Source organism: Solea senegalensis, linkage group LG19, assembly GCF_019176455.1.
Source record: "Solea senegalensis isolate Sse05_10M linkage group LG19, IFAPA_SoseM_1, whole genome shotgun sequence".
Classification (NCBI taxonomy): domain Eukaryota; kingdom Metazoa; phylum Chordata; class Actinopteri; order Pleuronectiformes; family Soleidae; genus Solea; species Solea senegalensis.
In genome coordinates, this window is record NC_058038.1 from 1 (window position 1) to 267,371 (window position 267,371).

Here is a 267,371-nt window from a genome sequence, read left to right on the forward strand (position 1 = left end):
CCATAATTATCTCTGGTTTGTGTTGTCTCTGGCCTCTGACGTCAGCTGGGGTTTGATGAAGCGTTAATTTAGGCAGCATATTCCACAGTAGTGACGGCATGTACACACACAGTCAGACACAGGTGCAGTGATGATTTGCTTCTTCATAACGTCACCTTTCATTTCATTCATATATATATATATATATATATATATATATATGCATATATGTTTACACAGTGCTTAACAAATGTATTAGACCACCATCAAAGGCCACAGCTGCCCTAAATTAACAGCATTGATAATTATCAAAATAATAATTTATGTTTCTGTAGTGGTTAATATACCAGTATGTAGAAGCTCTTTAACCGAAATGATATTTTTAATGCTGAATTATAATTATTGTATAGAATAATGATAATTAATAATTAATTTCTGACTTCTTGGAAAAGCCCAGTGAGACAAATTAGGGTACAGAAGGGTGAATTCAGTTTATTTGCCAAATAAACAACAATAACATCTTAGTTTAATACGTTTTTGAAAGATTTCTAAAATATTTATATTTAGTTGTTTTTATGGTAAGTGGTCTAATAAATTAGTTAATCACTGTATATGTATAGAGCATGTGTGTAATTTTAAGTCTTAAAGCTTGTTGTGATGTGCCACAAACCAGATTGAGTAAGAGCTGTAAGCTGTTGTAAACCCCTTTTGACCTCCGAACCATGTGTGTGTGCATAACTTTTGTGTTTATAGGCTTTTTTCCATCATATTATCAGTTCCTTGTTCCTAAGGAGGTGACATTGCAGTTCAGCACAGTGGCATGTATTGTGTGCAAGTGAGTGAGTGTGAGAGTACCAAGACTAAATTGACAGAGCAAGAGTCTTCTATGATGTACAGTACATGGATGTGTAGGTGGGCATGTTTTCAATTAGTATGTGTTTTTGTGCTTCATACAGGTTAAGTCCTTCAGACAAATTTGTGATAGTGACTTGAGAGCAGGATGTTACTCTTTGCTTTAGCCGTCGGGTGTTAACCAGTCTGTGCAAACACACGTGAGCACAGCCACACCTCAACAAAGGACAATATTTTCTTGTTTTTATAGTAAGATGAAAAGTCGGCAAACTCTTCTTCAGAGCCACCATCATTTGGTTTCTTGACCAATAGCCCAAGAGCTATTAGCTTTTCCCTGCAGACATGTTACATTACATACAAACATTAGTAATTAATCTACAGTTGCTGCGTCGTGGGCTAATCTCTATTAGGGTATGATACATTTGGATTTTATACATTTGTATGAGTTGAAATCTCTACAATAGTTTCTCAACTTTCAATACTTGTGATTGCATTTGGCTATTTGGGGGATGTTGTATACTCATTAGCAAAACTTTTGTATAGCATTATAACTATATTGTTTATATTGGTAACAATGGGACTCTGTGCTTATGTGGTTGTATTTAGGATTTGGGTAAGTGCACCATTTACTGTGAAGCCAAGTCAATTTTATTTGTATAGGCCAACATCACACAGTTTGCCTTGATGGGCTTTACAGTCCGTACTGCAGGTGACACCCTTCATCCACATTGAGTGAGGAAAAACTCTTGTACAGGGGAAGTAGGGAGAATGTGGTTAATAAGTTATTGTCATGATAAAGTGTGAGGGCTGATAAGCCGGGGAGGGGGCGAGAGGGACAGAGTTTTGGTTGAGACAAACCGCACTCACTGTTTTAGTACAACTGTGTTGGCATCAGTGGCATAAAAGCAACACTGATCTGGGGGGGGTTCTGTTGGTTTTCTTGGCAGGTGATTATACTGTTAGTGGAGAGCAGTCGCTCCAACATCCCATCCCATTTTCCCCCTTAGCTTCACACATTTCTGGCCTGAAATGACTTGGCCACCCTCCAGACTTCAAATTGATTTCTCATCTCTCCCAAAGTCCTAAATCCCTCTTCAAATGCTGCAAGCCTGCTGCTGGAATGAATCATTTTGGCAGAGTCTGGGGAGCCTCTTTTGCAGATTATGCTGTTTATGCTGTTACGTCTGTCTGTGTGTGTTTGAGTGTCGATTGTCAGCTTTAAAGTAACACAATGTAGGATTTGCTCTCGGGTTTCCTCCTACAGTTCGTAAACAGGATTGTTTGTTACAACTGTCATTAAATATATGTCACAGTAGCATGTGCATTTGTTGACAAGCCAATGATATCGGTGAACTCTGAAGCAGTAATTCTAATGTACAAACAACCATGTCTTTATGCCAGATACAGTAGCCTTTGTTATAGCATTTTATACAAATATGATTAAATTGTTAATTTTTTCAAGATATTAGGAATGAAAACTACTCACCCTCACAAAAAAGCTTTAGTTCGTGTAGCTTTTGTTTTCAACTTAGCTTATATAATCGATTGCTTATTGTCTACACATCGTTTTAATCACTTGATTTGTTACCAAAGGGGACAAGAGGAAGAAATGACTTCACTAACATGGCCTGAACACACAGCAAGCTCAAATATACTAGACATGCATAATAAGCAAACTATTTACATACACTAGTCTAACAGTAATAGGACCAGTTAGCCCTTGGTTGGGTAGCAAACAGCAGCAAGTGAAAGCTGGACCAATATTAGTTGTTTTTTTTCCAGCCTCTTATTCTGTCACTCTACATTACACTCTTTGGTTTTTGTGCTGCCTCTGCCGTGACATCCACTCAATGAATAGTTCCACCTGTGTAACTTTCTCACTTAGTTTACTTCCTTGTTTGAGTGAGGGGGTGGGGGGGGGTACTGTATTTCATGAAGTAGAGTGTTGTATTTCTTTTTGTTAAACAGACCTGAAACCAGATGTTACAGCATGCCAATTCAGGCAATGCAGACTTGTTTAGGCTTTGACAGAGGTGCCCTTCACCCTGTTAGTTCATGTACTATCAAAAAATCTTTGAAGTCATTATTTGAAGGTTTGAATGCTACATTGTTGCTTTAATTCCTCAAAATATCTCCCCCTGTTACTGTTATTACACTCACTGCATTTAATCCATAATCTGTTTCACATGTAGCACTGACAACTTGGAAACAATTACTCGATTTATCGATTAATAATTAATTTCTAAATGATTTTGTCAACGATCAATCTATTTGAGTGTTTTTTGAAGAATTAAAACATTTTTCAGCTTCTTTAATGTGAATATTTTTTCTAGTTTGAGAAACACAGATCAACATTTTTCAAAATGTTCTGACATTTTATGCACCAAACAATTTACATATTTGTGGTGCTAAGGACACTTTTGGATAGCAACATAGTTTGTTTTGGGAATTTTGGATTTGCTCTTTCAGCTGTGGCTTCAATATTTAATGTACATTAAATGTATAAAGGCAATTCATAGCTGATCAATTCTGTAATTGGAACATTTAATAATTTAATTTTACAGTTGGTGTTGGCTGTTTTTTTTGCCACAGTGAGAAGAGATGATGTTGGTTCCCTCAACATTTCCTTTTTTATGTTAGCAAAATGTTTGATTACCGTTCTGATGAATTACTTGGTATTTCCTTAATTGTTTAGACTTGTAAAGGAAAATTTTGCCATTCGGTTTGACCTACATTTTAAACACATTTTTCAAGACAATAGAGTAGATTTTATCTATAACATAGACACACAATTTCAAGTTGGTGTGTCTATTCCTGATGCTATGAAGACCAATAACCCACTGTGATTATCTAATTATAAACCAGCTGGTACAACATAATGCATCTACTGACTGATGGCCAAGTCAATTATACAGCCTTCATAGATTTTGTGTGTGTAGCCCTTGTATGTTAGTCACATTCAAGAGATTACTGTGTGTGTTAAAATTCTATTAATGATTTTAGTAATGATGCTTTTAATCAAAGTAGACAAAGATTCCCAGTCCTCAAGGCAAAAGTCAATCACCAGATGAAACATGTGAATAGTGAATATAGTCTTTATTGTAAATCGCTAAGATTTCTGACATTTTATCTCACAAAATAGGGAGGTCGGATGTACCAACTAAGAAGAGCGCATTGTTCTCAGCCCATGGTTGATAGACTGTTCTTTTGTTTCTTCATTGTTAAGGTACTTGCATTGTGTGTTTTTAAGAGCTGCAGTAGTGTTTACACTGACATGTGGGACATCTGGGATTTTGTGTCAACCACTAACCTTTTCTCCTCTTCTGTTTGTCCTTTTCACAGAGCCCATACCATCTGCTGACCATGTCTCTAGAGTGACTGTTCGCTGCATATTTTAGCCACTCACTCACCACCACCATATATTCTCTACCAACAAAATGTCAGGTAAAGATCTGTTGGATATTTTAACAATATAGTAATATAGTAGCTCAGCTAGAAGAAGAGGACCTTTTTTTTTTTTTAATTCATTTTGAAAAGCTGCTTTCCAAATGCACATCAGATGTATCTAATGTTTCATCTAACCAGCTTTGTTATTGTCATATTATCATATTTAACTTGACATTTTGAATTTCTCTCTGTTGTAGGGACCTACACCCCTGCCCCTGGTGGGCCGTTCTCTGCTCTCACTCCAAGCATGTGGCCTCAGGACATTTTGGCCAAGTACCTTCAAGTGAGCATGTCTACTTATGTTGTTTATTTGTCAAAAACAGTTTGTCATGTTTATAACTGGAAATTGGTTATGTTGTAATGGGTGATGTAACCCTCTGCCCACATACCTTAAGACTATTAATGAGATTTCATGGACTGTTACAGGCGCACAAATGCACCATTCATTTACACACCCATGATTTTATACGTCTGAAAGCAATACAAACAATATGAGATGATAAATAATGATCATATGAAACATTTCAAATTATAATAACTATGTGGTAAAATACAGACAAACAGAAACCTCAGCAGCTTTCCCCTCATGTGACTCTTTGACATCGGGTGTCTTTTACTAACTGGCATTTTACAGTGCTTATAAACGTTGCTGCTATCTGTGGCAGCTGTATTTCACAGTCACCTCTACTTTGAAAGGTGGGACCGAATCAAATGCATGTTATTTGTATGTCTCCACAGAAAGGTTCATCGGAGCAGCTCGAAGTGCAATACGATGAGTTTGGGTTCAGAGTGGACACTGATGGTAATTTATGTTGACTACCTGTCTTCATTCTGTTTTTTCACAGTTATGAAATTCCTGAATACTGTCAAGAAATAAATGGAAATCATATGTGGCTATGTTTTGTATGCTAATTGAGTGCAAATAACCTTAAAGTTAAGGCTGCCACTAACTGAGATGCTCTTTGATTTAGTTCCTGCTGATCCAATAACAGTACACACCATATCTAAATGTTTCTCTTCTCAATCAGACGATGGGGAGCCCAAGTCTTGGCTGAGGACCGAAGGTTCACCCCAGCGTGAAGATCCTCAGCAGCGATTACGCTGGCAAGCCCATTTGGAGTTCACCCACAACCACACGGTGGGTGACCTGACCTGGGATCTCATTGACCCTGTCCTTCCATGCTCTGAGCGCCTGCGGACCTTGGTGCTAGGGGGCATACCTCACAGCATGAGGCCACAGGTAAGTGTTTCTACATTTACATTTTTTGGTTATTTCCAAGGAGTTCAGAGTGTTTAAAGATGTTCCGTTTGCTAGCTTTGGATGCGACTGTCTGGAGCACTGCAGAAGAAAAGGACCTCTGAGATCTCTTACAGAGAAATCATTAAGAACAGCTCCAATGAGGACTCCACCACAGCGAAACAGGTAAAACCCACTGTGGCACAATACCTATTAAAGATAAGACCACTACATTTTTATTGAAAATAAAGTATGATGCAATTGTTCCTTGTTAACTCCTCAGATAGAGAAGGATCTGTTACGGACTATGCCAACCAATGCATGTTTCAGTACTATGACCAGTGTTGGAGTTCCAAGGCTGAGACGAGTGCTGAGAGGACTAGCCTGGCTCTATCCAGACATTGGGTACTGTCAGGGCACTGGGATGGTGAGAATATCTTCTGTACATTCAGAACCATGTCTTCATATTTAGAAAAAAATAAGTCAGCCAGCTCATTTAAGAGACAAAAATACATTGTAGCTTTATTTTTTTTTTCACTTTGTTATTTTTCCATCTTTACTCCTTTTCCCTTATTGACTCTTATACATACTTCTTGATTGCCCCAGGTGGTATCCTGCCTGCTGCTCTTTCTTGAGGAGGAGGATGCACTGTGGATGATGTGTGCCTTGATTGAAGACCTCCTTCCTCCATCCTACTTCTCCTCAACTCTGCTGGGCGTCCAAACTGACCAGCGGGTTCTCCGCCAGCTCATTGTTCAGTATCTGCCAGCCCTGGACCGCCTTCTGCAGGACCATGACATAGGTAAGGACTGTAATTAGGAACGATGGTAAAAGTTAGGTGCATGGGGCCATTTGATGAAGCTGGTAAATACATTTAAAAGTCCAGTGTGTAACATTTAGGAGGGCTTATTGCCATTAATAAAACATTTGACCCATAATAAGTGTCAACTCACTTTAAAATAAAAACTTTCCGGCTCTTCTAGCCATGGAATAGGTATTTCATATATACTTAACAGGCTTAGTTTGTGAAGGCGGCCATCTTATGCTAACATGTTTTTACAGCAACCTCATCAGATGTGCATTTTGAATTTTGAAGTGGGAGCTTCTATTAACCTGTTACAAAAACCAACAAAGAACACAGGGTTTTTGGGTGTTTTCAGGGTGCTAAAGCAGGGTTTTTGGGTGCTAAAGCAAGCCCACCAGCTTGCTAAAGCAAGAATGCTTGTTGCAAGGAAACATTAATTGTCATACATCGTGTAACCGTCCCTCCTCCGTACACATCCAGAGCTGTCGCTGATCACACTCCATTGGTTCCTGACATCATTTGCCAGTGTGGTGGACATCCGTCTGCTTCTCAGGATCTGGGATCTTCTCTTCTACCAGGGCTCGTTGGTGCTCTTCCAGGTCACACTGGGCATGCTCAAGATCAAGGTATTTGCACAACACTACTCCCTGATGAAAATCACATTTAATTAATGGTGTGATGCTTGTACGTTATTTTATTGTTTCAGTCACCCATTTATTCTCTTGGATGGAAGATAATAACTGTTTCCATTGTTAAATGTAAAAGTATGTTTTACAAAAAAGTATGTTATAGCTAGAAATCACACCACCCCTACTAATGTAGTCCTAGTATTGACAAAAAACTGTGATGAGATTTAATTCCTGTGACATTTACTCCCAAACTCCAGGAGGAGGTGCTTGTATCATCAGAGAACTCGGCTTCCATTTTTAATACTCTGTCGGACTTGCCAAGCCAGCTGAGAGATGGCCCCGCAGTTCTCGGGGAAGCAATGAGGCTAGCTGGTACCCTGTCTCAGGAAACTCTGGAAGCCCACAGACACAAGCACCAAGCCTATATCCTAAATGAACAGGCTCAGCTAAACAATGGAAACAACACAACACTCAACACAAATCTCAATAAGGTCAGTTTAAGTCTTTGCAAAAGTTACGGGGAACATGGACATTTTGTCAAACTCTAAACAGTTGTGTCAAGCTTATGGTTTAAACCTCTTATGACTAGACAGATTAGGAGCTGTGTGTGTCGGTTTCTTTCCATAAAAGGTAGTTAAAACAAGCCATGTATTTTTTTTTTTTTTTTTTTGTAAATCAGGTGGTGAGAAGACAGTCCCTGCGCAGGAAGTCCACACTGAGCTCCCTGCTGTTTGGGGAGGATGAGGCAGAGGCTCTTAAATCGAAGAACATTAAGCAGACAGAGCTGGTGGCTGCACTGCGAGAGGCCATTACCCGCACTGCAGAGCACTTTCACTGTTTTGACCCACGTCATTCCAGTGCTGTGAGTTGACTTTTTTTTTTATGCAGATGTTTTTATTTTCTAATTCTCATCTATTCTGACAGAATTTTGACAGGACTTCTCCCACCTGTTTTCTTCAGGAGCTGACTCCTGACTACTCCATGGAAAGCCACCAGCGGGACCATGAAAACTTCCTCGTTGTGTCGCGCAACAGGCGGAGAAGGGCGAAGGCTTTGTTGGACTTTGAGCGACACGATGATGATGAACTGGGCTTCAGAAAGAATGACATCATCACTGTGAGCTACGACTTGCACAGAGATGCACACAAGCAAGTGTCATTTTTTTATTTCACTGTATTTTAATCTCTCTCCATCAGATCATCTCACAGAGGGATGAACATTGTTGGGTTGGAGAGCTCAATGGCCTCCGAGGTTTGTTTGTTTCTCTAATATTTCAAAACCCATTGTAAATGTCTGAATGGTTAATTTCATCATTTCATATAAATTTGCCCATAACAGGCTGGTTTCCTGCAAAGTTTGTTGAGATCTTAGACGAAAGAAGCAAAGAGGTGAGGAGGCACTTGATTTTCAGCTTTGACTGTATTTTGCTTCAGGCCATGTGATATTTTTCATCTTTATGATAGTTTTTTATCTTTGTGTCCTCATGCTCCCTGAAAATTAATGTAAGGGCTCTAATCAGTAACTTGTGCTCTTATCTGTCCCCAGTATTCATCCGCAGGTGATGACTCTGTGACGGAAGCAGTGACAGACTTGGCCAGGGGCACTCTGTGTCCGGCCCTAAAAGCCATCTTTCAGCATGGACTGAAGAAGCCGTCTATACTGGGAGGGCCCTGTCACCCTTGGTTATTCTTAGAGGAGGTAGGAGAGCTTCTTTTGTAAATTCAAACTATACTTTTTATGTTCTATAAAGTTCAGTGTTTTATTTGTTTGTATTCTCGTTTATTTTTTTTTTTATAAATAAAGACATTGTTTTCAGAGAGACAACGGGGATATAATATAAGAGGGAAAATAAATAAAAAAATGAAGTGTGCCAGGACTACCTTTTTAAAAGTATGTGTGTTTCAATCTCGGGGGTTAAATTATGAAACAGTCGAGCTTGAATCAGTGTAAAACAGCAGTTTAATCCAGGACGGTAATGGAAATGGTCATGTTCAAAGTCAGATGTATTCTTGTGTTGTATGGAGAATATTAAGAACATTTATAAAATACTGTAAATGTGTAAGTATTTGGTGATGAGATAAATAGTTGTAAATGTTTGAATGGATCCACCCCAGTAGTAATGGGGTAGGTAGGTACATACAATTATACTTCTGCCTATTCTTTTTCAAACGTGTGACAAGATATAAATGTGTTTGTTTGAAATAAAAACTATCTATCTTTCTTCTCAGGCGGCCAGTCGAGAGGTAGAGAGGGACTTCAACTCCGTCTACTCAAGACTGGTGCTATGCAAAACTTACAGGTAGAGCACTGACACTCACTGCTCTGTCAAAATGTGCACACGCCTATTTAATAGAGGTGTGGATTCTGTAATCTATTACAAATCATATGAACATGAACTGAGTCTGCAGGCACAGTGTAATGATGTGATTTGACTCTGGTAAATTAGCTTTTAAAGGTCCAGTGTGTAACATTTGAGATTGTCTCTTGAGCTTGTATAATTGTTTGGCTTTTCCCCAGCTGTAGAAAAAGCTTTTATGTGCACTTTTTAATGAGGCTGCCATCTTGTGCCGCCATGTGCAACAGTCAGAATGAGCAAACCAGCCATGATTGTGCATTTTTAAAGCAAGAGCTCACTACACAAAGAAGAAGCCTCCGTACTGCTCTGATACCCTTGGCACAGTGGAAGAATCCTCCATTTCATTAGAAGATGTCTCTAATTCTCATGCACTGGGCCTTTAAGAAATTTGCTTTCAGCAGTGGATTAGGGGAAATTTGCATTCTTCAGTCCAATATTGATAAGTACCAACACAAATGTCTTTGGCTTTAACCAGATTAGATGAAGATGGGAAAGTACTAACACCAGAGGAGCTGCTGTACAGAGTGAGTCATCAGTGTGTCAAAAACCATCATGGTTTCCTATATCTTAATGTAAAGATGGTGAATGTCTACATTAAAAAATATGGAATATGTGTCTACTGAGATTTAGTGTATGAGCGCCCTCTGTCTGCTCTTCCAGGCAGTGCAGTCGGTCAACATGAGCCACGACTCGGCACACGCTCAGATGGATGTCAAGTTTAGGTCTCTCGTCTGTGTCGGTCTCAAGTGAGTTTTACAAACACACAATGCAGACTCACAGTGTACAAATCATCAAGTAGTGATACACACGTGGTGTGTTTGGTTCTCAACACGCGTGTTCCTTCAGTGAGCAGGTGCTGCACTTATGGCTGGAGGTGTTATGTTCCAGCATGGCTGCTGTAGAGAAATGGTATCACCCCTGGTCTTTCCTTCGCAGTCCTGGATGGGTACAGATCAAGTGTGAGCTCAGGTAAATCTGCAGTCTCTCTCTCTCTCTCTCTCTCTCTCTCTCTCTCTCTCTCTCTCTCTCTCTCTCTCTCTCTCTCTCTCTCTCTCTCTCTCTCTCTCTCTCTCTCTCTCTCTCTCTCTCTCTCTCTCTCTCTCTCTCTCTCTCTCTCTCTCTCTCTCTCTCTCTCTCTCACCCTCACCCTCACCCTTGGCTGTTTTGGATTTGAAGCATTCTCAGTTGTTGAATGTAAAGAACATAAATGGGAAGCTCTTTGAAAACTGTTGCTGTTTCCTCAGGGTGCTGTCAAGGTTTGCCTTCAGTCTCTCTCAAGATTGTGAGCTACCCAATAAGAAAGAGGTGAGTAAAACAGTATTAACAGAGAGAACATAAGCAATCTGGTTAAATTATTGATATTCAGCACACAAAAACGTCAGGACTTCATACTGTTTATGAAATCTGCCATTCTGAACACATACGTTCTGGATGTGCTGGTTAAGCATCACCTTAAGATTTCCTCTCAAACAAACCATCTCTCTAGTTTTTGTAATTCTTACTATTTTGCTTACTTCAGTGATTGTGATTGTGCTATCTTAGTGTAGGTATACAGGAAAATAAACATCAGTGCACTACTATATATGTTGAATATTTAAATCACCTCTGGCAAAACTCCAGGCACACGACTGAGGTCCAATATAAGCAGACCTGTGTTGTGTTATTTAGATTTTATCTTTAGCTAAAAGATTTCCTCATTCCTCTTCCAGGAGAAGGAGCAGAGACCATTGAAGGAGGGAGTGCAGGACATGTTGGTCAAACATCACCTCTTCAGCTGGGACATTGATGGCTAGACATGCAGCAAAACTGTCTGAATCCAATCCATGTCCTGTGTGTCTGTGTCTGTTTGATTTCTCTTCCTGTTTGTTACAGACTGTCAATCTTTAATTATGGTCTACGTGACTACTTCACAGACTCTGTCTCTGTCACGTCACCCTTCAGTGTTGGTCAGTGACGTCCGCCCTGTACTGAAGACTGACAACTCTTGCTTCAGCGCTGAGGTTGCCTGATTCGTATGAGCTGAAGCTCACGTATGCATCAAGGTGCATAATTAGGTTTTATTGGGACCCAGAATAGGATGTTTCATTTATAGTCTTGAATTATCTAAAGCTGTGTAAGTGAAACACTTTTCTAATACAGAATAGTCTGTACTCACTGAGGTGTTTCTGTGCTTGCACTGTATTAACCAAGTGTGTTTTCCACACGAGTGACATATATATACAGTCTATTCTCTTTCATTGCTCGATCAGGTGATCACACTGTGCCAGTGGTCCCCAAATTCCACATCACCTTTAAATTTCCCAAAGTGGAGACCACAACAGAACATTCCTGAACATGGACCTGTATAGTTACGTATTTGTTGGTGGAATGCTACTTACCTCAGTGTCATATATGTCCCAATATATATTTCCTGAAATACTAATGTTGCACACACCAAGTAAAGCCTTTTCAAATTGTGATACGAAGACTAAGGGTATGTGTGCTACCAAAACAGTGACAGCACACAGTCTTAACACTTGTATGACATATTGTAAATGAAGCAGAGACTTTTTTGTGTTACAAAATCTACAGTAAATAAATGTTACATATATTGTATGTTTGTGTGTGTGTGTACGTGGATATATATTTTTGTTTGTTTTTGTGTATGAACACATCTGCTTGTGACTTAGGACTTAAAATCAAAACTGATGAAAAATGAGTTGTAATGCAAGCGGGGACTTAAAAGTTGATGAGACGACTGAAGTGTGACTACTATACGTTCTTGGCAAACAGATTGATCTTAAGCAGCGCTATGTAACTTTTGCTGGACTCGCTGTAGCAGTTACACCGCAATGAAAACATGTTTGTCTTCCACGATTTGTCTTACTGACCTCAGTCCAGCATTAAACTCGCTGGGCCTGATTTCTGGCAGTCATATCATTTAGGCCCAGGTCAGACCTGGTATGACATCCATCCTTAAGGATCTTTTCACATGTGAACAGTGACTGTTCACACTGGGCATTAACATGCATCCTGGATGTGTCTCCAATGACCAAACGTACGTAGTGCAAGGACAGAGGGTCAGATGTGGACTGGGAATAGAAGAGGCTTCTTTCTCCATGTTACAATTCAGTGATTTTGATTGTTATAAGTCAATTTGTTTGTGTTGCGCTAAAGCTAGATACTTCATGTTTTCCCTTAATTTACGGTTTTGTTTTGTTTGTTGGAATTTTTCCATGTCCACTACCAGCTTAGTCTCTGGTTTAACATGGTTGCAGCTATTGTAGCTTGTGTGAAACACAAAATCCTAGTAAATTATTGGTGTAGTATTTGTAAAAGGAAAGCATAAAATGGTGAATATTGAGAAAACTTTCCCCCCCACTTTTTCCTTTTAACATAACACGTGAAGATGTTTTAAAATGGAAATATTAAAGAAAGCAACACTGTTGAAATGTTTGGTAAAGCTGTTTATTAATGGTGAGGTTTTTAGCCGCAAAGTTGTTTTAAGTGTCACAACTTGGAACAGCAACCAGCATGGAGTATGAGAGTTACAAATATCATTGTGAGCACTGCACGACTTGAGTCATGAACAGCTTTTGGAGTGAGAAGTTTATGTGCTGTATTTGTCTGTATCAACACTATGAGTGTAAGGTATTTACATGGATGACTGACAAAGATACGACTGAATCTAACGGTGCGGATTAGACAATGAGGAAATTGCAGACCATCTAAAAAGTCAACATTCTGCATCAATGCCAAATAAATAAAAGGACAATTATAAAATGTTACAGCTTATATTTTCCACATATCTAAAATTTCAATTCACTATGTGCCCTCTGCTACATTCATTTGTGATTTGCATACATTTTTACAGCGGAGCATCTCCAATCAGAGCACAACAACTATTTTACATATGCAGTATAAATAGTACATGAACTGTTTTTCATTGCAAATACACAGGGAATGCATGGGGGACTTTCATTTATAGCTGCTCATCTTCATACTAGATCCTTGTTTTTCGGGTGAGGCCACCCTCCCCATCACTGATAGTGAGCCCAAAGGACTGAATTGTGGATTTCCTAGAGGCATTAAATATTAATATAAATGAATGAATCACCCTTCCGAGTGAGGCTAACCTCAGGAACCACACCGTTATCATTCAAAAATAGCAAAAAGCAGCTGACATTAAAATGCATAAAAGGTTGTATGCCTTTCAGTTTCGGACAATACCCCCTTGTGTTCCCTTTTTAAAAATAAAAACAGTAGGTCTGTTGTTTAAAAAGGCAAGTCGTAATTGGACTGAGGAGAGTGTCTTTCTTCAAACATCAGCATCCATGGTTTGTGAGATGAAGACACTTGGCGGAGTGATTGCAGAGAGGGAGGTTTGCGTGGGACTGGAGGGACAGTTCAGCAGCCGCCCGTCCCTGATGAGGAGGGAGCTGCTGTCGAGTTGCTGCCACTGTTCAGGCCTTTTCCCTTGTGCCTCTGGCCGCCCCTCCTCCTCCCACCTCCTCCAGACTTTGGCTGCAAAAGAGAGACCAAAGAGTTTTGGACAAGAATAGACTAGCGTACATTTGTTTGACTGGCACTTTGAGTAAGGATTACGCCAATGGCTGGTGATAATCTGGCTAATAAGTCTAATTCTGCAGTACTGTGCAAAAGTCATAGGACACCATTAGATGTATTGTTTTGGTAATGCGATAATGATCATATAAAATGATATATTGATCATTTTACAAGCTTCTACCAACTAAATTGTCTCATATTTGTCTCTTTTGATCCTAAATGGAGTGGAACCCTTTTTAATGTTATACCCAACACCTGTTTTTGTCTAATATCTCATGTTTAAAATGGCCACTGTAAATGAGGTCTATTAAAGGTGGATTAAATACACATGTGCAAGTTTAACTTACTGGAAGCTTACGAGTAATCACATATCATTCCAACTTGGCAGACAAATTCACAATTCACTCGCACACTTCTCCAAAGTCTATGACTGTGAGTTCAATTTGCACAATGCCATCTTTGACTTTGTGGTTGTACAGTGATGTTTTTTCCTGACAGTGATGTATCAAAGCTGAGAACTCGTCCATCTCGATTGTAAAAACACACGCTCCACTTTTTAGCCTCTCTCCGCTGTTCTGGTTTATTTGGAATCAACCCATTTTACCTTGTTCTCTTTGTTGCCCTCCTTTATCTGAGGGTCTTCCTCTCCCTCTCCCTGAGGAGGCCGGCCACGCAAGCAAAAGGAGAGGGAGGAGAGGGTGCAAAGAAGCAATGTGGCATGACAGCAAAAGTAATTTGTCATGACGTGAGGCAAAAAAAATCAAGCGGGGTAAAATGGAAGGTGGATACGATGTTGCACAAAATAACCAAAAGGGAGGCGTGTACAGAGGGGTTATGTTAGGACAGGTCAAACAACACTCAATGAAGTAAATCGATAGTATAATGTCTGCTATGCCTTGGACTTATGACTCACTGGTTGTGTCGCGCTTGGTCCTGGTGACTGAGCTATCGTCGCGGCGTCATCGCTGGCTGCCGGGGGGCCGTCCTCTTTTCGCAGTGGTGCCTTTTTTGTAGACTGCATCTTGATTTGAGGTGGTTTGGAGTTTGACGGCAGATTATTGGTTGACTGCAACAGCTAAAAAAAGAAAGAAGTCCAGTCAACATGTTGTAAAGGAATTGGATAAGAAAAGCTTCTCACAAACAAGATCTACATCTGAGTGCAACGTGTTTCACAAGGCAAGGCTTTGCTACCTTCGTGATGGTCCCCACAGCCTTGGTGCGTCCCTCTCTGAAGACCAGCCTCTGGTCACAGTGTAGATACTCGGGGGTCTTGATGAAGCGGAAGTGGACTGAAGCTTTGTCCCCTGTTCTTAAGCAGTCTCTATTCATGGACAAGATGGTGGCTGTCTGCCTTATGCTGCCACAGTGGACTGTGTGATGACCACAAAGAGGAAAGAAGAGTTCAGGAGAAGAATAAGTCACTAAAATATGCATGAGAAAACCATTTCTGAGTGATGAGAGAATCCTTTTACAAATATGAAAACTTTTTTTATCTATCATTGCTGCAGTGAAGTCATCCACTGCACATGCCTTCCTCTTTCATTTTTACCCACCCATGGCCTGGTATCTTGGGGATATCGTAGTGGGATGATGCAGCACCAGGATCTCGGCCTCAAACTCCCAGGTAGCCTGTGGGTTCAACCTTGGCGACACCATCACCATGCCCTTCCGTATTGTTGAGCGCTTGATCTGTACAAAGAGCCACAGAACTGATGTACATTCACCTTATGCACTCCCAAACTTCCCCTCCACCACTGCTGTGGCAGATATTTCCCCCCGCCTACCTTTTTGAGAGCGAATGACGCAGTCTGGCCGCCTCTAACCTCCTTCACAGGCATCCTCTTACGGTGGATTGATTTGACGGCAATGGGGATAAAGCTGCCCAGGGGGTCTGGCCCCAGCAGCATGGTATCATTCAGGCGTATGAGTCCACGTAAAGTAGTTCCCGACACAACTGTGCCTACTCCCTGATATAAAAACAGAACACAACCAGTGGTTCAGAAAACGATGTGGCAGATTAAAACCCTTAGCATAATAAATGAATGCTGGCTTTCTGGGAAGCTTTTTCAAAACAGTTAAGAAAAAGATTGATTAGGGCCTTATTTTTAAAATGATTTTGATAGAGAGAATGTCTTTGTAGAATATAAGCCTGATTAACAGGTGGGGACACTGTGAAGTGTGTAATGTTATGTGATGCAGAGATATGGGGGAGAGAATTTGTAAGTAGAGTACCGGAACAGAGTAGGTGTCATCTATCTGAAACTCTGCAGGCTGATCGTCTCTGTATGAAGTCCTGGAGGAGAGCAGGTTAAGAAACATCTTGAGCAGGTCCATGTTCTCTCCAGTTACATTGGATATCTGAAAGATGGGACACATCCTGGACACACGCACACAAACACAAGTTAAAAAGGCGCATTCTCACTATTATACTTAATTCTGCTGGGGGAGAGTTAATACCTCTCAGAACTAAAGTTTGAAGCTGTGACTATGACGTCATCCTTGTTCTGCACCAGGACAGGGATTTTCCTACAGCCAGGGGATTTCAGTAACCTCTGGAGGAGCTTCAGTGTCTCTGTTATTGGGGGAAAAAACACACGAATTGCAGCACTAAGACATATTGCCACAGAGAACAGAACTATCATTGTTGATATCCGGAGGCTGACCTTGTAGGATGTTGGCTGGACACATGTCTATCTTGGTTACCACAACAAATACAGGCACATTCAGAGCTAAAGCCAGGCCCAGGTGCTCTTTGGTCATCCCTACGATACCTGCATTGCTGCCCACCTGGGGAGGGAGGGAGGGAGTGGGTAATTTTACTTTTAAACTTTAATGAAAGAAACAAAAAAATAACTGTTTATAGCATATGTAAGAAATAAAGCACGTAGGCTTATAGACTTAAAAGTAAACGTGTACATAAAATGTCATCTGCACACAGAAACATAAATAGGCAGCCTATTTTTGACATATGAAACCACTTAAGACACAAACACATACAAAATGTATCTCCTCTTTCTTGATGCCCCCCCCCTTTTTCTAACCATGAGCATGCAGAAGTCAGGCAGGTGTCCAGTCATCCCAAAAACGGTAGTCTTGAGGTATTTCTCATGGCCTGCCAGGTCTATGAAGGTTATGACCTTGGAAGACTTCTCACAAATTTTGGTCCAGTCCAGGCTTCCTCCATGGCTATCTGGTTTGTTCACCACCTAAGCACGGACAGAGAGGGAGCTATTATACCCACAATTTAACATATTTGAACACCTAAATACACAGCACTAACTCACATAAAGTTTTGTTTTTTAGGAACAAACTAATAAGACGTCTCTGCTCTTTACCCCTCACCTGTCCCTCCTGGTCAAAGCCCAGGATATCGTTGCCCACACTGCTGGTCCTGCCACTCTCCATCTCGTGCTTGTGCCGGAAGAGCTTCTGGCGAGCAAAGCCCCTGCCATTGTCCAGCTCTCCATGTGTCAACACTCCCAGGAGAGTACTCTTACCCGCATCCACGTTACCCACCACCGCAACTCTGAGAGGTAAAGACGTAACAAAATATCACGTAAACTGAACAGTGGAGCATAACTTCCTGCCATCTTTCATTAAAAGTATTATTGGTGGAAAAAAAAGTTCTGAAACAATCTGATCAAAGTCATACACTGTGACAAAATGGTCAGTGTAAAACCAAAACTAACATAAACTGTGTCTTTCTAACCTATATTCTCATCTCTGCCCACTCACCTGACCTCCAGGAAGTCCAGCTCACCCACACGCCTGCGGATCAAATAGTCACGCACCAAGCCGGCAGTCTCATTACGCTCTCGGAGTAAAATAAGGTCAGTGTCCAGTTGCTCGCACATGGAGAGCACTGTAGCCACTGAGGCCTCCATATCTGTCTCATCCAGACCCCAGTCATCACCATCTTCATCAGAGTGATGGAGGAAGAATGAGAATAAGAGGAAGAGGTTAATACATTATTTCATACAAATGTGAAGAGAAAAATAAGAGAATTATTTATTAGCACGGTTTCTCACCTGAGCCCTTTCCAACTACATATATGGTCTCGCCGCATCCCTCCTCCATCCTGTCCCGTAGCTGGCGTACTAACGAGTCATACTGCTCTCCGTTTGGGCTAACAAGAGCCTGCTGTTGGGTCCAAGAAGAGATGGAATAACAGAAAAACAGAGAACATTGATAACTGGTACAACTCCGGATGAAACTTTTATCCAAAGATTTCAAAAATGAGTGGCAATTATATCAGGTGTGGTGATTTTTCAAGAGGAACAGTGACCAGACTTAAAGTATCATTTTTCCTTTAGCAGAAAGCAAATGAACGTTACATTGAAAAGCTGTTGTAATCTTGTAAACACAGCTGTCTCTCTTCCCATGAAACAACTCAAGGTTGCATGCAAATAATGCCCATTTGTGAAGACCAAAAGCAAGTAAAGGCAGAAAAGCAACTAGTTTACTAAACTTATATTATATTACATGTGGTTGGAAAGGGTAACCAGAACAAGTACGGCGGGTACAACTCGACTGTCTTTCTGAAGGTTTATTCCACATACACAGTTAAACAACAGTTAGACAGCAGTCCGTTAGTTAGACAGTTAGTAATTAGTTAATTAGCTAACTAACTAGAGTTAGGTTGTAAAACTGACAAGTCGTACTGACTGAGGACAGATAGATTTTCAAAGGCACATACGAAGGTTAATATGTAACAAATGGCTTTGACAATGCACCTTAAAGGCACTTTAAAGGCAACGGTGCTTTGATACCAATTACAACAATAAACAGATAAATAGAATGAAAGATAAATAGCTTTGCCTGCTAGAAAGTTCTGCAGTTGCAACAAATAATCGATTATTATTAAATTACTAACGTAATAGCAAACGATTTAGATAAATGATTAGAAGATTACAGTGGGTTTTGTTTTTATAATATAAAACATGTTCTCTAATTTCAGTTTTCAAAATGTGTATATTATCATGTGACAGTAAACTCAATAACTTGTGGATGAAAAAAAACCCACTTGAGGGCAATGTCATTTTGAGGTTTGAGAAACAACAAACATATTGCATAATTTTTTGTATTTCAATAATGAAACAACATATCAGCTGAGAAGATACCCAACAGATGAATTGATTATAAAATAATCATTAATTGCAGCCCTAATGCATAAGCAAAATGTGAACAAAACACCTCCATTAGTGACTACTTGAATCAGCAGCACAATGTTTCATTGCATTAGTAAGTCGCTTTGGATAAAATGACATGTAATGTAATTAGATTAAGGCAGCTATTATGACCAAAATATATCACATGATTGGTGTGTACTAAAAAGCTGGTAAATAAAGTGGTTAACAGATGTTAACACGTAAGTAACATAAGCTAGTATGACACCAAACGTCACTGACATGCATTGTTCAATGCAATGGTCATGTGTTATCAACACAAGCATGTTATAGATTCATAGGTTTATTGATGAATTTGATACATATCAGGCTGACCCACACGGACAGATGCCAAAGGTGATCAAATACCTGGCCCTGACTGATGCAACTTTGATGCAAGTTGTTTGTGTGACCTGTAATAGCGTTGTAATGTATCCACTAACACACTAACCAGATGTTCTGCTGGTCTAACACACATATGTTTACCTTAAACTAACACTAAAAACACCACCTCATCATTTCGAGGACCCTGCATTTGTGAGTTCGTGTCATTTGTTTGACAACAAAATTGTGACAAAACAATAACACGGCAATAACAACATCACAACTCGTGCAGCATAAGGTGCGAGATGCTCTGACTCATAAAGACAAATGATGTAGCCATTAGGTTATGCTAACTTTACGCATCTTATGTTTTGCTACGACAAAAACAACCTCCTGGCTCCTCACAGCCAGTCGTGTCTAATATCAGTAATTGTGGAACTGTGAAGGGAGTTCGGTCATTGTACACATATATGTAAAGAAAAATAATGCACCATTTGTTTCATTCATTCATTAATTCATTCATTCACCAGAAGAAACTAGCTAGCATTAGCTTCGCTGTTGTATTCACCCAGGGGAAGCGGGTTAGCATTAGCTTCACTGCTGCATTCTGGGCCTAGCTTTACCTTGTTGGTAAAGTCAACCCCACGGTCCTCGGGCTCGCCGTTGACCATATCCGCGTCCTCGAAGCACTCGTCCTCGGTGTCGTCCACGCATCCTGTCCGGTCCGGAGCAAATATACTAGCCGGGACTAAGGCGTCAGCCAGCGGTATGGAGCCTGGCTCGTGTGGCCCCGGTGTTGTTGCCATTTCTTTGCCAACCTCGCAGTATCCGATTAGAAGCTGTTCCAGTTGTTGTGCTGACGACTGCTATGATATCCGAATACAGTGCACACACGTACACACACCGATAACTGTACAAGTGCACCGCAAGCTGCAAACACCAACTGTAATTTGAACGCTTCACATTAACGCAGCGACACAATCTCCACCATTATAATGACAGGGTGTTTGTCAAAGTGTCGTCAGTAAAGAGTTCAAAGCCATTTTAAAAATAAAACAGAAAATGCTCCGTTCATAATAATAAGGTAGGTGTGTAGGTGTGTGTTTGTGTGTGTAGTCACGCCTTGTTACTGTAGTTTCACCAGTAGTGTTTGAGTCTCTGCGAATATTAAAGCGTTAGACCAATGTGAGTGAGGGGGTCGTTCATATGATTACATGTGGCCCCTCCCTCACAGGGAGACGTAATCACAGTGTAACAACTGTGATGCAACTGTAATGAAACTGATGTAATGACATATTGTTAATTATTCAAATGATAAAAGTTTGATGTTTTTGTATATATTAAAGAGCAGTTTTCCCTCTACTCAAGCATAGTTTTTTTTTTTTTAATAGAACCTCTATAAAGAAATACCCACAGTTCTGTCTGGACTTTTCAAAGTTATTTGAACTCTGACTGACAATACATTTCCTATCTTTTTGTTTTTCACATACGTACACAATAGTGACAAATCTATATGAAGGTAGTGCATATGGGCTTTAAGTCAAGAAAACGAGAAAAAAACACAAGATAACAAATGATGACACTCATTGAATGTCTGATGCAATATCAGCATTACACAGTAACACAGATTTATCCTCCCTGATGCACATTCCTCTTCGAGTACGTCAATACAGGTTAAATCGTGGCTAGTACACAAGGAGTAGATTCCTTGCTTCACTGGTACATGTCAAAAAAGACAAAAAGAAAGACACACGTGTGTGCATAATGTATAAGCAGATGTAACACTATCAGTCGACATAGAGAAGTCGTTCATGCTTTTGTTCAGCACTTCCTTCCCCTCTGCGTCCTCCCCCACCCTGTTCATACCAACTACTGCAACTATCATCTGTCATCTACAGGACAAAATGACTGTTTATAACCAAAGTCCTTAGGACGTTGTTATATTGTCAGGGTGTTTAATAGGTCCAGATGGTCTGGACGTGGTTCAGGTTAGGTTTTACGTTTTGGTTTGGTTAAATGCTGGTGTCTGGTGTTTATTTAGGTTAACTTAAGTGTTAGGTTCAAACTACAGCTGTGATGCACTGTTTAATTGTTGTGGTGGAAGAAGCTTTATTTGATTTAATTCCCCTGTGGAAAGTTGTACTTAAAAGATGTCTCCAGATAAGAGATATGTGAGTTTTCTAAGATGTTTACTTTGTGTTAATAACTTTGTGTGTTAACTCTACTTTGGTGACTCAGCGTGCTCTCTGATAGGAGTCCTGTAGCAGTCAGTAATTCTTTATCCAGCACCTTTAGGGTTAAACACAGCCTTTGAAGAAAACACAAAAAAGTGAATTTGTCTTAATATGTTAGTAAGACTCTCATACATGTTATATACAGTCAGCACTGAGCCACACAACACTGCTTCCTGTAACATACTGTATTAGTACTAAAATAAAAAGTATGTACATGACCTAATAAGTGTACGCGACACTCCACTTGATTTTCATCTACATTGCATTGTATTTCGTGCTTAAGTCACATTTGTGGATTCTTTTCCTTCTTTAGTGACAGCAGCTGTGTCAGCAGTTATCTGCCAGCAGAAGAAATCACACTTGTTTGACGACTGTGAGTCACAGATTTTTTTGACACACAATTTTGATGATTGGCTAATTTCCGCATTATTCTTGTTTTTTTTTTATTACTCTAAAGAGAACTTACATGGCTGTCCGGATGTTGCCATTCGATCTTACTGTAAGTTACAAGTAAGTGGGTATTTAAACTCCAGGCTGGGCTAAATATTTAGCCATCTCCCAGGCAACAAATACATTTCTATTTATATCTGCCACTCTGGCCTCTGCTCCCGCTCACAGTCAGACTCAATAACCCCCAAGAAACAATGTAACGGTTTCATGTCACCTAGTTATCTATCACTATTTATCCTCACTTCACTAAAGTCAGCAATCACTTGTTAAGCACTAAACGAGTTATTTGTGGTCTCTAACTTCACTTTGAGTCCATTTGTTCACGTTCACCAATGGCTCGCTCACATTTGCTCTTCTAAATGTCAGTCACGTTGAAGGCACCTCCCATGCCGTATATATTCTCCACTCAGGATGCAGTGGGCCCTGCCTGCCCTGTGTAGCACTCTCACTTCTCATCTGCTGAGCTCCTCGACTACATCTGCAAAAATGATGAAAGTAAGTATGTTTTTTGATGACAAAACTGTGCTCCTGCATGTCCCGTATCATTTCTGTGTTAGGCCTCCGATGGACCAGCAGTGTTAGGGCACATTTTAAAAGTGTTACTGTCAGCTCTCTGACATTTGCCAGCTCACTGCTGATGTAACTGAGCCATCTGCACTTTGCTTGAACAAGTTTCTCATTGTGTTTACTTTTATTTAGATTTGCAGAGATCTGACCTTGTGTTTTTGGTTTTCTTGGTTGGTTTTTGCCTTTTATGGTCAAACTGTTCACTACTGAGCCCGATGCATTTCTCATTAGTCATCTCAACTGCTGCAAAAGCCTAAGTCAGCTGTTTATGCTATGTATATATATATATATATATGTATATATATGTGTGTATGTTGTAATCTTCCTGTAATAACAAAAGAAATGTGTGTCTACATTTGTCATTTTATTCCAAACTGTCTTGGTATCGAGAACAGAGAGCAGTGGGTTTTTCTCCTCATAAACTGAGTGGATTGCAATAAAGGCCCTTTATCATTCTAGCTTTTCCCTTAGCCACAGGCTACAGTTATCATGTGTTTGGGGAACGGCACAGTGAGGGAGGGAGGGACGGAGCAGCTAAGGTTTCATTAACATTATTGCCATTTTTGCATTTCAGTCTGACACAATTTTCGGCATGCAGTGTAGGACAAATGCAGATTGGCAGACAGCTCCAACTTAAGCCCAACCCACACGTACACACACAGACACACACGCACGTACACGCACACACACACACTCCAGCCCCACTGCCATGTGTTACACGCACTTTACTGTTGGACTCTAGCATGGAAAGAATGTCATACTGCTGTCGTCCTATCCTTTTACACTCCCTCATTTCACTTTCTTTGGTTTTTACTCTAAACTTAGCCTCAGTTCACGAGCAGCTTTCTCTCTCTTAATAATCAGTCTGACACTGATCTTAAATACATTGCAGTTGAAGTCACTGTGGGCTGGAAAGTAAAGTCTGACATCGTTAACAGTGGCATTGATTTTCTCCAGCAGCTGCATAAACTCCCACTGAACTTCCTGCTCATGCTCCCTGAAATTGAGACAAGGATCAACCTTGGAAGTTCACTCCAGTGGAAAAAAAAAAATTATTATTTCCACTTAAATGTATTATATTTACAAAGAAAGATACACGCAAGTAATGAAATCCCACTTGATCTGCTGCACAATCGGGACTTTGTTCATGAGCAGAGGAGAAGCAACAGCAGCGCCCATGTGTCTGCAGAGAATCACATTTTTCTCATGTGTCATGTCAACCTATCACTTAAGCACACAGCAGTTAACATTGTTGTGAAAACTGAGAATCCCCGGACGGCTACTATATCTGTCCTTGTTACCTCGGTGACAGTTGTGTAATTGGACAAAGTGGCAAACCTGTTACGCAGTGGCGATCTGTATTTTCACAACCAAACGACACATTGCACCGTAATTGATTAATCATAGCACAGCCAGAGAATTCCCCTGCCACATGTACAGTAGCAACTTAAGCAGAGAGTTTCTTCTCTGCTCAGGTACGATGTATGTGTTTGCCACTTTCCTTTGTACACCTATAAATATTACTCTGTTCAACAGTCACTTTTAAACATTTCAGTATGCCAAAATAGTGGAAATAGTGCATAGTGGAAAAGAGCCGTGGCAACAGCAAGGCAGAAAGGAGCTGGAAGCTATGAGCAACCATCAGTGGGTGTGTAATTGAAAACACATGTTTAGTCATTTCTGAGGATGGAGGGAGGATTGGAGAGTTGGCTGAGGCTATTGCTGCTGGTGTTTTTTTTTTATTGCCTATAGCTGCAATAATAATTGAATCTTATAAAATCTAGCAGTAGTACCGCACAGTAATGTACTGTATCACGGACCCTTTTCCTCTTTTTCTGCACAGGATATGATGGTAAAGAACATGTCCTTCAAGGTCGGGCAGACCCTGACCATTGTTGGAGTTGCGAAACCTGATGCTTCAAAGTAAGTGAAAGAAACAATGTTGATTTCCATCTCTTCCCTGTACTTTTTACACCATTTGATACTCATTTTAAACACATTGAGTTGTGTTAACATGTTATAAACATCTTTTTCTTTTTCTTATTTTTGTGACACAGTTTTGCTGTTAACATTGGCCCCAGTGAGCAGGAGATTACAATGCATTTGAACCCTCGTTTTAATGCCCATGGGGATGAGAATGCAGTTGTCTGCAACTCCTATGAGGGAGGAAACTGGTGTGAGGAGCAACGCCACGAAGGCTTTCCTTTCCAACTCGGAGAGGAATTCAAGGTAAATGGTCCTGGGTGATCTCTTCACTGCCTTTTGTTAATAATTTGTTGGGAAAAAAAGTGTGTCATACATCTGATGTGGTGACGTGAATTATAAAAGACACAAAGATCTGTGAGAGCTGAATCCGTATCATTTTCATATTGGAGCAGACGTTTGATATTTGACATCCTTGTCTACATATTCCTTTCCCTTTCTAGATTACCATTGAATTCACAGCCGAGGACTTCCTGGTGACTTTCTCAGACGGCTCTCAAATCCACTTCCCCAACCGCCTGGGTGCGGAGAAGTACTCGTGCATGAGCTTTGAGGGGGATGCTCGCATCCAGAGCATTGAGATCAAGTAATCTTGCACTCTGCCAAAAATCGCTGCATTGAAATTGTGTTGTTGTTTTTTTGTTTTTTTTTACAATTTTTCAGTTTGTCTGGCATCAGGTCACATGTTATTACAGCTTCTAGTTTCTTCAATACATGTGACACCAGCCTTATGTGCTCATGATATTGTATTATGCAAGAATGAAGCTGTGTGCTTACGTGTGGAAACCAAAACACACAGAAATACATACAACAAGTAATGAATGCTCACTCTGCACTGGTATAACTACTCAACGTAATCTCGTTGGATTGTGCATTAACACCATTTTACCTTCACAGCATAAGTGTCATTTTGGATTTGGAAACTGGTTTGAAGTAAAACCAAACAAAGACAAAAGTACAGTGATAACTTGCCAAATGACTTCAGTAAATTGACATGATAAACATTCACCAATATAGCAATACTTGGCTTCTTTTTTTGCTGCGTCGCACTGTTTAGCTGAAAAGCACCAGTTGCTCTTTAAGGTGCCTTGAAATGCTCCATGTTTTTATTTGTCTTCCCTCCCAAAACATTCCAGATTTGTAATTTCAATGTGATCCTTGTCTGTAACAACATGGATTAAAGCATGGCCTTTTATGGAACAAAAACTTTGGAGTGACTTTATTGTGCAGGAAATGTTCGACCAAGGCCCCCAAAGCTGATGCAATTAGCCACGTTCGCCACTAGATGTCAGCCTTGCCGTACAATTTAGCACAAGGTCTTGGTGCCTCACACACACAAGCTGTTACAGTAGCTTTGGTTCTGGCAGCCATATCAGTAACCGATCATCTCTGTGAATTAGTTTCCCGAGGAAGTGTCTGTGTGCACTTAATTCAATCCAAACACTGAATGTGTGCAGGAGCTGGTTCAGACTTGAGAGTAGGATGAAACTACTAAGGTGATTTCTTAAAGAAAACCTTAAAACATCTCTCACTGACCACCACAGTAGTTATGAAAATGACAACCAGAACAAAGACATAGTGAGTTTATCTGTAATCTAATCTGGTGTGACGGATAGTCATTTGTTTTAAGGTCTTAAGAGAGAGAAGGTGAAGAAGTGAAAAGTGTCCGGTTCTCCTGCACTTAAACTGAAAACAAAGGTCAGAGTTCAGTGCACGTGCACAATGCATGTGAGCGGTCCGTGTGTGTGTGTGTGGTAATGAGTGCCATCTCGCAGTGTCAGGGTTGATCTCTCTGGAGGAGCAGTTGAAGCAGATTTTGCTGTCAAAGTGCACCCCCATCATATTCCCTTTCATCCACTCTTTACCTTTTCTATCTTCATCATTTTGCTCTTTTTTTTATCTTTCCCTTCTCTCTCTCTCTCCCTCTTAGCTCTGCTAAGTTCTCTCTCTCTCTCACCTATCCCTCTTCCTCCGCTCTTAATTGGAAAAAACTCATTGTCGCACTTCCACTCTTCATTATTTTGTGGCAGACGAGATCAATATCCAAGGCTACGTTGTCAATAATGCTCGTGTGTTTGTGATTGTTTCACACCCACGTAGATCATTTTAGCATGAATTGTGTCTGACCTTTACACCAAAATGGACTCTTTGTGTTCATCCTTTACATGTGCTGATGAAAAAAGTCATATGATGCGTCGCATGGAGTACAGCTCTGTGGCCAGGTCTCACCTGAAAAAGTGATTTTAATTGTCTTTTTTTTGTGGTTAAATAATGGTTTAAGCTGTTTTGGGTTTTTTCTCTAAAACACTGTGATGCTTGTGTGAAGGACAACCCTCTGGCCATTCCACACACAGCTAATCAATCACACTGGGGGTTTGATTAACACATTCAAATCACCTCTCACATCATATGCCCTGGAGGAACACACACACACACACACACACACGTTAAGTACCCTAACCTAAACCCAATTTAAAGCCCAACCCTAAAACCAGGTATTAACCCCCCCACAAATGCCCTTTAAAGAAATGTCCAACATTTGCCAAAATGTCCTCACTCCATATGGTTTATATGATCTTTTTTTTTTGTCCTCACAAAGCCACAAATTCTCACAAGAACACACATTCTTCAAATCTATTTCATGTTATGAGTATCGAGGATGTTTAACACATCTCTCACCTGTGCCGTGTCACCTATGCAGTGTGCATGTGTGAGTGAGTGTGTGTGTGAGAGTAAATGTGCCGGAATGAGTGTGGAAGAGGATGATTCACCTCAGCTTACATAAAACCCTTAGTCTATATTTAGCATCAGCATGACTCCAGATTTCTGCACCGTAGCTATCAGCCACACATTGAGATGTGCGTGGGCTCGCCCTGAGCTGACTGCGGCGCTGGATTCATACTCTGCAAGGATGCCTCACCTTAGCCGTGGTCTGATCATAGTAACGTGATAATACATAAAGTGTTGGGTTATAGCATCGTGACAGCGTACCCAATTATACACCACAGTTCTTTGTTTATTTTTAAATCTATGAAAACAGATTATAACAGCCACGCAGAAAAAACAATGCTTAACCCTTAGAACACAGAGCATTTTGGCTGCTTTTTTACATGTTGAAACATACAGCATATACACAGAGGCTATAAAAATGTGCAATATAGAGTGTCTTATATGCTTTTTTTTTAGCACAACCTAGGAAATCTGATAAACACACCTGAGCAAAAGCTACTCAAAATCTTTAAAATCGGATTGAATTTGCGAAATTTAGGCATGTGTCGCAGTACAAAGTTCACTTTTCAAAGCTCGTTTTTTTATGAACAAAAAGAAAAAAAAAATGCTGTATTTTGTGACTCCTGCACAATTATTGCTACTTTATATCACTGCTACAAATGTGATATAAAATGAATCATAACTCTGACACAACAACACATAGGACGACGAAAAAAAACACATATTTTAAAGCCTGAATATGTGACCTATAAACACACACCCCCAGAATGTCTGTATGCACCATCTATAGAAATTAAATATAATTTTGACTCGGGAACAAGTTTAAACACACACACACACACACACTAGTGCAACATATGATCCTGGCAACTGGGTCACGATAGTTTCCTCTAAGTGTGTCACATACGAGTGCTTCACAAATCATTCTGTCATTGTGTAGAACTCTTTGTTTGTACGACGTTACTGTCGCACGCAGTCAAAGGTGTAAGCCCACGGGGACGTTCAGTTTTGTCCAGGTCAAACCACAGAACAACGCTGACAGGTCGCCGAGTGCACCATCATTGATCTGCACCTACAGTGGCATGTGTGTGTGTGTCTGTGTGTGTGTCTATGTGTGTGTTCCAGGTATCGCTCATGTTGTGGGGACCCGCATTTGTTCACATGATGGGGACTTGTCTTCCTCATAAGGACAAAAAGGAAGTCCTCATAATGTAAAATATTGGGTTATTGTATGGTGGAGGACATGTTGTATAGTTAGGTTAAGGTGAGGCCAGCGGTAGTAAAGGTTATGATTAGAGTAAGTAAATCAAGTCAATGTAATGTCCTCTGAAGTGATGGAAACCAGTCTGTGTGTGTGTGTGTGTGTGTGTGTGTGTGTGTGTGTGTGTGTGTGTGTGTTCCATACAATAAGCCCTCGAAACATCAAGCATCAGTCCTTAGCTGCTTCACACACATTGTAGGTCATACGTGAAACCTATCGCATCATGAAACCTGGGGTTACAGAGTGAATCAATAAAGCAATACATTTGCAGTTTCTTCACTTATAAGTTTTGGGCAGCCCATGGAAAGGGAACTTTGCCTTGTAACTGGAGGGTTGCCAGTCGAGTCCCCACTAGGTCAAAAAAAAGGGATGGGGTACCCCTGAGCAAGGTAGTCAACCCTCATAGGGGTGCTGCTCAGTGGTTGCCTGCTGCTCCTAATTTTAGGAAGCTTTCTGGTGAGAGAGGGAATTTCACTTGCGTGACTGATAAAGGACAAATTTATTTATTATTTATTTTAAGTTTTACAGCACACTGGATGTTTGTGTGGCTGTGAATTTTTCCAAACTTGTGTGACCAGGAAGTGAAACTGTGCCAGTCGCTGACTCATGGAACAATACACAGCAGACTCTCAAATGAAATACACCTCCTCCCTAAAGTGACTTTTGAGATTACATTTTCAGCTTTTAGTGTCATAGTTAGCATTCTGGTCGTTCAGTTCAATTGCCGCGATTGTTTCCTCTTTTTTTTTCTTTCTTTTTTTATTACATTATCATTCTAAATGATCAATGTCAACAAAATCAATGATTTTATCGAGTGTAAATAAAGGTTGCATACATAGATTCATCTATACAGACTCTCACCGTGCTTTTTTTAAATGCACCTCACACACGCCGTCGTGTCAAAGTCACTCACCCTGTTCGCTGGAGCTGTCTCCTGTGGAGACATGAAGCTCATCACAGAAGAATACTAACACACAGGGACTGACAACCTGCTAGGATCGTTGTCAGAGGCTGCAGCCTAAATTGAGACGGTGGCATCTGAAAGTTGCAGCCAAGCAAACAGCCAAACCACTACAGAGTCACAGACTTGTGTATTTACATAGTTCGGCACACATTTGCTCCTCATTACTCGTGATTTACCTTTCTCAAACACAGTAATTGTAGTTTAGTGCCTTGAATTAACTGCCACTATACCACGTTTATTCCTTAGGCCTATTTGCTCACTCAACATCGGTGTGGATAAATTGTTTTGCCAAAAGTTTTTTTGTTCAATTTGAGCTCCCCGGAGCACAAGTAAGGGGGCGTAATTTTAACTTTAGCAAGTGTTTAACGAGTCACAATCACAATTTAAATGCTAAGTCCACTTTAAAATTCACATTTAATGCCCCCATAAATTTAGATTGCGCCATCATAATCTTACAGTATTTTAAATCTGAGCGCCGCTAGATATCAGTGAATGAAGCATCTGATCTATTAAGGCGTCCATCAGGCAGCTGTAAATGTTGGACAGGCACATCAATTTACTGGGTGCTTGTTTCATGCTAAGTCGCACGGCTCCAAAATATCTCACTGTAACGTCAAGTCAATTGTGAGCTTAGTTGTGGGAGTTTTGTGATTCATGTTTTTTTTTTTTTAAAAAAAAGAAAAAAAGAAAAATGATTGAAAGAACAATATAGCACTCAGGTTGCTGTCATTCCAGCAATTCAGGAATAAATGAAGATGCCTCGCAAACTTTACATCTTCTGACTTTGTGAGAGCAGAGCTGTCAAACCAAACATTGTTCTGAGCTCTGATGGAGCTGACACACATCACACTGTGGTTATGTGGTGGTGGTGGTGGTGGGTGTCTGTCAGGGATAAAACAAGCTGAAGGTGCCATGAGATCCGCCGTGGTCTTAATACAGGCAGCACCCTTGTTGGTTTGTTTACTGTAAAGTAATTCTCCACAACATGCTCTTCCTCATCTTTCTTTGTGTCCGTCTGGCTGCATGTTTCATGGTTGCTTATTTTTTTCCCCCCCGTCTCTTCCAGTATAGTAGATAGAACGAGTGGGGGAGTCACAGTGCTCTGTGAGCGTGACCGGCCTCCTGTGTTCCCCGAGAAACACACTGTGACACGTCTTTTGTAACATGTCAGTGAGGAGAAATGAGGTTTTACATTTACTATGGAGCCAGACATGTAATCTAGATTAAGACTATTTGCTTCACATTCAAGCCTGTGGTCACTGAGCGTGTATGTGTATCTGGTCAGGAAGTGTCTTTGTGTTTTATTTCTGACTGAATGGACATAAAGTCCAGGTGGCAGAAACTTGGAGTCTATTTATTTTGAATACATGTGCTATGCTTTAAGTCAGGGATCAGCAAGTAAATGTGTTTCTGAGGGCCAATGTTTTTGTAAGCGATTGAATATTTGGGCCAAAACATCAGTCAAAAACCCACGTTTGCTGCCTTAAGCTAACAATAATGTGGACGTTGTCTTTAATCAGCAGATTGTTACGAAGACAAATGTGTGTGAGACACGTACTGTTCATATTTATTGTGCATTTTAAGAATTATGCATAATATGCTAATAAGTAGGTATATTATGTACATTTACTCCCCAAACCTGGCTGTCGGTGACAACAGCAGTGTTTTTATTTTTATTTTTCGAATCAAACATACTACTTGATATGAAATTTTCATTTTTGTGTGAAGACAAGCAAATAATTAAAGATCAGATTTGTTAAACTTGACCACTGCTTTATGTTGTTGTGTGTTAATAATGTGCCTGCTGGTGTGTGGCATTGTTAGAAAAAAAAAGAAAGGATTATGCCATGAGTTCCTACTGTTAAAAATGAACAGTATGAAACTGTGTCTTCATCATAGTCCTCACTGCATCTCCCCAGGTTGTCAGACAGATGATAAACAAATAGATAAAACTCATCCCTCCTCTCCTCTCTCGCTTTATCCATTCTGTTGCCTCTCGTACTGTTCTCTCCCCTCCTCCTCCTCCTCCTCCCCTCTCTCTCATCCTCCATATATCTGAGGAAATCTCTGAAGAAATGTCCTTCATAATCTCTTTTTTTGCTTCAGGTTTGCTTACACTTACACCTTCAGGCCGGGTGAGTCAGGTGTGACTACAACCTTGGCTCCAACAACTTCCAAAGATTTTACACACACACACACACACACGCACACACACACACGCACACTCTCCTTGTCTTCTTCTCTTGCATGTACGTGTGTGTGTGTGTGTGTGTGTGTGTGCAGGTAGGTATGCCGGACATTTTCAGGTCTCATGATTGTTGGAATGACATCGATGCTGTCAGTTTGAATCAGCGTGCTGTGAACACCCATTCCCCCGCCACAGTCGGTTTGTATGTGCACACGCACGCGCACGCTCCTATGTGCAGTGTTACATGGAAACATGGAGGAATATTGAAGTAATATTGAGAACAATAGTATTGTGTTTTGAGCGTATTGTGATGCATAAGCATACGGTGTTCAACAGGAGAACCTTTCTGCCCTTCTTAGATCCCCCTGTCCTTGTCCTTTATTCTCATTTATTCATGCCTCCTATCTCCACGCATACCGACACACACACACACACGCACACATTTTCCCACCTCCACCCTCACACCACAGTGGCCTCTGCTTGGCTCTGCTTGCTACTTTTCTTGCATGTCTGCCTGGATGTTTGGATCGATAAGAGCCGGCTGCGTAATAGAATTAGGCTCTAATGGAAAGTACAAACTAGCTTTCTATTTACTAAATCCCTCCAGGGGGTTCTGGGTAGGTAAAGAGCAGACTGTGAAATGAGACTGTCGTGGCGATGCATGTGTGTGGCTTTTGTACGTATGGTTATTTGTTTGTGTGTGTGCGCGTGAGGAGACGAGAGAAGCTGTAAACAGACTTCACATCAAGTCACATTGGTTTAGCTTCTCAGTGGCGAGGTCAAAGGACCATTCTGTGGGTGATGGTGGCGACTGGTGGACAGAGGGAATTCATATGCGTGGTTTTTATTTTGGTTTCAATTTATTGGGAAGTTTTGAAGACTGTTAAAACAGCAGTTTGTAACTTTTGCTGTCGTTTGGTTTTTCGTGAATTGAAACCATGTATGTTATGTCAGGCTTTGTCAGGCAATACTATCATATTGCAGTAGCACAAGGCCTGAGGGCAAAAAGCAATTATCCCATCAAATGGCTGCAACAACAGTGTGGTTTTTTTTCTTTTCCGCCAGTATTTCCTCTCTGTGTTTTCACTTCAGCGATGTGGCTGTTTTGACCTAAAATCTATCACTTCCTGTGCGCAGTACACAGGAAAGTTGCTGGGCGACACTCGATCCAAACACAGAGAGAGTCATGATCAGGAGCCTCATTTGACAATAGTTTGTATATAAGAGACATTTGTTAACATTTAAAAGTTGTGCACTAGCGTACTGATGTAGCGTTTTGCACCTTATTGAACAGCAGGTTCAATAAAGTGCAAATACAACTGCAATCACTATGTGTAATAAACACAACACTGACAGCAGGTTCAGTATTACAATGTTAAGTATTACAATGTGCATAAAACATATTCTCAACCTTTTTTTTTGTTACAGAGTCTTGTTTGTTTTCGCTGTCAGTGCATTAACAGCCCAAGAGATTATGAGGTTACATTCACAGCAGCTGAAACCTGACAGGAAGCAATTAAAAGCAATCAAATTTGAAATATTGTATATTACAATTATAACAACCCACTGTGCTGCCAAAACACAGAACTATAATAGCAACAACACAATATGAATAAATACAATCACATTTGGGGTTTAGTGGAAGCAGAGAACTGCCAGATTTGAGGACACAGCCCTGTTCAATGTGAGCATTTAAAATAAATAAATAAATAATGGAACGTGTCTTCTCTGCTCTTCTTTCACCTGAGACATGACTGATGTGAAACATGCCCACAGACACAGAGACATTCACAGATGTCAAAGGTGAACTTATGTCCAGTCCACTGGGATTTTTAATGTTTAATAAGAACAGAAGGGACAGCAGGTTTCAGTTGGATAGGCATGTATATATGTGTGTGTGTGTGTGTGTGCATGAGGGAGAGAGATAGTAAGGGTGTGTGTGTGTGTAGTGAGGAATCATTAAAGCTGAACCAAATATGTCATGTCACATTAAGTCATCTTAAGTCAAAATTACCGCAAATATATTTGCCTGCCTGAGTGAGTGTGAGTGAGTGTGAATGTGTTCTCATGTGGTCATGCATGTTTCCGACAGTTTAGACTGAACGATGCTCGACGTTTTCCCTTTATCTATACACTGAGAGGGTGAGAGCAGACTAGACATAATTAACTAACACTCACAATTGGTTAGTACCCTATATCTCATTCCAGCCGGCTCAAACGCTGTGTTACATGTGGCATCTCTATGGCAACCAGCCTCCATCAAAGTGGTCACCCAGGCTGACACACCTGATTTAAGTATGACATGACTTTTCAGACATTTGCACACACTTCAGCACTGGCCGCTGAAGTCTTTGAATTTGTATTTAGCCTATATGACACTTTAAATTTAAGCCATTGTACATGATGATAGCTTATTATATAATATAATATAATATAATGTAATGTAATGTAATGTAATAAAATATAATATAATATAAAATAATATAATATAATATAACATAACATAATATAATATAATATAATATAATATAATGTAATGTAATGTAATGTAATGTAATGTAATGTAATATAATATAATACAATATAACATAATATAATATAATATAATATAATATAATGTAATGTAATGTAGTGTAATGTAATGTAATGTAATATAATATAATATAATATAATATAATATAATATAATATAATATAATATAATGTAATGTAATATAGATCAAATCAAAGCCAGAGAAACTACATGTCATAATAAATTTATTTTTGCCTCAGTTGAGTAAACTGGGAGGTGGCCATGTTTGTTCATACAAAAATCTACTGCAGCTATAAAAAAAGGCAGACAAAAAAAAGAAAGGGAAAAAAAAAGACCATGAGTCATGATTGTTGTGTTACTTCCCCGTCTGTGTCTCTGTGTCACTACATTGCGGAGCTGTGATGCCACGCGGTGTGACATGAAGGGACTTGATATGATGGATGGGATGTGACACTGGTGACTTGATGCGCCATGATGTGATGCGGCACAACATGATGCTACAATTCACATTTGCATATCGTCTCCCACACGGTTTTGTGATTTAATGAGTGTCGTTACACTGTCATGACAAGTGGCGCTTACCAAAAAAGCTGCCTAAATTCCAGGGGGACTAACTCAGAGCCAGTGTCATATCTGTTGTTAATCATATTCAAGATAAAAAAAAAGAAGAAGTTTGTAGCTTCTTTATTTATCATTAAAACACACAGGGTATACCTCGCTTTTGTGTCTTTGTTCTCCCTGCTAATTGCCTGACCCAAGCAATGTATTCCCTCATAAGCGCCAACCGTACAGACTCAGCAAATATTCCCTTCTGTTCCAAGTGTGCGCTCCCTAAACCTCAATTATTCACAACTTATGAATAACGCACTTCACCTCAAGCTGGCACGAGGGGGTATTTTTGCACATGGAGCCTTGAATTAGTCATAACCTCACAATGGCAAAACATACAATTTTCATGCCTCCAGTATTTTCTTTTGTGAAGTAAAAGAAAAAAAAAAAAGTGCCGTAATACGTATTTTGCTGTGAATACACGCTGAGAGTGTTGAAAAGTTAACCCGTGTGCTTACTCATCAAACCGAGGTGGCATCCTGCTCTCACTGTGACTCACCTGGCACGTGAGGGAATGCAGTCATGTTTAATTGATCAGAAATGTCTGCAACCTCTTGTATCTTGTGTGGCTCAGCATTATTTTCTAATGATAAACAAAGTAAAAGACATTTCAGCTTGTGGAGCACTTGTGTTGTTATTGAAACAATTGTAGGAAAATGGGCAATGAACAGCAAGACATAAAGTGCAAAAGAAGAAGAAGGAAGTTAAAATATTCCATCAAATCACTGAAAAGCCATCAATAAATGATAGAATTAAATTTTAGAATGTCCAACATCAATCTGACTTTAAGGCACAGTCACTGGAGTTGAACAAATAACCATCAAAAAAGCTGCTATGGGCCTTTTTATTCATATTATTATATTATACATAGGGTTTGACGTAAGATCAATGTGAGAATTTTCCAACCCCTGAGGTCAAGAAGAGGGGGTTATAGTCTCATAACCACAAATGACAATCATTTAGACTATAGAAAAACTGAAAAAAGTTGAGAGATAATAATAAAAGTGGAGTTGGTGAGAAGGTTGACCCAGTGCACTGACCCTCATAGGAACCGTTTAAGGCAGATAAATGGACAGAACAAGAGATTTGAGTTTTTTCAGCACGCTGGACAGTTCCGCATGCTTGTGGAGCTGTCCGTGGTGCTGAAAGAATAAAATACTTTCAATACTCTCTCACGTTGGCATTTTCTATGTTACTCATTACACATATGGGATGGATTTTGAGCCAGTGGCCCCTGGGCACAAATGGTCATGTTGTCATGTAAGCAATTCTCCCAGTTAAGGCTGACCATGTCCTTTTTTTTTCTAATAATAACATTACTTTGTTTATTACTTTATTTGACTGAGGGCCCCGCCGTCAAGACATCAGCGGTGGATAACATAGCCTAAGGAGCCCTATAAAGGCATCACATAATAATCAGTGTTATTTGGCTGAGGGGCCCCTCCAGATATACAAGGGGTGAATAATATAAAGTGTGATATATGATTGAGGGGACCTGTTAAGATATAGCAACGTAACTAGTGTTAAGTGGCTTCAGGGCCCCCATTAAAATATTGGGATGAATAATGTAGTCGCGGAAATACCGGGAAAGTAGCTCAGAGGCTTGGCCTTCAGGGCCCCCTGAGCCCTTGGGCCCGGTAGCAGCGTTCAATCATCCGTCCTTACACACACACACACACAGACACACAGGCACACAGGTTTGCACAGATATTCTTCCAGGGCACTGCATTGACTTCCATTTATTTGTACAGCAATTATCCCTATAACATTCACCATAACTTGATGCTTATGAAGTCCTGCTTCAGGTGTTGGTCACGATGAGGACTACTGGTGCTGACAAGGTCAGTGTTCATGACAGAGCAGGTGTACAGGAGTGTGTTAACAGCAGGATCCGCTGGGTCCTGTCCCGTCCCCCCCCCAAAAAAATCCCACAATTGGATGTAGCTCTTGCGTCTTTTGTGTGTGTGTGTGTGTGTGTGGCCACTTACAGTATGTCATGTTACTCTTCTCTCCTTACAGAGCATCACAATGTTATAAGGGTATAAGGCATGACATGCCTCATCAACTATTTAACGTGCCATACACCATTTTCCCACACACACATGCTCGACATTCATGACTCGAGGGGACATTGCATTGACTTACATTCATTTCCTGGAGACTTACTCTAACCTTTACCACAATTACTACTGGCCTAATCCTAATCCTAACCCTAACCCTAACTTCAACCTAACCTTAAAACATATCATCACCTTAAAATGTAGTCATTTACGTTATGGGGACTTGCTTTTTGTCCCCACAAGGAAGACAAGTCCCCATAATGTGACCGTGTAAACAGGTGTAGGTCCCCACAACATTAGTAATACCTAATGTCACACACACACACACACACACACACACACACAGAGAGAGAGAGAGAGAGAGAGAGAGAGAGAGATTTGCTGCCATCACAAAAACACGTTCAAATGGAAACTAAATAAATGAAGGTGTTGCCACATAATCAGTAGCGTGCCCTCCAATCAATCAGCATTCTGTTACTTTTCCCCGGGAGCCTGTTTTTCTGTTGCTGCCCGTTTGCCCCCTCCCACACACACACACACATCTCTCCCTCTCTCTCTCAACCCGTCTCTCTCGCTGGGGGAACTCTTCTCAGCCAAAAGACGAGGTTTAAGACGCGCTTCGCGAGGACAAACTAAGAAGCACCTGGACTGTGCGAATAATCAGAGAGGATGTCCACTTTTCTGAAGTGAAGGACATTTTAAGGCTTTCCATTTCCCGGGTGAAACCTTCGTGGGATATTTGGGCTGAGTGGAGAGTCTGGATTGACAAATGCGCGTCCCCTTCGTCGCATATTCCACTGGGATCAGGATGAAGTGAAACCGAGAATCTCATCGATTGTTTTGTTGTTGTTTTTTTGTTGGTATTTTCACACCGCAGGTGATTAACTGTTGGGACTGTTTCGTCTTTTTTCCAAATCTGTCTCGCCTGCTCTGGTTTGGCACAGCGCGTGGGAATAACAAGTTGATATTTGGAAACCGTGTCCGGGAAATGACAGAGATGTTCCTCGTGCCGTTTTTTGTGGGGACTAAAAACATGGGCACCATGTTAAAAAACGATAGTTCGGACACACATCTCCTTCCTGCTCCGTAGGACTTTTCTTCGCAGCGTGCTCTGTCAACGTGACCGTGATGGGGAAAGAGAGGATCCAAATCCCTTAGCGCAGGAAGTGGAGCCCAGATGATTGATTCTTTTTGTCATTTACTCTCCCGAAATTGTCGCGTAGAATAAAACTTATCTGGTACAAGGAGCGCAGGGAGAATTGCTCTTTGATTTTCTACCTGGCTGTCCGTGGAAATGTGAACCCAGTGGAGACCAGTGCGCGCCACGCAGAGTCGCCAAGGCTGCAACGCACAACCCAATTTTCCATCGGGGGGAACCAGGCTTTGCACCGCGGCACCGCGTTCTCTCGCCTCCTCGTGCTTCTTTTCCATCAATGGCCAGTGGATACTGATTCTCCGTGGTGTTCACCGGCCAGATGCGTCACCGAGGGCGAGACAGTGGCTGTCCTGTTCAGTAAATCCTGGACACACCTTTTTTAATGTCAATCAAGGTAAGTTTGGCCTATTTCCATCTCTAGTTCACAGCACGTTACTGTTGGTCCTGATGTTGCGTGGTTTAAAAAAGCAGACATACATATATCCAGTAGACCTGTAGCCTCAGTGATTCGAAAAGTATTTTTCCCCTTCAGGTTCAGTAATGTGGAATATTCTGAGGTATATCTACATTTTCTTGAACTGTTTGATTCTGATATTTAAGAATGTAGATTCTTCTCTGTGTTTGTATATCAGGATAAGTTTATATTACCTTGGACAAAATCAACATCATATTGACAGTACATTGTTTTCCTCCGCAGACATCCTCACATTTTCATCACTATATTAATGACGCTGGACAGTTTTTCTTCCACATGCACTCAAGCACACAAAGTTTTCAGGGCCTGCTGTGTTTTATCTGAGGCACAAGATAAGATAAGGAGTGATGACATCTGTGAGATTTTAATGTGTGAGCTGGATTTTTTTTTGATACTTGCAAAGAGAATAAATCCATGGTGCAAACATCTGACCAAAGAGAGTATCATCTTGCTGGAGTGACCGCTCCCCTCTCTCCTTTTCCTCTCCTCTCATGCACTCACATTATTTGGTTATTTAAAGGCAGAGGGGCATTTGTTGTAATGTACATTTCCATGTGGCAAAGACCTGTTCTTTGAGTCATCCTCCCTCTCAACCAGTCGTGTGCCTGCATTTTGTTCCTGGGAAAATGCACTGCACCCATTTTAATTGAGTCCGCATTAAAACTGCCATCTTAAAGTCTATAACACGGTATAATTGGATCACACACGGACAAACACATTGTCCCCGTCTTCCTCTCGGCTGAGGAGGAATATGCCGTATCCACCATCCGTAAATAAATCTTTTTGTGCAGCGGTTTGACACGTCGCTGCACAGCGAGAAGCACCTGGCAGTTATGTGTTCTGTGAACTCTGAACCTTGGAACAGAGTGTCAATAAGTCGCCCCCCCGTGCCTTTCCTTCTATTGACGTTAATGGTGTCTAACCTCAGGCTGCTGATCAGTGGAGTCTCATGTTGATTGATGCAGTTACGAAAGGTGCAGTGTGCAATAATTAGTGACATCTGTCGGTGTGACCCAAGAAAGGTTGTTGCCCTTGGTTTGTGTTGTAATGTTTTGCTTTAAGACGCGAACCGCACTGTGGTTGGTTTGTCCGTTTACGATGCTACTGAAAGACGATGAAACAAGATGGTGGCCTCTGTAAAGCAAGGCCCTGCCTGGTGCACCACATCTTTCATACACTCAGGCTTATTTTAAGGCTACAAATACCAAACGAATATTAATTGACACTTATGGTTAGTGTGTTTACGTTAAACCCTCTTAAATGTTTCACACTGGACCATAACCCTTAGTGCTCAAGCGGCACAGATCTGTACCGCTGGTGCGCCCATGGTTAATTGCCGTGGGAATAATGGGCACATCCTGGGGGTGTGTCACATAACATATGCTTTAACAAAAATGTGTTTTTTTTCATCTTTTTACGTGTTGTTGCGTCAAAGTTCTGATTCATTTTATATCACATTTTCAGTAGTGATGTAAAGTAGCAGTAATTGTGCAGAAGTCACAAAATTAGACCGTTTTTCTTTTCTTTTTGTTCATAAAAATGAGCCAAGCAGACTTTGAACTGTGAACGTAGTTCCAAATGTCACAGTTTCAATCCGATTTTAAAGATTTTGAGTACTTTTTGCTCTGGTGTGTTTATATAGTTGGTGAAAATTTAATCAGATTGCCTAGGTTGTGCTGAAAATAAGGAAATATGACACTCTATATACTGCATATTCTTATAGCCTCTGTTTATACTGTATGTTTAAACATAGCAATGGAAAAAGCAGCGGAAATGCTCTGTGTTCTAAGGGTTAAAGTGCTCAAGTCTTTTAATTTCATATTACAGTAACATTACAATAGAGCGATACAGTATCCACGTCACAGTGGACGTCACAGTTGTTTCCATCAGCTCAGTAAATGACTTTGTATGTAGATTTAATCTCATACGTTGAGTTAAAGCTGCCTTTCAGAGACAGCAGTGACAGTGAAATGCATAATTCTGGAAAAAGATGTGTCACTTTATGCACACAAAGCAACACTCGCTCGTGTCCTTCAGTCTCTCTCGCCCGCTTTTGTACAGTCAGGGTCTTTGAAAGTAAGAGACCGTAGAGAAACTCATTTTGTGCTGCTGTTAAAGAAAGAAAGAACGAAACACAGGATGAGTCAATGCAAAAATCGTTAATGAACACAGGGAGGAGCAATGCACGGGGATGAATGACACACCTTTTATAGACCAGGGTTAAGGTTTGTTCGCGTGATAGAAAATCCTTTTGTGTATACACCAGTATTATGGCTCACTGCAGGGGGCAGAATGGGGACATTTATAGTTGTTTTGGAGCAGTGGCTCACAATGACCTGAGACTACCAGGGGGTGTCACACAAATAGAGGAGGAAAAAGTGTGAATAAAAATGAGAGTCAGGGATGTAGGTGGAAATAGACACAGACGAAAGAGAAGATGAATTGACCAAACAGAAAAGACTGAGAAGAGAAAGTCCAGAATCGAGACAGAGGGGGGACATGCAGTCATGGCGGGGGGCAAAGGTGAAACAGGAGGATGTAGTTGAGAAGGCATCGAGGTGAAGATGGTGAGGGTGACAGGGAACAAGGAGAAGACATGGATGTGAAAATGACAAAAGCCTTGTGGGAGCACAGAGAGGGGAGCGGGCCCGCAGTGAATGCATGTCATTTCTTTTTTCACTTTAGCCAAACGATCGGTTTATGCTCGACAACTGTGCGGCGAGGGCAGCCACATACTGTGCCATGAGAGCCTCCCGTGAAGGCCAGACGGAGTGCGAGACAGAGAGAGAGACAGAGCATCAGAGGGAGGAGAGGTTGGGAAGCTGTGACTGTCGATACTCTGTGATCGAAAAACAAAGATGGAGGAGATGTGATGGGCGGAGGGACAAACACCAACAGTGAGCTTAAACTGAGGCAACGAAAGAGACGCAGAAACTGAAATGAGGAGGAAATACAGACCTTAATCGTTCGTCAGCATGTCATATTTAGAGAAAGTGTTTTAAAACAGGGAGACCTGACCTTAGCCATCATCGATTCTAACCCTAAAACCAGGTCTTAATCTTCAAAAAACCTGCTAAAGTTGTGTGGACCAGTCACAACTAGAGGTCCACACTGCGTATTCAAGACACGTATACACACACACACACACACACACACACACACACACACCAAGTGATAGTTTCCTTTTCACCGCGAGCAAGAAATCACAATTACACATGCAGCTACTCAGGTGAGTCACATTAACTCAGCAATTTTCTCACATTAGAGCCATAAAGGCAGTTAAAACAATGGATGTCAGAGGTTTAAAGCACAATTCAAAGGCCAGATGTATAAAACATACAAACCCTGTCGTTAGTAAGAGTATTTACTGAGGCAGGGGGCACAAAGTTAGCAAGTATACGGCAACATGTGCCAAAAGATGTGTTCAAAGAGGAAGAACAGCTGTTGGTTGGCGTTGATCCAGAGAGAGACACAGACTCCAACTCTTACACAGAACGTGTATACAGAGGTATATGCTGTACTTTGTATGTACAAGCTAAGCAAAGTATTTCATGAGACTTGGAATTCAAGTTGGAAAAGGGAAGTTGGTACCACTTGCTCCGCTACAGTCTGCCTGCTGATGTGTCCTTGGGCAACACACTGAATCCCAAATTGTACCTGGTAGATTTACCAGCAACATTTGAATGGGTTTGTCAGAGTCATAGTGAAATTCTGCTGCATAAAGATGTGCTGCATGGCGACACTGCAGTGTAAAGTGTCATCAAGACCATGGAAAAGTGCAATTTACACTAAATATTGACCATTTATGTACAACCTAAATAACATATTGACTTAAACTTGTCACTCATTATCATAATTCATAATCGATTAATCGTTTGGTCCATAAAATGTCAGGAAACCTTAAAAAATGTTAATCGGTGTTCGTCAAACCTGGAAATGTCTTGTTTTGTCCACAAACCAAAATGATTCACTTTTAATGATTTCTTTGTTATCCAGAGCAAAGAAATGGAGAAAACACTCACATTTAAGAAGCTTAAACTATCGAAAATCTTGTTTTAATCATGAAAAAAGCTTTGAACTATCAAAATAGTTGTCGATTGATTTAGTAATCGATTAATAATCGATTCATCGATTAATTGTTTCAGCTCTAGTTCAAAGTGGTTGCTCAGTGTAATAGTGATAGAAAAAAAGGACTCATCTGCATTGATATTGATCCGTGATAAGCCTTTTTTATTGTGTTTTCTTGGGAAAGAAGATTCATATACTTCACGTTCACCTATTTTCTGTGTAATTAATTTATTCTTGACATGTAGATGTTACGGAGATTTTGATTATCAGGTCAGACGAGCAATGATGGAACCTCTGAAGTCAGCGATGAGTTAAGTTGAGAGATTTTATTGAAGACAGCTCAGATCTGAGGAGAAGTGAGGCAATGCCTGACATCTGAAGACTTGAGATAGTGTATCAGGTCCAGATGACAGATGCCTTAGTATCTGGAACCTTGAAAAGCACCTCGTTTGTGTCTTATCCTAAGTTATGGCTGTTGATGTAGAACACCACATCTGGTGATAAGAATATGTGATTCATTCAACTTAAAGATGGCTGAAGATTAGACTTTTAAAATGAGCGTGCCAGGGAAGATGTCAGTGTACTGTTTCACACCAGCGTTCACTTTCTCCAGCAACTTCAACAAACTTCTAAAAATATTTCTGTGGCTGGTTTCTGTCTGCACTATTTTTATTGGAAGGATCTCCAGAAAGAATTGCTTTGTTTCATGAGACCCAATATGACATTCAAATCAAATTTGCCTTAAGTGGCGTGACTGGCGTCTCCACGGAGCTGTGCTTATTTTTTCAAGAATAACAAATAGCATCTGAGGGAAGTGAACAAATCAGATTATATTTAAAAAAAATATATTGTAATTATTGGAAAACAGGGTGACGAACTTCCAAAAGAACAAAAGCTGCGCCTTCCCTTGCCTTCTTTTCACTGACAGCAGTGGACGACCACCTAAAAGGACAGGTCCTTGAAATGTTCCTGGACCAGCTCTGCTACTTTGCTTAGACCTTCACTGATCACTGAGTTTTATTATCAGCTCGCCAGGTTTTGTGCAATAAGCCTAAAACAACCAATAAATATTCACCATATACTGTTGTCTGGGTAAGAATTGCCTCTGCCTCTCTGGAGTAGGTGGGGAGAGATCATGACTGATAACGGTGCAGTTATGCCCGTTGGAGACAAACCGAATCACTCCTCGTGTGCAAAACTCAAATTATCGCTTACTATTATAGTCTGAAGAGCTGGAATAATATCCTAAAATGAAATTCTGGTGATTTATGCTAATGAAAATATTGTTTTTCCCTTTAAATCCAATCATGACTGGAGTTGAAATCTCTTCATATGACTTCAGGCTGTTTAAACTCATACAATGCATTCGAGCACGACTGTAGACTCGTTTGTGTTGTATTTTTGCCGTCGATGCTCTGACTTTCATGCACACAGCGTGTCCTTACGGTATCAAATTTAATCCAGGTGCTCGGGTGCAACAATGGATACCGACCTGCAGACACACTCACGTGTCTGCAGCTAATCTCTGTTGACAGGCAGCAGTTGCCCCGTCACACAACGTCCCAATTATAGACGACTGTATGCTGCACAGCATGTGAGAGCGTGGATTATGTGTGTGTGTTCGTATTTAAAATGATGTGTTTGTCGTGTCAGGGATTATTGCGCATCCTTTTGAATTCTCCTGACAGGTAATCATTGCTGGTGAAGCTGCAGGTCATGCAATTTGCTGTCAGATTAGGAATTTAAGGTAAAAGTTGTGCAGATTAATTTGAACCTCAGACTTTACCTTTATACAATATTTCAATCCATTAAGTTACTGCGTAGTAGAAAGAGTTTGATTAGCCATATCTTTGTTTCTAATTTAACTGTGCGTATACAGTTGAACACATTTGAACAGATTTAATACAAAGATACGTTTAGCACAACTAAAATCAGCAATGTGGCATTTTTACATTTAAAGTTACACATAAAGTTTTGTTGAGTTAGTGAGTTTCTGAAAGGGCCGAGCCAGGATAGCGGTGTCATCTACTTCCGATTCACATTGGGCCACGTCATTTTGTCGCGTGAAATTGCGACTTTTTTGGAACTTGGCGGATTTTCCTGAGCTTCGAATTCAAAGCTGTTGTTGATGACGTACAGTCCAAACATGGGGGGTTGCAATGGAGCTTCAGTGGGATGGTGTGTGGAACTGAAGCTGCATAATAGTTTTCACCGACATTTGCTCTGAGACGGACAGACCGTGATGCGATTTTTTTCCCCCTCTTCCTCCTAATTTATTTGTTTTTTCGCAACCTTAAGACCTTAACACTGCAATTGAAAATGTATTTTTTAAACATTATCAGTGCAGAGCCAGTATTTCAATGATCATGATTCCTCACTCTTTGATGACACATAATGGTTATTTTATGTCTTAATATAACACATTTCATACACACTGTACATCAATATTAAGGGCAGTCATTGATCTTATGGGATGATTGATGATTGAAGCTAACATGCTGCTGGGCGTCAGGCAGCAAAAAATGCTCAGTTGTGCATTAGTGCTTTTTTTCTTGTAAAGGCTCCACTAGAAATAAGCAGTGGTAATTAGCAGCTGCTGCAAATGCTGTGATGCATCACACTGGATTATTGCTGTGTCGTTCTTTATGCATTGTAGCTGTCCATATTAGTGTATTAGTATGTGTATGTGTATGTTACCCCTCACAGGTGTTGGCTTTGATTTGAACCACAACACCCCCAGAAGGCACCTCAGAAACATCCAACCTCACACATTAATGCTTATAAAGGCACCAAATCTGACACACATTTCCCTCTAAGCGCCCTTTTTCTTTTGAATTGTTTTTTTTTAACTTAAATTAGGACTTCAGTGACATTGGATTGATTCATTTAATTTAAATTAGAAAATGTATTTTGATGATTTCAAACCAATTGATCGATTATCAAAATAGCTGACAATTCATTGAGTGATTGTTTCAGCTCTAATATATTGTGCATGTTGATATATACATATCACAAAGTCATGCTAAATGTAGATTTTCTTGTTATAGTGTATATATTATATTATATTGGTATATAATTATTTATTTATTACTTTATCGTCAGACAGTTAAGTCTGAATTTTGACTTGCATAACAGCCATTCCATTGAAAAATGACAAAAACAGTGACGGAACAATTATGATAAATAACAGACAAATGAACATCACAATCAGATCAGAACAAAAATACAGTTTAGCTCCATGTAAAACAGGGCTTCAGTCTAATCCTATTCAATTATGAAGCCACGTACTGTATTCCCTCTTCAAAGATGATATTATCACCCATAGCCTTAACGTCTTACTTTATTTAGATAGATATGGTAGTATTTGATATTGGTACCAGACACAGAAAAGTGGTATCAGCCCATCCCGACCTTCAATATGGTCTTTCCAAGATAAAGGTTAGTATTTGTGTGAGCATACCTGGTTAATTTATATTTTAAAATGCACTGATTTATCTGTACTATGCAGCCCTAACTTAAATCTTTCCTCTCATACCAACATGCACTTCTCACTGCACTGGCATTTTGGTGTTCATCAGTGCCATATTTGTTGTGACTGAAAAAATACTGCATTATGTTTATTGTCTCCCTCCCCTACAAAACCTACCCCATTGGTAAACTCTGTCTCCCTTGGGTCCTGTGACATACACAGACACATCAGTCCGTCGCGTGCAGCTTCCGCAGCTGTTTTGTCACCTGTCGTGGCTGACACACCAGCAGAGGTGGCCCATCACCGGCCCACTCGACCATCACTAAGTCATTTTGACGGAGACCGCATCCCCGCTGTTCAAAGCCACTCTGCTCCCAGCTGGGTGATGTGAACAAACGGCACACTCGCCACGAAGGCTGGTGACCTTTTTGGATTCAGTGTCATTTCGAGTTGTTCGGTGACAGAGGGAAATTCTTCGAGGAAATCGTTATTCTCATCAAACATCTGTGGACTTCCGAAATGAGTCTTCTGACTTTACACACAAAAAAAAAAACAATTTACAGCAACAGCAGTTTCACATTATGATCATTTTGCACAGAGTGGCACAGGCTGATGGAATTGTGACAATTATAAACTGCACATTAGGATTTATTTTTGAAATTGTGTGCACACCTGCCTGCATCAATAGGCTATACACACATAAGGTACGCTTTGACATTTTGGCTATTAAGCTGTTTTTAGACATGAACTCTGGATAATGTCCAGATAATTTGGTGCGGACATTTTGCTGAGTTAACTGTTCACATGTGACAAGTGAAGCAGGGGACATCTGCTGACATTTGCGCTCTTGCATAGAGCGTGTCCGCTCAATGTCCGGAGAATCTACGTACATGAGTGCAGCAAGTTCAGATATAGAAGGATGGGCCAAGAGAAGTCTATGGACTTTAGGCTTCTCGTCTCACTGGGTCACTGGGACTGCAGCCAAACAAACACAGGGACAAATGTGATGGGAGCTGTGGAGATATTTGGCTGGATGAGACAAGTTATCAGTGGAAAACAGCTTTCTGTTTTTATCTCTTCTCTTTCCCTGTGTGCAGGCCAAATAATATAATGCTGCAACAGATCCAGGAACCCAACAGCAAAATGTCTGCAATTTGATTCAAGAATTTGCCACACAAAGTGGCAGCATTTTGTATTTTGTTTACCTTTAAAGTGGCATTAAATGCTGCCATAAATAAGAGTTGTTTCAGTTGGCAGTGGTATTACAGCTGAGTAGAGATATTTCACAGCGTTTATATCTAAACCACAAAAAGCTAGTTTCCAACCGGGCCACATCAACTCTCACTGTGAAACGAAATACCTGAGATGGCGCCATAAATTTGACACCATCGAATCTATGGTTACAGCAAATATCAGCAAATCCTTTCGTCTCTGCTCACAGCACAGATAGTTGATTGAAATGAGTGTGCGGATCACAAATGACATGGATCTTAACGAGATTCCATCTTTTTTAATGAAGGCGCAAGGTGAACGAGATATCCTAAAGAGGATGAACACAACGCAAACTGGCTTTGGTCGTCCACAGTGTTCCGCCACTCTTTGATAGCGCTGTTCGCTCTGACTCTCACTTCCTTTTCCTCTCACCTGTCACATTAGAGAAGAGACGGTGGCCTCCTATTACTCTGCTCCTGCTACGGCTACAGGTTCGACTCACGCCTTCAAGGTCACCACGCTTTGCCAACATGGTTAAGTAGAGTAGCGTGAGTGGGATTTTCACCACAAATGCTTCAGAGCCATTACTTGCATGAGCACAAACAAACTAAGAGCTGCAGGGCTGTAAATGTCAGCCGTCACTCACTGTCTGTTTGTTAATACATCTAATTGAGCGTGGACTTTCTGTGTGTGTGTGTGTGTGTGTGTGTGTGTGTGTGTGTGTGCAAGTGTGAGTGAGATTATAGTTCAGTTGTTTCATCAGTTCATCAATTTAAAATATAATGACATATCATCCTATATATTATAAGTTTTTGTACTATAATGTATTTTTTTTACATTAAATTGTTAATATGTTTTAATTTTGTAATCGAAAATAGGTCATACATTAGAATAGAATATCTTTATTGAACCAATGAAATTCAAATGCAATCCTTGGTGCGACCATAACAAAATCTAAATCTAAAATAAAACAAAAACAATAAAAATAAATGACTAGTTTAACACGCTTGTAAAACTAAGCAAACACACACACAAGTCACAGATGTTACCCTTCTGTCGTTCAATTTACTTTTTAATCTAGCAATTTATTACCAAATCACCAAATTTTTAGTTGTTTCCTATTAAATAATTGACTGTATCTGAGACCGATGTCTGCCAGCCACCAATCACAGTGTAGTACTTGGTGATTAACAGCTTGTCAAATCACACATGAAGCCTGATCACTGGGTAACAGTGTAATCCCTCTTATTACATTTAAGCTCTCTCTTCCTAAGTGTCACTGACATGTTACAGTACATTAGTTGAGGCTCATTATGAAGTGGAGTAGAATTATGGATTATGAGTAATGGCTGTGGTCAAACATCATGACACGTAATATCAGCTGGAGAGGACGTTGATGGAGTCTGGAGAGGCCAAGTCTGGGAGGCTAAGTAAATGTGTGTGTGTGTGTGTGTGTGTGTGACGTAATCGATCATATGACAGAATAGATGAAGCCACTGAGCAGATTTAACTGAGAGGATGGGTTATTTTTTGGTCATGTGACACAGTAGCTTATGCTTAGGTCTTTTAATCTGTAACATTTCTAAACTTGATGTACGTTATCCCATCTGAAAAGTCCAGGCATTTAAATCATGCTTATACTGAAATTAGCATATGCCATATGAAATGAGAAATGTAAGGTTCAAAGGATTCAGGTGTTTGAATTCTTATCTTTCTGGCTCGATTCTCTCCATCTATGGCTTTCTCTCCGCCCCTCTACCTGTTTGATCTGCTTCTTTCTAATGCATGCCGTGTTTTCTCAGGACCCGAGCGATGGCTGGCAGACATATGGCACACTTTTGTGGATGTTGATGGCGATGACACCGCACACCTCCTTGATTCATTAATATCCAGCCACTCATAACCCTACAGACCACAAACACACATACACACACACACACACACACACACACACACCTAAAGAGGGAATTCACAAACATATACTGTACACATAAAATTAAATGCACAGATAAGTCAAACACATGCTTAAATGTGTCACGGACACATTTTTATGCTCATGGCAAAACACACAAAACTGTGCCAAAGCAGCGCTAACAAATAAGCGATCATCGATGCAGGAATATGTTAATACATTTATACACACCTGCACAGAAATATAAACATACATCATGCTGTGCACACACGCGCACACACACACACTCTCTCTCTCTCTGCACGATGTGCTGACACACTGTCCTCTTTCCCCCCAAGGATTCTGGTAATTAGATTCCTACAGGCCAAGTCTCTCAATTTCACTGCGTTTAATTGGAAAACACACACACACACAGAGGGAGAGAGAGATGGGGGGACTCCACAGGTCCACGCTTGTTGATCACAAGCCGGCACTGTGCTGCTCTAATAATTAATTTCTACGCTGGCCCCCTCACACGCCTCATTTACCAATCAATCCCTTCTTTGTTTTATGAATTCTATTAAGTTGGCCCCTGTTCTGCCAGGATGAGGTGGATGGAGAGAATGAAGTCAAGATGGCTGAAGCCTTCTTGTTGCACGGCAGAGTTGAGCTGCATATTTATTAAGAGTTCATGGATGGATGGGCAGCAGTGTGGAGGTGAGCACATGAAAATCCCAATGCTGTTGTCTGTTGAGTGACACTGATTGACACTGACATTTCACCTCGGGCTTTTCTTCAGTGCTAAAAGCTCATGTGCACCTTAATCCCGAGAGGCATTTTTGTGTGTTTACTGCGGTCGAAGGACAAAGTGTGAGAACTCAATGCGGAGTTGAATGGAAACATGGAGTATGCAAATGTCACAAAATAAGGTTTTACTCTGTTTATGTATTCATATAGCAGCAAAGGACAATAACAAGGAAAAAAAAAGATCCCACATATAAAGCAAAACAAAAACAGTAGGAACCGGTCTGACTCTATATCTTCCAAAATGTCAAAACATTCCTATCTGTACAGAATTATTGGTATTGACTTCTCCTTTAAAAAATGTTGAATAATTGGACAATGGAAGGCTGTGGTGAGGACAGTCTCAACCTTAAACTTACATCTTTTACACTTACACTAATGTATCGTGTGTGTATCAAGGTTACCGGGATGTGGAAATGAAACAAATCATGTGTCAGCTTTGGGGTGGAGTTAAAGATCAGCGATGGACAATGATTATTACTCAATGTGTGATATCTTAAGGAAATGAGGCAGCATCTGTAGAGTGTGTATTCCACCGGGACCGTGACCAGAGACCATCTGTCACTCGCTAACACACGCGCACAGGCACGCTCATTGTCATAGAACACCTCTGGGGACTTTACATAGCTGTACATTCATTTCCTGCAGACTTTGCCTGACCATAATTGGAGTCATGGGTTTTGTCATCAACTGCAGAAAAACTTGAGTTGTTAGTCTAAAGTTTGTCCCAGAAGTTGCTTATGACAGAAGTAAACACACAGATAGACAGATAAAATCTACATATTGGATAGATAGATAGATAGATAGATAGAATCTGACATATATCTTATTAATAAGGAACTAGAGCAAGCAATTAGGTTGTTTAATCTGTTGTGAATGCAGACAAAAAAAGCTGTGAACTAGACCATGAGTGCTCTCTATTTTTGACAACACCTCTCATCCCTAGAGAAGCAGCAAGCAACCTGGGGCATGCTCACTGCTGCTCACACACACACACACAGAGAACAAACACACAAAAAGACACACATACTCACACACTTGTGGTTACTCTCCTTTTGCATGGTTGTTTGAGGTCATGCAAATACACATTATACACTGAATTACTATGTACCCGCGGGTTCTTTCTGTGTTCTAATATGTGCCATGTGAGCTGTGTTAATTTGTTGGTAACTGAAGCCAAATCTGTAAGAAGTGATGGAGATGCTGTGGATCACCGACTGAGCAAAGTTTTACTCATAGAGCAGTTGTCATACACAAGGGTAAATTCAAGGTGCTGTACAGAGACATGTACAGACAAGACCGAGACAGAACTGTCACATATGAGTGGACATCGTGTGATTTAGAACTGGTGTTGTTCAGACGAAGCCTGGTTGCAGGTGATGTCTGTGAACTTCTCGCTGATGTAGGCTTCACCTTGTGTATCTGAGTCGCTAAATTCAACTCAAATTGATAACAACAATGATAATAATAATAATAATAATGATAATAATAATAACAATACTAATAATAATACATTTTATTGTAGGTGCCTTTAAAAGAACTCAAGGTCACCTTAAATGCAGACTTAAAAATATGACAATAATGCATAAAAACATACAGAGGTTCATTGAATTTTAAATTGCCCATAGGTGTGAATATGAGAGTGAATGGTTGTCTCTGTGTGTGTGCGTGTGTGTGTGTGTGTGTGTGTGTGTGTGTGTTGGCCCTTTGATGGAATGGCGACTTTTCCAGAATGTACACCTCAACTTTTGCCCTGTGTCAGCTGGGATTGGCTCCAGTGACCTGTGACCCTCATGTGGAGGATATAAGTGGTAGAGAGTGGATGGATGGTGGTGGAAGTAATACTGCAGCAATAACACGCATGAAGGCGAAGTAAGGTGAAGTAAATATGAGGCTAACAAGAAGAGTGGCAGAGGCACATGTGGTACAGGGTGCGGCAGGTAGGTTCCATAAAAGGTTGCTCTAACTTTAACTCTAAAGACTTGTGAGGAAAATAGAAGCATAGAAAAGTGATATGATTTTCATTTCCCCCCTTTGTAGCTCTCCTTTGAATAAGCCATCGCTGGCTGCTGTGTGCTAAAAAGGAAAACCTGCCCAGATGCAAAAAGCTATTACACTGAGGGTTGAAAGCAAAAGACAAAGGCGATGGAAAAAAGATGGGATAGATTGTGAGACAGGGAACGAGAAATGAAAGATGAATTAAGAGGTGCAGAGGGGAGGGGACTTGAGAGATATATTGAAATGAGGAGAGACCTTTGAAGATCGGCAGGTAAATCATTCCTTTGATAATTGTATCGGCTTTTTATTGTGGTGGTTAGTAATAGCATTTGTGTGTGTGTGTGTGTGTGTGTTTTCATGCAGTGTGTTTGCATGGGTATCTCCTTCAGCCTTTCATAATCTGGGGCATGTTAGAAGCAGGCACTGGAGGCTGGAGGGCTTCCTCTAGATCATGAACACAAAGCAACAACCCTTGATCTCACATGAACAACATATAATAACTTTAAGCATATACATATATATATACATATATGTATATATATGTATATATATATATATATATACATATATATATGTTTACACACACACAATTCATTGTTTTCAGGGGATGATTAATCAATGAAAAATTAATCAGTAAATCTCCCAAAATTCTAAACCCTTTTCTTTTCAAACCTTTTCTTTATCCTAATGCAAGATGAAACGGTTTGGGGTCTGTGTTGAGGAGGCTGAGTTAGCTTAGCGGAGGCTAATCACATTTTTATTTAACATAAGCTATACTCAATCACAATCCTATACCTTGACCTTTGTTGTACTTCAAGTCCTTTCATTTTCCTGTTTTTTTTTTTTTTTTTCTGTAGCTGATGTGAGTTCCTGTTTTATTTTGACACTTCCTGTTTTGTTTGGCTACTCTCCTCCTGTCTTGTTTCATGTCACTTCACCACTGCTTCTCCACCTTTGTGATTACATGCCCCTCCCTAATTCGCATCACCTGTTGTCTCTCCCTTCCTGGTGTGTATACTCTTCACTCACTTTTCCCCTTGGTCTGTTTTGCGTCTTGCACTGTTGGGTCCTACATTACAACCACGAGAACTCCAACCTTAGAAAGCCCAGCTGTAAAGCTGTTACTTCATCATACATGAACAAAATGGATTCCACTCGCAACCCAAATGTTACAGAGGAAGTAGAGTGGCAAACTGGAGCTTTTAAGTCCATGGAGTACTCACACGCGCATGCTGTCGGAGGACGTCTCTACTGCTGGATTCAGGTAAAAATGTCAAAAAGATCCATTCTGCAATTTTGGCTGTTACACACAGGTTAGGAAGCTGTATGTTTTAAACGTGAAACAACCAAACTGCAGCCTTAGCGCTAAGCTAATTGCATCCTTTCAAATTGTGGTTTCTATTTAAAAACGATGAATTGTTCAGCAAATCAGAACCTTGTTTAAATCACCTGTTACATGTAAGACACACAGCTGTGCATTTATGCAGCCACACTGAAGTAGTTTAGGGTTTATTTTTTGTATGTGTGTCAAAGAGCAGCATGATATTTTGGGGAGTGTGTGACTTCAAAGGGTATTTCAGCCTCATGGTCTTTGTGGATAATTTGACACAGTCATGCTGCATTATGTTAGTGAGTGCATTTTGAGAAATTTCTCTTGACATAATATATATTTATATATGTATATATGTGTATATATATATATATATATATATATATATATATATATGTATATATATATATATATATATATATACATATATATGTGTGTGTGTGTGTGTGTGTATATATATATATATGTATATATATATATATATATATATATATATATATATCCTGTTGCCTGTCTGGCCTCACACCTACAGTAATCAATCAGCAGAGCAGATGCTGCAGCCATCACTAGCAGTGTGCTGGCTAATGGTTGACAGGAGTAGATTGCTTAGGGTTACAAAGCTAGGCTGCAGGCCAAAGCATCAACTCCCCAGAACTATAGAAACACTCCTGCATGCCCATACTGAGATGCACTTTAGTTTTATAGTATATTCAAATAATTATTATGTAATAGTTTTGCAAAAAATGTAAAACAAGAAGAGTGCTGTACCTATATTAGCCAACAGTTTTGTCAACAGATTAAACCTAGTAGTTTATCACGGATGACGCATCGTCTTATGTCATAGAATATATAAAAACACTTATCGCATTTCAGTTTTACAGAATTATCATGCTTCCTTGTTCTAGTTGTTTACAGAATTTATGTATGCATTTATATATATAAATAACTGGGCCTGAACAGCTGCATGTTCCTGCTAAATGTCATTGTACATTCATACAGTAGCGGTCACTGACATGTAAAACAATACTGTGCTGCGACATAAAGCGTGTCACTTTAGTATATCACCTGTACAACATGCATTCATAGTCCACTTGCGCTGACTCTTTGACAAGTAGGCTGCATGATGAATTTGGTCTTGTGGGTGATTTCAATATTATGTAAAATTAAACTGCATACATTTAATTTGACATTTATGTAAGGTCATTGCTCAACCACTTTCTCAGCCAAGTCTGAGGTAATTGAATTTCAGATGCTGTTGCCCACAGCCATCCATGGATTACTTACAGGGCATATAGTGCACACACACACACGGCCAGACTACCATGTGAACTGCACAGTTGCCCCGACAATATGCGGATGATCAATATTATATGACACAATGCATGCATTTATGATAATATGATTCCAGTGGTAAAAGCTCTAAAACATTCCACACATCTCCTCGCTTCTCCCACTTGGCGATGAATCTCTGTTCTCATTACTGATGTCACTCTTTCAATTGTTTTCATCACTCTTTACTGCTGACACGTCGTCTTAAGCTGGGTGAGGGAGATTGTTGCTGTTGTCCAAGGTTAAACAGGGTAAAACTGAAATTTTGGGCATCAAACATGTTTTCGGTAGAAAATGCCCACTGTGATGTCTCAAATTTTTCTTCTCGTGTTATAGCTCCAGTGCCTGACTCTTGGTGATTCTTTTTTGTGCTTGATTATTCTGCCTGTTTTGGTGAACACAAAGGATGTAACATTATTTATATGCTGTGTCTGTCTTCAGAAAACGGGCTCTGTCAAGCAATATTATCAGACCTGACTGAAGGAGCTAAATTATCCTCTTTTTTAAGCAATAGAATTCACCTCTTTTCATCGGCTACTCTTTATGTATTCGTGCATACTTGCGCAATCTTACTTTTGTCTGTCTTGATATAAAATGAATTATTAAGACCGCTATACTGAGGAATACAGAGAAAGTTATATGGAGCTAATGGGCTTAATCAGCATAGTGTGAACTTGTCTGACAGTGGTTTGAATGAAACGTTATGTGGTAAAAAAGATCCAATCCAATCTAATTGGCACAGCCACATGTGTGCTATTAGGTGTTTGTGTGTCCTCAAGCTCGACGAGTTTCAACCCCGAAGCTAAAGTACAGCTAATCACTCCACTGCTTCCTGGTGGACAGCCCTAATGCATTTAACACTTCTGAGGGAGCTGATGCCTGACGGTGTGGAACGGCCTCTCTTCCCGCTGTCACAAATATCTCTAAATTTCTCTCTTGCTTTTATTTCACTTGTTCTGCCGTGCTCGTCTTTTAACTTTTCTTCTGTCAGTCTCTGTTTTGTGATTTCTTTTAACTTTCCTTTCTTGTTGACTGTCCCCCGTCCTCCTCTTGCTGTTTCTGTCACTCAGCGCATGCCTTCCACTGTTTTGTGCTGGGTTCATTTATTACATAAATCAAAAGGATTTTGTTTCTCTACACAGTGAAAAATAAGTGAAATAATAATGTTAAGGCATTAGAAATGATTTACTACTCATTTTCATGTGTATTCTCACTCCAGATTGAATGCAATGAGTGAATGTTTGTCCTGCTGCTGTATAGCAGACACACAGGCATATTCACACATAATAATATTTTCTTTCACCGTAAATTGCTTAAAAAACAAATATTTTTGTCATTCATGCGCAATTTTTGTGTCTTTTTGCCTTTTTTTAATAGATAGGACAGTGAAGCATGAAAGGGGGGAAGACATGCAACAAAGGACCACGGGTGGAATAGAACCTTTATTTATAAATTTGGCATGTACTCTTACACTTTTATCTTTTTCTTCCATCAGAAATAGAATAGAAAAGTATTCCTAAACTTGTGCTGGTGAACTAGTATATAAATATTGCATTGGTGCCATGAACCTATGAAATGAGGTTAATCTGACACATCTTTGTGAGTGTAGATATAGGCAACTGGACTTGCTTGAGTTTAGTTAAAGACGTTTCACTTCTCATCCAAGAGGCTTTTCCAGTTCTGACTCACTGGTAGATGGGGCCGCCACTTATTTCCAAAAATCAAGTTCAAATGAATTTATGGGTCCGCAGTTGCATAAATTCATAAACAAGGATTTGCGTCAGTCTAGGGTTCCTTGCAAATGTACGCAATCTCATGTTCCATTCCAGTAGCATTGATTTCTCACCAGAAACCAACTTGAGTGCCAACTTGTACATCTGCGGGCCTTTATATAACTTCAGTCATGATGAAATTTTCACTGCACAGACCATAGCGGACTATGTCTGTGGCAGTCTGCGATTGTGTTGGAGCTCACCTGTGTTGTTCTGTGTGTGATTATTGATCCTTATGGTAGAGACTTCAGGACAGTGGCTCAACGTTGATGTCTTAAAACTTGTACTTGTGAGAGGGCACTGTGGCACGGACCTCTGCAGACGTCCTACAAGCAAGCTGTAGCGGTGTTTTTGCATAACGCGTGTCAGTATGCTCCGAAGTTGACAAAGAAAGCAGTCTGGATAAAGAAAATGTCAATGAATACAGTGGTTACATTAAAAGAGATACATCTCTTGCACTGGCATTCAATGTCTCTCTCTTCATCATCATATTTCTTGTGTTTGGAGATTGTTTGATTAACTTTTAATCTCTTTATTTTATTCCCCTTTCTTTCCCCCTGGTTCATTCTGTCTCTGTTTCTGTGCTGATATATATAGTAATGTGTATAATGTCTTCTTGTCCATTTTTGGTGTATCATTACAGCGCCGCTTACAGGTCTGGCATATGTACTGCAATGTTTTAAGTCAGTTTGAGGGATTTTTTGTGGACGGAGACATTTCCTGATTTTCCTGTTTGCTGCAGCTTTGTCCTTCCTTTGTCCTCCATGTGTCAGTGGACAGCTAAGTCCTGTCTGGACGAGCAGGCTCTTCTATGCTGTGCCATGTGTTTATGCAGGGGTTGTTCTGTTTCTCCTGTGTAAAGGTCAAGACAGTAATCATTGCATTGTATTGCATGGACCACATTGCTTTTTCTCTCTGTGTTTGAGTTTTGTCCTTTGGGTGGACGAGTTTCTACCTTAAATAGAAATGTGGTGTTTGTTAAAATTCTCCTGTGTTTCTCAGATACTCTAGACTAAATAATACACTGAATAACAATTTTGTTCTATTCTCTTCTTTTTTTGATGTCCTTCATTTGAAGATTATTTGAGTGGCCACAGGTTTTAGGTACTTACCTGATGTGTGTATGTTCCTTCACCTTTCCCTCCTTTCTTGTCGGTATGTCAGCGGCCTAGTGGTGTAAGGTTCTAAAGATGCTCACATCTTCTTCTCGGTCTCTCATAATGTTCACCTTTTTCAGGATTTTCACAATCTACTTATTCCCAGTATTACTTCATGCCAAGGTATGACACATTGCTTTTGATCCTGCTTTCTGAAGACCTTGGTAATCCTCACCTCCATCCTTTTTACAGTCACTCTAGCTCTCTCTCTCTTTCTTCTCCACCTCCATTACTTCTGGTCTCTCTCCCCATAAAGCGCAAACACAGAGGAGAACTAAACAAGACAACGAGATAGCAATTCCCATGATCCCATGTTGACTCTCAATGTCATCAATCTGAGTCTTTTGCTTTGTTTTGATTAAGAGACACAGAACGGTGCGTTAACATGTCTATGACTTAAACCACATTTCCTAAACTAAAATGTACACTTGTGCTTCTTGGTAGCTAATAAGCTAACATTTGCGCAATTGTGGACATTTGGATAGAAATCTACAATTCCTTCAGTGAGTGTTGGGTGCAGTCTTGCATAGTTGAATGTCAATTCAGTCGAGCTTCATCATGACGGCCTTTCTTTTCTGAACTCATTCATTGCCTGTGTTGAATAAAAATTAAATGACACTCAAAGAGAACGACTACGGTTTGTGGGTCCTTGGAGAAAGCAGAGGAATAAGACGGTGTAAAGATTATTACTTCATAAAGCAATGGCTAGTAAAGGTATTAATCTTGATAAATTGGCTGAGTAATGACAGTCTGCACATTTTATAGAGAGGATAGTGGATACCTACTAAGAGCTGATTCCAGGCAACTTCCCATGCGCCAGTTTCTGTCAGAATAAGATTCATAATTGTAGAAGGAACTTGGAGAACAGTAGAACGCGAGGAGGTAAAATGTAGTGATGCTTAAGCCTAAGTGGAGAGAGGGAAAAAAAACATGTGTTGTCGAATTATTAGAGAGATTGAAAGTGTGAATATAAATGATCTAGTGCATGTGGAAACGATGTTTAAGTTTGTTGTGGGGGGGGGGGCAGATGGCTGCATTAAAGTCAATTTGTTAAATTCAATTTGTTGCCGACAGGACTCTTGTGTCCCACCTGCCCCCCATATTAACATCAATATGACCTCAACACCAAAGGCAGACAACTGCATCACGTCAGCTGAAATTAAAGATCAGCCAAGCAGAACCAGAACTCTCAGTGGCAAAGGCGGTTCAAGTGGACGGATTTTAGCATTTTGCAACAGGGACCGTTTTAAAAATCAAGAACACTTAATTTTATTATTACGAATCTATACTTCCTCTTACAGCTTTATTGATCGGTCAGTGCCCACGTCCCCTTGTGTGCACATGAGAACATGCAAACTCCACGCAGACACCAGTGACCTTGTTGAGAGGCAATGCTAAGCCACTGATGCTATAAAGAGCCAGCACTGCACTGCCTTACTGATGTGTTCTGTCCTCACTTTCATGTCGGCATGTTTTGACCATGTGTTTATTACAATATATATATGTATCATTCAATATCCTGCTAAAGCAGCTGTAAATCATGCACAGTTGTTTCTGTATTGCCTTATTTGGTAGTTTAGTGTTACTTGCATTAATGTCTAAACCAACAAACATGATGGTGCACTGTTCATTTCATTTACATAGACACACACGTGGTCGTTTATCATTCTGCATGGGTATCAGAGGCATTTGCCAAAAAAAATGACCTTAAGATGTTTGTTTCAATGTTTTAATGTCTCATGTATTTACTACATCCTACCTGAGTGCAGGGCAATTATGAGAAATTGAATACTCAATGTGACACATCATCACCAACATGTTTTGCAAACATAACACTGTGAATTAATTCCATGGTTTGAACATAATCTCATCTTAATATTTATAAAAGAAAATGCAGTTTGTGAACAAGTCATGAACGACTGGAAGATGAGCACATCCAGTCCAGCCTGTGTGCAGATTTTGTCTGTGTATGGAAGCAAACTGCGGGGGTGACTCTAATTTTGATTAAAAATAGATTAAAGGTGCTATATGAAAAACATGTACAGCAGCAACCTTTAGTGTTTAAAATGGTTACTGGAATCCCAAAAACATTTGAAAATTTGGACTGCCACTCACACTCTGTGTTCATCCACGTATATAACTGGCCCACACATCTGTTTAATTTTTATAAACACTAAATCCATTTGTTCCATTTTCATCTGTCAGCAGCAGAGGGAGATGAAGTGTTTCTGCTTTAGTGATGAGAGGAGATGACAAAGTCACAATAAGACTTTGTGAAAACATCATATATGTTGAATATCCACTGGAGAGAGAGAGGGCAACAGTTAACTTTTCTATATTTAACGTATCTCCTCCGTAGACCCAGGTTTGTCTTCTCTGGTCGAGATGTTTTTGAGACGGGCAACTTGGCTCTTAAGATTTTAGGTTTTAATGATGAGAATTTCCAACACATAGCTACAGTGTGCTGGCAACCAAGCTGTTTAATTGCTAAGAGCTGGGTGGGTGTTGGTAAGTGGCCAAACAGACTAAAACATGTTAAATTGAAATACTGGATTCACTGATAACACATCATTGTCTTGTTTATGACCTAATATCATACATCTTACATATAGACCCTTTGGGATATGAATATATTTATAAATGATAAGGAATGAAAATCAAAATCGATTATACACCATTGGAGAGGAGGACAGAGCTTTGCACTTCATGGCTATTCAATCCTCTTAGTCCGTCTCTTCTCTCCGTTCTAACGTCTCTTGCTCTCTTAGCGGAAAGCTTCCTTCAAAATGCTAAGAAAGGGGCGAATACAAAGGTTAGCCCAATTTAATGAACAGTCCTCCATTCTGTCCATTTTTTTTCTCCACTTGATGAATTTCTGTGTTTTTTTTTTTATATTCATTCCACAGTAGCCCATTTTGTTGATGTCTGCTCTTCATGTCTCCCTCCGTTCCTGTCCTCTCCTCACCTTCCCATTCTTCACATCTCCTCCAGCTTCCTCCCATCGCCCCTTATGAAATGTGAATATGCAGTCAAGTAGCATCACAATCCTTTTTCTAAATGACTGGCCTTCTCTTTATGTGTGTGTGTGTGTGTGAGATAGTGAGTTTGTATTTGTGTGTAGTTGAGGGTGGCAGTGCAGACAAGCCATGAATGCTCCAAGATCCATATTCAAATGTCATTTCACACTGTTGAGGGTAAAAAGACCTGACACAGCACTCTGTGAGGAGAAAAAAGGGAGGGGTGGAAGAGGAATAGAGGGAGAGACTGAGGGGAGGAATATAAGAGATTGGAGGGAAATAATGTTGAACACAGTGCTAAAAGTGGAGGAGGAAAGTGAGGGACACAACGTGGGAGAGGAGGAGAATAATGGCTGTTGGCACCTACAGTATAGCAAAGGAGCAAAAACGAGGGAGGGAGGGAGGCAGGGAGCAAAGAATGAGTAGCAAAGAAGCCAAGTCTAAAAAGGGAAGAAGAGGAGGATGGAGAAAGGAGATAGGATGGGAAAGGAAGTGCAAGAGAGCAGAATATTACCAGCACAGGAGGGAGACATTTTGACAGTTTTCTCACTGTCCACACACCTCACTTTTTTTTCTTTTTTTTTTCTCCGCAATCTCTTTTCTATTTCCAAAATTACACTCCCTCTTTTGTCCAGGTGAAGCACTGGCCCCCTTCTTCTCCTCTATAAGCACAGCCCAGCCCAGCACCTTCTTTCTCACACAATGTGCCTGTTTATGCAAATGAGGTAATTAGGAAGCTGCTTAGGCTTCCTCTGAGCTTTAAGGTTTGAGAAGAGGTGTGAAGAAACGAATAGAGTGGACAGTATATGTGCATATATATACGTGGACAGATGAGACTTCAGGCTTTGGTGTTTGTTTGAAAGAATGTAAGTAGATCAGCATTATGTATCCATATACTATCACATATTTTATTCCCTTTAAAATATCTTACACATTGTGTGTGCGTGCGTGTGCGTGTGTGTGTGTGTGGTTAACTATATATAGTGATATTTCTGTTCCTGATGCTTTTGCTTGTCTTTGCAGTCACATCTGTATGAAAAAGACTTTAGCTCTCGCCGAATCTGTTTTTACCTTTTTTCTGCCTTTTCTATATGTTTTCTTCCTCCTCCTCCCCCTGAGCTCTCCTATCTTCTCTTGTCTCCTACCTTTTTTCTGTCAGTCTAGCTTATAGCCTTGCCGTTTCTGTCTCGCTGGCCTCAATCACCTCTCCAACATGTTCTTTGCTCCTGCCCTCAAACTTATTTTCTTCCTCTTTGATCCACATGTCTCCATCAGGTTTTGCCACTACCCTCTCTCAACCCCTTCTCTTGCGTTTCCCTCGTTATGCTTGATTCGATCGAAACTTTCATTTGTCAGTTTTTGCCTTCAATATCATCACCTCTTTTCCATGTTGTTTTTAACCATCGCTGTTTTCCTCTATGGCTTCAGACTGTGTTACAGTTGGTAGTGCTCTAAACCAACATGAAAACACATTCTGTGTTCTTCAGTCAAGACAACATGCTTAATGAGGCTGTACATGCAAACACGTGGACATGCTCTCACATACATTTGCTGTCAAGGCAGCTCTCATTTCTCTGACTTGCCTCCTTACGCTTGATATCAAGGCTTTGTCTCCTCCCTTTGTGTTCTCACTGTGCTCTTTTTCACAAACACATGCCTGCACACACACACACACACACACACATGCATGTCACCTCACGTCATTTCTCCCCGAGTTTTCAAAGTTCGGAAGGCAGTTTCCTGTCAGGGAATGAAGGTAAAGGGGAACGAGATTTCTTCAAAGAGACAAGGAAGAGACAGGGGTAGAAGAGATAAGGAGAGGTGACAGATGTTCAACTCGACACCTTTTGCCTCAAAGAGGAGGAAAAATGGAATAGATCTTTTATTCACCTTCTCCTCCTTCATCCATGTTTCTTACTTCTGTATCTCGTCTTTTTGTTTTAACTTGCAAAAGTCATGTTTAAGATGAATTCCTTTGTTGCGTTGATCTGAAAGGACCAGTGTGTAGAAGTGAGTGACATCTAATGGTGAAACAAACACAAGACTCCCCCACTTACCCATCCCTTTCATCAGGGAACTACTGTAGCCTTAATGTACCAGAAAGGACATAAACATGCATTCACAACTGTCTCTCCTGCACTTTCCCATTCTCTCCGCTGTGTCCTCGTTCTCCTTCATTGGTTTATGTATCAGGTTTATGTAAGTAGAGCTGTTCTTCGCTTGAGTAGTGAGCTTTTCCATAAGAACACTCAGCAAAGGCCCTCGCTTATAAACAGTACTTATAAACGGCTTATTCTAAGGTTGAATATTTCAAACAAGTGATCATATGTTAAACTGCAAGTCTAGGTTCAACCTAAAAAGAGGCTGACACAACAAAATAACAAAGCCCCTTAAATGCAATTAAATCTTATTTGTATAGCGGGTAGTGACGGAGAGGAGAATGGAAAGGAGAGAAGACAGAAACCAGGAACACAATGCACTCGCACAGTTTTGAATTATGAATATAATGCCAACTAAGGCGCACCTGGGACAATGATGTGGACAATGATGACACCAAGTGTCTTTATTACTGTCTACTCTGTTAATTACCTACCTAGCTGGTGTGTTTGTGTGCTGAATACGCCGATAGTGGCAGACGGGCCGAGGACAATCGCGTCACATTAGGGACGGAGTGTTGCACAGCTGCAGGTGTTCACATGTGTGGTTTAGAGTGAAAAGTGTGCATAGTGTAGGTCGCTGTCTGTTCGTGGGAATGAGTGGATACGGCTGCGTTTGCATGGTTGTGTACCTGTGTGTACCTGCCTTTCATCCGATGTTGTGCTTTGCCACAATGTTGTCTATCTTCCTTTCCCCTGTTTCACAATCATCAACAAAACACACACATACACGCTGAGTGTGCAGTAGATACACTTGCACATGAGCATGTAAGACTGAAGGTTTGTTTTATTTGGCCAACGCCCACATGTACGAGCTTTCTCTGCCTCACACATGACAGATCAGGGTGAACAAATAACTGCAAGAGGTCCAATAGTAAATCATTCGCAGCGTTACTGGACGTCCCCTCCCTCGCCAATATGGATTTGTATTGGGAGGCAGTGGGAGCCTGTTGTAGATGTATATTATAGTTTTAAATCGGTCAATAAACACAGGATTGTGTGCACTGCACACAGGCTTTCACAAAGTACAGACACACAAATCCCCATCTCCCCACATGTCTTAAGCATATGCCCACACCATTGCATCAGAGATGATAATCTGTGCTGTGCTGTGCTGTGCTGTGCTGTGTTGGAGTTGAGGTTTTCTGTATGTCTCGCTCACTCTGTATCCGGTTCTGTGCATTCCTGTTCTCTTGTGCTATAGATCATGCTAAACAAAACATGCAGATACAAAAAGTTTTTCAATATTTTCTGTTGTTAATCTGCCTCTTGTTTGGTCTTTGGGAACATAAATAATACAACATTAGTTGAATATTGCATTACAAAACTGGCTCTGTCAATACTGTCGGACATGAATGGGGGAGTAATTGTGCGGATACAGAGGCAGCACAGGGGCAAGAGGCATTTATCCTGGGTTTTTGAGCTGTATAGCACACTTGTGGAAATTTTGTGGCCACTTCTTTGTGTATTTAATCATACTACAATCTCTTTGCAGTTTTCTCACTGTCTTGACATAAAATGACACACACTTCCTGTGTGCAGTGAAGGAAGGTGGGCAGCACGAGATCTAAAGATTATGAAGAAGCTTTTGGAGCTTAGTCAGCATTGTGTGAAATCCTTTATCAATAGTTTGAATGTGCATACATTATATTGAATTTATCTGTGATCTTTTTAAACATTTGACATGTTACTGTGAGATTACATCTTTGTGTCCAGATCTCAAAACAACCCAGTGTGGTTCATCAGTGCTATGAACTAAGTTGATGTGCAGTAGATGTTCGGCACATTAAAAATCTTAAATGAAACAAGTTCAAATTTAAATGCAAATGGATAAATCGTATCCACTTTGTGTGGCTTACCTTCTTCTTAATATAGCTGTTTATGGTCTATAGTCAACATCTGGCCTCCACAAACTCAGTGCAGTAATCTGTGATCTGTAGGTCCTTGCAGACTTGCTTCTCTCCAGCTCATTTACCAGTTTGTGTGTCGTCCTGCCACCCAGTAAATTGATATTATTACACTTGAACCTTTGTCTGACCCACAATCTGTAAGATGTGCATGGTGCATGATGCTGTAGAGCGAAACGCGTTGAGCACATTTGCAGTGTAAAGCAGTGGATTGGCATCAGCATATCGTTGTTCTAAGAAAAGAGACGATGTCCCCATTGCAAGGCTAGGACGAATATCCACAAAAGGTGTGCATGTAAAACAATATCCCAGCTGCTTGGCTAGAGCTAATGCTGTTAAGCAGATTAGGTTGATATGGGGCCACTGTTTCAATCCACTGACAGGCATTCTCTAAAGATGATTCCCGACAGAGAGCTTAGAATCCCCTCATCACACAGAGAGAGAGTGGAAAGGAATGAAAAGAGAAAGAGGTGTAGGGACAGATGAACTGCAGAGAGATGGAGATTGAGAAAGAGCACAAGTTAAAGCTATCAAGTCTGGCAAAAGCTAGCAATAGTAGGCTCCACACTATACATTTAATAAATGTGTTCCTTTTGTTCCTTATATTTAGTGTTTCAATAACGAATACTTCCGTCCTCTGCTAAATGATTAACAGTTTTATTCACTTGTCTGCTTCAGTTCACCGTCATTCACACTTGGCAGAATCACATGAAATGTGGTGTCTTGTGTCGCTGCCCACTTTCACATGTGAAATTAGTTCTGATTATGAAGAAAGGAGCTTGAAGCGGCTCCAACGGTGTTGCCACAGAATACACACACTTGCATCTTTTCCTAATCATTTTTATCGTTTAATTCATCAATGTGACAACTTGTCAAACTGCATTCTAAGATTCTTATTTCACAATAATTTCATTATGAACCAATAAAGTACAGCATCTGGCTGTTGGGGGGGTAAATCTGTCCACTCGGCTGGTCTGTGATCCAAGAACAAAAAAAAAACCAATATGGACATTTTGCCGAGTCAGACAATGTTGTTGCAAGGAGGAGACGGATCTGACAACCATATGTTTCCCACAACCTACCTTAAGTGTCTGGTTGTTGCTGCGGGTTAATGATCCATTTCACTGCAGTGGTTGTGGAGTTCTCAAAACTGAGGACAGAAATTTAAAACTGAACAAGTAAAATATGCAGTATAAAATGGCATTAAAGTTGATGTGGAAATTGCTTTTGTTTTGAATCATATGCTGTCTTACGTTTATTTATGTAATCAATAAAGGCGATAAAATGAGCATCATTTACTTTTTCAACAGCATTGACCTTGGTCGCTGCGCCACTGTTCAGAGCTACAGTTTCCAACAATTGCCTCATAGTATATACTGTAAGCAGGTTGTGGAGTGCTCAGCTTTGCTCATTGAAGCCTGTCTACATTTTTTTTTTAAGGAAAGTATTGGAGATATGAGTATTCCCCCTTTAAAAAACCTCCGTTTGTGTTCAGTTTGACTGTGTTTAATTTATCTTGCGACTCAAATTCACCAGCTGAGTGACACTCAACATTGTTGATGCTGCGTATACCACTCTGATTGTAACTAAATTCTGAAACCCACGCATTCTGCCCTGTGACAACCTGTCACACAGTGCTGATGCAGCATCCTCTGGGCCTCATTTACTTTCTCAGGAGAAATATTCTAGGTGTCCTGCTATAGCAACAGTGGCTGAGTCAGACAATTGCACAGATTCAATTTAGTGTTTGTTTTCTGATTCTGCTGTAGATCCCCAGAGGATTATCCTGAGTAAACCACACAGGCTCTTATTTTGTGATGCTGTGAAGACATGGAGCTGGTGTCTGGTTTGAATCCTGCTCTGACTGGGGTCTTTCCATGTAGGGTTTACATGTATGCATGAGTTTTCTTTTTTTTTTTTAATGAAGTTGAGATTCAATTTTCTGCACAAATTTACCAGTGTGAAATGGGTCACAACAGTAAATTCATTAAAATATAATATAATTTTTTTGGCGGAGCGCTGCTCTAAATTACCCAGTGTTAGGTTGTTTTTGAGACAAACAGCCACAAAGGAAAAAAAAAAGAGCTGCTCAGTTGTTGTCCATTGTGTAGCGTTCAATGTCATTGTTTGTTCTCAGTACAACGTCACACTATGTATCTCGCTTACACGGCCTTCGGGTACAGCGCCCAAGTAAAGCTACTGTTCTCCGTCGAAAACGCAAGCCTGGCCGAGGGCTTTACGGTTCCAAACCGTACCTTTCTGTACCAAACAACACTGTACAGAATGATGATAGAAACACGGCAATAAAAAGCTTAATCTAAGGCTAAGAAAACCAAATCATTTTTATTTTAAAAGCAATTTTAGACTCATACAAACATACGTATGGGTAGTATATTCAATGTAGAAAAAAACCCCATAAAACTCTAAATGTTACTCACTGGATCTTTAAGATCATATATTCAAATATTACAATTGCTCGAAAGTACATATTAAGGTTAACTTGGCGAGATGAAGTTGCCAAGTGGGATTTACGATCTTTTCCATTATGCACGATTCATATTCATTAGCTTTTGAAAGCTATTGTTGCTGCTGTCAAGTAGCCAGCCTTCTTATTCAGCTTTGGCTACTGTGTCAGTATCCACTTTATGAATGCATTATACTTTGTCTCTGAATATATATGGATAGTCTTAGTTACAACGTAATGGGTTGTTTTGATCACTTGGCAAGAGGTGCCAAAGCGTGTTTGTCTCAGGTCAGTCGATGAAGCATTGCCTGACATAGCTGACAAGAAAGGGAGTGTGTGTCCCTGTGTGTGAGGATGTGTGGGTAGTGTTTGTGCACACAGTTTATTCTCAAAGGATTCTTCACCTGAAGTGATGATATTAGCATTAGCCACTGTCTGTCCCTGAATGGTCCAGTGACGCTGTAGTCTGCTGCTGGAAATCTGTGTGGTAGAAGAGGGGTAGTTGACGTAAGGGAGTGGATTGGAGGTGACTGTGATTGGATAGCGGTCATATCTTGATGTGGACACCAGAAACGCATGTTAATACCTGGTGTAAATGCATGTAGTGAAGCGTCATCTGATCACAGAAAACGCATTGTAACGCCAGGTGTAAAGGCGGGGATAACCTTATCATAACATATTACTTTTTACTTGTCTTTAAAAGTAACAAGTTCAATGACAATATTATTTTCTTTGCAAAACAATGCGCTACTTTTATCTAAGCACTTGCTGGAGCATTTAGTTCTCATACAGTCACTCTCGTCTGATTCTGGGGCGTGAACTATGACTTCCATTCAACACAGCCGTGCTTATTTCTGTGAAGAAAATACTGATGGTGTAAATCCATAGGTTAGTCCTCTTTCATTCATATTCATTCATTTTATCCTTTAATTATGTGTCTATTAATAAGGCAACTGCAGAGCTTTTTTAAGTGGGCATTGCATTATAATCACCACTGAAGGATACTGGAAAATGAAGATGTTGGGGGCAGATCAGGGTTAAAAGAATTTTATTGAAACATTTGACCTGATCTGTAATACAGAGAATAGAGTAATTAATTAATCAATATTTTATTACCCGACAGTTGCAGAAAAACAAGACCATAAAATCATCATCCCCAGTGTTTTATACTCTTGTTCATCATTCTTTCAGTGTTGGATGATTACATTACATGTCATTTGGCAGACGCTTTTATCCAAAACAACTTAAAACAACGTAATTAAGTACAATCAGCCAGGGGTGGAGTCGAACTTGCGACCATTGTGACCATGATGTCTTTCGACGGCGCTGTTTTGGAGCATTTTAATCCTGTTCTCTGAACAACCTGGTTGGGACCAGGTTATCTGTATTACCATGGTGACATGGGTTGAAGGAGTCTCTTTCGTGATGATGAAGACTGACTTTGGTTGAGTTTAGGCAAATAAGATGTGCGAAAATATCGCTGTGAATGGCCACATCATCAAAGCCACAAGCTCCTCATATCTGCAGCAGCACACAACACTGATAAGAGCAGCACAGTATATATATATATATATATATATATATGTATATATATATGTGTATATATATATATATATATACATATGTACATATATATACAGATATAAATATCTAGGTGTCCACTTACACCACCACTTGGACTCGCTCTGGAATACTGAGGCTATGTGCAAGGAAGGACAGAGCAGACTGTATTTCCTCAGGAGGTTGAGGTCCTTCAGTGTCTGCAGTGAGATGCTTCACATGTCCCATCAGTCAGTGGTGGTTTAGAAGGACAGGATGAGGCTGGAGAAATTGTTGAAAAAGGCTTCTGCAGTGACAGTAACTTACTGAGTGAGCGCTGTGGCATTGCACACTGAAGAAGGTGCAAGCAGTGCTGGAAAATAAAGAGCATCTTCTCAGTGGACAGTGGACGGCTCATTTCACCGCACTGCAGAACGGAGAGGCTGAGGCGATTGTTTGTCCCCTCTGCCATCAGACTTCTTAACTTCGGTGTGACGCATCAGTCTCTTATCCTTTTACATTTTCTGTTTATCATTACCTGATTTATTGACAGCACTACTGTTTATGCCTATATATACTGAGTCCACTGCCTTTTTATGTTTTTACTTATTCATTCATTCATTTATATATTTATTTTATCTATTATGTAAGCTGCTGGACAACTGAATTTCACTTTAGGGATTAAGAAGTTACGTCTTGGCTTTTCCAAAAAAAAAGAAAATATTTGTTGATTAACAAAGTTGTGTAACACGTCACAAATACATTTATTACTGTAATGTATTCATTTCTTTTACCCCCAAAAGTGAACATTAATCATCGCTAACGACAGCCCCCAGCTTAACCTTAAACTAAACCATAATTCTAAACCAGAAACCAAGTCTTAACCCATAAACAGTCCATTAAAGGTGTGGCAGAATGTGAGGACCAGCCAAACCGTCCTCACTTTTACAAAATATCCTGTGGTTTTTAAGTTTTTCACACGTAGACTTATTCCAAGCCGGCTGTAGGATAAAGATAAAATAGGAGAGAAAATCTAATCTTCCTCACTGTAACTTTACAAAGCAATTTTTTGCACCTTAGATCTAATAACATTAACATTACAGGGAGGGAATTTCTTTCCCAGATGCATTTCTCTGTCACAGATTGCAGCTTCCTCCTCATGCTACACAGCTGACTTCAAACAACACTTAATGGGATGAAAGTATTTACTTTGCTCACCTTGTTTGCAATAATTCTTGCCAGAGTGCCAAATATTCATTACAGCACCATGTACAGTAGACTTAAAACTGAATTGATCAAAACAGAAAAATGTAAAATGTGTCTACACATTAACTTCGAAGGCATTACTTAAACTTTGTTTTTGTAATTTGTTTCTGAAACACTTCCTTTTCATGTTCGGATGAATCTGGAAACCTTAGCTTTTATTTTTCAAGAATAGCGGTTTATTCACCACATCAGCAAGTGACAGTTTATGACAAAACATGACGATGCTGAATGAAATGCTCTGGTGTCAACATAATGAATTTATCTTGGATTGGATGAAGCGAGGAGTTGTATCTCTCTCTTCAGCTTCTGCATCATAGTATCAGTATCATTGTTTGTTTTGTTTGTTTGCAAATATATTGTATGACTTTATTGAAATGTTTACCTTTTTATGTACATTTTGCTTCATTTGCTTTGTCCCCAGATTCAGGTTGTTGTTCCTAAACACACCTTGAAGTCTTTAGATGATTTTCACAGCTTTTTAAAAAAAATAATTTAAATTGATTCCTCAGTCTCCGCTTGAATCCCCAGTATGTTTTCACTGTTTTTTCCATCCAGCCTCTGCCTGTGTCTCAGACTGTCGCATTGTGTGTGTGTGTGTGTGTGTGTGTGTGTGTGTGGAGGGGCAAAGCAAGTTGTTTTTTTTTTTTGTTATGGCTCATCACAGCCTTTACTTTAGCTCATAGTGCAGATAAATGGGTGACTGCATACCGCTACCCCGATTAAGGGTGTTAATGTGTGAGGTTGTGCATGTGGAGAGTGTGAATGTGTATGTTTGTGTTAACAGAACAGTGCGGGCCTTTTGCACAGTCTCTCCCTCTCTCTCTCATGTTGTCTGTGTCACACACGTTCATCAATACAAATAAAAAGACCATGAATGAATGAATGAGTAACACAGGAGCAATATCAAATTATCACAGTTAGAATAACATGGCTTTTATTCGAAAAAAGTAAGTAAATAGAAATGCAATTTTGACTGTCTTTACCACGCACACACACACACACACATACAGACACACAATAGTTTTACACCGAACGCACAGAGCACACTCCTAGTCATTTCTGCTAAGCTGTCTCCTGCTTAATTGTAGTCGCCTGTAATAGCTGCAGGGGCTCTCTAAGACGCTTTGTCATGGGAAATAAAACACAGCATAGTAAGAATAAACTTACCTCCTCCACAGGAAGCTGCCGTTGCCATGGTAAAGCAATTTTAAAAGGCCAGTTATGGAACAGTCAACACAAAAAAATGTGTTGTTTAAAAGACATTTTCAATATGTGTGTACTGAGATAACACATGGATGCACGTATACATTAATAGATGATTTTATTCATTTTTTTGGCATAGAGGTGTCATTCTGTGTGTTCTCTCAAACACTGGCCATGTCAGGACCAGTAGTTCTCATGGGGACCTGGTCCTAATGAGACAGAACTTAATTTTTTCAGAACTCATTAAGTTTAAAATTGTACTTGTGGTTCGGTTAAGATTCCATTACCAGTTAATGCCTGCCATTTCAGTAGGAGCATATTATCACAAATGTATTTACATGCAACAAATACAATGTTAATAAAGAAATCATAGGAAAATAATGGTAACATTATATTATAATGATCAGTCGAGGCACTTGACTTTGTAACAATATGCTGACGAGTGGCGTGCGTAACCTCAACAAACCATAACAGCTTGTAAGAGATGGGATAAGAAGTAAAGCAAACACAGTCTCAATGAGACGGCGATGATTCATGGTCAAAACCACCTCTGGAATTTGGGAATTTCCATTTCATAAAGATCAGAGACTGAGAGCAGAAGAAGCGGCAGAAGACACCACCGTGTGAGGAGCGGAGCAAATTTGCATATGAGCAGGGCATGGAAATGAAATGAAGAGTAGTGCTCTCACAGAAGGAAAGAGACTCTGCTCTTGAATAAACAGGGATACAAACAAAAAAACAACTCAATAGGAGAGCAGTTCCAGAGTGGTTAATGATCCTGCAGAGAAAGCTGGAGTGAAAAGAGAATGGGAAGCAGAGTATTGGTGAGAACAGATTGTGTTCCTTTCTGACAGAGAAAGGCACATAGCCTGAACACTTGGGGAAACAGGCAGAGGGTTAGAGACATACAATAATACCACAATCTTATTTTTTTATAATTTTTGGTTGTTATTATTATTATTATTATTATTACTATTATTATTATGGCCTTAGTATACACCTAAGCCATGTTTGTCTTTAAAGGGCAATTTAATTTAATTTACAATTGCCTTGCTTTACTGAGAAGACTCTCAGAACTTAGTTTTTTGTCATCTTAAAATATAAGGAGAGAATAGGGCCAAGGGACAAGTCCTGGGACACGCCATATTTCTGATCATATCACTGTAGTATTACCATAGGAAACACACTGTTCCTTTTAGATAAAGTCACTTTAGATGAGTCAAAAGCATGCCAAAGCCACAGCTGGTGATATTACCCTAACTGTTAAGCCTTGTGGACCGATCAGAAGACAGACGGACGACACATCACTAGTAGGCAAACAACAACAATGCACCACCGGAGTGGAGAATCATTTGTTTGGACTGATAAAGTTGAGCTATCCCTCAACATCACACTAGAATTCAAACTTAACAAAGGATAAAAAAAACATTGACTCAGTGTTCTGTCTGTCCACCTACACCAACATGCATTTCAAACAAAAAATAAGATAGCAGTACATCATCAGTGTCTGCCTTTAAGGCTCAAATCACCAGGTATCGGGATGGTGGGCAAATCTTGAGCAGAATTGATACGTTTTCAAACATCTACATAGTAGTGTTTATGTTGTCAAAGAATTTAACCGTCAGACAGACCAGAGACGGCAAAAACGGTTTTCCAGTGGGTCTGGAAATCTAAAACGATCTGATGATCTGAATCCTTAATAAGCAGTGGATAATTTACCACTTTAGTAAGTGCAAAGGCTTCTGTTGTCAATCTTCTTTTTCTTTTAACAATTGAAATAAAGCAGTTCTAAAGCTTGTGTGTGGTATTTTTTGGGAACCAACACGAACTTGATAATAACTCTCCAGATACAGTTCAGAATTTCGATTTGTTCTGGGTTGGTAGATAAAAGTTAATCCATTCATGAGCTAAGTGAAAGGAAATGGAAAACCATTTCCTTACCCTCAACACTGTGATGGAACTAAATGAATTGTCAATGAATGTGCAATGACTGTTGACATTGATTTAGTCTCGTATCTGTCGTGTCTTTCTGTGCGTGTGTGTGTGTGTCTGTTTGATTGATGGTTGATATCATTGAGCAAAGCCTTCTGTTATGCACGCAAGAGAGTTTATGATAAGGGCATCGTGTGGCGCAAAGAGAATAATGAGCCCTTGAGGCCAGAAAATGACGAGCATTAAATATTATGTGTGAGTTGTGAGGTGATGTAATGACACGGTGGGGATTTTGGATTAATATTTATTCACTACATGTGCTGATACCGCATGTTGTAACTCTAAGCGGGTGTCATAAGTTTGTAGTGCCAGTGTTTTCAATCCTCTAATATTGACCTCCACTGTGTTTCAGATCTCGGCTTGGTTGCCATGACGAGCGAGGAGTGTCCTGTGCCGCTGGGGAGCATCTCCTCAGCAGTGCCAGGGCAGACTGAGAAGTACATCTCGGCACAGCCTGATGACATAATCGAGGAAGTGGGTCCAGATGATGACGTCAGTATCGACAGTGATCTGAGCACATTCGTGGTGCCCTACCCAGAGCTGGCGCCTGTGGTGTTTTTCTGCCTTAAACAGACCACCTGCCCTCGCAACTTGTGCATTCGTATGGTCTCCAGTCCATATCCTTTCATTTACTGGGCCTCAGATCTAACTGTTACCCCCGATTGTCATTATTATCTAACTTCAATTGTTCACTTGTCTTCACATATTAGCTAAGGTGTGAAAGCACTTCCATCAATGGTTTTTAATACCCTGAACTTCTTTAATACCCCTCACTCCATCACTACCTAACTAACTTCAACTGCCTGACTGACTACTTAACTAACAGATACCCTATCCCCACTGGTCAAGAACTGTTTAATACCAGGCTTAAACAGGTTTTTCATTAGTGAGAATACGTTTAATCAACATTCACTCTTGGGTCAAATGACTCTGTAATGCACTGTGCTTTTTATTGGCTTTGGCTCGAATAGACATTAGTGGGAACGTAAGGCCCAGGTGAGCGTGATAATTTCTTCCGTCTGCTTAATTTTTTGCCAGCAATGCATTGTTTCCGGTGCAGTGCTACCATGCCTTTTTAATTGTTAGCTGCCATCAAATCACTTTTTAAAACTTGGGACAGTGTGCCCAATATTTTTTATCTAATCAATTTGCTCAACTGAAGGATGGAATGAAAGCAGGAGCAACCAATGTGCTGTGATGTTAAAATCACTCATTTTCTCTATGGGGTTTGGTGTGGTTTACAAACCTCTGTTTCCTGTTGGAAAAGTCTGTCTAACAGTGAGATAAAGACTTCTTAAAGATATCGTAGACTTAAACTGGCATAGATTTTATGAGTTAAATTATTTTATAAGTGTTTTAAATTAAGTGTTTTTCTTTCTTTCACTGAGAGCGAGTCTCCATGTATTTGCGTTTAACACCGTTTTACACGTGTGTGCGTGCGTGCGTGCGTGCATGTGTGCGCGCGCGTGTGTGTGTGTGTTGTGGAGATTAGATAATCAGAAGAGATGACTATGGATGGAGTTTACAATCCCAACTTTTATTGATTTCTACAATCAATAAACCAGTCAATGACCATGAATAACTATGAATCAAATACACTTAACCATGAATCAGTTACACTTAACCATGAATCAGTTACACTTAACCATGAATCAGTTACACTTAACCATGAATCAGTTACACTTAACATGAATCAAATACACTTAATCATGAATCAAATACAATTAACATGAATCAAATACACTTAACCATGAATCAAATACACTTAACCATGAATCAGTTACACTTAACCATGAATCAATTACACTTAACCATGAATGAAATACACTTAACCATGAATCAGTTACACTTAACATGAATCAAATACACTAACCATGAATCAGTTACTTAACCATGAATCATTATGAATCAGTTACACTTAACCATGAATCAGTTACACTTAACCATGAATCAAATAGAATTAACCATGAATCAAATACACTTAACCATGAATCAAATACACTTAACCATGAATCAAACACACTTAACCATGCATTAGTTACAATGATTATCACACACATTTTATTTCACATAAATGAAGCTGTGATATAAAAAATAAATCGTCATAAATCAGCTTTAAATCTTCGTCATCCTCTTAGACTCGTGCACTTCCTGTGCAGTGGAGAGTGGCCGACCATGGAGAGGTTACGAGCACATACGATGCATGGTGGCATGGAATCTCTTCTCTGCCTCATCACGTTTTTACTCTTTATTTTTTAATCGTTGTCAAATGAAAGAAACTGTCAATGAAGTTGCTCACAGTTTAGATTCAAAAGTCAAAAGTTGATGTTATTGTTGTTGCAGAGAATTTAAAGAGTTAAACTCAGAGTTTAACTCACTGCTCCTGAAAGAACTCCAGACTATTTGAGTTTACAGAACTCTGCTGTGTCTCCAGGTGAAGAATAACAAAGCCAGACTCCAGCATAGAGAGTCTGAGTGAACGTGGTCTGGACTGTGTGAAGCAGAGTCATGGTGTCAGAGACTCTGTAGAAGGACAGAAGACCTGCTCTGTGGTCCAGGTAAACTCCCACTCTGGAGACTTTAACATCTGAGACGTCAGTCCAGATACTGTTGTGAACAAACTGACAACTGTTTTGGTCACAAACTAAAGCCCAAGATTTGTCATTTAATCCAAGTCCACATTCATGTGATCTCCCTGATCTGCTGATGTTCTTGTACGTCACTGCCACACAAACTCCTCTTCCTGTCCACTCCACCTCCCAGTAATAACGTCCAGTCAGACTCTCTTTACTCAGGACCTGTGGATAACCAGTGAATCTGTCTGTGTGACGAGGATAAGACTGAGCTTTCTTCATAAATGTCACTTTTCTGTTTCCCTCAGATAATAACAGATGTGTGTTTACTGTGTTTAGATCCAGTTTGATTTCCTTTGAATATCTGAAGGATTTAGCTCTGGTCATTGGTTCTGTCAGTAAAACATCTACTTCAGCCACAGCCAGTGAGATGTTTGTCCACGTCTCGGTCAGGATGTCCTGCAGTTGACTTCTGACCTTTGCCACAGCCGCAGTCACATCCTCAAAGTGTCTCAGAGGACGGACGTTGATGGTGGACGAGTGTGCCGATGGACTGAGTGCTGACAGTGAGCAGTAGTTGAGGAGAAACTGGTTGTGGTCGTGTGTGAGTGAGAGCTGCTTCAGTTCAGCTTCTCTCTTCTTCAAGTCAGTGATCTCCTGCTGAAGCTTCTCCTCGACGTCTCTGACTCGACTCACCTCAGTTTCCAGCTTGGATCTGATCTGCTGCTTCACTTCAGAGCTTCTCCTCTGCAGGAGACGCATCATCTCAGTGAAGCTCTCGTCTGTGTCCTTCACTGCTTTATCAGCAGAGAGAGTGAGAGTCTTCCTCTCCTGTTGAAGCACCTTCACGTCTCTGTCTCTGTCCTGGAGTCTCTGCTGGACTTCTTCTCGACTCAGATCCAGCTCTCTCTGCTTGTGCGTCCTCTCTGCTGCAGCTGTGACCGTGTCGTGGTCTTTATGTTCGTCCACTGAGCAGAGATAACAGATGCACTGCTGATCAGTGCGGCAGAACATCTTCATCACCTCATCGTGACGAGGGCAGATGTTCTCTTGGAGGTTCTTGGACGGCTCCACCAGCTTGTGTTTCTTAAATGCAGGTAATTGATGATGAGGCTGGAGATGTTCCTCACAGTAAGAGATCAAACAAAACAAACACGACTTGAGAGCTTTACGTTTCCTGCCAGTGCAGAAATCACAGACCACATCTTCAGTTCCAGCATAGCAGTGATGAGCAGGAGCAGCCTGGAGTCCAGTCTTCTTCAGCTCCTCCACTAAATCTGCTAACATGACATTTTTTAACAGTTCAGGCCTCGGTGTGAAGATCTTTCTACACTGAGGGCAGCTGTAGCTCTTCCTCTGCTCCTCTGAGTCCCAGTGGTCTTTCATACAGTTCATACAGAAGCTGTGTCCACAGGTAAGAGTCACCGGATCCTTCAGAAGTTCCAAACAGATGGAACAAGAGATGTTTTCTCTGTGCAGCTGAACTCCTGCCATTTCACCGCTCTGTCACCACGACTGTCTGAGTTTCTCTTCCTCAGAATTCTAACAGGTTTGAGCTCTGATCTCAACAACATGTGACGTGGCAGTGGGCGGAGCCTGGCGGCTCTGACTCTTCTCCACCTGTTGGCTCCTCCTCCTCCCATTGTCAAACTGCAGGTGTGAGGGAACCAGGAACCACTCCCACTCTGACATGGAGTGACCTCTGTAATTAGTGACACTCCCTGTGTTTGTGTGTGTGTGTGTGTGTGTGTGTGTGTGTGAGCGTGGTTTCTGCTTGTGCACACAAGCAGTTATCCATTTGCTGACTACATCGGCAGTGGAGCTAAGGATGATCCTTTCACAATAGAGGCAGACTGCTGATGTGTGTACGTCTGTGTGCATCTCTGTGCAATATGGCTTCACCATCACAGTATTTACTCTCACATTGTGGAGCTGATACATTGTGTTTATCCTGCGGAAAGCACTGCGAAACAACTTGATATTAAACTTGTGTTCTGCTTGGCACACTTTTAAAATGAATTAACTTTTTAATGCATTTTCATATAATTTATATATATATATATGTATGTTTACGTACATATATATGTTTATATAATATAAACTGTCTTGAAGATTTTTAATTATTTCATTATATTTTAGTTGATGTCATTTGTCTTTCTGAACTTAAGTTGAAGTGAAATGAATGATTTTGGCTGAGCAGAAAATCAAGGGGAAAACATTTAATGGTGTAGGCCTACAAAAATGCACAGCCAGACTTTCTGTTTGCCTTTCAGACACTGTCTTGAGGGATGTTTTGAGGCGAAAATAGGATTCTCAAGGATTTCACTTGGCTCGCTAAGGGTTGAGCTCTGCTACTCTCAGGTGGGCCCATGCCACGGGGTACAAACATGCCGCTGAATATACAGGTCTCACAGTATATAATACAATATACAAGTCTTCTCACAGTCCAAATCATATTTCATATCGCCTCAGCTTATATTTCAGTACTGTTGAAATGTGTCGCTGGACGCCCATGGTGACTAAACGTGTAGGACATCGCTCTAATGTGAGATAACGTATAAAGTGAGTGTCAGATAGGAATAAAGACTGAGTGTGTGTGCATGCGTGTGTGCGTGTGTGTAGTGGTTTTAGGGAAGATTGTTATTCTTGACACTGAGGTGGTTAGTGAGGTGTTACCTTTGCCTGCTGTGCCTGTTAGTTTGTTAGTAAGAAGTTAGTTGGAAGCTTGCTAAAGTGAGAGCATCTGTGTGTGTGGGATGGCAATGTTCACAGGCTTTGTGTCTATAATTTTTCAGACTAGAAGGTTGTTTGTTGTGTATGTTTGCACCACTGCGGAAGTGTGTTTGTACATCGCAACAACGATTTTGACTCATTCATGTATCTGAATGCCGACCGTAGTGCGCAGGTCTGATGCAATCGTTAGATTTGTTGTTTTAATAGTGCCGCAATGACCATACAGTATAATTATTTCTCAATAACCTCAATGGAACAATGCAGAAAATGCAAGAAACATGAATGCGGTTTGAAAATAACATTTTCAGAGGGGAATAAAAGGTTGCTTCAATTATTTAATGACCAATAGCATGACCCTGGCTCTCTTAAACTTGGATTGGAACACTAAGGTTTATTCAACACAAGCTTGAGCATTACATACACAAGTTGTATGAGTTAAACATTGACAGTTTGCTAATATATGAGACCAACTTTCAGTCACATCATTCTAATCCCAGTGCCAATGATCACATAATTTGCCAGGCATAAAAACAACAAAGCTGGTGGTGTCCTGGGACTTGACTGCCATATACATTATACTACACATGATTGACATTTGCGTCAGACATGAAATACACTGCAGTGATGGCCTCATTTCACATCAGGGTTTCGCTTGTGCTCGGCGCAGTGTGTCTGAAGTGAATTTTGTCAATATGTTTGTGTGTAGAGGGAAATAAGTGGTAGTTTCACCATCTCTTTTTAAATCAATAATTCTGTCCACCACTCAGTAGCTGTGAAAGGCCGTCAGTGAGTGACACATACACACACACACGCACAGGCTTGCACAGCTAGTAAGACACTGCATTGACTTCCGTTCATTTGCACAGCCCAACCAAAGCCCAATCTGTTTAAACCCAACCTTAATCTAACCACGATTCAAATCTTAGCTCTAAATCTAACCAGTTCTTCAGAAATAAATATCTTCCTCATTAGGACCAGGTTTTGCTTTCCATGAGAACTACTGGTCCTGACAAGGTCAATGTTTAGGACCAGAAAAGCTCCTATAGAGGTATCAAATATAAGAACACACACACGCACCCACCCACACAGATCGGCAAAGCTGTCCTTTACTGAATTAATTTGACTTCTGCCTTAAATCACTTCAGTAGACGGTAACTGACTTATCTGAAGTTGGAGTATCTTCTTTGGTACAAACATTTCAACATTGTCTGAGATCTAAAATTGGTACAATAATACAACTTAATCTCAGATATTTAAAATGATTGCCTTTGTTTTGAGGTCCGGTGAACACGCTTTTACTCTTGCACCTTTTCTGCACCACTTCTCCTAACTCTTAAACTCAAGTTATGATTGCAAAGTAAGCACATTAAATAGTGATATTTTAGACTGAATGTTTGATGTGAAAATGCAAGGGTAATTAGCTGCAGTGCGATGCATCGCAGACAGGAAATGTGCTGGTACGTGTGAATGAGTTGTTTAGAAGCAGAGGAGTGATTGATGTATGGCTCTCGGCATTGTTTTTCTTTTCTTCTTTTTTTCTACCCATTCAAATAACATCACAATTGCACACGCTTAACTATATTTCATTTCCCTTTCCTCTCGTTTGCTTCCTAAAGTCTTTCTCTAAATTTACTGTTGGCCAGCAGCTCAAATGTCTTGCACCTCTCTTGTCGTCCCTCTCCGTGTCTTTTAAATGTTAAATATTTAGTAGATTTTTCCTCCTCCTGAAATGCTTGATACATAACCACTCTTCCCTTTGCATTACCTGCACCTCTTTGTTGTTGATTGGCTCCTGTGGTGTTTACGCAGAGTGAGTGGCCTCTCTGGCCTGAGGTCCTGTTTGGCCCTGACAGCTTGTTATCTCCATGGTGACGGATGGCTGAGGTGCTGCCGTGCCTTGCTCTTAACTACTGCCGAGGATAGAGCACACACCTGGGACACATCACCTTCTCCTCTTACCTTCTCATTTTCTCTTTCTGTGGTTTTCTTTCCTCTTAGCTTCTGCTTTCGGTTCCATCCACTCTGTGGGGCTGTAGATGGAAAAGTTGCTGTGGGGCTACAAGATAGATTTGTATCTTCTCTGCTCTGACACTTGCTGTGAGGTGTGCCACTTGATAGATTTGTGTGCGTGTGGACGGCGAATGGCTGTTTCCTCTTGTTTTGACGAATGTATTACAAAAGAAAGTGACACACATGTCTGTATCCTTTAGCAGTTGCTTTCTTGTCACTTCTTTCATTTTTTGCTTTGCTTCTTCTTTCCCGATTAATTCACTCTGCTCGTCTTGCATGCATCACTCCTCCCCCTTTCTTATGCCAAATTTCCATTTATGCCTTCTTCTGTTATAATGTGTGTTGCACTTGTTTTAATGAGCCCCTGCTTCAAGTGTGAACTGTTGTCCTTTTACCCAGGGGAAGGTCTTTATAAAAGAGGAACAAACATTAATGAGACAAACCTCTGTTAAGGCAAAATAAAACTTATTAGAATACTAATGCTTATGCATTTAAAGCACATCCGTGTGCTAGTACAAGTACCAATACTGGTTCTAATGATCACCACTCTCTCATCACTCTTTATCACTTCATTTTTCCTTCCTCTTTATTTCCTTTCCCTCCTCCATTTCTCTACTCCCTCAGGTCTAGTCTTAACTCCATTAGTGCCTGCAGTGAGAGGAAGAAGAGACAAGAAGGAAAGGGCAGAGATGAGATGAAGGGCTTAAAGTGACTCTAATAACTCCAGTAGTATGAAGCTTTTGGTGCACAAACTCTGTGTGACCTCTTTCACAAGCATTATTCTTTCATAGTAGTACACTTACACTGACCATGTGCTTTTTTTATAAGATTTCTTTTAATGTTAAATGAGATATTCATTTTAACAGAGGGCACTCCCACATCTCATTTCATTTGTTCCGTTTCCATATCTTGTAAAACTACGAATTTCAGAGAACTAATGCAATTATTTCTCCAGAATCCTTGAGGCAAATTAAAGGAATACTTCACCGATATGCATTTAGCTTTGTATTACTAGAATAGCGGTAGTATTTTTGAAAAATTGTGTTTCCCAACATCAGTTTCCCTTAAGTCGAGCTTTTTAGTAACTGATACACTGACACATTTCTACTTCATTGACGCGCAATGTTTTTGTGGACATTCTCACAGCTGTCTCTGTTTGAAATGACCGCTGTGTCTTAGACCTGCTTATTGGCTTATTTTGATTTGCAAGGAGAGAAACCGTTCGTAGACACCGCTCTTGAATTGCAGCCATGATTGGGTTATGGGTTCACTGTCACTTTATTTATAAAAAAATGACATTCAAATCGCTGGTTGACATGTTATTCCCGGTGCTTTGGCGTTGTGTTGCGCTGTATGCGCTGTATGCACATCATTGCAGGGACACTTAAGACAGCAGTGCCCATTTGTCTGAACTCGGTAACAGCAGGGCAGATTGCTTTTGGATAAACTGCACAGATAAATGTCAGAACTGTACAAACGGATGTGCGAGTCTCTTTGTCTCTCTCTCTTGCACACACCTACTGTAAGCATATGTTTGAATATTATGCCCTGTCATCATTCCATTCATGGTGCCTCATATGTGAACGTATAAGTGAACTCAACTCGGTATTGCTTTGTACAAATTGGGACTCTTGGGAGAATTTAATCAAGTAATTTAATGTCTCCATCACCACTAACTGCAGGCTACATTTTATCCAACTGAGTGCTTTGTAGTTTGCCATTTCACATCTATTATCCTCAAAGTGCTGTATAAATGGTATGAGTCACTGAGAGTCCGTTCTGAACAGATGCGGAATATTCAGTTTTCCTCAAAAATGGGGATGGCTACATGGTGGAGGGAAGATGCACTGAGCACAGTGATGCAGTATCATTTTAATAACACACCTCTGTAGTTCTGAGTAAAAAGGGACACTTTTTTGGAGGATATCATAGTTCAATGTCGATAAAGATATCTCCCATCCCATGATGAAATACTGAACGTCTGCAGGCTTCTGTTTGGAAGTTCCTGAAACAATGTCACTGCAGCTTTGCCCTCAGTCGTCTGTTTCACTTGAAAAAGTATAACTTCTCTCCTCCTCCTCCAATAACCATTCCCTCTCTAATCTTTATTTTAAACATTCTAAAAATATCCATCCAGTTAACTTTTCTGTGAAAGGCTAGACTTTAATTGCTGTACAGAAATAACATAATCACCAACTAGGGCTTCGCTGCCAGTTGAAGATGGTTTGCATCTTACCATACAGTATCAAACCTTATTTTTGGTTCTTTTTGTTGATTCAGGACAGAAGAGAAAACTCTCTGTGGCATTATTTTTTTTTTTTCCAAAACGGAAGGATGTGAACAGAAGCAGCTAAAGCTTCAATTTTAGTAGTTTGGATATTAATTCTACGGCTATTACCAGAGGCTACTGTTGAGACTGCGACAGATAAGCAAAGCAATAATTATTTACTCCAGATATTCTTGTCTTTTTAGACTACGAAGCAAAATCGTCAGCAGACACACTCGGTAATAAATCAAATGTGACTGCTCAGTCTTATTTTGTTGAATAAATTGTATCTTTTCAGAATAGGCTCTGCTTTGTTTTACCTTTGCTTAAAAAAACAAACAAATAATACAATGAAAAGCAATCTCTACCTGCATGCATAAACATGCTGGACCATATAATGTATTACCGTGCATACACATACATTTTAATTAGAAACACAGGGAGATACATTCTTGAATAAGGTATTCGGGTTGTGTGGACAGAAAGCAGAGCCTCAGACTAAAAGATTCATACCAGGTGAAATTGCAGATGTACTTTTGTATTTTTTTTACAGCTTCTGCAGACTTTTATTTAGCTGTTTAAGCTAATTATGAATATGGCTCTGAAGAGATTGCATCAAAGAACATAATGTTTTAAAAACCGGGAACAACCATCTATTATTGGCCCTGTGATGAACACTCCCCGTCCACTTTTTTGTGGGTGTGTAGGAAGTGTGAGGATAGTGTGAGTCACTAAGGGATATTTATGAATATTCTGCATTTTCATTGATCGTCAGTATGTTTCTGCATGATCCATTAACCCGCTGGCTGTAGAGGCTTTGAGGTCAGTAATGAATACTTATGAGCATATTAGCAGACCAAGAACCCTCATTACAATAACAAGGAGTGCAGCGGTTCACATGCCCTTTTAGTTCCTTTATGTCTCTGCGTCCATGCTACATGAGCTTTATGTTAACAATTCATGGCTCACAGTTATGCCAAACTAAGATGCATTAGTGAACACAGAACTCCTCTTTGGGGGGGGAAAAAAAAATCATTACATTTCAGTGCATGTTTATATCCATGTTTTCAACCAAATATTTGAGAGAGAAAAACAAAAAGTAGTAGACCACAGTTAAAATGTACTTTGATATGAAACCAATTCAGCACCGTAGTGCTGCTGCAGTATTTTAAAGATATTCTATGCTGCCGTCTATTTATTTGATTATTTATTTGTCGGTGTTGTTATTCTGCCTCCGTTTGGTCTTTGTGAACAGACACAATGCACCATAATGCATCATCCTTCATTTGAAAACGGACTCTGTCGAGCAGTTCTATCAGACCTGACTGGGTGAGCATTTGTTGTATACACTGGCAGCACAGGGGCAGATGGGAGCTGGATACGTTTATCCTTAATCGGCATTTATTTTGTGAACTCATTTGGACTTACACGCCACTGTTTTAAAGAAAGGATGTTCTATTTGTCTAATTGTGACCTTTTCTCAGCCCGAGCAGGTGCTTTTGGTGTGTCTACACCTGTCCACGGCTTCCTCACTGTGCCTAAAAACAACCACAGGAAATGATTATCACCAATCTGCTCAGAAACATGAGCTCTTGTGTATCTGCGGTTACACTGTCAACATAAGTATGATACGCGCAAACATGTGAACAAGTACAGTTTGCAAAAAAGTATTCACTCTCACTCAGCTGCGATGTGTAACCGTGCCCTCGAGGATATGCACGACGCACAACTGCCCAAATAATCACAATCGTTTTATGGCCAAGCCTCTGTTCACTTGGGAGAGATCAAAGTGAGTTTCACTGGGCTGAAAGACGGGGGAATTTTATTTAATTTCTCTTGACATTCACCATATTCCCTTTCAAGTTAATGCTCTTCTGAATTCATTTTGTTCAGACCACAATGGAAATGTTAAATTAAGTTGTGCCTTATTTGTTCTCAGGAAACCTAGACCTTTGTGCAGGAAATCATTTCTATGTCGCAACACATCAGAGACGGCCAAACTGCGAATGCATACAAGTTTACTGCAAACACACAACAAACTGCAGATGAGCAGGGAAAAGTACACAAATGAGAAAAAGGGCGTGGGGGAACGGAAACATGGAGGTGGTGGAAAAAGGGGGGGGGGTAATTATTCTGCAGATACTCAGATGAGGAGAGCTGGCAAGAGTCACAGAAGCTAGACACTAAGTGAAGGACAAGTGTGGAGCTTCACTTTGAAAGATGGATAAAAGAGGATGAGAAAAGATGGTGACAAAATAGAAAGATCATAACCCTTTGGGGAGGTGGATTGAGAGATAGGGGAAGATGTGAGAGATTGCTAGTTAGCACTTTTCTTGAAAAGGCAGAGCATGTGATGGAGACAGTGTGAAGGAGGGAAAGAGGAAGAGAAAGGGAGATAGTTAGCACAGTGGCAAAGTGAACTTTTGCCCAGTGCTTGTCAGTGCAGAGGACAGCAGAGGACGTGTGTGTGTGTGTGTGTGTGTGTGTGTGTGTGCATGCCCAGCCTCTTGACAGTGAGGAGGTACATGAAGTCTCTAATTGCTCTGGTGACTGCAACTTCAGACCTCTTCAGTGAAAGGGAGATAGACAGAGAGTGGGAGGGAGGGCTGAGTACTGACACCAGGACGAAAAAAGACAAAAGGTCTCTGTGACGGGAAGAGGGACTAAATGAAGTTGTAAAGAAATGGCACCGGATTAGGACATATGAATTACAGATTATGCATTAAGATCAGGGAACAAATGCTTAAAGTGGGATTGTCCTTTAACAAGTCGAGCTAAACGTGTTTAAGGGACGAATCCCTGTACCAGCTGTGGTAATAATGATATGAGCAAAGAAAAAAAAACAACTAGAAATGAATTTGTTTAAAAACAATGTAGGTGCAGTGCAAGACCAAAACAAAAACAACTGATTGCTCTATTGAGATGTGCAAACATATTTGGCAAGCTGTTTGCACCATTTTTACTGAAACTTTCTTTTCTGTTTCTAAGTGAGTGTGCTTAATGAAAAGGGCAGGTGGATGTTACATTAAGTACACTGAGGGTAGACATTGGGATTAGGGGGCCAGAGTCAAGACTCACCTTGGTGATTGAGTGATTTTTACCTGCACAACTGGACCTGGTGGAAATATGATATACAGTATCTAAATTGCACACTTTCAACGTTTGACTTCTATCTATCTTACGCATATTCCCTTATCGCTCTGTCAGCTCTGAAAGGGGAGAGAGGGAGACAGAGGGAGTATCAAGACAGAGTAAAGACATGACACGAGTGGCCACAAGTGAAAGGCTGAACTGGCCCTGCTTTGTCACTGTCTCTCTCACACACACACACACACACACACGCAAACACCTTAATCCTTCTCCAGTGTTTTACCTCAGACTGTTGTGTTTGTATTTGATGTGAGGGGTCAGACTGTCAGGGCAGATGCTAAACACAATGTTATCCCTAACTTCAACCATAATCAGTAACCACAAATTATTGCAACCTGCACCAAACCATAATTCAAATCTTAACTCTAAACTTAAACAGTACCTCAAAAATTAGATTCACACACATGCTCTAATATACAGTACATGTAACATAAAAATATCGGGTCAAGCCTTTGTTTAGATTCAGACTATGTTTTTATTAAGGTCAGTTCATTAGTCATTTTATTTCATTTAAGTTTCCGTTATTTTCAGAATTTGAATCATTGAGTAGCTCATTTGACTCATTGATCTATATGTGTTAATTTTGTGGAAATGTTTGTGTTATCTGGCATCTACTTCACGACTGTCTGTCCATTTGTCCCCTCTGAGAGCTTGGTTTGCATTACTGGCACCAGGTCCGATACGTTTCCCAGTCGGTCTCTGCCAGGACCGCCCCTTTATCATCAAATCTGTTCAGAACTATTATGGACAGGAATTCTGGAACAGCAGGGTGATGATGGGCGTCATGTTTGGAGGCCTGAGGATTTAGCCCAGCTTTTTTTTTTTTCCAGATGATGTGGTGCTACTGTCTTCATCAAGCACTGACCTGTAGATTGCTCTGGGACAGTTTAAAGGGGATTTAATCACTGGAAAAAGGTGGAAAAATCCAGTATTCATGAGAGTGACAGGTGGATCAGGACCGTGTCTGCAGAGATGCAGAGACTGTACCAGTCCGTTGAAGTGAAGACGGAGCTGATTTGAAGACAAGGTTCTCAGTATTGGTCGATTTAAGTCTCATGAGCTGTGGGTAGTGACGGACAGAAACAAGATTGAGGCTAAAATGGGTTTCTACCATATGATGTCTGGGCGCAAACCAGAGGTAAATTAGGGACCTCTGACAACAAGGAGGGGCTTGGACTGAGCTGATGCTCCTCCAAATTGAGAGGAGCCAGTTAGGGTGGTTTGAGCATCTCCTGGATGTCTCCTGGGGAGTTGTTTTAGCTATGTCCAACTTGAAGGAGGCCCCAGTGCAGACCTAGGACACTAGAGAGATTCTGTCCCTGGCTGGCCTGCCTGGGAACACGTTGTTGTCACTCTGGCAGAGCTGGTTGAAGTTGCTGGAGTGTCTGGGCCTCGCTGCTGAGCGACATGGATAAGCAGCAGAAAGCAACAATGTGTTCCTTACCTGAACTGAGGGTCTAAGGACAGAGAACACATTGTAAAGCCCACCTCGGCAAATTGTGCATTCGTGAATGTGTCCTATGAAATTTAAATTCACACGACAGAATGAATAGCCAGGGATATGGCTATAATGACTAGAATAGCACCCCAAACTAGGATTTGCGTGAGGAAAAAATTCTGCCAATTGCCCATTATCCATTTCTTCCTCTTCTGGAACTGCTTCTTAACATATTTCTGTAGGTAGAGAACGATGATGGCTTCCACAGCTGGATCCTTCTCAACCAGCATGTTCTTCAGCTTGTCTTCATACTTCTTCTGGAGCTGTTTTATGACAGCCTTAGCCACTAACTTGGCCTTGCTGATGTGTGGGACGTGCCCCTTCATAACAGCGAGCCCTTTCCTTGTTTGAGTGACCAGACGTGAAACATGAAAGCACAACTCCTGGTCAGGGAGTGCCGTGAGCATGCCAGTCCTCCCAAAGATGTTGATGACTGCCACAGTGAGGAAAGTAAGGGCCTGTTTTTCTGTAGAATCTAAACACTGATCTGTTTTGACAATTAGACTGTCATTCAAAACTCGTATACACCGTATCGCCATTGGAACGACTTTTGTAATGGATTAAGATGAAAGTTTGTGCTGCTAAGAGTTTGTTTGTTTGATTTCCCGGGAGTGAGAGTGTGGAGAAATCATTAATCTGCAGTGATTGTTGTTGTTTCATCCTGTGACGTGTGTGATGTCACTTGTTCCTTTCATCCTTATCCTTTTATTACTCAAATGACATAAGCTCTACATAGTCATGACCATGACTCAATACCTTTTTGTTTTTTTTTTACCCCTATTGACTTATATTTGTCATTTTAATGGTTATGTGGAGCTGGTTGCAATGCAAATGGCAAGTTTTAATAAATTGAGGCAAAAGCAGGGCAGTACAACTGAAGTATGAACAGGGTACTTGGAGTGTGCCAGGCTGGAGGGTCATGAACAGACAGAAAAGCCAGTTAGGGCAGAGGCAGGAACTCTCCTTGGCAGTGTAAGCCTTACCTGGCAATAAACATGACTCTCATCCTGACAGAGTGCAGGTTAGGGACGGGCATAAATGGCAACAGTGGTCAGAACAGGAATAATTGCTCGAGAATGAATTGCATGAAGAACAGTGTGGCCAAATCTGAGTAGTGTGATCAGGCTGGCATCCAGCTCTGGTCTGTAGGCAAATTGTTTTCTCTAGCCAAACAGTACATGCATTCATACCAATATCTGAAAGACATTTGGTGATTCATCTCTGTCTAATATTATATGATAAAGGCAAAAAATAGCACAATGTCCTTTTTCTACCCACCTCCAAACGTTTTCCAGTCTCTGAGCAAAAATGTTAAATGACACAAAAAGGTTAAGACGCATTTACATGACCTCTGAACTGCTTTCTCACCCTCTTTCTTGCTTTCACTGAATCGACCCTTCGCCTTTCTTCTGATTGTAAAAAAAAAAAAAATGGCTGACAAGTCGACTCCTTTTACTGCAGCCTATGGTTTTGAAGACTAATGAGAACTTGAGGTTTGTTCTAGTGAGACTAATGTGTGCACTTGACTGTGCTGTGCAAGCACAAATACACACATCTGACATCCTTACACACACACACACACTCACAGACACACACGGTGCACTATGGCCATCATTCCAACACTTGCAATTAATGAGGTTGTGATTCATTTAACAAACATAAAGGAAAGGGCAAATAGTCATATTATTGTGCACAAGTCGTCTTTTTTTACCCTAATTTGATTTTTGAGTTTATGTATAAAAGGTGTGTCTGTAAAAACACATGATCATATATCCTTCAGGTAACCAGCGAGACACTGTAACCTGTATGACAACGCTATATCTTTTGTTGCAGCTTGTAGGCGTTCCGTTGCTGTTTTTGTTTAATTGTGAAGTGACTCTTGTGAGAACTTTACTTCGACATGCAGGTGTAGTAGTTAGTCATCCTAAATGTGAATTTAAGTCAACTTTAGCGTGTGTTTATGTCAGATTATATATGTATCTGGGCAGACCAGTACTTACAAATGCTTGCTGTGTTATTGGCTTATTTATCTGTTAAATGTGCCTCTGTTTAATTATTATTATTCCTTCCTTAATACGGGAAGCAGTTGTTTTTTCTAGCAGGCAGCCATTTTTCAATATTTTTGTGTTTTTACAATTTGACAGCTACATCCTCACACACACACACACACTGGACCTGCCAAGTGCCAATAACTAACAAGACCACTGGAGCTCTAACAAGGGCACCTTGATGTTTGAGAGACAGGAGAGTGTCATTCATTTATGTTCCCTGCCCATTGTCCCCTATACTTTCAAGGACCTGCTGACAAACTGCCAATGTTTAAATTACTCACCGTTATTGCACCTCTGTATAATGTGAACTCAATTTTGTAGATCGACCTATTGGTCAGTGCCCTGCCCAATTATTATTATTTATTTATTTTATTTTTTTTAACCTTTCTGGCACAGAGATTTGGCTGCATGCAAGTAAGATGATTATCAGGCACATTATAATGAGGGAATGGCTGTTTGACTCTTGTGATGATTGGACTGTCCTGCGGGGGGGAAGATTTGAAGCATGACAAATGACTGGGAGCGACATACAATGTCACCGCTGTCAACTTTGACATGTTTCTTTGGTCTCTTGGTTAGTTTTTGCTGGGTCATGCTGTCGAGGGGAGCAGCTTGGATCGTCATTCTGCATCATCTGGTACGTCACTGTCCTCACTGGCTTAACCAAGCATGAGTAAGTGCAGATGAGAGGGGGACAAATTGCTGGCTTCCTGATGCTGCTATGTATGTATACAGTTTGTGTGTGTGTGTGTGTTCTTGTATTTGTGACCCCTTCCAGACCTTTTCTGGCATAAAGACTGACCTTGTCAGGACCAGTTGTCCTCATGAAGACCAAAACCGGGTCCCAATGATGCAGAACCTTATTTCTTATTTCTGGATTAAGGTTAGGGAAAAGGCTTTGAGGTGAGGCTGTCCAAATTAATGGAAGTTAATGACGGACCTTAAAAGGGATAGCTGCATGAACGAGTGTGTGGTGTGTGTGATAACATAAAAATAAAGGGGGGGGTGTTTAAGACAGGTGTGTGTTTGAGTCAAAGTGTAATTTTGTTACACTCTGGGTAGTTTAATGAAGGTCTGGGTATATACCATATGTGTTGACAAATGTGAGAGTGTGTGTGTGTGTGTCAGGTAGTAATTAGTAACGACAGGCTCTCTTGCTGTGCTGACATGCCCACAAGGGACTTAAGATAAAGAAAAACTTGGTCCAAACAGCTGCACTGAGGCTGCAACTTTCTCAGCCAGTTTGAAGATTAAACTGACTTGATTTAGCCACTCAGATCTTTTCTTTTTGCTCTCCTAATGTTGCATCACTTCACCTTAGGAAACAATACAGGATGGTGGCATTACTGCATTACTGAGTCCCTTCCTCTGTTTCCGTTCAATTCACATGTGAATTAATATTGTGGTAGTCTTCCTATCGCCGTATGTCAGCTGAGATTGGCACAGCTCCCCCGCGACCCTCATGTGGAGGATAAAGTGGTAGAAGATGGATGGATAGTCTTAGGAGGACAACAATTCTGTTCCAGGGATTGGAATAGAGCGAGCAGGAGAAAAGGGTGTGTCGATGTACGTTCTCTGAACCCTTTACAAAGAACAAGGATGTCAAGTTAACTTGCAAACAAATAACAGAAGTAAGGGGACGTGAACTTGCAGGCCTCAGTGCACCCTGTAAACTAACCCCTGGACCTGCAGTGTTTATTTTACACAATTGCTACAACAGAAGCAATAAGAATTTTCTGAAGTGAACCAAAGGAAAAAATACATTATAGGAAATTATGGTCTATGGTTAGCTGAGGAAGAATTGTGTTTCTGTTGTTTTTCTCATTGTAGTTTAAAATGTGTTGGAAAACCCCCAAAGTAATTGTATTTTACATTTGGGAAACAAACAAAGGGTTGGGTTTGAGTTTGAGGTTGCTCAGTAGGTTCGCTCAGAGAGAGACTTTTAAGATGAAATGCTGTGTCGATGCCAAAATCCAGCATTGATTCACCATATATTCTTACTTCTTTGGCTTAAAATGGTTATCTTTGCATGTGTATTTTGATTTTCACAAACTCCCTTTCTCTTATTTTGTTTGATTAAGCCCAGCATCAGTCACTTGGTACAGGAAATCAAACATAATTTGTAGACACAAGGCAGAGTGCCAAGGCCTCTCCTCCTTTGAGAGAGAGGGGGATGAGGGTCGGAGGAAAGGGAAGCAAGGTCAAAGAGAAGTTACTATAATGTTGCTGTCAGTCAGTCAGTCACAGTCACTTGTGTGCCTTGTGGCTTTAACTTGACGACATGAAACTTTGGAGACTCGCAAAGATATTGCTGGAAGAACAGGAGCAAGGTGGAAGCGGTCACCGCAGCTCCACGATGCCTGGGGGGGTAAAGGTTTTTTAACTTTTCTCTGTCGGAGTCCAATGTAGCTTCTGTCGCTTCCCGTTCGCTTACAGAAATAAATTATGCAAGGATGTTAAGGGAGAGCAGCTCAGAGTCAAAAGTCAACAAGAAGCATGACGATGATAATATTTCTATTTAAAAGAACCGATGTTGCCAGTGAAAAATGTCTAACCAACTCAATATGGTTTCTAGTCTCAATAGTTAAAAACAAATTATGACTCTACACTGTTTTGCTTCTGTTGATCTTTGCAAAGATTTGCACAAATAGATCCAGGAACTCAAAGCTCACTTCCTATCAGATCACATGTTGAGCACTAACAAGCTTATATCATATCTTTGATAAAGTGAATGTCACATCAAATTTCTCTGTGACCGTAAAATTTAGTGCAATGTTATGAAAGCCTTGCAGAGCTTTTTTTAAATTATTAACTTTGCCTTGCAATTTGCATTTGACACTTTTGTACATTTTGAATGTTTTCCTCTATGCCAGTAAGAACTGGGCCAAAGCACAACCTCCCCCATCCCTATAGAAACATTGTGCGTTACTTCATGGCAATGAGGCCCACATCTTTGTGGCGGTCTAGTTTCTAAATGAATTAAGTATTGTGAGCAGAGGCAAGGGAAGGTCTGCTTCCTCCAAAGTGTCAAATATGGACTGTAATAAAAGTTTGCTAAAAATGTGGTCTAGTTTGTTTGAGTCAGTCGTTCACAGATCGTCTTGACATGAGTTAGTTGTTTTCACTGCGGTGAGCTAGATGGTGTTTGGATAAATGCAGAAAAATACTTAATACAAAAAAAAACCTCCGGGGAAGCTCCGCCACTTCTTGTGAGACAAATGAGACCAGACCCCTGAGACCAAGAGTTGCATTTCACTGACACCCGCTTTAAAAGCACAACTTAACAAAAATAATGAACATGAGAAACTATTTTGTGCTCAATGAAATATAGTAAACAAAGTGAGAGGGAGGGATAGAAACGGAGAGAGATCTTCACCTTTTGTGCGAGAACATTTGCATCGCAGCGAGTGTCAGCGACTCTCACTTTGCACCGCCACTCAACTCCTTCCTACGACCTCCTCCAACTTGTTTGTTCTTCTTTCACATAACACCTGCGAAACTCGAGGACCCACTCACTACGCGTGCAATTAGAAGCATACACTCAGTGAGTCTAACCAATCATGGGCAAATCGATTGCCAGAATGAAAAGAAGAAATCTAAAAATCAAGCTGTACTCTGGTGGTTTGAAGAGCAGGTAATTGAGCTTGCGAGAGTTCTGTCTCTCCGTCGAGTCACGCAGGCTCGCTCTTGTAAATGCTGTATATATTCTACATTACTTTCTCATTCAGGCATGTTTATGCTGCGTAAGTGTTACAAAGTTTTTTCCCCCCTCTGTGATGAATCCATTTTGGGGTATTACATTGATTGAAATAAAAATCCAAATAAGATTAAATCCATGTGTGTAAATGGATGGAAATTATAATGAAAAGACCGAAACATCACATCAAACTGGAACTCCCTTTCAATCACTGAGCCACTTTCTCTTGTTTTCTTCACCGAGACCTCACTTTTTCTTTTTTTTTACTTCCTGCCTGTTTGTAACAAAGGATCGTGTCAGCCCATTAGACCCCTGTTGAAATATGGATGATGAGATGAGAGACTTGAGGGCTTATATGTTCCCCTTTCACCCTGATCCTCTTCATCCTCATCTCCTCCTTCTGATCTCTCTTATCCCGACTCCCCTTTGTCACTTTAGAGTGATGAGGGTGTTGTTGGAGAACAACTCAGGGGAAAACCTGAAATTTAATATAGTTTACTATAAACCTTAAGAGCTCCCACAGATTCAGTGTATTTAGTGGTCAATCTCATTGATCGTTTGTTGATTATTTAATCAAATGATCCAAACTTTGGTTTAGTCTGGTCCGTCTTGTATAATAATAACAATATAATAATAATAATTAACAAAAATGCTGCAGATAGTAACTGAAATAACGCAGACAAGCAAATTATTCACAGTTTTGAAACTGGTGAGCACAGACCATGTGACCATATCGACACATTATTTCACCCCTGAGGAACTCTGCTAGCGACACACACACACACAGACAGAATGACTTTCCTCATGTTTGTCATTCAGGATTATTATTACAGTGACTACGCTGTGCTTCTCTTCTTTTGGCCTCTGCTGTGAAATGAACAAATAATGCAAGTAATAAAGGGGTAATTTATTTTGCAATCAAAGTAACATACAAGTAATTGTGGTGTGCAGAAATGCAGTCGAATTGGCTCCCTTTGTTGTCTGTGCAGCACTCATCAAATGTAATTGTTTTTTTCCATCGGGAAACTTCCTATATTCAAGAGAATAGTCATTGAAAGGAGAAGCCACAGTCACTTTTGCTACTTGGTTAATTTAGGGTTAGTTAATTTTAGTTATATGACGTAGACACCAGTAGGGTGGATGCAACGCTGTCAAATCATTTAACAAGTCTCTGCTTCACAGTAGAGAAAAGTAGTTCTGGGTGAGAGCCAGCGTCACAGAACTAATGGTAACACATTTGAACAATAAACCCACCGTCCGTCAGTGTGTCAGAAGAGTCACTAGTCGCAGCGTATCACCGATTTTAAGAGCATGCGAAGGAAATGTAACGAACATGTCGAACTACGACGTCGATGAAGATGAACCGTTTAGAGAAGATACAACCAAAAGGGATAGAGCTGTTGGTGGCTCCTGTTCCACACACAGACCAAACACAGCTGAGTGATAGGTAAGAGGCGATTAGTGAAGCCTGGCTCCAACTTTACCCGAATCATTTGACTTGTTTGCATTTTCTCCAATTGTTCATAACACTGAAGTACAACCTGTGCTTCTCCTGGTTACATATACCCGCTGTAGATTGTAAACAATTTCCAGCATTGCCCCTCTGACACTGACTCGCTGTCACAGTAGCTGTACGGACGTTGGAAGATGAAGAGATTACAGAGCAGATGGTGTCACTACATGTGTCTAGCCTTGTTGCAATGACTGGTTACATGACTGAAGGGGTTCAACTAGTTCTTACATTTGGAAGCACACATGATTCCTTCTTCCTCATATCTTCCTGAGGAAGAAGTGTGTGGATTGTGTTATTGTTGTATGTATTTGTATGCAAATGCATGATTTGACTTATGACATGAGAGAGAATGCCCAATAGACAGAGGGAATAACAGGTGGTCGGACGGGGGTTGAGAGCTGGTATAGGGAAGGTTATTTTTCTCATCAAATGTAGTCCCAGCAGATGTCAGCAGCACAGTGCTGGTATCTATCGGTGCAGTGCTATATCATTTTTCCTAGTCTATCTTTCCCTCTGCCTGTTTCACGTACTCCAACACTGTGTGAAATTCAAACTAATGGCTTGTGAGTATATTGCATGTGCTCCCATCAACTGACCCACAAAGCGCCATAGTTTTTATCTATTTCCCGGCTTCTCTTCCCACCTACCTCTTTTCCCCCCTCGTCATGCCTTTCTCTAATTCCATTCGCTTATGTGCTCTCAGCGACATCCTCTTTCACCCCTGACTCACCTCTATACTCACTGAGTCATGTAGTTCTCTTACACACACACACACACACACACACACACACATACACATTATGGGCTTATATTTCCCTTGGTGTCTGCAATGCATTCATCCTCACTAGTGGAAGCAGTGCACTGGAGCAAGGCACCTACTGTGCTGAGCTGATATGAGGTAAAATACATGTACACTCTTGCGCGCGCGCGCACACACACACACACACACACACACACTGTGAATATTCAAATGCTTGAAGGAAGGGCAATCACCCCTGTCTGCAAATGTAAACACTGTGCGTTAACGTTTGCATTTCAAATTCTTGTTTTTACACTTACTCCAACAATGATTTCATAGCAACTACACCAGAAAGACAGAGTAGAGAACTGCCATACACAGCTTATGCCGTTTCCGTGGGTAAAGGTGACCTGTCTCCTCCCGTTGCCTTGGTTACAGGCCACAGGCCTTTCTACAGAGGTCCTCCAGGTCACTGTCTGCCATGTCGGGCTGTGTAGTTGGCACCTTGAGTCATATGCCATATGTGTGTCTGTTTGCTTGTGTATAAGGGAGTTTGGTTATGAAATGACATTGCAGTTTCATAATTTATGACTTGAGCCCACTCTCTTTATTTTCTTGAAGAAAAAACAGGTTTTACAGAATAAATATGTACAGAAAATTACCACCACACATTTACTGATTTAAAATAATCAGATCAAAAATAAAAATGGACTTGTGACTGCCAATTTATGTTAAGGTTAAATCAAATCTACTCCACTTTTGCGTTTAAATTTACCACAAACACAGACTGCATTTCTCTACGTTGCTGAGCATATGCCGACACGACAAAGCTGTGATCAAATTAATCTTAGAGGAATATAAACAGAATGCTAACCTTCAAGGTCACTGTGTGACTAAATTAAATGTACATCTCCTTTTAAAGGGGAGGGGAATCTGATTTGATACACTTAAGTTGATGGAGATGGAATTTAAATGGCAGTGATTTGATTAGTTTTCACTTTTAAAGTTGTAAAAGTGATAATGTAAAGAGTAAGCCACTGTGTGCTATATAATAATGTATATGTGTGCAAAGCTATTATTAATCAGTAATGATGTATAGAAAGGTTTTTTATCAATGTAACTTATGGTAATACGAACAAGCATATGAATTTGGCCATCACCTTTATTTTGTTGTAGTATTTCTTTATACAGTCTTGCACTAATCTTTAAGCAGCATCTCTGAGAAAAATCCCAGGCACTGGACCTTTACTTTGCCTTTGTACCTGAATAAGAAGAAGAAGTATAAAATGATAATGTCAGGCCACATGTTTGTAAAATCACACCTCCGAGAAGGTTTTGCCAGCGTTGTTATTGAGTTTGACGGCTTTGGGGGCAAGGGAAGAATGCAGAAATACAATGAAAACATGTGTATGCGAGAGTGAGAAATAAGAACACTACCCTTTTAAAAGGCCAAATGAAAGTTTCATTGGAGGAGACAATAGCTGCACTTTGGACATATAACACAGTTTGCTTGAGGCTTTTAAGATGATAGTTGGTCCATCTGTGTGCACCTCTCGCTATGTTGATGCTGCTTTGGCTGCAGAGGTTTAGGTAGGTATGAAATATGTGTCACCGGACAGTGAATTTGAATCATTTTTATTTGAATTAAAATAGCTAAACTTGAATAATTGCAATAAAAGACTGAATTTGAATCACGTCTTTTGAATTTGTATTGTTCTCAAAATTAAATTTCAATTTACTGTGACAGACATCCAGGTATTAGTAAAGGAAGCGCAGATACACTGGAGCGCAGATACACTGGTCTCCTCTTGAAAATATCGATAGAAAATATATAAAAATATAGAAGTAAGGAAATAAATGCTGCAGGATGTTGTGAGGGAGGACATGAAGACAGTTGGTGTAACAGAAGAGGACACAAGGGAGAGGACAAGATGGAGGGAGGTGATCTGCTGTGGTGACTCCTAAAGAGGTGGAAGATGACTAAAGACTATAATCTTTATAGCAGCCAAAGAGTCAGACAGATAAAAACCCATATCCTAAGATCAATTTTTCCACAAGGTATTAGGAAATGAAGTGGGATGAAAGGGACGAGAGCAGAGTGAGGTAAGAGGTGAGATTCCTGGCAGTCTGCCTCACTACTTTGTCACGGCATGGGACACCGAGCGAGAGAGTGACAGGGAGAGAAGCAAGGACACAGTGCAGCAGTTACAGAGTCAAAACTAAAGCATGACTGGTGCCAAGGAAAGTGCCTCTGAATCGGCTTGAACCCGGCCATCACTCAGTCCCACTGATGGCTCCTTCCTCCGGCAGCTGGGACCTTTCTCGCTGTGTCACACAATGCAGGTGATGTGACACACATGGCAACTATTTTGTCATGTATTTATTTCGTTGAGACGATAGGATTTTGAAAAACTCATGCAACTTGATGAGATAATGGTGGCAGTGGATACGCGTGAGACTGTTTTTTGTGGATGTTGCAATGGTTTACTGGGTCTACACAGGATAAGTGTGTGTGTGTGTGTGTGTGTGTTTGGGTGTAACAACATGTGACCCATCATGGTTTGTTGTCACTGGGAAGAGAGACAGGCACAGGCTTCAGTACCACAGTGAGAAATAGAATGTCATTTTGATTCACTCTCAATGAGACGGATCCCGAGGGTTTTCTCAGGAACACACACACACTCACACACACACATTCTTATACAGCATTCCTTGAGAGGACACTTATCAGGGCTCCAGACACTCACACATACATTCGTACTTATATAAAACAAGAATTTGGTGGAGTAAATGTTTGTCTTCATTCAAAGCACAAACACTGCTAATGCTGCGGTCACACTGGACGCGGGGGCAGATTTTTAGAGCAGCGAGTTTACACGCACACATGCACATGACGGTGTTTCGCATGATGTTGATACTTACGCTAGAGAGAGGTGATAAATCAGCTGTTAGTGTGTTTGTGAAAGAGAGCGTGGCGGGGCAGGGAGCTAAGTGATATGTTGTGTTTTTATTGTGTTAGGGGGGTTTGTGCTGATTCTGTTGCCATACACTGATCAGTGCATGGGAAACTCTGGAAATGTCGCACTCCAAAGATTTTTGCTTGAACTCTCACACTTATAGACATAATGCATTCCCTAGCCCCTTATACACTCACCTTAACCATCGAAATGCCTAACCCTTAACCTAACCTGTCCCAGGGTGCCGCATTTTAACTTCATCTAAACCCCAACACTAAACACCAAGTCCAAACCCTCGAAAAAGCCCTTTAAATGTTGTGAAGACCAGCCAAAAATGTCCTCACAAGGTCAAAATATCATCACAAAGATGGGTTTGAATCAAAATGTGTTCATTTGTTCTCATAGCCGACTACAGACATGTTATATAGTCTACACACACATGCACACACGAAGTGGAAAAGCCTCATTGTAATTTAGAGATCTAATTCATCCATGAGTCATCCTGTTCTTAACACACACACTTAATTATTTACATGAATATGAAGCCAAATTATTGTCATGCAGCCAACTTGTGATGGTCTTTTCTGCCTCTGTCCGAGTGGAGCTGTCTTTATTACACGTGACAGAAAATACATTAATGCATTCATTTCAGTATCACTTGAGACTGTAGGAACATCAAAAGGCTATTTTTAAATATTAACATTAAATCTATGTTGCTACTGTGTGTGTGTGTGTGTGTGTGTGTGGGGAACTGGAACTAACGAGGCACGTGTCATTTAGACGTTCATGCCGGCACAGTAGGCTCCGTGTTGTGTATTTGTGGGTGTTGCTCTGGTCCGTTTCAATGTTGTGCTCATAGTCGTTTTGCTTAATATATGTATTCATGACAACCGCCAAACGCGCAGCATAAAGTGGAGATCCTTAATTTTTTTTTTCAAAAAGTGTAGACAGACAGCTTGATATGCTTGGAAAAGGTATGAAAGGGGTTGCGAGTGTTTAACTAAATCTGTATTGACACATGGCGAGACAGGAATAAAAATAGTTGGGATGTCGAAAAAGAGGAGAGAGGAGATGAAAAGCGATAAAGAGGAGAAAGGAAGCTCCGTCCTCATCCTGAGAAGAGCAGACATGCAGGAGGAAGAGACGAAAATGCGATGCTGATGAGAGAAAAAGGCAGATGCATCCCTGGAGTTAGTCTCCACTTAGGTCCTTTAACATGTTTAAATCTAAATATCCCGCAGGTAATTTAACTTTAAAAGAACAGTCAAATTAAAGGTTGAAGCTTTATAACAGCATGCTTCATTTCCGTTTTTCCTCAAAGCATCAGTGGTGTCAGACTCGGTTAGTGCCCTCTTAGCGTGATTGGGGGGAAGCATGACCAGCTATCAGCTGGCGCTCTGGAATCAGCTGGGTGTGAGTCAGCCGCCTGCTGCGTGGTCTCCCCGGGGAGGGAAAGGTTTTGGGGTCAGTATGACAAAATAAAAGCAAGTAAAACTGACCCCGACTCACTTCACGTGTCAGTACAGATGCTGCTGATATTATTAGCTTTAAAGGCTCTAAGGTGATGAGGCATAGTGAAGAAAGTTGTGTGCATTCACCCGAGTTCCACAACAAGTTCATGCTTTTTTTTTTTATTATGTGTTAATTTATTTTCCCTCTGTCTGCTTCACTCCGTCTTTGTCTGCAGGCTCATACCGTGCCTCTGTTCTGGGCTTTTTAAACCTCAGGGCAGGTTTAGTTGAGCTATTGGAGTACCTCACACTAACACACACATACACACCTTCATTCATGCACATACAATACATTTACACACACACACACACACACACACACACACTGGCCTGATTGATTTTCCATTGCCTGTCGAGTTATAACGTGTCCCAAAGTGTTTGTGCTGGGTTTTTTGCTGGGAGGGAGAAACTGTCCATTGTTTGCTCTGTCCCACCTGAGAAAGATTGAAAGGCTGCGAGGAAGCAGAGAGATGGAAGAAAAAGGGAAAAGAAGTGGCACACGGGGAATTTAAATGAAGGACAAAAAGTTGGAGACATGAAAAAAATAGAAGAAAAAAAAAAATCCACTCTAACCCAAAGAGGTTTTGTCACTTATACAAAAAGAAAATGTGGCCTTGGTTAGATGGAGAAGGAAAAAGCAGACGAAAAAGCAGCGTTGTGATATTATTTCTTCCCATTTCATGATGTTACCCCAGAGAGTGGTGCTACAGCAGAGAGGAGACGGCAGGAAGGAGAGGCACAGATTAATGGAGAGTATATGATGTGAGTGTCTGTGTGTGTGTGTGTGGGCGCGAACACGCGTGTGTCTATATGTATGATATACAAGTCTGATTTCATTTCAGGGCATTGAAAAAAAGTGAGTGATGAACCATATTATCCTTGGAAAAGAACAAATAGTGAATTTATTGTGCATTAGGTGACACAATCCCGATACGGGGATGATGATATGCTATATATTTGGACACTATAAGCAAGGCAATGCATTGGGATGTGTGTGTGTATGCAAATAAATCACACAATTATTTGCATTTTCATAGTCAACAGTTGTGCAGGGTATGCTGGTCACAGTGCAGATCGTTGATTAGTGGACAAAGTAAAATAATAATAATTATTATTATTGCAGTACAAAAGAATACAAGCCACCTAAACCTTTGTGGCTCTTATTGTATTTTAAAACAAAGAGCACTCTTTGTTTAATGTGCTTGTAAACCAGGGTTGCTGTCACACTAATGCGTTATTGTTATTTCTACACGATTGCGTCTCATCATTTCACATAAATATTTAAAAGTTAACCCTGTGCCGTGGCAAACTCAAGAAACACAAGAAACAGGTTGGCTGGAAAATGACTTCTTATCTTCATTTTGGGTGATCGATTGCACCCCGGAGAAGTCGCAGCTGCACGGCCAGCTCACTGATGTGCTGCGCGCCGCTATGAATGAATGCAATTTCTAATGTGAATTTATTGCCGTACAGTGAACAAAATTAGCCCAAAGGTGCCGAGCCAAATGTTCACACTTTGTTGACCATACTGATGATTGCAAATACTCTTTGAATGGAAAATAGTCTGGAATAGATTAGTTTGTTTGTTTGTTTGTTTGTTTTATTCAGATTTGTCGCCAAACCAAACCACGGACCAACAAATTGTAGAGGGTTGTTATTTTCATTCGTCTGTTTTCCTCCAAATGGGAACATAATTTACAAAACTGACATCATGCTCTATTGAAGACGACTTGAATCTAGTGATTGAGTCCATTAACGCCTCAGGAAAATGTTTACTGATGTTATAAATCAAGTATAGGCTCATTTTTCCCACAGACATCCCTTCAAATATACTTATTATTTCAGAACCAGAAGATTACATCCATTTTTTTTTAATATATATATGGTCTATGGTACTGATTCATTACCGATTCATAAATCGTCTTTATACCACCCGTACTGTATGCCCATGCTTATTACCTCTTGAACGTTATACTCGTACACACCATCAACTCACCTCCCACTTGAGCGCCACAGGAGTCAAAACAGCCTCACACCCAGCGCTGAAGCTAACAGGCAGGGATGAACTCTGACTGGATGGATACACCCGAGTGTAGAGAATTATACCTCTGGAAAATATGCTGCTTTAAAACGATCTGTCAAGTAGATTTACACACCTCGACATAGTAGCTGTAGCATTAGCCTGAATGTAAATTCTCACTCTACTGTCAAGAACTGTCGAGAGTATGGGGGCGCTCGGTGGTGCAGTTCACATGCTGCACAGGTTTAAGTTGTATTTGCTCTACAATAGGGCCAGGGTTTCCATATAACCACTTAAACATACATACCAACACTGTTCTTTGATAGAACTTGCACTCAAACTTTGCTCAGTTTCATTAGGAAAGTAGTTAAATACTACGAAATTCACATGATTTTGTAGGAAATTGGGTTGGAGGGTCTGGCAACCCATGCTACTACAGTACGAGTGTGTAGCTTTTTTTGTGTTAAGGGGTTTAGAGTGGGCCAAACTCGACATGCTCAAGCACAGCACGCAAGGCGTCACAGAAGAAAGTGTCACTTTCATGTGCTTTAAACACTCTGGCCTCAAATCTTCAGCACGTTTAAGGGACGAAGATAATGTGTCCACAGAAAATGAGCAAACAAATAAAAATGTGGCAGCCCGACTCAACATTAACATAAGGAGTTACGTTTGCTGATGTTTATGGTAGTTTTCTTTTCCTACAAGTCTCTAGCAAGCGTTAGCTTGTCGACAGTGTACTTACTGCAGTAGACCACACTACAGAGTACCGCTTCATGCACTGTCAAACTTTAGAACGGGTTTTATATTTCCAGAGTGAAAGACGGGTGAGGAAAGAGACGACAGGTGAATGAAAACCACAGGCTGCAAGAGCTGAGACCGAAACGCCTCCTTTGGGAGAAATTGAAGAAATGAATCAAGAGTTAAAGAAAGGGGGCAGGAACAATCCGGTGTATTAAACTATTCTCCATCAAATTGAGGTAAAGAATTGAACCTCATTTAATGAGACAAAGGCTAAATCCCTGTGCAGCTAACATTGGTTAGGACGTTGTGCAGCGACAGTAACCACAACAAAAGTTGCTTGCGGTCTCCTGTAGCCTACATATTATAAAGTGGTCCACTCGTATTCCCAGGCGCTGAAGATGTTTTCTGACATGTCTCTGGAATATTTAGCAAAAACATGTCATGTCGGCCATATCATGTAGATTTTTAGATTTGGGTTAAAAATGGGATTGGGTCCAAGACTTTGCAGTGTGTGTGCTGTTTAAAGATGTACTGCGTAACATTTAAATAGAAATGAATGTCTGTTACATTCAAAAAAAAAAAGTCAAATGAGTTCACACAATGCTGATTAAGCCTATAAGCCCCACGGGACTCTCTGTGTTTTTCAGTGTAAAAGATTTTTTGTTTTCATATCTCTGACAACACTCCCATGCTGCACACGGAGTGGCACATTTTTACGTCACGACTCCAGGCGATGCGTGAGAAGCACACAAGGAAGACGGCGGCAGACGCCGAGAATTTGCCACGGGAAGTTTCATAAGTTGATTCTACTGCTAAAAATAAACCTGGGTGTTCTGTAGAGCTACACAATCCTATATTTTTTTTCCACACATCACAAAACTATTTTAGTATTTAGTATAGTATTGAATCATTAATAATCAGTTCTCCCGGAACAGGTGCCTGCATGTGCAAATCACGGCCGCTGCTGTTTCCTTCACCACACAGCTCCAGTTAACTTTTTCTTCCATGAGTAAAAAGACAGATATACAACACATTACATTCCAAAGTACTGTGGAAACACCGCATCAGCAGACGGCTCCATGTCTTTCTCTTCTCTCTCCCACTGTGTGCATGTGTATTTGAGCCCACAAACTGTTTTGGTAATTACTCAGACATCCACAGGGGGCGATAGAGGTTCTATGCTGGTTTATATCACTTAAAAACACTGCAGTATGTTACTGATTTAATACGAGGAGACGTGAGCGTGCAAGTACATAACATCCTCATATTTCCTCTCCAAGTCAACATGATTTATGTTGTATGAGTGAGTGTTGTGATCGATCGACTAGAGTGCGTCAGCCCATGAGTTATAGCCTTCACGGGTTCACGATGAGTAGGTGAGGTCACAGAGGTCTGACCACTCTTCATCCCACCACTGCACTAAACACTGTTTTCATGACTGTGTACTTCTTCCAAAGCAGCACTGCTCCTTAACCCCACTCCTGTCAATACATGGTTCGAGCGGATTAGCATCATGGTGATCCTGCTCAACTGTGTGACACTCGGCATGTACCAGCCTTGTGAGAACATCGACTGTACCTCGGACCGCTGCCAGATTCTGCAGGTAAGGCAGACACTGTGGGAGTGTGCAGCATCAGCATGTCGGCATGATGATGAAAAGAAATGACAAAACAGTGAAATTTTCTTGACATAAACTCACCGTACTTCTTTTCACTGCGATGCAGACACACTGCAGCTGCGATGTTCCCCTCTTGGATGATTGTCCCTGTTCTCTGAACGGGGAATTTGGCTTTAGTTGGTTTTATGTACACTGCAAAAAAAGTTATTTGTTTTTCAAAAAAAATAAGCCTTGTTCCTGGGAAATTGTTCTTATTTTTTTGCTTAAAATGAAAAAAATCCTTTTGACACGCAAGTTCTGCTCTAGAAAAATAAGATAAAACAATGGTTTGCATGAAATCCCAACTGCTCCTGCCTGTGTGTGTGGTTTTTTTAGGTATCTTTTCATGTTATTTGTTGATCCAGGTGCTGATCAGATGCCAGCTACTGCATTGACATTTTGCCATTAGCCATTTTAGTCCATGCTTATGTCACTGTTACACTCATCATTCTCTTGTCTAATCAGCATGAGGGTTGATTATGTGGCCATAATCCTCCTTTATTGTGTATATATATATATATATATATACAGTATATATATATATATGTATATATGTATATATGTGTATATATATATGTACATACTGTATATACATGTATGTATATATCTATAATATATATACTGTATATCTGTTTTATAATTGAATATATTTGAGGTGAGTTTGCTGCACATTTGTTGCTGTGATTTTGTGTGAAAATTGACTTTTGCTCACTTTTGCTCGTAACAAGTACAACTTTGGAAAGTTTTGTGTAGTTTTTGGCCTGTTTCTCCTCTAGCCAAGCAGAATTGGCTCCGAACAAGAACATTTTAATTGAATTGTGGCTTATTCCTAATTGGGCTGTTTTGGCAGAGTCGTCTTGTGGAGTCACATGAGAGTTCATAAGCTCACGATGAAAACACGCCTGACAAATGTTGAAATCCCTGTGTTTGTTTTGCCACAGGTGCTGCAGCCAACACAGATTAAGCAGCAGATTATTGTTTAAATCGCCTTTTTAGCTGTGAAGACGGACTTACCTTTTCAGTGGGTTTTCGTAGCAGGAAAACCACATATGTTAAAGATCAAATTAACAATGATCAGTAACAGCGCGTGTAAGTCAGGGCAGTGTCACAGTGAGCCAGCATGAAACCTGAAACTCAGCCGTCTTTCCTCGTTCCTCTGGATTGTATGCAAACTCAGCCAAAGGAGACTTTACTGTAGTCATTGTTTTCTAAATGATTGAGGTTGATGTGCTTACCTTTCTTATTTCACTGTGATCATCAGTATCAGTGGGTCTTATTAAGAAGTCAGCAGGCTGATGTTTGAATACAGATTGTTGTACTGCATTGTATTTTCATTTGCCAATTGGCTAATTATTTCCTTTTGTGTCCGTTTGTAATCCTTGTCGGGCCAGTGTTGCTGACTTGGTGATTCGCCAACTGGCTGTGGCCTCAGTGTGCACCTCTAGGATTGTAATTGTTTTTCACTCAGCAAATTTGGCAGACTCAATTTCAGGTGTGACAAGACCAAGCTAATTCTGCCTCATGTTTTTTGTTCTGTGATTTAATGTCTGTTGACACTGAAAATCTGGCTACAGTAAAATGCATCTGAGTTTATATGCTGTTTTAATCTAGTACTGCCATAATCGTGCCTTCAGCTCACCATGGTGGATTCAAAATGTGATAGTATTTTCATTTAAATGATGGTGTCAGCAAGTTGAATCAGAAAGTGAATATTTGATAAAAAAAAGGGGTAGTAATGTCAGAATATCATCTTTTATGAAGTATAAGTTGCTTTAATGGCACTCAAACTGACATTGACTCCACGAGTAGTTTTTTAAAAAAGCACAAACATTTTCCTTTTCTGTTTCGGTCTTGAAACCCTGCTGTAGTTTGAATCTCTCTCCACAACAATGTTAACCAAAGAATGGAGCAGTACGGATTCACAGTGGTCAAATCGATGAATATGTCCCATTCTAGAGTAGACAGATGTCAGTATTTGCCGTTAACATGTTTTCACTGGCAGTGTGATACACTGGAGTGAGTTTCTGCAACCATCTGTCACTACCATGTATCTTTAACTTGACATTGAATGTGTGCACCGTCATCCACTGTGAAATCTGACCAGACTTCTCTATGGTTTACAACTTGCTGTTTGGTCGATGAAAGACAGCGTTTTCTAAATCTACATTTTTTTCCCTCTTCGTCGTACATTCACTGCAGTTTTGAAACTGCACAACGCATTGTCCCACTTAACCCTCTGTCTTCCTCTTCCTCCCCCCAGTGTTCCCATACTCCTTACACACATAATTCTCTGTCCCTTCCTCCATCCTTTGTCTCTCTAATAAGCTCATTGTCTCCCCAGGTAGTGTGAGGGTCCTGCTCTTGTGGTTGCTAATGGTAACAGCAGGGATTTTGCTGACTGGGCTTAGATTGTTAAGAGTGGCCCTCAGATGCTCCTCTGGACCTCTGTGAAGTAAAGTATCCTCATCTCACCTCCTTCGAGGAAAAGCCTCACAGTAATTGTCAAAAATGCCCTTTGGATAAGTTCAGATAAGCGTTTGTTGGGGTTAAATTTTGATCTGATCTGCTACACCTCGGTTAGAACCGAAAACAATGCCTTTTTACAAACTCAGCCACAAGCTGCACTTGATGCAATCTGTACCTAAGTGAGGTGAGAAATGAATGTCTTGTCAGTCTCAAGTAGACAAGGAGCCACATACATTACTTTAGTTTAAATGGTGCCATCACAGTCCTGATAACCTACTTTGCCACATCCTCTCCTCCTGCCAAGTAACTGGCACAGTGACAGCATATGAAGTAGTCCCCAGCTCGGCTCCTATTTCAAATCACAAAACTGCCCCCCTCAAGACAGCCTCAACCTCTTTACAAATCAAGTCGCAGATGAAACCTGATGGGTTGACTGAAGAGGAAACCGGCAGTTGTGACAAATGACGGCGATGAATTCATTCCCCATTCGCTCAGCGCGGAGAGCAACAGGGATCTGTCTGGTGCAGCCAATGTCAGATTACATGTGAAGCATGCAGGCTGCATTATTTATCAAGACATCGTTTAAACACGCTGCCGGCTCTGTATGGTGTCTGCGGTGTGTGTGTTTGTGTGAGTGCAGGGGTGGGATTCATGTCACCTTCAGATGCATTACATCGCAAACCAGGTTCACGCCAGAGAAAAAGCTGCAGTTAAAGATTTGTCTAAATAACAAATAACACTCATGGTGTGAGAGAGAAAATAGCTGTTCAACCCTCTTGACATTTCTACTTTAACAAAACACAACCACCGGTGCCACATGTACTGCTGCAACATAAGAAATCCACACCATTACCACACTGGGATTGTGCATGGCTGGAAACTGTTTCCTGTCATTGCTAATCTGTGCGTTTCTCCAGTAGGAGCATGTTGTTGCATTCAGAATATGAGTAAATTAATCCACTACCAGCTGCTGGTATATGAAGATTATTGAAAAGCACTTGAGATGGGTAGACATTCTCTCATTTTTGCTTAGCTGACATGGATGTACAATTTATTTCAAACTGCTATATTATAGAATTGCATGTTTGTACATACAAATTGCCCACTGTCAGCATGGGATTAGATGAGAAATACAGTATTTGGACCTATGTCCAGGAAGTCTGGAAATCTGGAAATCTCCATGTCAACCCAAGCAGCTCAGGTTGTATAGTGTGTGGTTGGAATAATGCATCACGACAGACGGCAAACACAGTTGTGCAACCTTGGGCAAAGCGCTTGTAAATAGTTTCCTTCTGAAAACATAATGGAGGGTTTAGTGATCTGAACATAATAATGTAAGCAGGACGTGGCAGAGACATGAGCTCATCTGTCTCACTGTCACGATTGTGATTTGTTTTTTTAAGGTTTGACCTTGATATATTGTTTTACCTTGTTTACGTTGTCATTTCACTATGTTCACAGCAACACTGTGTCTGTCTCTAACCACACTGCCCTGCTCTTTCCTTCTGTTAGTATGCGTTGTCTCCAAGGACAGTTGGACAGAATCAAATTTTTAATTGGGATGGGAGGGTGTCACACTTAAAGAGTGTACCGTATTTTAATTGTGAAAGAGGGCTCATGATTCTGTGAGCTTTGGGCCACATTGTGTCACTGTCTCTCATTGTCTGCTGTGTTTTCCTGAAGCTTTACTGTAAAAAAAAACGAATTAATCATTGTTTTTGAATATTCCAGACAATTTGCTCTCACCAGAGACGACCAGACACTGACCACATCTTGAGCCAAATAATTTTAATGATTACACATGAGACAACAGACATGTCAAACGCATAGTCTGTCGTCTTTTGCTTACTTTGCTTCAACTTCGTTTTCCTCCCTCCTCTCGAAGGCTTTTGATGCGTTCATCTACATCTTCTTCGCGCTGGAGATGGTTATAAAGATGGTGGCTCTTGGGATCTTTGGGCGTCGCTGTTACCTGGGAGACACCTGGAACAGACTGGACTTCTTCATTGTCATGACCGGGTAAGCAACTATATTAATAATCAGTGTTAATGATGCATATGCAGTGTGTGTGTGACGTGAGAAAAGAGCTGCCGCAGCCTTTGTTATTGGGTTCAAGGCAAGAGATGGTAAAATGACTCAATAACTTTTTTTTATCCTGTCATAAAAAGGAAAGAAGTTCATGACTGCATTTGTTAATTTTCTTAAAAAGAAAAATCTGAACGTGCTCTGTATTGAAGGTTTAGGAAGCAGCCCATGGAACTTGCAGTCTGACAGTAATACCCTCAACCAGTCTCAACTCCTGCTTAAATTATCTGCATTTGTATGTCAGTTTTCAACTAAGCTCTTAAGCATAATAAAGCTGTCAAGTGCTGTAAATGCAGAGATTCCTTCACACTAGACATTCTCACATTTACCTTTTTGTAAGTCTGGTTGTGACTGATGATGCAGGTTGATCACCAAACCGTCTAATCGTGTGAGATTAACCTGTCGGTCCACATGACTTCCTGTTAACATCCTGGGACAAACGTCCTTGTTTGTTTGTCTAATGTTTGACGGAAACTAAAAATCTAGACCAATTTCAAATGTGAATATTACTATGAATGCATAAGTAATATGGTAAATGGTATATGGTATAATAAGTAAATGGCATTAACAACGTGGTGAAATTGTTTGGTAGAGGCAGAAAGAAAGAGAGTTAGGGTTTAATGATGGAAATTGGTGATCCCAGCTGACATGAGCTCCTTCGTGCCCAATATAACTTCATCATATGTGTGTTGTGCAAGTATAACTTCACAAAAACATCCATCACATGTGGTGCTGCTGGTGCTGCTAGTGTTGCACTCAATGGATGCATGTGCACAAAACAAAAGCAAACACACCTGCTGAAACACCTGCTGTGAACAAAGTGAAATGAGAGGCTCAGACATGGGTGATAAAACCAATGTGTGTGTGTGTATGTGTGTGTGTGTGTCTGGAGAGAGGCTGGTGTATTAGCAGACAAAGGAAGGTAGAGCAACAGACTTACCAGGGCAGGTGGAAGGACATTAATCTTCATTTGAGCAGAATCTGTTTATACCCAGTGGATGCTCATGATTTGTGTGTGTGTGTGTGTGTGTTTGTGACATGGACCTACACACACACACACACACACACACACACACAGCTTACAGTCTCTCAGTGTATGCATTTTTGAGTTTATTTGATCTGTGTAAGTGTCTGTTTTGTAGGCTTTTATGTGAACACCGTGGTCTTCGATTTCCTCATAGCATGCATTAGATTAGCGTCTAGGCTAATTGCAGAGGGCAATGCCAGCCTCACTATACACTGCAGACTGTTTGTTACCCATGGACACCACCCTGCTCTCTGACCCTCTTCTGCCCTCCATCCCTCTCTCCCTCTCTCTCTCTCTCTTTCTTTTTCACATGCTAGGATGAACAGGCTCAGATGCTTTTGCTGAATTAACCCTACCTGACACATCAGAGTCTGTTTTATTGTACATCCTGTATATTGTATTGATTATTCCAGCATTATCAACCGCACTCAGGGTTATTCTTCACTAGCAATAGAGAAAAACAATCATAGCATGTCTCATCGTGTGTTAGGAGAGATTCCTGATCCAGGGATAAAGCATGATAGTCTGTCTCTTTTCATACGTATCGTAATAAATGATGAAAGACTCCTTCTAAGCAAGTATATGGAGGAGTTGTATTTCTCTCAACCGTGCGGAGACGCCCTCGATTATCTTTTTTTGATATAAAGAAACGGAAAGCTTAATATGGTTTGTGGAAGCTTTTAACCTGGACTGGATGAGACAGCACTGCAGTGGTTAGCTTCTCACAACGTATTCCATAAAATGTTCTGTTATTCATACATTTATTTGATCTTTTTGTTTTTGTTTTACACAGAATGTCAACTGTAACTTTGAAGAGGGAATAGATCAAGCTGTCAGATTTTATAACTCTTCATTAATTCTGTCATGTTCAAAATGCCCTGAGGTCTGCCCGTGCTACACACACACACACACACACACACACACACACACACACACACACACAGACTTAAATGCATGAATGAGATAAAGGTGAGTCACATGCAAAAATGTGAAAAACACAAAAACAATGCTCGCAGCAACTCACTAATTACCCGTCCAAACACAACATCCTGACTGATGTCTACAGGAAGTGTAGCTTGTGTAGAGTATGTGTGTGTGTGTGTGTGTGCAAAAAAGACACGCATGTCTTTCGACCCACATATGCAGGATTCACTTGTGATTCTGTGTTCTTTGTTCCTTTTCATTCGGCTGCTTCGTAGGTGTCGTCTATCTCGGCATTTATCACTCACCCTCACTAAGAAAGGCACATGGAGATTTTAATTGCTTCAAAAGTCCCCAGGCATTCGAGTCTTCTGCTCAGTTCAGCAGTCTTCATCAAGTCATTACAACTCAGACAGATACTATTATGTTTGAGGTAGGTTGTAATAACACCCCTACACTCAGCTGGAAAGAAGCGCCTGGCCCCAAAACAACTGTTATGAACTTCTCCACACTGTGACATTCATCAAGCTGCTGTGTGGCGTTTCTCCACGGGGACGGGAAAATTGGTCTGAAAATGAGCTTTACTGTTAGAGCAGCAGCATTAGGCCGTTTCCACGTGTCCAACGGGTGTAACAATTGCACCTGAAAGTGTGATGTAGCACCCGCTCATGCCTACAAATTTATGGTGCTTTTAAATATTTCATAGGACATGAATAAAATGTTAGTGTTTTGTAGAATGTCAGCTGTACAACAGTTCAAACCCTTGTTACAACAAGGAATCCAGCTCCACTGCGCACTGGGGTGCAGCTCTGCTGATGACTCTGTGCTGCAGCGAAGGGCAAATGGAAAGAGCTTTCCTGTGGGATCAATAAAGTATCACATTATTGTAAATGACATGGTTCAGAAGTCTGTCTCTGTGAGAGTGCCAACAATGCTATAGCCAATATTTCTATGCAGACTTAAAGCTGCGGTGTTGCTAGAAAAGTAACATCACCTGATTGTTGAAATCGTTGAAATTGTTGAAAGTTATTGAAACATGAAAGTTTACCCAATGAAATATCTCCAAGTCTGAAATGCTCTGATGATATTGACACAAGTTTGATTCCATTTATTGTCTGACTCTTTCTAACATTTCTGCTGAAGGTTCCACTTTCATTTGTCATTCTAACCTATCTAATGTATCTAATCTGTCTATAATCTAATCTATCTTTAATCTAATCTGTCTTTCATTTTATCTGTCTAAGGTTTCAAATCTATCTTTCATCTAATCTATTGATCATCTAATCTATCTAATCTATCATCTAATCTATCTATAATCTAATCTATCTTTAATCTAATCCGTCTTTCATTTTATCTATCTAATGTTTCAAATCTATCTTTATCTAATCTATTGATCATCTAATCTATCTAATCTATCTATAATCTAATCTATCTTTAATCTAATCTATCTTTAATCTAATCTGTTTTTCATTTTATCTATCTAATGTTTCAAATATATCTCTCATCTAATCTATTGATTATCTAATCTATCTAATCTATCTAATCTTATCTACCAAATCTTATCTATCTGATCTGTCATCTAATCTTTCCATCATCTAATCTTTCCATCATCTAATCTAATATCTCTAATCTAATCTAATCCAATCTATCTCAAATCCAATTTAATCTTTCTCTAATCCAATCTAATTTATCCATCTATCTCTAATCTAATCTCTACATCCTGCCCAATGATTGGTCATACAACATATGCTGCCTACCCATAGCTTGAGGCCATCTCACCAAACTGCTTTGGCACAGTTTTTGATGACACGTGGTGGCATTTATGCTCTTGTTTATCACACATACAGTGTGCTGTAGAACCCATTCACCCACTTCTGTGTGGATGTGTGAGTGTGGCAAACCTACGTTCACTCCACGGACACACACACACACACACACGGAGAGATGTGGTCATTCTCCTGTGAAAGAGGTTTGGGTGGTTAGGGCACAAACATCTTACAGATGCCAGGCTCTGACTAAGCTACAACATCCTGGAGGCAACAGAATGAATCCCGCTACACCTCTCTTTCATGTTATTCTCCCCGTTTGATGCTTTGTCACTCTCTCCCCGACCACTGTTGCTGAGACTCACACAGCTTTAGGAGGGGACAGGTGAGAATAGACGATAAAATGGCCGATGTTGTTGAATCATGAGGGCTCTCTCATCCAGCTGGAGCCTTTTAAATCTCATATTTTGAACAAGTAGCTCAGCTGGGTAACTACAGAAAAATGACATTCTGTTTTGTTTATTTTTCCTCATTTTGTCTCTCTTTTTTTCTGTTTAACCAGGATGGTAGAGTACTCTCTGGACCTGCAGAATATTAACCTGTCGGCGATCCGGACAGTGCGGGTTCTACGGCCTCTCAAAGCCATCAACAGGGTGCCAAGTGAGATCATTTAAGATTTTGTGTTTACAAATTGCACCTATACATGTGCTGTCATGCTCTTGCACATTGCAAATGTCCTTAATCCATGTCCCTATGGGCATCTGTCAGTCTGTATTACTTCTCTGGCTTTTTGGTACATGCCTATGCCAAGTCTTTTACCATGGGGATCATTAAGCTTAGATGTTGTTCTTAACCACGCAGCCTTTTTCAGGCCTAAAGTCACATCTTTATCACATTCCCAAACCATTAATGCTGCTTCACTGATCAGGCAATGACCACAACTTTGCTCATTTCATCTACAACTCAGTTCTTGGTGAAACTTTTAACTTCTATTGATCTCTCCGTCCTGCTGCTCAAACTGTCGACTCAATCATTGTAAGCACCAATTAGCTGCCCCAAGCTAGTCTTAACCTGGTCTCATCTCTAAGTTATAGCACTTTAGCTGTTAACCAAGCATTAACAGCTAATGGTAATTGTGGGTAATGGCGATTTAGATAAGTAGCTATAAATCTACATTTTTTTTACCGATGCATGTCTTATGATTATTAAAGGAGCAATTTCAGAATGTTCTTATTTGCACAGTGTCTGATGACAAATGTCTCCCACTGCACACAGACATTATGTCCTTGTCAGATGACCCCGACTTCCTTCTCCCTGCAATATCAACTTGGGTTAAACAAACCACATAAACGTTGAAACTTTTCCTGAATAAGTTACACTCACTGCGATTGACTGTCTCTTCCACTTTTAAGTAATAATGAAAGAGTCTGCAGCAAATGGAGCTGATCGCACAAAAATCACATTGCCTAATTCACTTTGGACCGTGGGGACAGATACTGTAGGAAAGTAAAACGTGGAAAGTAATTGCAAGTTTTTTCAAGAGGGAAACTATAAAAAGGCAACAAAATTCATTTCAGAGCTGCATAAATGCACTAAATGAAGCCTTGTGTTAGTTAATGCAGTACTCATACGACCCAGATGTAATCAGCTGACGGCCAGCTATTGAATCTATTAGTCATGCTCTGATCACAGCCACTCCATTTGAATAACCAAAGTCATTTCTCATGTACTCCTTGCTACACCAATGCTGCCTCACACTGCTGCTGCAGGAAAAGCTTGGTCGGACTCCATCCCAGCCTCCTCCTTTCTAGATTGTCAGGTTCAAAAGGTTCAAATATTTTAGAATGTCTTGCTTGGGCTCACTCTCATAGGGGGGTTTCCGGCATTGTGCTCCAATTGGCTTTGCATGCAGCTTATCCAGGGTGCATTTAAAGAGTGGAGCCACCAGCACCAAGTCTAACATTTCCAGTTGTTGCAATTAATGGTTTGATTAAGCCTGTAGGGCCAAAAAAGGCCCATTTGCAATTTGATTCCACCCATGGTCCTTTGCTGTGTGTCTTGCCCCTACATATGTATATATGTATATGTATATGTATATATATATATATATATATATATGTATATGTATATATATATATATGTGTATATACATAAAAAAATTTAAAAGAGTGATCCTGAATAAATAAGAACATTAAGCTACACATAGGATGTTTAAGGTTCAGATAGAAATGAGGAAATAGAGTTGATAACACATTAGATACATTTTCTTTCAGCATGCTTTCAAGACCTTCTGCGGAAACCCCGTCTTTGTTTCAACACAATATTTGTGACACAAACAAACGCAAATGCAAATTTCTTCTTCTGTGCCTTCAGTGTTGGAATTAATGTCACTTTTCTACACGCGTTGATTGAGATGCTTTCCAGGTGAAGCCATCATCAGTGAAGAAACTCCAATTTGTCAGACAGCCATAGCAGCTCTGATAAAATATGGACGTTAATTGCATCACTGTTCAGTTGGTGTAATGAGAAGATAGTGGGTGCAAGGACAAGTACACGATTTGTAAACAAATCTGTTTTTTTCTGATTACTTATCACAGCACATGCATGCACGGGTTTGTTAGCATATCACATATATTGTGCATGAGCCCGCTCTTTCTACTACTTCCATTTCCTGTGTTTGTACAGTAAACGCTCTCTCTCTCTCTCTCTCTCTCTCTGTACTTTGAGTGTTATTGTTTACTCTGTTGTCAGTTAGGGGCATGTAATGAGTGTGAGGTAGCCAGATTCCATCCCCTACCCATGACCCCATTAGAGGTGAGGAAACACGGGGATAGAGCTATTTGTTCTTTGTGTTGTTAGATTGCGACTGTGTCCACAGATACACAGGGAGCACATGAGCAAATCCTGACCTCACACAAACCTCAATTTGTAACCCTCCAACCAAATGGCATGTGGTTGGAAACTGTAGAAACTGAAACGATAAAGGGAACAGGAGAAGGAAAGAGAAGCGAGGACCATGGGCAGGTAGCTGTAAATGTGTTGCCATTGTGGTGTAAGGGGAGGCATCCATCTTTATCTGGGGACACCAAGAACAGTTGGTAAACTGGTGCAGCGAGGAGAGAGATGGTGCGGAGAGGAAAAGGAGGAGGAAAAAGGGACCAAACAAAAAAAGATGGGATAAAAAATTGTTTCTCAATTTCACAATGTTTTGTTTGTTATCCATTTTTTCTTTCTTTCTTTCCCTACTGCCTCCCATTTTCCAGCACACCCTCAGGCCCCGTTTCATCCGCGCTCACCCTCTCTCTTCCTTCATCCATCTCTCCCTCTCTTCACCCAATTAGGCCTAATGGAACAGTGGCCTAATGACAAGGACCCTGGGGAACAAACACATTTAGACTCGCCTCCAGCCGCCACCAGAGACACATACACACCAGTAACACTACTGCTCTCCATATAATAGAAGTTGGCGAGATATATTAGCCAGTGGAGGAGGAACTCTGTGCTCTTGTGATACAATTTCCATAAATTCCAAACTTTTGATTTTGATTGTTTTCTACTTTATAATCGAAAAAAAAAAAAAGGTCCACACATTAATGCCCTGGTAATCTGCAATTCACTGATCTTTGAGCCTCCGCACACTCAGGACTGAACAACAAATCAATAAAAACATTACAGAAGTTTAGTAAAAAAAAAAAAAAGGTGCAGACTGGGCCGATTCATTGAAGCACAGACATGAACTCAGAAAAATGAGTGTAAGATTGAGTCTGGACATTTTACTGAGTTTGGTGTTCACAACTGAAGAATATGGATGGACCTTGTCTAGATCAGATTTGTTCAGAACATTCAGCACCAAGCAATATATATACATATAGATATAGATATAGATATAGATATTTACGGTATATCTATCTATCTATACATATATATATATATATACATATACATCTATACATATATATATATATATATATATATATATATATATATATATATATACACTCAATATTTGTGCTGACATAGATTTGTGTATGTGAGTAAACTACAGGTGTTTGCATCCCGCCTGCAAACATCATCTACACGTGGGAACGTTGTGGACGCTGCTGTCGCTCACTCTTCCTCTCGCATCTCACTCAGCTTCTCACCTGTCAGTCAGTATGTTGGCAGCTCTGATACACTGTTGTCTTCATGACATATTAACCTACTGTGGAGCTGTCATTCATGAATCACAGCACTTCTGAAAAACACACACCTCTCAGGTGTCCGTATGGGGTTGCTGTGGTTTCATAGGTGTCACCCCCCGCTCTCTCTCTCTCTCTCACTCTCACTCTCTCAGTTCAATCAGTTGTCATTATGTCACTAATCACCATCTTAATATGTCTTAATGTGTCAGCCACAGGTGATAAGGTCATCATTATTCGCTTGCAGTTCTGCAATTACTTTTCATCTAATCACGAATGAGACCTTAGATTGCCCAATTACTCTTCTGTGTTCAAGGGGTGCCTTTTTTACTTCTTTAGATGTGTGTCTTTGTGTGTCTAAATGCAATACTACATTTTACCTTGAAAGTTTCTCCAAGCATAAATGCTGGCCCCTCTGTGGATGTGGAGTACGCAGAATATTCTGTGAGTTCAGTGCGGGTTACGCAAAGCCGTGATAATCTATTATTGATTGTCTGACAGGTCTGCGGATCCTGGTGAACCTGCTGCTTGACACTCTGCCCATGTTGGGCAACGTGCTGCTGCTCTGCTTCTTCGTCTTCTTCATCTTCGGCATTATCGGCGTGCAGCTGTGGGCGGGGCTACTGAGGAACCGCTGCTACCCTGAGGAGAACTTCACCCTGTGAGTTCAGCATTTAACACAACACAGTCTTTCCCACGAGCAAACATGACCAATAGTTGGAGTTAACGTTACGACGATGAATCAGCACGCCTAACATTTTTCTCAGTTGTATGATGTTATAGTGGTACTTCATTTAGATCAACATATACAGTGGATTATTACTTCCACATGGATGTCACTGTCTTTCCACAGCTACAAAGCAGCAGTGTTGCTTCTAGTGTGAGATTAAGAGTTGTATTAGTTTCTAGTTTCTTAGCGTCATGCCTCCATATTTATGACCATACAGGGCGGCATCTCCCGCTGTGATTGTGTCTGTGTGAGTGACATTCTCAAGTGTTCACTCCTTGATTTCATGGCATTCTCTCAGTTTCCTTCTTTTGTGCTGGCATCAGCTCACTAGAAAGGCATGTTCCTCTGATGTGTGTGTGTGTGTGTGTTGTAATTTGTATATAAGCCATGCACACTTGCTCCGTGCCTCAGTGCCGTGGCTGGAAACGCTGACACAGCTTATCCTAATGACATATTTATTGCCACATGAAAGGGGACATGTGTCAGCCAGCACTGTCCTGCCTGCTTTGTCCTCACTTTAAAGTTGACATTCAAACTCCAATAACCTCTCTGGAAATAAAGTCATGTGTTTACTGTATGTTGTTAGATTTTATCTAACAACATACAATAGTAAGCAATCCTGTACTGAACTGAGGGCATTTAAACAGTAGTATTATTATTATTTTTATATATAAGCATATTATGCAGGTTTGTCTTGCGTGTTGAGTACTTAATTAGAAGGGTCCTTGAGCTTGAGCTTGAGGACTGTTATGCTAAGTGAAGGGCTAAGATTAGCTCTTAGAGGTTACAATGGAGTGGAATAAAAATCCCTGTCAAGTGCAGCATTACATCCTCCCTTCTTTCATCCCCACCCTCATCTCCCCGTGTCTTAATCCACTCAATCCTTTTTTGACCAAGACTCCAATTAGCAGGTCCTTTCCATATCTCAGGCCACATCCACACTGCTGTGTTGTTTTGTCCTGATACACCTGCAGTCCACTAGACCAAGACACAGTGACCTGCATTGGCTTTCAGACTGATTGTTACCAGCCACAGCTGGACCATCAGCTGTGACCAAAAGGCTCCATTTAATCCTTGTTCTATTTCACCTTTGTTGCTTCTTATTTATCGTACTTTCTGAAAGATAGCAAACAACTGCAGAGACAGATTCAGTTACCTGTACCTGAATGATCATGTTATATACGTTTCCAGGTGTGTGTGTAAGATGACACACCCATCTCAACACAGATAATTTGGATGAACACATAGTGGCATGGATGTATAGTCTGTTAATTGTCTTTGGCTTCTTTTACATACAGCTCTTGAGTGACTATGGAGACACATCTTAGCTTCTTTATGACAAAACAAATGTTGTACTAATGCTCCCAGAGAGCAGGCCAGTGGCACTTCAAAGGACATTTTATAATTTGAAGAGGAACTTGTCCCCTGTTGCTCTCTGTTCCTCCTCCTTTTACCATATCTATTTTAATATGCTGGCTCGTACTTTATGCCTTTTCTCCATTGCTCTAGCGTTGATTCTTCCCTCTGCCTCGCTTCTCATTGGCAGGTGTTTTCTCAGTGTGATGCCAGGTGTGGTCTCATGCTGTTCACTGCCAAGGCACCAGCAGGGGGGCAACAGCCTTCATTCATGCCCCACTACTCTGATATGGGTTTTCGTTTTCTTTTTCTCCCCCTATGTCTTTATCCCTCTCCCCTCTGAGGACTATTAAAAAAAAAAAAAAGGACCATCGTGAATGCTGCTGAAAACATTGATATACTGTTTTTTGTTTTATGTGCATCTCTGTCATCAGTCAATTGAAACGGAATTGTGTAATCTTTATCCTTACTGTAAGTTATTGCAAGCTCAGTGCGTCTTATATATCGGTAAACTTTGCTTTGCCGCCAAATCAATACTTGGTTTTTATGCAATTCTCAGTGGAAAGTGGTACAGCCTCATGGGGCCTGACTATCGATCCTGGAATTAGCGAGCATACATGTGTGTTGTGCGAGTGGTTCTGAGGTAAAATGGGCGATTCTGCTCCTATGCATGTCAGCACTATCTATTTATGGTATTGACCAAAGGAGACAAGATGGGATCAAGAGAATTAGAGAGGAAAGGAAAGCGGGAGATGAGTGTAGTTGAGAGTTTAAGGAGTGGTGACAGTATTAAAGAAAGAAGGAAGAATAAGAGCAATTAGAGGATTAACAAAATGTCTCAACATCGGCAAATGAGAGGAGGAAAGTGTGTAAAAAGATGAAGAGGGTCTATTTAAAACACAAAGAGAAAGGACTATACAAATGTGCTTATACCGTATGTTGCAGGCAAGTAGCTCAGGGTAAGCAGTGCATGCAGTTCACGGGGTTTTCCTTCACCGGTTTTTCCTCTTGCAGAAGGCAGAAGAAAATGACAGGAGACGGATACACTCAGAGAAAAAGTGCTGTGAAAAATGTGAGAAAAAGAAGGGTTGATGCCTGTGATAAACGGAGAGAGTGTGATTTGTAAATGGTGAAGGTCAACTGACCTGAAGTGTGTGTGTGTGTGTGTGTGTGTGTGTGTGTGTGTGTGTTCAGTAATGGGCCTATTGATGGAGAGGGTCTATTTTGTTCAACACACTCACACACACACACACACACACACACACACACACACAGAAGGACGAATGGTGGTACAGATGGACGGATAGATGGATAGATAGATGGGTAGATGAGTAGATTATAGGGTTGACGGATGGGAGTAATGACGGAAAGATGATGGATGGATCTTCAGATCGTGTCAACCAGTCACATTTTCTTAACTGTAAAATGTATGTTATTACATTTGACAGGAATCTCACTCACTCACTCACTCACTCGCTTACTCACTCACTCACTCGCTCACACTCTCTCAATCTGCCCCCCCTTAGTTTACATGATCAAACAAATTGTCTCTAGCTAAACACTCATCTCCAATGATGTGCTTGTCAGTTGCTTAGTTAGCCAAGTAAATGCCATCTTCATTTAGTCTGTGCCTGTATTTTTCATGACACATTACCCAAAGATCCTCATGTGCACATGGAGAGAGGGCAGTCTCATTTTTTGTTTTGGTCTCAGACAAGTTACATGGACCTCATTTCATAGCTCCCCTCCAGTGACTTCTTGGCACTCATTAAAAATGTACACTAGTAAAGATAATTTTGCATCTCAGAGAGTGACTGATGTTTCTCTTCACCAATAAGTCCCAATCATGTTATGCTCGTGTGTTCAGTAGATAAATCAGGGCAGCAGCACAGAACTGTTCCTGTTTCATTCTTTCTGCTATGAGAACCGAGGATTTAGTCTCTTCCAAAGCCCTGTATCTTATAGCTACCGAGTTAAACAAATCTGAACTTGATTTTCCTGTTGTTTACCTGGATCCTGAAGCTGAATAAAATATTGTTTATTTTATTTTATAAAAGACGATGGGGAGCATTGAGTAAAACGTTGGTAGATTTCATCGGAACGGCTGCTAAATATTTCATTTCTTTCTCGTTTGTATAAGTCTGAGGTTTGAATGAAAATAGAGCAAAAAAAAAAAAGTAGAACGCACTGATGATGGCTGTGTGGAACACTTTCACCAGGACTTTGTAGGGGATTTCATAATAGATGCATTGGTTTTAACCCACCTGAACCGTTTCCAGACAGGAGCAAACAAAATGAAAAACATAGGCGGTGAGGCTATAATAAATTTTTTTGACTTACAAGTTTCTGTAAATAAACAAATAAATAGGCCTTTTACGTCATGTAAAACAGAGGTGTTGCTTGATTTTGCCTGAAACTCATTTTGTCTTGTTCTGACCAACTAGCGACCCCACCATTTTACATTGTTCATCCCTGTCAGCATGCACTTGGTTTGCTCCTCTGGCTTTAAGGCAGTGTTCGCTAATTCACTGCTCGATCAGGCGTTTGTCTCACTCTCCAACACAGATACTGTATGTGCTGTCTATTTAATCGCTTAATACGGTCAACAGCTGTACGTGACAGCATGTTTAATTTAGACCATGGAAACAGAGACATGTAAAACATGAAAAAGATAGGATATGTGTATGTGTGTAACTATGCACTGTAAGTGAGACTGAGGAGATAAAGGAGACAGCTCATGCACTCTGTGAATGTAGGATCATTTGCTTTTCTGTATCCACCTGTTTTCTCTTAATGATGCATTTAACCCACATGCTTGGGTGAGTACTTGTAAAACAGCGCTCATTACACATTCTCTCCTCCGGATTCTTCTCTTCCATCCCTTCCAACTTTTGGTTTCTTTCCTTGTCCTTACCCCAGGTCTTCAGGTATGGCTCTGCCGACGCCGTACTATCAGCCAGAAGAGGACGATGAGCGGCCCTTCATCTGCTCCCTGCCGTCTGATAACGGCATCATGTCGTGTTCGGATGTGCCAGCGAGGCGCGAAGGAGGCCGCACCTGCTGCCTAGACAAGGAGGATGCGCTGCACAGACAGGCTCTCGGCCTGACTCTGGAGCCGCTGGCCAATGGTAGTGGTGCAATGGGTCTGTGTATCAACTGGCATCAGTACTACACTCGCTGCCACACAGGGAACAGTAACCCACACAAAGGTGCCATCAACTTTGACAACATTGTCTATGCCTGGATTGTCATTTTTCAGGTAGGATGCTTCCTGGTTTCTCAACGTAATATCATATTATATGAAGTTTATTTATCTAAAGAAGCATTTGTAGATTTGTATTAAAGGAACCTTGAACACTTTTATATTTTTTATTACATTTAAGATATTACTCCACCAATAAAATCTGTATTTTGTCACTGAAAAGTAAAATGATCGTCCAGTTTCACGAAGTTCACTTGTTATAACCTGTTCTTGCATCTGTGCTCCCAGGTGATCACGCTGGAAGGCTGGGTAGAGATCATGTATTATGTAATGGATGCCCACTCCTTTTACAACTTCATCTACTTCATTTTACTCATCATTGTAAGTAACAAGTATTACGCAATTATTAGTAGTATAACAATCTGAAATAAAGTCTGACGATTACACAACTATAAGTAAAGAGTGAAATGTAGCTGTAGTCATATACTCTGGAGATGAAAATCCCTTATATCATTTCCAATACATGCAGACATCAGTGGTGTCCTGCTGTCAATACATTGAAGGATTCCTGGGTGTTAATAGACTTGTGAAAATCCATAGAAGCATAAAGGACTGTTCACAATCAATATCTGCAGGAGAGCGGGAAGGAGATGGATGTTATTTAAATTGTATTTGGTGGTAATCAAGAAGAAAGTGGAAGAAAATGATCATGGACAGCCGAAAACTGCAAGACCGTGTATTTCCAAAAGGAAAAAGAAGGGGGAAAAAAAACATTTTATCAGCCCATTGCAGTGCCAGATGGTGGCACAATGAACATCATTTAATTCTATGTTCACACTCTGTGGAAGTACAGTAGAAGTCCCAGAAGTAGACCACAAGAAACACACTAAAAACTGTTTTAGTCGCTTGTAAAGCTTGGATAGAGAGCAAGAAACCAACTGAGGTGAGCCAAGGAGATCAAAATAAAGAACAAAGAAAGAAGTAATGTCTAATATATATATATACATATATATATATGATGATGATGATGATAATAATACTATAATCACAAGCCTAAGAGTTTAATACTTGAGCTACATTATATTTTTGCCACTCACTGATTCATGCTCAAGTTGGCCTTGAAGTGAGGTTATAATTGGAATCATGACTGCAGCTGTAAATGTCATCCCTGTTTTGGCAGATGTGACCAGAGGTTGGCATTAGCAATATCACCACCTTTTAGAAGATATAGTAGTTGACATGGTGTCACATTGCAGTGTAATCAACTTTGCCGGCATTTTGCTGCTCCACTGATCAGAGTCAGAGCAAGAAGACTCTATGAGCGGACTAAATGAAACAAGCTTAAAGAGTTCTTGTTTCCTCTGAGGTCCTCAGAGGTCACTTTGGCGATTCAGCTCCTGAGTACAATCTCTGGCTAATGTCCAGTCAAACTGATGCAAGAACTCAGCAGGAGAAACTCTGGAGGATTCACAGTGAGTGTTCTGCTTCCCGTATGCTTAACCTCACACTGATCCTGTGGAGTTTCTCCTGCTGTTGTGAACACGTCTCACTGTCTGTTGCGTTTGACCCACAGTATGTTAACAGCATAGCGGATAAAGAGCTCCTTTACACGTAGAGCACCTCATAACTGCACAAACACTGTGGTCGGTTGTTGCCGCACGTGCCTCCTAACTGTAGCTCCCCTCGAAGGCTTCAGTCTGTTTGACTGTCGGGACAGTTAGGGGCCTACGAGAGGCGTTGGAAATGCTTTAAAATAAGTTTTCAGTCAGAGATTTGAGGTTCTGTTCATAGTCAGGGTCACCTTGACTTTATCATTCTTCAGTTTTGTTGTCCTTTCTCCATTCAAGCATTTTTATTTATATTTTCTAATTCATGCATTTGCATCTTAAAGCTTCCAATACACTGGATTTTGTGTGTGTGTGTGTTTTTGTGGTTGTGTGTGCAGTCATGTGTATTTGAGCGAGAGATGATATTTTTTTTTTACAAAAATGGATGGTGCAAGCTAAGCCTGCCGTATACATGTCCGAATGTGTGATCACACATACTTGTTGTCAACGTGTGTGTGTGTGTGTTTGTGTATGCACACATGCATAATGCAGCGATGGTGTGAATGGTCATATCGGGCTGCTCTCCCTCATTATGCACAAAGCTGTCTTCTGATCACAGGCACAGAATAGACACGCTCACTCGCACAGATGTAAGGCTGGAGGTAAATCAAAGCCCCACACACCTGCAGACCTGCTTTGACCCACAGGCCACAGATGGGCATCTCTCCTCCCTCTCTTTCCACACTCATACACACACACACACTCTTTCTCTCTCATGTACAGTGTATTTTCCCTCAGTTCTGAATATTTCTAGGGTTCCCGGCTTCTCTCTCTCTTCATCTATCACCTTGATTTGTGAATGAAAAGCTTTTGGTGTAGTGTCAGAACATTTGCTTTCTTTATATATGTGGATGTTTTTTGAAGTGTGTGTCATCTCAACGTGTGTCTAAAAAAAAGTGGGAGAGACATGTTCACATTTGTAATGAACAAAAAACCAACACTCGGCTACAAACCTGCTCTTCCACCCGCTCAGCATAAGCCATTATTGATCTAATCACTGTTCCATAACCAGCTTGAAGACAGCCAATAAAAGCCATTTCAACAGTGTTGTAGTGATTCCCATTACAGCCAGTGAAAGGGTCAGCCAGCACATGCACTCCTTGTTTTTCTAACCCTCGTCTTAAAAGACAATTTAAGTTGTGGTTTGAAAAGAGAAATAGTAAAAATGTGTTTTTGACAACAAATGGCGCACATATGGCATTAGATTAAAAAAAAAAAAAGAGATGTTCATTTGGAGTGGAAGAGAAAGTAAAGTTGGACTCGGATAATAAAAAGAAGGAAAAGAGAAAGATGGCAAGATGCTGAACTGGTATGTGTTGCCTCGGTCTGTCTGCTCAAATTAGCCTTGGTTTGGTTGGGAGCCAACATTCAGAGACCTTTAGCATGAGTGCTAACATTTCTGCAGGGTGATTGGCACATGTTAGCTGTGAGTGTGTGAGCTTGATGAAAACATTTTTTTTCCAAGAATTGTCTCATGTTTTCATGTTCTTTCCTGTCTGATGAATGAGCAGCCAAAGGCTAATTATTTATGCATATTGTTGTTTTTTTTTAATCTTTACCCACCCCTCATTTCTACAGCTCGTTATTTTGGCTTAATATATGCCAGATTATCTCATACCCCGTGCGTTTCATTCACTAGATGCACTGGCTTTATTTTCACAAGTCACACACTACGTTTTATACCTCAATACACTTTATCCTAACTTCCTTTTGTCCCAAATCTCCACAGATTGGTTCATTCTTCATGATCAACCTGTGCCTCGTGGTTATTGCCACCCAGTTCTCAGAGACCAAACAGCGGGAGCACCAGCTCATGCAGGAGCAGAGGGCACAGTGCCTCTCCTCCTCCACTCTGGCCAGCATGGCTGAGCCGGGAGATTGCTACGAGGAGATCTTCCAGCTGGTCTGTCATGTCCTCCGCAAGGCTAAGAGGAGATCGGCAGCTTTCTATTACACGCTGAGGGGCAAGCCCCCACCGGCTGGTGGAGGCAGGGGCAACAGGCGCGCTGGAGGGCACATGAACGGAGAGCGTCATCGTTTGAGGCACCCAAGATGTGAGTAAGAGGGCCTCAGTAAATGTCATGTGAATTACTTCTATTTATTTGTCACTTAACCTTGACTTTTTCAGACAAGTGGAACCGCGGAACAGAATCTGATGACCACCTGAATGCTGGATGAATCAAAATATATGTAGCCCATGCGGCCTCTGCTCGAATTTAACATAATGTACAGTCCTGTATGTTTTGCATTGCAACTTAAAGTGAATCCAGAGCCATATTGAATTAACTCCTGTCACTGCATCTCTCCAGCATCCACTTGCCCACACCAAAGCAAGCAAGAGCACGTCTCTCAGCCAGAAGCCAACTCCATCAGTCTGTCTGTTCCTCAAAACCCAGAGGACTGCCCTATATGTGCACTGTCACTGAAAGATGGAGGCGAAGCTGTGGCAGACTCTGCCAACCACCAGGAAGACGAGGAGGGCACTGTAAAGGAAACGGACAAGGAGGAGAACCACTTGGAGGAGAAGGGCGATGAGGAAGGGAACAAGAAGAAGAGGAGGAGGAGGAGGAGGACATGCTTTGAATATTGTCATGACCTTTGGAGTGGTATGAGAAGGAAACTTTGGGGCATTGTGGAGAGCAAGTACTTCAGCAGGGGCATCATGATCGCGATTCTCATCAACACCATCAGTATGGGCATCGAGCATCACAACCAGGTGACATTTTCTTCACAACTGTAAATGTTTTCAATGTGCCAAAACACACACACACACACACACCAGAAGCCAACACATCTCCTTGCTTTTATTGTGCTTTTATTGTTATTCAGCACATGTTGTTGACATTGGGGTATTCCAGAAAGGCAAAACATCTTACTGCAATATTAAATGGATAGATTCAAAGTATCTTTGCAGACACGTGTGCTGGCATTTACATGGTAGACACATGATCACACTGGCCTTTGTCAGGAACAGAAGAGAGAACTGGTTTAGTGAAAGGTTCACCTAATACCATCTACTCCTGCTTTAATGTCCGCTGCGATAGAAAGAAAAGACACCGTCACAATGTGACTCTGATCAATCTTATCACAACATATTTTTCCATAAACATATTACAAACAACAACATCTCTTTGGTAAGTGACACCATGTGAAAGGGATATCAGTTATGTGCCAGTACCTTATACAGACACACCTGAACTATTGCTCTGCAGTTTGTTTGTTTGTTTGTTTGTTTGTTCGTTCTGTGTTCCATTTTATTCTCTGGGATTTTGGTAAATGCTGAATATTTTGGAAGCCGGTAATTACATCAGTGCCATCACTGTAGGAATATGAATTGGCCAGACAGACAGACTGCAGTGTCAATAGTGTAATCATTTTTCTCCTCTCACTCCCACAAATCACCGCAGCCTCATCAGACAGACCGCTATCACTTCTGATGAAGCATCGCCGCTAGAACTATCATAATAGCAGCTGACATTCAGGAGGATGAGTGTGGGCGTGGAGCATCACTGCTCTGCTGTCTCCTGACAGAGGTGTAAACATTTAGCCTGGCGGCAGACAAAATGGAGCTGGCTTTTAACTTTGGCCTGTGTCTGATGTCTGAAACTGAGAGTGGGTTAAGCCTGTCAAGAGTAAACACTACATGCATGTGTATGCATGCTAACACAAATGCTGTGTGTGTGGTTAATCACTTTTAACAGAACCACCTAAAAAAAAAATTATGTTTTGATAATGCACCAGTATGTAGAAGCTCTTCAACAAAATTATATTTTTAATGCTAAAATAAAATTATTATTCTTATCCATGAATGTTCAAATTTACTGTTTATAAAAAAAAAACAGAAAAATTAAATTAGTAAAACCCATTATTATTTCTTGATTAAGATGGAAAATGATAGTTATTTGCTAATCATTTCTGACTTCTCAGAGAAGACCAGCGTGTCAGCTCAAATTTGATTATAAAAAGGCAAATTCAATTTGTTATTTGCCAAATAAATAAACCATAACATTTTTAGTTCTTTTGAAAGATTTCTAAAATATTTACTGTGTGTTGTCCCGTAATACATTTGTTAAGCTCTGTGTATGTAGGTACAGGTGCATTCATACGAAGCAGTTTTTTCGTTTCCCCCTCATTTCTCTTCTCACTCCTTTTCTTCTACTCTCTCTCTTGTTAATTCTATATCCATCACTCTCCCCTTATGTCCTCCATAAATCCCTCTGTGCACTCATCTCTTCCACATTCCTCCACTCCTTTTTTTCTCTCCGTCTCTCTTCCTTCCCTTCTTCCTTTACCCCCAAGTGTCTTATCTACTCTGACTCTGTAGTTTTACCCTGTCCCTCCTCCCTCCCTCCCTCCCTCTCTCCTTCTGTCCGTCTTATCCTCCTACACCCTCTTTGACGGTGTTCAGAGTAGTTGCTTTCTCTCATCGAATGAAGACTCTAAAAATAAACAATGGTTGTGGGGGAAGGAAAGTGAGAAAGGGGGAAGAGCAAGGCAGATGCCGGTTACACAGCAGTTTTCAGCTCAATTCCCCGTGTGATCCGTGTGTGAACGCGTGTGTATGTGGAAAATGTGTACTTTTCCCAAGCATATACACATACGCACACACACATGCACGCAGGTGCTTTGTCTGCCGTTTGAGTATTTCTCCCTTCACAGTTTTCCTAAGCTGGCACAAAAACAGTTACACAAGTGAGTGTTGCTTTGCAGATGAAAATGTCAAAACTTTGACAAACAAAGTTTTTTGATATCTTCCTCAGTGAAAAATGACTTTCCCTCTTTGCAACACACCCAGCCGAGGAGAAATGTTCAAGCATATTGTTTTTTTCTTTTTTGTTTTGTACATTTGCAAATTTTCACAATGATGTTTTATGTTGAATTTGACTTGTGATGAGTGCGTTCATGTCTGGATGCTTTTTTTGTATGAAAGAAATTGGCACATTGTAATTTAGGCTTGGAAGTTGTGGCACATTCATTCATATCTCGTGTATAAACAACAACATACTGAGAGCACACTTTGATGGAGAAAACTGGATAAAAACAATTAAATGCTGTTCTTTAGAAGCCAGTGGTGATTGCTCTAAGACGGCAAGGGGAATTCAGCTTCCCCTAAAATGTCAAATGTGTTGTATTTACATTACAATACTACACGTGTCCAATTAGAACGTGTCACTAGTTCCTTCGGAATCAGCTGTTTGTCACAGAAGAGGTTTTTTGAGGCAAAATAGTGACTTCCAGGGAAGCTCAGCTCGGCCTGAAATGAGCTTCCCGTGTTTCAAAGACCAGCAACCGCGGCTGTTTTAGAAGCGGAGTAAAGGAACCAGGTAGAAAATAATGGATGAGAAACATACACAAGAAAATGAGCAGAAACATGATTGGAAATAAGAGATGATGGGGCAAGAGGAAGGAAAGCAGCGAGGAGGGAGAAAGCAAGGGGGGAGCGTTGAATGGTGGTATTTTGAGTTCAACTGTGATGTCATTTGATGTGATGGTTCTGTCAATAGTGCTAAATCTCATATTCCGTGTTTATTCTGGTGACGAGTCGGAGAGTTTTGGACATAGGTCAGAGTCAGAGCCGAGAGTGAAGGGATTCAATTTGTTTGTGTCCTTTGTGTCTGTGTATATTCAAACATCCCATCCTGCTGCAACTCGTCTACATAAGCTCTATTTTAACATTTCTCATGACAGGTGGTCCATCAATTCCTCTGTACCTCTGTGTGTGTATATATATCTATATACATAGATATATATATTCGCATTTTGTGCTTAACATTGATTTTTCTTTACAGTGTTTTAATGCATATATAATTCAATTAAATTAGATTAAATTACATAACATTTTCTCCCTTAATACATCAACATAAATCTCACAAGATCACTTGTGTCAGAAGACTCCTAACTCACATTCCTCTATTCTCATATTCATCAAACATGTAACTTAAGCAGATGTTCACATACACACACATACACACACATACCCGTTTACTGATTATTTTGTTTCCTTATTATCGTCACGTAGTGTCTGCATTTTCTATCCTCATATAATGTAATATGTCATCGTGTTCTTCCAAGTCTGCCCCATTCTCATAGCCACAGTATCTTAAGTAAGCCTCAAGGGAAATACTTCAAAATTGGCACAAACCTCCACTTAATATGGTGTTAGAATTTAAAAGTCAAAGGTGTGTCACAGTAACACCACAAAACATTTTTATGGCCATAATTCGGACAATATCTACACTAATCATGACAAAGTCTTCTACAAGTATTTAATATGGTTTTATTTAAGAGGTTAAAGGTCTTTCTTCGACCTTTTGAATAATGTTCTCAGAAGCACTTTTTCTGGATGTTATTTGGGACAATTACACGGGGACATTGTGACCATATTTCCTGTAATTAGACTGCAGGCGTGGGGCCATGCTGCCGTAAATCTAGTGCAAAGGTGATGTTATTTTTTTTTTTTTAAAATCTAAATCAGAACCCAATGTTTTTTCAAGATGGCAAACTAACCTGACCCAATTCACAAAAAAATAAACCAAGCAATCGGTGCATATAATAATTTGATATATTATAATATAATGTAATTTCTGCATAATATATCATATCTAACTACTTAACTATATATGTTATTTCTGTAACACTTTATATTATATTATTTTAATCACAGCCATCTCCAGTATATGCTGCATATGTTTCAATTAATCTCATAAACTTTAATTTGATGCATGTGTTATTTAATGCTGCTTAAGTAAAAGGCTATAAAGTCTGCACATTTATTTGGCAACCTAAAAAAAATGATTCCCTCAACCCATATTATGGTTTAGTGTGTGAATGACAGATCTTAACCAATCTGTAGTCCACTGATCCGCCCTGCGTCTCACGACTGAGCCCAAATGAGCCTCAGTAGAGTTTTTTCAGGCTGGAGCATTGTAGGCTGAAACCAAGCTCATGAGATATAGGATAGTTTTGTGAGATTATTTCCTCCCCCCCCCCCTCCCATCCCTTTCTATCATTCTTGCTATTTCTCACCTCTAATCGAATATTACGCTTCCCTCCTCCTCACCCATCATGCTATCCATCTACTCCCATGTCACACTCCTTTCTTTGCTCCTCCGTTGGCAAGGTTCTTCTTCCTCTCCCTGTCTACCTCCTCTGGTCGACGGGAGAATATTGATTGTAGATAGATGGCTCTGCCAGATAATGAGACTCCGAAAAGAGAGAGAAAAATGGATGAAACTAGGCGGATGGAGACTGATTGGGAGGAAAAGCGGATTAGAGTAGGAAAGGGCTAGAGATGTGTTTCTCTCATGGTAAGCTAACTTTGGCGGCACTAACTTGCTATTTCTACACAGGCTTTGAAACTGAAATTCACAGGGGGTATCAGTGAAAGCATCTGATCCATATCGTGCAACGCACACACGAAAATAAATCCAGGATTAAATTAAACATCAATGTGCTTTTCGCTGTTTGCATGAGTTTCTTTGCCAGTTCCAGATAACTTATTCAGCCTGTGTTTGGCACCATGGTCATTTTGCTGTTTGTGTCGGCTGATGAGTTATTTATTTAAACATCTTAAACATCTCCATATGTTTCCTATTTGAAATGATACATACCGGATTGAAGGCCATTTTTCTTTTTAAGTGTCAGTGACAGTTTGAGAGGGAGCATTTTTCAGCAAACAGAAAAAAAATGTCCTGCGTATTTAGTCGTCGTTGTCGCGGGAGCTGTGAGGTTGAATATCAAATCTGTTGTGCTTTGTTCTTCTCGCACCCCAAGTCCCACCTTAATTGTTGTTTTAACTTCTCTGTTTCTGTGACCTCCGCCGCCCAGCCCGATGAGCTGACCAATGTCCTTGAGATCTGCAACATCGTCTTCACCAGCATGTTCACACTGGAGATGATCCTCAAGTTGACTGCTTTTGGCTTCTTTGAGTACCTGAGGAACCCCTACAACATATTTGATGGCATCATTGTTATCATCAGGTTTGTAACCTACTAAATGGCTGCGCAACTGGCATTTAGTCATCACAACACAGCATCGAGTATCTTTTTATTCTTTAGATTAATCAGAATGTACATTAAATGCATGTGTTATGAATTCCTGCAACGAGATTATAATGTGGATGTTAAAGCTCCCCCAGTCTTTGCTTTGTCCACTTTCCATTGGTGCTTTGAATTACACTGCTTCTTTTACATAACACATGTTTAACACAGGAACTGTCGAGCAGCATCAGTCTGTTATCACCCATATGGATTATGATGCAGAGCACTCACTAATTCCTTTTTATCTCTCCCCATGTTCCCTGATTGTGTCTCTCTCTCTCTCACTATCCAAATGCCCTCTTCTCCTCCACATCCCACAATTTCTTATTATCTCTGTATCTGTCACGGTTACACGTGCGTGTACACAACCGTGCAATTCGACATGCAGTGTGTGTGAGATCATCGGCCAAGCAGACGGCGGTCTGTCAGTGCTCCGGACCTTCAGGCTGCTGAGGGTCATTAAGCTGGTGAGGTTCATGCCTGCGCTGAGGCGGCAGCTGGTGGTGCTGATGAAGACCATGGACAATGTGGCCACCTTCTGTATGCTGCTCATGCTTTTCATCTTCATCTTCAGGTAAAGTTTAGAACAAGAACGTGTGCAGCAGGAGAACAGATGTGAAACTGTGGATAATGATAATTGACAGATGAGCCGCCTAACATGGGTATAAATACATAATAAAAGCATTAAACATGAGACGTTCCATGAAATAAGACAGGCTTTAGGCCAAAAAACAGTGATGATCTATAAATGATCAGCTCGAGACTGATCTGAAATTACACTGGTGTAATGATCATTTGGCGCGATTTAAAATGTACATGAATGTCTTTGCTCTTGACTGTAAAAACCGCGTTAGCGATACACCATTAGCGATGCTTTGCTCTTTACATCGCGAGTTCAGTGATGAATCACACCGATCATTGTAGCGGCTGTAAAATCAAAGTCGTCCTAACATTTTGAAATGATCCCCTAAACTACATGTGTCCCTATACGACGAAATGCAGCATTTTCTACCTAAATGAACATTGCGATGTTGAAAACTGCTGTTTACAGGAACACCATCGATCACTTTATACCAGAAAATGTCCTAAAGGGGTGACACATACAAGCTCCCTTCGCCAACCATCCTATTTAATGTCATTTAAATAATTGATTGCAATTGTTACAAGATGAATTACACTATGTTGTATTCACATCGTGACTGATGAGTTGTACAGTGCAGCCGTGCAATTATATTAACTCACTTCTGCTCAAATCTGTGTGTGTGTGTGTGTGCAGTATGTTTACCTGGCAATCTGCCTCTTTTAATTATACAGCGCAGCAATAAAACAGTAAGTGTATCGAGAGTGGCACCAGAACTTTTAGCCAGCTAATGCTGTCCTTAGCAAGTGGCACTTGGCACCCCGCCACTGTAGCTTTTTGGGGGCAGTTAATGTACGCTGCCTCTCAGCTAAGACTTAAACTTTTAAGACCTCTGCATAATCACTATAAAAGAAAGCAGTGATGAATGATGGCGAGACATGAATGAGGAAAAGAAGCCTCGACTGGGTCTCGCAGCCTTCGAACAACTGCAAACTGTCAGTGAAAGGTAAAACACACAGGAGAGGAAATGGGAATATGAGCGACGTTAAATTAAACTTTGAAGTAAATGGTAATAGGCATTTGTCTTGAGTATACTGCTTTTGTATAGGTGGCTACACTTGTGTATATTTTGACATGAATGTGTGTGTAATGTAGTTTATGAAAAGGGATAAGGCTTCTTTATTGATGATTTTGACAGAATTTGATTTTATCTTTTATGCCATGTTAAGCAGATGGGTCTACTTGTAGTATACTTTTTTTGGTTCATTATGAAAATAGGGGTCAACACCACAGTCTTAACAATTAATGGAAACACTGAATGCACTATATTCTTATGTGGCTGTTTTTTTTATTTTTGTGTGTTGCAGTATCTTGGGGATGCATATATTTGGCTGTAAGTTCAGTCTGAAGACAGACGCAGGAGACACAGTGCCTGACAGGAAGAACTTTGATTCCCTTCTCTGGGCCATTGTCACGGTCTTTCAGGTACAAATGTGTTAAACACAATTTAAACCCTTTCTTTGTACGGCCTGAGCAGATGTGCTTGAGCATGTGCACGAGATTTGTGTCTGTGTGTATTCTCAATATGTGTGTTTTCCTGTGGTCTACGCTATGTGTCTTTGTGCTGCAGATTCTGACTCAGGAGGACTGGAACATGGTGTTGTACAACGGCATGGCGTCCACCTCACCCTGTGCTGCTCTCTATTTTGTGGCTCTGATGACTTTTGGAAACTACGTGCTCTTCAACTTACTGGTGGCCATCTTGGTTGAGGGTTTCCAGGCTGAGGTGAGATGTTTTCAACTATTTTGGCATCAGACACTAAGCAAATGAATGAAAAGTTATGTGACAAGGGATAAACTATCTGACCCAATCAATGGCAATTTGCTCGCACAATTTGAAGAACAATAGATTTCAGCTCATTTCATCATTTGCTTATCCTTGATTGTTTTTTCGACACTTCCCTTTCTCTGTACCTCTTTCTTGCCCCACCATCTTTCTTGCTGCTCACTATCCTCGTTACAGGGCGATGCAAACCGCTCTTACTCAGATGACGACAGATCTTCCTGTAACTTCGAGGAGAATGATAAGCAGAAAGACTCTCTGCATCTCTCAGGTACTGAATGCCTCTGGCAGTGCTTTCACACCGGCTAAGACAGCATGATTCAGATTGGGGCTCTGGTTCCTTTCCGAACCTTGGTGCTCTCAGTGAAACCAGCCTGCATTAACACCGTTTAAGCGGAATGAAAGTTCCACTGGCTTACGTCACGAACAAAGGCTCAATGCACAATGTTTGCAGAAATAAACACGGCTTCTGCAAAGTGTTCCTTCTGTTGACCAACTGCTGATGATGAGGAGATGTAGAACTAAAACTATGCTGCCTAAAACAACTTTAATAACACACACACACACATATTTATTGGTCATTTTGCCATACGCACAGCAGATGTCAGGTATACAAACAGCATCCATCAACAACAGTGCTGTCACACACATCACACACCCAAACAATTAGTTTCCCAAATTCAACAGATCTATTAAAGTGCTTTACTTATTATAATGTGGATCCTCACACACTGAGATTCCATGATTTGTTTCACAGTTTGTTCAGCGGTGAAATGACTGTTTAGCTCAAACGATCTGCTAGACCTGCTGGTTTGGAGTGATGACACCTGATGATGACAGCCTGTCTCTTCTTCACCATGTGGGACTCACAGATCATCGCCATGCACACACTGCGCATGTTGACAGTCTTATGCAGATTGTTTTTATTTTTTGCAAATACAGAAAAATACCAAGTCTTGGCACAGATAGTCGCTTTCCAAGAAGCATCGATTAACAAAACCTGCATTTTCTTGTTAAAATGGCCGCTGTGAAAAGAAACGTATTGTTTTAACACTAACACTATTTCCCCAGTAGTGACTATAGTGACTAAAAGGGCAAAGCAATAGCAATCATTTCAGGAAGTTTTTGATTTCCGCCTCTGACATCAAGAACATTGCTTGTTGTCTGATTTCAACAATCTTTAATAATGCATGCCTAATGCCAACACTCCATCCACCCTCTTGCTATTCTCCCTGAAGGCATAACAGAAGTGAACTCACCAGAAGCCAGCCGAGGCATCAAGCAGTAAAGTGTAGCATTTAGCCGCACACTGAGCCTCTGGTGATCACTGTTCTCAGCCTAAACATACTGTACCTTTTAAATGTTAACTTACGTGAACGCAACGCAGCGATGTGAATGAGTCTTGGTAACTATTCCACCAAAACACATATTTGAGAATGGACCACTGGCTTTATCTATAACAACGTAAATGAAGCGCCGTCCATGACGTTGTTTCAAGACTGATGTGCAGCAGCAAAGAATAAGCAAACAAAATGAGTGAACGTCATGTTCTTGTTTATGTCACTGTTGTTTTCAACAATCATCCATCACGCTTCTCGTTTTCCTTACTTTCTTTCTTTCTTTTTTTTCCCATTCTCATCTCATCATTTCCCTCCTCCTTATTCCTGCTCTCGCTTTCCCTCAGACCCCAAGATCTGTACTCTGACTCCAAATGGACACCTGGACTTGCCCTCGCTGCCTGCCGGTTTTTTCCCTGGAGAGAGGTTGACCTTCGCTCTTGGCTCCAGGAAGAACAGCGTTATTTCTCTTGGCAGGGCAAACCTGGAGCAGAGGGCAGTGGTAAGTGGAAATAACTGTAATGAGAGAGGCTGGGAAATAAATAGCTGCTGGTCCTTTTGTTAGTTGCTGGTCGACCTGCTCGCCATTGTGTTTTGATGTGACTGTGTAAGTGTGGGTAGTTTCTCTCATGTCTGTCTGCCCTGTATCATAGGTTTTTCCAACGATTTATTTGGTTCAATTATATTCATCACAATAATGTTTAGCTTATTAAATGCTTTGACCCATGTTAAAGTTTAACTAAGGGCTACTCACACAGATGTACAACGTCCTGTGATGTCATTTGAATATTACTTATACATTCACATTATATAATCCATCATCTTGATTTCCATCCATCCATTGGGGGGTGCTGTGCCAATCTCAGCTGACATAGGGCGACAGGCGGGGACAGATCTCCAGTTACTTTATTCTTCATAATTACAAACAACACAGTAACAACTTACCTTTTTTAATTTTGCTGTTTTTTAAAATCCATTATTGTAAAAATGAGTGCGATTGTCAAATCACATCTCTCTCTTTCTCCCTCAGTATCCATGTCGTGGTTATCACAACTGGGGTCGCACACTGCCTCCCCATCCTCAGGCTTTGTGGGCCCGTCGTTCGAGCTGGAACAGTCTGGGAGGTGGTTGTCCATACTCTTCCTCATCTCCCTCTGCTAGTCCGGCCTTCACCTCCACCTCTGCGAGGCCCTTCTATGGCTACGGCCTAGGTGGCCTCGGAGGGTTGGTCGGAGGAAGCCTCCGCATCCGTGGTCCCCGCGCCTCCTCCTCCCAAAGCCGGCACCAGCACTACCCAGACCAGGATGAGGAAGAGTCTCTTCTCTCCCCCCCTGCGGTGGCGTCTCACTCTCTTCACCTTCCCCACCCTATGCTGCCTGGTCACTTTGTGCCCAGGAGAGACCGCAGAGCTCTATCCCTGGAGCTGCCTCACCTGCTTCAGGTGCCTGGACCCCCACACCCTCCACTGCCACCGCACCACCCGCTGCCCCCCACGACGCTCCATGCTCACCACAGGAAGAAGAGCTTCTCTGGGGGGATGATGATTGGTGGGGGTGGTGGCGGTGGATGCGACGGTCTGGGTGGTTTCGGAGGGACCCACCAAGACTGTAATGGGAAGACCCCTCTCCCTCAGCTCCTCCAGCCCCCACCTAGACACAGAAATGAACAGGCTGGAGGGGCAAACACCCAGAGCCACATGGTGGCTAATGTCTTCCCCCAGGTGAACGCACGCAGCAAGGAACGCGAGGATCTGGATGATGACATTGACTATGTAGGTTCCTATTATGTGTTTGTGGGAGGGAGGTAATTTATTCGTAATAGCATTAGGACAAGCTTATCCATGTACTCACTACACCACTTTCAGAGTCGGAGCATTGTTGTACGTCCCGCATTACACGATGTGCTCATTTCCAGCGGCTGGGAATGAGATTGGGGTTTGTGACCCAGCATAGAGGTGTCATAAAGTCTCTGTGAGGCATGTATTTGCATATCTTACACTGCCAACCGCTAATCACCAGCTGATTATTGGCAATTAGCCACAACTTACAAAACTCGTCTGCGAGCGGATTATCAAGCTGGAATTCTCGTAGTGTGAACAAGGTTATAGGTTTTTACATGTTACATGTTTTCCTCTGTACCTTCCACAGATGCAGGTCAGCATCACATAATTATTAAGGCTATGTATCAATCAGCGATCAGTAAAACATGTGATTCTGAAAATCCAAGCATTAGCTTTTGTGTTAAATTACAAGGTTCTACACAATGCATTAAGCTCGTGCTCTCTTGTGTAGGATCTTCGGGTAATTTGTATAAAGCCTGCACTCATGGGAGTCCCATTGTTTTCATTGTAAACAAGTCTGTGTACAAGAGAAACAAGGTTAATTAGAAAAGACTATTTAGACAGCAGGAGAGAGAGCTATACAGATGGCACTGTTGGAAGATCCTCCACGCTGTTGCGAAGAAGTGTTTCACTTTTGTAAATAATTCACCAAGGAGTCCAAACAGGAAGTTTCTTTTGCTGTGCAATTCAGTTCGTCTTTTTGGTGTTTACTGTGTGGATAAGTTGTGTGCATTGCAGTGTATGGGCTCTGTCTGTGAGCGCCATAATACATAATGATGCCTGTTCTTGTTGCAGAGCTTGTGCTTCCGCATCCAGAAGATGTTAGAGGCGTATAAACCAGACTGGTGTGAGACCAGAGAGGATTGGTCGGTCTTCCTATTCTCCCCACAGAACAAGTAAGTCACTTTAGCTGTGCTTGTTTTCCCTGTTGTACAAAGAGTGTTTAGTGTCGGGTTAGAATGTTCTTTTCTAGCTCTGCAGCCGCTCACACACACACACACACGCACACACACACACACACACACACACACACACACACACACACACACACACACACACACACACACACACACATTATCAGCTGACCACAGTATATACAGTTTCCCACCAAAGCATGGATGGGAAGATTCCGTTCCCCATCTCATCAACAGGAACGATGGGTTGCCAAACTTCCACAGAGAGGGACTACATTAGAGTATCGATCGCCTCCTTGTAAATAACAAAGGGATGTTTCCCCCCACTGTCTCCTCCTTTTAGAGAAAGGAAACATACCTCATTGTTTACCAAAGGCAATTGATTACATTTTGCATTAATGCAGTGATGTTGTGTCAGAATCTGCAGAGCAGGGTTTCATATAGGTGTGTTTAAATGTGTCAACGTATGTTGCATAATAGTTCCGAAATATATTTACTCAATTCTGCTCCTTTTCAGCTATTCAAATAAAGCAATCAGTGGAGATAATTGCTTTTTGGCAGCACGCAATGTCACACGCTTGGTTTTAACACATATTCAGTGTTTATGTCCCAACTCTCTCTCTCTGCCTGTCACTCGCTTTGTTCCTCTCTTATCTCCTCTCCCAGCAGAACACTGTACTCCGGAATCTACTGCCTCTGAGAGAGTTGTTGATGTAATTTGTTTTGAATTAGGAGCAATGTAAACATGGGCTAAATGAAGCTATTTACTCACCAAGATAAGAAAGAGCTCCCGCGCACCGTGAGGGAACTTGGCTTCCATTCTGATTTGATGGAAGAGGGTTTGAAAATGCATTTGATCAAATGGTGGCCTAATGTATACATTGTCTTCCCCCCGCAGTTTATTTATTCATTTATTTATTTTCCTTTTCATTTATCAGTGTTTTCTCTATTCTTGTTTCCACTCATTCCAGGTTCAGGCAGATGTGCCAGTCCATCATAGCCCATAAGCTGTTTGACTATGTGGTGCTGGCTTTCATCTTCTCCAACTGCATCACAGTAGCTTTGGAGAGGCCCAAGATATTACAAGGCAGCTTGGTAAATTCATTTGACGTGGTTGTGCATGTGTGGCAGCTTTTTCTCCAAGGAAGAATTCGATTTTATTATCTTAAAGGTGCAATGAGTAAACCTTTACTACCCCTAACTGCCCCATGTCCTCTCTCTGACTGGATCCTCTTCTCTCCCCTTCTGTTCAGGAAAGAGTCTTTCTAACCATCTCCAACTACATCTTTACTGCCATTTTTGTGGGCGAAATGACACTCAAGGTAACATTTTACAACCTGCCTCTCTATACCAATGAGTCAAGTGAAGTGTGTGGCTGTTCTGGCATCTTTTTTTGTCCACTTGCCTTCCTGTGTCCCCCTGTTTGTCTCTCACTTTGAATTGCCTTCGCCTCAGGGCTCCCACAGCTCAACCCCTTCCCTTCATTCCTGGCACTTTCCATGTTCTCTTGGAATGGAGCAATTAAGCAATGTCATTAATTAGTGGCTAGTCTTCTCTTATGGATGCGGTCCGTCTCCAGCACTCCCCCACACTTCTGTTGACTGCTTCTTTTTTTAAAGCCGCTTTCTTAGGGTCCCTCTGTACTCATCAGTCTTTTTTTCCACCCTTCCTTTTCTTTTATTTGCTCTCCCTCTCTGTGCCATTGTCTGCGTATTCTCTGCAAAAAGGCTCTGGCACAAATGGGCCATCAATTATGCACCACCACAATCAATTATTAACCAATCACAGCCCATCAATGAGCCACAGAGTTGTCAGCCCCCGGGCCAAGCCGAACACGTCTCCCTCCAAGCCTCTGTCTGTCTGCGCCTCGTGTATCTCCATTGTGTGTGTTGCTTTGTGTGTGACTGCGTAACATTTGTCTCTCTGTTGGACTCTGCTACGGTGTGTTGCTGTGTACAAGATGTAGCCAAATAAAAAAAGCACAGCACAGCAGGACTGGTCAGCATGATGCACAACCTGGTTAGTTTATGAGGCAGCTTGAAGCTAATTGTAGCACTCGTCACTAACACATTCACTAGCTCTAATGATTTCCCATTAGTTTCCCATTACTTTCTATTTCTCAACACCAAGCAGAAAATGTGTAAAAAGGAAACACACTCGCAGTTGTGAAAACTCTCACTTTACATTTTGGCATTCAGACCTAAAGTGTTTGCCAGGAAGTGATTTTTCAACCGTCATGACATGTTTGCACACTAACCCACACAATCCCTCTGAAGCTTCACCGGACAGTTGGTAAACAGCTTCATATGTCAGTGGCAGAATTTATTTATTTATTTTTCTTTTTTTCTGTCGATTCATTGCCTCCACAAGTGCTTAGCCAAACACTGCATCAAGCTGTGTGCATGTGCCGAACATACACAGTCTGTGCCAACATATGCTTTCACCTGCTTTTCCTCTCGTCTTCAGGTGGTGTCCATGGGTCTGTATGTGGGGGAACAGGCATATCTGCGGAGCAGCTGGAACATTCTCGATGGCTTCCTGGTTTTTGTGTCATTGATTGACATTGTTGTGTCAATGGCAGGTGGGGCAAAGATCCTCGGGGTGCTTAGAGTACTCAGGTTGCTCAGAACCTTGCGTCCCCTCAGGTACCGACAACAACAAAGAACATCTTATCTTCAGTTAGATAAACAAATAATAGCCTCAACAGCTTTGCCATATCTTCCAGTTGTTATCTTGTCACATAGTATGTAATGATATAATGATGAGTTAATACTAAGACCACTCCCATAACCTTTTTTATTGATTCCTCTGTTGTTCTTTCACATTCTTGTTTCTGTTCTCGTCGTACTCCTTCGTCTTTGTTCAGGGTGATCAGCAGAGCTCCAGGTCTGAAGTTAGTGGTGGAGACACTCATCACTTCTCTCAAACCCATTGGCAACATTGTCCTCATCTGCTGTGCTTTCTTCATCATCTTTGGCATTCTTGGGGTACAGGTAGGACGCATACTATTTCCATATTATTTTGGACTGTTTTCCTCACCATGATGAGGCTTTTTGAAAAAAGAAAACCTCTCCCTTGCGTTCTCTTTTTGCTTCAAAGCACCCATGTTTAGAGGCACACGTTGTTTTCTCTGTCTCTATAAGCTCTAATCATCACTGCACACATTTTCCAGCTGCTGTTGATCTTTGACCAGCTCATTATTTCACTCCACCGGATCTTTTTTATCTCATCAAAGAACTCAATGAAAGTTATTCTTTTATATATAAGTTTTTGTACGCAGCTGCATCAACAGCTTGGTGTCACTATTCTTCTGACAGTTGTTTAAAGGCAAGTTCTTCTACTGCTTTGGCCCTGATGTCAAAAACATCACCAACAAGTCTGACTGTCTGCAAGCCAACTACAAGTGGGTTCACCATAAATACAATTTTGACAACCTGGGACAGGTTAGTGTCACTTGTGTGTTATTTTGCATTTTGTATGTGAATTGCATTTTTTATAAGAATGTGAAGTAGAGCGTCTTATTTTTTTTTTCCTTTCCTTTTCTGTCTGGCTCCTGTCATCCAGGCTCTGATGTCCCTGTTTGTACTCGCCTCCAAAGACGGTTGGGTGAACATCATGTATCATGGTCTGGATGCTGTGGCTGTGGACCAACAGGTACACACACACACACACACATATATATATAAGCTAGACAAAAAAAAGAAGCACAATCTACACTATCCACAATGTAAATGTAACATGTTTACCTTTAGCTAACTCTCTTTCTTCTTCTTTCTCCTCTCATCTCTGTTGTCTTGTCTCCTTCTGTCACGTCACATTTGCCACTCTGCGGTTCCAGCCAGTGACCAACAACAACCCTTGGATGCTGCTCTATTTTATCTCCTTCCTCCTCATCGTTAGCTTCTTCGTCCTGAACATGTTTGTGGGTGTGGTGGTGGAGAACTTCCACAAGTGCCGCCAGCACCAGGAGGTGGAGGAGGCCAAGAGGCGCGAGGAGAAGCGACAGAAGCGCATGGAAAAGAAGAGGAGAAGTAAGCGAGAGGACTGAGAGGAGGGGGTGAAAAAGGGAGAGAAAGCAGTTATTGTGTTTGATTAAAGCCTTTACATTTTCCATTCCCCCGTGCTCAGTAAAGAGCAGGTCGACTATGCAAGAATTCCCTGTACCACATCAGAGAGAGGATCTGTCATGCATTTCCAATTTCTAGCAGTCATCTATTTTTAAATGTCCTATGTATGATGTATAATGCAAGTTGTAATTTTATTACCATATAGGCTTGAGAATATTTTGTAAGAAGTATTTTAAAACCTCATCCCTTTCCAAAAGCAAATGTTTATATGTTTTAAAATACATTCCTAAATGTTTCTACCAATAGAAGCCCAGAAGCTGCCCTACTATGCCAGCTATGGCAACATGCGCCTGATGATCCACACACTGTGCACCAACCACTACCTGGACCTCATCATCACCTTCATCATCTGTATCAACGTCATCACCATGTCCCTGGAGCACTACAATCAACCTCATGTAAGACGGAATGTTTGTCTGTGTGGGCAGAGAGAGAAAGAGAGAGACACCGTTTCTCCATAGATGCAGAGTTGACCGATGAGCATGAAGAGACAGGTGCTGTTTTAGATGAGAAGTGCAAACCAGGTCCTTTATCTGTAGACACACCTCTCACACTGGCTATTTATTGGTAGAGGATAACAAGGTGCTTTTGCACAAAGAAAATGTCTCTACTCAGTTATTGCAGGATACAGTGTGTGGAAAGTGGAGCCTTAAAAGCTTAGTTTGTTTTAAAGGTAGACCTTGTGGTAGATTTATCAGGGCTGAAATCCTTCTGGAAGTCCCACGGACACAAGTCCAATGTGGTTTGCACTTTCATTTATGTAAGCAAAGAGCTGAGCAACTTAACTCTCACATCCCCAGTCTCAAAGTAACTTGTTACCACAAAAGAAACCCTTTGTCTGTCTAACAACTTGTATTGTGAGTAGCTGCGGTTCATACAGAGGCGCTGTGGATGGACTGAATGCTGATCTGTGCAGTACATGTTTCTGTCCATTCACGTGTGATGATGGGAAGTCGTTAAGCTTGTGATAGCTTCTTTTTTTTGGGCGCAAAAAAGAGGGAAAATTGATTATTCTTTACAAAAGATGCCCGTTTGACCTTTACAATTGAGCAAGCTTTCTCCAACTGGCCAAGCATCAGATAAATATCACAGGTCTTGGCTGTGTTTGTCAGCTGTTGGTCCTGACATTTGGCAGCCGCCCACATGTTGCAAGCTTCCGCTCTCTTTATGAAAGGATAAAACAGCTTGCAAAATTGGAACTAGAGCGACTAAAATGTGCTTACCTCAGAAATATTTGAATACCATGCAAATACAATTCTCTTTAAAATTTCGGGGACACTGTGTTTTTGCACTGACAATGTTTGATTTTATTCTGCGAACAATAGGTTCAGTTCTACAGTTTTCCCTGCTGATGCTGCTGATATGCCACTCTTTACACTACGCACACACACCTTCTCTTTCCTCTTTTTTCCCAGTCTTTGGATCTTGTGCTGAAGTACTGCAACTATTTTTTCACCTCCACTTTTGTGCTGGAATCAATTCTCAAACTCATCGCTTTCGGCTTTCGGCGCTTCTTCAAAGACAGGTACAATGTGGATTTATACTTTAAGGTGCTGGTGGTGTGATGAGTGTTTCCCCTTTTGTCCGCATGTAACTGCATCTGTGTGCTTATCTATCAGCATTTTATGGCCTTTTTATGACCCCTTGGATTAGATGCTGCAGAAGGAGCTTTATATTTCACAGCAGCTGAAGAGTTAATGCCACCAAAAATAACATTGTCAATCTGTGTCTGCTCAGCAAAGCCACTGTTTTAATAGGACACAAACAATAAAGCACATAACATGCCTCCTAACATCCTATCTTGATATTTTGAATTAACATTGAATATAAATAGTGCTCCAATGAACAGCTATTTAGTTCAAAGTGTAATATCTGAACAAATCCGCCTTTTGCTTTGATCACTATAAATGGAACCCAGAGTCACACTTTCAACGATAAAGAGGATTATGAAATATTTTTAAATAATTGAGCTGGCTCTGATGTGTGTTCTCTTCTGTTATCACACTGTCTAAACCAAAAAAAATTGGTCAAATACTGATTTTGTGACAATTACTACACATCATCACTGATGTCAATACAAAAGGAAATGTCTTCTTTAAAGAAGCAAGAGATTGCAATTTTCTCCCAGATATCCATATTGCCATTCCACCAGCTGTCAAGTGTTCCAACACGTACAACAACCAGGATGTCCAGTTGTGCAGTTATGTGATGTAATGTGTGTTATTGTCAGGATGTAGTAACCGATTGCCCCATTGAGGACACAAAATCTGTCTAACTTCTGCAGGACTCACACCTCTACACTGGCCTGCTCACTTCCACGTTCATTCACTCGGGGTCCAGATTAATCAATTTGTCACTCACTTAAATGTGCGCAGTGATGAGACTCGTGTCAGGGCCAAGTGATGACTAATCAAAGGCAGACAAAGATTTAGGAGCTTATATTACACTGATAGTGGTTTAATGTCATTGACTTATTTTGGTCAGTGAATTGAAAGAGGAGGGAGGGAGGATGAGGATAAACAGTTATAGGGAAGGAAGGAAGGAAGGAAGGAAGGGAGGGAGAGGCTCACAGGAAAGAGACGGATAATATATTTGAGGGGAAGCTGGACTGATCAAAGATTTAAAAAAAAAAAAAGGTGAAATGGACAAAAAAAGTGATGAAATGAGAATTAGATGGACAGATATAGACCAAATTTATTACACAGTTATCAGCCGGCACTTTGTCTCCTTTTATGTCGTGTCAGCAGCAGCTGTGAGCAGTCATTGTACATAGAGTGATTTATAATCTGGGGGAGACTTGTGAGCCAGCTTTACAACTGGGTTATTAGAGTAGCAGGTATAACACACAAACACACTGCCACCACAAGAACTGCATTTTTACATCCAGCACACATTTGACCTGTAGATTCTTTTTTACCTTAATTATATTTAACTTGTTGTTTTACTCTGTGCTTTTGTAGTTATGAACAGCTGCTACTCCAGTGTTACAGTCCCTTAAGACACTAAGTAACAGAGGTAAATGAACCTGGAACAAAAAGCAAACCAGGATCACATGAACTGTTGTAGAGTCGAGTGGTGAATGAACAACTAGTAGTGTCCAGATGCAGTGCAATCTCAGATCAGATGTTCTTCTGCTGTGACTCATACCGTTTACTTTCTATTTTCTCTAGCGAGAATTTACTGATGCCCCTAAACACATGTTACATGGAGACAGTCAGTAGACACATGAGTCAGAAAACCTGCACGCAGGGAAAATCATGTTGTTCTTGTTCAGTTAAAAATCTGTTCATTTGATCATTGTTAAAGTACGTTGTTGAAAAGTGAGTGGTTTTATACCATGGTGGTCTTATGGCACCCAGGTAAGTAGAGCCCCTGTAAATACAAGATTGTGTGTGTGTATTGTATTACATTTTCTTTGTGATCGCTCCATCATGTGTTCTTAATTGCCAGATGGAACCAGTTGGACCTGGCCATTGTGCTGCTGTCAGTGATGGGCATCACCCTGGAGGAGATTGAGATCAGTGCTGCTCTGCCCATCAACCCCACTATCATCAGGATCATGAGAGTACTGAGAATAGCACGAGGTATATTCACACACACACACACACACAAAACCACTGAGACATTAGCTGCAATGCAACAGCACATTGGTGTGTGATGTTTGTTTACGGGTTTATCAGTTTTATTCCAACACACATTTGACAAAAATCAATATTCAATTTCACTGAGAGTATTTACAGGAAGTGCAGCCGGGACTGGACTTGTGCACGTGTGTGGTCTTTTATGTGTATTTTTGTGAGGACCACAAAGGGGGTAGACATTCAGTTGTGATGCTTAGGGTTAGTGTAAGGGGCTAAGTAACATGCAGCCAATGCTGCACAAACATGTGTGTTTAAGTGTGTGTGTTTATGTGTGTTAATTTAACAACTGACCTTTCCACAGTTTAATGTTTCTCATTTAGTCTGTAATTGAACTCGAGGGATTTCCCCTTAAATGCCCACACTTAAACTATCTCTCTCTCTCTCTTTCACACAAAAACACACACACACAGTGCTGAAGCTGCTGAAGATGGCGACAGGAATGAGAGCCCTGTTGGATACAGTCGTTCAAGCCCTGCCTCAGGTACACACACACACACACACTCCATTTGTTCAGACAACCCAAACAAAGCCTATACCTGACCCTTAATCATAACCACAATTCAAACCTTAGCCCTAAACTTAATCAGTTCCATGTAAATTAGGTTTTGCCTTAATAGGACCAGGTTTTGGTCTGCATGAGCACTACTGGCCCTGGTGAGGTAGGTGGACCAGAAAAGGTCCTAAAGAGGTAACAAATACACACACACACACACACAATCTCAGTCAGTAACCAGGATGTTCTTATCAGGTTTTTTTTCTCTGCTGTGTCTCATGATCGGACTTTCTGATGGTATGAGACGTTCACCGCTGCCCTGTGGAGGGGAAAGAGTCTCTAACTGTTGCTGTTTTTGTCATCAGTTGCCGTAGTTACCCTTGACAGAAGTGTTTGATGTCATTGTTGCTTTGATTCTGCTAAATATTGACTCTGATCGGCTGACATTTTTGTCTGCTTCAGAATGTCAACTCAGAGTGGAAACTCCTCAAGTGTTCTGGGTAACCTTTGTGATGGATGTGTTTAGTTCAAGTGTTCCAGTCAGACATGACAGTGATACAATGAGACATGTACAGCACTTCAGTTTGTACAACATCCAAGCAGCTAAATTATTTACACCTGTGCTTTTCCTACTGTCAAAATGTCCACTTGTGTCTTTACCTCTCAATAGTTTTAGTGAGGACTTGGTGCTTGTCCAGTACCATGGAGAGCGCTCACGGTGAAGTTGTTTTTGCTCGCTGTTCTTACTAAATGGAGGTATCCTCTGTAGGCTTTGTAGTGGTGTTGTGAATGACCACGTTAACAAAATAAGTGACAACAAAACACAGGCAAAGTTATCTTACACAGCATATACTGTATTCATTCATTCTCTACCACCGGGGGCCAGTCCCAGCTGCCATATGGTGAAAAGCAGCATACACCTTGCACATACATAGTGTATAATTAGGTATATTTAGTGACGCTATTTATAAACAATTAAGTCTCCTGTGATCATCTCATTTGTGCACATGCACACACGCACGCACACACACACAGGTAAACAGGTGGTATGGTGAACGAGAGATGGCCGAGGTGAGAGAGAGAGAAAGAACAGTTTCCTTGTCTTTCTTTTCTATTGATCCCCCTCTCATTAACACTGAGCCCTTTGCTCCATCCCAAGGGCACCGAGTGAGGTAATTAAAACTTGGGCTAATTAAACAGTTCCAGGAGGTCTCTGACAGTGTGTATATATATATATATATATATATATATATATATATATATATATATATATATGTATATGTGTGTGTATATTCAGGCATGTCACACCTGGGGAAATATTCAATCTGAGGTGTGATTTGTTCCATCACGTAGGACATTAAAGTTCTAACTGACATTGCAACCAAACATTTAAGATATAAGTGGGGGAAAAAAGGGATTGAACGAAAACATTACTTTCAGTCAAGACTACATAAGAAAGCAAGGCATAGAAATAATGACACGCTGCTATAATACTTCACAGGATTTAATATAATGCTTCACCACTTACTTAAACAAACAGCTGGGTATTTTTAAATGCTTTGTATTATAAAGGGAATATCACTGATTGTTGTTGACGTAACAACAAGAAGGAAGCATTTTTAAATTCAAATACAATTTTTTTTTACATTTATATGTAGCTTGTATGCACTCGCACACTATACTTGTATAAGAATTGAATATGAAAAACAAAAGTCAGGCCAAATTACGGGCGCAATATGGCCATCAAAGAAAATAATTTGTGTGTATATTATGTATGTTATGGTGCTGCTGTTCTGAATTACTCAGTTTGTGCAAATGACGGTACAGTTTCCACTCTCTTTGATGCCCGTGTATGTGTCATATTCACAGACGTCCATGTGTTTGCTTGAGCATCTTCATCTTCTTCAGATACTGTATGTATTAGTGACACAATTGTTCCTCTTAAGGTTATAAGATAAGAGTATAAGATGTAATTCCCAGTGCTATTTTAAGGATTTCTCCCAGTCTATCATACACTACACTGCTAATTTGGTGACCAAAGTAGTAGTTAGCGTCTTGCTTACATGTTATGTAATGCACCCACGGTCCTTCTGACAGCTTTTTAAAGCGACATTTCCTGCCTAGACTTCTTTATTTGTTAGTATTTCTTTCTATCCAGGGAGGGTGCGGGCATGCAGTGTGACTCCTTCTTTGGCTACAAGTTACACAAGCTGTTTACCTAAATGTTAAAAGAGAAATTCATTTTTATTAGCCTGAAATCCTGACCATTCAGCAATCTCATCAGTGCATATCCTCATTACTAATGAAGCAGTATTGTTTGCAGTGTGGTACAGATTTTCAGCACGAGAGTGGGTTCTGAATCCCTGTAATGGGATTAGAATTTGCCCTGAGTGTTTATACCGTGCCGTATCATCACTATAAAGTTGTGGTAACAGCAGGCTGTTAAAAAATTCACAACTGCATCAGGGCTTCAGTTATATCGACGTCTCAGAGGAAGAACCGAGCAGGAAGCGGGATGATTTGGTATCAGCACACGGAAAGTGTTGAACATCAGACACTGACTTAATAAATTAGCCCAACGCTTAAAACATAGTCACAATTGATGTTTGCATTCTGTGACATTGTTTATGACATATATATGACGTGATGCTCCCCCTCCCTCTCTCTTTCTCTCATAAATCATAAAAACCTGACGCTTCACAAAGCATTGGAGGCAATGGTGCCATTGCCTCCAATGCTTTAATTTCTGTTCTTAATCCTACTGTTTTTAACCATTGTCCTTCCTGTAATGTGCACGAGGCTCTTTAAAGTCATTTTTTTACTGAGGAAGGTTTTATAACTGAAAGAAAAATCAAAAGGCGAAGCAAAAATGGCAGTAATATAATATATGTGATGTAGGGGGAAAAACAGGGGTATACAACAGAAATGGACAGGAAGCCATGGCAGTGTTTTGAGTGAACCTCAGAGCCTGACTGGTTCAAGTTCAGGTTTTATAAACGTATCGGTGACCTTGAGTCTTTTAAGAATTACTGGTGTTTTAATAACATACTCTCTTGCTCTGTGTGCGTGTGTGTGTGTGTGTGTGTTTGTTTGTGTGTTTCAGGTGGGTAACCTGGGCCTGCTCTTCATGCTGCTGTTTTTCATCTACGCCGCCTTAGGAGTAGAGCTTTTTGGAGAACTAGGTAAGTTCAACAACATCTACTTTTAGTGCTTTGTCACATGAAACATGTAAATATTACATAAACAGTGTTCTCTTTAACAGTGATGACAGATAAGCCGTCTATTCAGTCGATTATTGGTCATCTTATAAATGTTCCTCACTTATAGCTGGTGTTGTGGTCACCACAAGGCATCCAGTCAGTTTACACTGTGTTGCTAAACTGTTAGAGTAGATAGATTTAAAAAAACGAAGGAGAAAAAAATAAAGATTTTCTTAATTATTTGGATTATATTTTGATCTCAGTGTGAATGCTTTCTGTCATGTATCATGTGGTAATGAACATAAGCTCTTTCACTAGTTGGATTAATCCCTGAACCGTACTGCACGTGCATGGTGGCAAATTAAAAGAAAATCCTACATAAAGCGTCTCAGAAGGTTTGGTCCACCACAAATCCTCAGATTAGCTTTCAGTCGCCTTTGACAGTGTTTACACTCTTTGAATTTAAGAGGAATGACCACTATTCTTCTAAAATGTGTCACCATACTGACGAGGGAATGAGGGTGTAGAGTGCTGACTTGTACCTAAATCTAAAATCTCCTTTGTGTTCTGTTGGGATGTGGTGAATGTTTCGGTTTTTAAATTCATCAAAACATTTCATCCTTCATCCATGTGAGACAAGGGAGTGTATTGACACAGTGTGTAACTGAATGGCCTTTGTCTCAGAGTGCTATCACTCGTCTTTACCATGAAAAGGTCATTTCCTTTTCATCCTGTATTCGTGTTCATCAGTTTTCCTGCAGTCGGGCAAGCCATTAGAGAATCTACCAATTCCCACAGTAATCATAGTGTCCTAAAATACCCAAACTGAAGTTGGAGGATATACTTTCTTCTCTATTTTGCTGCAGCTGCAGCCAGTGGCAACAATGCCATTGGAGCTTGGCAGGAGAACAGATTAGTGAGAAGTGTCACTTTTCTTGAGGCCATTTCAAAGATTATCTTGGGCTGTAAGCTCAAAGACAACTAGTGTTTGCTCACATTGCTATTTATTTCACAGCGCAGACAAAGTTGGCTTGTTTGGACAGTCATCCAGGCGGCTTAGTGACAAAAATTGTGCATTCCTTCACATTTTCAAACAGCAATGATAGAATAAATGCCGAGCTTTCACATTCACAAGTGTCTTCTGCTTTTCCTTTCCCTCTCTGTTCCATTTCTGTCTCTCCTCTCTCTCATCTGTGATCCAACAACCTGCTCTCCCCCTCTATCTATACTCCTTTTCTCGTATCCTCAGTTTGCAATCAAGATTACCCATGTGAGGGTATGAGTCGTCACGCTACCTTTGAGAATTTCGGCATGGCTTTCCTTACATTGTTTCAAGTCTCCACGGGCGACAACTGGAATGGCATCATGAAGGTAAAACAGTGGCATTTTTTTTATTTGCCTGGATATAATGCATTTTTAACAAGTGAGGCAGAGATGCTGTTTTTGTTTTCTATAACACAGTGTGCACAGACTAACCCGTGGCCTGATTATGCAGAATATTGAACAAACATCACATCGGAATTAGAGTTCAAAAGCATTTTTTGAAAATAAAGTAGACGTCTGAGAGAGACTCGGGTTTGTCAGGATCTCATCTTTCGCTCTAGTGATGGCTGCTGATGAAATGGAAATGTGCTTGTTCAGCACTGTGGGTGCAGATTTCTGTACCGATGGGCCTCACTGCGCACACACACACACACGCGCACACACACACACACAGCACACCAATTTCCTGTACACACCTTTACTACCAGCACAGCTATGACCACTACCCCGCACACCTATGCTGCGAGGGGAATGGGAACGCTGCAGCGTGTCAGGCGTGGACCATTTAGCACTCACTGAATACACTGTGCTGCGGATGGTAGTGAGTCATTAAGCAAAAGAGTGGGCTGCAGATGTTACCTCCCAGAGTAAATCTCTGTCATTTTAGCAATCAAATTACTACCTGGGCTGCAGGAGAGAGAGATCAGCTTTGGTTTAGTAAGAAGCAGGTAAGGCAGAGTGATAATTAGTCGTGCAGTGAGGAGAGAGGAGAAAGAAAATACCGAAGCAGAGGATGAGAGGTAAGAGGGCAGTGGAGAGAAAAGGAAGCTGCAGTGATCTGTAATAAGGTGGCAGTTCGAGGAAAGGAAAGGAGTTAAAAGCCCTGACCAGTTATTGTGCTTTCTCCTCTTTAAAAGAAGGAAAAAAACTACAGCAAAAAATAAAAAATAAAAATGTGGAAATAAAAAAAAAGATGGAAAGGGAGTGAAGGCAATAAAGAAGGTGTTCACTGCGTAACTGTCATGCCAAATTAGATATAAAAGAGCGGCTTCAGCTTCGGGTGGCTGAAATAGTTTTATGGTGTCCCTGCTTATATGACATATGTGCACTTCCTCCAGAAAACACTTGTCACTTTGGTTCTGCTCTGACTGAACTCTGCTGTAAAAAGTAGAAGCACAACAATTGTGTGTTTTATGGTTTTTACAATTATATAACTTGTCAGAAACACAGGAGTTACAAATGTTATATAATTAACTAAAAGGAACTTGGTCACGTTCATGTGAAATGACAATACATTTTCCATTATTACAGTGATTGTGTTGTCTTTGATTAATTATATCCACTTCCTCTACCTTCAAAATAAAATACCACCCGTGGCTTATATGTTTTTGTGTTTTCTTATGAGCCTCTTCCATCTCCTCCTGACCAACCTTGTCCTCAATGTCTTTCCTCACTGATCTGCCTCGATGACACCAGGACACCTTGCGGGAGTGCCCACCAGACCACAGAACCGATGTGGACTATGCCTGCAATCCGAGCCTTCAGTTTATCTCGCCCATGTACTTTGTCTCCTTCGTGCTCACCGCCCAGTTTGTGCTCATCAACGTGGTGGTGGCCGTGCTGATGAAGCACCTGGACGACTCCAACAAGGAGGCCCAAGAGGAGGCGGAGATGGATGCAGAAATTGAGCTGGAGCTGGCCCAGGGCACCCTCTGTTGCATGGGTGCCCCCAGTTGTGGGGGTGGGGTTGTCGAGAAAGGACTAGTCAGTGTCGCACCAGGACCTGGAGGCCCGGCAGCAGCCAGGGAGCGAGGAGATGGCCGAGGTGAGAAGGGAGACGGAGTGAGGAAGCTGCAACACTCAGTGGCCACTGCACACCAAGGACAGTACAACTCCTGTAACTCCACCCGGACCTTGTACTCACCAGCACAAGTGAGTATGTGTATGTTTGTGCATGAACACGAGAGAGAAAGAGAAAGAAAGAGAGAGAGAGAGATTGTGTTTATGTGCGTGGGCATGTGTGTCTGTAAGCGTACAGTAGATGTCTCAGGCCGATCTGGGGGATCAGGAACAGTCTGTTCTTGTGGTTTATATATATATATAAAAAAAATCACATTTATTCAAAACTTCTAATCCTTTTGCATTGAATCCCAGATGTAATCCAGCAGTGTCTTAGCTGTAATGCTCTGCTGTGCTCTTTTAAAACTGATGGAACTTGAGAGCTGTAGAGTAACACAATGTAGGGTTTGCTCTCGGGTTCTCCCCACAGTTGGTAAACGCTATCGTTTGTTGCAACTGTCGCAAACAAATCCTACATTGTCTCCCTTTAAGTTAGCAGCAGCGATATCAATGGTGGCCAGAAGTTTCTGATAAAATTATGGCAGGGTTGGAGGCAGATTAAGGCAGATTATTAAACATTGAACAGATTGTCAAATCAAGTCAACTTTATTTCTAGAGCACATTTAAAAAACAACCAAGGTGCTTTACAAATTCAAAGGCACAGCAACATAAAATTATAAAACATAAAATCAATAAAAAAAATAGAATTAAAACCGTAAAATAGTGACATAACAGAATAATAAAATGGTAATAACTACATGGAAGTCTCCGGGTTGACAATTTTTATCCCGAAGTGAAGGCCAAGGAGAAGAGGTGGGTCTTTAAAAGCGTTTATTTAAAATTTTCAATGGTGTTCATGGATTTTGGCACATCTAAAAGCTGCCTGTTATTAGACCTCAGAGCTCAGGGTGGAGCGTGAAGAAGAAGTAGATTGAGTTGTGTGAAGAAATCAATTAAAATTTAATAGCGTGAAGCTAGAATTTAGGTATTTTCCAAAATGAAGCCAAACTGTCAAAGTGATATTCAACATATAAAAGTCAAGGTTAGGGCTTTTATTTTTTAAATAGTGTTTTTTCCTTTTATTACTGTTGTCATAGCAAGGAGAGGTGGAGACGCAAGCTGCGCTTCACGCTCAGGGTACATTTGATGAAATTATAGTTGGATTACATGCACCTCACAGTCAGGCAGTAGATGGTCACTTATTTTTTTACTCGGGGCCTCAAAGACAAACACATTCTAATTACTAATAATAGACAAAGATATCCAGGCAGACACATATAAGGATGAGTCATCGGCTGCCATGGAGAGTTTCACCTTTGTAGCTAAACTTGGCGTCATGAAGCCATTTTTAACAGTGTTGGCTGAGAAAAGAAACTTAATGCAGACCACAGAGAACATACTGGCAGCAGCTTATCACACACACACACACACACACACACACACACTCAGTCGCCCTCTCATTCCCTTGAATACAACGGATCTGCACAGCACAGGTCCTTTGTTGTTTGGAGAAGTGTGGAAAATGCGACAACACTATGACTGTAATTTGTTTATTCATGGAAATACACGTCTTCTTCTTTTTTTGTGCTGTCTCAAATATATTTAGTCTTCTAATAATAATGATGATGATCACAAATCATTAACATAATTATGCAGGGTTGCAGCCACAACTATATTACACAGTGAAGAAGTCATTTTTGACTGTATGGTGAAAGACTTGTAACACACACACATGCAGAAAGAGAGGGGAAGGGGTCAGAGAGGAGAGATAATAGATTAGTCAGTGACAGTCAGATAGAGGCTGTAATTAATTTCTTCTCACACCTCCCTCTCTCTCTCTCTCAAACTTCCATTTCCTGTCGATGGGCTCCATTGTTGTCCACTAATACAGTTATTAACGGAGGGCAGCACATAGGCCACCGCAGTCAATCAAACGTTATATATCAAGTGCTGCACATACACATAGTGAAGTGTCTTGGGACTGGACTGCCTGTGTGAGAGAGTACAGTATCTACACTTGCACACGGAGCTGGATATGGCCGAGTCAGTTTATCCTCAATGATGTCGGGACATTTATAACACTGGGAGGACAGCGTTTTCTAGCCCACTCATTTACTAAATCTGAGCCACGAGTGATTGTAGTATAACAGTGTGACTCAGAGATGTGTGTTTGCATAACTGATCTGAGTGCTGTAACTAATGCGGTAGAAATACTTCACAAAAATAGCCTCGTGTTGGGATTGAGGACCTCGTCCCACGTTGTCTTTTGGGCTATATCTGCTCACAATAATACATTTATTTTTTTACTGTTATGAATGCTCTGCAGGCTCGGTGCGTACAATTCATTGTAAAGGGCAGGTTCATTTTTCTGCCAGGATCTGAGATTTAAGCCAGAGTGGATCATTTAACACAGGCAAAAGTGCCGACTGATTCATCTGAATTGCTTTTATCCTAATCATGCCGAGTACAAAGCAAATGCTGAAATTTTAAATTGTTTCAACAAGGTATTGAACAGCCTAATTGAGGTAATATATCAAATGTAATTGCACCACTTTCAGGGCTTAAGGCTGTGATAGTAAAATGATGTTTTACGTGGCTAATGGAGGTTTTGTAGTCACATTACTGGGGAACAGTGTTTGGCTCTGAAGGCCAACAAAGTCATCAGGGGATTTGTTCTAGTTTGCTGTGTCTGAGATGTTTTTGAAAGGAATATTAAATCTAATTTAAAATTTGAAATCTACATACATGTGGGTGACTGTGCATAAATAAGTCAATATAACATCATACCTGTGTGCGCGCATTTTTATAACCCTTTGAATGGTCTATGCGTTTCCCTGCGTGTTCTTTGTGCACGTTTTGCACCTGCGTGCAACACTGGTCTGCCGGCCTGCGTCCCGTGTGTTTGTTTTTTGTGTGTGTGTTATGTCTGTGTGTGTGTGTGGGTGTGTGTGTGTGTGTGTAATGTATGTTCCAGGAGAGCCAATGGCTGGATAGCGTGTCTCTCCTGATCAAGGATACCTTAGAGGGGGAGATGCTGATGATCGACAACCTTTCTGGTTCTGTCTTCCACCACTACTCATCCCCGCCGCCCATCTGTAAAGACTGCAAGAGCTACCCACAAGAGGTACCATGCCAGCGACTTAAGAACACGCACATTCATGTAGCACACATGTGCGCAAACACGCAGGGTGTAGTGTGTCCAGTCAAACATTGTCAAACATTATCAAACATTTCAGAATCACTCACGCATTATTTATTTCTTATACTAAAAGTAAGAGATCGTGTCAGTGTTGGAAGCTCCAATTAACGCTGCGTTTGTGTGTGTACCTGCGTCATTACCTCGTTTATGAAACCCTACAGTTTCAGAACAAAAAGTTCAGCCACTGCTGAGAAAATAGTGTTGTATTGTTTTCCTGGGCTCTGCGAAGCGGATCGGCACTTCCTTAATTTGATTAGGGGGAGCTGTGTATCTGAGAGCTGGCCTATCTATTACGTCACTTCCAGGTACCTGGCCAATCACAGGACAGTGGGAAAGCTCTCGTTGGCTGGCCAATCACAACACAGTCCACATTCTAGGGGTGTGGTTTTGGTCTGAAACAGCGCGGCTGACGAGAGCGTCAGTGAGGAGATATTTTGATCGGCTCGTTTGCAGCGATTAGGAGGTTTTTAATCATGAAAACAAGTTAATATATGTAAGTAGACCTCCATAACTAACATATATGTGCGATACAAGCATTCTATGTCACCTTTCAGCAAAACTAACCTGATCACTGTCAGGCAAATATTATACCTTTTACCTTAAAGCAAATAAAGGGAAATGCAGGGTAATTTGCAGTTATCCTCACTTATTGTTGCACCATCTTTGGTTGTCCATATAACAGCCAGAACTGACTGCATCATGTGATTGAAATTGGTACACCTTATGTCTGGTGGCGGGGAAGGACATCAGTGCAGTCACAGAAGTGAGAGGCTCACGTTGTCACTGTCGCCCCTGCAGTTTCACACAGGTGCCACATTTAGATTTTGTTTGCAATCTCGGCTCAGTAGACACAAGACGCAGGGCCAGGACCGCCCGCTGGATATTGCTACAAGGTTAGCACGGTGTTACAAATTATGATTGTTTGGACACGGAAGATGAGGACAGGCTCGGGTTGGAAAATTCCGGCTGATAAGGCTGGGGTGAACGCTGCGAGATGAATGACAAGTGTGCGGGAAAATGAGCAGCAGAGCAAAGAGGCCGATGGCAGGTGGAGCAGGACTGGGAGATTTAAAGCAGCAGGAAAGGAAGGCTCGGCAGGATGAGATTTGATGTTGGGGCAGAGGATATATACATTTCTTATAAAACGGCATCTGACAAGCTGGCAGCACATGCACTGGGAACACAGTGACAGAGAAACTGGAAAAGTAGGAAGAAAGGCGGAAGAAAACCTGGACCTGTTAGACCTCGACTGACACCTCTGCCGCTCTACTCGTTCCTGGTAGAGATAAGAGGAAGATATTTTAAAAACTTTTATTTCTGCTGGAGCAAATGTTGGTCATGGTTCAACTTTCTGATGTGCTTGGGTCAGTCGGGACTGATCCACGAAAGGCCCCTGACATAAAAATCAATCTCATACAGTATATGTTGCATGAAATGTTTAATAAAATCAAAAGAAGCCGTTTCCTATTGTATTTGAGAGGCCACTTTTTATTACTGATCTGAATCATCCTTTTGATGCTCCACCCCTTCCCAGCATGACACACCTTTCAAATGCATCAACTCCATCATAGTGAAGCGCAAGCCACCTTTCGTTCTCCACTCTCGTCAATCTCCTAAAAACATATGCATAATAGTCTCACTAAAGGAATTTCCTCATCCTCATCATCTGCTTCCCCAAAAACATCACTCTCAGCTTCCTCTTTGGTTAACAATGCAGATATCGGCAACGGTGATGGTGAGACGTCCACCACAACAGAGCAGGCTGTCGTTTGTGTTTAGTTAAAATGGCTAAACGGCAATCAATAGAAGGCATCGAGACCATCCCTTACAGCTGGTTTCAACTAGAAATATGGAAATATGTGGAGGCTATGAGCCTTCAAAGAGCTGTGTCATGGCGGCCTTAAGATGATTGGTAAAAAATGTCCCTATGTGCTGCAGAGAAATGAACCTGAAGGTCCACTTTGAAATAAATTCATACTGAATGCAAGTCATTTCACAAATATGTAGAAACAGCAACTTCACACTTTATTACTATTGTGTGTGTGTTTGGTTAAAAAGACCCACACACACACACACACACCATGACCAGCTTGCATGCATGCACATTTGCATCAGGGACACTCATCTTTTACACACATACAATACGAGCAGTCCGGATGAAAAATGTTTCTCAAGCGCGCATGTGCTAGTATGATGCAGTATAATAGAGAACGTCAGCCCTTAAATATCTAATATCTACACATGTGATCAACATTCTGTTTGCACAGCAATGTGGATTGATGAGGTTTATGACATGCCACTTCCTTTTCTTACACTAGAGATATTGCATAAAGCACTTACTAACAAATCCGCCCGTCCTGTGTCCGTGATGTCCATCACTATGAGAAGTGCAGTGGGTCAGCACAGAAGAAGCAATAAATGGACTCCGCACCTCCTCACCTGTCAGTCGCGATTTCTGCTTGTCTACAGATGCTGTCAAATCATCAATCTTTTCCTGCTTCTTTTACAAGCCGCCCACATCCCCGTGGTCCCTCTGCTCTTTGGGTGATCACTCGCTCTGTCTCTGAATTACAGTATCTGATCCTGTGTTCTGATCCCCTCCTCACATTGTGTGGGTTTGATGCAGATGACCTTTGCTGTATGTGAAGCGTTATTGTGTATGTATGTGTGTGTGTGTGTGTGTGTAAGGACATTAATCAAGTCACTGCTTAATAATAAGAACGTATGACCTACTCCAGTAAGAGACAGACGAGGCCAGTTCTTTTGTTCAAACATGCTCCCACTGACTGTTGCTGGAAACTGTTTTTCGGGCAGAAAAACAACTAATCCAGCCGCCGGAGCCAGAGGGTTGTCAGTTTGAATCCTGGGACAGTACAAGGGCTGAGGTGCCCCTGAGCAAGGTACCTAACCACCGTTGCTCCCTAGGTTCCTGTGTTCACTAACGGTGTTTATAGGGATAGGTTGCAGGCAAAAGTTAAATTCACTTTCACTGACTTTTGTGTGTGCACTTATGGCAACGCTAACATTATTGTTGTTGTATTATTGTTGTCCTGATTAGGACCATGGAGGAACTTGATATGGCCGTGAGATATTAGCCGCTCATTCTTACAGTATTTTGAAATCTTCCCCTCTCATTGCCTCTCTGCAAACGGTGCCTAACTGCTGACGCTGGAGTGAGCATTTTTTAATAGGTTCTTGCCCGAGTTCCTTATCTTGTTTGTGAACAACCTTCAGTATTGCTGCAGATATACCGAAGCCACTGTGTAGCAACTTCTCCTGCACCCACTGTGACGTGACCATTACCCACCAATGACTGGCAGGGACGTTATTTACACTGTACTTTAGAGACACAGAGAAAGTCTGCAATGGTGGAGCTGCCACATAGTGTAGCAGTAAAAGTGGGCACTGATGTATTCGTATAAAACAGAATAACTGCTATGTGTTGCCTTAAGTGTAAGATTTGCATTATTTTGCCTCAGCTTTGCTCTCTTACTTTACCCACTCTCACTTTGTATCCCTCTCTCTCTCTGTCTCTCTTTCCTTTCTTTCTCCTCCCCCTTTGGGGCTCGGGCAGTGGTAATTTATTGCTGCATATAAGCCATGAATCTTCCTGTATGAACCTCCTTCCCTTTCTCATCTACTGGCACATGTTAATATATCGCTACTAGGCCATAGCATTTCACTGGGCCCTATTTCAGTACCCTTCTTAATTTCACTCTCTGCAGCCATTCATTGATGTGACGCTGCTTCGGCACATCGGCGCGCGCACAGATCTCTGAAGTTGCACTCCAGCTCGCCGTTGCCTTTTGAAATTGTGCACAAAAATGTGCTGCATAGAGAGGAGGTGATAGGATTGTTAGCCGAGAAGCTTCAGCTTACAGGGGATTCATGCGGTGATAATTCAAACCCACTTCAGGAGCCATATGGGCAGACTAACCTGCAGCAGCAGCGATGAAATAAACTTAGCTGGAACCGATGTATGTGAACAAATGGCAGAGGGAGATAATAACTGTTGGATTCATTCACTGTCATTTCCCACTCATTCAGTGTTTACTAATATTGTCTTATTAGAATTACTGTATGGGAGAGTTGGAGAGGCTAATGCCAGAAGAAAACCCATATCAATGTATATTTGTGTTTGAGACACTCTTAGTCCACATATCGATGTTTTACCTCTTACTTATATATGGGAAACATTTGTTCAGACTATGATGACAAAGAAATGCTATTCCTTTGTGAAATCTCTCACCCTGCTTTCTTTACAGGCAGGTGACAGAGCATTTTGGCCACTTTGAATTGTCAGCATCTGGTGACGCATGTCGAGGCATGGCCGAGGTTTCACCTATCTCTCTGTGTAGCTCATCATGGCCTACAAGGCAAACTGTTTGAACAAACAAGTCATACAGCACATGCTCAAGACAGACGCATGATTAAATGTTACGTCTTCAGATTCGTGCCAAAGTCGCAAATCATGTTCTATTAGTTCAATGAATTTTTCCGGGAAGTGTAAAATGCTTCCTGAGACGTGAATAACTGAGCTCGCTTCCTTGCAGCAGATCAAGATGGCAGAGATTGAACAGGCGTCACTAAAATCAGAGCAACTGTCAGACAAGTCCTCATCCCCTGCCCTACCGGACGACCTCAGCCTGGATGAACATACTGCCTACCAGCTCCTGGCACAGGAGGGCAAGGTGAGCATGCAGACTGAAGTGGGACTAGTAAGTACATTGTTGAAAACTCCATGGGAGCACTTGTTTTTTGTAAGACCAAAATGACAGTGGGGACATTGTTTGGGAGTAAAAAGGTGCGTTTGTAGTATTTGTGATTTACAAGGTTGTCCTGTCATTGCAGTCGTTGTTAAAATGTTGAATGTTGAATGAAGTGCAGCATGACTCCTCCATTGTACACATTACACACACAAAATATGGATGTGAGCGTTCAGCCCGATAATCACGTGCAAGACGCACAGATTTAGATTTTACTTGGAGTTAGAAATAGTACAATTGAGGGCACATCTGATCTAATGCCAATGTTGTAATCATCTTTACACAGAATTTACAAGCACATCCTGCTTCTTGCCCGTGTGCGATTGTCTTCTGTAAAAACAACTTTAGAGAAACAGAAGTCCACTGACCACTGCAGTGCTAGTTGTACCACAAAGTCATCGTTTAACTTCTAGTGTGGGCACCAATTCGTATTTGACGAGGACAATGGGGGTGGAGTGGCTCAGTGGTTAAGACTAACAATGCACTTTGTATTTCTACCTCCCCAAAGAGGATGAGCACCAGAAATGTTGGCAGAGGCTCACTGATGTTATTTTTTTTCTACTCAATGCTGAAAACAAATTACCATTGCAAAATGTTTTAATGGCTATGCTGTAAGCGCTCATGTGGAATATAGACATCAATCCTGGCCTCCAAAATCCACATGATCTCCTCCTCTCGCTGTATCGGTGGTAACTGCCTTGTCTTTGGAGATTCCACACTCTCTTCCCACCACAGACCTTCTCATTAATAAATCTTACCACCATATTCTCCGTAGTTGAAAGCCTGTGTGTTCATCAAGCCCATTCAGCCCTTTTTTTTTTTGCATTTATCTGCTTCTCTTACCCCTCTTTTAATTGCATGCATTTACTGCACCTTTCCATAACCCTTGTATCCCCATACCTTACCATTCATCCGTCTTTGTAATGGGGTAATGGTCCTTGGTTGTAGATATCCAGATAAGCCTTACCATGCATATCTGAAGCAGCTCATTAGAGGATGGGGAAGAAAGAGAGAGGTAGGCGGTGAGAGGGCAACTAAGGTTAGGGATTAGGTGAGAATTTTTCGGTCAGAAAAGCAACCGTGCAAGCACTCGATGATTGTGCAGTCCAAACAAACCTCTGCCATAATCTGCTGCTTGCCTCCTGCTTTTGCAAGAAATGCATAACCAAACATGTATTGGTACAATGTACTGTATAAGATTAACATGACAATACCAGGCTGTTGTGGTTCATAGTCAGTTCTCACCCCTTCATGAGCACTAAGCCTGAGGGATGAGGTGAATTAGAGGCCATGTTTGATATCTGCTGGATGCCTGAGGGTCGACTCTTTTGCTTTATTCATTCCCATCTGGTTTTAGCTGAACCAGGAGTTGTCACTTCACCGAATGTCTTATGTTCAGATATGTCACACACACCCAAGCTACACCTGTGACTATGAAAGTCAAAGAATGTTTAAAAACACAATTTTGTAACCAACCTCTACATATCTGATTCACTCCTCTAAAAAATAAGGAAAATATCACACATTCATGTGCCCTGGAAGATCAAGACGTTCTCTTCAATGTCAAATTATCTGCTTTCTTCCAGAAAAGCTGCAGCAGTGACTCTCGCAGCTCTGAAGAAGCCAGGGGTGGGGGAAGTCATATAGGAGGCCACCAGACTCAGACAGTGGTGCAAAGCCTGGTGCAGGGGCTGGGCCAGTCCTGCAGTGCCCTCTGCACTGGTGTTGAGATGGAAACGACGCTACAGGAGATGGAGCTGCAGACACATCAACCGCCTGTGTGCTCACCTCACTGCAGCCCCGGTGAGTAAATATAGAAAAGTCATGCTGGCTGTGTTGCCAGGCGCATTTTCAAAGAAACATATCAATACTGTAGTTTTAATTTGTTGTTTGTACGAACTGTACTAACATTTAACTTGATTTATTGTTCTGGTCTGTCTGACACACAATAATCAAATCATTTGATCATAAAAAGTCTTGCTTGAGTGAAATTGTACCCTCTCTTGAGCAGATGAGCTGAGGTAGAGAAAAATGTCAGCACATTATCTCCAGAGTGGTGAACTATTTACACTTTGACATGCAAACTGCTGCAGTATTCACACTCACAGTTCAGCCAATGACCGATGACTGTTTTCAGAGCATGCCTCTCTAGTGTCACGTGTTGTCTGACCTTCCTATACTGTCAAAAATAATGGGTTCATCCTCTAATAATGCAACATTTGTCCTTTAATAAAAGTGACAACAGCAGCCAAAAAGGATCAAACTGTAGAATAGAAAGCCGTATAAAATGGTGGGTGGTGATACTTTGATCAGCCACAACATAAACACCAGTTAGGTGATGGATTGTTGAAACTACAGTAACTATACATTTTCTTTAGGTCCCTAAAATGTAGAAAAGAATAAGAAGGAGAAGCACTTTGTGACATGAAAAGACATCCTCATGCAAAAAGACTAGATCATAGGAAATAATCGAGGAACTGATATCAGGATAGAAATGGAGAGCATGTATTCGCTCCTCGAGGTGGTGTGTCCAGGAACAGCCACAAGGAAAGAAGGAAAGAAACAAAGAACGACAAACAGGAGCCAGTGGCATTTACTATCTCTCCCATCTGCCTGCAGAGTTCTTCCACCCTGCAGGAGCAGTCATCCCAGCACCTCGGAGTCGGAGCCTGAGGCTGACAAGAGGACTTAGACTGACCTCTCCAGCCTCCTGGGCTTCACTCCGCTCCCCAGGAGTCCATAGCAAGATGCTCTGTACACAGGTAGGGGGAAGGGAGCAGAAGGGCAAAACACTGGAAAACTGGACACAACTAAACAACAGCGGTGATATTACATTGAGGTGTAGACTTGATGTTGAGCTCATAGCAGATAGGTCTAAGCAACGGTCCTTCACATCATTCCTCATAAAGCCTGGACCTTTAAGTAAAAGTGACTTACCTAGACAAGAGATTGGTGATAATAAATGTGTATATACAAAAACTGTTCTGTTGTAGATTTAGTGTTTTTCTTGGTTGGACTCATGTGCTTCTTTCTTTTACCACTCCCCTTTTCTCCTTTGCCTCTCCAGTACCCCTCCCATAGTGACTCATCCCTTGCTACAGGCAGCTCTGAAGGCAGCCTCCAAACCACCCTGGAAGAGGGACTGAGCTTCAGCGTCTCTCCGCCACAGAACGTGGAGTTGCCGACAGCTCCCTTGCCACTTGTGTGCCCACTGCCTAAAGAGAAGACCATTCTTACCTCATCAGTGCAGACCCCGAGACCAAGGTGCAGCCCCGCGCCGGCTCTAACTCTTCAGGCCATCAGGGGCCATCAGCGGAGTCAGAGCAGTGGGAGAGGTAGCACAAGCCCAGGTTACGCCCATGAGGACTCTATTGACCCTTCAGATGAGGACCTGGGTATAGTCATCGGATCGTCTATTGGTGGTTGTGGCTCAAGCCAAGCGGGCAACAGTGAACACTTGTCAGAGACACTAAGCAGCTTGTCACTGACATCACTGCTGTCACCCAGCTCTCTGGTGTATGCAGGGGGGGCAGTAAAGAAGTGCAACAGCACAGGCAGCCTGGACAAAGGCGGGATGTTGCTGTCATCCCGGGGCAAGGAGGGTCGCAGAGAGGTTCTGGGCCTCGAGCTTATGGACTCCCAGGGCTTATTGGCCAACCCCTGGACAGGGGTATTAGTTGATAAGAGAAGAGGAGATGGAAGAGTGGAGAAAAAAGATGGAGAGCAAGGATTAAAGGGGAAGAGCTCAAGCCAAACAACATTTGGGCCTTGTCGAGAAAACAGATGAAACCCACTGTTTACCCTTTGTCTCTCCATTCCTTGGATCTAAACCCACTGCTGTCCCTCTTGCTCTCTCTGCTCCCATCAGCGAGAGGCAGGCTCGATGATGCCCTGTATTCCAGAACCAAACCCTCATCTTCGCCTGTACAACCCCTGTCTATACATTTGTGACAAGCCCATGTGCACTTTTATGCTACCTAGGGGAGTGGTTTTGGTTATGGTGTGCTCATGAGACGGTGGCCTGCTGAATTAAGGCCCGAGAGAGGACGCTGGGTCTCACAACACTCTTAAAAGTCTGTACCTGTAGAGGGCAATGTGGAAGGTTCTGCTCACATCACCAGGAGGCCCATTCATTTTAGGGAGGTCTCAGGAGCAGAGACAAGCAGAGCTTCAACCTCGAAGAAAAGATTAAAAGTCTTTTTGTTGTCCTACTGTACTTTCGTCCGCTCTGTGTCGGCTCGAGTTGTCTGAGGTTCAAAAAAGCAAAAATAGAAGTACCCAAAGTGAAATGTCTATTCACGCCAAGAGAGACTGTTTTGATTTATGTCTCAGAAGCAGTGCAGCAAGTATGCAGGCAGCGGCGCAGATAGGGCGGAAAACGTCGGAAATAAGGTTCAGAAAAAAAAAGAGGGCAGGTCATCTGTTTTGCTGGGAAAGCAGAAAGCGGATCTAATGTCCATCTGCCCTGGCAGACGGAAACAACAGGTCCTACTCACTCCGGCACAGGACCTTCTGCTGAGATCAGAGTAAAATGTGAGGTGGAGGAGAGTTCATGAGTGTGCTCATAGTGCGTGTGCATGTGTGTGAGTGCAATGCCTCAGGTATCCAAGGCATGAATTAAATCATTCTTATCATTTCACCATACGTCTGTATTATCTGTTTTTATTTTATTTTATTTAAAAAAACAAAAAAAAAAGAAAAGAAGAAGAGATAGGTATTGACTGATCAAAGCTTTGTGCCTCTGTCACCTCGGTCTTGAGTGGCAGCTGAAAATGAAAAGGAAAAGTGCGTAGGTATCGCCGTGCATGGAGTGGTTCTTGAAATTGGTTAATTTCTCCCTTCTATCTTCAGTCTCTTACGCACTCAAACATGAAGAAATGAGTATGAAGAAGAGCAAGGTTGGATGGCGCTTTGGAATCCTCATCAGAAGACTCAGCGATGCGGTCTCGTGTGCACCAGATCCTGGTTTCGCAGCTGGATGATAAAGTCAGACTTTGAGCACACTCCTTTTTAATGCCTCTTCCTCTCAGCAAGGATTTAAGGTGAATGGACACAACCATTTGCAAGGGACTTTGACTGCATGATGGATTTGCATTTAACCAAGATTTTTATCCATATACAAAAGTGTATCAAGATGTCAATGTTAGGTGATAAACTTGTCATTTCTATTCCACTATTTTTGTAGAAAAAAGAGAATAGGCACGTGCAAATGTTGCCATTACTTTGTCCCAATTTAATTTAACCCATCTGGTCTCTTTGACTTGTTTTCTAGGACTTTTTTGTCTGCTAGTGGCTTCCAGTTTTCTAACATTTTTTAAGATGTAGACGGTGTATAGAACAACTAAGCAAAAAATTTCAAACAGACTTGATGCGCTGAAGTGATTGTTCCCTCCAGCACATTTCTCTTTGGGGAACATTGGTTCCTTGTGGATTTATTTATTTTTTTTGTCAACCACAGATGGGAACAGCCATATTCACTTAGCCCTCACTTAGCTCACAGACATTGCTTGCTGCACACAAGGAAATTTATTTGCTTTTTAGCCTCCTACGCTAAAACCACACACACAAAAGGTGTAAACCGTCTCTCTATCAAAGCTTTAATTTTAGACTTACACCACAACATATCGATTATGGACACGTTAGTGTTCCTTGAGCATGGTTCCTGGATTGCAATACAGCATGTTTTGTTTTTTTTGTTTGTTTGATGACCGTGCACCCATCTTCTCTTCCTTTTCCTCTTTACACATCCAGTATACTGTAGCAACCTTTACACTATATTTTGGTATCACACTTGAGAGTGAAAAAGTGAACAAAGCTTTGCATCTTTTAATGCAAACATATTTTTTGGCTTCTGCCACTTAATTACTCTATCCAAGAGGGGAAGCTCATCTGTAAGCTTAATTTCTAGAGTTAGACTGTTGTATTTTGATCATTACCTTACTTTTCTTTAATTCCTCCAAAAGAATTAGGTGATGAGAGGAAATCTGAGCATTATCTTTCATGCAAAGTAACTTTTACAGTGTGACTATGTTTTATCATGATAAATGACAGTTGTGTGTGTGTGTGTGAGAAAGAGTGTGTGTTTATGGTTGTAGGGAAAGCGAATGGCGTTTTTCTGTGTCCCGTTTGTTGGTGAAGATACCTGGAGAGTAAACGGATGAAGAGGGGAAATATAAAGCAACCAAGGGCTGTTTAAGTTTCAAAGATGTGTCATTTTATCTTTGCGAGACAAATCCTTGTGTCAGTGAACATGGCATCAAAGGTTAAAGCTTGACTACACAGCAATAAATGTTCTATGTGTATGCCCTGAGTAAATGATGTCAACGTGATTTTTATCTCCTCAGAATACAACAGTAATCATTACTGTCTGTTTTTGCATCTACTTGTCTGAACTTAGAACCAGTCAAATAGCACTTCTGCCGTCTCGGCACAGAGATGGACTGTATTTGGACAACGTGAATAAATGAGATTATTCAACTCAGGTCGGGGGGTAAAAACCACTTGTAAAAATTTGGGTGTAAGGGTGTGCTCAGGCTGAATGCAAAGCTGATTTCCCTCTTGTTTGCACAACTTTGATAGTGGGAGTGTTTCTGTGCCCCCGGTTTATATGTTACAGAACAGCCGAACACACCGGGCGTTAGCCCTAACGAGCTAACGATGCATCGACTGTGTGTGTGTGAGCAGATTATGCCTTTGTACCGTATGTGTGCGTTACAGCTCCGAGTCATGGTTTGACATTCTCCCTCCTCGTCTTTGTTTGTGGAGTCAAGTTCAGCAGCAAACACCACGTTATATTGTACGTTTCAGCATTTGTAATGTGTGTGTGTGTGTGTGTGTGGACACGTTACCTTGACCTTTCCTGTGCGCACGCCCACATTTAATTAGTACGCTGTCATGCTGCCTCCGAGATTGGCTTTGCTTTTGGCCTGAACACACCTCAAGAGTGTACAATTCACATTTGTACATATCTTTGTATGCTGATCTGCATGTGTGCATTGCTGCCGGTGACCATGATTATATCACTAGTATGTATTTCATAAAATTGTACAAAGTCAAAGGTGTTGATTCAGTGTTTATTTGACTGCTGATATGAAACCACTAAAGTGATCCCCACAAGAAAAAAAAGTTTTTTTATTATGTCCTTTATGTCAAGAGAACTTTGGGTAAGCAAGAGGCTGCGGTTCAGTTCAGAACATTTAAAAGAGTATCTGTTGTGACAGCAGGAGAAGTCAGGAGAGTTTTAAGCTTTAAAAGGAGGGGGGGGGGCTACAGAGTTGATGTCGACAGCTGGACTGAGTAAAGCCAACAGCGTGAGAGACTGCAGCTGTGAGATATTGCGGGAGCAGGAGATTTCTCTAGACAGCTTGTCATCGGACAGCCTTGCCCAGCAGAGCCACCAGTACGAGGGAGCACATTAGGCATGCACACTGAACTCCGAGGTGTTGTTTACCTCACACCCCCCAACCAGGCAGCCCTCCGCCTCATTTAACCTCTCAAAAAACCAGCTCTCCCTGAAGGCCACTGTCCTTCAAATGTCACCGCAGAAGGGTGGAGGTGTGCGTGTGCCGAGTGTTACCGGTGGGTGCACAAACAAGTACGTGTGAGTGAACATGTAATTGCCCCCTGTTATCTGCAAGGTCTTTAAAATGAAGTGTGTACAGGATATGAGTTGTGTTCACTTATAACAGTCTGAATGAGGTTTTTTGTTCTCATTTATTTAACCCCCCCCTTCCCTGACGCATTTATCCTGATACTACGCCTTATAGAGAGAGACCCGCTCTTGGTAGCCGTCCAGGGAGTTGTCCGGCTCCATTGATTGTAACGTGGGCTCCAGAAACTGAGAGATAAAGGCAGGCTGTGGAGGTGGCACAACAAAAGAATAACTGAGGTGCTGCTGAAATTTGTCAACTATATATTATCAGGTTGGTGCCCGGATGATGTTGAAGTATTATTTTTGTTGTTTTTTTCCAGTCAGGTTGAGTGTGGTTGCATGCTATAGCTGCTACAGTCCCCGTCTCCGTATCTCGTTTTTTTTACCTTTTCTACCTCACTCTCATGTACAGAAGCTTCCTATTTCTTTGACGCCGATGGATTAATCAAGCAAGTGCAGTGGAAACACTTCTCAATTCATTTTGGCAGCCCATGTGAACATTTACCATCGTGTGCATATCACTGTTTGTGAACATTTGTTCTCCTTCCCCCGTGTCTTCTACTTTACCTCAGCAGTGCAGGGAAACAGAAAGCTGTGACAGCTGAAACCAGGAGATTGGGAGTTGTGCTGACACTGCTAGTTTCAGCCTCACTGCACTTTCATCATGATGGATGATTGACTGATTCCCTCAACCACCTGGTCTGCTGTTTGGTAAGATTATAGTGGAAAAATAATACACTAACAATGTCAAGTGACTGGTTTATGCCTTGGAAGATGTATTTCAAGTGAGATGTGGTGGTTCAGCCGCTTATTTCTTCAACGGAATGACTTAAAGTCCAAGTTCCAGCTGGCCCCGTCTCTGTTTAAGTTGAATATATGCCTCTGCAATTTTCTTTTACTGAAAACCGTTTTGATGGTTGGCAAAGGTATTTTCAAAATGAATCATTTAGTTTCTTATTTAGTTTCTTACAGTTTAAAAAGAGACTTTAGCCAATATGCATTTACCGACGTTGTCATTAGTTGACCAGAGTCAGCGTTTTTGAAGTATGTCAAAGGTGCTGAGTGGATTCAATGCACGACTGATGCCTGTTGTGTTTAAAAGATCCAGTTTTTTTAAAAGCTGGGTCTCGGTGTTAAGTGCTTTTGGCTGTAGCCTCTGAGGCCTGCTGTGCAACGAGTCCACGGAGAGAACTCTTGAAAAACACTGAAATTCAAATTATGCATCACACAAGGTTTGCAGTGAAGGGTACACTGTGAAGACACTTGTGAATTTCAAAGCCTTTGTTTTTGCCGGAAGAAAGAGCTGAAGCATTCAATTTGTGTACATGTCTTGGATTAATCACAATTTGCCAAAACAAATGAACTTAGTTTTTTTTTTTTTTTATCACTGCAATTCACTGATTGATATAAACAAAATATCTGTTGGGTATTGTCCTGAATAAAGCACAGTAATCAGTAACAGTCAGGGTTAACTCATAGGGTTTCTTTTATAGGATACATTTTACGTAATAATATAGGCTGGAGTTACACGGTGATAGATCAACAGTAAAGCAAAAGAATGAAAAAAACACGCCAAAATATCACATATTAATACTTCACTGATTTGCATTTAGCTTTGTATTACTAGAATAGGGTAGTACTTCCCAACCTCAGTTTTTTGTTTGTTACACACCCACCAGTGACACTTGGGAAACTGCAACGCTAACTCTGCACTTTCTAAACCCGCTCGCAGGCGGACGGGACCTCATTCCCAGAATGTAAACGGTGTCCGCCATCTTTGCTAACAATTGTGCTAACAGGACCAAGTGTCACTGGTGGACACGTAACAAAGAAAACAATGACGATTTCTCAATTCAGGGGAAACTCAGGTTGGGAAGCACAATTTTTCAAAAATACAACCTCTATTCTAGTAACACATACAGTAGCTAAATGCAAATTGGGGAAGTATTCCTTTAAGGCACAACTAGTTCAGCTAGAAGTGGAGGAAAATGAGATGCTTAACTTCAAAGTCATTGGTTCAAGCCCTATGTCGCAGCGTTGGACCTTACAAGGATGGAAAGTGTTTGAGATACTTAACAAGATCATTGTTGTTAAATTGTTCATGCTAAAGTAAGGATACAGCAAAAACCTTGAATTCAAAACGCAGCTTGTAGTAACATAATGCATGTATTTTTCGTGTTATTTGTTGCCTCTTTAGGACCTTCTCAGTGTCCTCGGAGGAATAGTTGCGCAAACCTATATGTGCATATGTGTGCACACACGGCATATTCACATATTCCCCCCCCACATCTCTCATTTATCACTGCAATTAGATGCTCTGCTGAGTGTACAGGCCCACACTGGGTGAGCATTTCTCCTCCACTGGAGAACCTGTCTGCCCTGTTTACCTCAGAGCCTGCTGTCTGCACAGAACTATAGGAGAGCACGAGGTGTAAAGACAGCGACTCAGTCAGTTTTTTTTTTTTGCTGCAAAAGGAGTTCTGAGAAAAGCATTGATTGTCAGGTGCGTCCTTCCTTTTGCTGCAGCCCTGGAAAAAGAAGTCACCTCCCTTTTGCCCAAACTGTTTTCTTTCTATTGTTCGCGCGAGTGACGATATCACTAACAGACAGAGCCACAGCTGAAAGAACGAGACAGAGAGGCGAGACAAAAGAATTCATAGAACTGGTGGAAAGATAATTGCGGTTGAAACGAAATGCAGTCATCGCAGAAAGCAGCCAAAAACATTTAAGACGGCGTCAGTGAGACAGGACAAGCACAGCATGAAGCATTTCTGGACTACAAACTCCACTGGCAGGAAGAAAATAAGGTCCATATTTAGCTTTCGAACATATGTTGTATGTCCACAGGAGCCCAGGAAGTGAAAATGAAGCCAGCACTTCCTGCACAGGAAGAATCCAAATTGCAATAAAAGACATGGTGAACGTTAAGGGAGTAGGGGTAAAAAAAAGAAAAGAGGAAGGGACAAAGAGGAGAACTGATATTAGGGAAAGACATTAGGCACAAACAGGTGAGGAAGAAAGAATACAGCAGACGAGACTGATAGGACAAATACCACAGCCTTTTTTTTTGCTTGCTTTTGTAATTCTTCCTTTAATCCTCTCATAATGTGTGTCAAAAAAATGACTTCTGAGTTGGAGTCTGACACGTGCGGCACTTTGTCAGGAATACTAGTGAACTTGTCCTTTATCAGTTAAGTGGTTCTAAAATAATTACAGTAATTTGTACGGTTGTCTCAATCAGTGCAGCGAGATTTAATTGCACTATTAATATTTCAAGCCTCGGATTGTACAGGGAAGCGACTGAGAAACTTGTACTCAAACGCTTTACTAATGCATTAAATAGGAGTGTAATAGGATTACGACGAGAGATGCTGGAGTGCAGATGAACTATAGATAACAAAAGTCTTACCTCAGTCTAATATTTGGGTTCTTGGTTGTGTATGGACTGCCAAAGAGACGGGTTCACCCTCAGTATGCAACTGATGCTTTTTTTTGAAAGAAATGGTTTGTTTATAGCTCACAGAAAAGGTATGAAGTGAATCTTAAATTACAATTATATTATCTAAAGTTGTACCAATGATTGTTCTTTCATTTCTTCAAAGCCACAATAGTGTGGAATATAAATTCAACCATAAATGACATATCATTAAAGAGCATTGTTGTCAGTAGAGAGTCTGTAAAGCACTGAAAGTGATCTGTGATATACAGTATTTACTTTAATAGGGGCAGAGGTCAGTTCAATTTAATTTGATATTATAAAACCAGGGCCACACGGTTGGTTTAGGGCTTTTCTGCATGGAGTTTGCATTTTCTTTCTTCCCACTGTACAAAAACATGCAATATGGGGATAAGGCAAATTGGAAACTCCAAAGGTGTGAGTGTGAGAGTGGCTGGTTGTTTGTCTCTATATGTGTCCCTGTGATGGACTGTCCAGGGTGTTGCCCGCCTATCGACGTTGTCAGCTGAGATTGGCACAGCACCCCCCCCGCCACCCTCATGTGGAGGATAAAGCGGTAGAAAATGGATGGATGGAATTTAAAACTAAATTGGAGTAGTGGAAATAAGGCCAGAAGGAGTTGCCCTGTGTTTTGTGGATCTAGAGAAAGCTTATAATTGGGTGCCAAAAGAGGAACTGTGGTATTATGTGAGGCAGTCGAGAGTGGCAGAGAAGTACGTGAGTCTCTGTGGACTATGTTGTTTGTAGATGATATTGTAATCTGTAGTGAGAGCAGAGGACGGGTGGAAGTGAGCCGAGAGAGGTGGAGGTATGCGCTGGAGAAAAGAGGAGTGGAGGTTAGTATAGGAGCAAGACAGAATATGTGTGTGTGGTGAAGATGCAAGGAGTAGAGCAGAGATAGTTGCTCCATTACAGCAAATATTTGCTAGAACTTGACTAGTTTTTTTAATAACCAGCTGTTTGTTATCTGATACTATTTTCTTTATTCATGTACAGCACGGTGCATTAAAACCAGTAGAAGCTGAGCTTCAATTTGAGACGAGGTGAGTGGATAAATGCAGCAAACACGTCACCTCCAGGGAAGTTCAGCTTCAGATTTTACTTAAATATAAATGACTGGGCCTGAAATGAGATTCCCCTGTTTCAATAGAGGTAGAGAAAATAGATGAGTTGAAGGTACCTGGGGTCAAGCATCCAAATCAATGGACAGTGCACAAGAGAGGTGATGAAGAGAGAACAGGCCGGGTGCAGTGGGTGGAGACGAGTGTCAGTGGTGATGTGTGACAGAAGGATCCAAGCAAAAGTGAAAGGGAAGGTCTACAAGATGGTAGTGAGACCTGCTATCATGTCTGGATTAGAGACAGTTGGCACTGTCTAAACGACAGGAGGCGGAGCTGAAGATGCTGAAACTTCTGTTGCGAGTGACCAGGACGGACAGGATTAGAAATGAGCATATTCAAGGGCCAGCTCAGGTTGAACAGTTTGGAAATAAAGAAAAAAGAGGCAATGTTGAGATGGTTTGGACAGTGATTATATTGGACTAAGGATGGTGAAGATGGAGCCGCTGGGCAGGAGGAAAAGAGGAAGGAGTTGTGAAGGAGGACATGAGGACAGCTGGTGTAACAGAAGAGGACACAAGGCATAGAGACAAGATGGCTGTGGCCACCCCTAAAGGGAGAAGCCGAAAGAAGAAGCGGAATTATAAAACTAAATAAGCTATGGGCTATAAACAATAACAAAAATAAATAAAAGCTGTTTTGATTTACAAAAACAAGACACAAGCTGTGAGTTTCACATCTGGTCCTTTATTTTTAGGTGTAACTGATCAGGAGAAATGTAAAATGATTGAGGAAATTAAGCGTTGTAGTGGGTTGGCATAAAGCAAAACCAACTGAACAGCATCTGGACAGCAAGTCATTACCGATGTCAAATTTATATATTTTTTTATAGCTTGTATTTGACTTTGATTGTTTAACAAATTAAAAAATGGAAAGGAAATGACTAAGACTGACACACGTTTACTACTGCTATTAAACGACAGTTTAAAATTCAAAGATAAAACTCCATTTTGCCCTTCTTATTCTTAATTAGTTATTGTTTCTGCACAGGGATTATATTGGTCACATGGTAACATGTGGCACTGGAGGATAGTTTCCATGGGTTTTCCATCTTTAAATACAATGCTGTCTGTCGGTTAATCACAGTCGCTTGACAGGTGACTAACTAAGGGCACCAGAGTATGAAGTGACCACTTTGGCAGTGTTTGGATAAGAAATAAAAGTGATATTGATAAAAAACAACAACAACAAAACAGAAATAAACTATTTGCTGCTCCCTTATGGGGAAAGTATCAAGTGGCACGGTCGACCAATAATTGCATTTGGAATTGAGCTGTGACTTTGATTTTCAACAGGAACTGCCAAACAAAGTGACCATGTGATCTCATTATCTTCCCTGTGTTGTATTATTAATCCTGTTTTTGTGTGCAGGCTCCTCTGTGGGCAGCTCTCAGTCAGTCAATTCAGGTTTCTCTGCTTTTAACAGGAAAAAGGGGAGAACTGGGAAGTGAGGGGAAATGTGTCAGACCAATCAGCAGGTAGCATGTAGACCACGGCTCATCACCTCTGAAAAACCCTCTCAGGGATTACTGTATTTGCCCAATCAGGTTTAGAATGGGTTTAAGCTGACGTCTGCATGAAACTAAAGGTGCTGACGTTAATAATTCTGTTCCTCTGAACCAGTGGAACCATTGACCTTTAACCTGAACCCAAAAACAATAAGTGGTTGTCCTTGCAAAATATGTTTGTGTGAAGTCACAGAGTGGAATTGTTCTGTGTTTTGAGGTGAGAAACAGATGTTTATCATTCTGCACTGGATTTTCCATTTCAGTGCACATCAGTGCAAATGTCAGGGCTCCATCCCCCACAAATACACACAGCCTCACAGATTTAGTGGCGTCTCGAGGTGAGGATGCATATTGAAAACAACAATCGATTTATTCGTCTGACTCCGCCTCCGTAGGTGGCGCTGTCTCTATCTCTCTATAAGCTAGTGCATATTGAATCCTGAAAAACAAACATCAAGACGGAGCGCCTGTGGTTCTGTATGTTAAAATATTTACTGCTGCAGGAGACATGTTTGAGTTTGGTGTCTAAGATCTGATTTCATCACTCTCCACAGTGTGTGTATCCATGAGATGGAGGAGTGGTGAGCAAAGATCTTACACCAAAGGTCGGAGCCTACAGGGTTAGGGGTGAAATGCTGGAACGAGGTGACAAATGCAATTACGGGCAGAGAGATGGATGCCAAGAGTTGAAGTTTAAATGGACTGCCAAATTGGAAGGTTATGGTGAGTGAAGCTTGCAGTGAAGTTGACTGCCCTGAACTAGCTCTATCATGCTTCACTGCATTTCATTTTTAGGTGATGGCAAATTAATTATAACCTAATTTGCCGTTGTGTTCACTTACTCCCTCTCCGCTGCTATTTTCTCCTCACTTCTTTATCCTGGGCTCAATCCTTACCTGCCCCTTCTTTGTGTCAGTCCGTCGCTCGCGGTCTTCCTTTACAGTAGTGCTGCAGTGTCTTTCATGGAGACAGTGGAAAGAAGAGGGCAGAGAAAATCAGTCAGGAGGAGATCGGGTATTTTGTGAGCATACAGTACATCTGCTCAATCCCATTGCACCCCTTTTACCGAACACTCAGCTGCCACCCTTTGTTTTGCACGTTCACAAGTAAGCACAGGGTGTCGAGAGGCAGAGTAAAAAGTGAGAGGAAATGGATTTTTTTTCAGGTTAACCACATGAAAAACACATATGCAGTCTCTTGTACACACTGTTCCACTAGTATTCCCAGGCTTTAAAGAGATTTTCTGCGATCCATAGTCCGCAATAATCCATGACGGTGATATAACAACAGCCAACCATGTATTTTTGTTTTTCATTTTTGTACAATGTCTTGTTGAATCTCTGGCAAAAGCATCTGCTTACGTGATGACTTATCATGTTTCGTAGCACAAGATTTTAACCTCCCATTTTCCCCTAAACATGAGAAATGTCACTCGTTTGAAAACTTGAGTGTGAGACCCTTAAATCTTGTATTTCAAAAGCCGTCACACAGCCTCATTGTCTTTTACTTTCAGTGTTAAATCTGGCCCATCACTGACGTGTCGTGTGAGTATAAAAGACGGCACTACAAGCTGCAGAGTGTCAGTGGACAGGTACGCGACTGATCTCTGAACAAGGAAAGAGGGAGGATCAATGCAGTGTTACTAAAGCCCTGGATTAATGAAAGGCCAATGGATTCACGATGCAGGAGCCACCTCCCCAAACCCTGCAATCGCTTCATAGTGTGAGAGCAGCACATTAAAACTTCTAAAAGTGTGTGTTTGTGTCTGAACACTTGGCAGCAATAAAGGGAGAGAGTTTTGGTTATGGCGTTTGCACAGATAAACATTCGCTCCTACCACCTCCAAGGCTCCGGGACACCCCCACCTTTGTGAGCGCAGCGTCGATCAATACCTGCAAGGATAATTCATTGCAAAAGATGGATCCTTGGGCTGTGACACTTGCATGTGGTCTACCAGAAATGACAGGGTTTTGCGGGGATTTACGCCCTTAGGCTATCGTGTGTTTAACGTCCCTGTGACACTGTGCAGCGTAAAGGAAGAATAATGTAAGCAGTGAGAAGAGTTGCTGCAGTTTGTGCGGAATTCTGAGGTGCAGATGCGGATTTGTCACGTGTCCGTTACACGCAACATCCCATGTTTGCATATCCTGCTGAAGCTGCTACCTTCGCTGTGAAAACTGGGGGCTTATCTGATGAGCATTCTCAGCATTAATGGCATCTATAATGTTTCATCACTGCCTCCTTCGCTGCCCTTTGCACACCCACTCCATATATTCAAGCGGCTGCTCTGCTTTGATGTCCGGCCTGATGCTTTTATCTTGTTATCATGTTATTTCATTGTATTCCCCGCGTAACACCGTGCAAAAGCCTGAGGGGGCAACAACAAATACCTAAGGCCCTCCCTCTTTCTGTCAGCTGTGTGTTATGGATGAGAGGAAGGACCTTGGGTATTTGGTGGGGGGGGGAGAAGGAAAATGAAAAGGACCCGTTTATGTTTGAACTAGAGCAGAGGGGAATTTCCTGTGACCATAGACTGTTTTGACGAGCCTAATTAACGTGATGCATAATTAATGGGATGTTCATGTAAAGAGAAGGGAAGGGGTGGGCAAGAAACAACGCTGCATCATCAGCATTTTCTTTGAGGGGAAGTTAGAGGAGAACATTGTTGTGTGTGATTGACCAACAGTGGTGAGTGTTTGAGTAATGATATGAACATTATGCCCACTGTTCCCACTGTTACTGCCTGTGTGTAGCGCGTTCCCGCAGCCTCCCTCCTCTCTGTACCACCTGACCACAATAGGACTAAGGTCATTCAGGCGTACAGTAACTGTCACTGTCTGCCTTCAAATCCCAACTTGTAACGTACTTATTCAGATTAGCCTGCCCATCATGACCATCCCACCCACTATCACCTCAGCCGTCTTTTTCAGTAGTTTGCATTTTAAATTCTTCTATTCCTTTTTAACCTCCATCTACTGTTTGTGCAGTTTAAGTTTAAGACGTAAAGCTTTCAAATAAAATGTATTATTATTATTATTATTATTATTAATAAACTACAGAAATGTTACATAAAGAAATACAGAAGAAACATCATTAAAAGTTATCCTTCTGAGGCATTTTGCACCACTTTTATGCATCCCCCTTATTTTTATAGCATTTTTCGCCCGTTTTCACCAACATTTAGTGCCTCAAAAATGCGACTGACCCTTACACTTGAACAATAGCACAAACCTGACTCTCTTGAACCTGTCGTGGAACCTTAATGCCAATGATCACAAAAAAAAAAACTAATCCAGTGGTGCCCTAACACTTTAGCATGGTACTGTAGGTTAAAATAATGTCCCATTTTTTTATGAATTCATATATTTGTAAGTCAGTCTACAAGTGACATTTACTCGTTCGTCCATTACATAATTATTACCTTCCAGACAAAGGTTAAAAAAGATTGACAAGACTGGGAACCAAGAGTTAAGCAATGTGCTTTAAATCAAACATAGATGTGTAACTAAAAAGTACCTCCCCAGAGAAGATGCACTAGTCATTATGGAATAATCTATAAAGCATCTTTAAGTCTGTAACATATAAGAGTGTGACTGACAATGCATCTTCACAGATGGCCAAACAATAAGTCGATCTCTTTGCCACGCACACATGCACAAGTGGATCAATACCAATGAACCGAGAGACCAATTATCACCAGATTTAAAAAGAGCTAAATAGATTCTGCCTGTAATGAGAAGCCTTGAGGTGCCACTGCCTGAGATCCATGCCTAAATATAAAGGATGTTAATGGTATACTAATGACGCTGGAGCTCGTCGCGCGCAGGGCTAAAAAAAGAAAAAGACACAGCGTGCAGCAGAGATGAAGCGTGCGTTTGTTTGGGGAACTTTATTTTTGGCGTCACATAAAGAAGGAAAAGGCAGTGAAATAGTCAATGACAACAACACACTTCCACAGTGATGCTCTTTTCTTTGGTGATTATTGTCATTCGTTCTGCTCGGGCTCTGTGTGCAGGATTATTCTCATTTCACCTCGTGCATATTTCTGTGTGCGCTACAGCGCCCAGTGGTTTTGGTACATATTAGGCAAGGTCAGCTTGAGCTGTTGCCATGGAGACGGTGTTACATCAGGGGAGGCAAAAATATGTGTCAATGAGTATGTTCTTCATGGAGCCGAGTTGAGAACTCGTCCATCAGTTGTCAGACGTTCCCCTGTAGCCACGGCACGCTCCATCTGACTTGTTACGTTCATGTTTAACTTGAATTTCACGAGTGGTTAAAAATATCCTCTTATTTTTCTCTCCCAATTCCAGCTGCTTGAGCCACACGTGATGTTGTTCCTCTGCAAACTAATGTGTAAAGTTATTCTGCCTGTTTTATTTTTAATGCTCGTTATTATCACTGCTTTTTCAAGCCTTAAGAGGGGCGGCGACACTGGGGACAGGCTTGTCCACACTTCAGTGCCCACAAGAAGACTTTGATGCTGGAGTGGGAGGACTGAAAATTCTCATCGGCTGCCACCTTGGTGTTCTGGCTCCAGGTGGCTCATGTATGGCCAGCACTGCAAACACTGCAGGGAGTAAAGAGGGAAGAGAAAAAGAGGGCATGAAGGAAGAGATAGTCAGATCGATAGACAGAAAGAGGAGCTGCTGGGCTGTTACTCGTCGAGCCCGAGCCCATTCCTGTGGTGGAGCCATCTGCTGAGGCTCAGGGAAGACGAGAGACAGAGTGGAGTGCAATCACTAAAGCTCCACGCTGGTCCACTCACTACCACTGGGAGTTGTGTTTGCACAGGTGAATCTGCTGAATGCATGAACCTAAAAAGGGACGTAAGAGCAGAGGGTCCAGCTCAATGCAATGCGACCAGCAGTGTTTTAAGTGTTGGTAACACAGACACTGTTCAACCGCAGTGGAAAATGCATCAGACAGGAAGTGCAGCCTGTGACGCGGCGTAAATGATGGCGCATCAACGCTGCAGATTTGTACTTGTTTTCTCTCTGCCAGGCCACTCATACACAAAACAGATGGCTACAGTATTAACACTGCCATATTCACCACTTAATCAAATAAGTGCACTGAAAGCGAGGACCACAGTCAAAACTGGCATATGGCAGGAAGTGGAAGTGTGAACATCACACAAGTATACGGCTGAATGTGATAGGGCTCTATTTTGGTGGCAGTGCAATGACCAGCATTTTCAAGAGTGAAATTAATTCTCAAAATCCGCCTTTTCCCCCATTTACACGCTGTCATTGTGAGATCATTACATAAATCTGTCTATATTTATCTATGAATTAATGTCAGTGGTTCTTCGAGCATCCTTTGTCCACAGCAGATTTATGAAAAGCTTCTCCCTCAGTTCTTTTTAATCTCTACAGCCTCCTGAAGGCAGCACAGCATGTTAATAAATGTGCAGCCCCAGATTCCAGATTTGGGAAGTGCTGCACCAGAACGCCACGCTCTCACACGTGCCAACGTTCACTTTGTGCATCTTTATTAAATAATATGCAAATGACACCATGGCTGCAATAAAACAGCACCGTGCAGTACAACGCACATCAGACTGGTCCATCAGTATTCTGTTGTGGAACTGGGTGACGCTCAATTAAAGCTGCTCATTAATCCTGTGCCGCCTTTCCAGTCTTTTTTTACACGTTTATTTTTGATTCCTCCACGTTCATTGTTCATTACAATCATCACCGCACACGTTAAATGAAAATGTAAAGCATCTGCCTCTGGCTGCAGATTAGAGCTGCTATGTTTTCAGATCATGTTGCTCCACACAACCGTGTGATTTTTTTTTTTTTTGTTGTTGTTGTTTTTTTTGGAGAAGCCGTTCTTGAACTGTTGTCACGCATCACTTTGAATGGCACAGCTGTTTCACAGCAATGAGACAATAGAGGAGAGAATGAATTCGCTGGTACCCTAACCACAGCCTGGGATATATAATTCCAGCACTATACTACGACAGTACACGACACTCCATGACCCTACAGCTCTTGCTCTAACCCTAACCCTAATCCCTAACCCTAAATCCAGATTTTACCAAGTTTATTTCATTCATGATTAACACACGTGACGTTTCTTATTAAAGTTTCTGAATCTCGGCATTGTAGCTGCTGCTGTTGGCCTTTTAAAACTAATTACAATTTGCCCACTCTGATTTATTACATCAGTGATCACTGTGTCCACCTGTCCGAGTTGTATTTATGTCTTTATTTGTGCTACTTTGATGACTACTGGTGGAAAGGAAACTGCCCTTCAGGGACAAAGTTTTACTTCACTTTAACTTCTGACACATTTCTTTTCAGGGTGGAATTTCTTTTCTTTCTTTTTTTTGCTGCTTCTGCTGCTGCTGCTTCTGCTGCTGCTGCTCACTGCCAGAATGAACAACAAAGTACAGGCACACAAGCAGGTAAAACACTTCTGCCACCAATAGTATTCTTCCGTATAATTATTATTTACAACAGCTACAGTATCACTGCATGTCATGGTGGTGGAGGCACTATAAGATATTGACACACATGCATATTGTTCAAATAATTATAATTATAATTCAAACAATTGCTGCTTTGCTGCAGTTTGGGGGTTTTGTGCAACACCAGGGAGCAGGTGGAGTGCCTGGGAGGATATATCACTGCATCTCCTGCACGAACAAAGAAACACACTCTGAGCTTACAATAGACGATTAGAGCTACAGCTGTGAAATGAGCATTCGATGGGCACACCAGCTCAGCACAAATGGCTGAGACGCCTTGAAGGGAAATTATATTCCTCGCTCAGGACGTGACTGACAGCTGATATAAAGTGTGTATGTGTGTGAATCCGATCATTAATCAGACAGCACATCGACACCACCTGATGAATTGCCTTCCCCCAACACATCATCTACATGCAGCTTTCCCTCTTGAGCCTCACTTTAGATTGACTGTGTTGTCTGTGTGAGAGAGAGTAAAAGTCGACAAAGGCGAGGACAATCTATCTCCATTATCCTTTTTTCACCCCAGTTATTTAGCGTCACATCAGGCTGACTCCCTCACTCTCCCCTGTCTCGGTTTCTCGCCCCCACCCTGTCTTCTTCAGCTCACTATCTTCCATCCTGTTGTTTCCTCCTTCTGTTTTTCTACAGGCTGCAACTCTCACCCTGGGGAAATTCTTTCCTAATGACTTGAACAGATTGTGTGTGGCACAGAGAATAGGATGTTAACATTGCCTGGGCAAGACAATGTTTTAAGTCAATCGCTAGTGTCTTGTGCATCTTCTATGCTCCTGTGTGTGTGTGAGAGAGAGAATGAGCATACAATGAACAGCTCAATGTCTCAAGATGCACTGCATCTGCTCATACGTTGGACTTTTAATCAAAAATAGGTACATACTGCCACCTGCTGGTCAATAATAATAAGTAAGTTCAACGTTGTGAATGAATTAAGCACGTTTTAATATTATAAAAGTCCAATCCTCAGCAGTACACCAGATCCAGCCGTAACCAAAATACATCTACTTAGTTAAGCACTTTTGCACAACTCTCGAGCCAGAACCTCCCCTCCACGCTTCATTATGCCATATTTCAGCATCAATCCCAGAAATAAACAGACCATCTGAAGCCCACCTGCTACTGTGGCGTCTAGGGACAGAGAGGTGGGGAAAACGACATTATCATTTCACAGCCAATTAAAAGACGCGGCCCACGGCAAGACTGAGCAGTCACAGGGAGCAGAGGTCACAGCTGGGCCAGTCCACCTGCACAATCAGGCATGGTTGTGTGTAATTAAAGGATCATCTGCTTGCCGGGGAACACAAACATACAACTGTACTCTATTGAGAAAACAGTATGTAGGACTACTATTTCCCTGCTGACGAGTGGAATAACTGAACCAAACAAAAAGTGCACCACGGGACCAGAGGCACTGACTTCTCATTTCAAGCCTTTCATTAACACCGACTATAATCGCACCCTTAACCACCATCAAGGGTGATTATATCAGTGCAGAGAAAGTTTGTCTGTTTTATGCCTTTATTTGATCGGTTGTGGAGAACAATCGGTGTGGTGTAAGTTAGAAAACATAATGGTGGATTGTACCTAATAATTACACTCTGGTGACAAACTCACACAGTGTTCTCCTTAGGTTTGGAAAAGTCAGTGCCAATGGAAAAAACAAAACAAAAATGTAAATGCAAAAACTTAACATAACAAAGTATTAACAAATGTATTAGACCACCACCCACAGCCACAGCTGCACTAACCATTGGTAGAAGCTCTTTAACCAAAATGACATTTTTAATGCTAAATTACAACTATAGTTATCCATCAATTATCGAAATGACTGTTTTACAAAGAAAAACTGAAACAAGTAAGTAATCATTTCTGGATTAATGTCAAATTATAGTGATTTACTTGCATTCCTGTTGTAGTGGTTGTATGTTGATTAATTGCTGACTCAAATTTGGGTATGAAAAGATGAATTCAGTGTTTTTGCCAAATAACAAGAACAAGTATCTGTGAGTTTGAGGACTAAATGTGATATAAATGTGCAACACGTGGTGTTTGGGTATGAGCACGACATTCAAGTTGCGGACATTGCATCATTGGTAAAGTACCGTAAATCCCAATGATCACTGAGGCCAGTCACTAGTATTGTTTCTATGTGATGATTTGCTGAAACTGTATTAAGCTTTACAGAAAGACAGCACTCAGTCCAAAGTGCCAAATGTCAACAGGCAATAAAAAATGTGGTTTTACCTGAGACACACCTATAACAACGGAGATCTCAGTAGTTCAGCAAGATGCAAATACAACTATTAAACAGCTATTTGGTAGAATGAAGTCATCTGAAAAATGCAATTAGTTCTTCTCCCATTTCCCAGGCAGTGATTGGAGATTTAGTTTTGACCCTAATGACTAGATGTTCTGTTCTTGTCAGTGACATACTTATAAAACATAGTTTTTTTTGTGTGTTGACAAAGCTTCAGCACTTCAAGAGCTAAATTTCACATGTTATCCAATTCCCAACTGTTAATCTATTGTTTAAATCTGAACCTTACTCACTGAAAATTGACCATTACCCAGTGTATAAAAACTGTGGTAACAGTATGAATAAATACATTACTTGTGTCTAAATGTAACGCTTAATGTTAATGGCATCAATGGACACACAGCACATAAACTTGTGTGGAAAGGTCCTAAGTGTCAATGTCAGTGAAGGAAAGCTGTTGTAACATTGATGGGATGTCCTCTTATAGATAAAAACACACATAAAAAAAGGTTTTACTTTTTATTCATCAAGACAACATTGACATTAAAAGCAGAGCAAAAGTAAACAAATCTTCAGTCTGAAAACCCTTTGAGCAAAATCAAATCAGTATATTTTACAATGAGGGGACAATCAACGTGAGCTCTACGTGGAGGAGAAAAGAGACACTCTCTATCACAGCTCAAACACTGTACAAGCGCTTTCAACTGACTTTAATTAAAAAAACGAGGTCAGAAAGTGGAACCTGACAAACCAAAACTAATCACAAGAACCGTTTTATTCCATTTCCTCTAAATGCCAAGAAACAAAGAAGTAGTATTAAGATTTTCAAAACAAAACAAAAAACCCATAGTGAACTATTTTGGTATTTTAAGTGATGTCTGGCTGGTATCTAGACCAACAAATACATCAGATGAACCACAGCTACCCTCGTTCTGCCAAAGGATTTGTACTGAACATGAAAATCAATGGATTTCTTTACTCTCATTTACACATGTATGTTTGGTGGATATGCCACTACACATTTGTGGTTCACCTTGTTTTTAAGCAGCGAAGTGTCAGGTTCAGGGTATAGGATGGGTATGCTCTTCCACGTCTTCCTCCACCAGATATGCCAGCTTCCCCTGTTGAGCAAAAAATGTTCAGAAAAAAAACAATGTTAGCCAGGGACCCACAACATGAGCTTGTAGTGACAACTGCTGCTACTGGAGCAACCACCACTCAAATGAATGACAACTCAAACATAGTTGACTAACAGGAGATAGCAGAACAAACAAGAGACACTGCTAATGATGCACAAGTACTCACAAGTAATCTAGTCACGAGTACAAGGGTCTTATGGCTGCAAGCTTTATATGTTTCAAAATAACTTGAATGACAAGTTAACAACCTGAAGCCCATACTTCGAGCCACTAGCTTGGATGTAAAACTTTCAAAAATTAGTGACAGAACTGGTTGATATTCCCTTCCCAATCTGAAAGTGCACTTGTTAAGCCAAGTTCACACTACACGACTGTCCGACTTGGAGAATCGCTGTGCATCACACACACACACACACACACACACACTACACGACATGCCGTCTTGCGATAACGGTCACTTTGAGTTCACAGTTCATGAAGGGTCGCCTCGACAAGAAAACACAGCATCACAAAAACTGGTGACGCTGGGAGCGATGCATTAAACCTGGTTAAATTAAGCTCGGTATCACGACTGCGGGCCGACAGCCGAGCGACAACTAAAGCGGTGCCATCTGTGGCCCGTCGTGTTTTCAGGTGCTAAATGTCTCGTTTTCCTTCGCAGCCACCATCATCCCGTCCTGGCCGTTAACTGGTTGGGTTGGCTGGAGTTTTACACACATTTAGAGAACATTTCAAGCAGACTGAAAACAAGATCAGGCTCTACAAGGCATTGGGGAGGCATTGGCAGTTCCCTTCGGACAGATTCACGTTTACAACTGGGGCAATTAGCCGCGACTTGCGAAATTTGTCAGCGAGCGGATTGTCGGGCTGAAAATAGTATAGTGTGAACTCGGCATTAAGAACACAACCACATTAATGTTGTCACTTCAGCTGCTGGCATAGGTATATCAAGCAGGCTGTCTGTGCATCGCAGCATTTTAAAAAAATGTGTCTCTGACATATTCAGTGACCTTTTCCCCAAAGCTTAAAAAGCAAAGAAACACAAAAAAAAGACTTTTTTTTAACACAATCAAGCTGTCAAGTTCATGTTTTGAAGAAACTGTTTTTTTTTCTGACAGGCAAGAGTATTCAGAAATGGATGTGGGTAGAGAAAGGAGTACCTGGGGTGAGTACCTGCACAGTTTGACAGTCAGAGAGTATCCATGATTTTTAATTTGCCCTTTTCACATGTGGTCTCGCTCACAACACCAACGCTGTGTGAGGTATGGAAGTCAGCTGCAATTCATCCAATAAACCCTACCCTCCAGTTAGTTAGTTATGTTAGGCCCCCAGTGCTTTAAGTCCCCCCAAACACACACTGCATGGCATTATTAGGCACAATAAGCTGGACAACAAATCCATGGCATTTGAGTTATAATTCTGCAAAATAAATGACTTGTATTTCCATCGAAACCCTTAATGAAAGTACAACTGTTTGTTTAACATATGAGAAAGCGAAATTCCGATATTTGTGGAGATTTATATACATGTATATTTATTGACATGTAGAAACAGTCTGGCTTAATGTTCTCCCTTAATGGAGTGTAATAAAGACGTAAAAATCATTACATTTTTCTACTTATAAATATATATGAAACAAAATAAATATAAACAGGCAAATACAACTTTTAATTCAATGGGTTAATTTTTTTTTGCCATTTTGTCCACAAAGACAAATATACATCTCTAAGGATCAAAAACCGATACAAAACGAGGGGTACCTCTGGGCATGTTTGCTCAGGGCTACACTGGCCTTTCCCTCTTGGCTTTGTGTGAATGTTTTCTACCTTCTTCTCATTCATCGGGCCTAGTCCTTCATCTTCTGTGCATACTTATGATGCACTATTTGAAAACAGGATAAAGATATATGCATATAGTACATAAGACAAAATTATAGGCATTGAACTGAACATAAACTGGGTAGGAGGGTGAGAGGGTAGGGTGGGGAGATGGGAGAGGTAGAGGGGGGAGTGCAAGGGTGGTAAGGTTGGGTTGAGAGCCAGAGGGAAGCGAGGAGGAGGACGCACTTACCTGAGCCTGATCTGAGGTCCTATCAGATCAGTTTTAATTGGACTGAGTGTCACCTTCAGAATGGAAGAGTTCTTGCTGGCCATTGAGCAGCGGGGAGGAGGCAGAGGCGGCCGCCTCCGACTCCATCGGTTCCGCTTCGGATGAAAGATTGATGGCAGCGGCATCACCGTCAGAGCGTTTGTCTTTCTTAGAGCTGCTCCTTTCCTCTGTCGTCTTACGGTCTGAGAGAACAAACACAGTCATCAGAAAGTTAATTCTTTTTCACAGTGGACCATTTGGTATAGTGACTAGCAACTAGTACTTGGAAATTGATAATTAGAAATTGAGTCAAACATAAAAGCCACGACCTTTGTCTTTTGATGACCGCTCTTTGTCCTTGTCTCTTTCCTTCTCTCTGTCCCTGTCCTTGCTGTGGCTGCGATGGCGGTGAGATTTGCGCTCTGAGCTGCGCGACCTCCTCCTTTCACGACTCCGGGAGCGGCGTTTTCTGTCAGAGCGCTCACGGCTGCGTCTCCTCTCCCTGTCTCTATCCCGACTCCTACAGAAAGAGGGAAGTAAAAAGTATTAAAATATTCTGACTTGAACATGTATCAGTTATCACTGACGAAACGTGGTTATCGTGAGGAGGAACAATTTGTTGTTACTAAACTAAATAAACTAAGAATATGGAGAAAAATAGCCAGTTATACCTGCTGCGTTTGCGTTCCCTGTCCTTGTCTCTACTCCTGGACCTCCGGCGATCACGGGATCTGCTCCTTTTCCTGTCAGAAGCTCGACTGGAGTGGCGGCTGTTAGAGTGGCTGCGGCGAGCCCTCCTGTCCCTCTCCCTGTCTCTATCTCGGTCACGTTCTCGGTCCCTCTCACGCTCCCTCTCTCTCTCTCGTTCCCTCTCCTTCTCCCGCTCTTTCTCTCGCTCCTTCTCCTTTTCTTCCTCCTCTTTGCGCTTTTTCTCTCTTTCCTCCCTCTCGCGCTCACGATCTTCTCTATCCTTTTTGACTGCAGGGGTTTCACCCGGGGGTTCTTCTGAGCGGCGACGCAGTTTCTCCTAGGGGTAAATAAGAGACATGTTATAAGTGAAAACCAAACATTCCAGATGGAATACCCTTAAAATCACCACTTTTATTTAAGAGTATATTTGGCTGCAAGAAGTATCCAACAACTTATCATCACATCAGCTATGTATGAAGAGTTTGAGATGTGTTACCTTGAGCTCCTCTACGGTAGATTTGATCTTGGCATAGCCCATATGCTGCTTTCCCATCAAGTGGTCATCCACTCGGGACTGTGCATCGCCCACAATGAGGAAGGCACCACACACCTCACACACCTCCATCTGTTTCTCCTGGGCTGCAAAGCTCTCAATGGTCTGATAAAAATAAAAAAAATAAATGGTAAAAGTAAAGTATTTATGAAGAGCACATCTGCTGGTCTGGTTCCTTTGGGGACAGTTAATTAAAAGACTGCATTTAATTAAGAAAGAACTAGATTAATGACAGTGGGATCATTTCAAGTCCAAGCTTGGTTTGACTTTTAAAAGACAGCAGGTTTATAAAAAAAAGAAGATTAAAAACAAGATTACATGACCAGAACATAACAGTGTATGTAAGCTGCTGATTAGCCAAAGTTTAGTGACTCACTGAGGGTGTGGAGCTAAGCAGTTCCCTCTCTTCTTTTAGCTGCTCAACCAGCTTCATCATTCCCTGGGCTTCCTCCACTCTGCCTTCTGATCCCAGCTCTTCAATCTGGAGACAAATTCCAGTAATAATTAACACATAGATACATTTCTGAGGCATCTGTGAGAATTATTTCAATATTATTTGAGCACATATGGAGTGACTATAAAAATAACAGTGCAAGTCATTTTCAGATGTGTTACAAACCTGTACAACCAAGTCTTCAATCTTATCTGTCAAAACCAGACTTTTCTCATTCTCATTCTTTCCTGATGGACCAGGACCCTAGAGAAATAAACACACTGCATCTCAGATACTACCAAAAAAAGCCATGCACTTTTAAGACAACAGAGGTCACAACAGAACAAAAGCACAGTTAAAGGACAAAAACAATGTCCTCAAAATAAAGCACCAACCCCTGCATTCTGTTGAGCCTGGGAAAGAGCAAGTCGAGCATGCCCTCTACGAATCCGTCGTTCCACCTCTGCCAGGAGAGACTGAAGATAGCGCAGGAAGTCTCTCTCATAACCCTCCTTCATGAACCGAGAGCTCTTTTCATACCTGATTAAATGAGGTAGATTACTGAGCAGAAAATGTCAAGAGACACAGAAATTATTTCTTAAATCATAACCACAACTTACACTTTTCGGAGATTTTCATCATGGATTTTCTCACAGGGACCTGGAGTGTTGCATTAATTGACAATTATTTTCCAGCATGACAGATGCACGTTTCAGCTGTATTACAGGGGTTAAACCACGTGCAACAGTTGTTGACTTACCCAAGTCCGAGCGGGTGTTTGTGAAAAGCTCTGCTGGACAGAACCCACACAGGTAGTATCGACAAACCTAATGGAGAAATAAGACATATTTCAAATTTAACATACAGTTCTATAATCCTATTTAAGTAAAAGGTTATACAAGACGTATATCAAGCTAAGCTTTGGTACAACTAACACATTAAAAATAATGCAAATAGATGTGAATAGCCATTATGATATCCCCCCAAAAATGCACAGCACCGACATATTAAACAATAGCACAATCTCTCACCACACTATCAACAACATATATCGTTGTGAGCCAATGGCTTTATCATTAGCATTAGCAATTTGATACGAGCACGAGACTCAATACATGATATAAACGTCATCTTACGCTGGCAACCGCGTGTATATATAGGCGATAGTGTTCATTTATATACAACAGTGCTACGGGCGTTGCGTGTCCCAACCCAAACACCGATATCCCAGGGATCAAATGACTAGCATTATGCTATCTAATAAAAACTAGCCAGGCTAACGTTAGCTGGAATGCTAACTTACGCTTTCATCGTCCCATCGCACGTTTGATCGCTTCTCGTTAGGGGCCAAGTTTCTATCTCTGCCCATTAACTCATCGAGTAACTGGGCTGCTGAGAGCATGATTGGCCTGAGATTGTGTTGCTTTGATTGAAGAATACAGTCATAAACTGTGTGGAGCCAGTCCGCACCATCTATTGCGCGCAAAGTCCCTCTAGTCAAAATGGCAGACGTCGTAACAACAACGCCCGTGCGTGGTTCAGACTCGACCAGTGCAGCAGAGACCTCTGAACCGGAAGTGAATGTGAATAGATTATTGACAAGTTAAGTTATTGCTACTAATGTCTTATCATTATCCGCAGTACTATCCCCTTTGTACATCAAATCGATTGGTTCATTCCAAACATTCGATACTTTTTTCTCCCTCATATACTTTTACTTTTTTTATGGCAAATCAAAGACATTCAGACAGATAAAAGGCAACCTTATAAACCTTGAGTGGTGTACAGTCTGCAGGAAACTATTGGGAGAAACATGTGAAACGAGTACTCAATTTCCAATTGCATTAGTCCAAGGAATGTAAATCTTCTTTTGACCTCTGCCTGTGGCGATCATCTGTCTCCAAGGAATGTATATAATGCATAAAAAAATGGGTAAAGTATCTGGAGGTAAAAGACCAAATTCACCACGTAATTAAAAACAAAAATACTCAACAAACATGTTTATGTTATTTTATTTATTTATTAAAAGTTTTTACTGAAAATGCCCACCGACCTCCGCAGTAATACTCGGCTCAATACAATACCAGTCAAATTAAGGGACCATCAGTTAATTCTGGGAATTTAACTGATTTCTACAGCTTCCATTTATCCCGTCATTTGATCTACTCACTACATGTCAATGCTAATGTCACTACCCTAGATGATATGTCACCTCTTTGTTGCATTTTAGTTCTTAAAGAGTATGTACATAATCATGAAAATGTTTCTTAAATCCATTTTACTGACTTCATACAAACCCTAAACTGGCTTTATCCTCCACCAGGGAGTGCGGGGGTGCTGTTCCAATCTCAGTTTGCCAGTCCATCGCAGGGCTTCACACATAGAGACAAATAACCATTCACTCTCACACTCACACCTATGGTCAATTTGGAATGTCCAATTTACCTAATCCCCATATTGCATGTTGTTGGACTGTGGGAGGAAGCCGGACAACCCAAGTGTGTCATATTGTGGGAAATTATATACTAATTTCTAACTACTGCACACTGGTGCCTGCCCCAACAGTGCACAGTAGGTGCCCTTTTAATTTTCACCCCTGCCCTTCCAAATGTCTGTGCACGCCACTGATATATCCCACATCTTATATATAGATATATATATATAGATAGATATATCTATATATATTCATGTTTTACATACGAGTTTAGTTCAGTACAAGGGAAACAAAGTACAGGGCATAATAACATGGGAACTAACGCTTGGATCCACTGTTGTCACATTTAAACATGTCCCCCGCTGAGGAGCGGTGTTTGCCAGTTCGCTGACTGAGTCCTAATGCCGCTGATGTGTCGGTCGAGTGTGCAAAGAGAAGCTTACAAACACATACATGGCAAGGACAGCATTTGCCGCATTGTAATCGCCACCGATTCCGACCAACAACGCGAAATTTCGTCAGCCGAAGCGATTTTATGCCACAAGCTAGCAGCAAAGATCAAGCTATTGCCTTTCCAATCCAGCTAGTGGACAGGTTAGCCGGGTAGCTGATGCTAGGTAGCAGGGCTATAATTAGTGACCCGTGTGTCATCGGCAGGAAATTCGTGAGGCGATCAGTATTGACAGCCCAACCCGAGAGGTTTTTCTGTTTCCTATGAGCTCACAGCGCTAGTTGTTTATACCAAAATGTCTACGAGTTCGTTGGATAAAGAATTGCAGGAGCGACTGAGAGAGGCGTCTGCCATTGGGGACATCGACGAAGTGCGGACACTGGTGGAGAGCGGTGTAAATGTTAACTCACAGAACGAGATTAATGGATGGTGAGTGTTTTGAAACGTGTCCTCCATTACGCACGACAACGTGTGTTGATATGCAAATATTCAATGCTTGGCGTTTTATGTAAAAGTTCTGTCAGAGTAATATGAATTTGTCAGGGATTAAAACGCTCTGTGTAATCTTGTTAGCCAGGGCAAGGTTCAATTAGTCAAGCTGACCTGCCACGTGTTTTAGTTCCCATCCAGATGACAAGTAAATGCCTTGTTTGCTAGTATGTATATAGGTTTGTATAAGTTTGAAGTTCATCGTATCTCTTAATACAACAGGTATGACCAGAATAAAACTGCTTGACAAGTCCGTTCTAATTACTACTGTGTACTGTTTAGTGACTTAATTAAAACTACAAAGTGATTTTGGACGTATGCAACATGTATGTGGTGTGTAATCAGTGAACGTATGATTGTTTCAGTTCACTAAACTTTTGAGTCAGGGGGGATAATTCTCTTACATATTCAGTGTCAGTGTCACTGACCAGTGACTCCAGCTTCCTTGTTTAAATACACATCCTGTATAATTTTAGGAAGAAGTATGATGATGCCAGTCCTCAAATGAGGTCAACTTGTAAATAAATTCACATGTTGCTGTGTTTCGGTTCATTAAGGTTTGTTCTCTGTCTTTAATAATCCCTCCAGGACATGTCTACACTGGGCATGTAAGAGGAACCATAAGCACATAGTGTCCTACTTGCTCAGTTGTGGAGCTGACAAAGAAATCCTCACGGCTAAGGATGAGCTGGCTTCACAACTCACATCCAAACCAGAGATCAAACGACTGTTAGGAGGTAAACTGCACACATCTGACCCCCTTTTTGCTGTTTGTGTTTTTGCCCCGAGTTGTTTCTAAGGAACTAATTCTCTCTTCCTTCCTCCCTCACACAATTACCATTACAGTTGAGGTGGAGGAAGTGCCTGAAGTCAAAGAGCCCCAATTGCCAATCATTCCCAACTACCTGTCTAACCCACCCTTCATCTACTCCAAGATGAACAACAAGTCTGAGGTCTTAGCACAGCAAGTTACACAGAATGGTTCTGGAGAACATGTGGAGGACATACAGAGTGATTCAGGCTCTGCTTCTCCAACCCATGAGCCTCAGATATCACAGAGCCTAGTCTCTGACTGTCCCACACTCCCCACAAACACTGCTCCTCTCAGCCAAGCCCCGACTGGGGACTTCATTCCTGTGACTGAGCAAAACGGCATGTCACCCACTTCAGCCTCGCCCCACAACCATGCTGTTGTTAACTGCACAGTGCCCATGGACCTATCAGTTGAACCACACCTTGTCAACCATGCTGACTACCCACATACAGTGGCACACAATGGCACCATTTGCTCACCTCCACTGGCCTCACCCAGCTTGGCCAGCAACAGTGGGAACCAGGTCCCAGCTCCAGTGGCCAACACTAATCCAACCATGAGCAGACAGCAGTCGATTCCACAACAACTGAGCTACAGCCAGGCCAGTGGGACCATGCCAGCCTTCCAGCCTTTCTTCTTCACCAGCACCTTCCCTGTCAATGTGCAAGGTGAGAGAGAAATGGCATGTTTAGGTGTTTACATCCTCCCTGTCCACACAGGGACTAGAGAAAGTGATCATTGGAAAATCATGTTGGTGCTACTTGAAATCCATGTAAGTGTACAGTGGTGAAGCCTGTGGTAGAGTAGGCTTTCATTTGTCATGTCTGAGTAGTCACTGTTTCTCAGGTATGTATTACAGACACAACAACAGTCATTTAGCCAGTGTGTTTGCAACCGCTGAACCACAACATGCTATTCGTAAATATAGTGCTGCTTACTAGCAGAGACAGCAGTGCATTCATTGAAACATTTTAACAACAACGTGAGTTAGCATAAGTTTAGATGCACTTGTGACTACGCGAGGGCTATATTAATGTTTTTCTGTAAGCATTTGTTAATAGAGTTTTCTCACTGTGGTTTGCTCTCCAGAGTTGGTGCTCAAGGTGCGTATCCAGAACCCAAATGCACGGGAGAACGACTTCATTGAGATAGAGCTGGACCGCCAGGAGCTCACCTACCGCTCCCTTCTGAGGGTCTGTTGTCGTGAGTTGGATATCAGTGCTGAGCATGTGGAGAAGATCCGCAAGCTGCCAAACACAATGTTAAGAAAGGTATGGGACCCGAACCCAACCGTTAGTAGAGTGGACATTAGTTCATGTTGTCACCCAGTTTCATGTTTATACAAGGTAACATTCATGGCACAAGCCACTTGGGCTGGTTTTTCCACTCATCTTAATTTAATATTTTACACATGAGGAAAAGTTTTAGTGTGTGGTCACAGGCATTTACTGACATTTAAGCAAAACTGTTTCTTTCCTATCCAGGACAAAGACGTGGCTCGGCTGCAGGACTTTCAGGAGCTCGAGGTTGTGTTGGAGAAAGCAGAAGGCCTTTCTCTTTTCTCTGGGACCGGGGGCTTAACAGACAGACCCTGCTACAACATGAAGGCCTCCCGCCTCACCTACTAGAGCTAGCATCAAGCTTGAGGTCTCTCTGTGTTACATGGGCTTCAGTAGCCACCCTCCAGCAACCATTAACTAGTTGCCTGCCCAAATCCCTTGTTACAGCTTTGTTTGGATTTGGTGTTTCGCCAATTTTCTCATTGGGGTTTCTTTTTTCCCCCACGTTCTGTAGCTATTGTACTGTCCTCCTCTGGCCCTCCTGCTGCTTAGTGTACCCAACCAGTTGTAAGCGGTTACTGATGCATGGTATACTCTGTTTTGTGAGAAAGTATTTGGGTCCCTCTCATTGTCTGTTTTCTCGCCTCCTGCTGCACTTTGTGCCAAGGCTGTAGTAGGACAATAGAGGGGGACATTTTCCTGCTTTTTTCATGGACTGGACTTGAACGGGATTCTGCAATAGCCTTATATGGACACATCCCTATACCGGATGTGAACTTTGGTCACAGTGGAAAACAAGGTCTGTTGAGACTGGGAGCAGAGGATGAGGGGAAGTTTTTGCATAACTCTCACTGATAAGATCACCTCACCCTTAGTCCAGAGAACAGGACGAGTTGCAGCACAGTGCACGTGCACACAGACACCTGGATTTCTAACAGATTGACGCATTTCAGATATTCTAGCTGGTGTACACACATTCATACATGCTTTAGGCATAAACCTTTGCACCTGTTGCTGGCCTCGTAGTCATGGTGAGCTCACAGCAGGCAAGATTTGGATAACTTTGGACTAGTTATAATTTATTTGCTAAGAACAAATGTGGAATACTTTATTCTGTATCCATGCATGAATGGATACATTTGAGTTGGAGTACAGGTTTTCCTTTATATTTAAGTAATTCAGTCATACACTGTGGAAAAGGAAAAATCATCTTGTTTTCTCTTTAAATACTAATAATGCAGTATCACTTGTGCTCTGTAGGGCGTGTTACTCCATTCAGTTAGCTTCACATTTTAACTGTCAACTAACTGTCAAATCTTGTCTTTTTCGGTTTTTGAGTCATGTTGATTCTTCGTAAGAGAAACACATTGGAGTCAAAAGGTCCCAGCAAAGTTTGTGCATGAGGCTCACGTTTAATTTATCATATAAATTAAGACCTCAGTTGACAATTCTCTGTCGCTGTCTATTTGTGTAACTGTAATTAGAATCAAAACCAAAAACTAATCTAGCCAGCATAGATAATGATTGCAGGAAAAAAAAGAAGAAGCGGTCACTGCTTGAGTGGAGCCTTGTTCAATTTATTTTTTTCCCCACATTTTAAGAGGAAAGAAACATATTACAGCGCATGATCTTGTTTTAATGATTGAGTGCTTCCATGTTCCTCCAACACTAATCCAAATGATTATTCCTGATCTCTCTTGCACTGTGCCACTGCAAACAACATAGAATATCATTATGGCTTCAGTTTGTTTGTTGAGGCCAGTATAGTGCTAAATGTATTTTTTATTAAAGAACCTTTTAATTTGTGTTCTGTCGATGTTTCCTGGTACCTTAAATAGAGGAGTTGGTATCTGTCTTAAGTGCAGACACAATTATTGGTACTTAACTTAACTTAAAACTTATATATTAGGAATTTAATTCACACAATGATTTTGTTTATGCTGCTTTTATTCCTTTAATTCTCAGTGCTGGGTCTCATTGGTTGTAGGCAGTGCACTAGATTGCTCATTACGTCATACAATCATAGGTTTCTTACCCAGTGCTAACTGTTTACTTTTCAATTGTACACCTGAAGCTCTTACTGTGTTTGTATGGTTTCTGATATATTTGTTATTCATTTGTATAATTCTTTTATAACCAGCTAGGCCTGTTGTGTTTTGTGTCAAAGAGCCTGCTGCGTTTGCAAGAATGGTAGGAGATGTAGGCAGATGCTTTTGTTGAAGCCAGGTGCAATGTGAGGGGTGGGAATGCGTGTTTCCAGAAAGTTCGCCGTGTGACTGCAGAGAGTGCTTATTTTTATGTTCCCACTTTTGTTCAATGCAGTGAAGTTGTGCCACACGTTTAAGGCAAGAGTTTGGTTGAGAATGTGGGAGACAAAAACACACTCCCCTCAGGTCATTTGTGACCATGGGTGAGTGAGAGCAGTAGCATGTTTAACATGGGGGTTTTATAGGAAGGTCTTTTGATTCTGTGGGAAGGAGATGACAAATACTGTATTTGTCGGGGTTGCTTACTGTTCTAGAAAAAGCAGAATACAGTTTGACTTAACCTATGCATTCAGAGTCTAATATTTTTATATACAGTTGAGTCTTAGGCACTGTTTATGTTGTGTGTTTTTGTTCTGGAAACCTGTATCTGTTCTTTGATAAAGCATGGTAAACGACGTGATCTCGCCCGTCTTTGCCTCTCTAACCAGCCTTGTGTCTTTGGAAAGCTTAAGTTTATCAAAGCCCTGTCTAATTTTGAATGAAAGGGATTATTATCAGATGATGGGTTTAAAATATACAGTATGTCTTTTGCTGAGTGAGCCACTAGAGGGAGCACAACAGCAAATATTGACTGTAGTTTGGCCAGTTTCATATGATGGGTTTTCTGTGCATATTCCATTCATATAAGAACAAGAATTTTACTATGCACTGTTTATATTTTTGGCCCATTTCATCTTTACACAGAAACACATCAGCTGTGCAAGATAATGCAGCAAGTGCTCGATAATCAATAAAACTATTAGGGACTGAGCGATGATGTATAATTCTTAGCTAGATTACATCCATTCTTATCAGTTTGAAATCACACAGTAAGACGCGTCGGACGAATATAATCGTTATTCAATCATTATCAGTTTTACTTGTTTCTTTTGACCTAATAATTTCATTATTTAACCAAAACTATTGCAGGTTCAAATGTAACAGTGTTCAGAGGCAGAATCCATATTTATAGAAGATCCTACCTGCACAGTAATTCTAATAAACTGCTAATAAAATTGGCCTCAGACAAGGAGATGAATGAATGGATAAATCATCTTTCATGGGAAAACGTGTTGTTTTATTTCTTCTTAAAGAAGTGTATACATTGAGATTGTCTCGATAAATAAGGTTGGAAACTAATGGTAACAACATGCAACAGCAATGTTGTGTAAAGTGGGGCAGCTGCAAACAGGTCACAGTATAACTGATAACACAAAGCACCCATGAAACGTTCTAGACTGTGAATTGTACTGCTGTACTATTATATAGATTACATAAAGATGATATACATTACTTATTTGTCAATGAAACGACAGGAAAATTAAACTGTTCTTACTTTGCAGATGTTCACTCTTTGGTGTAGACTTTCTTTAAACTATTAGTTGAACATGCAAGTGTATTACTACTCATTAGGTGCATTAGGATCTTCCATGCCCTCCAAAAATGTTCTCTATTTCATGTCTTAATATTGTTGCACGCTCCAGCTGTAGTTTTGTCTTGTCTGTTCTCTCCTGACCTGCATTTGAGCAGCAAGCCAACGTTGTACATTTTGTTATGTTCCCTTTCTGATTTAAAGAACATAAACAAAGTAATTTAAGGTCATACTGACGCTTTCGTGGATCTGTGAAATCCTTAACCTTTTCGGAGAAACGAGTACAAGTGTTCATGTGGTGAGCAGATGTTCAGACTGTGCGATCTGGAGAGCACAGATATTGCGTAAATGTGTGTTAGAAAGTTAGTGATGTGTATCGTCAATGTAGGAACAAGCAATGTATAAACATCGGGATCTATACATTTCACATGTCTGTCCATCGGCATGTTGGGTTGTGTGTCTAGACTTGGGGCTGAAGAATCAGCTTAGCGCCCTGCTGTGGCTGGACGTGTCTCTCTCCTTTGTTCTGGAGTGAGACACTTCTAATCAGCTTAGTATGAACAGTCATAACATTTCCATTGTTTTGAATCTGCTCCACAGGCCTCAGGCGTCGGTAAAAGGAGCCGTGGACAAGGGTGCACGGTCAAGAACCCTTGAGGAGCATTTTAACTAAGGAGACAGAATGATTGGACGATGGCCCTATGGTGCACACATCTAATATACTCTGCTACTTATTTACAACTCAAACGCTCGCTTGACGCTGTAAATTCACAGATAATATAGTGGAAGCTGTTAAAGTACAGTAGCTTAAATATATAAATCCTGCCATTCTGTGATTCATACCATGCTGTTGAACTTGACTGTATTTATTTCAACATATCCACTACAGGTAAATGAATTAGTATGGAACCCAGTGCGAGGAGCCACTCAACTCAGCTTTTAAACCATGATTTTGCTTCTTCCAACACTTGCACATGCAGTGCCTTAATCTTAAACTTAACCATAATCAGTTAATGCCTTAACCCAACTTTAACCTAACCACAGTTCATATCTTAGCCCTAAACCTGCCCACTTCCTCAGAAATAAGGCTCTTCCTTATTAGAACAAGGTTTCGGTCACCAAGAGGAATACTGGTCCTGACGAGGTCAGTGTTTATGTCCAAAAAGTTCATAAAAAGGTAAAAAAATACACTTGATGTGTGCTCAGGCCAATGGGAGAATTTTAGTTCTCTCTTAAAAGAAGCTTAAAAGAAGGTGCAATACATGATTCAACTGCACTGACATGATGAACACCAGCTCACACAAGTCCAAATGTCCAAAAACATCAAAACTTATATCACCAATCTCCATATTGCGAGACAACTGAAAATAAACACCGACGGAGACATCACATGGCCCCTCTCACTTGTTTTCAACTGAGTTCAGAAAGATGGGGAGGGTGCAGAGAAGGTCAAAGTCAAGGTCTGTTTTCAGACAATACATGTCCTCAAGGCAGATAGACAGTCGGAATGCCCTGCATGAGGTCCTCTGCGTGGTTTTATTCGATATTGGACATGCCCCGTAGCCCCAGTGTTGGCTATGCAGAGAATGCAGGGTCCTAAGGGGTAAGGTTAGGGGTGCGGGGCCAGGGGGGATGAGTGTGAGCGCAGACACTGAAAATACAGCTTGAATGTGTTTTTGCCTTTCAATACATTTAAGAGCCTATGTGTGTGTGTTCGTATTAAAAGCCATCGTATTACCAGCTGAACAATGTGATTGTTTGGAATATACTCTTTAGTTTTATTGTGGGAAGTTGAAACTTACCTGAGTGTGTGTCTTAGGTTTTTGTTTGTGTGTGCTCTGCCAGCCAGTGTGTTTTCAGCGAGAACTCAGAGAGAGCAGACCAGACTAGACTGCAGGGTTTGGTCAGGAGAACACATGGGGGCCTCTTTGGTCTCAGCAGGGACTCAGTGTTTGAGTTGCCATTATTGATGGACATGGAAATTTAAGCAGTTTCTATATTTTCATACGTGTCACTGACTAAATGAAATTCACACTGTGTAGGAAAATGAGGAAAATAGATGATTTTTATGAACTATCTATGAACTAACTATGACACAGTGTGATCGACAGCTGATATCTATAATGTCCAAAAGATGCTGTTTTCTGTTCAAAGTTGAGACTCTTCTAATAATAATTTCCGGCCGGTTTTAGTGAAAGGGGTAATGCTGCCCTCCACAGTTCAAAGTTCCAAATCACAGGTTGAAGTTCCTCCTCTCATCCTTCTTCCACAATTCAAAGTTTTTCAACGCAGCTCAGTTTGAAGTTCTTCATTTTCATCCTCATTCCTTAATCCTTGCGGATTCTTCCTCTCTATAAAAGCTCCTTTCATTTCCTCAGTCCCATCCGTCCCATCCTCTCCTACCATCACTCCACCCTCACCCTCCCTCTCATTTCAAACTTCCAGCAGGCTTGCTGTGGCCATGCTGCATAGCATGTGGGAGTGTCGTGTGTGATGTCACCTGTTCCTTTTATCTTTTATTCTTAAGTTTAAGAGTTACTTAATAGGCCCACTCGAGTTGAATAGTTACTCCACATTCTTATAACGTGAATCAAAACAACACAGCTTTTGCTTAAACGGAGATCTACAGCCATCATGAAGTTAAGTCTGTCTTCCAAACCGCTTAAAGAGTACAAGATACTCAAGATACATCCATCTTTAAATGAAAAGGAGGCGCATGCCACCCTGTTCCTTGCCATGGTGGTCTTTCATATCTTTAAGAGGACTGGTGCAATCAAGGGACTTTCTGACAAAGAGATATCCTCCCACATCTCTCGTGTGGTGTTTAAATCACGGAAAGGAATTACTGTGGCTGCAGAAAACGTCCCTCACATCCGAAAAGCCAAGTCTTTGGCTAAGGCCGTCATTGAAGAGCTTCAGAAGAAGTATGGAGACCAGCTGAAGTACATGCTGCTCGAACCAGATGCAGTTGTGGAAGCTTTTGTTGTTCGCTGCCTCAAGAAACACATTAAAAGGCAGTTTCAGCAGAGGAGCCAATGGAATGACGACACCAAGGAGCGTTTTCCCTTTCTCCTACTTCTTTTGTCCTTCGCTGGTTACTTCCTCATGCTCATTGGCTTGACCATGGGGATCATTATATTTACATTATAGTCCGAATACACAAAGCAATCATGATGCAAATGGCTCTGTCCTTAGACCCTTGGTTCATGTAAGGAACAACTTACTCTGATAAACTTTTAATTTAGGAGAAAATGGAGAACCTGGCCGTGACAGTTTACAGTTATACACAACTCTCTGTAGAGCTTATTGTCTGTTGCAGTCTGTTCTTGTCTTGTTTGGTGACTGATCCGAAGTGGACAGTGATGGAAGTACAGCAATCAGACTGGGTTATTGCTGTATCGCAGCAGATCAGCAACTCTGTGGCAGGTTGAACTTCCTGAGTTGGTACACACATCGTCTGCTGGATCCCAGAAACCTGTAATGCAATGGGGGGGATTTGTGGAGACAAAGCCATTGTTTCCACAGTCTTAAGTCTTATGTTCAGTTCTATTTGCAGACTTGATACTGTCTCTGATGAGGTCTGTGACAGTTGTATAGTCTGCAAACGTCAGGAGTTTAACAGAAGGGTCACTTGAGGTGAAGTTGTTGGTAGAGGGAGAAGAGCATTTGGGAGAATGCACATCCATGGGGGATCCAGAGCTGATTGTGTGGGTCTCTTGCTTGTCTGTCATGTCTTGCATCTCCTGCACGTCCCACTGAGAGTTGCCGCTCCTCCAGCGAGAAGCTCCAATAACCTTACTAGATCTATGAATGGCAGAGGAAAGGTCTGACCAGCGGAGTGTCTCGTGTTTAAAAGTTCCTCCTGAAGGTATCAGATCACGGAAAGTCCCAAAAACAGAAACTGTATCAGAGAGTGAAGCACCGAAGCTGCCTTCTGTGGCACCATAGACCTTCCCTTGTGTCAGTATCAAGTGGAGTCATGGCCTGCTACCAATCAACAACCATACAAACCAAACTAAAAAACACTTTTCCATACCACTGTCATTGTTAGAGACCAAGCGCCACAGCAGACCACAAGGCCTATTGTGTTTGCTTTGATTACAGCTGTCAATGCCTGGGTCGCCATTCTGAATTATTTAATCATTTTTGGCGACACGTTTTTTAAAGAAATTTGTTGAAAGTATCATAGAATGTCAAATGGGATTTCCATGGCAAGTTTAAGAAGAGTCCCAGCCTGAGTAAACATTATTTACTCAGATTCAATGCGCCTCCTACAGGCAACAGGAAATGAATTTTTTTATTTTCCTGTAACTTCACTGCACATTGTTCAAGACAAACTTGACATGTGTGATAAGAGCCCTGGCCCGAAGAGTGTATGTGAATATTGACTCAGCTATAGCGCCACCAGCTGGCAACAGGAAATGCCAAGTTTTAGGTCCCTTCCTGGATGGTGCAGAGAAAAAAAACACAGAAAAAGTTGAGGGGAATCTGTTATCCACAATGTAGGCCTCAACCATTTAAAGTAATCATTTTAAATACCACATATATTAGTAGTATCATATAATAAAATATAATAAAACAACATATTCTGTGGAGGAAGTAAAGGGTCAGTGAGTTTGGTGCCATCCTCTGGAGATTAGTAGCCATTCGTTCTGGTGGAGAGCAAAGCCAGTTTTATAATGCAGCATCTTAGAAATGGGTTTTAATCCGATTCCATGAGGAAAAACACAAAATGATATTGATACATAAAACTGCTCTTAAGTTGTTGAACTCTGACTGTGTGAATAAGGAGGTGCAACTATATATAGCTCTATTTTTTTCTACTTTTTCAATGTAGTATTTATAAATCAGTGGAGACCATTATCATAGTGTTTCATTTGTGCACTAATGTTAAAATCTCCCCCCAGTTATAACATGGTAAATAAATGAACCTCCCTTGCAGCCACTTTGCAAACTAAGGGTTAAGGCAGCAGCGCCTTCAACACACAGGTGTCTTCTCCCCAGTCCTTTATGAAACAGCCCCTGCAAACTGTGGGAGAACTTTCTTCTAAGCTGATCATAACTGTAACCCAGCTGGGTCTCGCTGGGTCACTGTAATTCACTGCGTTAGATGCAAAGTGGGCTTTTGCGCAGCGCAGCGCAGCCTTCATCTCTCGCTACTACTAAACCTGAAGAGCTCTCCACATCGACGCCGCTCTCGCCTGCTCGCTGTTTCTGATTCCACCGCTTAGGACTCTTTTTTTTTTTTTGGAGAGAGTGTAGACTGTTTGTTTTTCTGTCTTTAGTCAAAGCTGTGACTTCGCTGGATTTCTTTTTCCTCCCTGGTGTCTTTTGTTGGTTGCATTACGCGCTCGACATGTGGTGGATGCTGTTCCCCCGCTGGATCTGGTTTCTCGTGGGACACTGTTATATTTTACTCCTCTACATGGACAGACGCCGTGTCAGCGCGATGCCGATGCCGATGTCGGTGGCAAAAGTGGTGTACTCTCACGCAGGTCTGTGCCCGAACGAACTGAACCCCAACCTGTGGGTGGATGCGATGAGCACCTGTATGCGCGAGTGTGAATCTGACCAGGTGAGTGGTTCACCTGCCACTGATGCGTGTGAAACGTGTAGTCATTTCCATTATACACGAGTATAACATGAATAGGTATGTCATAAAAATCATTTTATCTATGGACAAATGGTATAAAAGTGTTGATTCATCATCATCATCATGCATAAAATGAGAATGATTACTTAAAAACAGAGTCCAAATAACGAATTTATTATTTTCTTCATGTAATTATTACAAACATAAGAGCTAAAACATGTAATTATTATTATTGTCAGGGTTAAAGCAGCAACAATATGACGTGAGTGTGTGTCTGTCTATAGTTTTATATGAAGCTTGGACATAGTCTGTCCTCAGTGTATGACTCTGAAGAGCAGGTTCTGTCATGTCCTTGCGGTAGACCAGGGTCTCATGACAAAGCCTGTCTAAATGTTTAACAGCATAAAGGATGGATTATTCCCGCCAATATCTGCTTTTTTTGCATTTCTTTTTTTTTCTTTTACTAAAGCAACAGGCAGGAACCAAACTCAAAAAACCCAAAACATTCATGTTATGTCAATATAAACCCACCCACACTGTATGCATTTAAAAAAAACTCTCATTTTTATTTTATCCAGCAGCCATTCACACAACATGCAGTTTCATATTAAAATACAGAAGAGAACAGAAGATTTTAGTCCCTCCAGTGTCTTTAGACAAAGAGTCCTCCCTGATTTCAGTGATCCAGCTCTTTATTTTGGAGGTGGACCTGGTTACACATTCAGGGAAAATGGACACAATCCAAAACCAAATTACTAGCTCTGCGGGGGGCAGGGGTATATCCACAGGCAGGGATTCAACAGAGGGAATGTTATGCCACACTTAATTTCTTATTTGAAATGCCTAAAAAAATTGAGAACTTGATAAAATCTTCTTTTCTTTTTTTTTCTCCAACCCTAGGACTGTGAGTCGTTCGAGAAGTGCTGCCCTAATGTGTGTGGCAACAAGAGCTGTGTGGCCGCGCGTTATATTGACATCAAGGGCAACAGGGGACCCATTGGAATGCCAAAGGGTGCCACCTGCGACAAGTTCATGTGCTCCCAGCAGGGGTCCGAGTGTGACATCTGGGACAGTCAGCCTGTCTGTAAGTGCCGTGATCGCTGTGAGAGGGAGCCCCACTTCACGTGTGCATCTGATGGCATGACATATTATAACAAGTGCTACATGGATGCTGAGGCTTGTTCCAAGGGTATCTCTATCTCTGAGGTCACCTGCAGGTAACATGTTAAGTATTTTAGATCATCTACTTTCTGTTTTTGTTTGATGAGGTAAAGTTGTGCGTTTTTCAGTATGGATGTCAAGCTTACAGTTTTTATTGGAGCGTTTGACTAATTCCTTTGTTATTCACCTTATCTACAGGTATCACCTGACCTGGCCAAACACCAGCCCAATCCCTGCAGAGACCACCGCACACCCCACCACTGCCCGACAGACCACCCTCCCAGCTGACATCCAACTACCCATGATACACAGCGGCACCAGCGAACAAGCTGTTTTTGTTGGAGAGACAGCTAGTTTCCTGTGCGAGGTGTCGGGGAAGCCTCGTCCGCAAGTTACCTGGGAGAAACAGCTGAAGGGCAAAGAGAACACCATAATGAGACCTAATCATGTACGTGGGAACACTGTGGTGACTAACATTGGCCAGCTGGTCATATATAATGCACAACTTCAGGACGCCGGCATTTATACATGCACTGCCAAGAATGTTGGGGGAAGCGTGTCATCACACTTCCCCTTGGCAGTGATCAAGAGGGAAATGAAAGGTAAGAGCGCAGAAGGGAATAGTACCAACCTGCCTTTCCCAGCTGAAGAGTGCCTCAAGAGCCCAGACACGGATGACTGTGGTGACGAGAGCATGAGCTGGTACTACGAACCAAAAAGGAACAATTGCTTCACCTTCACCTACAGCCAGTGCAATAAAAACCGCAACCATTTCGACACCTATGAAGCCTGCATGCTGTCATGTGGAGGAGAGCTCGCAGCTCCCTGTAGCCTACCAAGCATCCAAGGGCCTTGCAAGGCGTATGAGCCTCGCTGGGCGTACAGCAACAGCCTCAAGAAGTGCCAGTCTTTTGTCTACGGAGGCTGCGGCGCCAACGAGAACAACTTTGAATCCAAAGAGGCCTGTGAAGAGATGTGTCCTTTTCCAAAGAATCACAACTGCAAGATGTGTAAACCCCGGGGCAAGATGGTCAGCAGTTTCTGCAAGAGTGACTTTGTGATCCTGGGGCGTGTGACTGAACTGACAGAGGAGCAAGAGTCAGGCCATGCGCTGGTGACAGTGGAGGAGATCTTGAAGGATGAGAAGATGGGTCTGAAGTTCTTTGGCAAGGAACCGCTGGAGGTGACTCTTCTGAACATGGACTGGAACTGTCCCTGTCCCAACATCACTGTCACCAAAGGGCAGCTCATCATTATGGGAGATGTTCAAAATGGGATGGCCATACTGCAGCCTGACAGCTTTGTAGGCGCCTCCAGCACTCGCAGAATCAGGAAGTTACGTGAGTTTATCCACAAGAAAACCTGTGATTTTCTTTAAGATTTCTCTGCCGCACGGTAGAGTCTCTTAAAATCTCGCAATCACTGAAAATCCGTCACATTGTTTTCAGATAATCACAGTACATGCTCCACTTACCTCACCAGTCTGCCTGACTGCAAGGGAACACAGATCTAGTAACTTATCTGTGACATTGCAGGTTGTCTTTCCAGTTGTAAAGCTGTTTCTTTCTCTCTTTTGTCCCTTATTGCTCAGTTGACTAAACAAATCTGATAATCATGTCATAGTTTTTCATAGTTTGTTTGGATAATTTCTGTCAGTTTTAATTCATGATGTATTCACAGTCAAAAATGTACTTTTTTCTTATTAGAATCACATTTATATAGTTTTCATGTACAACACAACTAAGACACTGAAAAAGTCATGTGAAATATGCATTTACCCTGCATAAAGTATTTAATCTATGAAACTGTTTACTGATTATGATTATTATCATTATTATTATCGTAATAATAATGATAATGTATAGCTTTCATTACTCCAATCTAATTCCTTTAGCAGTGTGGTTTGATATTTGACTTGTCTTTATGCAGGGCCATCAAAATAGACAGTGTATAGCAACTGTTCTAAGCTCAGTATAATGCAATGTGATGTGACGCCTCATTTCATTTACCAGAATCAGAATAAGCTCTTTTTTTAAGCTATTTTGACAAGTTTTCATTTACAACATAGGATATATGTATGTGCTCTTCTGTATGTCATATTTATTTTTTATTTTTTTCTTGATATATTTCTTATAGAGCTACAGCCAGTGGACTTCCAGTATACATATATACATAAAGTGTATATATATATATATATATATATATATATACATATATATATATATAAAACATACATATTTTTTATTTTATCAACATATGTTTTAGTGTTCAGTGTATGGAGTAATTTGAAGGATGAAAAAGAGAAAAAAATAAAGGTGATTTAGAAAATATTACAGTGTTCTTTTTTATACTGTGCTATGTCCGTCTGCCACAGACAAAAAGACTCTTGTGGCCTGTGAATCTGACATTCTGTAATTGACATCCCTCCATGTATGCCCTTCTCTCTCTACTTGTATTTCACACCCGCACATTCTTGTACAGCATTCTCATTGAGGGCTTTCATAGACATAATGCGTTCCCTATCCCCTTACCCTAACCTTAACCGTCACAGAACAATACCTAACCCTTTAATCTAACCTTAACCTAAACCCAAAAATCTTAATTCTCTCAAAGCTCTTTAAAGCTGTGAGGACCAGCCGAAATGTCCTCAAAAGGTCAAAATCTCCTCACAAAGACACGTTTGAATCAAAATTTCTCCTCACAGTCGACTACAGACATCTCCACACACACACATGCAGACACACACACACAGGTCCTTGTCTGGCATTAAAATCTGAACAGGTCACATTCCAGCCCAGCTGCGGTGGCCTGCAGAGCTGTGTGTTGTGTTGTGTCTGGGTCTGGGGCCCTCGCATAGCACACACCCCACCGGCCATCCATTGGCCTTGTGCGGCCCCTTTCATGTGCAAGAGGCCGGGGTGAAGGAAAGAGGATGAGGAGGAGGAGGAGGAGAGGGATGTTGGCTGATTCTCTTTCTTGCTTTTTCTCAGTCGGCCACATCTGTGTTAAGGCAGCATAAAGGAAAACAGAGAGAGGAATGGAAGGAGAGTGATAGGTCAACTCGAGAACATCTGAATTCTAGTTAGGTTGTGATGGAGTGGGATACTTCACGCAGTGCCGATCAAGCCGATCAGCTCCACATGACTCTCTCTGTGTTTCCCCACACAGTGCTCAATTCTGCTATTCATTTGTCCCAATATACAAGCACTAGTGGAGAATTGATTTATTGAATAAAGTATGTCAATCTCCTCTGGCTGTACGCCCACTTTCAGCTTGTCAGTGGTTTCTGTTCCAGCTTGTGGCTATAGTGCTTAACATGTCGAGCTCCATCCTTGAACTTTAAAGCGTGCTGAGGTTTGCCCCGTTTTTTCTTACTCTTTTATTCTATAATTTCTGTGTATAAGCTGGGGAGGGGGATGCATGTGCAGAACCCCAACGGCAGCTTAAGTCTGACTCTATTGTGACTAAAAGTATCATGCAGCTCCCAATGGCAATATCAGAGTGTGAATAGTCTGTGAATAGTCTGACCCGGGGACGGCAAGTAGCCGTTGTATGAGTGAAAACACGAAGACGTGCTCAAAACCTGGTACTTGAGCAGTTTGACAGGATAAATGCTTCTTGTCCCTGCCCATACTTAATCGCTTCTCTGTCTGGTCTGATAGTATTACTTGACAGAGCCTGTTTGCAGAGGGAGGACGAAGCATACACATGATGTTACGTCCTCTCTGTTCCCAAAGACAGAGGCAGAATAATAACATCAAAAATCACCAAAACTGCAATAACACACATGTTCTGTAGAATTTCAAGATTCAGATGCTAAGGTTGAGGCTCAATCCTAAAAACATTAGTATAAATGTGAAAAGATACACCCACTAAAACCACAGGATACAAGCTGGACATTCAGGATACGAAACGTATGGAGTCAAGTAGCCACAAAGAGTTTTTCCCCTCCCCCCTCTGCCCTTATATCCTCTTCTCTAACCCCCTTCCTTAGCCGTCTTCCTCAACTTTCTACCCACACAGACTGACAGACAGACAGACAGCCTTTGGTGGCGACCTCTGACCCGGCTAATGAAAAAGAGGCCATGAAGGAAAAGGCCACTTTCATTAGAACTGTTGACAAGTGTTAAGTCGGCTGGCTGAGCTCCAGACGAGCTCCGCGCGGCCCCCTTGATGCTCCGCACACCACAGCCAGCTGCTGATTTCAGTAACAAGTTCACTGAGAGACCACCAGCCCGGCAGGCTGCCAGACAGACCATCATAATAAGCCAGACAGACACAGGTACAAGAGGGTGGGGGTGTTGCAGTGCCCTCACTGACATGGTATCAAAGAATAGGGTTGTTTAACTTTCTTTCAAGAAATGATAAAAGTGTTATTACAGATGTTCCTTGCTTATAAGCAACGTACGTTTAATATGCAATCAGGGCAACAAAATAGAAATGATCATAAATAATAAATGACATTGTTCTCGCCATGTGTGCGTGGGTTTCCTCCCACAGTCCAGAAACATGCAGATAAAAGTCACTTGCTTGTCCCAAACATATGAGTGAAAACTGTGATTGCTTTTATCAGTTTGTCACCGTTGGTAATTTAAGTTAGAATTTGTATTGATGTGTACTATTACCATATTATGTATAGTATGTTATTATATTTGTCTGACTTGCAAGTGTATAGAATGGCGGCTCATTATTTACACAGGTCTTAAATAGGTTACATGGTCAAAACAATACAACCCTCAGACGTTGTTCAACACACGTAAATAGAAAAAGAGGGGAACAGACACACAGATAAGTGCATGCACATCCATTCACAAGCCCATGCGATGAATACACTTCAGACACAATAACCTCTAACCACAATAACTAACATTTCATTTTGCTTTGGTTTGCTTTCTACCCACAATTCCCCTGAGCTTGTTTGTCAGTTTGTCAAAAACATGTGGACGTATGTGAGATTACAGATTACAGATAAAGCATTCACATGATTTTATGGGACATTTGCTGTAGTTTTTGCATCAACTTCCACATCTTTATCAATGACACATGCTTATCATGCAATAAGCAAAGTTCTCCACAGGGGGGCAGCATAATATTTAACACAGTGGTGGTATTAAATGTGAGATGGAGGCAGCTGATCCGATTATGCCACAAAAACACCAGCCACTGCTTATCATTGTAGATTATTTTATGTATATCCTACATTTATTTATATTTTAAGCATTTGAGGGATTTAATGACCACATGAGACAGCTAGTGATACAGTTAGACATTTAAAAGACATGCTGCTTTGGGGCCCTCTGGTGGCTCAGGGGCCCTATGCATTTGCATAGTGCTATAGAGCAGTAGAGCATATTGTTTTCACTTCTGAGATTTCCTTTTTTGGAAATTCTTCTGGAAATGTCTCTATTGTCCCCAGTCTCTTATTATACACACACACACACAGGCACGTTCAGCGTCACTTCCTCTATCAATGTCTCCATAAGCAGTCAGCCAGATGGTCTGGTAGATTGCACTGTGGATGCACTGGATGTAGGGACGTGACGTGTGCACCCACACACACAGATGCACAAGTACAAGGTCTCCAGAGCTCAGCTGGTCTGCGTGTTGAATACAAAAAGGAATTTGGCACAGGAACTGGGGAGGGATAGAGAGGGATCTGTGGTTGTGAAGGACCAAGATACAGTAAAATGGACTAAATGGGCTAAATGTCCAACACAGCGATCCAAAAATGCAGACACCAGCGTGCACAAGATGCATCTTCTCTCATTCTAATCCTGATTTAAGATAGTCGAAGGACAATGGAAGGCCACTATGAGGTCTGCATCACGGGCACATGGGCATGCACCGATAGACTCCAGGTGGGGCACAAGCATCCGCCCCTTGTCCCTTTTAAGTGCTGCTGACAGAAATAAGAGAAGTGGGTGAAGGAGGGGAAACATAAATCAAGAGGGAAAAGTGAAAGCAGGGAAAGAAGAGAGCGGAGCGCAGGAAGGAGAGGGGGATAAAGAACGGTAAGGAGACACTGGAGAAGAGGACAGAGTGTTGGTGGGGTGGGGTGGGGCATGGAGGAGCAGAGGGATGAGTTTGATGAAAAGGACGATGAAACAAGAAAGGTCATTGTATAGCATTGGGGGAGTGTAAATTGTCCAAAACATAAAACTGCTGCTGGTTCCTCCCCCTGTTTCTGCGTTCTAAAAATAGTTCCAGCTCAGTGTAAGGGGAAACTAGGACACTGTTACCTCACATTGCTCTCTGTTTTATATGTTCTCATGTGCATTACCTCTACATACATAACATGTATTTTACCTGTGACGATAAACGAGCCGGAGAATCACCCGTTTAGTATAAACAATAAACATGTTAAGGAAGAGGAAAAATATAGTCTTGTCAAGAATTTTTTAAAGATGCTAGAATACGACCGTCAATATCACCTAATTGTGGAATGGATTCACAACCTTTAACAAAACTGTGACAGGAGAGGAAATTTCCATTCACTCACAGTCACTGACGCAAATTCGGAACAGTTTGCATCTGCTACATTAGCATTTGTGTGTGTGTGCGTGTGTGTGCACCACAATCATTTCAAATTCATGATCCCCAGGACCGGAGTATGCACAATCACAACTGATCGCACAGATAGATGCATTATTGGAATAAACAAAAACATTTGTGCTTTAAACAAACAGAAGTTGCACAAAACACTCGACCTCTTTAGTGACGTCAGAGCACTCGCACATCACTTCACAACACAATGAGCTGATAATCTGGGGGTGGGGGATTTATTAAGTGCAAGTGTGTTAAGAGCATATCTGTCTGTCTTCCTTGAAACAAAAATGCCACATCCTTTCTGTGTGAATGTAACACCTTGGACCTGAGCTATGTTATCCATGTTCGTTGTATGTCTTTTTGCCTGAAAACACACGGCGGTCCAGTGGCAATAACTGTAGCCTCACAGCAAGTACGGTCACTGGTTTGAGTAAAATCGAGTGAGTGAGATTGGAGAGGGGTTTACAACCAACAGTGAACTTCTTTGAATTAAAAAGTTTTTTTTTTAGAAAGGATTTTGTCAAATTATTTTCCTCTCCTGGATGAATAAGATTCTCCTCAAGTGTTCACCCAAACATACATATAGGTGCAAATATCACAGCTTTTATTTTCTAAGCTTGTGTGCACAAGAGTAATTCAAAGTTCAGTTTTTTTTGTTGTGTTTGTTTTACTTGTGTAGAAAATATACTAGTCCTTTCCTCATTGACACAGACTTCATTTCTATGCAGGCACTGTAAACAGCTTACAGCCACAATGACTGCACACTCCCTGCAGCCAATGGATGTGAGTTCCTGCTGAAATGCTATGGAGCGCTGCAGACACTGGAGGGAGTGCGAGACTACGACCAGGAAAAGTTAGTTTGACAGCTTGTCGGATGCTTGACTTGCTGCTCTGAGGTCAGTTTTTGTGTTGTTCTTGGTTGGAGACAAACATCAAGCACAGACTATTTTAGTTCACAGGTATAAAATAAATGCAGATCAATTATTTGTGTCGATTTCCTTCATTAAAATCACCAGCGAGTCCCTCTGTGTGTCAATGAAAATAAAGAATCTGGTTAACTCAGCAATATGAATGACCTATACCTTTAACTCCAAAATCCAGTTACATATTTAATATTAGATTGGGACTCATTTGAAAAAAGGGAAAGACGGGGGCTTTATTGCAAGGGTTGTTGTTTGGAAATTGGCTATGACATATACATATATATATATATATATATATATATATATATATACATACATATGTATAATAGCCAATTTCCATATATATACGTATATATACATATTCATTTAGGTTCTCAGTGAGTGACTTATTATGTAATTCATAGATATATATACATATATGTATACATATACATATATATATATATATATATATACATACATATTATAGACCTTACATATTAAGTCACTCACTGAGAACCTAGTTTAGAACTTGGAGGCCTGGGGTAGTTGACAAATATGTACATCAGATAGTTTCCATGATCTTTCATAGTTTCCTGGAGACATGAATATGGATCTGTGTGTTTGCATTTATTTATGCTTAGTTGCTGATTTGGAAATAGCCTATAATCTTTAAGGTGTGACTTGTTCATGGAGAATCATATACATGTTTCATTTTATTTTCCACAGTATTTCTTTACATTGCCTACTGTTAACACACTATTGGGGCCACTATACTTGGATTTGCCCTCACACGCAAGTTAATGTATGTTAAAAAGGCTCAGGTGTCTGACCTTATTTGAAGAGAAATGTTGCATAAGTGTTCACAGCCTGAAATGGAAGGAAATGTCTGGGTCTGACAGAGACAGAGAATGAGAGAGAAGTTGCAGCCTAACTATATTTAGATTGCAGTCAGGTTCCTCGCTTCACAGTGTGTGCCTCTCTGCTGTGAGAGAGTATGAATATTAATCAATGCTTTTATCGTTTGTTATGGAAAAGCTCCCTCTGTGTGTGTTGAAAGGCAGGAGAGCCATAAACCTATTTTCCCCTCTGCCATATTACCATATGAGTCAAAAACATTTCACAGGGAATGAGAGCAGAGAGCTTGTTTGAACATAAAAGCCGCTGTGTGCAATGGAAGCTGGCTGCATGGGTGAATAATATGCTCTTTCAGATTTGTTTAGAGAGGATGATTAGTAATCAACAGGTAAAGCACAAGATAAATTACATTTTCCACAGATGGGCCTGTGTCAGGCAGAAATGCCTGTGGGTGCGTGGATAACTGTGTTTGTTTACATTTGTGTCTTGACAGTATAAAAAAAGAGACCCTTCTAAGCAGACTGCATATGCCAAAATCATCACGTAAATAAGTGTGTTTTTGTGAGAGTATACTTAATATTTTGATGTCACCATCAAAGGGCTGTTTAAAGGTGAAGCCCAGGCTTTTTATTTGCGATGTTGGGGATTTGAGAAAGGGTTGGGGATTGCTTTGTATCAGGGTTAGGGATTAAATAATGACAACCAGTGTCCTCATGAAAACCGATAAAAGCTGCTTGTATAGAGTCCTGCAGGCTGAAGAGAGATCAAATTGTGTGTTTGCCCTGGGATGTGACTTTAAGTGTTGCTATGACAACAGGAGCTCCTGCTGAAGTGGTATGAAAAAGTTTGCGGATGAATTCATAGTCAGATTAAAAACTGTATCAACATGGCGATGGCGGTAAAAAAAAACAGTGATGCAGCCCTTTGTTTTCTTTTGTCACATTTTCTGTGTTCTGTATACGACAGTGCCTTCATTCTGTTCTTAGCAATAAATAAAGGGAATTTAACATTGAGATCGTTAAACAGTAATTAATATGCTTGTTTATTAGCTGACGTAAAAAATCACTCATTTGATTCCCATGCTCTGAAAATGGTCTTTGAGTCTATGTATATATATATATATATATATATATATATATATATATATATATATATATATATATATATATATATATATACATGTAGGCATATCTGTCCCGTCACCAGGTTGCCTGATTTTGTCATCACGTCCTTCTCCCATATGCCGTGTGTCGGTTCTAATGTCTTTTCTAATGTTAGTTCGGAGCCTAAATCATCTTCTTGAGTAGCCATTAGTTTCCACCTCCAGCTACAGTCGACTTTGATGTGCATTTGGGATGCAAGTGTGTGGATATTACACTTATGTGGTATACACAGCAGCAGATGGCATGTGCTGTCATCTGCCAGAGCTTCTACCTCTCACTGTGTCAGACACACACACACACACACACACACACAAGCACACATCTACGATTATCTCCCTTGAAGGTTCATCTGCTCGGGATATTGTCTTGGGAGCTGAAAATATTATGGCACCTCTGGGTTTTTGCCGTGATCGTAAACACAGACAAGATCATATTCTAAGATTAATTAAGAATTATTCTGCCATTCGATAAGTAGTAAGTTTAAGAAATGTTTAAAGGGTTGGAGATCCTGGGAAAACAGTTCAAGAAGGCACAACGAACACAGATTCACGAGCTCTGCGCAGCATCGGTAACTTTTGGTACTTTTCCAAAGTTTTTTTGGATACTTCAAATAACAACGTGATGCCGAAAAATTACGTTACCCAACAAATACTCTCAAAGGATCACAAAGACATAAAGTGCCTGTTTAAAGGTGCCACCATGGCATCACTTTGCAGCCCTTTCAGTTGTCGCCACCGCTCAAACACAGCACCGATGTTCAAGCCTTTTCCTTGGCAGTAGCTTTCCCAAAAAAAACGTCTTTCGTTTGCAACTTGGCACCTTTTCTGCCATAGTGTTACTGCAGCTGTCTTGTTGGACTTAGCAAGCTAGCATCTAGCGTCTTCTGAGCATGCACAATTAAGTGCACAAAGAGCATGGGGGGGATTGATTGATGCATCGCGATCCAATTAATTTGTGCGGGCCGTTCAATATGACTGAATGGTGTTTTTACAGGCTTGTCCGTTCCACAGCCGACTGACATTGTTCATTTTTGTGTCAATGCAAGAATTAATTTGGTTACAATCAGGGAGTGAAGAGGTTTTTAAGCAATACAGTAAAGCAAATGCTGCAAGCGTGCTGTATTTGTGGGCAATTCTTTTTGCACAGTTGGGAAAAGATCTGCACATCTTAGAGTTTTCAAAGCTTGCGATGTTTCCAGCCTGCAACATTGTGGACGACTGTCCCAGTGATTTGTCTTGAAATTTCAGTCAGTACACTGCATGTGAATGGAGGCGTGTGTGTGTCTACATATGTTAAAGAACATGCATGTCTTCTCTACGATACCTTTGACGCATTACACGAGTGGATCAGCATGAACTGCACATATTGATGATGGCGACTCTGTTTCCTATTTATCAGCAGGCTGTTTGTGCCCGCTGTGCTCGTATTGTCAATGGCAAAAAACAAACAAACAAAAAAGTTGAATGGGAGCAATAAGGTGTTTTTTTCATTCAGAAGATTTATGACTACAAAATGTTTTTACAGAATACGTGTCATTTGTATATATATATATATATATATATATACATATATGTACATATACTGCATTGCTCAGTGATATTTCTCTTTGGTGTGTGTGACTCAGTACTTTGCCTTTCACATAATTATGGTTAGAATATGTGTGTGTGAGGCCCACAGTGACAGGTGCGGAGTGTATTATTGAGTTAGCGAGTCATTCTGGCTGTCAGACACTTTTTAATGCCGAGGAGAAAGGAAGCTATAACCTTTATCACTGCAGTGCATTCGCGCAGTGTCATGCAAGAAGAATGGACGGACAAGAATGCCGGAGGCTTTACATCAACAATCGAAATGACACTCATAAAGAAACCAACGCATGCACGCACGACCTCCAGCATTAGCTCACATCCCACGACCCTCAGTTTTCCTCAGACACGCACACACAACAACATGTGTCCTTGTGTTCATGCCAGTTTCGCTAACCCCCGAGCGTATGACCAGGGTTTATTGTGATCTCACACCACACCCCTGCCTCACTATTTGCATTCGCAGTTGCTGTGAGTCTGACGTATGGGCTGTTTATAGCTCGGCACTATCAATGACCAATGATGACCGGTACTGCAGAGCAAACCACAAACACGGTACCATAACATGTCTGTCACGTGTGTAACATCGCCGTCATTGCAGAGGCACATGTTATACATTAAGTTTGTGATAAAACAAATGCAGATGAGGTTTTAGGCGGCACATTTTCCCGGTAATCAATACAAGTTGCAAGATCCTCCTCCTCCTCCTCTCTCCCTCTCTCTCTCTCCTTTTATTTTCCATAGATCCATTGTAATGCAGCACAGTGCACTCCACACATGGCCGTTACAAAGACTGCCTGTACTCTGGTAGACCTTGGGCTGGGAGCCTTTGTAGCAAAAGTCTGTGACCTCACTCATTTCTTCTTATTACACACACACACACACACACACACCAGAGGAAAAGCACATATTGTAGAGGTGGATACGCTTAAGAAGAAGACATCTGCCGGGATGTTATATTGTTCTGTTTACAAGTATAAGCTATGCCTCATGGTGCGCGCGCACACAAAGACACACACACACACACATCAATTGAGCTTTTCACAATGCTAATGGCCTTGGTGCTATGAAAGCTCAGAGCAATATACACAATTCTGCCCCACTCGGCATGTGAGTGAGTAGGCTGTGAATTGTGTGATGAATGGATTTTTGTGTGTGTGTGTGTGTGTGTGTGTGTGTGTGTGTGTGTGAGAGAGAGAGAGGTGAAGTGAAGAAGCCCATTTGTCACAGCCGTCCACACAGTAAGTTTCCAGAAACAGGCCGTGTTTCAATACAGTCTTTTGTGAGGACCCTGACACAAAATGGACAAACTGTGTACACAATAACAAAATCTAACTAATCTATAATGACATTACCATCCATCTTTTTGTACTTTGTGTTTAGGATTAGTATTACACTAGCTAAACAGTGGGTTCATAACATTTAACTTTATTGTTGTAAAACATAGCAGAATTCTCTGCTATTAAGGGAGTGTAGTTGACTTTTTTCAAACTACCAGCAAGGCCTTTAGGGGATTTCTCTTGGTGTATGTTTGCAGGCTTGGTTTTTAATTTATTCACACTGGTGTGGACATGACATGACCTTATCTTTATCGCGCTATAGACGCTACCACACCAGGTTCATATCTATCACCTTTGGCCAAACAGTGACATGCAAAGCACCTGTGCTGACAATTCACAGTGTTGTAAGCAGAGAGAGGAACAGAGCAGATGAGGACTTCAGCAATAATGCAACGGTGGATCTGTGTGTGTGTGTGTGCGTGTGAGAGAGAGACAGCCATGCTGAGCCAGGCCTCTCATTATGTGGCATGTAATCTGAGCTTTCGGGGCCTGCACCGGCCCTCCGACTGTGCTGAATGGGGGCCGAGCACTGGCCCCCACTGTCTTTCCTGTGCTTTCACTCTGCTTAGCTCGGCAACTCTGATTATAAACAGAGAGGGTGGGGTGGGCGTTAGGGGTGGGGGAGCAGTGGTGGTTTGGGTGGATCAGGAGTGGTGAGTTTGATGGTAAGCTCCAGTTAGTGGGTAGCCTGAGTCAGTCTTGCTGAGCTGTATAGTTAAGAGCATGGAGTTTGCAATTTGTGGTCTTATCTGCATATGCAGTAGAAAAACATCTAAGAAGCTATGAGAATAAAATTTCATCCCACATTCCCTCTAACTATATGCCTCTGTCTTCGCCTTCCATAGATTAGGATGGAATGTACAAAACCTCCAAGAATGATGAGATTCATAGTCCAAAACTATTGGAATGGTATATTTCATCTATACGTTTTAAAATTTAGTGTGTAACAAAAAAGAAAAATACACTACCCGTATGTTTGTACAAGTGTGAAATCACTTTAAAGGTGCTAAGTGAAAAAACTGTGCCACCTGCTCAGCTAAGCAACGATACTTAAGATAAAAAGCCACACTACCCTGCTCAAAAACATCTCAACCAGAGGATAAGAAAATGAGGATCTGCAATGGACAGATGAATATATAAAATATAGACTGATGAAGATGGAGAGGAAGTTGACAACAGACACACACGTGTGGATAATTTTCTTCCAGACAAAACAAAAACAAAACAGAACGCTTCAGCCGAGGTCAGTTAACGCTTCTTCTCTCCAACTCTCTGATACACTTTGTCTGTGGATATTTAACATACATAATGTTTTATGGTCTGTTATTGTAGCCTTATAAGTCTCTGCTACTGTTCTAAAGCAGACACATTATAAAAATAAGAGCGACATTGGGACAGTTATATATTCATTAGTGTGTGTGCATGAACACAGTGTAACAAAGAGTGCAGCGTCTTATTTTCCCCTATTTTCCTAAATCTGACAACCTACTTAAACAATGTTTCTGCAATGTTATTGCATAGGGATTGTAGCTGTTTTAAACATTAAAGGTCACTGTTGTACATATTCTACATACTTTTACAATTAAAATAATAGTCATTTGGTTTTTGCCACCTTAGAATAAAGCTTTTAAATGTACTTTAGGCAAAAGTCTTGCTGTATGGAGGCCGTCATGTTCCGATGCCATGTTTCTACAGCGGTTTGAATGGACAAATCAGCATTTTGAACCTGAATCTTACTATGAAAAAGAAGAAGAAGAAGGAGGAGGACATCATTTCGTTCATTATGTCTACTACTGAGTCTACTACAGTCTACAACTGAGCCAGTAGTAGAGCGGGTTCTTTTTCAACCAGAACGTAGTGGGTGTGATCCCCAGCTCTGCTAAGCTACATGCCAGTGTGTTCTTGGGCATGATATTTGCACTTGTCAGCTGTGCCGGAAACGTGTGAATGGGTATGACAGATGTGCGATAGAGAGAAGTGCTGAGTGAATGGGTGAATGTCAAAATGGCGGCGTAAAGAAGCTTTGAGTGGTCGTCAAGACAAGAAAGGCACTATATTTAAACACAGACCATCTAACAGGCTTGGGAAAGGGAGGGGTGAGCAAAGGAGGCTTCCGTTTCTTACAATATTCTCACCACTGGATATCGCTATTTCTTACATGGAAGGCCTTTTGAAGAGACACACATGTGTGTGTGTCCATCTTCTCCCACTTTAATACATGTCTTAAATAGGCTGTTTGGACCAATTGTCATACAAAGCTATCTTTGCAGGGACATTTTGACCTTGTGAGGACACTGCGGCTGGTCCACACAACTTTAGCAGGCCATTTAAGGATTAAGACCAGGTTTAGGGTTAGAATTAGGTTTAGGGTTAGGCATTTAGTTGTGATGGTTAAGGTTAGGGTAAGGTTAGGGAAAGCATTATGTCCAAGCAAAGAATGCAGAACCAGCATATGCGTGTGTATGTGTGTTGTTAGGGTGACAACATTGTCCCTTAGAGCAAATGAGACCTTACAAACAGTCCCATAGCACAATATGCACTTGATGCTAGAACATCAGCTGAATACAGCAAGCACAGCATTAACCTGGCTACATATTCATCAAAGAAAAACATCATACACTGTATCTCACTGCAGACATTATAAGCACTATTTAAAGAATGTATCCAGCAGCCAATGGACATTCCACCACATTTCCTATTTTCTGCACATAAATAAAATAAAAGGGTTTGAATAACTGCTGGATTGGAGGATGAATAAAGGAAAACGTGTGAGGTGACCCTGTTTCTCTGTGGCAGAAGTGGGTCTCTTTAATGTAAGATGAGTGCAATGGTGGTGAGTGTGTTCTTGTGTGATGTGTCTACATGCAGAGTACATGTGCGTTTTTGTGTAAATGGGGTGGTGGTTTACCTCAGGGGGGACTCTCTGCATTCCTTTATGAGCTGCTATGTTTATTTTCTACCAGCTATTACTGGAGGGGTGACTTAGAGTCGTCCTCTCAAGGGGGGCACATTATTAATGTATATCCAGTTTCTGCCAAACTACAGGTTCCTTTTAGAAAAACAGAAGCAGGATGCAAAATAAGTTGTATCACAGGTTATATGTGCTGTACTTTGACTTGTTTCTATAATAGGGCTTAGTCTAATGTGAAAACTTTTTCATTAATCCATTTTTCCACTTTCTGTATTCTGCCACCCCCTATGTGTGTGTGTGTGTGAGGAGGAGGGTGGTAGTTGGCAACCTACACTGCCTGTGAGTCAGCTGAATCACTTTCACTTAGCACAGCATGTCATTAGAGAGAGGGGGGGAGGAACAGAGTGAGCGAGACAAGCAGATGACAAGAAAGGGCTGAGGCTCATGACAGAGGGCACAGAGTATCGGGGGAGAAGGTGTTCCTAAAATCTGACATGGCAGCAGATGATGATGTGACTTGTTACTCACAGGAGAAACTCATTTATTGAGAGAGATTAATGTTAAAGGGACCAGTCACGCTTATTCCCAGCTTTTGACAGACTTTTTATTGATTAAATAAAATAAACACTAAATCATGTCAAACTGCTTCATATGCAGCTTATATGTTGAGCCTTTAATTGAAACAGGGTAAATGCAGCTCAGGCTTCCTCCAAAGCCAACTTTCTACTGATTGTCTGAGCTTGTGGAAAGCTCCCGGGGGGAAGTGCCGAAACCCACCTGCCGTGTTGTCTCGACGGCGTGTCTTTTTTAGTTCTGAATATCAGAGGTGTGACATAAAGGAAAATAAAAGTCATGCCACGGAGGCTTTGCTCTTACACACAACAATGCCCCCATATTCGGTGAGCAGTGAAGCAGAAAAGGTGCACACCATTCCTGCCTTGAACACAAAGTCTAAACTTGAGAAGGGTGTGACAGCAGGATGAAATCCTTGATGTAGAAACAAAACTCTGAGACTCCTCGCCTGCCATGGCTAACATTTGTTAGCTTTAGGCACAGACTTGACTGTCTTTGTGAAATCCACTCATATGCATATGAAAATATGAAGGTGCTGACAATACCTTAACTGCATTCTTTACTCACACACCTGTTTTACATTGGATGATGTGTGTGAGTTTGTTTGCGTTAGGGTAATTGTGTCCAACAGCCCACGTCCAACCTCTGAGGAGACGCTGTCTGCTTTCATTTAGTCTCTTGGTTTTCTCTCAGGACCAGAAACCAAAATGTTTCCAAACCGCAGAGGAGCGACGGAGAAAGGGAAAGTCAGAGCGGACGCACATGACAATTTGTGTGAGAGAGAAATAGAAGGAAGGAGAGGGGGGCTGGTGACAAGGCAAAGAGAATGTTTATGAGTGTCTGTGTTGATGTCTTTAAAGGTAAGAATTTAATAGTGAAAATACAGAATGTAACAAACCCTTCTGTTCCTATAACTGCATAGTATAGAGGATGTCCTTTTCTTTCGCTTGCATAGTGAGCTTCTACTTTAAAATGCAAAACACAAGTTCTGGCTGGTTTGTCCATTTTGGACCGCGGAGGAAACATGGCGGCACAAGATGGTGGCCGCCATAAAGCAAGGCCTTGCCTAAAGTACAAGGTATAAGGGAGCTAATGTTGTTTAAAGCAGTGACACTTAACTAGCAATGTGTAGCAGTGTTGTCGTACTGGAGTCCAGGACTTGTGACTCAGCTCAGACTCGAGAGTTGGACTTGGACTGCTGAAGGTTTCGGATATTTATTCGACAAAGAATGTCTTTTGTTGCTGTAAGATAATTTTTAGTGGTGTAACTTCAAATATGTAATACGCAATGAACACCTATGGCAATTAAATATAAAGTTAAAAACCCTTTACACCTGGCACTAAAATGTATTTTCTATGATCAGATTGCAATCAGTCTTGTTCAAGGAGGAGTCCATACAAAAATATACAAATAACTTCATGTGCGGCTAACCTTGTTGTTGATATGGAGGCACAACGGATGTGACGCTGCCGTCTGCTGCTGGACCGTTATTGGATACCACTGGGATCTTGATGTGGACACCTGAATGTTAATACCAGGTGTGAAGGCAAGAGGTGAAACGCTAACTGGTCACTATCTGATAACAGGAAACACATTCTGATGCCAGGTGTACAGTAAAGGGGGCCTTAGAGATAAAGAGTAGCAGCAATGTCACAGCTGATCTGTCTGAGATGCACTGGGCACCAGCTGTGCGTCAGGTGTCACCGGCAAACCAACCAAATAACCTGTTCATTGAGCCGTATGGTCTCAGATGAGCTTGGCCTGCTTTTCGGGAGAGTGTTATGCAATGCCTCATAAAATGTGCACCAGACACCAGACAGGAAGGTTGCTTTGAGTTTATCAGATGGACTTGGCAGGAGGAGATCAGGTGAAATCTCACGTTACATGCGCTATCAAATATGTAGATACAAAGCAATGTATTATTTCTTTTCATTCAAAAAGTTTATACGTCGCATGAAAGTTGTTTCCATGACAAACACAAACAACTATTAGAAAATGAAACCATAAAACCATCATGTAGACTGACAATACAGTTTTATGAGCTTACAAAAATATAGATAGGGAAGATGAACCGAGCAACACACAGGTACATTCTCGATTTGAAATGTGTCTCTGTCAGGAGCCTGTCGCCTCAATTTAGGAACAGAACTGTTGACTCGTGTCCTTATTCTTAGCACACTGCATCAAATGTCCTTAGTATAGTTAGGTTGGTGCATTATCTATTTCAGTCCTCCTCTGTGGACAAACATACTCTTAGTGGGAAGGAGGTGAGGGGTGAGGCTGGAGGAAAAGAGAAAGAGAGTAGTGGTTGAACAACACAGTCAAACCGCACTGGGAAGCCAAGCTGTGGTTTTTCAAATGGTTTCACACTTTGGGTCAGCCTACTCCAGGAGTGTATCATGCTTTTACTGTTAGTAGACAGGAAACAACAGCTATGTATGTATTATAACAGGAGTAAATATCAAGAAACATTGAAATGACTTGTCTAAAAAATACAAAATTAAAAAAAGCTAATCAGAACTGGTAATATTTTTGGAAATGTAACCTCTTTTTTACTGAGAGCTAAATGTTGACTTTGATCAAACACATCTTTAAGTTAAATAGTCCACCAAAAAAATGAGCATGAGTCAGAGTCCGCTGGAAGAGTTCTGTCCTCTCCTCCCAGTGCACTGCCACACACACATTTCGGTTATCTTGCTTAAATGAGGACCAACGTCCATGAGCATTTCTGTTTCGTCAGTGTTTGTGCAGTTTATTCATGATAACCCACTGGTATCTAACAGACATTTTCACCATTTTGGTTGTGTGTTTAAAAACACACTTTAAACAAACATAGAGCTGGTTTAGCTGCAGTGTCACAGCAGGACTCTGTTCTTCTTTCTTCTTGACTACATTTTTTCATATTCATAAAATGTCACTTAAATGGCAGAGCTTTTCAGGAAAGACAAAAATACAAACTAGCAAACCAAAGGCATTAGTGTAGAAACAGGTGCCGTTGTGAGTACAGGTGAACAGCTAAATGCTGATAAAGCATGCTGAGGGTTTTCATATTCTTATGGTGTTTGAGGAGGAGTACTGCTATGGCTCCAGTGCATCATATAGCCACATTTTAAACATCTAAACACCCCTAAACAATCCTCTACAAAAGTTTTTTTTATTATTCTTTAGTCCATAACTGTTTTATCCTTAGTTTTCTAACAGTTATAATATATGAAGAGGAGAATCTCTCTATATGCTTGACAGGGCTTAAAATATCAGGCGGTCACCAAGATGGAGCTAGACAGTTTGAGCATGAGACAGAAATGTGGGCAGCTTCTATTATTGGAATGGGAACTGACATCAGTGTCGCTGAGGGGAATTTTATCTGGTGCATCTCCATCAATATTTTCAGTTTTGTGTTTGGATGCTTAAAATTATGAAACATGAAATAATATAAGTGATGATTTATGTTTAAATGAGTTACAAATGTTATATAACATGGAATAAGTTACCACTACAAATGTTTCTTTAAATGTGCAGGGTTAAGGAATTTGCAAACAAAAGTTCTCATTTCAGTCTTTTACGATGGCTGTATTTCATGCATATCTCTCTGCACATGCTTTCAAAACCAAATTTGGCAAAGATGCTGTTCTGGGAAGACTGGCCATTTTTGTAATTTATGAGTGCTCTCTGCCTTTGCCAGACTTGTACATGTTTCTCAGGAGAGCCATCTTGAATAGGCGATGTTATAACTATTGGGTACATAAACAGAAGAGGCTCATCCTCTGCACAAAACCTTATGTAATTTCATCTCATAAAAGTGTTTAGTACAGGAGCAAAAAGGACCAATGATGACTGTTAACAAACAGTCTTTTTTTATTATGTTTGCTTGTATTTAAAAAAACTGAAATGTAAATAGGTCTGGTAATGAAAACCTTTTTCTTCTTCACACTGTCCATATAACTATATACTCTATCTACTGTCTGTCTATGTATACGTCGCAGCGCTGTCCAGCCGATGAATCCACACGCTGTAGGGTACACTCCCTTAAATGGGACACAGCTATAGTTTAATATGTCATCCAAAATATGACAAAAAAAGTCATACTTTATTATGTCTTCCAAAATTTGACAAAAAATCATACTTAAGTAGGTCTTCCAAAATTTGAAAAAAATGTCAAACTTTAGTATGCCTTCCAAGATCTGACAAGAAAGTCATACTTTAGTATGTCGTCCAAAAATTGACAAAAAAGTCGTACTTTAGTATGTTGTCCAATATGTAACAAAAAAGTCTTACTTTAGTATGCTATGCAAAAAATGTGACAAAAAGTCATACTTTAGTATATTGTCCAAAATGTAACAAAAAGTCATACTTGAGTATGTTGTCCAAAATCAGTCAAAAAAGTCATACTATAGTATGTCGTCCAAAATCAGTCAAAAAAGACGGACTATATTATGTCGTCCAAAATCACCTAAAAAAGTCATACTATAGTATATCATCTAAAATAACTCAAAAAAGTCATAGTATAGTATGCGTCCAAAATCGGTCAAAAAGTCATAGAATAGTATGTGGAGTCAGCATATGGTGTCTGTTGTATGCGTATTCAGCTGGGAATAAGGCGTTTGAAAGCTTTTCAGTGTTTGATACTGTAATGATTTCACTGTTGGTATGTGTTTTTCTATTTGTGTCTCTTTGTGTGCGCATTCAGCTGAGATAAGGCGTTTAGTGACTTTTTCAGTGTTGGATACTGTAATGATTTCACTGTTGGGATGTGTTTTTCTATTAGTGTCTCTTTGTGTGCGCATTCAGCTGAGATAAGGCGTTTAGTGACTTTTTCAGTGTTTGATACTGTAATGATTTCACTGTTGGGATGTGTTTTTCTATTAGTGTCTCTTTGTGTGCGCATTCAGCCGAGATAAGGCTGTTTCGTGACTTTTTTAATTTTTCTACTGTCTCGTTACATAAAACTCACAAATGAAGTTAACATCTTAAAAGTTATACTTCTGTACCCTCAGTGTTTGATTTTGCAATGATTTCACTGTTGGGATGTGTTTTTCTAATAGTGTCTCTTTGTGTGCGCATTCAGCTGAGATAAGGCTGTTTCGTGACTTTTTTAATTTTTCTACTGTCTCGTTACATAAAACTCACAAATGAAGTTAACATCTTAAAAGTTATACTTCCGTACCCTCAGTGTTTTATTTTGCAATGATTTCACTGTTGGGATGTGTTTTTCTATTAGTGTCTCTTTGTGTGCGCATTCAGCTGAGATAAGGCGTTTAGTGACTTTTTCAGTGTTGGATACTGTAATGATTTCACTGTTGGGATGTGTTTTTCTATTAGTAATGCTCTTTGTATGCGCATTCGAAAGCTGAGATAAAGCGTTTAGTATTTTTGAGTGTTTGATGCACAAATGATTTCACTGTTGTTGGGATGAGTTTTTTCTATTAGGCCTTTTGTGCTAACATTCAGATGAGATCACGTTTAGTGACTTTTTCAGTGTTTGATACTGTAATGATTTCACTGTTGGGATGTGTTTTTCTATTAGTGTCTCTTTGTGTGCGCATTCAGCAGAGATAAGGCTGTTTCGTGACTTTTTTAATTTTTCTACTGTCTCGTTACATAAAACTCACAAATGAAGTTAACATCTAAAAAGTTATACTTCAGTACCCTCAGTGTTTGATTTTGCAATGATTTCACTGTTGGGATGTGTTTTTCTATTAGTGTCTCATTGTGTGCGCATTCAGCTGAGATAAGGCTGTTTCGTGACTTTTTTAATTTTTCTACTGTCTCGTTACATAAAACTCACAAATGAAGTTAACATCTTAAAAGTTATACTTCTGTTCCCTCAGTGTTTGATTTTGCAATGATTTCACTGTTGGGATGTGTTTTTCTATTAGTGTCTCTTTGTGTGCGCATTCAGCTGAGATAAGGCGTTTAGTGACTTTTTCAGTGTTTGATACTGTAATGAATTCACTGTTGGGATGTGTTTTTCTATTAGTGTCTCTTTGTGTGCGCATTCAGCTGAGATAAGGCTGTTTCGTGACTTTTTTAATTTTTCTACTGTCTCGTTACATAAAACTCACAAATGAAGTTAACATCTTAAAAGTTATACTTCAGTACCCTCAGTGTTTGATTTTGCAATGATTTCACTGTTGGGATGTGTTTTTCTATTAGTGTCTCTTTGTGTCTTTAGCATTCAGCTGAATAAGGCGTTTAGTGACTTTTTTCAGTGTTTGATACTATGTGATTTCACTGTTGGGATGTGTTTTCTATTGAGTGTCTGTTTGATAATGGCATTCAGCTGAGATAAGAAACGTTTAGTGACTTTTTCGATGTTGATACATAATGAATTTCACTGTTGGGATGTGTTTTTCTATTAGTGTTTCTTTGTGTGCGCATTCAGCTGAGATAAGGCTGTTTCGTGACTTTTTTAATTTTTCTACTGTCTCGTTACATAAAACTCACAAATGAAGTTAACATCTTAAAAGTTATACTTCTGTACCCTCAGTGTTTGATTTTGCAATGATTTCACTGTTGGGATGTGTTTTTTTATTAGTGTCTCTTTGTGTGCGCATTCAGCTGAGATAAGGCGTTTAGTGACTTTATCAGTGTTTGATACTGTAATGATTTCACTGTTGGGATGTGTTTTTCTATTAGTGTCTCTTTGTGTGCGCATTCAGCTGAGATAAGGCTGTTTAGTGACTTTTTTAATTTTTCTACTGTCTCGTAACATAAAACTCACAAATGAAGTTAACATCTTAAAAGATATTTTTTCAGTGTTTGATACTGTAATGATTTCACTGTTGGGATGTGTTTTTCTATTAGTGTCTCTTTGTGTGCGCATTCAGCTGAGATAAGGCTGTTTTCAGGGTTTTTTCTTTTTTCTACTGTCCACAGTACTGTGCAAAGGTTTTAGGCAGTTGTGAAAAAAATGCTTTAAACAAAGAATGCTTTCAAAAATGGAAGTGTTAATCATTTATTTTCATCAATCAATAAAATGCAGTGAATAAACAAAAGAGAAATCTAAATCACCCTTTGCCTTCAACACAGCATCAATTCTTCCAGGTACACTTGCACACAGTTCTACTGTCCACAGTACTGTGCAAAGGTTTTAGGCAGTTGTGAAAAAAATGCTTTAAACAAAGAATGCTTTCAAAAATGGAAGTGTTAATCATTTATTTTCATCAATCAATAAAATGCAGTGAATAAACAAAAGAGAAATCTAAATCACCCTTTGCCTTCAACACAGCATCAATTCTTCCAGGTACACTTGCACACAGTTTTTGGGCAGCCTGTGGCCAAGTGGAAAGGGAACTTGACTTGTAACCAGAAGGTCGCCGGTTCAAATCCCCACCCGGCCGAAAAGGGCTGGGGTACCCCTGAGCAAGGTACCCATCCCCCCACTGCTCCTAATTCTAGGATGGGTCAAAATGCAGAGGAATACTTTCCCTAAGGGGATTAATAAAAACTAACTTTAACTTTTTGAAGGAACACGACTGGTAGGTTGTTCCAAACCTCTTGGAGAACTAACCACAGATCTTCTGTGGGTGTAGGCTTTCTCACATCCTTCTGTCTCTTCATTTAATCCCGAGACACACTCGATGATGTTGAGATCAGGGCTCTGTGGGGGCCACACCATCACTTCCAGTACTTCTTGAAGATAGTTCTTAATGACTTGGGCTGTATGTTTGGGGTCGCTGTCCTGCTGCAGGATAAATTGCATGATGGATAAGTATCTGCCTGTATTTTATCAGCATTGAGAACACCATTAATCCTGAGCAGAAATTCAGCCCCAAACGTTCAAGGAACCTCCACCATGCTTCACTGTTGCCTGCAGACACTCATTATTGTAGCACTCTCTAGCCCTTCGACGAACAAACTGCCTTCTGCTGCAGCCAAATATTTCAAATTGTGACTCATCAGTCCAGAGCACCTGCTGCCATTTTTCTTCACCCCAGTTCCTATGTTTTCGTGCATACTTGAGTCACTTGGCCTTGTTTCCACATCGGCTTTTTGGCTGCAACTCTTCCATGAAGACCATTTCTGGCCAGACTGGAATCTTCCCGATATAGCAAAGGTTAATTTCTGTCCAACTGTTTCCAGAAAGATTTGAACAAAAATGAGGAAACAGCTAAAATGTCTGTTGTGTTTATGGTAAATGGTTTTCTAGCCTTGATGCCCACTCAATTTTGAGTGTCGCTCTGGTGTATTGTGTCACTCAGGTGTGTTGTGATACTCAGATGTGTTGTGTTGCTCTGGTGTATTGTGTCCTGGTGTGTTGTGTCACCAGATGTGTTGTGTCACCAGGTGCTGTGTCGCCTGGTGTGTTGTGTTACTCACCAGGTGTTGTGTACTCAGATGTTCACCAGGTGTGTCGCCTGGTGTTGTGTTACTCAGCTGTGTTGTGTCACCAGGTGTTGTGTGTGTATTGTGTTACTCAGTGTATTGTGTCACTCAGGTGTGTTGTGTTACTCAGGTGTGTTGTGTTACTCAGATGTGTTGTGTCAGGTGTGTTGTGTCTCAGGTGTGTCAGGTGTGTCGCTCTGGTGTATTGTGTTACTCATCACCAGGTTTTACACTTAAACTCTATAGAGCACGACTTTGACCTGCTAAACCTGAGGAGACTGAAGAAGCATGGAAGACCATGATGTCACAGAGTCACTGATGATGTCACTGAGTCACAGGCTTCATCAGAGAACATGAAGTTTTAGTCAAACTTTTGCTCCCATGTTCAAACTAAAGCGTCTATGTTGTCGATCACATGTAAACGCTGAAATGTTCATGTTTTCAGTCTGTGGCAAAAATAAATAAACTCTTCTGATTCTTCAAGAGGAAATGGTGAAATGATAAACCACAGTATAAACGAGACTATCACAGATACGCACATGACATCACCACATTCATTTACCACGGTGAAAATTCCTTAATCATGACAGCCCTATTAGCAGCTAGCTGTTAGCATGTTGAGTCCCAGACATTGTGACACGGGGCAGATGACGGTGTGGCATGGAGCTGTGACCGTGTGATGCACTGAGACCTGCACTCTTCACCCCAGATTCCTGGGCAGGCTGCTTTTAAAACTACTTTTAACTGTTAATGTTCCTAATAATATGATCACAAGTCTGCAGGTTTTCTGGCCTGACTTTATTTTAATATTTTCTTATAATTATATTAATATAATTATAATAATAATTAGAATAATAATAATAGTAGTGAGCTGTATATTCTGTGAAAGCAACATTTGTTGGCAATAAAACTAGAAATATTTCAAATATGTTGACCTGTTTGATTATGTCAAATAAACATACAGTTAACATTTTTAAAAGCCATTACAAATGTACTTAATTCTACATATAACATTGTAAAAATATCATGAATCAAAAATATTTAATATCAAATGCTCAAATATCACAGTAAACACAACACTTTCTCAGTAAAATACACTGTTCCTCCCATCATGCCTTTTGGAAAAAAAGAACAGAGCCAAAGTTCTTATAATTCATTCATCGTTAAAGTCTGCTAATATTTTTATAGTGTACACACATATATATACTGTAAATGTATATGTGGTATACATATCCAGTCTGTTTCAATAAGTCTCTTGTCTCCTAAAAGTGGGAGGAGAGAGCGAAGTGCAGCCCAGATGGAGAAAGACAGGACACAACATTACTGAGAAACTAAAGACAATCCGTGAAAAGTTTGAGGGATCACATATGGAAAGTGGGAGAGGAAAGAAGATGTTTTAGACATTTCCTTGCTAAATGCTTAACCGATTATTAAGTCTTTTTGAGATCAGTTGATCTACAGTTGTGTCGGATGTCTTGTTCATGTCTCTTGACATGAGGCTGGCAGTCTGACGACATCGCTCCACATTCCATCGCTAATGGAAAAGCAAAAAAACCTGCCACTGCCGTGCTGAGGCGAGGTGAGATGAGCCAGGATCACGTAGTGGAAAAGCGGCATATGCTAATTGTAGCAAATGCTAAATTTGTTGAAATAATTAAAAGCGTTATTAGTGTTAATATTACATTATTACACCTTTTCTGGAACAAAGTATGTTAATATTCGCCACATAATGAGCACAGGTAAAGATAAACGATCCTGCCACCAAACACATGTGAGTAACACCATATTCAAATTCACATTGGGGTGAACGCACCATAGTGACTTTATCCAATAAAAAGTGTCCACAGGTGCCTGAATGCACATAATGCATAGTATATTCAAGCACCTGTGGACACTTTTGATGAAGGAACTTCATGGCAGATGTGACCTCAGCGGCATAAAATCAGAACCGTGCCATGTCACATTTTCTAGATGTTTGAATCTGAAACATCAAGTCTCCGCCGTTGACGTACTTCATCACAAAGAACAACCGGTCCTGGAAAAAAAGAGACAGAGAGAAAGAGAACAATAACTCAAGTGTGCAAAATCTATTCTCCTTGAATTTGTGAATGTTTAGTGATGATTTGTTTTCCGATGCTGACAATAAAAAGTATCTTTCTGTGCCGCAGAGACACCTGGACCGTTTGTTACTGATAACATGGAATATTTTAACACTGGAGCTTTATTATAAGGAGCTTTATTATCAGAATGAATGATTAAAAGAAGCAATCAACTTGTTTCATCTTTTATTTTTGGTGAAATGCTCCCATACTTTAAAATTTTGCCTCAACCTGGTACAGCCAGTGACTCCTAGGAATAGACTGACTGACAACCAATAACAGTTTAGTGACCACTGGAGAGACAGCCCGGAAAGACGGCACACGGGACAGTATGGGTTAGCCGCCCATCCTGTGTCTTTTGTGAGCCACGGAAAGCTCTGAATATAGATACCCCCAGGAGATCCCGAGAGGGGGGGAGGATGAGTTCTCCAATCGGACAGACCTAAGGTTAATGATCCATGCAGATGAACTGACGACAAGCACCTAACACCAGCCCCGGCTAGCTCGTTCAGCTAACAGGATCAGGATCCACGTGGAACGAGTTATTGGTTGTATACGCACCAAGTTTAACATTAAATGGGACCATGTGCCTGGGTGTTGTGGTCAAATACGAAGGCGAGGAAAAGATTAAAACTTTAAACCTTTACCTGGAGGTAATTGGTGCAAAGGTGGCGTACAGTACTGGGGGCATGTTAAAGTACAGTCCGTGGGGGAGTTCAGGAGTCTGACAGCTCCAGGGTAGAAGCTGTTCCTCAGTCTTGTTGTCCTGCTCTTGATGCTCCGTAGCCTCCTGCCTGAGGGGAGGGGGGTGAACAGTGTGTGTGCTGGGTGGGTGGGATCTCTCATGATGCAGGTGGCCCTTTTTCTGCATCTGGAGGTGAAGATGTCCGTGATGGTGGGGAGGCTGCTGCCCACAGTTCTCTGTGCAGCTTTCACCACTCTCTTCTTCTCTGCTGCAGAGCAGCTGCCGTGCCACACAGTGATGCAGGAGCACAGGACTCTCTCCACTAGAGGTCAGCCCTTATCACCTTCTACAGATGTGTCTGTAGAAGGTGATAAGGGCTGACCTTCCTAGTCCAGAGCATCTCAGCCTCCTGAGGAAGTACAGGCGCTGGTGTGCCTTCCGGACCAGGCTGGAAGTGTTGCTGCTCTAGGTGAGGTCGTCCTTGAGATGCACGCCCAGGTACCTGAAGCTGGAGACCACTTCCACCGCTGTTCCTCCAATGTGCAGGGGAGAGCGGTGGTACACGCACATTCACTCTCTCACACTCAGCATTTGATTATGACTTTTTATATGTCATTAACCTTGTCTCTTTCTCTCCCTAGTTTGTGTCTTTCCTTCCTTCCCTCTCTCTCTCTCTCTGTATTCTCATCATGCAGGTTGCAGGATCAAGATCCAGTTTCCGAGGCTACGCTCATTGTCACCATTATTATTATTTTGTAAATTAAAAAGTCGATATCAGTAACTGTATAAACTTGTAACCTGATACAGTTGTTGTGTATCTGCTGCTGGTCTCCCTCTCTCTCTTCTGTCTCTCCCTCATCTCCCTCTTGTCCTTTCTCTCCCCCCATTTTCTGTCCCCCACCTCTCCACTATCCCCCATTTTTCCTTTCACCCCAACCGGTCGAGGCAGATGACCGCACATCTCTGAGCCTGGTTCTGTCAGAGATTTCTTCCTGTTAAGAGGGAGTTTTTTCTCTCCACTGATGCCTAGTGCTTGCTCATTGTGTGAACTGTTGGGGGTCTCTGCTCTCTTTGATGTTGTCTATGTACAGTGCCTTGAGATAATGTATGTTATGATTTGGCGCTATACAAATAAATTGAATTGAATTGAATTGAGAATGGGATGTCTGCTCCTCCTGAAGTCCACAATCATCTCCTTTGTTTTCTTTGTGTTGATGCAGAGGTTGTTTCCCTGCACCAACCCTCCAGGTGTTCCATAGCTGGAATCATCGTTGTTGCTGATGCGTCCAACCACTGCTGTGTCATCAGCAAACTTCACAATATGACTGCTCGGATGTTTAGGTGAGCAGTCATGAGTGAGCAGGGTGAACAGAAGAGGGCTTAGCACGCAGCCCTGGGGGAGCCAGTGCTGAGGGTGATGGAGGTGGAGGAGATGTCATGGATCCTCACTGACTGCGGCCAGGACCCAGTTGCAGAGGGGCTCAGTCCGAGTGAAAATAGTTTATGGATCAGGGTCTGTGGTATGATGCTGTTGAAAGTGGATGTGAAGTCAAGGAAGAGCAGGCGGACATAGGAGTCTTTGCTCTCCAGGTGAGTGAGGACTGTGTGGACCACAGAAGAGATGGCGTCCTCTGTGGATCTGTTTTTCCTGTATGGATATTGGTGGGGGTCCACAGTGATGTCGATACTGTCCTTGATGTGCGTTCTGACCAGTTTCTCAAAGCACTTCATGACTATCGGGGTAATACCGACATACCGATAGTCATTCAGGCCTGTCACTTCGGAGCCTTTGGGGATGGGGATGATGGTGGCAGTCTTCAGACAGGTGGGCACAACTGACTGCCTGAGGGAGGTGTTGAAGATGTCTGTGAACACCTCTGACAGCTGGATTCAGTACCTCTTGTACTTCATATGCTATTAATATGAAGTACTTTTAATGTCTACTTTTGGAGTAACCTGGGCTCCCTTCACACCAAGCAATCTTATTTCTGGTTTTCAAAATATAGTCCTATCGGATGCGATTACAACATACTGAAAAATAAATGTTCAAATTATGTCAATTTAATTTATTATATAACAATTATGTCACATTATAGTGATTACATGTAAAATAATTGTTGAATATTTTCTAGTTTCTGTCATTTTTCAGCTTCTTAAATGTGAATATTTTTGACTTTCGGTTGCAATTATAGGGAAACACAATACTTTGTTTGGGGCGCAATTCATCCTGACGGTCAAGACACAGCCTGAGACGCTGAAGTCGAGGTTGAGACCTCATCAACCATCAGTCACAATGTACTGATTATATATTAATTGTATATCAAAACAAACCCCAAGCCTATCACATTATAGTGATTACATGTAAAATAATTACATCAAATCAAGCATAAGGTAGATGTATTGTATGGCCTGTGTAATCATCCGTTTTAAGTATAAAATTAATTCATATATTAGTAGTATGGAGTACTTTTACTGTATACTTATTGAGTAATCCTGGGTCAAATTTCCCTTCTTTTTTTTTACACTTGCACAATGATAACAATGTTCTTCTTGGTGCCAGTGATTTTATTGTGCAAGAAACACTGTGAATCTGTGAATATAGTAGAGAAGACATGAATAATTCATGAATAACCATCCATAATCTGTGTAGCACTGTCTTTACTGTGAACTTCATGTGGCAGTCACTCATTCATCATCCTCACGCTGACACCTACTGGCGAGAAACGGTATTGTTAGAGAAACGGTATTGAGTTTTTGCTGTTTTTTGTTTTTTTTTACAGATGACACAAGGTCTTTGAAATGATATAAGCAAGACAAATAATGGGGGGCGTACTTCATATACTAGTAGTATGAAATACTTTTACTGTATATGTTTTGGAGGAATATAGGGTCAAACTTCACTTTTTGCAACAAATAACAGGGTAATAATTTTTTTGGCTATCAGGCAACTGTAATTTCACAGTATTGTTTTGTCAGCTGCTTAAATTATGTAAAATCTGATTACATACTATGCTATTTATTTAAATCAAGTCTCTAACACAACAAAGTGTGTAATAAATGAGGGTTAGGGTTATTACATGAAAGCCAGTGCATCTGAATACTTTTCAGATGCACTGATTTGATTACACTGAAATTATTCTCAGAGCCTGACCATTAAGTGCTTTGTACGTGAGGAGGAGGATTTTAAATTGAATTCTAAACTGTACGGGGAGCCAGTGTAGAGAAGCTAACACTGGAGTTATATGGTCTCTCTTTCTAGTTCCTGTCAGAACTCGTGCTGCAGCATTTTGAATGAACTGAAGGGTTCTAACAGACTTGTTAGAACATCCTGATAATAAGGAGTTACAGTAATCTAATCTAGATGTAACAAAAGCATGAACAAAAGCATGAGTTTTTCAGCATCCTGTAAAGACAGAATGTTTCTAATTTTCATAAAGGCTGTTCTGGAAATTAGTTTTATGTGTGAATCAAATGACATTTCCTGGTCAAAAGTAACTCCAAGGTTCCTCACAGTGGAACTGGAAGCCAGGGTGATGTCATCTAAAGTGACAATGTGATCAGAAAGTTTTTCTCTGAGGTGTTTAGGGCCGAGTATAATGACCTCAGTTTTTTCTGAGTTTAAAAGTAGAAAGTTACAGGTCATCCAGGACTTAATGTCTCTGAGACATTCCTGGAGTTGAACAACCTTCTTTATGTCATCCGGCCTCATCGATAAATATAGCTGGAAAGGGACTCTATTGCCGAAGTGGTCCTTACAGGGTACCCGTAGTTATTATTATCAAAATACTCACCATCAGGAAAAACTTTAAAATATTTAAAGTTTCTCCTTTTAATTTATTTGAATCTGCGTTTAAGATTCAGATAAAATATTTAGATATACAGTATGTTTTCTATGATTTGTTTTTTTTAAGTTAGAATTTCAACATCTTGTACATTAATGGTTCCTGTTCAGAGATAACCGCGGAGCCAACTGATGTCCACACAGGACTCTGACAGTCTTCTGCATCCAGGTAGAGGCCGGACGTCTCCGTCCCCCTCTGACGTCTCCGTAGGACACCTGTGGACTTCCAGTCTATGCCACTTCTGACACCAAACCTGTCGTGGAACTTTTCTTGCGTCTCTGAGAGTGAAAGAAAAACTGTTGTTGAAGCAAAAGTCTTTAACTGGGTTAACTGAGGTTTTATCACAGCTACAGGCAGAGACATTATTCTTCTGTTTTTTCTCTCCACTGATGCCTAATGTTTGCTCATTGCATGAACTGTTGGGTTTCTCTGCTCTGTGTACAGAGACCTGAGATAATGTATGTGATGATGATGAATGGGCAGCCAGCTGAAGGGCTCTTTGTGTTTTCCCTTTTTTGAAGACTCAGTTGACTTTTTTGAATTGCAAAAATGCTGTTGCAAACACAATTATGGGTTCATCAAGTTATGTGTGCGAGCTGTCAATAAACCTCATCAAAGCAGTCGTTGTGATTTCTTTTATTTAGAAACTGGTCAGAATAAGGCAATATCATGGAAACCCAAAGTCAATAAAGCAGTGCCTTTTTTAAGTCATTACAGGGTGGCTGTTTCCTTTTATTATATTTTTTTGCTAATTAGTTTAATTTTGTGTCTTATTTGTGTCTTATATTTTATTTTGGTGATAATGTTATTTAATGAATTTATAGATAATATATAATTATTAGTATAAATAATTTCTTTAATACATTGTATTATATAATTTATGTTTTACATATTATTTTATCATTCCATGACAGTTGTGTGTGTCTCTGTTTCTGTCTATTGGACATTCTTTAATCATAGATGGTGCTAAGCTTCACTTTTAGCCTGCTACAGACCAGGTTTGCCCGGCAGCGTAAGTTACCATGGTTACTTGGCTGGCATTCACATTAGCCACCTTGGTGGAACAAGGTTGAGGCTCAGATTGATGGAACGGAAACCTGAGCCACAGTTATGGTTTAGCCAGAGTCATAGTTTCCATGGTTACTGAGTTGGGGCTAATCTCAGCCTCTTTGATGGAACTGAACTCTCAGTCATATTAGCCAGACTTGGCCATTTAAGCTTGGCTTTGCTTTTAGCCTGCTTGATGGAATACCCCCCTGGTGACAGTGTCCTCTTTGTATTGTGTTTGCACTTGGTAGCTTCTTTGTTTTTTTACTTTTATTTGCTTCACGTGTGGTGTTCCTGGGATCCCCTTTTCCTTTGGATACGGTTTTTCGTGGTAGGTCTCAGCACTGATTGGCTCCCCCTTATGTCCCCTTAAGTGAGTAATTTTTATATTATTTTTAAAACAGAAATTTGTAGACATAAAAGTATTTTGTATTATTGAACTGCCATCTCTGTCTCGTTGCTTTGCCTTGCTTTATTTGGGTTAGTCCACTTATAAGAAATCCCTGGGTGAAATTCCCAGGGTGGCGTTGTCTGGCAACAATTTAAATTTATCGATGCTGCCTTAAAAAAGGCACCTCCCCATACCTTGTGTCGCCACATTATCAATAGTTCTAAAGTTCTTAAGTGAGTTTAAAAATACAGTTGAAGCCTCTTCACTTTATTTAGAATTGTATAGGTTAATGAAGGAGTTGGAATTGACACCTGCTTTAAAGGTTTCTGTGACTAAACGTTCTTATTTACATCAGGTCTGCTTCCGCTGTGCCATGAGCTTCTACGGGCCTGAAGCTGTTACTGCGTTAAGTTACAGCGTGACTTTCTAGCGTTGGCATTATCGACCTGTGAAGCTAAATAAGTTTGTTTTTAGGTGCAGACCATGAGGGGGAGGATTGGGTGAATGGACACTTGTGAAGATTATTTAGCAGAAATTCACACTTGTTGCTGTTTGGAGACAATCCCATCTGAATAGGAGAAGAAATCATTATTTATGGATTTGGAAGACATCCAGTTGTGAAATGCTTTCCATAAGTTGTGGATTGTGTCACAAGAATAGAACACATGCTCTGTTGTTTCTAAACCTGCTGCAATTATAACAATTTCCCACATCAAACTTGAATCATTTCTTATGGGTTTACTGGATGGGTAGAAGTTGTCTTCTTGTTTCAAAATGTATTTCTTGGGGGGAATTGGACATTTCAAGAAATGTGTTCTCATAGCTGATATTTAAGATATGTCACCATTGAACAGATTTAGAGTGCTTCTTGTTTTGCCTGGGTATAAAATATGAACTAAATATTGGAATTTACAACTTCTTATCATTGAGGATTTGTTACCAAGTCCAGGATGAGATGTGTAAGGTAGCAGGTATTTTGATGAATGTAACACAAAAGCACTGAACCACAAGTCATGAATCATGCATGATTTTTATTTGTATGAACAGCCGACTGTACAATTAACTACGTAAATATTCCCAAAAAGAAACAAGCAGAACATGGTCAGGATGGAAGATGAATTCATAAGACTTTAACTTTTCTTAATTTGATAGTGAAGCTTTGAAGTTTGAGCTTTGTTTCTTCACTTACAGCATGTGGCTGTGAAGCTCTTCAAGCAGTTTTATCTCACGTGAGACAAACATGAGAGAAAAGATTACTCTGTGTGGCAGGCTGAACAGGCACAGCTGGTGATCCTCGGAAGAAAGCGCTGCAGCGAAGGACAGACTTGATGAGAGTTACCGGTTAGATGTCAAATAAAGACTGGTCATACAATCCGGGCTTTTAAGCAGAAAGGAGTGCATGGTGGTAATCAATCCAATCCTTTGTTCATAAAGCACTTTTAAGACAACCATTCCATACGTCACTAACCCTGCCTCCTTTCTTCTAACCCAGCCCGTCAAGGCAGATGTTGGTACAGAGTCTCAGAGTCTGGTTCCATCAGAGATTTCTTCTGTTAAAAGGGACTTCTCTTTCTCTCAACCTCTCAACCATTTGTAAACACATGCTGTTTCACAGTTCACACATGTTCAAACCATTATAATCATAACAGATTGTTTTGAAGATTTCTTTTTTTGTTATGAATGAACAAAAACTATAAAATATAAGTATAAAATGTAAAAAAAACAATTTTATACCCAAAAAATAAAAGGGGTGGACTTAGTCATTTCTATTTACATATTTCTAACAAAAGGGGGTCTTCAATTAAAAACACCAAAAACATGTGACTGCTGATAATACACTGCTGAAGCCACACATCATGAAACCATGCATGTTTTCTTTCAAAGCTTCATGACAGACAGATCTGTGTGAGCAGGAGGGTTACAGTACGTATTTGATGAGGATATGACTGTTGTTTTCTTCAAGTGTTCAATGTCATGCATAGACTATCGTAGAAAAGTAGAAAAGTAGGTAGAAATAATTATCTTCTCTCCCCCTGTGTGTGTGTGTGTGTCTGTCTGTCTGTGTCATCTGGTCAGTCTCCAGGTGATGAAGCTTCCAAGGACCAGGCCGGCAATGAAGATGATGAACAGGCCTCCTGTGTGGGAGTTCATGGAGGACACGCTGTGCATGGACACCGCTGCCAGCTCTGAGAAACTGTTGATCTGTGGAGAGAGAAAGACATTTTTACCTGTCTTTACCCGTCTCTGGAAACCTTAAAACAAGGGGTGGGAATCACAGAGTAACTCATGATACGAAGTGAAAGTGCAGGATTTTCTCTATTTACTCCAAACACAACAACTTAGTACATAAAATCTATGTCTTGGACGTGGATGGAGCATCTCTTACCGTAGCTTTCTCTGCCATTGTCCTGCTCTAAACTCAGGAAACTTCCAACTGTTTTCCTCATTCTCCGGCAAGTGAAACAGTCAGGGACTACTTATTTTTCGAGCTCCTTCATTTGTTTATTAAAATAAAAAATTTGCCCTGGTGTATGGATTCAGATACAAGAGTATCTGTGTATCTCTACATGTAACAGCGTAACAGCAGAGTATCTGTGTATCTCTACGCGCAACAGCAGAGTATGTGTGTATCTCTACACGTAACAGCAGAGTATCTGTGTATCTCTACACGTAACAGCAGAGTATCTGTATCTCTACACGTAACAGCAGAGTATCTGTGTATCTCTACGCGTAACAGCAGAGTATCTGTGTATCTCTACGCGTAACAGCAGAGTATCTGTGTATCTCTACGCGTAACATCAGAGTATCTGATTCAGGTTGACTCTTCATTCTTATTTATTTATCCCCTTTCATTAATTTTTACATGGTTTATAAATAGAAATTGGCATTTACTGGTAAGATTAGACTTTAATAAAGAACTCTTCCACTGACCGTTTCCTCTCCTATGTAAAAAACAGCTGCTTTAGCTGGTGTAGAAACATGGCAGAGGCACAAATTGGTCGCCTCTAAACAAAGTTGTCTAAAGTTCATAAATTCTTTTTGTTCTCAGGTAACAAAAACTGAAACATTTTCATTCTACACACACAAGCTTTGAGTTGGTGTAGATTTAAAATTCAAACCATGTTTTGGCTTAAAAACAGTTAGAAAACCTTAACTATGCATTTAATCTACTGTTAAATCTGAAAAAAAAAAACATGGATTAAAGCGGATTAGGTTCTTATTAACCTGTTACAAGTTCTAGTGTAGCAACAGCATAATACCAAAAGGCTGAAGTCATGATCTTACACACATTTTAATTATTTTAAAGGAGAATTTGTGGTAAATATACAGACTCTAATGACAACCAAGCAATAACTACACAGAAGGACAGAGTTTCTGTCCAGTAACAGGGAGAGCACACAAATATGTCGATAAACAGCTCATAACATAGGTCACTGATTTCATGTGGAAGTGGAACAATGACATACCCATCCACCGTGTTCCCGAATCCAGCCCAGGAGATTATTTTTGAAAAAGTCCACAGTCCACATCAGGATCTCCCTCACGGATTGAGGCAGATGAGCTTCCACCATCTGATGAACACAAAAAAACACATGGATTACGCAGATTTACTTTCACTGGCCAGAATCAAATCAAGGACAGGTGAGTGAACTTTTAATTATTGTGGTAATTTACTGTGTGTTGACTCACTACAGTTTCACAACCATAAGAGCCATTGAATATTGATCTTGAGCGCAGGTCTTCAACAGGGGGAGGTACTGCAGGGGGGCCGCAAAAGTTTTGTTTGAGTAGACATTTTCTTATATTCCCCCCGCAATTGTTTCCACAAAATGAAACTGAAAGGCTGGAGTAATGTAACAGGCAGCACGCAGTTTCCGTTAATTATTGTTTCCACATTTATGTTTTAAAAATGACAATTTGAATAGTTTTTATGCATGATTACATGCAATTTACAGACTTTGTTGATCTTGGCAGCTGTCAGTTTATTGTGTTATGTTATGTTTATGAATTACAGTTATGTTTATGAATGGCAGTGGCATGGCCACCCTACTCACTGTACCTTGCACATGTTTAAAACAAAAACATGAATATATGAACCTGTGTATTATTTGAATATCTTAGTAGTGAATACACAATAACAAGGTACCTTTATACATGGCACTATAGGACCAGTTTAATATAAAACACAATTTTATACAACATACAGTATATAAGTAGGGGGTCCCCACGCCATCTCTCTATCAGTTTGGGGGTCCTTGGCCTTGAAAATGTTGAAGACCCCTGATCTCGAGTATTCCAGTATTTGCTAGATTGCTAGATGATAAAAAGTTAATCTGTGAGTGCACCTATTTGTTATGTATTTTGTTATGCATCTGCACAATAAATATTTTATCAATGATTGCATTCATAAAATACCCATTTTTGGTGAATTGATTATTACAAGATGGCAGCAGCAGCAAACACTGTGGATGTGTGTTTGCAGTCATGACATTTACAGGTTTCTTGAATGTATCTAAAAATTGCTCCTCTAATTTCAGACTTTAGCTGGAAATGCCCGTTCCTAGATTATATTATTGACTGCAACACTTTGACCACTAGATGGTGTTGTTTACCTACATAAAAGGTCAGATTAATGTGGTGTCATTTATCATCACAGGTGAACGTAAAGGTACTGGGTATAGGTGGCAGGAGCACATGATTCTACCATACAGTGTTTATTGTTTTTAATGTTTCAATCATGTTGCAATATGCAATTTATCAAAGCATCTATAAAGTATAAAATATTGATATTTTTTCTTATACTCTGACTATATTTTCATATTGTATTCCTAAAAGCTTTAGTCCAACAGTCCCACATCTTTGTTATACTGTGGGCCACAACCCATTCTTGCTGTAATGTCACAGCGACCTTTGTCACTAGTCACGGCTCATCTTTGCGTCCAGAACAAAGTTGGTTCCAAATCTGAAACATTTTCCAGAAAGTATTTAAAGGTGACATAGAATGCTTGTATCACACATATATGTTAGTTATGGAGGTCTACTTACATATATTAACTTGTTTTCATGATTAAAAACCCCCTAATAGCTGCAAACGAGCCAATCAAAATATCTCCTCACTAACGCTCTCGTCAGCCGCACTGTTGCAGACCAAAACCACACCCCTAGAATGTGGACTGTGTTGTGATTGGCCAGCCAACGAGAGCTTTCCCACTGTCCTGTGATTGGCCAGGTACCTGGAAGTGACGTAATAGATAGGCCAGCTCTCAGATACACAGCTCCCCCTCTGGCACGGTGGATGCTCTGCATCTCAGCAGCTACAACGAGAGTAGTTCTTCTTCTTCTGGGGTTGAATGTACGCAACCGGATGTGCCCGGACTAGTGCCGCACCAGGAGGCGCTATGGTGGTGAGAGGAGTGATGACGACATCAAATTAAGGAAGTGCCGATCCGCTTCGCAGAGCCCAGGAAAACAATACAACACTATTTTCTCAGCAGTGGCTGAACTGTTGTTTTCCGAAACTTTAGGGTTTCATAAACGAGGTAATGACGCAGATACACACACAAACGCAGCGTTAATTGGAGCTTCCGGTCTATGTGGGCTTTAAGGCAAAAACTGAAAAAGAACCCACCCTAACAGCCAGTTTTCCAGCCACATAGAAGAGCACAGCAATCCTCTCCCAGGTAATCCCATGCTCAAACACTTTGTCTGCCACTTCCTTAAAGCGGTCCCATTTAGAGCCACTGCCTTGTGCCACTCCGTCTATTGCACTGTAAACAGAGACATGAGGGAAGACGACGACAGTGTTAGTTATTTTAACACTTTAATGAGTGAGTTCTGACTATTGTGAGACTCACTCTTGGAACTCCTTATCATCTCGCACTTTGTCGCCGATAATGCGGATCATTATGCCCAGTTGGGTCACCATCTTGCGTTCCTGCTCAGTCTTTACTTGCACAGTCAGTGGGGTAAGGGGCGGAACATCCTCTGAGGGAATCTCCTTCAGCTCCTCCTCAATGACTCTGGAAGATGGTCAGGGGTACATGGGGTTTACTGTAACTATCCCCACATCTAATCAAAGCAGGGTTTTACCATCTACATTTATCAATATCAAGGAGAAAATTTACTTTTTAAGAGCTTAGAAATCCATTTAATGAACAGATGTGTAGCTGTCTACTTTCCAATTTTTAATTCTTCTCCATGACTAGATCTTGATTTTGAATAAATGATTTGCTATAGGGTATTATCATTACTATTATTATTATCATCATTATTATTATAATTACATATTGTAAAATGATACAAGCTAGCTATCCCTTACAAAGTATTAGGTATGTTACAAGGTTTTTTTGCAGTGTGGTTGTATAAAATACTACTGATAGATAATCAGCACTGACCGCAGAGTGTGTGTGTGTGTGTGCGTGTGTCCCCTGTACCGAGGACATGGAGACTCATTCTCACTGAAAACATGGCTGTCAGTGGGGAAGCAAGGAATAACTGATTTTAGCTACTAAACAAAAAGGCATACTGAGTCAAATATATGGCCAGTCTTTAATATCTTACTTTAATGTCTATCTTGCTGTTTAACAGCCTTTTATGACTGGAAACTTAAAGTTGTAAACTGCCACCTCTCACATATCAAAGTGCTTTCAGCTGGCAGGAACACAGGAGCTGCTGGTCTACTGCTGCCTCGTGTGGTAACTTTGTGTTACTTAGGTTACCCCGAACACAGAAGTGACAAAACAACACAGTTGAACTTACTAATGACGGCAGCAGTGGATGAATGAATCATGTGTGCTGTCAAGTAAAATGAGTGATTTTTTGTATGCACATAAGTAAGAACAGTAAATGGTTTACAGGGAACCTAAATCCTGTTTCCAGTGAGAAAAGACAAGTTTCACTTTCTTGTCTTCCTTGTATGAGTGATGACAGAGCATATGTGCAACATAATTAACAGAGAGAGTGTTACAAGGTCTCACTGTCAAGTGAAACACAAACCTCCTTCAATACGATTACATACGTAAAGTCAGGTTAGAAAATGAATGTAAAATAAGTGTTTTAGGTTTGTTTTGATCATTATTGCTCAGCTTGCTTCATCATAAGCATCATCATTTGGTCTTTAACATGTTGGAATATTATAGAGTAACTGCAAAAGCTGCAACTAATGATTATTTTCTTCATAATTACAGTTTCCATAAATCAATTAGCAGTTTTGATTTGTCAAAAAAGGTAAAGTTAGTTTTGTTTTAGCACCAGATCACAACAGAAGTTATTTCAGGTTACCTTTCCAATATTACACGTATGTACGTGTATCAAACCAGTACAAACACCATAACAGCTGATTTATGCATTTATTGTCTTCTTCTATGAGTCATGGCAGAGCACAGGTGCAACATAAGTTAAGGTAAGAGTTGATCAGCTCTCACAAACTTCCTTCAATATGATTACATACGTAAAAGGTTCAACAAGTATCGTCATTGCCTGTCCTTTCATTAAACACACTATATAGCCTTGTCATGCATGCATAAATAAAAAGATGATTCCTTTAAGTGTTAGTGTCTGTGTCCCTGTGGCTGAATATTTATAAACTATTGTTTGAAAATGACAGCATGAATGTTGTGACGTCAATGCCTGTACACGTTTACACCGATAATAAGACTTTTCAAACGTTTTTAAAACATAGTTTTGCTTTTTTTTAAAAAAGGGAAATAAATATTAACTTACTCTTTGATCAAGGCTGCTCCTATTCTCTCATCTGTGTCGGAATGAGGTAGAAAACATGACTTTATAGCTGGAAATAACATAATTTCTGAATCGAAGTGAGAGTTAAAAACGTACCGGACATCCCGTTTCCTTCACACGCCATCGTTTAAAATACAAACTTGAAAAATCGTTTTCAAAGAAACCTCTTGTTCAAACTTCAGTGAGAAAAAGAGTTTGTGTTTACGTAAAGTGAAATCCTCCCACGGATAATTTATAACAACTGTTTACAAACAAATAACTTAACAAAGTTCTGATAAAACTTCCGTGTAAAACTTCCTCCAAAGACCCACGTGACCATTGTCCCTCAGTTAAAACATCCGTGTGGAAACAGCAGTTTGGGATCGTTTCATGTCCCTCAGCTCAGAATTATTTTCACTCATGTGTTTCACGGCTGTGCGGTCAATCTAGAAAAGAAAAAGAGAAGTGATTATCAAACAGCAAATAATGTGTCGCTGTCCCTCTGTGTATCCAAAATAAAACACTCTGACGATGTGCTCTGACTTTCCAAAATCTGGATTATGTATGAGATATATTTCTCTCGCAGATTACTTGTAAAACAGCAGGAAAAACAAACAGTACGCCTCACTCAAGGCAGAGGGCGCTGTGAGCAGGCATGGACTGGCCATCAGGTTGAATTTCTTGAAGGACATTGAGCGAGTCCAATTAAAGCGAAGGAACGAATTATGGATAAAAATCGTGGGGGGCGCAGCGAATCTCAGGGAAAAAAGGCTCAGAAGCCTCAAAGTTGACGCAGCAAAATGCACTAAAATGACGGATCTATTTGCCGCTACAACAAGTTCCACCGTTGCAGCGGGTGCAGGTGTCGGCGACAGCGTGATCATCATCATCATCAAGTGCAGAAGCAGTCCCAGGAGACCCACGTGACCCAGCAAGGACAGATTGAGGAGGTGTGTGTGTGTGTGTAACAATTGCATTTATAGCCTTTGTTTTCAAATAATACTATGAGTAGACTTAGTGTCCAACTTACAGTGTTATTTTAGGTTGTCATAAAGTTATAGTTTGCAGGTGTTACAGCTTACAGTTATTCTTATGTAAATATTAGTGAAACATTGCTTTGCAAAAGCTATGTTTCTGCAAACGTTGACATGAGATGCATAACATAACTCATTGTCTGTTATCAATCAAATGTTTTTTATAGTGCTCTTTTGGGTTAATTTATAAACCTGACTGAAAGAGTCAGTGCCCCACTAGTCGCTGCTGCTGTGAATACATCAATCAGGTAACAATAAACAGCATTGTACTGGTTTGATATATGTATATAACATTTAATTTAATTCAATTCAATTTTATTTGAGGGGTGGAGTGGCTCAGTGGTTAAGACCGGTACCCGATGTGCGAAAAAAAACATCATGGTCGCAAGTTCGATTCCACCCCTCGCTGATTGTACTCAATTTCATTGTAAGTCGCTATGGATAAAAGCGTCTGCTAAATGACATGTAATGTAATGTATATGTATAGCGCCCAAGGGCGAGTCTGGAGTCTGTTGGGCCCTTCCCAGGAGGCCCTTCTGACCAGTGTTCATCACAATTATGTTATAAATAATCTGACACCCACAAAAAATGTATGAACACAAAAGGTTTTTTATTCCAAATGAAAAAAATAACACTGAAAAACCTTTTAAGTTTTAAAATAAATAATGTGAAAATATAAATACGTAGAAAAATAAAATATTGTAAAGGCCCTTTTGTGACTAATGCACACAAACATTTGGCCATTCTGCAGGGTCTTCTGATGTGGTCAAACCTGTTGTAGTAGCAGGTGATGCAAACAAAAAAAACAGTATATATTTTTACAGGGCATGGTATATGTTATCAATTAAAGTGGCTAAAATGTATAGCTTAACACTACCTATTAACTGTTACCACAACTTTATTAGTTACAATCAAAATCACTCCAATACATTTTGTACCTTTACAATAAATACTGCATGTACTGTCCCCTGCCTCTAACGCCTTGCTAGAGTCGACAGTCAGAATAAACTCCTCTCCAAAGGACGACGTGACAAGAGAGTTGAAACTTGTACGCTCTTTATTGAGGTCATATGGAGTCGGGTAAAACTGAAAGTAAAATACAATGCCCTCATGAGCACTTGACAACCGCAGCAATAAACACACTGTATCACAGGATTTAGGTTCCCTGTATCACAATAAGCTGTGAGCATAGCCTTATGCTAAACATACTTTACAGTCTAATTCTAAACAATAACATAAATGTCTAATGTTCAGCAACACTGTCTGACAACAATAATAACACTTGCCAAGCGAATACACACCGACAATGCCGTTAAAGACCCACTTTATCATGAGCAGAACAGAATGCAGCAGCTCTGACCATGCCTTGATTCAGCTGAGGGCTCTCACTGATGACATCATCAAAGAACGACACATCCTCAGGCAGCTCTCACAGTCGCCAGTAGGTGGCAGCAACGGACTTCTTTTTCAACAAGTTTCCCACATTCAACCATTCAACTGTCTTAAAATACACAGTGATAACAGAACACTGCATAAGAAGTTAAAAACAAGTTCAAAGTGAATAAAAAGGGTTGTATATAACTAGCTGTTAAGGGGGCTTCAATGCAGCTATTACAATAACACTCCTTCTCATAAATAGGTCAAATCACAAGGTGCAACATTCGCATAGGTTAGCGTTAGTGTCAACTAGCGTTCTGACGCTAATGTTAGCTGCTGTTCGAGACAAAGTAACAGTTCAATAACTGCAGTCATTTACTGTTAATGTTATAATTATATCATTATCTGAGCCAGCATGTATATGTACCACTGTCACATACCACTGTTTTTTTTCTTTTGTCTTCTTTCTCTTCTCACTGCCTAACATACATATATATACATATGTGTATATATATGTATATATATGATAATTCCTCTTCATTTGACTTCAGCTTCATTCAAACTTGCAGAACGATAACTTCTCACAGGTTAACGTGAGGTGGGATGCTGGGATTGACGTGGGGCCGCTTTAGGGAGGTTTCATACTGCGACGTCATTGCAAATCACCGGGACACAGACGAATCCAGAAAACATGAGAGAAACATTAGAGAAACCACACTGCTTCAGTATCATTTCACAAACTTTTTATTTGGGAACCCTCTTTTTTAATGGAGATATGGAAAAATGATCTTAAAGGCAAGGCTGTGTGATATGGCTTATAAATAATATCTGGATATCTTTGGTCTATATCCACTATACGAGTGTGCATTTGGACTATCTGGGTATCTCATAGGACTACTGGAATTAAGCTAAGTATCACTTCTGTAGGTCTTTCTTATTTGGTTGCTATTTCATTATTTGCTAATATATCTAACTGTGTTGCTTGACTTTAGTGACTTTTGACTTGTCTGTGTAGTTAAGGTGAAAGTTGTTTAAGATATTTTTGTCTGCTAGGTCAAAGACAAAGTTGTTATTGTTGCTGTTTTGACCTAGTTTCTATTGAGCCATCACCATCACCAGGTGAGAAGTTTCACTGGCTACAGGGGAGTGGCCAACACAGCTGAGTAAGATTTAAACCAGACCCAAACCAGCATTTGTCAGTGTGCATTTGGACTATCTGGGTATCTCATAGGACTACTGGAATTAAGCTAAGTATCACTTCTGTAGGTCTTTCTTATTTGGTTGCTATTTCATTATTTGCTAATATATCTAACTGTGTTGCTTGACTTTAGTGACTTTTGACTTGTCTGTGTAGTTAAGGTGAAAGTTGTTTAAGATATTTTTGTCTGCTAGGTCAAAGACAAAGTTGTTATTGTTGCTGTTTTGACCTAGTTTCTATTGAGCCATCACCATCACCAGGTGAGAAGTTTCACTGGCTACAGGGGAGTGGCCAACACAGCTGTAACCAATCAGCCTCTAATCAGCTTCACTGAAGTGCCATTGGCTAGAGGGAGTGGCCACTCAGCTGCAATTAATCAGCACCTAATCAGGTGTCTTTGAAAAAGCAGCACTTACTCTGAAGCGGCAGCTTCAGCGGCAGCCTCCTCAGATGAAGACTCCGGAAGACAAAGACAAAGGAGTCTAAACAGGAGTCAAGACTCCGGAAGACAAAGACAAAGGAGTCTAAACAGGAGTCAAGACTCCGGAAGACAAAGACAAAGGAGTCTAAACAGGAGTCTAACGGGGAGGCTAATGAGGCTAAGTACCTGTACCTACAACTGTTACCTACTACTTTTCACATATGTGCGTTTTTTCCATTCCTGTTCATGTCTCTTCTCATAGATATTACAAACCTCACAATCATTCACAGCACCACCGTAACCTTTCCTCACTTATATATCCCACCCGCTCCACACACATCCAACACCTTGTTGCAGGGGGCCTGTGGAACTGCCAGTCAGCTACCCGCAAGACTGAGTTCATCTCTGGCTTTGCTACTGAGCAATGTCTGGACTTCCTTGCTCTCACAGAGACTTGGATAACACCCTCCAACACAGCCACCCCTGCGGCTCTCTCCTCTGCCCACTCCTTCTCCCACACACCCAGATCCACTGGAAGAGGTGGCGGGACAGGTCTACTTATCAACCCCAACTGGACTTTCACTCTTTTCCCACTGCCTCACTTCTCTTCACAGTCGTTTGAATTTCATGCTGTAACTATAACTCACCCAGTAAAACTCATCATTGTTGTCATCTACCGTCCACCAGGCCCATTGGGACACTTCTTGGAGGAACTAGATGTCCTCCTCTCAAACATCCCTGAAAATGGTCCACCACTTGTTCTTCTTGGTGACTTCAACATCCAGTCAGAGAAGTCATCTGATCTACTTCTACTTCTTTCATCTCTTTCTCTCTCACTTGCTCCTTTTTCACCAACTCACAGAGCTGGCAACCACCTTGACCTCATCTTCACCAGAAACTGCTCCACCTCCGACCTCAAGGTAACCCCACTTCATGTCTCTGATCATTTCTTCATTTCCTACTCTCTCCCACTCTCCCAATCGGATGATCTCATCTCATCAGATATTGCACTTGTCCGTCGCAACATTCGCTCTCTCTCTCCCTCCTCTCTCTCCTCAACTGTTCTATCAGCACTTCCTTCAGCTGACTCCTTCTCCCTCATGCATCCCAACTCTGCCACAGACACCTTCCTCTCTACTCTGTCCTCCTCTCTTGACTCTCTCTGTCCTCTTACTTCCCGGCGGGTTCGTAAGTCCTCCCCAGCCCCGTGGTTGTCGGACTCAGTGCGTGCTGAGAGAGCCACGATACGGGCAGCAGAAAGAAAATGGAGGAAATCAAAACACCCTGATGACCTGCTTTCCTATCACTCTCTTCTCTCCACCTTCACTGCCTCTATCTCTGCAGCCAAACGATCTTTCTATCAGACTAAAATTCAATCCTCTTTCTCTAACCCCAAAAAACTTTTCTCTATCTTCTCTAACCTCCTTGATCCCCCCACCCCCCCTCCTCCTTCCTCCCTTCTACCAATTCACTTTGTCAACTACTTCACAAAAAAGGTAGATGACATTCGCTCTTCTTTCTCAACCCCACCTCCTGTTCTCACCACTCCACCAACCACACATTCAGCTCCTTCTCTATCCTCTTTCTCCCCTCTATCTCAGGATCAAGTTCTTTCCCTAATAACCTCTGCCCGCCCCACCTCCTGCCCCCTTGACCCTATCCCCTCTCACCTTCTTCAGTCAATTGCTTCTGATCTTCTTCCTTTCCTCACCCACCTCATTAACACATCTCTGTCATCTGGTTGCTTTCCGGACTCTCTTAAAGAGGCCAGAGTGACCCCCCTCCTTAAAAAACCCACCCTTGACCCGTCTGAAGTAAATAACTACAGACCTGTCTCTCTTCTTCCTTTTCTCTCCAAAACTCTGGAGCGCGCTATCTTTAATCAACTCTCCTCCTACCTTCACCGGAACAACCTTCTTGATCCTCTTCAGTCTGGTTTTAAAGCAGGTCACTCGACCGAAACTGCACTTCTTGCTGTCACTGAGCAACTCCACACTGCCAGGGCTGCCTCTCTCTCCTCTGTGCTCATCCTCCTGGACCTTTCTGCAGCGTTTGACACAGTTAACCACCAGATCCTTACTTCCTCCCTTCAAGAACTAGGTGTCTCAGGCTCTGCACTTACCCTTCTCTCGTCCTATCTTCAAAACCGAACATACAGAGTAACCTGGAGAGGATCCGTGTCGGAACCCTGTCCTCTAGCTACTGGGGTCCCTCAGGGTTCTGTCTTGGGCCCTCTCCTCTTCTCTCTATACACCAACTCTCTTGGTTCGGTTATTCGCTCTCATGGTTTTTCCTATCACAGCTACGCCGATGACACCCAACTCATTCTCTCTTTTCCCAGCTCCGACACACAGGTAGCAGAACGGATCACCGCTTGTCTGACTGACATCTCTCAGTGGATGTCTGACCATCACCTGAAACTCAATCTCGACAAGACTGAATTTCTTTTTCTCCCAGGAAAGGGCTCTCCCACCACAGATCTAACCATCACCCTCGACAACTCTGTGGTAACTCCTTCTCACACCGCAAGGAACCTGGGTGTGACACTTGACGACCATCTCTCCCTCACTGCCAACATTGCTGCAACAGCTAGATCTTGCAGATACATGTTGCACAACATCCGAAGGATTCGGCCTCTCCTAACCCAGAAGGCGGCACAGGTTCTGGTCCAGGCTCTTGTCATCTCACGCTTGGATTACTGCAACTCCCTCCTGGCTGGTCTTCCTGCATGCGCTATACGACCTCTGCAACTCATCCAGAATGCGGCAGCTCGACTGGTCTTCAATTTACCAAAATTCTCCCACACTACACCGCTCCTCCGCTCCCTTCACTGGCTTCCTGTAGCTGCTCGCATCCGCTTCAAGACTCTAGTGCTTGCGTTCCATGCTACAAACGGATCCGGTCCAGCCTACATCCAGGACATGATCAAAACCTACACCCCAGCCCGCCCACTCCGCTCTGCATCGACAAACCGGCTTGCTGCTCCCTCACTGAGAGGATCACAGAGGCACTCGCAGAACTCGAGACTGTTCACTGTCCTCGCTCCCAAATGGTGGAACGATCTCCCCATCGACATCCGGACAGCTGAAAGCCTCCACATCTTCCGACGCCGACTAAAAACACATTTGTTCCGACTCTACCTCGACTAAGACGACAAAAAAAAAAAAAAAAAAAAATATATATATATATTGCACTTATGACTAGCACTTCATAGTTTGTTCTACTTGAAGCTCTTACTTACTTCTAGCTCTTATTTGTACCCAAATGTTTAAATGCACTTTTGTAAGTCGCTTTGGATAAAAGCGTCTGCTAAATGACATGTAATGTAATGTAATTTACATTTGTTACCTATAAATATTTTCTATTATTATTATTATATATTTGCTATTAGAAATAACAAATTTCATTTTAATGATCAACCTACGAGGACACATAAGAAATTATTAATAGTTCCTCTGACGATGCCGTGGCCTCTTCGACCAGTGCAGGTGTCAGAACACAATGTGCGTTAGTACATTTAAAAAAAGCATGCGAAATTGTACAAAAAAAAAATCAGCAAGGCCGCGAAAGGTGAACCCCGTTATAGTGAGGGACCACTGTATAGGGGTGGATACAAGAATTTACAGCCTTCTTTAAAATTGTGAGATATGGTGTTTGTTTCTGGTGCTGATTTGCATATCCCCAGAGCCGTTTCTTGCTATGTGCGGACTATGCAGCTGCAAACCGATGAAGATAAATGTTCACATGACAAAGGTAAGGCATTTGATGTGGGGTGGAGGGGGACACATAATGCCAACTTTTTAACAAGTTAGTTTGCTACTTTTGTATGCTGGCTTGCTCCTCAGCTAGGCTCAGATAAATGTGAGCTACCTCAGCTAACGGGCTATGATTGTTTGTTTGTATGCAAATAAAGTCAGCTTTACCACAGTTTGCTTCACAAAAAAGACCTGTGCTACTATTTTAAAAATAAAACTAGGCATTATCAGACTGATTATTGTTACTTGTCGCAGTGGCAGTGAGGGTCTGTCCTAGGTTTCTGCCTTTTAACAGGCAGTTTTTCCTTGCCCCTGTCGCCAAGTGCTTGCTCATGGTGGTACTGTTGGGTCTCTGTAAATACTGTTAGAAGGAGTTCAGTCTAGACCTGCTCTATTTGAAAAGTGTCCTGAGAGAACTTCTGTTATGAATTGGTGCTATACAAATACAACTGAATTGAAAAAAAGTATAGCAGTGGATTATTCATATAGTACTATGAATTTTAAATGATCACTGTACTATGAAATATTATCCAATTATTTGCTCTATTGTATTTGTATTTACTGTGATTTGGTTACTAGACAAATCTGCTTACTGGACAAAATTTAGTTGAATTCCCCTTGCCAAATTATTAGAATATATTTTGTTGTTTGTGTAGTTTACTAATTTGAACAAACCTGTACATTTAAAGTGTCCTGTAATGCTTAGGACTGCTAGTTGCCAATGTCCACTTTGTAATGCGCTGCAAGATATATGCAAACATATTCCCTTTATATCATATGGTGCTCATCACTCATTTACCTTCATTTTTATTAATTAACTAGTATAATGTGGAGATAAAACCAGAAATAGATGCTTAAACGGGGACACTGTATATTGTAATGTTTAATATAAAAAGAGATCCAGAATATTTTGCATAGTGCAACACAGCTGCAGTTACAGTGGGTATGGAAAGTATTCAGACCCCTTTAAATGTTTCACGCTTTGTTTCATTGCAGCCATTAGCTAAAATCAAAAAAAGTTCATTTTATTTCTCATTAATGTACACTTAGCACCCCATCTTGACAGAAAAAAAAACGAAATGAAGAAATGTTTGCAAATTTATTAAAAAGAAAAAGTGAAATATCACATGGTCATAAGTATTCAGACCCTTTGCTCAGTATTGAGTAGAAGCTCCTTTTGAGCTAGTATGATGATTCTTCTTGGGAATGATGCAACAAGTTTTTCACACCTGGATTTGGGGGTTCCTCTGACATTCTTCCTTGCAGATCCTCTCCAGGTTTGTCAGGTTGGATGGTGAACGTTGGTGGACAGCCATTTTCAGGTCTCTCCAGAGATGCTCAATTGGGTTTAGGTCAGCGCTCTGGTTGGGCCAGTCAAGAATGGTCACAGAGTTGTTCCGAAGCCACTCCTTCGTTATTTTAGCTGTGTGCATCTTTTTCTGTCAAGATGTGGTGCTGAGTGTACATTAATGAGAAATAAAAGGAACTTTTTTGATTTTAGAAAATGGCTGCAATGAAACAAAGAGTGAAACTCTGAATACCCACTGTATATGATATTAATATTTGCTTCTGATTGCTTAGTAACCTAAGGAGCTTTGTCTTTGCAGGAGCAATTTTGAAATATTTTGTTACGGCCACTGCTGGCTGCTGTTTAGTGTATGTTCATTGTGTGTTCCCATGAGTGATTCTGCCAGGTATGCAAAGCAAGCTGTGTGATTCCCTGGTGAGGATTGGTCTTTCTGAAGCAGAGGCGGTCTACTTCCTGCTTCCTGTCCACCTGCGTCTGTGATTGATGTGGCTGTGTTTCTACCAAATCTACCAATCAAGACTCTGCAATCAACCCCAGCTGCAACATAAATAGCTTGTGTGCCCTCAGTTCATGGCGGCTGTGAGTCAGTGATCAGTTCGCCTCCCTGTTGGTTACATACCGTTCTGTGTTAAAGCATATTTCAATAGTGTGTTCGTTTAGTTTTACCTGGCTGGAACCTATCTGAGTGGTTTTAGCCAGTGTGCTGAATCTTTGTATATTTATGTAGTTCAGAGAGTACCTTAATCGGTTGGCTTCTCTTTCTTTTGTTCTGAGACTGTTCTTTTGCAGAATAGCTGCATGTTTCTTTTGTGCTAGTATGTTTGTAAAGCTTATGGGACCCCCTTTAGTTATTTGGTGTTTCCAAGAGCTAAATAGCAGTCATTTATTTGATGTTACTTTGTGTTTTAGTTATTTGTCAGCACCTGTACAGCACCCTTCTGATATGTTTCCTTGTGCAAGTGCACCCTCCTTTAATTAAATGCCTGACTTTACCCTAAACCAGTCCAGTTCCACCTTCTTTCTAACACGTTATGTCGTAACATAAATGGGGGCTCGTCCGGGATCGAAATGAAAATTTGGTAATTGTAAATTGGCAATGGAATCGGGTCTGTCAAGTGTTTAGTTAAATTGGTGAGAGTTTGTTGAGCTCCGTTGATTACTCGGTGTGTTAAGTGAGCTCATTAGGGATTTAGCTGTCTGCTTGAGTGAGTGCTGCTATCTACTGAGCACCATGGCAGAAAAGTTTAACTTGGATATATTTGTAGCCCATCCTACTGTTGACCAATTACATAGTTGCAGGAAGGATGATTTAATAGAGATAGCGATTCACTTCAATATTCCCTTTAGCAGGGCCATAAAAAAGAAATTAGAGAACGAGTGATTGGGGGATTGGTGGAGCAGGGTGTGAATACTCTGACCGAGCAGTTGGAGGCTGTTCCTCTTTCTAGTTCCTCAGCAGAAGCAGAGAGTGGTCCAAGTGCTGAGACACCCTCAGATGCTGGGAAAGTTTACCAGACAGGTGAGCGGGCGAAGACCCCGTTTACCCTGCCTAGGTATGATCCTTCCCCACAGAGCAGTGCTGGCAATACTGAGGCACGGCTTAAAGTCCGTCTGACTCAGCTGCAACTGGAAGCGCGTGAACGGGAGACGCACTCCTAGCTCCAGCACCAGTTGGAAATCAGAAAAGCTGAATTCAGGCTGAGACGGAGAGGGCAGTGAGACTGAGACAACTAGAGCTTGAGGCTTCTAACAAGGGGCAGAGTGCTCCTAGAGACTCAGGTATGTCACCACCTTCCACCACTTCCACCAGCTCGCCTAAAATAGCATTTGACATTAGTAAGCATGTGGCCTTAATACCTGTATTTCAGGATAAGGAAGTTGACTCCTATTTCAATGTTTTTGAGAGGATAGCGGTTGCTTTACATTTTTGCTTTTTGCATGGTCACCTGAAGTATGGACGCTTCTGCTCCAGTGTAAAATGCACGGTAAAGTTCAGAATGCTATAGCTGCACTTCCTGTTGAAGATAGCTTAAATTATGAAACTGTCAAACAGGCTATCTTACGAGCTTATGAACTTGTGCCTGAAGCGTACCGACAGAAATTCAGAGGTCACAAGAAAGCTTCTGCTTTCTTCTTCTATTTGATAAATGGTGTGCAACGTGTAAAGTTAGTGATTACAATGCATTAAGAGAACTGATCCTATTAAAAGACTTTAAGAAGTGTTTATCTGAGTGCATTGTGGTGTACCTAAATGAACAGAAGGTCACTCTACCAACCACAAATTCAGCTCCTTCTCTATCCTCTTTCACCCCTTTATCTCATGATCAAGTTCTTTCCCTAATAAACTCTGCCCGCCCCACCTCCTGCACCCTTGACCCTATCCCCTCTCACCTTCTTCAGTCAATTGCTTCTGATCTTCTTCCTTTCCTCACCCACCTCATTAACACATCTCTATCATCTGGCTGCTTTCTGGACTCTCTTAGAGAGGCCAGAGTGACCCCCCTCCTTAAAAAACCCACCCTTGACCCGTCTGAATTAAATAACTACAGACCTGTCTCTCTTCTTCCTTTTCTCTCCAAAACTCTGGAGCGTGCTATCTTTAATCAACTCTCCTCCTACCTTCACTGGAACAACCTTCTTGATCCTCTTCAGTCTGGTTTTAAAGCAGGTCACTCGACCGAAACTGCACTTCCTGCTGTCACTGAACAACTCCACACTGCCAGGGCTGCCTCTCTCTCCTCTGTGCTCATCCTCTTGGACCTTTCTGCAGCGTTTGACACAGTTAACCACCAGATCCTTACTTCCTCCCTTCAAGAACTAGGTGTCTCAGGCTCTGCACTTACGCTACTCTCGTCCTATCTTCAAAACCAAATATACAGAGTAACCTGGAGAGGATCCGTGTCGGAACCCTGTCCTCTAGCTACTGGGTCCCTCAGGGTTCTGTCTTGGGCCCTCTCCTCTTCTCTCTATACACCAACTCTCTTGGTTCTGTTATTCTCTCTTATGGTTTTTCCTATCACAGCTACGCCGATGACACCCAACTCATTCTCTCTTTTCCCAGCTCCGACACACATGTAGCAGAACGGATCTCCACTTGTCTGACCGACATCACTCAGTCGATGTCTGACCATCACCTGAAACTCAATCTCGACAAGACTGAGTTTCTTTTTCTCCCAGGAAAGGGCTCTCCCACCACAGATCTAACCATCACCCTCAACAACTCTGTGGTAACTCCTTCTCATACCGCAAGGAACCTGGGTGTGACACTTGATGACCATCTCTCCCTCACTGCCAACATTGCTGCAACAACTCGATCTTGCAGATACATGTTGCACAACATCAGAAGGATATGGCCTCTTCTAACCCAGAAGGCGGCACAGGTTCTGGTCCAGGCTCTTTTCATCTCACGCTTGAACTACTGCAATTCCCTCCTGGCTGGTCTCCCTGCGTGTGCCATATGACCTCTGCAACTCATCCAGAATGCAGCAGCTCGACTGGTCTTCAACTTACCATAATTCTCCCACACTCCACCACTTCTCCGCTCCCTTCACTGGCTTCCTGTAGCTGCTCGCATCCGCTTCAAGTGCTTGCGTTCCATGCTACAAACGGATCCGATCCAACCTACATCCAGGACATGATCAAAACCTACACCCCAGCCCGCCCACTCCGCTCTGCATCAGCAAACTGGCTCGCGGCCCCCTCACTGAGGAGCGCAGAGGCATTCGCAGAACTCGAGACTGTTCACTGTCCTCGCTCCCAAATGGTGGAACGAGCTCCCCATCGACATCCGGACAGCGGAAAGCCTCTTCATCTTCTGCCGCTGACTAAAAACACATTTCTTTCGACTCTACCTCAACTGAGACGACGACGATGACGTCAAAACAAAAAAAAGCAACAAAAAAAAAAACCTTATACATCGCACTTATGACTACCACTTCATAGTTTGGTTTACTTGAAGCTCTTACTTACTTCTAGCTCTTATTTGTACCCAAATGTTTAAATGCACTTATTGTAAGTCGCTTTGGATAAAAGCGTCTGCTAAATGACATGTAATGTAATGTAATGTAATGTGTGCCGCTGCTGTAATGTGATCCTCTAATGGATGTGGGCCCAAAGAGGAAAGGGAATGTCATTACTGTCACCAGGTCAGCCATGTCATTGCAAATTGCTTGACACTGTGGCGAGAGTAAGAAAGAAACCTAACTAAATAATAATTGTTGAGAGTAAGGAGTCGACAACGCCACTTTGGGACTTTCACCCAAAGATTATATTATCCCAGGTAAAGGACACGCAAGTAAGTACTACTCAATGAATGCAGGAGACGTGATTCCAAATGTTAAAATAATACACACTTTAATAAATGGTTTAAAAGCACAATGTGTTCACTGAAAATCAAAAGAAAATAAATCTGTGCAGACTTAGGCTTGTGGTGAAATGAAGCTAGTGAGAGGAGGAGTCTAAATCAAAATACTCAATCACCAGGTTATGTGACAGGCACACACGCACACACACACACACACACACACAGTGAATACCCAAATCCCAGGGGACACAGCACGCAGGGAAAACGGACACCTCCACCCAGGTCACCAGCACCACCACCAGCCTTGGCACTAAAAACAAGATACAGAAATTAATAGCATGAATAAACAGGATAACAATAATAATAATAATAATAATAATAAGACTGGGCAAATTATGTTACTAAACTAAATATAAATTGCCCAGAAGAAAAGAAAATATCACTAATCACTCAAAGAAAATAACCAAATCAAACACAATAAACCAAAGAATTACAACCGGGCAAATTATACTACCAAAAAATAATTTACATATAATTCCCCAAAATAATAAACATATAACACTATATAAAACACACTAATATGCCCCAAAAATATATGTAATACGGCAGTTAATGAAAACAAAATAACCAAAATCAATCTCAGAAATCAAAACAAACAAAAAGGACAGGTGAAATAACAAAATCAAAATCGAAGTGAACCTAAACTAAAACATCAAAATAAAACGGCAAGCACAGAACAGCGGCCACGGGAGAAGCCGTGAAGCGACACGTTATGACGTCAAGGCAGGCAGAATCAGAGCGAGACAAAGCAGCAGGGGACAGCTGATCGTGACGTCATTCAGTTCACGTCTTACTCAGCCAGGTGGCCAACATTCATCTTAAAAAAATATACAAAATTAGCACTTGAATTATGGCGCTAACAATATTTTAAATGAGGCAATTAAACAAGAAAACAAACCTTGTTGCCGAGTATGATGCCCGCACAACCATAGGGGGAGAGTGAGAGAGAGAGACTCACGCCGCTACCGGCATTAACCTGCAACCACACGGTGTTAGCCGTGAGGCACCAAACAGTATGATGCAGAGGGGGAGGACACTTACCACCGCAGCTTGGAGAGACAGCGCACCTTGAGCGTGGCGTGTAAGCCCAGCCGCTCTGCAGTACAACAACAAAACACTCCGATCAGCACACAGGTAAATGGGCATGAGAGACGTGAAGCAGCGCATAGTCCTACTCACCGAGAGCCAAACACTCCGACCGGAAGTGACGCGTTTACAGGAGTGCAGAGAACGAGAACCGATAGGATATGCCGCATTTATAGTCCCGTCCACCTAGAATGCATAGCTACCATTGGTGTTCAAATCAGGGCCGTCATAATGCATGAGATAGCGCACATCCATGCTGCTACATTCTACCCCCGCTTCTTGCATCGTCGTCCCGACGATGGACAAATCAAACAGAACCACATGCTAGTTCCAAGGTCTAAATAACACAGACACTGAATTGGATACTGGTGCAGGAGGGACCGCAGCCGCCACCTGCCTAACTGGCTGTGGCATGTGATGCACATTAGAATGTTGACCAGCTGTTGAACGCATGGTCCGGCGTGGAGCCATATGTCCAGGACTAGGACAATGGACTGGGAGAGAGACCAAGGATTCTGATTCCTCAGTATATGAAGCTGTCAAAGGGCCACACTCAGAGGGGTTGGGGTCTGACGGTGGAACTGGCATTTGGGGAGTCGTCTGGGTCACCACAGTTGACGTAGTGGCGGGCACCGCCCGAGAGGCCAGTGGGGGTTGTTGCCTAAAAACCAACAGATCATAATCAAATGAGCATTCATTTTCAGGAAGTGGTTCTTCCACCAGTGGTGGATTAAGAGGGGAAGCACCACCAGGTGAGTCTGCTCCAATCACAGCCTTCAACATTCTGCGATGGACCTGCCTGACCTTGGTCTGGTCATCTACTGGCACAATTGTGTACACTGAGCCACTTTCTGCAGGTGCCCTCAACACTCGATATTTTACCGAACTCCATCTATCCCGGGTTTTGTGGGGCCCCCTTGCACTGAAGTCCCGCAAGAATACCAACTGACCCTCCCTCAGTGGCAGATCTCTTACATGCTGGTCATGGGCTTGCTTTCGGCGGGCTGCTGCCTGTTGTAAGCGCTTCCTTGCACCTGCAAATGCCACCTGCAATCGAGCTTGGTGCTCCTCGACCCACTCATGGACTAAACCATTAACAGGACTCTCAACCCTAGCCAAAAGAAAATCTAGTGGCAGCCGAGGCTCCTGGCCAAACATCAAAAAGAACGGAGACTCTCCTGTAGCCTGATGGGGTGTCGTGTTATAGCAGTACAGAACTTGAGGCAAACAAGAGTTCCAGTCCCTCTTTCGGGAGACAGGTAAGGTGCGCAGCAAGTTGTGGAGCGTCCGGTTAAACCGCTCACACTGACCATTACCTTCAGGGTGGTACAGGGTGGTACGCGACTTCACAATACCGTACAGACTGCAAAGTTGCTGTATAAGTGAGCTCTCGAAGTTACGGCCTTGGTCAGAGTGTAACCGAGCGGGGACACCAAACTTGTAAAACCACTCCGATACCAGGACCTTAGCTACTGTGGGGGCACGCTGATCCCGGGTGGGGACAGCTATAGTATATTTACTAAAAACGTCAGTCATAACCAAGACGTTTTCAACACCATTCTGGGCAGGCTCAAGAGTGGTATAGTCAATAGCCAGAATTTCATTAGGATGTGATGCCAAAAGATGGCCCATATAGCTACGAGCTGTTGGGTGGACATCTTTTGCAACCTGACACCTCTCACATGCATGACACCATTGAGCCACATCAGAGGACATGCCAGGCCAATAGCACTGGGACCGCAACAGTGCCAAAGTTCGTTCTACCCCCTGATGCCCATGCTCCTGATGGACTTGGGTCAGGACCTCAGTGGTGAGAGTGTCAGGTAACAGCACCTGAAACACAGGCTCTGCACCATCAGAGCGGAAAACCTTGCGGTACAGGACTCCGTCCCTCTCAACCAGGCGGTCCCACTGCCGGAGCAGGGTCAATGTGGACTGAGACAGCTGTAAACGCTCCTCATGGCTGGGACGCTGCTTTTTACGCCAAAATTTCAGCAACTCAAGGATAACAGGATCAGCCTGCTGGAGAGAACAGATCTCAGAGATTGTGTGCTGTGGCAGAGCTACAATAGCAGCTTGGGTTACCTCAGGCTCTCTCAACCTCAGAGCTTGCTGCAACGGCTTAGGCAAGGCAGTACCTGGGAGCATGGCTTCCACATCCTGAGGCCCAGGTGGGTACTGACGAGACAAGGCATCCGCATTCTGGTTACTCTTCCCCGACCTGTATTTAATATCAAAGTCAAATGATGCGAGTTGTGCTGCCCATCGCTGCTCAGCTGCAGACAGTTTAGCAGAAGACAAGTGGCTCAGGGGGTTGTTGTCAGTGAAGACAACACACTTATTACCTAGCAAGTACTCCCTGAATTTTTCAGTCATTGCCCACTTAAGGGCCAAGAACTCAAGCTTCATGGAACTGTAGTTCACCATGTTCCTTTCTGTAGGCCTCAAACCTCGACTAGCATATGCGATCGGCCTTACCTTTCCCGCTTGGTTCTGAGAGAGCACCGCCCCCAAGCCACCATGGCTTGCGTCGACCTCCAAAATGAAAGGGAGGGAAAAATCAGCATAGGCCAATACTGGTGCAGTAGTGAGCCTAGCCTTAAGTGCTTGAAAGCTCGGGTCACAATCATCCATCCAACGTTTAATCACCTCATGCTTGGACTTCCTACCATTCTTGGTATGACCAAACTCTGCCACAGCCTTATGCAGAGGGGCTGCCAAATGGGCAAACCCTTCCACAAAACGCCGATAATAACTGGCAAAACCAAGAAAAGACCTCAACTCGGAGACGGTTGTGGGTGTTGGCCATTTAACAACAGAGTCGATCTTGCTGGGGTCAGTGGAAACACCTTTGCCAGATATCACATGGCCCAAGTAATGCACTTCCTTCTGAAAGAAGGCACATTTGCTGAGCTTGGCCTTTAGACCCTCATTTTGGAGTCGATTCAGCACGACCTGCAACCGCTCCAGATGTTGTTCAACAGTGGATGAAAACACAACAATATCATCAAGATACAGCAGTAGTGACTCACATTGCTGATCCCCGAAAATGCGTTGCATCAGCCTTTGAAAGGTGCTGGAGGCGTTACAAAGCCCAAATGGCATTCTGTTCCATTCAAACAAGCCAAATGGGGTACAAAAAGCAGTTTTTGACCTGTCTGATTCAGTCACAGGCACCTGGTTATAACCACTGGCCAGATCAAGGGTGGAAAACCAGCATGCGCCTGACAGCGCATCCAACGATTCCTCTATGCGAGGAAGCGGAAAAGCATCTTTTCTGGTTTTTCCGTTAAGTTGTCTATAGTCAACACACATTCTCAGACTACCATCCTTTTTCTTCACCAACACAATAGGGGATGCATAGGGGCTGCTACTCTCCCGGATTACCTGTGATGAGAGCAGCTGATTGATGTGTTCCTTCACAACCTCGTATTCTGAGGGTGGAATGCGCCTGTAGCGTTGTCTAACTGGGACATCATCAACCAGAGGTATGTCATGAGAGATCAGGTTGGTACAGCCCAGATCTCCGTCATGGGCTGAGAAAACGTTGGTGTACTGCCCCAGCAGAGACCTCACTCGGACTTGTTCGTCCATAGACAATGACGACAAATCTATGTCCTGCACCTGCTTCTGTTCAGTAAGGGCAACTGTTTGTGATGACGAGGTGGCTAAACCAGAGGGCACTTCAGTGACTCCTGAAGGAAGGCTAACAATATTTACAGCGTCTAGTGTACCAACAACAGTGCGAGGATGCAACATCACATCAGTGAATCCTACATTAACAACAGGTATGTAGGTCGTGCCCCTAATGACTTGAACTAGGGCAGGGGAGGCGAGCAAGCCAGCCGGCAAACCAGAGGCTGGGGGCTCAAACAAGACTGTGGAACCTGAATACTGTTCAGAGCAGGTGGCTGCCACGATCTTCATGACACCACCCGGAATACGCCAAGCCCTCTTACCTCTGACCTTTGCCCTCCCTGGACCATCCTGAGGAGTCTCAGCAGCCACACGCTGACACTGCTGCAGTGCCTGCACAATGGGCTCTGGGGTCCCAGAGAAACAGGGCTGAGAAAATAAAGCCTCACCATACTCAACAAAGAGTTCTTGGTAGCACCTACGGATCACGTTCATTCCAAGGACACCAGGCACTTGAGCAGGTATGCCACCAGGGGGGTCCTTCACAACTAACACCCCACAATTTGGCATGAACTTCCCACAAAGTTGTACCTCTAGCTCCAAGTAGCCAATATAAGGAATTGCTAAACCATTAGCAGCTCGCAGCTGCAACCAGTGGCATGATTGAAGGCGCTCCTGACCCCAAGGCTCAAAATACTGGTGGAAAAAACTCTCAGAAACAGTGGACACCATAGAACCAGTATCCACCAAGCAAGGGACCCTTACGCCGCCCATGCCGACATCAACATGAGGGCAAGACGAGATCAACTTGGGAATATCAGGACCAATAAAACTAACTGGTGAGCCAGTAGCTGCCCCACCCAAACTGTGGCTCTGAAGTTTGGCGGGCTCTAGTTTCCCGATACCGAAGCGGGACGAGGCAGTCTATTGGGAAAAGATGGAGGTTGTGTAGAAGAGTGCGGGTACGGAGCACGCACACCATCACACTCCCTTGCAAAATGGCCAGGCTGCTTACAGCGTCTGCATATTACAGGGTCGGCACGAGATGGACGGCTACGCCAGTTAGAGTTCTGCAATCGTGCGATGCTTTCAGTAAGCTGATTCAGCTGCTCTTGCTGCTGCTTTAGCATCTCTCTCATCTCACGCACTTCAGACAATGGGGGAGAAAAGACGGCACTCTGATGACTACCATGAACACCATACTGGACACCAAGCACTAAGGGGACGGAGTGACTGCGGGCCCTTACACCGCCAGGCAAACCTTCACGCTCCCACTGAATCGCCTCGGCTCTGACATCAAGCAAAGTGCAATCAGGATGTCTACGCACTAACTGCTTTAACTCACGACGCAGGGAACTCTCCAACACATGCTCAACAAATTGGTCTCTCAGAAGAGCATCTGCATTGAGGATTCCCATAGGTGCACGCTGCTTCACCCTCTCCATAAGACCCATTAATGCAAGAGAGAACTCCTGAAGAGTCTCTCCCTCCTGCTGCCTCCTAGAGAAAAATGCCTCCTGCAGAGCAACATAAGACTCAGTGCAACCGTACAGCTCCCGCAAGATAGTGAGTATACTTTCAGGGTCCTCCCTCTCTGCACCAGAACGATGCCTGATCTCCTCTTTAGCCTCACCCTCCAAGTGGTCATACAGAAAAAATGCACGGTCGGAAAAGGATAAATGCCGTGCCCTCATACATGCCTGTACCTCCTCTATCCACTCACTCAACCCAATGCCCGTTTTCCCCCTAAAGATGGGACATTTTCTATCTCGGGGCACAAAAACTAGTCTCTCTGCTACAGGGACACTAGAAGTGGAAGGGGCAGTAGGTTGTGCCGAAGAGGCAGATGACGCACTAGGGCCAGGCTGTTCCTGCCGCAGCCGCTCGTTGTCAGCTTTTAACTGCAACACCAAGGCTCTAAGTTCCTGTAGCTCTTCCCCCATGACTAATGAAACTCACTACCAGGTAAAACTAAAATGTAACAGCCCGACAAATGTCAAACCTGTAGCGAGAAACCTCCTCAGGCCAACCCAAAGATCCACTGCTGCTTTGTCTCACAGCTGCCCAATGTGCCTACCAAAAAAAAAGAATAATGTTAGGGCAAAGAAAAAAAAAGAAACACAGAATGAACACAAAAGGAACACACGTCTCTGCTGAGTAGATCCTGCCGACAACGCCAAGTTTCTGTGGCGAGAGTAAGAAAGAAACCTAACTAAATAATAATTGTTGAGTGTAAGGAGCCGACAACGCCACTTTGGGACTTTCACCCAAAGATTATATTATCCCAGGTAAAGGACACGCAAGTAAGTACTACTCAATGAATGCAGGAGACGTGATTCCAAATGTTAAAATAATACACACTTTAATAAATGGTTTAAAAGCACAATGTGTTCACTGAAAATCAAAAGAAAATAAATCTGTGCAGACTTAGGCTTGTGGTGAAATGAAGCTAGTGAGAGGAGGAGTCTAAATCAAAATACTCAATCACCAGGTTATGTGACAGGCACACACGCACACACACACACACACACACACAGTGAATACCCAAATCCCAGGGGACACAGCACGCAGGGAAAACGGACACCTCCACCCAGGTCACCAGCACCACCACCAGCCTTGGCACTAAAAACAAGATACAGAAATTAATAGCATGAATAAACAGGATAACAATAATAATAATAATAATAATAATAAGACTGGGCAAATTATGTTACTAAACTAAATATAAATTGCCCAGAAGAAAAGAAAATATCACTAATCACTCAAAGAAAATAACCAAATCAAACACAATAAACCAAAGAATTACAACCGGGCAAATTATACTACCAAAAAATAATTTACATATAATTCCCCAAAATAATAAACATATAACACTATATAAAACACACTAATATGCCCCAAAAATATATGTAATACGGCAGTTAATGAAAACAAAATAACCAAAATCAATCTCAGAAATCAAAACAAACAAAAAGGACAGGTGAAATAACAAAATCAAAATCGAAGTGAACCTAAACTAAAACATCAAAATAAAACGGCAAGCACAGAACAGCGGCCACGGGAGAAGCCGTGAAGCGACACGTTATGACGTCAAGGCAGGCAGAATCAGAGCGAGACAAAGCAGCAGGGGACAGCTGATCGTGACGTCATTCAGTTCACGTCTTACTCAGCCAGGTGGCCAACATTCATCTTAAAAAATATACAAAATTAGCACTTGAATTATGGCGCTAACAATATTTTAAATGAGGCAATTAAACAAGAAAACAAACCTTGTTGCCGAGTATGATGCCCGCACAACCATAGGGGGAGAGTGAGAGAGAGAGACTCACGCCGCTACCGGCATTAACCTGCAACCACACGGTGTTAGCCGTGAGGCACCAAACAGTATGATGCAGAGGGGGAGGACACTTACCACCGCAGCTTGGAGAGACAGCGCACCTTGAGCGTGGCGTGTAAGCCCAGCCGCTCTGCAGTACAACAACAAAACACTCCGATCAGCACACAGGTAAATGGGCATGAGAGACGTGAAGCAGCGCATAGTCCTACTCACCGAGAGCCAAACACTCCGACCGGAAGTGACGCGTTTACAGGAGTGCAGAGAACGAGAACCGATAGGATACGCCGCATTTATAGTCCCGTCCACCTAGAATGCATAGCTACCATTGGTGTTCAAATCAGGGCCGTCATAATGCATGAGATAGCGCACATCCATGCTGCTACAACACTAAAACGCAGAAAGCAGTCCTCCGGCCCTTCTCAAGCAAAAGGGTTAGGACTGATTAAAGCAGATTGTGGTGTGAACATTGACTCATCTGATCAGAAAATTGCTGACTGTTTTAAGCCATTCCCGTTTGATGCCTTTGTGTCACTGACTGGTGAGTCAGCTGATAAAAAACCCATACAGGCTTTGCGAGATACTGCATGCCCTCAATCTGTTATTCTCGCATCAGCTCTGCCGTTCTCCGATAACGCTACTTGTCATTACAGTTCAGTTATTAGAGGAGTTGAAATGGGATACATGCCAAGGCCAGTGCACCGTGTCCATATTCAGTCCTCCCTGGTTACTGGATTCTTCCCAGTAGCGGTTTGTACTGAACTGCCAATCCCTACATGATCAGTTCTTGTCCTGTGAGTCTGCACCAAAAAAGCATGTGTTAGACTATGTCACCCAGTTCCATGAGTGCCTTCAACGCGTTAACGCCCTTGCTAAAGCCACCCTTACTAAAGCCACCCTTACTAATTCACAATTGGTCATGAAGCGCCATTACGATCGCTACGCTGTATCTCAGAGTTTTGAGGTAGGTGATAAAGTTCTAGTGTTGCTGCCCATCACCAGCTCAGTTTTCACAGCTATATTCTGTGACGTTAAAGAGCGTCTTAGCGACACTGATTATGTTCTCTGCACTCCAGACAGAAGGCGCAAGATCAGAGTCTGTCACATAAACCTGTTGAAACGCTACCAGACTGGCAAAAACAATGTTAGCACTGCTGTTCCCTTGCCCTTATTAGCCGAACAGTCAGATTTTAAAGCTCTCAGATGAGCCACAGATGCGCCACCCTACACATCAGCCAGTCCGCCTCCCAAATTCAGAGATGCTTGCTAACCTGTCATGCTGTTTGCAGCATTTAACCACTGCACAGCAACGTGATCTGGAGGTGCTAATTGGCCAGTATTATTGTCCATTTAGTTATGTTCCAACCCCTACAGCTGTCTTGAAACTTGATATAGAGGTACAAGATGCGCGCCCCATAAAACAACATGCTTATCGTGCCAATCAGACTAAACGTCAGCAACTGCTTCTGATGAGCAAGCAGCAGGGCCATCAGCAACTGCTTCTGACCAGCAAGCAGCTGGACCATCACCTCCTACAGACCTGGAAGCACAACTACCAGTTTTTGGTCAACCAATTGAATGGTGGGTTAAAACTGTTTTATGTTATGCCACCTTGTTAGGCCACCTTGTTATGCTACCTCAAAGTTTATATTAAATGTTTTTCAAGAACATACTGTATCTGTTGCATTTGTTAATGTACTCTAGCCTGCTTTCCTCTTAAAATGTAACAAACTGCTGAGTCGTCACAGAATATATGAAAAAGTTAGGAATCAAACAGCTAGAAACAGCCCTGGCAGATCCAGCTATGTTTCTGGGTTATTTCCTTCAGGTTTGCTTCATTAACTTCTTTCTGGAATATCAACCCCTGACAAATGGGAACTATGTGTATCCAGACTGGACCTCATCATCAATATCCCTTCTGTTTCTTTGCCTCTGCTTTACTTTATCTTTTTTCAAAGCAAATTAACTTTGTGTTTGTGTAATTGT

The 267,371-nt window shown here is 41.3% G+C and overlaps 9 protein-coding genes and 1 long non-coding RNA gene across 15 annotated transcripts; 5 read left to right on the forward strand and 5 right to left on the reverse strand.

Moving 5' to 3' along the window:
* The first annotated feature begins 4,173 nt into the window (after positions 1 to 4,173).
* LOC122785071 (small G protein signaling modulator 3) lies at positions 4,174 to 11,900 on the forward strand. Its single transcript, XM_044050669.1, has 20 exons — positions 4,174 to 4,275; positions 4,476 to 4,561; positions 5,017 to 5,080; positions 5,307 to 5,518; positions 5,594 to 5,701; positions 5,799 to 5,942; positions 6,122 to 6,317; positions 6,801 to 6,946; positions 7,207 to 7,440; positions 7,629 to 7,811; positions 7,910 to 8,065; positions 8,146 to 8,200; positions 8,288 to 8,337; positions 8,495 to 8,647; positions 9,178 to 9,248; positions 9,781 to 9,829; positions 9,966 to 10,051; positions 10,152 to 10,274; positions 10,550 to 10,610; positions 11,015 to 11,900. The coding sequence occupies exons 1-20, from the start codon at positions 4,269 to 4,271 to the stop codon at positions 11,096 to 11,098; spliced, it is 2,268 nt and encodes a 755-aa protein (XP_043906604.1). The 5' UTR covers positions 4,174 to 4,268; the 3' UTR covers positions 11,099 to 11,900.
* An 830-nt stretch (positions 11,901 to 12,730) lies between these two features.
* Positions 12,731 to 20,508, reverse strand: gtpbp1 (GTP binding protein 1). Of its 2 annotated transcripts, XM_044050670.1 has the most exons (14): positions 19,963 to 20,508; positions 17,879 to 17,990; positions 17,586 to 17,766; positions 17,193 to 17,376; positions 16,892 to 17,056; positions 16,514 to 16,637; positions 16,308 to 16,422; positions 16,083 to 16,227; positions 15,635 to 15,817; positions 15,404 to 15,539; positions 15,042 to 15,220; positions 14,764 to 14,925; positions 14,455 to 14,505; positions 12,731 to 13,808 (listed from the first exon to the last, which is right to left on the reverse strand). In XM_044050670.1, exons 1-14 carry the CDS (start codon positions 20,143 to 20,145, stop codon positions 13,692 to 13,694), a joined length of 2,037 nt encoding a protein of 678 aa, XP_043906605.1. In that variant the 5' UTR covers positions 20,146 to 20,508; the 3' UTR covers positions 12,731 to 13,691. The 2 variants fall into 2 exon arrangements, with proteins under 2 accessions (XP_043906605.1, XP_043906606.1); XM_044050671.1 differs by lacking the exon at positions 14,455 to 14,505.
* A 1,911-nt stretch (positions 20,509 to 22,419) lies between these two features.
* On the forward strand, positions 22,420 to 25,779 carry LOC122784841 (beta-galactoside-binding lectin-like). Its single transcript, XM_044050213.1, has 4 exons — positions 22,420 to 22,518; positions 24,434 to 24,513; positions 24,648 to 24,819; positions 25,017 to 25,779. The coding sequence occupies exons 1-4, from the start codon at positions 22,435 to 22,437 to the stop codon at positions 25,161 to 25,163; spliced, it is 483 nt and encodes a 160-aa protein (XP_043906148.1). The 5' UTR covers positions 22,420 to 22,434; the 3' UTR covers positions 25,164 to 25,779.
* Positions 25,780 to 37,523: 11,744 nt separating this feature from the next.
* Positions 37,524 to 167,773, forward strand: cacna1ia (calcium voltage-gated channel subunit alpha1 Ia). Of its 4 annotated transcripts, none has more exons than XM_044050397.1 (37): positions 37,524 to 38,467; positions 73,475 to 73,739; positions 104,073 to 104,184; positions 108,590 to 108,723; positions 113,066 to 113,163; positions 117,183 to 117,342; positions 121,687 to 122,026; positions 122,258 to 122,350; positions 125,306 to 125,630; positions 125,886 to 126,292; positions 131,404 to 131,555; positions 132,004 to 132,189; positions 133,563 to 133,680; positions 133,826 to 133,981; positions 134,219 to 134,309; positions 135,723 to 135,877; positions 136,406 to 137,146; positions 138,011 to 138,111; positions 139,101 to 139,224; positions 139,383 to 139,451; positions 140,596 to 140,774; positions 140,996 to 141,122; positions 141,447 to 141,572; positions 141,694 to 141,783; positions 141,968 to 142,160; positions 142,503 to 142,654; positions 143,672 to 143,781; positions 145,707 to 145,840; positions 146,308 to 146,378; positions 149,494 to 149,572; positions 150,840 to 150,961; positions 152,330 to 152,785; positions 155,667 to 155,816; positions 160,445 to 160,582; positions 162,244 to 162,460; positions 163,277 to 163,419; positions 163,725 to 167,773. In XM_044050397.1, exons 2-37 carry the CDS (start codon positions 73,492 to 73,494, stop codon positions 164,442 to 164,444), a joined length of 7,017 nt encoding a protein of 2,338 aa, XP_043906332.1. In that variant the 5' UTR covers positions 37,524 to 38,467; positions 73,475 to 73,491; the 3' UTR covers positions 164,445 to 167,773. The 4 variants fall into 4 exon arrangements, with proteins under 4 accessions (XP_043906332.1, XP_043906331.1, XP_043906333.1 ...); XM_044050396.1 differs by lacking the exon at positions 37,524 to 38,467 and adding an exon at positions 53,007 to 53,254; XM_044050398.1 differs by lacking the exon at positions 37,524 to 38,467 and adding an exon at positions 53,007 to 53,254 and having other exon boundaries at positions 160,448 to 160,582.
* On the reverse strand, positions 75,094 to 77,213 carry LOC122784948 (tripartite motif-containing protein 16-like). Its single transcript, XM_044050400.1, has one exon. The coding sequence runs from the start codon at positions 77,187 to 77,189 to the stop codon at positions 75,522 to 75,524; it is 1,668 nt and encodes a 555-aa protein (XP_043906335.1). The 5' UTR covers positions 77,190 to 77,213; the 3' UTR covers positions 75,094 to 75,521.
* Positions 167,774 to 183,650: 15,877 nt separating the features above from the next.
* luc7l3 (LUC7-like 3 pre-mRNA splicing factor) lies at positions 183,651 to 189,576 on the reverse strand. Its single transcript, XM_044051219.1, has 11 exons — positions 189,351 to 189,576; positions 188,808 to 188,874; positions 188,668 to 188,707; positions 188,443 to 188,587; positions 188,234 to 188,311; positions 187,991 to 188,095; positions 187,558 to 187,719; positions 187,043 to 187,398; positions 186,701 to 186,891; positions 186,354 to 186,574; positions 183,651 to 184,265 (listed from the first exon to the last, which is right to left on the reverse strand). The coding sequence occupies exons 1-10, from the start codon at positions 189,447 to 189,449 to the stop codon at positions 186,387 to 186,389; spliced, it is 1,431 nt and encodes a 476-aa protein (XP_043907154.1). The 5' UTR covers positions 189,450 to 189,576; the 3' UTR covers positions 183,651 to 184,265; positions 186,354 to 186,386.
* A 1,234-nt stretch (positions 189,577 to 190,810) lies between these two features.
* On the forward strand, positions 190,811 to 196,177 carry ankrd40 (ankyrin repeat domain 40). The gene is made up of 5 exons (XM_044051641.1): positions 190,811 to 191,361; positions 192,010 to 192,158; positions 192,268 to 192,903; positions 193,325 to 193,506; positions 193,720 to 196,177. The coding sequence occupies exons 1-5, from the start codon at positions 191,228 to 191,230 to the stop codon at positions 193,861 to 193,863; spliced, it is 1,245 nt and encodes a 414-aa protein (XP_043907576.1). The 5' UTR covers positions 190,811 to 191,227; the 3' UTR covers positions 193,864 to 196,177.
* A 5,999-nt stretch (positions 196,178 to 202,176) lies between these two features.
* On the forward strand, positions 202,177 to 206,069 carry wfikkn2a (info WAP, follistatin/kazal, immunoglobulin, kunitz and netrin domain containing 2a). The gene is made up of 3 exons (XM_044050267.1): positions 202,177 to 202,708; positions 203,627 to 203,943; positions 204,086 to 206,069. The coding sequence occupies exons 1-3, from the start codon at positions 202,490 to 202,492 to the stop codon at positions 205,263 to 205,265; spliced, it is 1,716 nt and encodes a 571-aa protein (XP_043906202.1). The 5' UTR covers positions 202,177 to 202,489; the 3' UTR covers positions 205,266 to 206,069.
* Positions 206,070 to 237,164: 31,095 nt separating this feature from the next.
* On the reverse strand, positions 237,165 to 244,289 carry LOC122785876 (apoptosis regulator BAX-like). Its single transcript, XM_044051872.1, has 6 exons — positions 243,990 to 244,289; positions 243,876 to 243,906; positions 242,009 to 242,173; positions 241,783 to 241,921; positions 239,621 to 239,725; positions 237,165 to 238,355 (listed from the first exon to the last, which is right to left on the reverse strand). Exons 1-6 carry the CDS (start codon positions 244,015 to 244,017, stop codon positions 238,218 to 238,220), a joined length of 606 nt encoding a protein of 201 aa, XP_043907807.1. The 5' UTR covers positions 244,018 to 244,289; the 3' UTR covers positions 237,165 to 238,217.
* Positions 244,290 to 264,387: 20,098 nt separating this feature from the next.
* LOC122785510 lies at positions 264,388 to 265,654 on the reverse strand. 2 transcript variants are annotated; one of them, XR_006362291.1, is made up of 3 exons: positions 265,464 to 265,654; positions 265,321 to 265,398; positions 264,388 to 264,673 (listed from the first exon to the last, which is right to left on the reverse strand). It is a non-coding gene; the product is annotated as an uncharacterized LOC122785510 (long non-coding RNA). The 2 variants fall into 2 exon arrangements; XR_006362290.1 differs by having other exon boundaries at positions 265,321 to 265,654.
* Positions 265,655 to 267,371: the final 1,717 nt, after the last annotated feature.

Bases quoted from the DNA above. Each gene is read 5' to 3' on its own strand.
- cacna1ia (XM_044050397.1), top strand. From the start codon at position 73,492: ATGACGAGCGAGGAGTGTCCTGTGCCGCTGGGGAGCATCTCCTCAGCA. The intron at 125,631-125,885 runs GTGAGTAAGAGG...GCATCTCTCCAG, and splicing joins TCGTTTGAGGCACCCAAGAT to CATCCACTTGCCCACACCAA. The intron at 126,293-131,403 runs GTGACATTTTCT...TCCGCCGCCCAG, and splicing joins GCATCGAGCATCACAACCAG to CCCGATGAGCTGACCAATGT.
- luc7l3 (XM_044051219.1), bottom strand. From the start codon at position 189,449: ATGCTCTCAGCAGCCCAGTTACTCGATGAGTTAATGGGCAGAGATAGA. The intron at 188,588-188,667 runs GTAAGTTGTGGT...TCATTTAATCAG, and splicing joins GATGAAAATCTCCGAAAAGT to GTATGAAAAGAGCTCTCGGT. The intron at 186,892-187,042 runs GTATAACTGGCT...CTCTTTCTGTAG, and splicing joins AGGGAACGCAAACGCAGCAG to GAGTCGGGATAGAGACAGGG.
- gtpbp1 (XM_044050670.1), bottom strand. From the start codon at position 20,145: ATGGCAACAACACCGGGGCCACACGAGCCAGGCTCCATACCGCTGGCT. The intron at 16,638-16,891 runs GTTAGAAAAAGG...CTCCCTCCCCAG, and splicing joins CTGACTTCTGCATGCTCATG to GTGGGCAGCAATGCAGGTAT. The intron at 13,809-14,454 runs GTAAAATGGGTT...TCTCTTTTGCAG, and splicing joins AGGGCAACAAAGAGAACAAG to CCAAAGTCTGGAGGAGGTGG.
- LOC122785876 (XM_044051872.1), bottom strand. From the start codon at position 244,017: ATGGCGTGTGAAGGAAACGGGATGTCCG. The intron at 242,174-243,875 runs GTAAGTTAATAT...ACCATCTTCCAG, and splicing joins GGAGCAGCCTTGATCAAAGA to AGTCATTGAGGAGGAGCTGA. The intron at 241,922-242,008 runs GTGAGTCTCACA...CTCTGTTTACAG, and splicing joins GATGATAAGGAGTTCCAAGA to TGCAATAGACGGAGTGGCAC.
- LOC122784948 (XM_044050400.1), bottom strand. From the start codon at position 77,189: ATGGCAGGAGTTCAGCTGCACAGAGAAAACATCTCTTGTTCCATCTGT.
- LOC122785071 (XM_044050669.1), top strand. The intron at 5,943-6,121 runs GTGAGAATATCT...TGATTGCCCCAG, and splicing joins ACTGTCAGGGCACTGGGATG to GTGGTATCCTGCCTGCTGCT. The intron at 10,052-10,151 runs GTGAGTTTTACA...GTGTTCCTTCAG, and splicing joins CTCGTCTGTGTCGGTCTCAA to TGAGCAGGTGCTGCACTTAT.
- wfikkn2a (XM_044050267.1), top strand. From the start codon at position 202,490: ATGTGGTGGATGCTGTTCCCCCGCTGGATCTGGTTTCTCGTGGGACAC. The intron at 202,709-203,626 runs GTGAGTGGTTCA...CTCCAACCCTAG, and splicing joins GCGAGTGTGAATCTGACCAG to GACTGTGAGTCGTTCGAGAA. The intron at 203,944-204,085 runs GTAACATGTTAA...CCTTATCTACAG, and splicing joins ATCTCTGAGGTCACCTGCAG to GTATCACCTGACCTGGCCAA.
- ankrd40 (XM_044051641.1), top strand. From the start codon at position 191,228: ATGTCTACGAGTTCGTTGGATAAAGAATTGCAGGAGCGACTGAGAGAG. The intron at 191,362-192,009 runs GTGAGTGTTTTG...TAATCCCTCCAG, and splicing joins CAGAACGAGATTAATGGATG to GACATGTCTACACTGGGCAT. The intron at 192,159-192,267 runs GTAAACTGCACA...TTACCATTACAG, and splicing joins GATCAAACGACTGTTAGGAG to TTGAGGTGGAGGAAGTGCCT.
- LOC122784841 (XM_044050213.1), top strand. From the start codon at position 22,435: ATGCAGTGGGCCCTGCCTGCCCTGTGTAGCACTCTCACTTCTCATCTG. The intron at 24,514-24,647 runs GTAAGTGAAAGA...TTTGTGACACAG, and splicing joins GCGAAACCTGATGCTTCAAA to TTTTGCTGTTAACATTGGCC. The intron at 24,820-25,016 runs GTAAATGGTCCT...TTCCCTTTCTAG, and splicing joins AACTCGGAGAGGAATTCAAG to ATTACCATTGAATTCACAGC.